General features: G+C 40.0%; 2 protein-coding genes across 9 annotated transcripts in view; both read right to left on the bottom strand.

Moving 5' to 3' along the window:
• MRPS28 (mitochondrial ribosomal protein S28) overlaps positions 1–87,740 on the bottom strand; it is a 100,218-nt gene extending 12,478 nt beyond the window's left edge. Inside the window, exons 1-2 of one of the 2 annotated variants that reach the window (XM_025393411.1) lie at positions 87,518–87,740; positions 66,382–66,563 (exon numbers count right to left, since the gene is read on the bottom strand). In XM_025393411.1, the coding sequence (XP_025249196.1) occupies positions 66,382–66,563; positions 87,518–87,712 (377 nt within the window). In that variant the 5' untranslated portion in view covers positions 87,713–87,740. Of the gene's footprint in view, positions 1–66,381; positions 66,564–87,502 lie in introns of both variants that reach the window. The other variant, XM_025393410.1, reaches the window with a different exon arrangement.
• Positions 87,741–93,010: 5,270 nt separating this feature from the next.
• TPD52 (tumor protein D52) lies at positions 93,011–228,856 on the bottom strand. 7 transcript variants are annotated; one of them, XM_025393406.1, is made up of 8 exons: positions 228,612–228,856; positions 122,444–122,559; positions 111,238–111,386; positions 109,465–109,566; positions 108,372–108,398; positions 102,152–102,193; positions 100,594–100,642; positions 93,011–95,724 (listed from the first exon to the last, which is right to left on the bottom strand). In XM_025393406.1, exons 1-8 carry the CDS (start codon positions 228,628–228,630, stop codon positions 95,605–95,607), a joined length of 624 nt encoding a protein of 207 aa, XP_025249191.1. In that variant the 5' UTR covers positions 228,631–228,856; the 3' UTR covers positions 93,011–95,604. The 7 variants fall into 7 exon arrangements, with proteins under 7 accessions (XP_025249191.1, XP_025249187.1, XP_025249188.1 ...); XM_025393402.1 differs by lacking the exon at positions 228,612–228,856 and adding an exon at positions 138,010–138,524; XM_025393403.1 differs by lacking the exons at positions 108,372–108,398; positions 228,612–228,856 and adding an exon at positions 138,010–138,524.
• Between the last annotated feature and the right edge of the window lie 59,502 nt (positions 228,857–288,358).

Consider the following 288,358-nt stretch of genomic DNA (forward strand, 5'->3'; position numbering starts at 1 on the left):
TGGGTAAACTGAATTGGCAGGATTGTATTCTTATGAAGGCAGAAAGCAGTTGACAATGTTTTCAAAGATGCGCAGTGGGATCTGGGGAAGCAAACCTTTTTTATTTTCTACAACAATGCGTACTCCTCCATTTGCTTGTTTATATATGTGTATATTAGTCTGCTTGGGCTGCTATAACAAAATACCACAGATTGGGTGGCTTAAACAACAGAAATTTATTTTCTCACAGTTATGGAGGCTGAAAGTCCAAGATCCAGGCTCGGGCCAATTCAATTTCTGGTGAAGGCTGTCTTCCTGGTTTGCAGAGGCTGTGGCCTCATGTGGCCCTCTCTCACTGCATGCACATGCGGAGTGTTCTTTCATGTTTCGTCCTCCTTTTATGAGGCCACCAATCTCACTGGATTAGGGCCCCAACCCTTACACCTCACTTAACCTTTTATTACTTCCTTACAGGTTCAATCTCCAAATACAGTCACATTGGAAACTTGGGCTTCAACATATAAATTTTGGGGGGATAAAATTCTGTACATAACAAGGTGTTATTACCATATGAATGCCTATTTGCACGCAAATGTTCAATTTATTTGAAACATGTACTAGTCACACATTATTTGCCAAGGAGATACTCAGGAGATGAAAAAGAAATCAGTGACCTTAAGGAGGTTAGAGTCTAGCAGGAAAGACAACCATAATGAAATGAAATACACTAGTGGTATAGGTAAATGTAAATAAATTCTAATAGGAAAGAAGTATCAAGGAACTTTCGGGAAAAGAGCTGAAATTTATGTTAAGTTTTGTAGAATAAGCTGGAAGTCACCAGTGAGGCAGACAAGAATATTCAGACCCACCCCAAAATACAAACTGTGAAAAAGGTGTTCCTCTGACTATCCTAGTCTAAAGATATTTATTCTTTTACTGAGTTTCAAGAATGATCATTGTTTGCACAGTTCATTTGGCCACTAAAGAAGTAATGCTCTGAGACTGGACTCTCGTTGTTGCCTGAAACTATAATTGAAATCTTTTGTTATCAACACCTTTTAATGATTAAATTTCTTGTTTACTAACTAGAAACTAAGTTTTTCCATGGTGAATATCTGATGAATCCTTTGACAGAGTATATCAGTAAATGAACGTTGGTTTAATTTGGTAAGATTGAAGGAAATAAAAGAGAATGTTTAGCTGTGAGAATTAGCAGCAGTGTAATCTGGTTTCAATTCCTCGTAACCAGGTTATTACTGGTTAATTTTTCTGCATCTCACTTTGTCAAAAGAGATGGTTGACTAGATATCTATGGTTCTTACAAAGTCTAAAGCTTCATGAACATATTAGTTCAATCTCTAATTCAGCAACCCCATCTAATTAGGGTTGATCTTAAGGTTTCCACCCTTTACTAATTTTTATAGTCTCCTTTCCCTTCCTGTTTGAATTTTATGTAAGCAATTAAAAGGCCATAAAAATTCATTCAATATTATATAACATAAAAGGGAGAAGGGAGGGATAAACTAAAAAACATTCAATTTCAATCCTTAAAGTTTACATTTTGACCTTAAAATACAGTTAACATCTAGGTTAACATCCAGTACAACATAGCTAATTGTTCTACTTCAAGTAAACTCTATGGAAGACAAGGACAGATAATACTGGCAAGCCAATTAAAGAATACTCACCTTTGCTTTCTGGTGATTAGATTTATATATACGTTAAACATCTCACAACATAGTATTTATATTTAAACAAAAATGCACTCCAAATATACACAGACTGCTAAAATATGAAGCATGTAAATCAGCACTTTCTAGTTTATAACAAAACTTTATCTTAAATGAACAAGAGGGTTAAGAAACAACCTGATTAAAATATTTCTATAACAATTCCAAAAAACACTAGTTTAGCAATTATTAAAAAAAAAAATGATTCCATTTGAAAAGTGGTTACAGTTTTAACTTTACAGTCACAAACTCTTTTGTTGAATTACATTAAATAAATTGGTTGTTAAAAACTAGTGCTTGCAAAAGTAATTCTAATGCCCAAGTATGGGACAGGCTTCATGACCACAAAACTATGCCAGCTCTACCTTTTAAATAGACTTTGCCAAAATGAGTGTGTTATTAGCCAGGCTTGGCTGAAACAATCCATTGCCCACAAAGCTACTTTAATGTACTGTCTCTATTGAAAATCACAGTAATCCAACAATACATTACGATACTTTCCCATCACTGCAGCAATTCCCACCACAGGCAACACTTTGTCTCCAACAAAGAAGCCTCACATTCTACGTCTGCAGAAACCCCAATCCTGACTAGTACTGTATGGCTGCCAAGAGGAACATCTGTGTGCTCAACAGTACACAAAACTGGCTCTTTTCTTTTTTTCTTTCTTTTCCTTTCTTTCTTCTTCTTTTTTATTTCCTAGACAATAAACTGTGTGATTGCTTGGTAAGGAAATGGTCTTTCATTCTCTTCCTCTTCCCTTTTATTTGTTTGTTTGTTTAACACAACAGTCAAACAACTACATCTGCCATCCACCATTACTTTAAGGCCAAACCCTGAAAACAAAGTAAAGTTTATTTTCAGATTTCATATAAGCTTAGATTTCTGATTAGCTGAAGAGGGTTGACTTTAAAGATGAAGACTCCTAAAGGCATATTAATAAAAAGGAGCTATCCAATTCTGAGAATATTCTAGAATGTCATTTATATTTGTAGAGTGATAAATCCAAACAAAACACTAAATGGCAATATAATTCTTGAGAGTAAAGAAGTTATAAACTAAATGTTCCCTGTAGAATATTTACAATGTAAGCCAGTATTTCTATACAAATATTACATTTTTGTATTTTATACCAAGAAAGAATTTTCTGTTATGTTTACTCAAAGTAATAATTTTGCTTAAAGAAGTAAAATAAATTGAGGCATAAGAGACAAATGGACAAAGAGATTACTAGGAATTCACCAGAGAAGAATGACTTATAAACATTCAACCTTAATCGGCTCCCTAGACAAAAGAAAAAAAAAAATCCTCTAGTTCACTGACAATCACAAAAATGCAAATTGTCTAGATACTTTTGCTATTAATATGATTAATATAAAAAAACAGAGGGGCCAGGTGTGATGGCTCATGCCTATAATTCAAGCACTTTAGGAGGTCAAGGTGGGAGGACTGCTTGAGGCCAGGAGTTTGAGATCAGCCTGGGCAACATAAAAAATTTAAAAATTAGCCAATCCTGCAGTTCCAGCTACTTGGGAGCTGAGGTGGGAGGATACTTTGAGCCCAGGAGTTCGAGTTCATACAGTGAGCTATGATTGTGCCACTGCATTCCAGCCTGGGTGACAGAGTAAGATCTTGTCTCAAAAAAAAAAATTAAAAATTAATAAACTAAAAACCTACCCATGTTTGCAAAGAAATGGGCTAGTTGAGATTTTAAATTAGCACTACCTTTCTAAAAGTGAATGATTTAGTAATATGAATGTTTTATACCAATTTGTCCAGAAATTCAGAAATTCTACTCATTGGATTTTATCTAATACAAGTAAAAAGAGATGGGCATAAGAATGTTTACTATACTTTATTTAGAACAGAAACAATTTAGAACAACCTAAATATCCAACTATAGGGGATTGGTTAAATAAATTATGATATCTCTACAAGGAATACTATACAACCAAAAGATGTTTAATATGTAACAAAATGTTCACTATATAGTTAATAAACAAAAATATTAGGTTACAAAATACAACATATGATGGCAACCCACCTTTTAAAAAATCTGTGCTTGCTTAGAGAAAAGAAAAACATTAATAGTACTATCTCATGATGGTGTGATAACATATTTCTCTATTTTTTAATCAACAACCTCTTACTTCTGTTTTTTGTTGTTGTTGTCGTTGTTTTTCTTTTTGAGACAGGAGTCTCACCCTGTTGCCCAGGCTGGAGTTCAGTGGTGCTATCCCAGTTAACTGCAACCTCTGCCTCCCGGGTTCAAGCGATTCTCCCACCTCAGCCTCCTAAGTAGCTGGGATTACAGGCACCTGCCACCGTGCCCTGCTAATTTTTGTATTTTCAGTAGAGACGGGGTTTCACCATGTTAGCCACCCTGGTCTCAAACTCCTGACCTCAAGTGATCCTCTCACCTTGGCCTCCCAAAGTGCTGAGATTACAGGTGTGAGCCACCTCACCCGGCCACAAGCTCTTAGTTTTATAATGAGAAAAAACCCTGCATTATTGCCTCTTAGAACAGACAGGAATTTATTATCATTGAGGAAGGAAAGCATAACTCATTTCTTCTCAAAAGTTACATTAACGTTTTCCTAGGTTTTCAAAACTTGTTCCCTCGAAAATCATGTAAAATTTTACCAAAAAAACTGTAATAAGAAACAAATAGGAAGATGTAGTCAATGCAATAATTTGAAGGACTGGGGGGAGAAAAATCTTAGATGTATCACTTTAAGTTGTAGTAGGCAACCACAAAATTACAGCTCAAAAAGTTTCATGAAGATATAGCTATAGCTTAGTGATACTGATTTTCAATGCCTGAAAAAACACATCATACGAAATACACCTCTAATTTTCAGTAGGTCGCAATATAAACAACAAATAACTAAAATGTGTGTAATTGTGTGTGCTTTTTATGTGTGCAGTTACCAGTAGAAGTGGAATAGAAAATAATGAAGTTTTTATTTTTTAAATCAAAAACAATGCAGACTTTCTTTTTATCTTTCATAGTGTGATACTACCTCACATTATATCAAACTGGATTGGTAAGGAAATCACTTTTCTGGTTTTCTTTTTAAAGAATGAAAAGGTATTCCCTGATACTTTATTTTGTATATGTTTGTAAAGCAGCTGTTAAATAAATGAGAGACATAGGGCTGTACTCTATTAAGTGACACCAGCTAGTTACATGGTATTTAAGAAGGTTCACTGAAAAAGCAATAAAAAGTATACTGGTTTCTGATCTGGATTTCTCCTCCCTGTACACAATCAGAGTTCATGTTATATTTTTAAAGAAGTATTTTCCTAGAAGCTGAGTAATTCATCTTTTTTGGGTGGAAGTGTGTGTGCTTGCTGGTGTACAACTATTGTTCATAAATAAAACTTAAGGTAGAAGAGTAAACTCAGTATGTGAAGACCTGTCAACAAATAAGGAAACTTCTGAAGGATGCACAGATTCCTTCTGATTCAATTGCTGAATAAACATACTTTGGGGAAGTGATCACCTATCAAGTGAAATCTGAGTGCTATATTAAAAAGACATAGGTGGGGGCACGCTCCTATTTGCTACACATCGTGTTTTGCACTTTACATGTTATTTCATTTCTTCTCACACAAACAACTTTAGAAGAAGCATTACTATCAGCATATTCCAAGTGAAAAGCTTTCCCAAAGCCATAAAGCTAGTAAATAGTAGAGGCAGGATTCATACCCTGTTCTCTCTGATTGTGGGCTGTGCTTTTTTTTTTTTTCCCCAAACCATGCTATTAAATCAAGAAAAGTAGAAAAACTGAATGTTAAAATTAAGGTTTTAAAGCTCATTCTTTTTGGTAAAAAAAAATAAAATTGAGATACCTTATGGTTGAAGTTTTAGTAGGGAATGCTACCAGATTAAAAACAAAACAAAACAAAACAAAAAAAACCCTTACTGTTGCCAGTGTTTTCCCTTCCCTCAAAGACACTGGCAAAGGGCATCTGTTTAGAGAGGTTAGAGCCAAACCAAGTGTTCCACAGAAGAGTATCTGTACATAATGGAAACTTCTGTTGCAGGTCTGTCAAAAAGGTACCTTAGACTGTCAAATATACAGACCAAATTGCTTTCTAGAGAAGTTGGACTATAGGTTCAGTGATATAAATGAGTTCTCTGGTGAGGGAGCCCTGATTTGATCGAACAAATAAATGAAAAAGAAACATAAAATCTTTACATAAATTTACAAATATTTATTAAGCAAAATCAAATATTTAACATAAAACCTGCAGATGGGGGATTCCTTGGATGTGCTGAGCTGGCTATGGAAGTCTGGTGACAGCTTCGCTTCTAGTTTCTATCAACATGCACTAGCAATCATGTTTTCAGAGATACCTACTGAAAGATCAGGGCGTCTCTCCAAACTCCTTAAGACTGGGTTTCGTTACCTTACCCAACTTTCACTAATGATTTTCATCCTTCCCTTTAGAATGATTTTGCTCACATTGAAAAAACATCTCTAGTGGTCACATCACATTCTTACTCATTTGAAAGCAGGACCAACACTCCTCTGATAAAGTCATTGCTTGCCAAGGAGCACACTGATTCTTTAAGTCTCATCATGGTGCAGTAATGCAATCAAACATTTTCTAAGCCATCAATCAGCCCATTATTTAATCCTTTTCTGGCATAGTGGTTCTAAAGCAGAAAATACACCCAGTTAGTGTTGCCTATAACATACATACTTCCTTGCCTTTTTAAGGTCATTATGAACATAACTGCATTTTAAAATTTACTGCACAAGCCACGTTGTGATTGAAAAAAAAAAAAAAACTAATCAGCCTGGTCTCAATCATCCATTAAGAAAAATCTACTATTAAATATTCCAAAATAGAACTTTCTTTTAAAGAGTGTAATTTTTAGTTTTCTGGCCTCTTTCCACAATGTACTTGCCTCCCAGGTACTTGCCTCAATTTCCGATATGGTTTTTAGAAGAAAACCACTTCTAATCTCCTCTTAGCTGAGAAGCCAAATAAGCTTATTAAGAAATATATGTCAGCCGGGCGTGGTGGCTCACACCTGTAATCCCAGCACTTTGGGAGGCCGAGGCAGGCGGATCACAAGGTCAGGAGATCGAGACCAGCCTGGCTAACACGGTGAAACCCTGTCTCTACTAAAAATACAAAAAATTAGCTGGGCGTGGCGGCGGGCACCTGTAGTCCCAGCTACTCGGGAGGCTGAGGCAGGAGAATGTCATGAACCTGGGAGGCGGAGCACGCAGTGAGCTGGGATCACGCCATTGCACTCCAGCCTAGGTGACAGAGTGAGACTCTGTCTCAAAATAAATAAATAAATAAATAAATGTATGTATGTATGTATGTATGTATGTATGTATGTCAGGAGAGGCTGATGAACCTCTTTATGAGGGCTAGAAGCAATGTTTCTTCATTTTTCACATTTGAAGTACCCGGGGGATGTGTTGAAAGCTGATTTCTGGGCCTCATCCCCAGATATTCTGATTACTTATACTAGGGGTAAGATTAATGAATTGCATATTGAGCAAAAATCTCTGGTAAGAAGATATCAGGTTTTAAAACAGGTTTCATGGCCACTGCTTTTAGAACTCCATCTTACTTTCAGGTTCTCTGCTCTGTTCTGGAGAGCTGTTATTATAGGATTCTTATCCTAGATAAATGAGGCATTATTGTACATATCATCTGGTCCTTTCGTTTAAAATTCATTAAACATTTTTCATAATGCATTTGTGAGTGAAGTGAACTCCTTTACTGTTCCAGGAAACGAAGTGTGGTGAGGGCTGGTAGGAAATGATTTTTAAAAGTTTCTCTTACCAAATTTGTTTCTGACATTAGTCTTACAGGCTGGGGTATAAATTCCAAATCTAGAAAGAAGAAATGATTAAGAAGTTCTGCCTTTATTGCATAGCAAGAGAAACTATACAGCAGAATCTTTCTTTTTTCACCATCTCCAAAGGTGGCTTGTAGTTTTCCCACAGTATCCGGTTGCTGTCTAGATACACACACAACCTAGGTGATAATTCACTTAGATTTAAACTACTTTTTTCAAAGCCAACTTTTCCAAACAATGCATCATCTACATTTTAAATGCTGGGTGAAATTCTACCACCACTCCTGAAAAAAGGGACAAAGAGGTGTATTGTACTAGACAAAAGAAATGAAGAAAAGTATTGATAGAACAAGCAATCTATAGTACCCCTGGGGTAGAAAGCACTGTTAAAACAGTTTTCTCACAGATGAAAAAGCAATGAAGCATGCAACACTGATTTTTATTTCATTAGTTTTTGGACCTAGGTATTGAAATACCTAAAAGGAAGCCATCATTTAAAAATAATTATAATCCCTTTTTCCCACCAATAGACAAACTAGTGATATAAGCCTATGCTTAAAAATAAAAGCACTTGGGAGCCCCGGGCAGGAGGATCACTTGAGGCCAGGAGTTTGAAACCAGCCTGGGCAACCTAGCAAGACCCTATTTCTACATAAAATTAAACATAAATACATAAATAAAGTTAAAATTTTAAATCAGATTAGTGAGATTCCAGTCTCAATTCTATGAAAGATCTGTCTTTAAGAAAAGGTGAGACATAATCTTAATCACTTGAAAGGATATATGAAAATCCTCAAATCTTCTAGACCTTCCTTGATTCCAAATGTGGTATTACAACATCTTGATCCATTCATTGTTCAGTCTCCTGCTATTCTTCCAGATCACCAACTGAAGAAAGTGTTCCAAATGGCAAAAAGATGTAACTATATTATTCTCAATATTCTCTGTATATAACATTTTGTGTTGTACAATCTTAAAGCCAGACAGAGATCTTCAGCTCATTTCCCCTGCTTAAATAATTATTGATAAGAAAGATGTCTGCAGAACAAAACATAGTATAAAAATTATATTCTCAGAGGTCTCTGAGAAGTCACTTAGTCAAATTTCCTGCCCCTAGTCCTCCTTAATCAACATGCTGCTTATAATGAAATAGAGTTCTTCCAAGATTTTATGCTCAATTATTTTGTCAAATTAGCTAGCATGAACTAATGAGCTGGAAATGAATTTGAGAAGTTCAGTTTTAAATGCTGAAAAGTTTAATTCACTCTCAAAGACAAAGCAGTTGTAATGAAAGAGAAAACTGTTTCAATAATTTATTTAGATCTAAAGAGAAGGTAGGTATGTATATTTTCCACTGCATTATCCATCGTAAGAACTTGTGACAAATATTTTAAATTAGGGAGAAAAGGATTAAGATGAAAAAAAACCTTTTTTTATGTTCATGCTTATACTACTGATTACTGTGACCAGTTGCTGTGAAAGGTAAAGCATAGTATGTGCATTTAACTTAATGTAGTAAGATGGTAAGGGAATTTGTTGATGAGGTTAAGGAAGCTAAATAAGATAAGGCACCTGGAGATCTGAGACTCAACCTAGATCCCCTAGTGGCATGCAAAGTCTCTTACTGAGGGGACAAGACAACTGAACACAATAAAGTTAAAACTGCAGGGTAAAAAAAGAACACTTCTGACTTGCTCAAGCAGGTTCACTGCAATATTTTAGTCCAAGAGGAAAGTGGAATAGTAGATGGCAACCAGGACTGCACTGACTCTCCACTGCTGATCCAGGCTGCATTCAAGGGAGTGATACATTTGGAAGCAGCACAGTACTTTGGGGTGAAAATAAAGTCACAATTTCAAGAGATTCAAAAATTGCCATGAGCATAAAACAGTGCTTTATAGCTACCTCAAGATGGCTGTTTCAAGAACTATGTTCAAAATGAAGCCATGATGACATCTCTGGGATTTTGAAGATGAGTCTCAAAATCTCAGAATGTTATCCCCAAATTTCTGACTAAATGACCCAACTTCAGGCAATATTTGTATCCATGTGATTCCATAAAACTAGCTTCTTTCATGACATTTCTATAAATAAAGCTGAGAAGACCAATTCTAGAAGTCTGGAGTCAGAGTTGTTATGGGTCAGTGTGAATTTACCCAACAGTTCTTATGAATACCAATGTTTTCATTGACTTGATCACAGTTGATCTCTAGGAAATGGGAGACTACTATTGGTGCACTTTTATCATTTAAAGTTAACTAAACTGGTCTTGAGATTGCTTTTTAAATACTAAATAAAAATTAAATATTTTAAAATTCTCTAACAGCTTATTACAACTTAGCTAAGAAAAAAATTCATGTTGTCTACAGATAAAAGAAATTTTGAATATGTGGCCGGCCCCAAGAACGGGAAATTCTAAAAAATAAAAAATAAATTTTAAAAAAGGTTGAAACAAACTCAGTCAAAACTACTTCAATATCCTTCCATTAATTATCTATATGTTTAGGAGGAATCAATCATTGTATTTCACTCCAAGTGGTCAGGATCTAAGATTAAAAGACCACCCTCCTCCCCACTACCTTTTCATACTTCTGTTAAGTTTTGTTGTTAATACCAAGAGCTCTTCCCCCAGCTGTGAAGTCAGTCCAGCAGCTGCATTAGCAAACCATGCCAATCCTACACCAATATATAAAGACAGCTGCCTTGCCTGTCCTTACAGATGAAAGAAGAGTGCTAAAAGCCTAGAAAAATCTTTAGTACTGGCAATGGCTATGAAGGCAGCTGCTTGCCTGTCATACTTCAGAGTATGCTATGTGACAATAGCTACAAGAGCCAAAGAATGAATACAACTAATTTCTAACAGTAATACATTATATTTCCAAATTGTTTTCATCACAAAATATTGCATTTTTTGATACTTTCAGCTTTAGATTCCCCAGCATTCTACACAGAGAAGCAAAACCTTACTCCTATGTAAACAATCATGATTTCTAGTTTCAGTAAATTAAGCAATAAAGAACCTTGGAGATTTGGGCTCCAAAATTCAAGTCACAAACAGCAACTGATTTTCTAACATGAACACTGTTATAATGTTTTTATATTAAACACGGTTATAATGTTTTAATGTGTTTTTACTTCAGATAATCTGAGACTCATATCAGGATACAACTGAATTTGAAGAGGATAGTAATTTGATGGAACTAACAATTGCAAGCAAGAGTGTTTCTGTTTCAATAAAATGCCCCTCCCCCTCTGCATACATTCAATATGAATTCAAAGCCTAAATAGAGTTTATAAGCAGAATTGATATTAATATTTCTCTTTTAGGAAATGTTTTTACATCAACCAAAAAAACTGACTATGCTCAATGATCAAGATGCCTGCAATTTACTCTGAAATACTTAAAATATACCAGTGTGACAGTATGATGTGAGCAAAAAAAACAAAGACACAATATAGGGAAAACTCCATTTTAGCCATAATAAAAATCCACATTCCAGATTTGGCCACTATAAGTGCCATTACTATTTGTATTTCAGCAGATAACTGACCCCTTGATAATCATCATATTGAATATCAGAAAAAATTTCATTGGTGAAAATAGTGGGCTATAACTACAATAATGAATATTAAAAATGGGGTTCCATTTGTGAAATAAAAAGCATTTAAGAAATATGATCTGGTTAAAAAGTATTTTAAAGATTTGACTCATCCTTTCAGAATCCAGTGGAGCATGGATGTTTTTTCCGTATGGATGATGCCTTCCTTTAAGCTGAATATTCCAATATCCCACTGTGATATGTGGAAGACTCTGTCTGCCTATTGCTGGCTACGAAGGAAGCAGAATTCTCCTTTATATGACCCCTTTCCTGCAAGGTGGTGGTCAGATCCTCTCTTAGAACTAAAGGATGGGCTTTCCTCAGGTTATAAGAACTATCTGTGCTTGCTTATTAAGATTTAGTTAATACATTTCTATATGGTATGTCTATATGTGCAGCAAAATTTGGTCTGAGATTTGCTTTCATGAGACCCTAATAATGAGGTTGTAAGAAATAGCTAGTCCTTATCTTTTTCAAATTTCTTTGGAGGCTATCACTATCTACCAAAACGAACCTAAGAGTAGGGCACAGCCACACTGGCTTAAGTCAATGTGGTAGTAGTAAGATATGCATGCATTGAACACTTAAGAATAATTCTATTTTAAGCTATAAGTTTTTTGTTTTTTTTTTTTTTTTTTTTGAGACAAGGTCTCACTCTGTCACACAGGCTGGAGTGCAGTGGCACAATCTCATCTCACTGCAACCTCTACCCCCTCCACCCCCAGCTCAAGCAATCTTCCCATCTCAGCTTCCTGAGTAGCTGGGACCACAGGTATGCACCACCATGCCCAGCTATTTTTTTGTATTTTTAGTAGAGACAGGATCTCGCCATGTTGTCCAGGCTGGTCTCAAATTCCTGAACTCAAGCGATCTGCCCACCTCCCAAAGTGCTGGGATTACAGGCATGAGCCACCACACCCAGCCTAAAGCTATAATTTTTCTAAACACAAAACTTCAAATTCAACATATGACTATTACTATCAAGAGGCATTTTAAAATATCAAGTTAGAATGATCTACATAGGAACATATAACTTTACATGCAATACATAAAACCTAAGTTTCAATGAAGCCAGTATGTAATTTTGGAAAGTCCTGGCAACCTAGTCATGAAAAGCCTTTGGATATCTGTTATAATTTATTAGGGAAAATATGCATATATAATAACTCTACAGAGAGAACAACCAAAGGGACGCACCACAAGGCAGTGTATTTATAAATATACATTTACTTCCTAAAATCCCTGGGCAATAGAACTGACAAGAATAAACAGCCCTGCAACAAACCTCAGTACACAAAGGCACCAGATGATAGAGACAGCATTTTACATTTGTGGAAAAAAAGAAGATATATTCAATAAATCACATTAGGAAAACTGGCTTTACATCCAGAAAAAAGAGATCAGACCCCCATAGCAAACCATATGCAACATAAGCTGTATCATGGGTACAGAGTTTCCTTTTGGAGTAATGAAAATGTTCTACAACTGGACAGTGGTGATGGTTGCAAAACATTTTGAAAATACTAAATTTAAATACTGAATTTAAAATGGCAGAAATGGTTTTATGTTATATGTATTTTACCACAATAAAAACAATATGTGGCAGATATGTTACAGAAATTAAGTAATATTTATTTGCATAAATGTAAAACCTCCTTAACTGTTAACATAATGAATTACTTCAAAATTTTCAAAACTGCATAAGAAGAAAATGTATAATCTAAAAAGTTATGAGAAAATAAAAGGGTAAGCAAGTTCATTCAAGTAATCCTGTGCAAATTAGGATAAAAACAACTAATATTTACTGAGCATTTAATATGTGCCAAATACTATTTTAAGTTGTTATTCTAGATATTAACCCATTAAGTCCTCTCAACAAGCCTATAAGGTACATACTGTAAAGAGACTATTAAGAAATCCTAAAAACCACTAAAATCAAATTTGTGTTAGGGACCAATCCAAAAAAGCTAACACAGTTTCAAGACCAATTTTTGCTTATGCAAGGTCCTTAAGATGTAAACCTAAAAATACTCCGTGATCTCAATGCCCATATAAAATACCAATTCCATGGCTATTTTCTAAATATTTCACAAATCCATTCCTTCCTTTACATCCCCAATACCACTGCCCAAAGCTAAATAATCAAAATGTCACATCTTGACTATGGCAATAATCTGTTATCTCTCTTCTGGGCTCATCTCATCCTTCTAAAAATCATCCATCTGAAAATCAGCACTCTTAAATCACTATTAATAAGTATATACTTGAAATAAAGAAGAAATAGATGCTGTAACACATGCTTTTTTCTTGTATGTACTAATGAAAGTACAAACAACCCTCCTAGCCAAAATAGTATGATTTATTTAATTGGAATCCAATTTAATGTTCACTCTGAGGTTTAAAATCTTATAGAAAAAGAACCAATTTACCAAAATTAGAGCTAGCTATTAAAAACATCACCCACTACATATTAAAACACATATTCTCTGTTCAAGATAGCTTACTTGGGGAAAAAAAAAATCTCTGGAATGCAACAAATAAACCATTATATGTACAATGATTATCTGAGTGGTAGGATTTTGTTCTTTTCGCTCCTGTGTGATTTCTAAATTTTCTAAAGTAGATTTTCTAAAGTAATTTCTAAATTTTTCTAACCTTTTCAGTATGGAAAAAAAAACGCTTCTCAGCAAGTCATTAATTCTAGGTTTGCAAAATGATTATTTTTCTAACTAAAATAACAAGCGTTCGTATTTTATAAAGAATCATTGCAAATTAAGATATCAGAATGTTCCCTAAGTATTAAAAATCAGCTTAACAGACAAAAAAGAAAATCAGTAACTTGGTAGTCTTATAACAACAAAAAGTAACACTGTAGCCACTATATTTAGAAAACATAAGAAATAAGAAGCAAATACAAATTGGAAAGAGGTATGTTTTTCATTATTTACAGATTATTGTTTCCTTGAAAAATGCAAAATAATCAAAGTAATAACAAACCATAAATGTAATAAGGTAACTGGATACAAAACTAACCCACAAAAATCCAACAGTCTTCATATACGTGAGCAAAAATTAGTATAAAGATGCAATAAAATACAGACAACATTGGCAATAACAACAACAATGAAAAGATAAAACACCTTAAAATAAACATAAAATATGTGCAAGAGCTTCATGGAAACCAACCAAAAAGTCCTGTAAAACCCTGATCTATATTGGCATCTTTCCATATGCCAATACCATACTGTATTATTACAATTTTACAATATGTATTGAAATCAGGTAAGAAACAATATTGTTTTGGGTATTTTAGGTCTTTTACCTTTTCGTATGAAATTTAAAATCAACTTACCAATTTTTTTTTTTAAACCTACTAGGATTTTTGACTGAGATTACGTTAAATCTATAGACTAATATGGAGAAAGCTGACATCTTAACAATATTGATTCCTTCTAATCATCTCTCCACTTATTTAGCTTTTGTTTAACTTCCTGTTGTAGTAATTCTGTAGTTTTCAGCACAGAGGTCTTACCTATCTTTTGTTAAATATATTAAGTAATTTTATGCTATTATATATAGTTTTAAATTTTTCCTTTTTTTTTTTTTTTTGAGACCCAGGCTGGAGTGCAATGGCGCAATCCTGACTCACTGCAACCTCCACCTCCCGGATTCAGGGGAATCTGCTGCCTCAGCCTCCTGAGTAGCTAGCACTACAGGTATGCATCCCAACACCTGGCTAATTTTTTGTATTTTTAGTAGAGACAGGGTTTTGCCATGTTGGCCAGGCTGGTCTTGAACTTGACCTGAAGCAATCCACCCACCTTGGCCTCCCAAAGTGCTGGGATTACAAGTGTGAGCCACTGCGCCCAGCCAAATTTTTCATGTTTTAATAGTTTATGCTTGGTATGTAGATCAATATTTGTTTTTTATACTAACTGTGTATCCCTAAACTCTGTTAAATGTACTTTTAGTTCTAATAAGTTTATTTGCCATCTGCAAATAAACTGTTTCACTTCTTCCTTTCTAATCTATGTATCTTTTATTACTTTTTCTTGCCTTACAACTCTAGCTAGCTATGACATCCAGTATAATGTAAGTAAAAAGTTAAAAAGAATGGACATCCATGCCTTATTTCTGATTTTAGAAAATATCAAGCCTTTCACAGCTGAGTTTGACGTTAATTTAAGGTGTTTTTTTTTTTTAAATGACCTCAAGCAGCTTAAGGAAGTTCTCTTTTATTCCTAGTTTGCTGAATTGTTTCTCATGAACGAGCATTGAATTTTGTGGAATGCTTTTTCTGCTTTCCTGATCGTATGGATTTTCTTTTTTTTTATATTAATATGATGAATTTCATTGAGTTTTTTTTTTTCACAAGTTAAACCAAACTTACATTGCCAGGATAAACTGTACTTTGGTCATGATGTATTACACATTTTTCAAAAACTGTTTGTTGATTGTTACCATTTTGTTAAAGACTTCTGCATCTATGTTTACAATGTGTGTTGGTCTACAGCTCTCTTTTCTTGTGACACCTTTGATACTGATTCCTGATATTTACTTTCCATTATCATTATGAGTCAGTAAAGAGTGGGGAATTGAGTGGGATGGCTTGTGTTTACTCCTGTTTGACAATTATTCTTAGAGTAAAAAATTTACATTAATGATTCGGTGTAGCTCAGTCTCTTTCACAGGTCTTCTGCTTTTAAAACTAATCTGTGGCTCGGCGCTATGGCTCACACCTATAATCCCAATACTTTGGGAGGCCGATGGGGATGGATCACAAGGTCAGGAGTTCAAGACCAGCCTGACAAGATGGTGAAACCCCCTCTCTACGAAAAATACAAAAAATTAGCCAGGCGCTGTGGCAGGCGCCTGTAATCCCAGCTACTTGGGAGGCTAAAGCAGGAGAATCGCTTGAACCCACGCGGCAGAGGTTGCAGTGAGCCGTGATCACGCCACTGCACTCCAGCCTGGGTGACAAAGTGACACTCTGTCTCTAAAAAAAAAAAAAAAAAACTAATCCGCTTTCGGGCGAAGCCTAGTATTTAATAAAATATAATGGTGGGTGACAGGATCATTCCCATTAAGCAAAATTTTAGGGCCCTGTTTTTGCTTCCAGCATTCAATCAAACTACAAGAACTTGCATTCTACCTTTCCAGATATCTCCTATAATCAGATATTATGTAGTATAATTAATATGTACATTACAGTCCCTGGTATATCTACATGAGTTCATAATTATTGTTTTCCTCATATGACAGAAAAAATTAACTTTTTTTAGAGTCAGTTTGTTGATGAACAATGATTTGTCAATGAATACCAAGTCTCTGAAACAGGACAAAGGGAGGCTCAATTAATGAAATCACCAACTAAAAATAAAATATTGGATGTGATTATAAAATTTGAGTAGTGTTTCTGTATTTCATCTTCTATATCCCTTTCCTCAACTCCAAGAGGGCAAATAAAAAGGTTTTCGTTACTTTAAATAAACTTTTCTTCCCTAGAAGAAGTATATTACGAATAATATTTGTGTTGCATTGTTAGTTAGAAAAATCGCTAAGCTACATTTCAGGTCATATTCAGAAAAAGTAAAGAAAAACACATGAAAATATAAAAATAAAAACAAAAAGCTCCCAAACAAACAAAAAACCCTAGCTTTCCCCCTAGTTTCTAGAGTTAATTTGCAGGGAATTTCTAAATTGTTTAACTAGTAAAACAAAATATTCTTTAAAGGTCAAAAGTATTCTCTTGCATATCAATAAAGCAAATGCTTAACTAATTTTTTCTTTCTTTTGTTTTTTTGGCGGTGGTAATCTTTAAGAAGTTTGGCATAAACAGTAACCAAGTCTTTGGTCTTCAATGCATTCTCTAGCAGCCTTTCTCAACTGGGGTTCAGCCAAAGAATTTAACCCCACAGAAAATGATTTGAATGACTCTATTCTCAATTCTCCCAGGAATGAGTAAGTTAATTCATTAAATATTTATTAATTCATTAAATATACTTTAGGATATTAGGGTATCACTCTCTAGATGAGCCTTTGTTGAGAAAGGCTGCACGATGATTCTTTCAATGATGTAGGTAATACAGTAAGATTTTAAACTGTAACACAAACACACACACATACATACAACACAAGCACAACTATGAAATACCTTCAGATATATGACTAGAAATAAAAATAATTCCATAACTTTCTAAAAGCATCTTTATCAATATAGCTAATTTAATGAATAAATGTTTTTTGCCATCTGAAGTAAAACTTTGAGTTTGAGAGCTTTACTTTACATCACACCAGCTAAGCTTTAAGATGTTGTTCAGGACAAGTCTTAACCAATATCAAATGAATAAATTTCTGCTACTATTCACCCTGGAGTCAGATGTGAAGTCAGTCAATGTGAAGTCAGAGCATATGCCCTGTAGCTTTCACTTTAGGACTCATATTCCAAACCACTGTATTTTCTCTGGTCATGGTATCTATAGCAGATGTTGTTGATTCCCAATCTAATATCTACTACTCTCCCCACCTCAATTTCCTTCTTCCTGGCATGTCCCATTTTATTCAGATAGCCACCCTGATATTTTTCAGGAGAGGCTGGCTGCAGTCCTAATCCCAGGGAAAGAGTAAATATGTGACCAGTGCAGTCACATGGGGCCTCACGCACAAAAGGGCCCAGTGCTTTGGGTTTATTAATCTGTGGTCACTGACTCGAAACTCTTAATAATTTTATCCTTGCATCTGAGTTTGTAAGTGAAGTAGGATGGGACAATGGCGCATGCACCCAGGGCTTGTTAGTCTACGCTCACACATGGTCCTGATCCCTCAAGGACCGTTTCTTCGCCACCAGGTTAGGGGATGGGCATTACTCTGTAGAATCTCACTGCAAAGTGAGGAGATGGCCATTCTGTCTCCAAACTGATGGTGCCATGATGTGTTATAAGGGCAAACCAGCGGGAGCCTCTTGTCTATCTATCATCTAGGTGCTTCTGTGCATCCTGGCACACAGGCAGCAATCCCCTGGGTTGTCCTCCACTGTGGGTTGAGATGGTGGGTCCATGAGAAAGGAAAATTAACTTCCCCACCCCTACCTTGGGCCCTGAGTTTTCATTTTGTACTGGGTCCTGGGAATTATGCAGCCAGCCCTGGCAGATCTTGATAAGTCTGAATCAATCATGTGATCTCACCCTCATTAATGACTGCTTCACAACTCAGCATGTGATGTAATTCTGGCCAACAGTATATGAAGGAATGCAGAGAAACTTCTACAATAATTTTCTTGATCTTAAAAGAGACATACAAAAGAGATGTCCCCTTTCCTGTACCTGTAAATTAATTTTGGATATGATGCCTAGCATTGTTACTGCCATCTCACAACCATGATGGGATCAAGCCTGAGTACAAAACCTATACGGTGAAAAAGGCCAGACCGGAATAAAAAATTACAAAAAGGAGGATCCAGAGTTTTTATCACAACACAATCACAACTGTCTTACCTCTGGGTTCTTTGTTAGCTGAGTTGGTAAGTTTCTTATTGTTTAAAACAGTTAAGGTAGAGTTTTCTGTCAATTGCAACTGAAAGCATCTTCATTACATATGACGGCACACTTTTACATGACGGCGCACTATTAATAGGAGTAATATCTCACAGAACCTATTATCAACTTTCGAAAAGAATGTCCATTCCTTTAAGATGTCTCGAATCCCCCTTCCTCCAAGTAGATTTCATGTTTTACATACCCCATATTTTAAATCAAATCATTTAAAAACACTCCCTTCCAAAATTTGTTAGGATATTTTCAGTTGTTTCCTTGATACAGGTAGATAGAAACAATTTTGTTCATATCGATTGAGATGTACTATCATGACAGATTTAACAAGGAATATAAGAAAGAAAATTAAGTTTTTAATGGGCCTACTTTCTCTTTCTCCCTACCCTAACCTTCCAAAATTAAGTACATCATCATTAGCTGAAAATCATATAAGTGAAGAGTAAGAACAAACATAAAAATACACCAAGAGTAGAAATGTTGCCACACTCTATTTGGCAAGGGAATGATGTAAATAGTTCTCATGAAGAGGTAGCGATGTTCTTCTTAAGAGAGCATTCTGTTGTCAAAACCTGTGCCCCTCAAATGGGCTGGAACCTCCTCTCCACGTAGCAAAAGAGCAATCATAAAAAGCACACCAGCAGATGCATCCCTGTTTACTACCTACTCCCCTGCATCAGGATCCTTCCTTATCACAGGAAAGAGTCCCACACCATCAACAGTTCCTTATTTCCCATGGGTAGCTTCTCTACTACAGGAAGCCAGCTGTTCAATATGCTGACTGGTCCTCTCTTGAGAGCTACCTAGTTCTGCAAAGGAAACTGTCTATTCCCAGATAATAATAATGAGAAGATTGGATAGTAACACTTACAATTTCATAACTTCACGTTATGTAAAGCATCCAAAAGCAGGTAAAGTACACAAATTTCATCTGATTTTGGGAAAATCATAATCTCTTGCAAAAAACAAAACCCGTTAAAGCACAAGACTGTAACATTTTTAGAGATAACTTTCAGTAGTGAGAAAATTAATTAAACATTCTTGAGAAGCCATGGAGCTGAAGTCAGTGCATTGACTAATAGAGCAGCTGTCAGTGCAAAGTGGGTTCCTGTCCTAATCCTGCTCTGACCTCAGAGTTGAGCCTGAGAACCTGTCAGAAAGGTGCTCTCACAGTGGAAGACATCAAGCAGCAGCTGCTTGAGCTCAGCAGGCTGCAGCCGTTTTCTCTCTTTTTTAAAAAATACAATGCCACTCCAGTTGCGTATTCCATGACACAATGGTGTGTACAGTTCTCACTGTTGCTGCAGAGGACAGTGAGTTTTTAACTTCATTAGTAAATGGCTGACAAAGGCAGAGGGGTCTACCAGAAACTCTTCAGAATTTGGAGCTGAATGTGTTTGTATGGGTGTATACAGTGATAATCATAGTTATAGAATACAGTTACAATGCTACACCTGCCCTTTTTCTAGGAAGTTAAATATTAATAGTTTTTTATCTCATTTATACAACACAAAAGTAACATTTAAATTTTCTTTTAGAACATTTGAGGAAAGAAATAAACACAAAAGAATGGTTGAGGGAGAGAAAGCAAATCATACATATAAAGAGAAAAAGAATGATAGATAGAGACAGAAATAAAGATCATTGACATAGAGAAGCACAATAGAAACATGCTAATACTTCCTTTAATTTTGGGGTGGTCATTTGAGCAACAGTATTAGACTGAGTCACATCTCCCTAGTGGTAACACTGCTAATTGTTTCTCTGATCCTTTTCTTTTACACACGGGGGACAAAGATGGGAAATTCATTGTGAAAAAGAAAGGAATTTGTGTGCTTATTAATTCTTCCTGCTATAATTACACACACCCCCCACAATGCCTGACCTGGAGTGGCTGTTCCATGGAACTCTTTCCCAGGTTTTGCTGCTATCTCCCCTGCAGGGATCATTTCTGTTAACTCACAGAGGCAGCACTGCTATTAAAAACATCTCTCTGTGGCTTTGCTTCTTCTATATTATTTGATGCTACAGATGATGTGATGGTTAGGTTTATGCATCAACTTGGGCTATAGGACCTAGTTATTTAATTAGATATGAATCTAGGTGTTGCTGTGAAATTATTTTGAAGATGGTGTTAACATCTACAATTACCCTCAATAATGTGAGTGGGCCTCATCTAATCAGTTGAAGGCCTTAAGAACAAAAACTGAGGCTTTCTGGAAAAGAAATTATGCCTCACGACTGCAGTATCGACTTCTGCTTGAGTTTTCAGCCTGCCCTGAACATTTCGGACTTGACAGTCCCCACAATTAGGTAAGCCAGTGCCTTAAAATAAATCATCTATAGCTACAGCTGTAGTTCTTACTGGTTCTGTTTCTTTGGAGAACAGACTGATACAGATGGTAACACCAACTTTTCTATTTTGCAAGCGGAAATCCTAAATTCTCCAATCTATGCTGGGTATCTGTCATGGCTACAGACTGATTCCAGGCACTACAAGAGGTTCAGGAGCACACAAACTCTGTAGTCTCATGGGGACAGAATTCATTACCTGAAACTGTGATCAAGGTTTTAACCTTTCATGACTGGCAGCTTTCCTTTCCTTACTGTCACAACTCAGCCGGATTTTCCCTGGCTGGAGATTTCCACAGAAGAAGGTCCTTTCCTGTTTGCTTGGTATCCTTTGCTACATTTGATTCTAATTAAAGTACAGTGTATATAAATACAGCACCTAAAAGTATACAAAAGTATACACACACACACGCGTGTGTGCAAAAGTATACCAAAGTACACACACACACATGCGCGTGTGCTATACATAGAGTCTTCGTCATAAATTGTGCTAGGCTAACTGGATAATCATATGAAACAAAAAGAAATTTGACTTCTACCTCCTGCCATTTACTAAAATCAATTCCAGGTGGAATATATGTTATATAAGGTGTGTGTGTATTTTTCTTTCTTGAAAATACAATATGAAGATACATACAACAAAACCTTAATTATATCAAAGCCTTGAAGAACGGAGCCCTCTGATTAAACAAATGTTCTAGGTTGCTGGAAATTTGTCTCCTTTCTTTGTTGAGTCTTTCTGTATTTCCATTTAAAAATAGAAAAGATGGGGGGAAAAAAACAAGAGTAAGATGACTGATTTAAATACAAATATATCAGTAATTACATGAAATATAAAGGAACTAAGCAATTAAAAGTCAAAGATTGGCAGACTGGATAGATAAAGCCCTACTAAATGCTGTTTGCAAGAGTCACACTTTAAATAAATATAAGACACAGAAAGGTTAAAAGTAAAAGGACAGGCAAAGATATACTATATGAACACTAACTAAAATAAAGCTGGTGTAGCCATATTAATAAGAGTTAAAGCTTCAGGGTATGAACAAAAGGAACATTTCATAATGACAAATGGATCAATTCCACCAGGAAGAAAAATCATTCTAAATTCTTAGGCACATAATAATACAATCCCAAATATGTACATCAAAACCTGATAGAACTAAAATGAGAAATGGCCAAATATACAATCATAGTGGCAAATTTTATCAGTAACTAACATAACAAGCAACAAAAACTAATCATTTTTGAGGACTTAAAGATCTGAACACCGCAATTAACAATATTGAACCTACTGGCATACACAAGACACTACATACAACGTGTGAAAAATACACATTTATGGCCGGGCGCAGTGGCTCACGCCTGTAATTCCAGCACTTTGGGAGGCCGAGGCAGGCGGATCACAAGGTCAGGAGATCGAGACCAGCCTGGCTAACACAATGAAACTCCGTCTCTACTACAAATACAAAAAAATTAGCTGGGTGTGGTGGCGGGTGCCTGTAGTCCCAGCTACTCAGGAGGCTGAGGCAGGACAATGGCGTGAACCCAGGAGGCGGAGCCTGCAGTGAGCCAAGATCTTGCCACCGCACTCCAGCCTGGGTGACAGAGCGAGACTCCGCCTCCAAAAAAAGAAAAATACACATTTATTTTTCAAATGTACATGAAACATTTGTCTATGCTGTCTACATTCTAGGCAAATAAAGTTAGTTTCAACCAATAAAACAATAATATTTAAGATAATATGATATTAGTTCAAAGACATGGTACAGAATAGAGATAAGAAACAGCCATTTATAGGCGTTTAATTTCTGGAAAAGGTAGCACTGCAAAACACTAAAAGAAGGATAGTTTTTTTTAACAAATTGTGCTAGGCTAACTGGATAATCATATGAAAAAAATGAAATTTGACTTCTACCTCATCCCACATACTAAAATCAATTTCAGGTGGATTTTAGATTTGAATATAAATGGTTAAACATAAAACTTCTAAAATATATATTAAGACCATATTCTACACTTTGGGGTATGTGAAGCCTTCTTAAACTGAACACAAAAAGTATTATGTAAATGAAAAGATGGATATACTGAATTACTACTTCTGTTCATCAAGCTTCCATAAAAGAGTGAAACGGCAAGCCATAGGGTGGGAAAAAATGTAAGTAGCCAAGAAAGGGTTGCTATCCAAAAAAAATGTATCAAGAAATGCTACAAGTTAACCTTTTTTTAAAAAAACAGAAAATCCTACAGAAAAATGGGTAATTACATTTTTCTGTATGTATGCATATACACTAAAAAGGGATTTCAAAATAGACAATAAACATGAAAAGTTCTCAACCTCAAGGAAATACAAATTAAAACTGCAATAAAATAATGCCCTACCAGAATGGCTATATTTTCTTAAAGACTGACAGTAACAACTGTGTGACGTAATTGGAACTCGCATTCATTCCTGGGTAGGAATATAACTACTATATCCCCGAAGCCAGGCACACCACATGCACCTGTATTCTCAGCTACTTGGGAGGCTGAGGCAGGAGGATCCCTTGAGCCCAGGAGTTAGACTCCAATCTGGGCAATAAATAGTGAGATCTCACCTCTAAAAAAAAATTTAAAATTAAAAGATAAAAATTAAAAAATAAAAAATATAGCCTCTTTGGAAAATGGTTTGACATTATCTTCTAAGCATACGCATATCCTATGACCAGCAATTTTACATAATAGATATGGCTATATCTATATATGCACATATACACACTGATGGAAACTCTGTTCCAAAAAGGGGGAAACAGGAGGCACGTAACAGACTGTTTTCTGCAATGATTCTGAAATCTAGCCAATGTTACCAGTTGCTTGGTTAGGGCTTTCGTCTGAGAAAGATACCCTGGGGCTTTTCTCTGCCCTCTTGGTTCTTGGTTCTATCCTCTGAACTACCCTTCCTTTTCCGTCAAATGTACTCTGCATTTGCAAGTGTTAGTTTTCTCAGCTTGCTTCTCTCCATAGAAATCCAGGGTTCAAATACTTCTTCATTTTAAGAGTATCTCTGTACCCTTTAGTCCAGCTGGCAGTGTTTCCTCCACTACAATTCTTTTGAAAATTTTGTAGGCTGTTTATAAATCATAGCAGAGTTCATTTCATTAAACCAAAGCCACACCCACAAATCTTGCTGAAATAAACCCTTCTCCCTCTTCTCTATCTTGAAACATGCAGTGGAATAATGCCTTTAAGACTACTGGAAGCTTAGCTGGGTGCAGAGGTGTGCACCGTAGTCCCAGCTACCTGAGAGGCTGAGGCAGGAGAATCGCTTGAACCCAGGAGGCGGAGGTTGCAGTGAGCTGAGATTGTACCACTGCACTCCAGCCTTGGCGACAGAGCAAGACTCTGTCTTTAAAAAAGAAAAAAAAAAAAAAAAAAGAATATTGGAAGCTCCATTTAATGCCTATTTAATGAAAGAATATCTATAGAATATCCATGAGGCACACCCTTAAGATCTTTTTGTCTGTTTAAAAGAGTCTGTAAGGTACTGCTTTAAGTCATTCTGAGGTCTTGCCTTTCTATAGACCAAGTTTTCCTGACTGCATCCTTGGATTTCACCTTTGCTCACAAGCCATTGCCCAGTTTTAGAAACTATCTGCCATGTGGAGTGATGATTCCAGGTTGAGAACGAGAAAATAAATTTAATGCTGAACCTAGCAAGTCCAGACTGATTTATATTTAACTTCTAGAATTTTTGCCTGTCTCTCTTCTCATTTTATTTAGGCAGGTAGAAGAAGCCAGGTATTCACAGCACCTTTGACTTCTGTGTGGATATTTCCTTAGCTAGATCCTCTGGTTCATGAGGTACATTTTCTATTTTCCATATTATTGTAGTTGAGGATGTTGCCAAACTTTCTTCCACTATTTAACAAGCATATCCTTTCCCTCGGCTTCCAATAACATTAAAGCCTGTGCTGACAGTCTCCTCAATACCCTTTAGGCCTCTGCTAACAGTCTCAAGATTCTTTCAGCTTCCATCTACTACCTGGATGGAAGCCAGTGTCACATGTTTTAGGTTATTTTTATGGCAGTATTCCACTTCCAGGTACTTCATAAAATCTGTGCCAGTTATGTAGTGCTATGTAAGAAACTACTCCAAATTTAGAGGCTTAAAACAAAAACAAATAGTTTATAAATCTACAGTTCTAATCAAATTTCAAAACAAAGGTTTTGGTCGAAAGAAACATTTGTTCTATGTGTAAAGCTGACATTCTACGAGTAAGGATGACAATTTTTTAGTACTTCTTAGTTATCACTGGACAGTATTAAAAATGTTTCTGAAAACTAAGAATGGCTAACATTTATTGAGTGCTACTAAACTCTTTAGCCTCTGATTTTCCAAAGGCAAGCGATATAGGACCAAAACTGTTGGAATGAGACCCAAGAGTTCTAGGCTTTTGGTCAAAGTTCTCTGGACCTTAGTTTCCTCATCTAAAAACTGAAAGGCTGGACTGAATTTTTTTTATTTTTATTTTTTAAAATTTTCTTGATGCCTGATTGCCTTTGAAATCACCTTTTGTTGACTTTTGCTGTTATGAATAGTTAGCCTCTTAAATCCAGGTGCATTACATTTTATTGCTGCTCATTTTATCTTACAATTGCAGAGTTGTTCCTAAGACAAGTTAATACTATACGAAATACTCCTTTTTGAGTATGTATTTAAAATATTTTGTATCAAAATTAAATATGTCATTATAAAATGTTTCATCTGGTAGAATGCTAACTTTGAATATATTTCTTATACTTTAAAAACAAGCTATACTGTTACTATTTTGCCTTTTACTCAAGAAAGTACAAATATTTAGTAATTTGAAGATACCAAAGACTACAAAATGCCATTTAAATACTTTTTTAACTATTATTTTAGGTTCAGGGGTACACATGAAGGTTTGTTACATAGGCAAACATATGTCACCGAGGTGCGTTGTACGTATTATTTCATCATCCGGGTATTAAGCCCAGGACCCAGTGGTTATTTTTCTGCTCCTCTCCCTCCTCCCACCCTCCACCCTCAAGTAGACCCCAGTGTCTGTTGTTTCCTTCTTTGTGTTCATAAATTCTTATCATTTAGCTCCCACTTATAAGTGAGAACATGCAGTATTTGGTTTTCTGTTCCTGTGTTAGTTTGCTAAGGATAATGGCCTCCAGTTCCATTCATGTTACCACAAAAGACATTATCTCATTCTTTTTTTGGCTGCATGAATATTTCTTAATTCCTTTTCTGCACCTACACTGGGTGACTATAAATTAATGAGATTAATTAACACGTGAACAGTTCTCTCAGCACTGTCCATTAACGAATTTAGTAATGCCTATGAGGCCTTTCTTGGCGCCTTCCTAGTCCAGCTTTCTAGAGTCATCTTCTGCTGCTGCTCCTGCCACATGAATTCTGAGCTCAGGAGTCACCTGAGTCACTTGCAGTTCTTCAACAGTCTATGCTTGTTTTGTTTGTTCTCCCCTTGCCCCTTTGCCTTCATATAAGCTATTCATTCTCTTTGCCTACAAGGCCCTTGTCTCCCTGCCACATTCTCTTTTTTCTTAGACTAAAAGTCCCATTCTTAAGAATATTCCGTAACATCTTGGGGTAGAACACAGCACTTTCTTTCCCCATGCCCCAAAGTCTGGTCTGCTATTTTAAAAAAAAAGGTCAGAACTTTATGACATCGTGTAGCATACTGCCACATTTTTGGGCATACTTTTGTTTTTGTCTATCTACTCTACTAATAGCAAGACTCTGGAGGGCAGGAATTATAATCTGGTCATCTCTGTATGTTTAATATACACAAGACCAGAGCCATGCGTGGTAGCTAATACCTGTCATCCCAGCACTTTGGGAGACCAAGAGGGAGATGGTTCACTACTGGAGGCCATAAGTTCCATACCAGCTTGAGCAACACAGTGAGACCCTGTCTCTACAAAAAAAAAAAAAAAAAAATTAGCCAGGCATGGTGGTAAGTGCCTGTAGTCCCAGATATTTCGGAGGCTGAGGGCAGGGGATCACTTGAGCCAAGAAGGTCAAGGATATAGTGAGCCGTGATTGTGCCACTGCATTACAGTCTGGGAGACAAAGGAAGACCTTGTCTCAAAAACAACGGCAACAACAAACAAACAAACTAAACAACATATGAGACAGTACTCAGTATACACCAGAAAATCCACATATCTTTGCTGAGCAAGTGTATTTTAACTCTGCTGATCACATGGTGGAAGAAGACATAAATGTCTTAAACAGTCATCTTTTAGAGCTGTACAGATTCACATATTACAGTGTGGATATTACTACATCCTATTAAAATGAAGCTAGGCTAATGATTTAGTCTACATGTAACATATTTACTAAAGTGGTGTACTAAAACTTCTTTAACAGCTTTACTGAGATATAATTCACATATCATATAATCTACCCAAAGTGTATAATTCAGTGACTTTGAATATATTCTCAGAGATGTACAGCTTTTACCACAACCTAATTTTAGAACATTTTCATCACCCCAAAAAAGAAACCCTGCACTTATTAGCAGTCTCTCACCTCCCCTATTCTAGACCCTGGGGATGACTAATCTACTTTCTGTCTCTGTGGATTTGTCTATTCTGAACATTTAATATAAATGGAATCATATATGATCTTTTGTGAATGGCTTCTTTCATTTGGCATTATGTTTTCAGGGTTCATCCATGTTGTATTACAACTTCTTTATCTTTTACAATGTTTTCCAAAGTCAGAGCTGGAAGAAAAACCACGTTATCATCACTTGTGAAAATCTCCTCCAAACAGCATAATATGAAATGGGACTCCTGAGTGAAGGAGAAAATGTTCAGATTCAGAAGAACTCAAAGCTATTTTAAAAGTAATTTTTATTGCTGATTTTATTTGGCACACTAACAATTTTTTAAAAGGCATTTATTAAGAAAGAGAGTCACTAAAAGATTTTGCTGAGTTTTTCTTTAATGTAAAAAGGGGTGTCCTGAGCCTTTGCTGATAGGCATATATCAGCACAAAGTGATTTAGCAATTTAGTGAATGACCACTGCCCTGATATTCTATTCTCTTAAAACAGCTAAAATACTAACAAATGTGATGTGTGCTCAACACAACAAACACTGGATTGTGCTGGTATGAGTGCCAGGGTGAGTTTTTCTTCTCTTGTGAGAAATGTTTCACATTTAACCCCCAAGTATATAAAAATTAGTTTGGATTTACTCAATTCACTTAAATTAAGCAAATTATATAACTTGAGTTTAGTAAGAATATACTGTGAGTCTTGTACCAACACTGCCTTAAAGATAGACATGGGGTTACAATCTAGTTTTGGAGACTATATGAGTTAAAGAAATAATGCAAGATGTAAAAATGAGTACCAAAATAAATGAGTGGTATAGACAACCACAGCATACACTATATATATTCAACCAAAGCTACATAACAGATTTCAAAGTGAAATCCTTCCCTCTTTCATAGTGTGAACTTGTAAAGCACTAGACTGTACAGGAATTATGTTATTTTAACTGCAGTAAAGATTACTGAACTAATGACATTCTATTGCTAACCGACTTTAATAATGGCAGTAAATCAGCTCCAAAATACTGTTATTAATATTCTTACAGTACAGAAATAGGGCTGTATTAAGTAATGTTCAAAGAACAGGTCTCACAAGCTGAGAGCTGGAGATCTTTATTATACAAAAGCTATAAAATATGGAAAAAAAATTCAAATTGTTATTCCCAGGGAGGTAGTCTACCTATTTTTAATAGCTATAGGAAAATTGGTTTTTCTAAATAAAGACTGTAATGAAGCTTTTTCTAAGAACTACAAGATTTTGTTATATATCTGTTGTATACACATAGTTTTCAAAAGTTAGATTTCATTCTGAAAGATTGAACGGTACAACTTTAAATAAAAGGGGGACAAGGAGGTTTCTAACACAAAATGGTTTCCCTTATCTGAAATATAATTTTTCACAGAAAAACTTTTCAGCAAATAGAAATTTAAGCTCATTTACAATATGGGTTTTGGGTATGAAAGAAAGGTTACCATAGAAATTTTAGTCCTAAGAAACTGAGTTATCAACCATCCAAATAGCAAATCTATTTATTTTAGCTAATAAGACAAGTAGAAAATATTAGATTATAATCCTAGACTTTTAAGAGTTGTATACTTCGTAAAACCAGTATATATGTTTTAAAAAATAACACAACAATGCTTTATTTCAAAGACTCATAATCTTATAAGCCAATATTAATTTTATCAAGAAAGCAACAATAAAACTATGTACTTTCTCTTCTTGAAAAAGCACAGAGGCTAAACATTGATTTAAACATCTCAACACTGCCAAATATCCCACGGATTATTCCCAAACCTCAAATCCCGACAACATCCTGTTTTACAGGGGTGACTGCTTTCCACATGGTGCAGTCTCAGAGAGACCACAGGGCTTTCCTTGATGGGTTTAAGCTGGCCTTTCCTTGAACAGAGCAAAGCACTGTGGAGTGAATCACTATAGAAGTCCTGCCATGACAGGTACTCTTGCTTCCTTTTTAAAGAGACAAATAGGAAAGCTAGATGGGAAAATGCCTGGCTGCTTTGTCCCTTGTCTGGACAGCCCCTCACTTTCCCACAACAGGTAGGCACAAGCATAGAATGCTGCTGCAGGCTGTAGACCTTGCCAAGAAGCTAAAACCCACTGGTTTCTACAGTTGTCCCAGGCAGACCCATTTTCTACTGATCCTGGCTCTGTGCCAGAGCCTAATTAAGTCACTGAGAACGCTGGATGGTTAACCCTCTCTGCACCCATCTACAATTATTTGCAAAGCACTTCGATATGCTTTCACTTTTCCCAAAGATATGTGTACCAGAGTCTCTCGATGTATAGCAGCGTGAATGTGGGTGGGTGCATCCAGGTACCCGCAGGCTAGTACTTACCACCAGTGCATGTACTTACTGTAAAGAAAGAGAAGCTCAACTGTGAAGGCTAGCATTCAGGAAACCCTCCAAAATATATGTGTGGCTTGGTTTTATTAGTTAGGATTCAGAGAAAAGTGCAAAAGAATTCTACATTTTAATTATGCTTAATCTTAGGGAAATAATTTTCCATTAAAAGAAAAAGAAAACAAGTATTTAGATCACAATGTCTGTTGTGAATCCTTTTTACCATAGGAACAAAACATTATAGAGCTTTTGAAATTCCCAGAGCCGCTGCTGTTCATTAAAAAAAGAAAGCACCCTTTTAAGATTTAGGTGCTTTATCTTTTACAAAATGAAAAGATCAAACATAAAACCTTATTTGTAAGCAAGGCAATAGTGTCTCTGGGTTTCTTGCTAAGATCAACAGCAATGAGGATGAATGAGGGGAAGCAGTGACAATGGTCAAAATGGGTGAAAGGAAGCTCTCTGTTGAGGCCAGCCTTCCCTGATTTCAATCTTTAGACCCAAGGCCCATAACTCTGTTTAACTACTATATCCTGAATAAAAAGTTAATTCTACTCTAATGAGAGGCAAGTGAAGCTGAACGATGAGAGGAACACTGAGTAACCTAATTGAGCCCACATAATCTGATATCAGAGATCTCTACTTGAAGATAATTTAAGAATATCTAAATTGGAATTCAGGAGAAATGCAGGAAATTGATTAGTCAGGCTAATTATTTTCCCTTTTTAACAATAGGATATCCCAGTATACACAATACATAATTAAGTAATCTTTTCTCTTTCTCTTTTGTCTAACAAGAGACCTGCTACAGATGTTCAGCTTCCAACTTCCTGTTAATATTGATGCAGTTTTCTACGGACCAAAGTGATAGGAATCATTTTTCAGCTGTCCAAGTGCCAAATTCATTTTATCCCAATAACTTTTCTCCATTCTTCTCATGCTTCAATTACCTGCACTTACAACTCCTATTACTTTATAGGAAAAATAACACCAAAATTGAAAAATTTTCTTAAAATTATCATGGATACACAGGAATATTTTTATTTGGTGAAGACAGAATATTTCGCACCGATGCACCACCACAATATGGCCAAAACAAAAGAGTGGCTTAATTAATTGCTGGCCAAGAGCCACATTCTTTCCAAATCAGGGCTTCTGCAAGATGGCATATGGTTTGTTATTTCTTACAAATATGAAAAGCCTTTTGAAGTGATTACACTTAGTATCTGTCAAAATAATTCTGTATGTGAAACAGCAGCACTGAAAAATGAAAGAATATTATTTATGCAAAATGATTTCACTTTGAGTTTGAAAATAATTTTCATTTCTAAGGATTAAAATACTGACCAGCATGCCATTTGAGTAAATATTATTTTAATTCCACATACTGTTCCATGTAGAAGATGTCAAGTTTACTTAGGAACATTAATGTTAAATATTATATTTTAAGTGGAAGAAATATTTCTTCATTATTGGCCCACATTTTCTAAGGTAGAACATATTTAATACTTAATTTTTTATCTTATTTTGTGTATTAAACTCAATCACTGTGCCATCTTTTCAAAATTGTGCTTCTAGTGATGATGGTTAAAAAAAAAGGAGGGGGGTCACCTGAGTTCCCAGAGGATAGCAATTTTATATAATTCATCGTTGTATTTCTAGTACCGAGGATACAAGAGGTGATCCTGAATGACCATGCTTTGAATAACCACCACAAGCTATAGGAGCCCAGTGCAACCACCCAAGCTTACTCTGAGAAGCACAAGGCAAGGGGGCATGAGCTAAGACCTGCTTACGAGACTCTGGCTCAAAGGGCAGAATAATTCAGGCCAGTGGGCATCCTGAGTGCTTTCTCATCAAGGTCCCAATGGGATTAGTAATCATCCACTTAGAAAGACAATGCCTCCAAACACTCAAGAGACAGAAAGTATCAAAAAATTAGGAAAACCTTTACATTACAAGGTCTTACAACTTTTCCTCTACATACTACAACAGTTCCACTCCTGATATACTTCATAATACCACTAGTGACAGCAGGAATTAGAAAAAGTAATCCAATAGATTTTTATTTTAAAATTGTACCCTAATACCTAGCACAGAATCTACTAAGTTTTCAATAAATACTGTGAAATAATGAATTGTGGCGGTAAATGAAAATATGAAGATAGAGTGCTCAAATGGTAAAGGGATTTTCACGGTTAGTTGGAACACAATTCTAAACATGTTTTCTTTTACTAATATAAAAGTGATTCTTCTCCACAGGACATTGAGAATGTGATGTACTAGGACTAATTTATTCATAACGTTTGCTCCTTAGACCACTGACAGAAACTAGAAAGGATAGGCCTTATTAACATAATTGATAGCCATAAGCCTCAATTCACTCTGATGTACTTGCCATGCCTGGGGAACACAGACCTCTTGGAAACACTGTCCTGCACTGGAAGAGCACAGCAATGAAACACAATGGATAAAACCCATAGGCAAGCAAGCAAAATTACATGATGAGGGGCAGCCCTTTCAAAATAACTTAGTATGATGATGCGATTGTACAGGATAGAAACATAAAATTATCTTTACCTTACACTACTTAAAATCTAAAACTGAATCAAGATTATTCATGCTGGAGTCAAGGAAAGGCACTGTATCATCAAAGAAAAACACACGCAAACATCTGTGGCAGAGGCTATTTTAAAGTATCCATCTTGTTGATCTTTTAGTCTTCTTAGCCTACTATCTATTCTCAGTTAAAAATCATTAAAGCCCACCGTACACGAATCTAGACACAGGACCAAAAAAAAAAAAAAAAGCAACAAAAAAACACGTATTTTTTTCCATGGGGGCGGTAACCAGATGTCAATAGCTGCAGCTGTGACTATATAATTACCTGTTTGCATTAACATAGACCACAGTTTAGATTTAATAGGTTAGATGACAATGCAGCAAAATGCATTTAGCCTATGATTACCCCCTTTCCAAACATTCTCTCATTCGCAACTTCGACCCTGGGAACATAGCAGGCACAGACTTAGGTCAATAAGAAACACTGGCCAGTACAATAGGCCTTGCCTCAAACAGCACTGTTGACAGACACCAGCACAAAGGAAATGAATAGAGTCCCCCTCAGTTCTCACACAGAGCGAAGAATGATTCAGTGTACTGCTGCTTTGGTGCTCTGTTTGTACAGTGTATACAGCTTTTGTCCTCAGCCACTGTTCACAGCTCAATGGGGGCTAAAGAGCCTAGGAAGTGAAGGCGGAAGAATGCTCCACACTCGTCCCTGTGGCCAGCAGTTGTATCCATATGCACATGACAGGTCAAGTGAGAACTGAAAGTCACTAGATGAAACTCTCCTACCAAGCTTACAGGAGTGAAGTAATTTCTGAGTTAAAACACAAAACAGGTAAAATAGAAAAGTCACCATTAGTTTGATATTAATAGAGTTACTGACTGAATTATTGTTCTTTTGTTTTTCTCTTTTCTGTCATATTTTTCTTATGGCCACTTATACAATCTTTTTCAGAGGCTTGTGTTGGGCACAAAGAGAAATCAGGATTGGCTTAAAGTAGGGAACTTAAGTAATGTAAGCCATTACTCAACAGAGATTGCTGCGTAGGGCCAGAAAGCAGGTGAGGCAATATCCAAGTCTGGAGTCTGAAGCATCAGCAAGGGCGGGCAGTGGCTTTGCTTGTTGCGTGTATATTAATATCATATTGTCCCAAGCACATACACATCTCTCTATATGCCCACTTCCCAAAGTAGTGAGGTATAACAAGAAAGAGCCCAAGCTAGGGACAAAATAAAATTCTAACACAATTCAGTGGAGACTATAAACAGACAGATACTTCCACTGGCTTAAAATGGTTTGCTTGATACTGGCCAAAAAAACCTAGTTAGAGCAAAGTACAAGCTCAATTGCTAAATGAAATACCATTTCTCTAAGCCAGAAACATCTTGGCAGAATCACATCTGTATTTAAGCATATGTGTTTTGGAATTAGACTGTGTTCAAATTCTGGTTCCACCAATTACTAGCTGTATGATCTTACATAACCCCTCCGGTGTCTTGATTTTTCTCATCTGCAAAAATGAAACGCTCGCCCATTTCTTTATTTAAAAAAAAATTACTGAGATAGTAATAGCACTTACTTCATTGGATGCTGTGAAGGTAAAATAAGTGAATACATGGGAGGTGCCTAGAAGACCTGGCACCATGTGAGCATTCAATAAACGTTACCTATGAGTGTTCGCCCCTATTGCTACCATGACCACTGCCATGGTTCTACAACTATTAATAACATCAGAACCATCACCAGTCCTACAGTGAAGGAACTGCCATATTCATGACTCCATAAGAACATTCTTGCCAGATGATCGAGATCACTATTCTTGAGTCTATGAGGATATCCTATTTACCCAGAGGCTGTTTTTAGCGGTCTCTAGTAAGTAGATGAATTCAAGCTTTATGGATGCTACATATGTGACATAGCCATATATAAACACACAAATGTATAAACATTTTTTAAAATGTAAATAATTTGAAATTTTTCCCAAATTTAAATCAATGTACAGCCTAATTATTCTTAGGCAGAAAAGACAATAGCAAACATTAACTGCTCACTATTTTAGGGGCCAGATATTCTTCTAAGTGATTTCTCTAAAGTACTATTATTTTTACAGGAAGGAAATTGAATGCCAGTATTAAATAACTCACTTAAGATGACACTGTTAAATAAGCAAACCCAGGCCATTTGACTTCAGATCTTGTCATAAATATAACACTATACTCGTTAATATTCCAATGAAAGCATCTACCACAACTTGCTAAGGAGTACTATCCTTATTCTTATGCTTAGCAAAGGAAAGAAGTCACTGTCTTAGAAGATCTGGCATAGAATCAAACCATATATCCACAGTAGTCTCATAAATGATAATATATTAGGAATTATGATATGCTTAAGGTATGTCCTTTTATCCTTTTTGAAGAATAGGCTGTTGCTGACTACATCTAGTTCAGTAGGAGTCAAAAAGTAAAATGCTTTGTTTAATTGCTTTCGTAAATCCTCGTCACTACACAGCTATAATTAGTTTCATGCTTATGAATTTTATCTTACATGTTAATTATATCTGCAATGATTCTGAGAATGCAAACAAGTTATCTGATGAAAAAATAACTGCTTTGAGTAGATGCTTTAAGCATACAAGTGATAACAGGAAGAAAAAAATGTCCATTGTTTCAATAACTTTCAGAATGCCTCTCTATGCTTAAATCTTCCATAGTATCGGTCAATTAAATATCAATACCAAGCAAGAACAATGTTGGATGATTAAGTAAAATTTTGTACTTCTTTAAAAGTTCATTTCATATGGCTCCAATTTTATTCTTAAAAGTCTGAGCTTGTGAATATATATAAGTATTCATGAATGATCCTGATTTAAAAAAAAAAGGTAACAGACTTCCATATCTAGCAGTATGTTAGAATGACTAAACTGACCAAAGGTTCTCCTAAAAAGAAAGAAACATAATGGTTAAAACACCAAAAACATTTTCTTTAGTTCTATTATTGAGTCAGTAGTTTAGGAATGATTATAGAATGATTACAGAAAGGCAGAAAAAAGAAGAGAGCTAAAAAATAAACAGAACACTGAAGCTGGGTTTTGCAGAACTTGAGCTTGTTTTAACATTATTATACATATATAAAGGGTCAATATATAATAAAAAGCAGAATAAAGTTGCCTAGAATATGAAAATTCTAAACTTGTAAGAAAGTAGTAAAACAGCCTCAAAATATACAAAAGCAAAAGTTAAAATAATTACTAGCAGAAAAGACAAATCCACTATTGTAACGATTTTATAAATGGTACATTTACACAAACTGACCAAATACTGGTCAAAGAAAGTAAGTTTTAACAAATTTAAAAGACTGGAGTCACTTTCTCTGCTCTCAATACAATTATGCTAGAAATCAATAATAATTCTCATTTCTTTGAAAATTTAAAATATATTTCTATGTAACTCATCAGTCAAAAAATAATGGAATCTAGAAAATGGTATGAAAAAGTACATGAAAAATTAGGACAGTTGTTCACATGAACTATATAAACAGCATGATATCATCTAAAAAAGCACTTTAATTCTTGTGAATTATTTAATTGCCTGTAGTTTGTCTGGCTTTAGTGCTTTTGTCATTCATAGAATACTCAGTTAGCACAGTTCATAATCATGTATGCGACGTATAAAAAAGTGACCAGTATTTTTTTCATGATAATAAACCTGTTCTATCTCACTTTATACTTATGAGTAATCTTCTCTGGCTGGGCTATTCCAAGGTATAAATTGTTTGAATTAGTTTGACATCTTAAAATTTTCCATCCTAAAAGTATTTATGATTCTTTGACCCTAATTCACATATCATTTTTCAAACTGTTGAATAACTGCATACAGGCATTTAAAAGCAATCTTGATTCGACTGGTTCCCATCTAAAGTCAAACACTTCAAAAATTGTAGGCCTAGTATGGCTAACAACATATCCTGGTAGCATATCTATTGACAACAGGCAAGAAAGAGAATGAGAGCAGGAAGTATTAGTGTATGGATATTGACTCTTGGCTCCCAGAAACTGAGAAGTTAAAAGAAACACAATGACATTCATTCACTCACTCACTCTCCTCAGCTCTTTTCTCTCCACATGGCTGCATGCTGCTTCTTTCTTTGGATCAGCTTTCTCTGTTCTCTAGTCTGCATGGCATACAATATGGCTACTCAAAGTCCTGAAATTTACAAGTTAAAGCCCCAGACATGTTAAGAGACTAATTCTCTTTCCCTTGATCCCAATTCCCAATTCCTGGGAACTTGGATTGGTTCCAGCTTGGTTCAGGTGTCTGTTCTCATCTAATCAGCTGTGGCTAGGCGGAAAAGGCCACATAGTTTCCCATTGACCACTGCTTGAGTAGCAAGGGGTAGTAAAAGGTGTTGTGAGCAAGAAATGGCATAGGTGTCAGTATCAGCAAGCAACATGTGCTATGTGTGTGCAACGTGGTTTCTGATGGAATCGTAACACCACTCTATGCCTGTTAGGCAGGTGTCAAGTTGAATAATCAAGATGGATGGCATTGCCTGGGGCTTTGGGTAGGGGAAGTGATAGTATTTGGCACCGGACAAAGGCGTGGAGGGTAGATTTCCTCAAGTAGCAAAGACTGTACAGCAAAGAGACATGTGGCCAGCACTGCCCCAAGAAGCTGACGGGTCACATCTGAACAGAAGCTGCCAAGTATACAAGTGATACATACTATCAGTATACATATACATCCTATTAATATATGTGTATATATGATATAACTGATACATACTATTTACATTACCTTGAATGTACAGATTTAAATAATCAAAAGTGAGTATGGAAAAATAATGCATGATTATCCACCCATTTGCTCAACCTATAAATTCTAGCATAACCCTTTATCTCTTCCCTATCTCCTTCCTGCTTATTTACTTATCAATTCTTACTCTGAAATACCTTTTCAATCAGTTCCCTCCACTTCATCAACAATACCAGTCTTAATTTGTCTTATTATATCTCTTTTCTAAATTTTTGCAACAGCCTCCTAATTGACTGCCCTGCCTCCAAATCTCCAATATATTTTGTACTCGCTTCAATTTCCATAATTTCTACTTTAAAGCAAAATCCTGTCCTTGTCACATCATTGCTTATAAGTCTCTAATAAGCTCCTCACAGGCTACAGCAGACGTCCCAAACATAAGTGCACCACATAGATTCCTGGCCCTCATCCTAGATTTTCTCAATCAGAATCTCCTAGAATGGGGCTTAGAAATTTGTCTTTTTAACAAATTTCCCATTTGATTCTAGGAATCTGTCCAGCATCAATCTTTGTATCTGTGTTACGGAGCCACTGTTTTATAGTATAAAGTCCAGACTCCCTGAATAGAACACAAGTCAATTCATAATCTGATTCCAACCATTTTCTAGTCTCAGCCCCTGCAACTTTCCCTTCTCAACCTTTCTTACAACACATTCAGACTGTCAGGCTGTCAGGCTGTCAGGCATCTATATATATCTGCCTTCTTCTCCTCTCTCGCCTTAGGGAACTTCTACTCATTCTGGGACAGAGTGTGACTCCGTCTCAAAAAAAAAAAAGAATCAGTTCAATTGTCACCTACTCTGTGAAGACTTCCTTGACTGCCTCCAGCATTTATTCATTCCCTCTTGATTACAGAGTTGAAGAGACAGTATAGTGTGGCCATTAAGAACACAGGCTCTGCAACTAGACTGCAAATGTTTGAATCTAGGCTCTGATAATTTCTAATGAGTCAGTGAGTAACATGTGTACTTGGACAAGTTAATTGGTCTCTGTGGTCTTAGTTGACTTCATTGAAAATGGGAATAACAACAGTGTGTGTCCAACATACTTCTAAGGGTTAATGAGTAAATGTACAAAAAGCAGTTGCTCAGACTCTAGCAAATGATCCTTAAGTATTAGCTTCCTGTTTAAGAGTTATTCCTGTCCCTTAAACTATGAACAAGTCTATTATATTAAGCCAGTCAATTTAAGAATTTCCCTTGTTAGTTGTGGTACCATAAATGAAGAAAAAAAAAAATTGACATAACTTATTTTCATCTCCTCAAAAGATGACTGAGGATAATGTACTAAACCTATTTAAGAAATAAAAGTCATTTAAGTGAGAAGGTCTTAGGTTATCTTTTTAAGTCATTCACTTGATAGGAAGAAACAATCTGGAAATCTTAGACAACTATTTGAATTTCAATGAAGAAAGAAAACATTAAACACAGCTCTGGGCTATTAAAACTGTATAAAGAACTGAAAAATCTAGAAAGAAATCTCACAGAACAAAATTCCCATTACTTATAAAACCAAAATTTTAGCCAAAAATATATTTCAAGAAATCCTGTAGACTTTTAAAATGACTAGAAATAGAATAAAAACTTTTTAGAAATCCTGCCTTTTATTACTAAAGTCGTATCTGAAATGGAAAAGATGGGGTAACAGAAAAACCTGGTCATCTGTAACGAAACAAAACACAGGCCGAGGCAGGAGGATTGCTTGAGCCCAGGAGTCTGAGACCAGCCTGGGCAAGATGGCAAAACCCCACTATAAATTTAAATTTCTAAAATAAAAAAATAAATTAAAAATAATAAAGGAAAACACATTATGGTTAATGTAAGGTAAGAAGTAAAGAGGAAAACTAAATTGGTGCTCAGAACAAAGTGAGCATCTTCCATAATTTTCCATTTTTCTTATTTTGCTTTGTAAGTATTAGCTATTGAAACAAAATATAGTGAAATCTGGTAACAGGAGTCAGCTCTTCTGCAGAACACATTTCTCCTTGGACCCATTCATTCACTCAAATATTTATTGAGCAACTAATATTATACATGCTTGAATATAGCAGTAAACAAAAGAGTCATTCAAGTGTGATGCCATTCCTACAGTACTAACCATGTGAACAACATCGATATTCCAACAAGTTCCACAATACTTTGTATACCTTATATACTGACATAAGGAGCATACGACTCCACCTGCAAATTATCACCATTAGTGACTCCAGAAGATTAAATCTATTTTGCTTCCATATCATCAGACCTCCAGATCATGGGTTTTTTACGTATATTCATGGATACCTAAAGGTTAATGGGTATATTGGGGGAAATCTGTGAACTCCTTAATACTGCATGCCTATACTGTATTCTCCAGTGGCCCAAGACCCCAAGAAGTATTTTTTTAAAAAAATCACTGCTCTAGATACAGAAAATTCTCTAGCTATTTGAGCAATTCTGTCCTACTGAAAAGGCTGCTGCCATATACCAACACAGAGAGTACTTGGTGAATTCCTTACCTGATACTTTATAAGGACAATATTCAACAATTTTATCATCAAGAAGTTATGTTTTGCTCATCTAAATTCTGTCCTCTCCTGTTTTGAATACCAACAATCTAGTCAGTCTGTTAGACAAAGACTTCTTCCAAAAAAACTGTTTATAGAACTTGGGTTCCAGCAACTTTTGCAATATAATCCTTGTGCACTACTGAACCACAGAAAAATAACTCCTTAATTTGTGGTTGGAATAACCACTGCAGAACAACCTACAGTGGGTGGCATGAAACTATCACAATTATAAAGTAACCAAGCAAATAATATACTAGGTCTCAAAGAGATAAAATGTTATAAATCCAAAACATACACTGCTATAAATAAAGTCTGTGGTTATTTGCTGAGATGCTCTAACATTGCAGTAACAAGGGTTACTCTTAGCATGTTTTACAAAGAAATAACTAAAGCTATTTGACAGTAGACTCAGTGGCACCACATGTATTGTTTGGGCTAAGAAATTAGGTGAATTGCACTGTATAGTAACTTTGGAAAAATGCCACCTTTAATATAAACAAACAATGGACTTTCCTTTAGAAGTCATGAGAAGGGAGAGTAGGGCGGCAGGATTTGTACTGCTAAATCAGCACGCCAGCAAATTTGGGAAATCATTGAATAAGAGCAATCAGTGTGTCTAAATGCATATTTGTTGACAGTTGTAATCAGATCATTTCCCCAAAATTTAAATAATGGATTTTAGAGTTGGGAAGGCTCTTTAAGACCAACCAGATAATGGGGACTGAGGACTAAAAAGGGTGCATGACTTGCTCAAGTTCACCAAACAGAAGAACTGAGCCTCTTGACTCCCTTATCAAGCTATCTTTCTTACACAGAAAAGTTTTTTTAATTAAAATGTAATTCATGTGCTACAATTCACCAACTTAAATAAATAATTCAATGGCTTTTGGTATAGTCACTAAAAACAGCTGTACATTCATCATCACAATTTTTTAACATTTATATCATCCCCAAAAGAAACTCCCTTAGCTATCACTCCCTTAAATGTCCCCCTACCCCACCCACAGCCTCCCATCTTCCCATCCCTAGGTTACCACTAATCTATCTTCTGTCTCTACATACTTGACTATTCTGCACATTTCATATCAAGGAATCATAAAATATGTAGTCCTTTGTGACCAGCCTCTTTCACTGAGCATAACGTTTTCAAGACTCAGACATGTTGTACCATGTCTTAGTACTTACTTTTTTTTTTTTTTTTTTTTGAGATGAAGTCTTACTCTATCACCCAGGTTGGAGTGCAGTGGTGCGATCTTGGCTCACTGAAACCTCTGCCTCATGGGTTCAAGCAATCTTCCTGCCTCAGCCTCCCAAGCAACTGGACTACAGGCGGGTGCCACGCCACCATATCTGGCTAATTTTTGTATTTTTAGTAGAGACAGGGTTTCACTATGTTGGCCAGGTGGGTTTTGAACTCCTGCCTCAGGCGATCTGCCTGCCTCAGTCTCCCAAAGTGCTGGGATTACAGGCGTGAGCCACTGTGCCCAGCCCCATTACTTTTTATAGCTGAATAATATTCCACTGTATGGCAAGTTCCACCATCTGCAATTTCCGTAAAGGTAAGTTCCACATCTGCAATTTCTACATCTGCAGATTCAGTCAACCATGAATAGAAAGTATTCAGGAAAAAAAGGCAATAAAAATATAACAAAATATAAATTAAAAATTATCTGCATAGAATTTATCTTATATTAGGTATTATTAGTAATCTAGAAATGATTTCAAGTATACAGGAGAATGTGTGTAAGTTATATCCAAGCATTATGCCATTTCATTAAAGGAACTTGAGCAACCATGGATTTTGGTATCTGTGGGGGTCCTGGAACTAATCCTCGCACAGGTACTGAGGATATCTATACCACGTTTTGTTTATCCATTCAGCAGCCGATGGACACTTGGATTGTTTCCACCTTTTGGCTATCGTGACTAATGCTGCTATGAACATCTGTGCACAAGTTTTTGAGTTGACATCTGATTTCATTTCTCTTAGGTATATATGTAGGAATAGAATTGCTGGATCATATAGGAATTCTGTTTAACCACTTAGGGAACTGCAAAACTGTCTTTGAAAATGACTGCACCATTTTACATTCACACTCGTCAAAAAGTTTCTGCTTTTAAAATCAAAACAATCAGATCACAAATTCCTTAGTTTCTGTTAATAGATAACTGAAGAAAAAAATCCAAGTATTGACATACATGTTTTTTAAAAACCACATACTATCACTACATGAAACTCGGATTCAGAGTTCGAAACAGAGAAAGATAGCTTTAAATTGCTATTTTACAAAGGATTACAGTATAGTGAATATTTCCTTTATTGTTGAAATCATATCAAAATATCACACAAGGGCTATAGATAAATGTCAAACATTCAAAATATTGGGAGATCTTATATATAAATTAAAAAGGACAAATTGATCGAATGTTCTCAAAAACCAAATTAAAGTCTATTGCCAGGTGATTTTTACATACTTTCAGTCATTGTAAGGAAAACAAATATTTTTAAGATACAAAATTGACAGGTATTCAACAGGGCAAAGTAAATGCAGTATATTGGTTTGGAACAGAAAATAAAAGCTAGCCACTATAACCATACAGCAAAGACAACAAAGAGATATCGTCCAAATGGGCTTATGGTAAGCAATTTGGGCAACAACAACTTTATACACAATGCAGTCAACTGTACATTCTGGATGTCAGGGAGTTCTGCCTCCATTTACTGGGTAAGCTTCATATATATACATTCAGAGTTGGAATCAACACACTGAGTGTGTGTGTGTATACATATATATACACATATAAATATTTAGAGTTGGGATCTCACTGTGTTGCACACACTGGAATGCAGTAGCTATTTACAGGTTTGATCATATCATACCATACCCTCAGCCAGGAGCAGTGGTGTGTGCCTGAAGTCCTAGCTACTCAGGAAGCTGAGGTGGGAGAATCCCTTGAGTCCAGCCTGGGCAATTTATGAAGACACACCCCCATCTCTAAATAAATAAATAATGAAATTTAGAAGCCAGCACATTATAGCCTCAAATTCCTGGCCTCAACAGATCTTCCCACCTCAGTCTCCCGAGTAGCTACAACTACAGGCCTGCAACACCACGCCCAGCTAGGGTGTGCTTTCTATAAAGGAAGGCTGGGGCAACTAGTAAGTGTAAAGTCGAGATTAAAAGGAAATTTGGCCAAGTATCAGCAACTCCCATGGGTGTTTCTGCCAATCAGAGATTCTAGAACTTTGGAACAGCAGCAGATAGACAAGTGGGCAAGAGGAAAGTGTGAATAGAAACAGAAAGAAAAAGAGTTCTCACAGAAAATGGCCAGGAATAAATTAATAAACAAACAAAAGAAAAAAAACAAAAACAGAAAGAGAAAGTGAAGAGTCTAAGAAGATACAAGTAGGTGGTGCATAGAAATCTAAACTTATTCTATTATTTTTTAGAGATAAGGGTCTTGCTATGTTGCCCAGGTTGATCTCAAACTCCTGACCTCAAATGATCCTCCCACTTCAGCCTCCCAAAGTGTTAGGATTACAGGCATGAGCCACTGCACCTGGCCTAGAAATCTGAATTTTTATCACATTTTCGGCACTAGCCAATATGTCCTTTCTTTTCAATAGTAGTTAAAATCTTCCAGAATTGTCTTTAGCTTTACTGTTACAATCTCCAGACAATGGTGGCTGATGAACTTTTTGACAGTACACCAAAGAAAGAACAGTTTACATCAAAACTAGCACCCTCATAGAAATCTTTCTATAGATATACATATAAACAAATGAAATGTTTCCCAAAAGCATTAGTCTTGCTATTTTGGTACAGTCTAATATTTTCTATTCTATTTCATATTTTTAAAAAAGCTGAAAATGGCCCAATAGATTATGATGTGCAGTTTTTCAAGGCTAAAGCTCATAAGAAATGATGATAATATAAACAACCATGACTAACTTCAGATATGATGATAATATAAACAATCATGACTAACTTCAGATATGGGCAGGCAATGACAAACTACATCCTAAGTGTCACCTGGCCAATAGTAATTTCAAAGAGGTAGGGCAGGCTAAAATACAAAAAAAAGTTTGTCTTATAGTCAACAAAATAAGGTAATAAAAGCTCAATACATGACTATTAGTTCATAAATACTACATTTTTTATTATTATTATGGAGGGCAGTGGGAGTCCTGACTTAATTCCAAAATAAATTTCAAGTAATTTCAAATAAATAAGGCTGGGCATGGTAGCTCACACGTGTAATCCCAGCACTTTGGGAGGTCAAGACAAGAGGGCTGGCTAAGCCCAGGATTTCAACACCAGCCTGGGCAACATAGTGAGATCCCCCCCATCTCTACAGAAAAATGTACAAAAATTAGCCAGGTGTGTGGTGGCATGCACCTGTAGTCGCAGTTGCTTGGAGGGCTGAGGTGGGAGAATCACTTGAGCCTGGGAGGTTGAGGCTGCAGTGAGCCATGGTCATGCCACTGCACTCCAGCCTGAGCAACAGAGCAAGACCCTGCCTTGGAAAAGATAATTACTTAATTAACATTGAAATATACAACTATAAAATACTAGAGAGAAACACAGACCACTATTTTTACAAAGGTAATAGCCTTTGTAAGTATGTAAGTATGATACCTAAACTAGAAACTATAAAAGGAAAAAAAAGGCAAATGAATTACATAATGGAAACATTTTGTATAGCAAAGTAATCAACAACCAACTGGAGTAAACTGTTTTTGACAGTTACAACAAAGAATATAAACCAATAAGAAAGTGAAAAATACAAAAGACTAATGAGCAACCAGAACAGGCCAATGACTCTGGAATACAAAATTCATTTAAGAATTAAATAAATGGCTAAATGTTCACCATTACTAGTCATCAAAAATGCAAATTAAACCAAAGATGTAATAACTTTTGCTTATTAGACTGGCAAGATGAAAAAAATAATACCTAGTATTGGAGAGAGGCAGTTACTTTGGAAATTTGAGAATGTGTATAAATCTTTAAAGAATGTACAACCTATCCAGTTCCTCCACTCTAAATAATTTATTATAAGGAAACAATCAGTTATCCCAAAATTTGTATACAGATAAAAATAATAAAAACTGAAAACAACATCAATATATATTAACGGAGAATTAGTTAAAGAAATTGTAGTAATAAAATGCTATGCAGTCTTTAACAATTTTGTTTATGACACAATTAGCTGGCCCTGATATATGTTTATTTGGGAAGGTGGGGGAAGACCTACTTATGAGGCAGTATGCAAAAATACTGGCAAATTTTTGTTGTTGTTAAGAACCTTTTTTTTTGAGACAGAGTTTTGCTCTTGTTTTCCAGGCTGGGGTGCAGTGGCATGATCTCAGCTCACCGCAGCCTCGACCTCCTGGGTTCAAGTGATTCTCCTGTCTCAGCCTCCAGAGTAGCTGGGATTACAGGCATGCGCCACTAAGCCCAGTTAATTTTGTAGTTTTAGTAGAGATGGGGTTTCTCCATGTTGATCAGGCTAGTCTCGAACTCCTGACCTCAGGTGATCCGCCCACCTCGGCCTCCCAAAGTGCTGGGATTACAGGCGTGAGCCACCGCACCCGGCCCTATTAAGAACCTTTTTTTAAACATATATATATATAAATGCTGGCTGAGTTCCGTGGCTCATGCCTGTAATCCTAGCACGTTGGGAGGCCAAGATAGACAGATCTCTTGAGTCCAAGAGTTCAAGACCAGCCTGGGCAACATGGCGAAAAATTAGCTGGGCATGGTGGCGTGTGCCTGTAGTCCCAGGCACATGGGAGGCTGAGGTGAGAGGATTGCTTCAACCAGGGAGGTGATGGTTGCAATGAGCTGAGATTGCACCACTGCACTCCAGTCTAGGCAACAGAGTGAGACTCTGTCTCAAAAAAAAAGGAAAAGAAAAGAAAAACAAAAAGAAAATGTTTCACTTGGTGATAATTGTTTTTTTCCTTTATTTGAATTTGTATTTTGCAATCAGCTTAAAATACTTTAAAAATATTTTTCAAATAAAAAGATGAACAATCTTAATGGGTAATCTGTTTACATAAACCTGAAAAATATTAATAACCTTTAAGAATACTTATTCCACTTAATCTTTCCTCAGGAAATAATCCTAGAAGTCTTACCCACAGAGATATTCCAGACTGTGTCATTTGTAAGAGTGAAAAAGTAGTAACAACCTGCCTAATAAACAGGAATGCCTGAAGAAATTAGAATATATTCAATGATATATAATGCATCCTTCATAATGAAAAAATGCTACACAATAAACTTCAGTGAGAAGCTCAATATTCAAAATTATACAGAGTATGATTAAAACCATATTTTAAATTAAATTAAAAACTCACTTAAATGAGTAAATTTTAAAATTTAAATACTTAGAGAATTTCCTACAGCTTCTTTATGAAAATGCATTAGTTTTACAAATTGAAACCAAAAAATAATAATAACAGAAATATCGACAAAAATCCAATTGTACTAATTTGGCTTGATCATTGAAGAATATTAGCTTTGACAGCTCAGTGATCAACATATAGAACAAACAAATGATTTAAAGCTTTAATTTAAAATGAAGAGACCAATAGAATTAATTAAGTTTCATTTGGTCAATAAACTATTTTTATAATAAACAAAAGAATACAGGCCAAGCGCAGTGGCTGTCGCCTGCAATCCCAGCACTTTAGGAGGCTGAGGCAGGCAGATCACTTGAGACCAGGAGTTCAAGACCTACCTGGCCAACATGGCGAAATCCCATCTCTACAAAAAATACAAAAATCAGCCGGGTGTGGTGGCGGATGCCTATAGTTCCAGCCACCTGGGGGGCTGAGGTGGGAGGACTGCTTGAACCCAGGAGGCAGAGGCTGTGGTGAGCCAAGATTGTGGCACCATACTACAGCCTGGGTGACAGAGTGAGACTGTCTCAAATAATAATAATAATACATAAAAATATATGTATAGGAAGAAACACTTGCATAAATAGAATTTTAATGTAAAAGAACACAGTATTTGATATTTATGATGTATAAATACTTCTTTTTCCTATTTCCCTTTTTCTTACAAAAATGCAACTAGAACTATTTTCTTGGTTAATTATCCAATTTAAAAAATTAAATATGAAAACAAAAATGTAGATAATCACATCATAATGTAATTAGTTAAAAAGACATGCTTTGGAATTCAGATTAGGAAAATCAATATAAGAACAGTCCATCTATTTATTACAGACTGACAGCTTATGGTTGACAATGGTGTGGCTGAATTTAACTGAACTTAACTAAATATTACTTGATAATACTTAACAGTAAAGTAATAGGGTGAAACAGAAATTGCAAAGTGTGGGCTAAGGTAAACTAGGCTTATACTTAATGTTTTTTAATTCTTTTACAAAAGATTATTGCAACAAAAAGATGTTAAAATATTTATTTATTTTATTTTTTATTTTTTATTTTTTTGAGACGGAGTCTCACTCTGTCGCCCAGGCTGGAGTGCAGTGGCTGGATCTCGGCTCACTGCAAGCTCCGCCTCCCGGATTTACGCCATTCTCGTGCCTCAGCCTCCCGAGCAGCTGGGACTACAGGCGCCCGCCACCTCGCCTGGCTAGTTTTTTGTATTTTTTAGTAGAGACAGGGTTTCACCGTGTTAGCCAGGATGGTCTCGATCTCCTGATCTCGTGATCCGCCCATCTCGGCCTCCCGAAGTGCTGGGATTACAGGCTTGAGCCACCGTGCTCAGCCTTGTCAAAATTTTTAGAAGATGACAGCTGTATTTTTTTTCCCTGATAAACATGAAATCAAAGCAGTTTAAAAGAATTAGGAAGCTAAGAATCTGTTCTAAGTGACAGACTGGTCAGGACTTCATCTTCACCATGCATTGTGGATCGGATCAGGCTTCAATCCAAAACTCTACTGTGTACTAGCTCACTGATTTTGCATATAATTCATACCTTCCCTAGGTCTCAGTTTCCTTGTCTAAAAACTGTGGATAATGTTTCCTAACTTAGAGCATTACTATATTTATCCTTGAAAAAAGACAGGATATAAGAGTAAGCTACAGTTATGTATTTGACAACTGAATAGAGAATTTGGATTATGAACTTAATTTTACCCAGTGTTCCCCCCACCCCCATCTCTACAAAAACAAAACAAAATAAATAAATAAATATGCAGTTTCCAAGAATTGTGACATAATTTTATTTTCCAGAAAATGAAATCAGTGGATAACCACCCCTTAGGAAATGAGCATAGAACGAACTCATTTTACATGAGTTAAAACATAGTAATCAGAACGGAAAGAGGCAAGAACATACTACTTTAATTATGTATTATGCTTTTTTTCACTATTGAAACTTGAAAAATGTTATCAGAAATTCCCTGAAACAAACATATCTTAGTAGTCATTTCTAATATAAAATACATTCAGTCACTAATTTTTATGTTGCTTTATATCTTTAGTTGAAGATAGGAACACATAACCTATACTTTCAAAATACAGCCAGCCTGAAAAGGTAAATAATTTTTATTTTGAAAAGGGAAAAATTTCTAGAAAAAAACTGTGTACCTATCTGTAGATGCTGGATAATATTCATTCAAAATCTTTATAATATGGGAGCCTTTATTCTGAGAGGCAGAATTGGAGAATTAGGCCTTTGGAGGAAGAGACATCTGAGTGAGAATTCCAGCTTTGCCACTTAATAGTGGTTGGAGCTCAGCACAGCAGCAGAACCCACTGGCTAGGTGGCACAAGAGTTATTCCCAGTCCCCTTCTCCCCTGAAGCAGTCACAGTGAAAAAGTTAAATGCTAGTTTTCAGAGCCTTCCCTGCAGTTAGGGAGAGGCTAGATATGTTGTATAAGTCTGACAATTAAATGAAAACTGAAGTCTGGCAGCTTTTGTTTTCCTGGTAAAAGGGACAAAAAAATAAAAAACAAATTTTAAAAGAAAATTTTTTACTTATTTATTTCTTTTTGGGAAACAGGGTCTCACTCTGTCACCCAGGCTGGAGTGCAGTGGCACAAACACACCTCACTCCAGCCTCAACCTTCCAGACTCGAGCAATCCTCCTGCCTCAGCCTCCCAAAATGCTGGGATTACAGGTGTTAGCCACTGCACCCATTCCAGGTCTGCTTTTTAACTACCCTTATGAAAACTACTTGCCCTCCCCATTCTCTTCCTTCCCATTCTCTTCCTCCCTTAAACACAGACATGTGGTCTGTAGAATCAGCAGCCTTACTCAAGAAGCCCCAAGCCTCATGTTGACGTTAAAGCATAAAGCATTGTCAAGCTTCTAAAACAACCCCAGTAGCCACCAACATTCAGGATTCTCATGCAAAAAAAACAAAACAAAAACAAGTCTCTAACTTTTTAAGCCACAAGTAGACAAGTTTTCTGCTATTTGCAATGGACACAAGTCTAAATAATTTGGAAAGTCACAAATTGTGAGAATCACCCTCCTCATCTAGTAAATAAGGGTGATGCTAGTAAGACGTATGTAAAGCATAGTATCTGTCTGACACATAGAAAAGGTTCAGTAATGCCAGCTGTTGTGATAATGATGACATCTTTAATTCTCACACCAACCAGTACTTTCATAGTACTTTGGGGGTAAGTACTATCTTCAACCACTTTAAAGACAAGAAAATTAAGGCTCTAAAGTTAAGCAACTTGCTTAAGATCACACAATTAGTTAGGAGTAGAGTCAGGATTCAAATCCAGAAATCTTTTCAAGGCCATGATCTTAACTAGTATTATGCTTAGAAAAGTGACTGAATACAGTTAAGACTTAACAGCTAATAAATGTTGGCTATAATGATTATGATAACATAGCCAACTATGAAGACAAGAACAGGTAGAAAATGCCCTATAGTTTTCAAATCCAGAAAATAATAAATTCTCATTTAATTCAACACTGATTTTATTTTTCTTAAAACTGAAATGGCTCTCATTTCTTCACTGAAACAGGAATACTACAGCCTCGTCACTGGAGGTTAACTTCGTCCCTTTATAACACCAAAGGAACTAAGAACAGTGTATTCAACCAATAATTGAAAACACTCTACTGATAGGTAAATGCCTTGATGACTCTTGTCCATCAAAAAAGTAAGCAATGAGTATTTATTGTGAACTTATACTCTGCAAGGCACTATGCGAGACATTTAAAAATTATTTTCTCCAAATTATGCAGCACATGTTTATTTTCTTAAAGTAACAAGATTCCTTTGGAGGAAAAACTTCATAATAATTCAAAACATTAGAAAGATGCTGCTGCTGCTACCAGTCATCAACACCATCGTCATCATCACTACCATTACTACTAATAATAGACATAGAATTCATATCACAAATCAATATATGCTAAACTTTACTTTTGGAATGCTTTGCTTCAAACTTCAGATGTTCTCTTCAGTGAAATAAATGAAACAAAGAGCTTTAAAAATTCATGCTGGGTCAGGTGCAGTGGCTCATGCCTGTAAACCCAGCACTTTGGGAAGCCGAAGCTGGCAGAATGTTTGAGTTCAGTAGTTCAAGACCAGCCTGGGCAACATGGTGAAACTCCGTCTCAACAAAAAATACAAAAATTAGTTGGGCATGGTGGCAAGCACCTGTAGTCCCAGCTACTTGTAGGGCTGAGGTGGGTGAACTGCTTGAACCCAGGAGGTGGAAGTTGTGGTGAGCTGCGATCACACCACTGCACTCCAGCCTGGGCAACACAGCGAGACCCTGTCTTAAAAAACAAAAACAAAAACATGCTGAAGACATAGTATTTAAAAAACAAGCTAAATTCAAAATTAAAGTTTCTAAATAAATTACATTCAGGAAACAGGCAAACTAAAATATTTGCAATTGCAGTTAGGAAAGATACTTAGTTTCTCAAATAGATTTTGAAATTTAAAGAGTTTGTGTTCAGCTGTTAACCTTCAAACTAATTTGAGGTATTATCATTCTAGTAAATTAAAAAAATGTAAAATAAAAGTTGAAACAGAATGGCGAGTAAAATAGAAATTTTAAGGTAAGATTAACTCTAGCAAAAATGCTGAGTCTCAAAATATGTACATTTACAGCAATATATTTTGGAAGCCAAGTAACTTCAAATCATATCTTCCACACTGAAAGAGGTATAGCATAACAAAGAGTTGATACTACCATTTTTATAAGTAGATATAAAAGAAATGCTTTCAAGGAAAATACATCAAGGAAGGATTGGTTTGCTTAATAAATTCAAAAATGACAGGCAATAGCATAAAATCCACATGAACATTATAATATGCTCAATCAGTTCTAATTAAGGATTTAATTATACCTATGTGATATCTAATTTGCATTTTTCTAAAGGAACACAAAGTATTCTATTTTAGGTCCAAAGTTAAGGTTCTGGGCTGGGCGTGGTGGCTCATGCCTGTAATCCCAGCACTGTGAGAGGCCGAGGCAGGTGGATCACTTGAGGTCAGAAATTCAAGACCAGCCTGGCCAACATGGTGAAACTCCATCTCTACTAAAAGTACAAAAATTAGCCGGGCCTGGTGGCGGATGCCTGTAATCCCAGCTGCTCAGGAAGCTGAGACAGGAGAATCCCTTGAACCCGGGAGGCAGAGGCTGCGGTGAGTCAAAATCGTGCCACTACACTCCAGCCTGGGTGACTGAGACTCCATCTCAAAAAAAAAAAAGAAACCTAACTGTAATATATTTATGGAAAAATATTTTATTAAAAATTAAAACAAGGTAAGAACAAAGCATCATGTTTTCAAGTACAGGACAATTTTGAACCTAAATAATTCCTAATATATTCAATAAAAGAAAAATGGATACGGAGACATAAAAAACACAAATGTCATTTATAGACACATAAAAGTATTCTTTATTATAATGCTCTGATTTTTAAAACAGGGAGCTCCAAAATTAGCCTTTTTGAATAATTCTGTTCATCAGACACCCGGGTAAATGAATTTCTACTGTACACACTGAGGGGTAGGGTTAGAACCTAGACCTCTTGTCCTCCACTCTATGTTCTTCCTGTTACTTGTCTTACTTGACTTCTTTGCACATGCCAAAAACTACTGTCATCTCCTTCCTGCCATTTTTACCCTCTAAAATTGTATAAAGCACTTCCTAGAAGAATATCGAAAAAGAACAGAGAAGTGGAAGGAGAATCAAGAAAATAAAGGCATGTGAGAATTTCTGAGAAGGGAATAGCCAATATTATTGAATAATACAAAGCAGTTAAGCAAGAGCTATTGGGCAGATAACTAGATGTCCCTGATGAATTTAAGAGGGTGCTTTCAACAAGTATAATGGTGAGGGCACAGCCTGGTGGGCTGATCTAATGAATGAACGGTAATTTGGGAATGGGAAAAGTACAATAGCTTTAAGGGGAAACATGCTAAAATGTTTCCAATCTTATCAAACTATTTAGAAAAAATGATACAGAAAAAATTTAAGGTAAGGAATAGGAAATCCAGCGAGTATTAGCTTGAATCAATTGAAATGTCAGACACTCAACTATTCTGTTAAAAACTGCAACTTTATATGGTTTAAACTAAGGTACAAACTTGATTTCAAGAAGGGAGATAAGGTTATCTTCTAAGGACGTAGAAGCAAAGAACAGATGCCTAAGAGTGAAGTAGGAAAAGTAATAAGAAATCTACGAGAAATGAATGAAAGAATTTTAGAGTCCTGAAGTTGAATAATAAGAATAATATACCTGGCAAGGTTACACTATTTTTCTAAAAGGATCCTGTTATTTTTACATTTGCATTTCACTTTTAGAAATGTAGCTTTTTTTCTGTAATAGGATGCCTGAACATGAACACTGCAACATTTCTTCAAGGCAGGCACTCTCAGTGTGGTACAAACATAAATCCACAGTGATGCTGTTGCCTTTATATTTTGTTTTGTTTTGTTTTTGCTGATAAAGGCACTCAGAGCCTAATATGAAGTTGCTATTAATAATTCCAGGTCTACTGTTATTCCACAGCCTAATTTCTCATCTTTCCAATCCCATGTCACCAAATGCCTACAGAAAAATCACAACATGACCGGGCACAGTGGCTCACACCTGTAATCGCAGCACTTTGGGAGGCCGAAGTGGGTGGATCACCTGAGCTCAAGAATTCAAGACTAGCTTGGGCAACATGGTAAAACTCCATCTCTACCAAAAATACACACAAATAAAATTAGCCAGGCATGGTGGCAGACACCTGTAGTCCTGGCTACTCAGGAGGCTGAAGCACAAGAATCACTTGAGCCCAGGAGGTGGATGTTGCAGTGAGCTGAGATTGCACCACTGCATTCCAGCCTGGGTGACAGAGTGAGACCCTGTTTTAAAAATAAATAAATAAAGATAGAATAACCACAACATGTCCTAAACAGAACTCCTGCCCTTTGAACAGTTCTCTGCCCCCCTTCCTTACTGCTGTGACCTATATTTTTCTAGTCACCTGGGCTAGAAACCTTTAGCATGAGTTACCAAGTCCTATCAGTCTTTCTCTGAACAGGCTCTTCTAGTTTTCTGTTCCCATCTCTTTCCACTCTAGTCCAGCCTCTAATCACCTACTGCCTGGATTACAATAGTCTCAGAACTGGTCTTGTAGCATCCACTCCATCTCACACATCACTACTAATGTCAGCAGATACAAATGCCAATCCCCAAACACTACCGTCATAACTTTTCACCCTGAAATTCAGACTTATCTATAAGGATCCTAGCCTATCCAGCAAAGCAAATATTTCACCACTTCCTAAAACTTCCATGTCATGGAATCTTGACCACTGTGGTCATTTCAAATGCATACACAGAAAAAGAAAAAGAATAGAATAGAGGAGGAAAGAGAATGGAAACAAAGACAATGATTAGGAGAAAGTCACTGTGAACCAGGTGCGGTGGTTCACGCCTGTAATCCCAGCACTCTGGGAGGCTGAGGCAGGCAAATCACGAGGTCAGAAGATTGAGACCATCCTGGCCAACATGGTGAAACCTCATCTCTTCTTTAAAAAATACAAAATTAGCTGGGCATGGTGGCACGTGCCTGTAGTCCCAGCTACTTGGGAGGCTGAGGCAGTAGAATCGCTTGAAGCCGGGAGGTGGAGGTTGCAGTGAGCCAAGATCATGCCATTACACTCCAGCCTGGCGACAGAGCAAGACTCCGTCTCAAAAAAAAAAGAAAAGAAAAGAAAGAAACTGTGGCAAATTCAGGTACAAGATACAAGATATCCATGGCTGGAGAAAAGCCCTAATGGTAGAGACAGAGGAAAGGACAGATTTCAGTGATAATTAAGAGGAAAGCTGGTGACTGAGTGGATGAGGAGGAGGGTTGTAATGAAGAGAAATGAGCCTATTCTGACTCAGCTTTTTGGACTAGGTGGCTAGATAGACTGTAATTCAATTAACCAAAATAAAAAATAATTTGAAATTTGTCTGAAATTAGCAAGGCTCTCTTGCATGAGATAGAAATAACTAAGAAAACGGAGTGTCAGCAGCTTAAAAAAGAGCTTTTGCCAGATTTGCATTCATAGAGACAAAGAGAAGCAGTGTGGACTTTTAAAGCCAAAGCTGGCACTGGGCCTAGCAAAGAGAAGTCACTTGATAAATGTTTACTGAACTAGCTCAAAGTTGCTAGCAGTTGACTCAATGTATGGATAAGTAAGGAGACAAGAATTTTAGATACCTAGAATCACAGTAGGAAAGAAAAAAATAAAGGTTACCTTGAAAGTATACAGAAAATCTAGGTTTAAGTAGTGTCTAATAATATATTAGTGATGAAAATATTTTTAACATTGAAAACAGCAAGGAGAGAAAGATGTTTCCATTTTCTTAAATCTTGCTCATATATTTTATGTTTTTATAGTTACATTTTTGTATTAAAAGTTAAGCTTTGTTCACACACAGAAAATACGTAAAATGCATACACAAATTCTGTACACCTCCCTCTAAAAGGCAAAGCCCAATTCCCTTTCTCTTGAGTATAGGCTGGGCTTTGTGACTCACTTTTAACCAACAGAATATGGCAGAAGTGATAATGTGTGACTAGGTCATAAAAGTTATCACCACTTCCTCCTTGCTCTCTCTCTCTCTCTCCGATCACTTACTATGGGGGAAGCTGCTATGTTGTGAGGGCACTCATGCAGCCCATCAATGGTGACATTCACGTGCCAAGGAACCAAGGACTCCTGCCAATAGCCAGCACTAACTTGCCAGACATAGGAGTGAGCTACCTTGGAAGCAAATCTTCCAGCCCCAGTCAAGTCTTTAGATGATTACAGCCCTGGCCAATATCTTGACTGAACTTCATGTGAGACCTTGAGCCAGAATCATCTAGCTAAGGCATTCCTGGATTCCCGCCCCACAGCAATTATGTAAGATAATACATGTTTATTGTTTTAAGCCACTAAGTTATGAAGTAATTTGTTACACAGACATAGATAACAGTCACACAAAGCTTATTCTCAATTCTGTGCCACTCCTCATGCCATTTTCCCCAGAGGTGTCCTTTCATTATCCATCCCAACACTCCCCCTCTATCCTTCAGTATTCTAACTAAAGTTTCATCTCTTTGGGAGGCACTTTATTGTCTATGAAACCATCTCAACTTTCATTTCTCTGGCTTCTCCTTTGAAGAAGCCAGATGACTGACTACATCATTCATTTAGTCATTTATACATATATTCCTCTGTGTTACTGTGCTATATGTATATATCTTTCCTCCTAAAGATGAAGATGTCATACAGTTTTTAAAACCTGCATTAAGCACACTATGATTAAGGTACTCAATAAATATTTGCTGATAAAATTAACACATCTCACACACACTTATAAACACATACCCTGAAAGTGTAATTTGAGTAAGTAGCATAAAGTAGTGGTTAACAATGTAGAGAAGCTACTTTACCTCACATCTGCATACTTACTAGCTGCTGTCCCTGGCTAGGTTATTTAAAATATCTCTATAAACCTTAGTTTCTTCAGTGTTTTAAAATGAGAATTCTAACAGTACCTTAGAGTAATAACAAGGTTAAAGAAAATAATGCATGCAAACCTCTTAACAAAGTACCTAGCATAGAGTACTCAACAAATGTTAGCTATTATTGTTCTTATAATGAATTACAAATCACAAAATATGTGCTGAAATTCTAAGTCCCTATGAGTCTCTAGATGTTATCAAGTAGCAATCTAAATTAAGACAAAATTCTACAAACAAAAAGAGAACTCAGACCTTCTTTTAAAACAGCTTTTAATTCTTAAAAAATCCACTTGTAGGTCAATACAACTACAGCCTGAACCAATTGTAGGAGTGCAGACCTGATTCTTTCTCCTCTCTGTCCTATTACGATATTACCTTCGAAGCTTTTGTGAGAACACTTAATTGCTTGCATTCCTTAACAGGCAATCACCAAAGTAGTTTCCAGGTTCACTTTTGACCTTTACAGTCCTGAGAAGGCATATGAGGCAAACTTCCTAGAGATGTAAATTTAGACAATCTCTGGAATGATAGAGCTACACATATGTGAATATGCTACATAAAGCAAATCCATTTTGCACATCAACTAAAACAGAATTCAATTGAACAATCAATCCAATAGAACAAATCAATCCAAAAGAATTTTGTTATGGCATGTATCCAAACAAGAAAAAACCCCTCTAATGCTATTCAGTCTGAATTACATGAGTTTCATGAACTGAGAACATCTCTAAGATCATATTTTATAATTTGATCATATCTGAACATATTTTAAGGTTTCCTATTAAAAAGCTAAATATAACAGATGCTCTCCTATCCTAAAAAGGACTTAAGAGATCTGTTAAAGAAAAACTAGATGATTTTAAACCACCAACCTATATAAAAACATGCATACTTTTTAAATATGTTCCATGTCATCTGCAATAAAATGACCCACTTAATTCAAATTCTTATTTTCTCTTTTCCCCACCAATACACCTTAAAAACTTTAGTTTTTGAAATATCCACTCTTTATCTGACCCTACATATCACACAACCTGAAATAGAAACAAAGATGGGGAAATTAGCTTGTTTATTCCACCTTAGTGTCAAACAAAAGTACAAATAATATTCAGTGCATGTGCTAGTTACCTTAGAGCTGCCAATCATGCTTGTTTTGAAACCCTTCGATTTTCAGAGCTGTCAATCTTGTGTGTTATGATAGAGAGTCAGCACAGAGATAATGCTTTAAAAGACAGAATCCTCATTAACACATTAGTAAATGAACTTTACTTATAAAACTGGACTCGAGGATTTTACGGACATGTTTACAGCTCTTGAAAAATCAAAACTAAAATACAACTTAATGAAATGAAAAGATTTGGAGAATTTGGCTCTTTGACCAAAGCAACAGCATAGTTTAACCACAGGGATTTTATATACATATATAAGATACTATATTATAAAAAAAGAAATGTTTCTGACTAACACTAATCACAAGTATTATGACCTTGAACGGAAGTAGGAGAATAAAACTGATCTAAATCTGGGCATTTTAACTTTTGTTTTTAAAGCAGGCAATCATATCAATAGAACACATTCCCCTTCTCCACCTCCCCCATACAACCCAACTCACTATCTACCTAGTCATTCATGTCCAAAATGAAACATTATTCAAAACTTTTCTCTCTCACACACAAACCACAACTATTCAGTCACCAAGACCTGTCTCTTCTACTTCCTAAATTGCTAAACGTGTCTCCTTTCCCCACCCTAAGATTTAATTCACATTCTCATCATTTTTTTCTGGCGGCTTCCTTACTAACCTCCCTCTCACATCTTTCTTCCGAAATATGTTCCACACCTCTGCCAGAATGATCTCACTGAAACACAAACTTGACCCACGTTGCTTGTCACAATATTTTAATGATTCTTTGCTACCTTCAGAATAAAATCCCAATTTTTTAGCACAATACGTAAATTCCTTGAAAATCTGGCTCCTGGTCATCTCCCCACTCTCCCATCACTCCTCCTAAACTTAAGCCAACTAAACCACTTGAATTCCCAGAAGAGGCAGGCTCTCTCTCTCATTTAAAACTTGGGCAAGTGCTGCTCCCTCACCCAGAAACACTCTCATTTTCTGCACGTAGTATCTCCTACCCATCCTTTGCAACCCAGTTCTATTGTTAGTTCCTCTAGGAAGCCTTCTCTGACACAAGCAGATTGAACCATCAATTCCTTCTCCATTCCTGTAGAAGACAGTAAACAGAACTTACATGATGTTATATTTATTGGTTTACTTCTCTATCCCCCTGACCGGATCAACTCCCTGGAAGCAGGGATTGTCATTAGTCTGTATGTCACTAGCCTTAAATACACAGGTAGCACATAATAGATGTTAATAGCTCATTAAAGGTTTGGTGACTCAGTGAAAAATCTTATCATGCCCAGTTCATTTAAAAATAAAATTAATAAAATAAGTAGCTTATTTCTTGAGATTGATAAAATGTTTTACCAGTGCATTCTAAGGCATCCAAACTAATCAATGCTATAAAGCAATTCTTTGGGCCTAACAGGAGTTTTAAGAAATTTACTCATTTATTTGCAAATTCACTATAAGAATTGGTACCATCTCAAGCAGGATTTCAGATTGAATAATTTCACCTTATTTTTGCTACTGCCCCTACTGGAGGTGTTAAAGTCTCAACCATGATAAATGTTCATGTCCAAAACACTCGGCACCTTGATTGGTTCAACAAACACTGTTCTGATATGTGACAATCCTTATCAAGGGCATCAGTGAACAGACAGTCAACACAGGCAAAACTCCAACCCAGCTACACTTCACTTATCAGGAAGTTAGTTATCTGGTGACATCAAGTAGCTACACAGCCCAGTGAGACCTATACAGAAGGAGTTTAGGAGCTGTCAGAATACATGTTGAAGCCCATACACTAAAGTACCCATACTTTACTTACAGAAGAGGCTGCTAGGTCCTTACTCAAACCCTAGTTGTTCTTATTTTAAGCACAACAAATTTGATGACTGATCTCCCAAGTATAGGCATACTGGAAGAGGAAAATTAGGAGGTCTGAGAAAGCTATAAAAAGCAGATAAGGGCATAACAGAAGTAAAGGAGAGATAACACAAAACTGCAGATCTGGGGGGTTATATGGTTATGCAGCATAATTCTGCATATTTTTATTATGATACAACACAAAAATTAATGTTTATAATTGTGACCCTGGGTCATCAAAAGCAAAAACAAAAAAAGGCTCAACTGCTTTAGGTCTAACAAGGTTCAAAGAAAGTATATAATACATTTTATTAAAAGAACCAATAAACAATTAAAAATTAAGTATATTAGGTATAAATAGCCAATTTTCTATTATTTACACAATAAGCTTTTTTGAAACATATCATTCCTAAATAACATGAGGCATATTGATATTAATCAGGTCCTGTGACTAGAGCTCTTACCATAATTATGATCCAGATCCATCACAAAACAAAGCCTAGACCTGCTAGTTATTAGCTTATTGGGGGTTACAGTATTCAGACTCACCATACTATTTCTTAGTCTGTTCGATCTGAATAACAAAACACTATAAATGAGGGTACCTTATAAACAGCAGAAACTTCTTTCTCACAGTTCTAGAGGCTGGAAGTCCAGGATCAAGGAACAAGCAGATTTAGTGTCATGAAGACCTGGACCTGGTTCATAGATTAACTAGCCAGTTTACTAATCCCATTCATGAGGGCAGAATCCTCCTGACCTAAGTACCTCCCAATAGTCCAGCCTCCTAACTACATCACACTGGTGATTATGTTTCAACAAATGAATTCTGTGGGGACACAAACATTCGTAACATAGCCACGACAGACACCATAACCAAAGATATAATAGACTACCTATCATTTTTTAACAGACCTCCACAGAGCTTCACTGCCACACTGCCTTCAGGGTCCCTGACATGAAATTGCTTCATATGTAAGACTGTTTTAGGAAGTCTTTATGATGCTTGAGTTACTATATATTGTATGATTTAGAGTGCAGCACAGCAGGGTGAAAGGCAAATTTGGACATACACTGCCCTAGGTTTGAATCCCTGCTTTGTTAATTACTAGTTGCGTGACTGCAGCACATTATTTATGCTCAGAGACTCATTTTCTTCATTTGGGAAACGGAGATAATATATACTTTCTATATGTTTGTTGTGAAGAAGAAATGAGACAATATACATAAAATGCCAGTGTAGGTTTTTAAAAAGCTGTTATGATTATCAGAAGGAAATCAGATGGAATATAGAAAGGAAACAATCAAGTCTGTGAAATTGTGAGCTGCATTAATATGACAGAAGAAAAAATGTCTAAAAACAAGGGTATACAAATTCCCATGATGGGAAAAGTGCTCTGTATTTTTAAATCACTATACAAGCCCTCTGACTCATAGAAAGTTTCATGGAAAATTAGGTTAAAGACTCATAGAAAAAGTATACATGTACACAGCAAAAATATTAACTTAAAGCAGATTAATGCAAATATTCTAATATGGGGCCAAGGCGTTCTCTCTTAGTATGGGGTCCATTCACTGAAGCTCTGCTCTTCCTTACATAAGAATACCCACACTGCAAGGTCTGTGACTGACAGGGCCAGTCATGTGAAAGTAGAACAAGAACAGAAAGACAATTGGAAAGCAATACCTTTCACGTTTTTATAATTTTTGGTTCAATCTGCAGTTTTCTTGCACAATCTAATTCAATAGCAATTTCTTAAAAACAAAAAACTCCTTTCTGATTCAAGCAGCAGGGACAGGGGGAAAAAAAACAAAAAACCAAAGTTTTCCTTTGTGGAGTCTTTCTAAAACATTAAAGTTAGCATTCATAAGAACAAAAACCCTTTCTGTATTCAAATTTTATTAATTTGTACAATATTCAAGTAAATTTCTTAATATAAACACGTTTTGAAACGAGTACAACTAGGCTGGGCATGGTGGCTCACGCCTGTAATCCCAGCACTTTGGGAGGCCGAGGCGGGCAGATCACTTGAGGTCAGGAGTTCAAGACCAGCCTGGCCAACACGGCAAAACCCTGTCTCCACTAAAAATACAAAAATTAGCCGAGCGTGGTGGCACATGCCTGTAATTCCAGCTACTCAGGAGGCTCAGGCACAAGAATTGCTTGAACCTGGGAGGCAGAAGTTGCAGTGAGCCGAGATCATGCCACTGCACTCCAGGCTGGGTGATGGAGCAAGACTCTGTCTCAAAAAAAAAAAAAAAAAAAAGAAAAGAAAAGAAGCACAACTAAGCTTTTGCTAAACATGTACCTCAACTGGAAGAAACAAAAGTGCCTAGGTATAGTACAGGACTACTAATTTCTAATGTTCCATGTGGTGTTGGTATCTGTCAGTGGGCTTTACAAAAGAAAACAATGATGTCAACTGATTTGACAAATCAGTTAATTAAATGATAACTTCCAAAGAAGTTAATGCCATTCTTAGTCATTCTGATTTGTTATCTATGATTTCTGACTTCAAGTCATAAGCTGATTTAAAAGAAAAATAGAATAACTTTTCAGGCTGGCACTATAAGGTCCCATGCATGTCTCAAAATCTTTAAATACACTTATGCCTATTCTGCAACTTACTCTAAGTAGATCAAATTACTATTGTTCATGCTTAAGTACTATAGCTTAGATTCTGAATGTTACTATTTAGGTCATGTCTTTCTAAAATTAGTTTCTTCCTTTCCAAGTGTTTTTCAAACTTTTCTTATTTAGAGTAGAAATACTCACCACACACATTAAACAAAATTGTCCCAGAGCTGTAATACATAAAACAGATAAATGTAGGGCCACTCTGAAAGTAGGGCTCAACTGCCCCTTTATCCCCAATAAGCAATATCTTAAACTTTTCTGCAAAACTCTAGGGCTTTTTGGTACAAAGACTAAAAACTGTTCCTTTAAACTATAATCAAAAATGAACATTAAAACAAAAGTTATAGAACTTAAGAGGCTATCATTTAGCTAATTAGAATATTCATTAATCAAAATATTTTCTGATCCCTATTAGTTGTTATAAGTCTGAAATGCCAAACTTACTTATTAAAAGAAACAATAAAAAATTAAAACATTTGGCTAAACTGGATATTTCAATTAGTTATTTTTCACTGTATTTAATTAATCTTTAAACTGTCCTAAAGTAGCATTACTCAACTACACAAAAGTCTGAATGAAGAAAAGAAAATAGTTCTCTAAAAGGATCAAAATAAAGGAAGGCTGGGCTGGGTGCAGTGGCTCACACCTGTAATCCCAGCATTTTGGGAGGCCGAGGCAGGTGGATCACAAGGTCAAGAGATCGAAACCATCCTGGCCAATGTGGTGAAACCCCGTCTCTACTAAAAATACAAAAATTAGCTGGGCATGGTGGTGCACGTCTGTAGTCCCAGCTACTCAGGAGGCTGAGGTGGGAGAATCGCTTGAACTCAGGAGGCAGAGTTTGCAATGAGCCAAGATTGCACCACTGCATTCCAGCCTGGTGACAGAGCAAGACTCTGTCTCAAAAAAAAAGGAAGGCCGATGAATGATGAACAGATTATGTATTTCTCTTATTTATAACGATTTAAAATGTACCAAAGCAGGAAGCTCTGTCATTATGGAGATTCAGCCTCCTAGACTCTGCTCAGTCAGAGGCCTGACAGCATGACTGTAGAGAACATGTGTCCAGCCCAATAAGCTGTTCTACCTAGTCATATAATCTAAACACAGGTCCAAAAAGGGAAAGACCAGAAACAACTGAGCTGGATCTCATTACTTCCTTGTTCAGTGATAAAGACAACAGGCAAACATTTGAATAAAGTCGGTTCCTACCCACAAATTTTGTTTTAGATATAAGTAGGAGTAATAAGTAACCAAAACAGTAATTATGCTGACCTGACAATTCTCAACAATATTTTCAAAGCATAAGTGACAGATCCCTATAAGAAACCTAGAGAAGGGTTTTAGAAAGAACCTAGGCATTTCTACATGAAGATCTATTTATTAGATCTTCAAATGAAGATCTAATAAATATTCTGTGAAGAGTATAAACCTTCATTTCATGATAGATTAAAAACTGGAGAACATGAAATTTGATACGTTAAAAAGTTTCTCTCAAAAAACAATGTATGTAGATAAAGAGCTGGAGTTGTTATCTACATAGCCATAAAGGTATGTACATAGGATATGTAGGTAGAGAAAATAAGTAATCAAACTACTGATGTTAAACCTTGGCTGAAGATTGGACACAGTTAGAAATAACATTACCAGTCTGTAGGACCAAAGAGGAAGCTGAAGAGAGCTTCAGAGACAGCTGAAGACTGGACTCTTATCTTTTTTTTTAAAGGCACTTTGGTGGCATTTCAGACTTACAGCACTAGAACTAGAAGTCAAGCACTAGAACTAGAAGGCCTTTTTTGACTACTGTTATCTTCCACTCACCAGGCACTTTGTCACCGTACTATCCATTTTTACTTATGTAATTACCAATATTTTAAATTGATTCATGTACTTGTTTACTATCTATGCCTCCCTCCCCCATTTGCATATGCACTTCAAGAGAGCAGAGAACTAGTCTGTCTGGTTTACCAGTCTTTACAACAGTACCTGGCTAATTGAAGAGGTCTAGTAAGTATTTGTTGAATGAATGAATGAATGGATGAATGAATGAACAAATCAACTCCTGTAGCACTCTGACTCTTCCCTCTTGATGATCCTCATTCATGAATGTATTTATTTTGTGACTCCTTTGAAGTTTAAATGGGTACTTCTGGTAAGAGTAACTGGATACTAAGCAGATGGTTTCATGGAAGCAGGAATAGAGAAATTACTACAGATAGCTACAGAACAAAGAGATGTAGGCATATAACTCTCCTAAATACATTAAAAAAGACTCTAATATACTCACTGCTCCAAAGATTAGAGAATTCACTTGCAAAATTACTGAGCCACCCCCTCTCCCCTCAAAAAGCTTTTATGACTGCTTCATTGGGGGGAGAACAGAGATGGAGGTTTCAAGAAAATAATTTATATAATAGAATGTGTGCATATTGGTATATACTTAGTTTTAAATTAAAAATTAAGATTTAATAAATGTTGTAATAGATGCTAGTATTTAACCATTTAAAGCTATACTACACATAAAACAAATTTAAGTCAGACTATACTACTCATTAGAAAACTAATCGCAAATCTGATACTTAAAAATCTGTGACTTAAAAGCCAAGCGTGGTGGTACATGCCTGTAAGTCCCTGCTACTCAGGAGGCTGAGGTGGGAGGATTGCTTGAGCCCAAGAGTTCAAGTCCAGCTTGGGCAACTTAATTCTAGATCTCTACGGCATTCTGAATATATTATGTTCAAGAATATGACATAATCACAAAAGTGATGTTTTAAATTTTTAATTCAATGAGAAAAAAGAACAGTGCAGACAAAAGAATATCCACAAAGAAATAAATATCCATGAAAGACATATGATTAACAGAATTCCATCCTCACATGTAAAAAAAAGTATATGACTGGTATTTGTAATTTATAATAAACTTGACTAAGCAGTTGAATATCTGCTGAGAAATAGCTTAGCAGAGTTGTCATAACATAGATCTTTTTAGAAAGTCAATACCTGATTCTCTGGTTGCACGTTAGGTCAGCTTGTAAGAATAAGATAGGCACTGCAACTGGACAGCATCCATGGTAGCTGACCAATTGTAAGGAGGGGACTAAGGATTTCTTTGTGTAAAATAAAACAGTACTTTATTTTATAATTACTATATATTTTCTACTAATGAAAAAATGATCTGCTACAGCTTCTGGTGATAGTATAGTACCTAAGAGCTGAGGATACCTCTCTTAAAGGGTAACTTTTTATCACGTATCTTCTTACTTGCCTCCTTCATAAACCCTCCTCAAAAGGAATTGAGGGATGTCATCATTAGGTCACCAGGATTTTAGTAATAACAATGCAATGAAAATAACAATAACAATAGTAGCATTTGTTTACCATATGCCAATCACTTTTCTAAATTTTTAGACACAATAATTGAATTCCTTCTGTAGCCGTTTACATAACAGATACCGATTACAGTATTAAAATCTGGATTGACAGACACACCCTACTTAGAAATTTCTTTGGGTCTCCCTACTTTTGAACTAAGCTTGTATGATATTTGATATACCAATTCGAGTCATGCTCGAGCCATTCCTCTCATGCCAGGGAGCACAGTCTTTCAGCTGACACCTGGTTTATACCACTCATCTTGTTAAAACACTGTTCAGCCTCTGGTTATCTAAGCTAGAGGTGTGCTGCAGCCAGCTAATATCAGTCTGTGAGAAGCCCTGTGCACACATCTTCCCAACTCTGCATTCAGTGACATCATGTTGGTGACTTGACAGTGGCCATGTTGGGAGTATTTTACATTATAGAAATTGGGGCTTTTTTTTTTAATCAGCTAGTTGTTAAATATTTACTCATATATCACTAATCTGAGGAAATGTGTATTCTGTTAAGTTTGTCAGGCCCTATTCAGATTCAGGTAGAACAAGTTTATGTCTCTAAATTGGGTAAGACCAATTATCAACGCCATCTTTAGATAGCCAGCTCTCAGGAGAAAGGCAAATAATTCTCATAATTGCTCTCCTAGGTCTAGAGTAGACTCTTCGCCTTTCATTTCCACAATATGACCAATTTTTATATGCCAAAAACTTCTTAAACACTGTAATTCATCCTATCTAAAATACCATTGATTACTAGATTCACTATTGTTTTATATATGATTAAGAAAAAAAAAAACACTGCCAGTTAATTTAATATACTGTCAACTGTAATATGCATCCTGATATCAAAAATAGTGAAAACTAAAAAATGCATATCAGAAATTGATGGGGAAAAAAATCTCTTCTATTTTGTTTACTATTGGTTTCGCATCTCAGAATCTTAGTTCAACCTCTCCTTGACTCTCGATATTCCACTCCTAGATCTCCCACCTTAGTGCCTTCTCCAGTGCCTTTTTGTATTCATAAATATCTTTACCTACATAAACTACAACAGAATGAACTCTATTTATTAGGAAAAATAATCCTAAAAATAGATGCAAAATAATAAGAAAAGAAAGAAAAAAAAGAAAGGAGAAGTGGAAAGAGACCATGGAACAGAGAAGGGACAAAAAAAGGGTTCCAGGCAAAATGGCCTAAGCAACATGCATTACAAAGTTGGTTTTAAGTTTATGGTGTGGAATGGCTTATTATCAGGATGAACATTCAAGTCTTCCCAGCAACTGCTTTCACTGCTTTGAGAAGACATGAGTCTGGCCTACCATGACCAACAAGTATTTTTAAAGCACTTCAGACTTTTCTTCCGCATTATCAAGACAAATAAATATGTTTTCTGTCTTTTCAAAAATTACCTTTCATTCAACAATACTTTTGAGGTGTCTTGACTTTAATGAATACTCTTAAGGTACTTGGAAATGATTCTACTTACTCTCCATCCACTTCTGGTCTTCTACATACACAATGAAACTTTCCACCAAAATCTATGTAAAGATCATTCTCCACAATATGAAAGATCCGTCCAATGACCAGTTTATCCTTTGCAGGTCCCATCTGTATAAGAGGAGAACGTCTCAGCATAGATGCGAAGGATTCCACATTTTTTGGAGAGCCCTAAATATGAAAAGAGATATTTATATACATATAACTCAACATGAAGGTATAATAAAGTCTTAAAGAAATATTATTAAAGTCAATTGTTGTAGCAATAATTTTAAAATGTTTGTGGAATTTTGCTTTAAAATGCCGGTTATGCTCTTCAACTTCCTCTTCCATCCTTTCCTTCCTGAAGAGGAGTTAAAGAAAGTAGGCATCGAGGTTGAGTGCAGTGGCTCACGCCTGTTATCCCAGCACTTTGGGAGGCTGAGGCGGGTGGATCACCTGAGGTCTGGAGTTCGAGACCAGCCTGACCAACATGGAGAAACCCAGCTACTCAGGAGGCCGAGGCAGGAGAATCACTTGAACCCGGGAGGCAGAGGTTACATACAGTAAACCAAGATTGCACCAATGCACTCCAGCCTGGGCAACCAGAGTGAAACTGTGTCTCAAAAAAAAAAGGAAAGAAAAAAGAAAGAAATTAGACATCTACACTTGGCAGAGGATGACAGAGATGTGATAGTCCAGCGTGAGGTCTCAAGAGCCCAGGCAGGGTAAGGAGAGTAGAAGAGTGTCTGTATATCAAGTCTCTGAGAATGGGGGAGGTGGGGTGGTTAGTAGTCAGAGTATGAGCACGTGAGGAGGGCATCCAAGAAGCAATTGACTTTATTCTTAGCACTGACCATCTGTAAAAAAATGCCTGCTAAGTCAAGTTTAGTGAAACTGACTATTCTTTTAAAACAAATTTAAATATACACTATGATAAAAACAATTAAGAGCCTTTCATCACAATGATCAGTCTGAACATGATTTCCTGATATACAATTCTTTCTAAAAAAACTTGAATTTGTTAATACTTTTGTTTTTCCTAAAGTAAATTCCAAAAGAAAAATGGCTTGTTTTGTGCTATTCACTTTCTAGGAATCGTTTTACATATTAAATTCACTTGAGGTATGACTATTCTTTTTTTCTTACAAAAATTTTTTCCAAACACATTTTTCCAAATCCGTAAACACAGATTTGTGCCTTCTACTCATTTTTGTGTATAGAGTGGTGTGTGCAATTTGGTACAAACTAAAGGAAGAGCTAAGTTTCTATCTGTGAGAGCAAATCATGGAAGAATATTAACAATTTGAGCTGACGACTTACATGCTGTATTTGGAACGAGTTTTACATTTGTTATTCAGGTGAGAACTACTTACTAAAAGTTCAATAGTAAAGTGCATTTATTTTTAAAGCTACACAACTATATTTGCGACTTAAGTTTAATGCATGTACTACTTGAAAGATTACAAACTCAAACGCCAGGTGAGGACTTGATAATCAGGATATGTGCCCAAGTTTAAAAGGTACAGACACTACCTCAGCTCCAGCTGCAATTCAAGTCCCCATGTTTTAATTTTTAATGTTTTAATTTTCCAAGAAAAGCCAGAAATCCACATATTAATGTAAATTTTCCAATGTTTAAATACATATTATATGCAGGGGGAAAAAGTTGTCCATTTTACCAACCTGGCAAAACACATCCAGGTGTTGAATTTGGCCCACGAACCACAAGTTTATGATCTCTGCTTCAGGAAAAGGAAAGTCAAGACATTTGGCTTATGCCAAGTCCCTTAGGTGCTAGAGGGAGGGTATGATGATGAATTTGTTTGGTGAACTGAAACACACTGGGAAAAAATCCTTAGCACAAAAGGGTCAATCTAAACTAAAGACAAGTCAATAGGCCTAGAGACCAACTACAGCTGAAAGGGTAACCAGGAATGTATGCCATGAGCAATCACACTAGTTTTATAAATCCACAAAATACAACATTAAAGGTCCTTAAACAAGCACTTTGAAAAAATAGTTATTTCTTGCAGAGCCAAAGATAAAACAAATCCTACAGAGGTAACACAGACACAGCTGACTTGCCCTTTAGAGGTAGCATAAAAGAGTAATTCTAAGTAAGCCATTCTTGACAAGAGCAGCTACATAATCCTTTGCTGGGAGCCACTATTCCATCCATAGCAGCTGCCACCAAAGCAGCAGATAATAGCAGTGCTCAAGAGAAGAGCAAACAGTATCAACTTGGGGGTCTCTGCTTGTAACCAGGGCAGGTCCTGCCCACTTTCCCTATGATCTGCTTTCCCATTACTCCACTTTTATGGCTGATATCTACCAGAGTTCCTCTCTTCTTCTTCTTTTTTCCTTTTGGCTGACTCAATTGAAGCCATAGTTCAATTAAAACCAGATGACAGGGGCTAGGCATAGTGGCTCACACCTGTAATCCCAGCACTATGGGAGGCCAAGGTGAGTGGATCACTTGAGGTCAGGAGTTCAAACCAGCATGGCCAACATGGTGAAACTCCGTCTCTACTAAAATACAAAAATTAGTCGGGCATGGTGGCATGTGCCTGTAATCCCAGCTACTCAGGAACCTGAAGCAGGAGAATCGCTTGAACACAGGAGATGGAGGTTGCAATGAGCCAAGATGGCACCACTGCACTCTAGCCTGGGGAACAGAGTGAGACTCTGTCTCAAAAAAAAAAAAAAAACAAAAAACAACTAGATGACACGAAGATGCAGTAGTAGTAGATCCAGTAGTTAAACTTTTACTGGAGATAATTCAGCCATCACTAAGACCTGTTCCTAAAATAACACAATGTCCTTTATCAATTGTAAAGAGACATTTGAGCTAAGATTAGTATAATAGTAAGCGGTATTTTCCCCTTGGTTTTAGAAAATTATTGAGTGCTCTCAACTGTTTAAAAAGATTCTCTTGAGATTTTTAGTAAGTCTACAGTTAAATATTAATTACATTATAAACTTTATATAGTTATTTTTTAAAGGTAACTTTAAAATCAAGTGGAAGTAGAACATTTCTCTTCCATTATTTTTTGCCTTTACTTTATTATATTTTGCAAGGAAGTCAGTGTGTTTTCAGTGAGTGAAAAATAATTTTCACTCACAAGCATAAGAACCCTGGATTAACACCTGAATTTCCTTTTAAATTGTAGCTCATTATTTCATTTGATTTTTGATATTGCATCATTGATTTTGAGAAGCTACATCAAACAATCAGACAAACCCTTGCTTCAAAAATCATAGTCTAGAACCATCTCTGAATTCTAGGGCTTATACCAAAATGTACTCATTTACTTGTCAAATGACTACTAAAAACAGTAAATGTAGCAACTCCCACAATCCATGTTGACTACAGGGAGTCCTGTTTTAAAGTCTCTAAACTAACATTGATAGCTCCTCTCATGCTGACATAGACTGCAGAGACTGGAAGCATACTGTCACTGCTGGATATGTATCATGGAGCTCAGTGCCTAACCCTGGAAAATGTTACAATAAAGCCCACTAACTGAGCTGTCATAGGTACTAACTTGGAGTTGACTATTTCCTTTAAGAGTTGGTCACAGAGCTCAGATCTCCTGCTATTCTGCTGTACGATTTTCTCCTTGGAAGCCTGAAAGCTGAACAGGACCGTCAAGGTAGAAAGGAGGAAGGTAAAGGAATTACAGACATATGGAACAGTATCACTTTCATGTATTCAATCATTCATTCATTTATTCATCAAACATGTGCTGTGTTTTTAATATACATTAAGCATATATATAACTATCATGCATATGAGGACCATTTAATATACAGCTTAGAATCGGGAAACTAGTGGTAAAAGAAATATGAGACATCAACTAATCCAACTATCTCATGTTATACATGAGTACCATACATGCTATTCAAAGCTACATGGGATGCTGAACAGTAGTTCTTAAATAAAATTTGCTGGCGAAGACAGAAAATAGATACAAACATCATAGCAAACTTAAAAGAAGACAGTACAGAAGAATAACAAATACTTACGAAACCTGACTTCTATGACCAACTCAGACAATAAACAGCTAAAAAAATCCTGAATAAGTCATTTAACTTCTCTAGATCCGTTTTCTCATTTATAAATTAAAGGACTGGATAACTATAAACTTTCTTCCAACTCTATAAAGTAGTAGGAATTCTTAAATATTCTAAAATATAAAAAGGATTTTATAAAGTAACACACATTAGAAATGGGAGACATTTCTCCCATTTGACCCAGTCACCTCCTTTAATGTAAACAATAACAACAGCTGGGCACAGTGGCTCACCCTGTAATCCCAGCACTTTGGAAGGCTGAGGTAGGTGGATCACCTGAGGTATGGAATTCGAGACCAGCCTGATCAACACGGGGAAACCCGGTCTCTACTAAAAATACAAAATTAGCCTGGCAAGGTGGCGCTATGCCTGTAATCCTAGCTACTCGGGAGGCCGAGGCAGGAGAATCGTTTGAACCCAGGAGATGGAGGTTGCGGTGAGCTGAGATTGCGCCATTGCACTCCAGCCTGGGCAACAAAAGCGAGACTCTGTCTCAAAAGAAAAAAAGAAAAAAGAAAAAGAAAAAAAACAGTAACAACAAAGGTAATGAAATGGTATATATACTTTAACTACTTCATACTGGTTAGCAAGAAAAAAATTTCAACATGCATCTCCAAAAATGACTCACTTCTATTAACTGTGCTATGATAACTTTTGTTTCTTTAACACTAACCAATAAATGTTATGCTCACAACAAACTTCTTTTATTGAAATAAATGTATTGGTGACTCAAAGTGATATGGTACTTACATTTATCTCTCTCCCTCCTGAAATCCCATTAAATGATGGTAAAATAACAAATTTTAAAATTGTAAAAATTATAAACCCTCAATATTAAAGGGAACAGATGGAGAACAAAAGTATACAAGCATACTTTCTAGTGGATAGGAAGCATGTGGAAGAGTGGTAATTAATGAAGCAGAGTGAAATGCAAGAGGAAGCTGTGAAAAAAAAAAAAAAAGCTATTCTATCCTGAAGAATTCCATAAAGGTATGGAGCTCAGTCATGCCAGGCTGCAGTGAGAAGACAAGCTGAAAAGAAGAAGAATAACTAAAAACAACAGAGGTAGGGCAGTCAATCTTCTGTCAAGCACAAAATTCCTCAAATGCATAATATCTGGTAATAGGTATGTATTATCCTGGCAAAAATAAATATATTTTTTTTCTTCTCTTAAAAAAAAATCGAATAAATTCTATAGAGGAGAGCCAAGTTTGGGATGGTTTGTTATGCAGCAGTAACTTACACTGTTTCTATAACCTATAGAAGCAGCAAAGAAAAGAATCCAAATGACAGCTGTGCAGCAAGCATATGAATAATTTGTGATGACTCAAATATGAGGGCTCCCAAAGGAAGTCTGTGAAGTCTGGCCACATGGCTCGAGCCTTGGCTCTACCACTTACCAGCTCTGGGGAAAGGCCTATGCACTCAGAATCTCTGTGCTGCTGTTTACTCATCTTATAAAACGGGGTTTGTAATTATATCTATTTTACAAGATTGTTGTAAGGAATAAATATGTAGCCATATGTAAAGCACTAAAACACTGCCTGAAGGTAAACAGCCCCCTGTCAAAAACTAGCTTTTTTAAAAATTAATTTCTTATAGACTCAGTCACCACCATCAAGTTTTATTGACTAATCTAGTATTTCTCAACCAGGATGATTTTGCCCCCCTGCATCCCCACCCCAGGGGCTATTTGGCAATGTCTGGAGATGTGTTTGACTGTCATGACTGAAATATCAACAGCTCTTCTTAGATCCATCGGAGAGGTGGGGGTCACAGGGAAAACTGCTGTTCCCAAACATGGAGAGACAAGTGAATACAGAGAACTACTGAAAAGAAGCAGCCTCCAAGAACAAACCTCTGTGGGAACCGGTGCCAAGGTAGGGAAACCTGAGTTGTAACTGGTGAATTGGTGGAGGCTCAGTGTGGACAAGTCTGAAAGTTAAAAACTCCAGAGAGACCCAGTTACTGGGGACTCCCACACTTTTGTGAGTTTTATCTGCAGGAGCTCAACCTGGTTCTCACAGTGAATACAGGAGAAAAATCCCTTTGTACTTCAGACAGCAGTGGAGAACAGAACTATTTTGAAATACATCAGAGCATTCTCTCCTATTCAACAATTTATTCATCAAACATGTGTTGTCTTTTTAATATACATTAAGCATATATATAACTATCATGCATATGAGGTGTGTCCTCAAGAGAAACTCTTCAACCAGAGCCTAAACTGCTGGGGTTTTGTCAGAGCCTAAGTGTCCTGGGGGAAGGGAGATAACCAACTCTAGCTGGCTGTAGTCATCTTGTCCCACCAAAAGAGAGGGAAACACTGAGAAGCAAATGTGAAGTTCACAGTCCGGAGGCAGAGGCTCACAAGAAGACTGAGACCCACTCATAAGACTGTAGAACACTCCCTCCCCACATACCCTATCACCACATTACTAAAGGCCAACTGACAGCCATTCCTTTTACCCAATACATCATGTCCTGATGTCAAGAAGAAATTACAAGATATACAAAAAGGCAAAAAACAGACAGAGCAAGCATCAGAACCAGACTCAGATACAGAAGGGATACTGAAATTATCAGTCCAGGCATCTAATACAACTATGATTAAGACACTAAGGGCTCTAATGGATAAAACAGACAGGATGTAAGAACAGATAGGCAATGTATGCAGAAAGATGGAAATTCTAAATAAGAATCAAAAAGAAATGCTAGAGATCGAAAGCCCTGTAACAAAAATGAAGAATGCCTTTGATGCGCTTACAGGTAGATGACACAGCTGAGGAAAAAAATCTGTGACCCTGAAGATACCTCAATAAAAACTGCCAAAACTGAAAAGCAAAGAGAAAACAGATTGAGGGAAAAGTACAACAGAGTATTCAAGAACTTTGGGACAACTACAAAAGGTGTAAACTAACGGGAATTCCAGAAGGAGAGGAAAGCCAAATACAGCATAAATATTTAAAACAATAATGACTAAGACTTTCCTCCAAATTAATAACGGACACCAAACCACAGACCCAGGAAGCTCAGAGGACATCAACCAGAATAAACACCAAAAACACTACATCTAGGTATATAGTATCATTTTCAAACTACAGAAAAATCAAAGATGAAGAAAAAATTCTAAAAGAAGCCTGGGGGGAAAACAGCTTACTTACAGAGGAGAAAAGATAAAAATTATATCCAGCTTCTCCTCATAAATCTTGCAAGCAAGAAAACAGTGCAGTGAGATATCTAAAGTGTTAAGAGGAAACAAAAAAGATACCAAGCTAGAATTCTGTACCCTGAGAAGTTATCCTTCAAAAATGAAGGAGAATTAAAGACTTTCTCAGACCAATAAAAATTGAGGGAATTTGTTGCGAGTAGACCTGCCTTGCGAGAAATGTTTAAAGAAATTCTTTAGAAGGAAGAAAATTATAAAAGTCAAAAACTCAGACCTACATTACATAAAGAAAGGCAGAACACAGAGAAGGAATATGTGAAGGTAAAATTAAAACTTTAAGTTTTTAATTATTAATTGATCTAACAAGTAACAGTTTGTTCATGTTAAACAATTTCCTAATAATAAAGGGGTTAATTATCTGAAGAAGTTGTAACAATCCTTAATGTGTACATGCCGAAGAATAGTCAAAAACCATGAGGCAAAAACTGACAAAACTGCCAGGAAAAATAGATGAATCATTACAGTTGGAGACTTTAATGCCCCTCTATCAGAAAAGGACAAATCCAGCAGGGAGAAAATCAGTCAGGATACAGCTGAACTCAACAACATCGTAAATCAACTGGATATGACGGACATCTGTAGCAATTTCATCCAGCAACAGCAGAATATATATTCTTCTCATGCCACATGAAACAGTCACCAAAACAGACCACATTCTGGACCATAAAACACACCTCAACAAATTTAAAGGAATAGAAATCATGCAATGTCTGCTTTCAGACCACAATGGAATTTAATTAGAAATCAGGAATAGAAAGATAGCTCGAAAATCCCAAAATACTTAGAGAGTAAACAAATACAATTCTAAATAACACGAGTCAAAGAAATCTCGAGAGAAATTGTAAAATACTTTGAACTAAATGAAAATGAAAACACAATTTACCTAAAATAAAAATTAGCACAGAAAGCAATGAAACTGAAAGCAGGAAATCAACAGAATCAATGAAAGCAAAAGCTGGTTCTTTGAGGTAAGCTTCTAGCCAGGCTAAGAAAAACAAAAAGAGAGGGCACAAATTACTAATAATGGAAATGAAAGACAGGACATCACTACATATCCCATGGACGTTAAAGAAATACTACAAACAACTCTATACCCACAGATTTGATAACCTAGATTAAATGGATTAATTCCTTGAAAGACAAAGTCTGCCAAAAATCAAGTAAGGAGAGACAGATAATCTGAATAGGCCTATGTCTATTAAAGACATTAAATCAGTAGTTAATATACTTCCAAAACAGAAAGTCCCAGGTCCACATAGGTTCATTGGTGAATTCTACCAAACATTTAAAGAAGAAATCAAACCAATTATCTACAATCTCTTTCAGAAGATAGGAGTGGAACTTATCCTATGAGGACAGCAATATCTTAGTATCAAAACCACACAAAGACATTACAAGAAAAGAAAACTACAGACCAATATTTCTCATGCATGTAGATGTAAAAATCCTCAACAGAATATTAGCAAATCATATCCAACAACATATAAAAATTATATACCACAACTGACTGAGATTTATGCCAGGTTTAACATTCAAAAATCAAAATGTAGACAAAGGATTAATAACCAGGATATATATGGAGCTCAAACAACTCTATAGGAAAAAAATTCCAATAATCCAACTTTAAAATAGGCAAATAATCTGACACCTATAATCCCACCACTTTGGGAGGCCAAGGCGGGCGGATCATGAGGTCAGGAGATCAAGACCATCCTGGCTAACATGGTGAAATCCCATCTCTACTAAAAATACAAAAACAAAATTAGCCGGGAATGGTGGCGGGCGCCTGTAGTCCCAGCTACTGGGGAGGCTGAGGCGGGAGAATGGTGAGAACCCGGGAGGCGGAGCCTGCAGTGAGCCGAGATCGCGCTACTGCACTCCAGCCTGGGAGACAGAGCAAGACTCCGTCTCAAAAAAAAAAAAAAAAAGGCAAATAATCTGAATGGACATTTCTCAAAAGAAGACATACAAATGGCAAACAGGCATATGAAAAAGTGCTCAACATCATTTATCATCAGAGAAATGTAAATCAAACCTACAATGAGATATCATCTCACCCCAGTTAAAAATGGCTTTTATCCAAAAGACCAGCAGTAATAATGCTGACGAGGATGTGGAGAAAAGGGAACCATCATATATTGTCAGTGGGAATGTAAATTAGTACAACCACTCTGAAGAACAGTTTGGAGGTTCCACAAAAAACAAAAAACAAAACTAAAAATAGAGCCACCATGTGATCCAGCAATCCCACTGCTGGTTTTATACCCTAAAGAAAGGAAATCAGTATACTGAAGAGACACTTCCCATGTTTGCAGTAGCACTGTTCACAACAGCCAAAATTTGAAAACAACCTAAGTGCCCAACCACAGATGAATGGATAAAGAAAATGTGGTACATATACACAATGCAGTACTACCATTCAGTCCCAAACAAGAAAAAAAAGTCCCTTGTAACAACATGGATAGAACCAGAGGTCATTATGTTACGTGAAATAAGCCAGGCACAGACAGACAAACTTCACATCTTCTTATTTGTGTGAGTTAAAAATTAAAACAGTTGAACTCATGGAGACAGAGAGTAGAAGGACGGTTACCCAGAGGCTGGGAAGAGTACTGGGGATTTGTACCTATTAACCATCCCCACTCCCTTATATGTGCTATAGTATACTTACAGTATACAAGGGGGTGGGGATGGTTAATGGGTACAAAAAGTAGTTAGAAAGAATAAGACCTAGTGTTTGCGAGCACAACAGGGTGATAAGCAATAATTATTTAATTGTATATTTAAAAATAACTAAAAGAGTATAATTTGATTGTAACACAAGGAATAAATGCTTGAGGGAATGGATACTCTATTTACTATGATGTGATTATTACATGTTATAATGCCTGTATCAAAGTATCTCGTGTGCCCCCTAAGTATGTACACCTACTATGTACCCACAAAAATTAAAAATAGGAAAAAAATGTAATCCATCACATCAATTGGCTAAAGAAGAAAAATCACATGGTCATATTTCATTTTGTCAAATGGAAAAGCATTTGACAAAATCCAATACCCATTCATAATAGTAACTCTCAGAAAACTAGAGGAAAGCTTCAACTTCATAAAGAGTATCTACAAAAAACCTACATATGTAATGGTAAGAAACTTGAAACTTTTCCTACTAAGCACAGGAAGAAGGCAAGGATGTCCCCTCTCATCACTGCTTTTCAACATTGTACTAGAAGTCCTAGCTAATGCAATAAGAAAAGAAAAAATAAAAGTATACAAATTGGGAAGGAAGAAATAAAACTGTGCTTTATTATGGATAGCATGATGATCCATGTAGAAAATCAAAAAGAATCAACAAGAAAAATACCTCCTGGAATAAGTAATTACAGCAAGGTTACACAATATAAAGTTAATATACAAAAAACTACGTGGCCAAAGTATTCGAAGTCATTAATGTGTAAACCAAGAGTATGAAACAGGTCTAAATCAATTTGGAAAGTTTATTTTGCCAAGGTTAAGGACACGCCCATGACACAACCTCAGGAGGTCCTGAGACACATGCCCAAGGAAGCAAGGCATAGCTTGGTTTTATACATTTTAGGGAGACATGAGACATCAATCAATACATGTAAGATGTACATTGGTTATACTAGCTCAGTCCAGAGAGGCAGGAGAACTAGAAGCAGGTTGCGAGGGTGGCTTCCAGGTTATAGGTAGATTTAAAGATTTTCTGATTGGTAATTGGTTGAAAGAGTTATTATCAATAGAAAGGAATGTCTGGGTGACCATAAGCCATTGTGGAGACCATGGTTTTATCATGCAGATGAAGCCTCCAGGTAGCAGGCTTCAGAAAAAACAGATTGTAAATTTTCTTACTAAAGAGTCATTTCTATCACTAATTCTGAAAAGAGGGAGGTATAATGAGGCATGTCTGGCTCCCCCTTCCCATCATGGCCTGAACTAGTTTTTCAGGTTAACTTTGGAATGCCCTTGGCTGACAGGAGGGTCCATTCAAATGGCTGAGGGGCTTTAGAATTTTATTTTTGGTTTACAAATGTAAATGCTGGTCAATGAAGATGGTAAGTGTGAAGAAAAGAGAAAAGCTGTGAGCCAGATGCTGTTGAAAAATTGAAAGAATCGAAAAGATTTCTATCAAGGAGCCTTTTAAAAGTATTTCTGATAGAACAGTAGTCTGAAATGGTACTGAGAAACGAGAACCAAGATGAGTCATTTTCTTCTCCTAGTCTTGAGATCCATTGCAATCTATACTAGGGAAGACCAGAAGGGAAGCAGTGTTACCAAGGGAAACCAAGAAAGCACGCAAGAAGTACTTGTAGAGAAGGTTAAAGGGGAGATTGTTCATAAAAAGACACAGGAAATTTTTTTTTCCTGTGTCCAAATATGTTCCAACGATACATATTTACAGACCAGGCCTGAAGGAAAAAGGTCAGGTTGTAAGAAAGAATAGTAATCTCATAACCCATAGGACAAAAGAAGAAAACACTGGAATTTCTATTTGTTTTTTTTTTTTACTTCACCTTCAAAATATATTTATGTGTGAATGCTTTAAAATGTACATAATAAAGAAAACTACAGTACATATATATATTTTATATATATATAAGTACACACATGCACACATACTTCTTTATTTTTTTGAGATGGGGTCTCACTCTGTCGCCAGACTGGAGTTCAGTGGCGCAATCTTGGCTCACTGCAACCTCCACCTCCTGGCTTCAAGCGATTCTCCTACCTCAGCCTCCCAAGTAGCTGGGATTACAGGCGTAAGCCACCATGCCTGGCTAATTTTTGTATTTTTAGTAGAGACGGGGTTTCACCATGTTAGTCAGGATGGTCTTGATCTCTTGACCTCGTGATTCACCCACCTCGGCCTCCCAAAGTGCTGGGATTACAGGGGTGAGCCACTACACCCAGTCACAAATGTATTTTTTAAGTAAATACTGGAACATGTGCTCAAAAATTTATTAATGAAGGGACATGATCAAAAAAGTTTAGAAATCTCTGTAATAGTGGTATATCGTGGGAGCAGGAGAATCATTATGCTAGATAGGGACAAATAGTTACAAAAGGAGACTGGATAGTCAGTCTCTCATTTTCTGAGTAGAGCTGTGAGCCAGATGCTGACAGATGCATAGACTGGGACCAAGGGATGCTTTTAAGATTTCCAGTGAGACAGAAGTTGTCTAACTAAAGGCTAAGGTATGCACATATGCATGTGGAACTTTACTTCTAACTATTCTTGGATTTTTCTGGTATTCTACACTGCATTACTTCTAACAACAAAAAATTACCTTACAGGAAATAATGTGGGATAATCGTCTCATGTTTATGGAATTCAGTGGTCTCACCAGTGCTGGGCCCAACAGACCAGTGAAATGCTCCCTTTAAAAAAAATTAGCTTTCTATTTAAAAATCATTGTAGATTCACATGCAGTTGTAACCAAGAATACAGAGAGCCCCTGTACCCTTACCCAGTGCTCCCAATGGTAACATTTTAGAAGACTACAGTATGATATCACAACTAGGAAATTGACATTGACACAATCCACCAATATTCAGATTTCACCAGGTGTATATGTAATCATCAATGCAATTTTATTATATGTAAAGGTTCTGTACTGGCCATCACAGTCAAAATGCAGAACAAGTCCATCACCACAAGGATTCCTTATGTTGTTCTTTTGTAACTCCACATACCCCTTCTACCTCCCTCCTTTCTACCTCTTAGTAAGCACTGATCTGTTCTCCATCTCTATAATTCTGTCATTTCAAAAATTTCATATAAATGAAATCATACTATATGTAACTTTTTGAGACTGGCTTTTTTTTTTCACTCAGCATAATTCCCTTGAGTCATTCAAATTATTTTGTGTATCAATCACTCATTACTTTTTACTGCTAAGTAGTATTCCACGGTAAGGATATACCACAGTTTGTTTAACCACTCAACGGTTGAAGGACATCCAGGCTGCTTTCAGTTTTGGGCTATTACAAATAAAGCTGCTATGAACATTTCATTTCTTTGGGATAAATACTCTGTGTCCCAGTGACACCCAGTTCTCAGTGTGCATTTATCTCCCTTGAGAGAACCCAATCATCTCAATTTGGGTAGCTGGCCAGAGGTCAGGCAGCTTGTTCAGTTGCCAACTCCTAGACTGAGTCCACCATTCATTTCCTGGCAGTTGTCAACAATGGAATCCCCAAAGCTTTAAAAAGGTAGGCAAAACCCAAACAGAATCAAGACTATTTAGTTTTATTCCCAAATCCCAACAAACCAGGCTCCACTTGAATGTGCTTAATTGCTCTTATTTCCTGTTATTTAATGCCAACAGATAAAAACTTAACGGCCATAATCAGGTTATAAAAATTAATGTGATCAAAAGAGAACAATTTAAGAGCAGCCTTAGAAGCAAACTTAGACACATTAAAAGATGGAAGTGAAATTTCTGAGTAAAAATGAGAGTTACAATCTCCAAACAGTGAAAAAACTAAGGTTGGCTTGGGAAGTCATGAGTCCAATTGGGTATGATCAGATCATATGACCACACAAAAACAAAATACATACAGAACATATACATCTTTTCTTTTAGGGAATGTATAGTACTGCTTATAAGCATGTTACAGGTGTTAACAAAAACCTACTTTCCCCAGATAATTCTACCTACTTCTTCACTATTTCATTGTTTTTATATTAACTGGTCATTTCCTCTAAACATGCTTCAAAAATGTGAGACATACAACATTTCAAAAGATTTTTATTACTCAGAGGCAATTCTCCTAGAATTCTATAATGTAAAAACAGGTTGGCACCACGGTTAAAACCAGAAACATTTTCTATCATTCCTTTATATATCAAATAATTTTTAAAACACTGGTATAATTTTTAAAGTTGTCAGTAAAACTGGTAAGAAAACAAAGGGTTAAGTAAAACTATATAATTTTACTATGACAGTATACGAATTTAGTGGACTTAAAAATTATACGAAAAATAAATTAATTTCCCCATTATACTGAAATAAGCCCTTTAAATCTATATATTTTCATTTTTCCAGTATTCTGAAAGGATTGGACATCTGATTTTAAATATTCTGTCTTCTGGAATATTCCAGTATTCTGAAATAAAAAATACTAATAAAAATATTCACAAAAAAGTAAAAAATTACATTTAAAAATATTTGCATGAAATCTAGTATATTGCTAAAATAAGGTAAAACTATAAACTGTCATGTAACATCAGTATTTTAAATAAATACAAAATTTGAGTAAAATTTTTACTGTGCGGCCCCAAAACTCTCTGAGAAACATTTTTTCCAACGTTCTGAAAAGTGGCATGCCACCCTCTACTGCTAAGAAGGAGTAAGAGTCACAAAGCAGAAAAACCAATTCTTTGCTCAACTATTGCCACCTTGTGGCTATGAGATGAGTTATATGCCATAGCACAGCTCCCAATGGCCTTAACAGATTCCACAAATTTATATTGTCTAAGTGACATAAGAAGGATTAAGGTTTTAAAAATGGAGGGAAAATGGTACCTGACTTAAATGGTTATAAAAATGAATGGGACGGCCGGGTGTGGTAGCTCACGCCTGTAATACCAGCATTTTGGGAGGCAAGGGCAGACAAATTGCTTGCGCCCAGAAGTGTGACAGCAGCCTGGACAATATGGCAAAACCCCATCTCTACAACAAAAAACAAAAATCAGCCAGGCATGGTGATGCACACCTATGGTTCCAGCTTCTCAGGAGGCTGAGGTGGGAGAATCACCTGAGCCGGGGGACAGAGGTTGCAGTGGGCCAACTTTGCACCACTGTACCCTAGCCTCAGCAACAGAGCAAGACCCTGTCTGGAAAAAAAAAAGATCTGGTTGCTACTCTAAAAACAAAACAAAATTAGTTGAAGGGAAAGATGCATAAACCAATATTAAAGCTAATGAAGCAAAGTAAAAGAAAAGTAGGTAAGTGAGCATGGGATGAGTATGGAACCTACAACCTCCATACAGACAGTGGCATTACACTTAATGCCATTTAACTTTGGTTCCCTTTAACTAGTAACCTCAGTGTGTAATAGGATAAGAACTTCATGATGCATTGCCCTTTATTACATTCCTGGCTGCAGGGGAAAGTTCTCTGTAAGGATAATGCGCATGGGCTCTTACTGAACGTCACTTATTTCTGAGGTCCACATATAAGTCAGTCCACACTTTTAACGACTATAAGAACTAAATCAATAGGTACAACTTGGACTTTCATCTACATATTTTTAAGTCTAATAATAGGCCATCTGAGATGTTATTTTTCATTTGTAATTACTCAGCCATCAAACTGTTTAAATTTCATTCCAACTTAAATCAGCAAATATACATTCGATCCCTACTTAAGTATAAAGCATTATGCAAAGGATCAAGAGGGTGGACTGAAAATGGCCCCTGTTCTTCAGGAATTACAGCTAGAAAACAGGACAAAACAGGTTTGGAAATCACTTTACTATAATGAGAGCTGTGGGTATACCATAAAGGTAGTAAAACACAAAACTCCAGAACATTCAAAAACAGTTTCATCTGTTTGGTGAGATCACAAAGGTCTAAGAGAGGAGATTTTTACAACAGAATTTGCAGGCAGGGAAGCTAATTCCAGGATAAAGGGTAAAGAAATAATGATTTGTTTAGAGAACTGCAAAATTCAACTTCAAAAAGAATATTTTAAGCAGAAACCATTTTACAAATGAAATCTTACATACAATCCCAATATATACAGTGCAAATGTAGTATTTTGTTATTTTAAGTGCATTTTATGAGTTCAAATTGACAGCACTTATTATAAAGTCAAAAATTGTCAACATGAAGTTATAATGATAAAAATCAAAAACTAAAATCAGGAATGAAGGATGATAATCCCAGTTCCCAATTTCTGTATTTTAATTGTCGAATATCAAGAAAATCCACCTATTACACCCCATGTGTAGATAAGGGGCTGAGGAAACAGACATTGTCATGTACTGTAAGTGGGAGTTCAGTACAAACAGGCTGTAACTCAAATTGTGTGTACACTTTTACCCAACATATAGCCTACAAATACACTCTCATAAGTATGCAAAAAATGCAAATGTTCACTGTAACACTGTGTCAGAAAACAAAAACAAACAGAAACAACCTAAAAGTTCAATAATGAAGGCTTTCCTGCTTAAATAAATTATGCTACATCCACACCATGGAGTACCAAGCAAATATTATGTAATGATAAGGAAAAATAGTCTTACTTAGGTAAAAATTGCAATTTTCAGCAGCAGCAACTAAAACATACTAAGTGCTTATTAAGTATCAGGCACTTGTGTTAAGTGTTTTAAATAATGAATTCATTTAATCTCATAAAAATCTCATGACATAGGGGGAAAAGGAGATACACAGATACTAAGTAATTTTCCAAGGCAACACAGCTAGTAAATGGTAAAGGAACCAGGATTTAAACCAAGATTGCATCACTGCAGAATTTACACTCTTTAACTGTAATATAGTTTAAAACGGTATTCATACTATGAACCAATTAATGTTTTTAAATATACAGTAATACTTAGCTTATACTTATATGTGTGTAATATAAAACTCTGTAGCTAGGCGTAAAAAATACACTCTCCAGCCTTGAGAAAGTAAGAAAAAGGGACTTTTACATTTCACATAATAACCTTCAGGGCTATTTAAAATTTCTTTCTAAATAATTCTAAAATAACTTTCAGGGCTATTTAAAATTTCTTTCTAAAGTAACCAAATATTACTTTTACAAAATTTGTAAACAATATTTTTCAAAAATCCTGAATACACAATTGGCATTTATTCATCTTGTAATCTCAGGAAACTCTTCAATTAAATAGGTCCAGTAACTTCAAAAGAGGTAAAGTTAGTTTTTTCACAAGTTGAATTCCTATCAACACCCAACAACTCCTCAAATTCCTTACCATAAATATGTTAGAAAAACATTGAAAACTTCCAATAAACACTAAAACTAAAACTAATGAGGTATTTTCAATTTCTTACTACTCTTAAAATTATTTTTACTCAATTATTCTGGATAGGCACATTCAACTGACATGCTCAAGGCTATACTATTCTTGTACAATTGTTTGTGAACAGTCACACATATTACAATTCAAAGACAGGCCAGGTGTAACTGAAGTTCAAATGTGCACTACATGTACTATTCATTCATTCACACATTTGGCAAATATTTACCAAACGCCCACTATGGGTCAAGGACTGTGCTAGGCACTGGGAATACAACAGAATAAGAAAGACAAAGTATCTGACCTCCTGAAACATATTCTACTGGGAAAACTTAGGAAAAATTTTATTCTGATGTGTCGCGTGTTACTTTGGCATCACAAGTTAACATATTAGTGATGACGAATGTCCTTACCTTTGGGATTAAATAGAATGGCATGTGCATGGTTGTTTTCTGGTGTTTATATTTTTGTTTGGCTTTGGGCTTTTTGCCACGAAAAAAACTTGATTTTTATTGTCTCCTTGAATGACACAGCTCAACCTCTAGTTAGAGCATATACCGCCTTATGTTTTTAAATAGCATTTTATATTCATTCACTAACAAAAAAAATTACTTTTTAGAGCACTTTAGGTTTACAGGAAAATTGAGAGTACAGTATAGACACATCCCCATACCCCTCCTGTGCTGACACACGCATAGCTTCCCCCACTATCAACATCCCCCACCAGAGCAGTACATCTGTTACAAGAGATGAATCTACACGGTTTGATAAATCAAAGTTTATTATTGCTTAAGAAAACAATGGGACTTCAAAGAACTGTGCAACTGTGGAAACACCTCTGTGAAACTATTCTCAGGAAGGCAGAAGGCTGGAGAAGAAATGGCTGGGGCCACATAAAAGCTAAAATGCACTGAATAAAGCTTACTCTGTACCAGTCAACGTACTGAAAGCACGTTAAATGTATTATTTCACATAAACTTCCCAGTAACTCCAGTTGGAGCATTATCTCCACTTTGAGATAAGACAGCAAACGTAGATAGGCTAAGTAAGTTGCCCAAAGTCACTCAGTTGAAAGATGGCAGAACCTGGCAGCCTGAACTGAGCCTAAGCAGGGTCTTGAATGGCGGTAGGCCTCTAAAGCCATAGTAGAGAGATGTACCATTGTATATTTAATCTTGCAGGCAGTGTGAATGGAGATTTAGAAGATTCTCAAGGAGAGCAATAGAGCCCAACTTTAGGAAGATAACTTTGGTCCACAGTGTGTGTAATGACCTGAACAAGAGGGCAACTGAAGTCAGTGGTATCAATCAAGAAGCAGTAGGCCAGGCGCGGCAGCTCACGCCTGTAATCCCAGCACTTTGGGAGGCCAAGGCAGGTGGATCACAAGGTCAGGAGATCGAGACCATCCTGGCGAACAAGGTGAAACCCCGTCTCTACTAAAAACACGAAAAAAAAAAAATTAGCCAGGTGTAGTGGCAGGCGCCGGTAGTCCCAGCTACTCGGGAGGCTGAGGCAGGTAAATGGCATGAACCTGGGAGCAGAGCGTGCAGTGAGCCAAGATTGCACCACTGCACTCCAGCCTGGGAGACAGAGCGAGACTCCGTCTCAGAAAACAACAACAACAACAACAACAAAGAAGCAGTAAAGGGGTCCACGTAACTTGAAATGCTTCAAAGCTAGGAACTTGCTGAATGGAGACTACAACACGGCCTCCTGATATCCTCCTCCCTGGGGAATTTTATTTCCATTAAATCAAGATGTCAAAGACTTGTGAATAAGAAACTGGTGAACTGTACATCAAAACCAAACACCTTTACCCATTATCTAGCAGAATTATGTTTTCTAAACTGTGTTAAACGGAGAACAACCACGCAGGGATCTTGCTGAGCCTGAGCTGGACTGAGAAAAATCTAACGGATGTGCTGGGACTGCCAGGAAACACCCCAGCCTCCTCCTGGAAAAACTGAACTGCCTTGGAAAGGAAAGGAAAGGAAAAGGAATAGGAATTCTGGGGACTCTAAAACACCTTGGTTGTTTCCTTCATTAAACAAACATTACATTTTGAGTATCAAACACTTAACTGACTACACATGTGATGCTACAATTTTCACTCTTACCACAATTAACTCAGCAATTAAGAATTATTTTATGGGGGTTTCCGAAGGGGCTTAGAATGTGGTGTGAATGGGAGTGAAGTGTGAGTGAGAAATGTTAGGTAAGAAATAGAAAAATTCCTTTCCTATACAAATATTTGGAAGGGAGCACTGAACTTTGTTTTCAACCTTACTGCACTTAACTCTTATGGCCTTACCTTAAGGATAGATCTAAAATCCATCCCTTAGGTGGCTTCAGGTCAGTCATCGCTATTCTGCTAGTATTTTATGACTTTTCCATATATGGTAGAAAGAATAATGCCCCCTCCTCCTACAAAGACATCCACATCCTAATCTCTAGAATTTGTGAATATGTTACCTTCCGTGGCAAAGGAGAATTAACTTTGCAGGTGAATTAAGATTGCTAATCAGCTGATCTTAAAATAGATTACTTTGGATTATCTGGGGAGGCCAACCTAATCACAGTGATTTCAAAAGTAGAAGATGGCGGGTGGAGAAGACGGGGGGGGGGGGGGGGGGGGGGGGGCGGGGAGAGGAGCGCGCCAGGCCCAGCTGTAGTCCCAGCTATGAAGCAGGAGGTCACTTGAGCCCAGGGGGTTTAGTCTTCGGTGAGCTGAGATCATGACACCACACTCCAGCGTAGGTGACAGAGCGAGACCCTGTCTCAAAAACCAACTAAACAACCCAAAAAACAAAAAAGTAGAAGACAGAGGTAGAAGAGACGTTAACAGGCAAGGAAGAGATTCGCCCAGAAGCTACAGAAAAGGACACAACATCACCAACACCTTGATTTTAGATCAGTGCGACCCCATCTGACTTCTCACAGCCCTAAGAACACCACATTTCTGGTGTTTTATGCCACTCAATTTGTAGTAATTCGTTGCAACAGAAAAAAATAAACTAATACACCAGGCTTCTTCTAGTCCTTGGATTTCAGAAAAATTTTGACATCAGTAATTGCTACTAAAATGACCCTATAACCCAGGACACTGCCAGTCTTGTGAACTGTTTGGTACTACTTCCCAGGAAGAAAAATACAGAAATTGGGTTTATTTGTACATAATCCAATTTCATGTCTGCTGAGTTTAATTATTAAAAACTTAGGCTTGTAATTTTATTTCTTCCATTTCATTTATCTATAACTTTATGGTATTTTACAAAAGTACTGGCTGAGACAAATAGAGATTTTACTTTTTTAAAAAAGAAGACATTTACAAAAGAGAGGTGAAGCGCTGACAAGTTCAATCACTTCCCCAAGTTCAGAAAGTGATTCATCACCCAGTCATTAAATTAACAGATGTTTATCCAGACAGCAAGCTCCATACTAGAGCTGTTTAGAACAAGACCCAGCAGAGCACAGCCTCTCCGTGTGAGTCCCATTCTCCTCAGCGTCCCAGAAATCGCCCTAGATCGCCTACCTAGCAGGGCTCTCCGCTGGTTACCCTCCCACCAGCATTCAACCCCAGCAAAACACGCGCAGTGTGGACAGAACCCGGTCTAGTACGCAAATGCCACACAAAAGGACAACGAAAGGAAGTAAAACACCAAGCACGGATTCTAGGGGCCGAGGGCTGAGCCACAATCCACCGCAACTCCGGAAAACCGGACCTCGGCCCTCGGCTCCCCTTCCTACGCCAGGCTCCTCCCCTACTCCAGGCCTCGCCCACCGCGTCATTGGCGTAGTTCCCGCGACTCCCTCTCACCCGCCTGGGCTCCACCTTCTGCAGAAGCTCCGACTGCCGCTCCAACGCGCTCGCGAAACCGCCTAGGCGCGTCTTAGGCTCCGTGGCAGTGGAACTCCCACTATCGGATCCACCCTCAGTGCCTACGCCCCGAAAGGGCCTGGAGAAGAGAAACACTCGCAGAAAATGGCTCTCGGCTGCCACAGCACGGGTCCGACACAGCGCCGCCATGACTTCTTTACCTCTGACCTTTGACCTGCCCGCCGCAATCGCGCGGGTCATGGGGCGGAGCGCTAAGAGGTCCGCCCACCGGCCATAGAGCGCTGAAGGCCAACGGGGTGGGGCCTGCCTTTCTTTTGGGAGTGGCGTGGAGCGGGAAAGACTTGAGCTAAAATTGGTGGGCTAAATAGTTGGAAAGGGGCCCGGTAAGTTTTGCTTTAGAAGTACGTTTAAGTTTCAGGAATTTCGCGTTCCTGGGCATCCGTTGGTCCACATTGTACTGTAAATTCGGCTAACGTGACCTTCGTTCTCCCGCCCGGCGGTCCCCCCTACATGGCCGCCAGCACTCGAGTTTGGGGTCTTCACTCAAATATGAGGGTCTCCTTGATTACCCTATTTAGAAGTGGAAGCCCAAATGCAGACTCTCTGGCACCTGTGTTTTTCTTAGTACCATGTAGCACTTTCTAATATGCACATATTAATATTAAATATTTAATATTTAGTGTCTACTCCCAACTTTTTAAACTTTGAAAGGAGGAACTTTGCTGTAGGGTCCCTAGCACCGGGCACAGATTAGGGCTCACTCAACATTTGCGAAACCCTGCATCCAAGTTTGTCCTTTACCACTTCTGCGGCCGGTCCACTCACGCTACGAAAACAGTAGTTTTTCTGAAACGTTTTGACACCTCCAGATACCTGTTATCTAACTTAGGGGTTCAGAAGTTTTGGAATATCCCTAAGTATTGCACCACCATAGGCCCCCCCATCCTCACTCTGGATTTTTTCCCTTTTCTCCCGCAGTGTTAATTCCCAAAATTTACGCACCCTGTTCAAAACTGAGCCTAACATCATTCTTGAGGAAGTGTTCATTAATTAGCTGTCCGTCTATCTTTGACCCAGCAGTTTAATCCACAGTTAGTTTTATTTTGGTGGCACACACCTTTCCAGTTCATTTGCAAGTACTTATTTTTATGATCACAGACCCTATTTTAAGAATGCCCTGACTATGGATTTTAAGCTTTTCTGATGCTAATGGTATAGATAGTGTAAGAACACGAAATACACTGATCTCAGAATGGTGCACAATTGTATGAATCACATAAAATTATTACTAGCTATCTATATGGTAGTCCTTACAAATTCATTAAGGGGCCTACAATAAATTCTCCAGGTGAGTTCTCCCTCTTGGCACTTAAAACTGTTTATCTCCCAAGACTATTAATGGACTCTTGCCTAAAACAGTTTAGAATTATTTTCTACGGATGGCGCTACTTCCACTTTTTTTCAGAGAGAGTGTGGTAAATTGTAAAGAGCATGGCCAGTAGCCTTCAAGAACCCTCAGTCTGACTGGGCAGGGTGGCTCACACTTGTAATCCCAGCACTTTGTGAAGCTAAGGAGGGAGGATTGCTTGAGGTTAGGAGTCCGAGACCAGCCTAGGCCATAGCAAGAACCGGTCTCTACCAAAAAATAGAAAAATTAGCCTGGGGTAGTGGTGCATGCCTGTAGTCCCAGCTACTAGGGAGGCTGATGGAGGAGGATCACTTGAGCCCAGGAGTTTGAGGCTGCAGTGAGCTATGTTCCTGCCACCAGACTCCAGCATGGGCAAAAAGTGCAAAACTCAAGTCTCTAACACGCTGGGCATGGTGGCTCACACCTGTAATCCCTGCATTTTGGGAGGCAAAGGAGGGCAGATGACTGGAGGTCAGGAGTTCGAGATCAGCCTGGTCAGCATGGTGAAACCCCGTCTCTACTGAAAATACAAAAATTAGCTGGGCGTGGTGACGCATGGCTGTAATCCCATCTACTCGGGAGGCTGAGGCAGGAGAATCACTTGAACCCAGGAGGTGGAGGTTGCAGTGAGCCAAGATCACACCACTGCTCTCCAGCCTGGGTGACAGAAAAAAAAAAAAAAAACTTAAGTTTGCATCAAATGACTTCAAATTTGGCTTTAGTTCTGTCTTTGGTAGAGGATCAGAAGCATCAAATGAGAGGGACTGTAAAGAACTGAGCAAGTCAACAGGGGGATGTCTGCACACTTTCTCCTTGCCTATACAAGTGCCAAGAGTAGCATCCTCTGTAATAGTGATGTTTTGACATATGGCATCTTAAGGATTCTGATCCTGCTCTAACCACTCCTTGCTTTATTAAATATACAGGCCTAGCTAGGCAGCACTGCACACCTTTAGTCTCAGCTGCTCAGGAAGCTGAGGCAGGAACATCACTTGAGCCCAGAAGTATAGGGCCAGCCTGGGCCACACAGTGAGACTCCATCTCAAAACAGCCAAGGAAAGTGAACAGAAAATAGGTGCAGTCTACTGCTAAGTTCAAGCCTAATACTTTACAGCTACTGGCTATGGTCTTATCTATAAAATGGTGACATTGCCACATGCCTGAGTAAAGAGTTAAAGGTGATGAGTGTAAAATGCCTGGGCACTTAATAAATAGTAGCTATTGATGGCTAGATGGAGGTGACCATGAGTTTATTAGAAATTCATGCCTCAACCATGTGTGCAAACCTAGAAGGACAGTGTCACAGGGTTCTTAGGATGTCGCTTCGCCAGCTGGAAACTTCCATGGCCTGCAGCACCTCTGCTGGAGTTTTGCTGGTGTCTGCTGGGCTTATTCTGCCCACTCTGCCTGGCAGGCTGCGTTCATCTTGTGCTGCTGGCCCGGATCCCATACCTACCAAGGGCAAGCCAGGCATGGGCTGGTGAGGGGTGTGTGAGCAAGTGAGTGCAGGTTCCAGCCACTGCACCTAGCCAGGCACACTGGCTGCTACAGCAGGGTGAGCAGCTACAGGCACCGGCTCTGTGCAAGGCTGCAGCTGGACCAGATGGACCACAACCAGCTTCTGCTGCAGGCACCAGTGTCTGGGCAAGGGAAACGTGGTAAAACCCAAAAGCTCGGAGTTGCCAGGAACCTCAGAGTCCCAAAGAGGGTGTTAGAGCATGTCACAGTCCTGGCTTGAGGAGCCGCGAGGTGTGGGCTCCCGCTCTTCTTGTTGCCTGCAGTGTGGTGACTGATGGTGGGGGAAGGGGGGGTTATTTCAGTTTGTTTATGTTACAGCTCTTTCAGTCCCACCACCCCACTCCAGCCCATGGCTCCTCAGTTGGCCTGGCTCTGCTGCTGCCTCCTGTCATGTGGGGCAGCTGTCTGGTGCCAGTGAAAGGCAAGAAGGCTATAATGTTATAGCATTCTCTAGCTCGGGGAATCCCAAGGTCTGGGTCCCCAGAAGGGTCACCACTCTTCTCTTCTGCAGTCTGGGAGCGTGTCACCACCTACAGCTTGGCAAGCCAGCCAGGAACATGTTACAGCTCCTTTCGCTCCCACTGTTCAGCAGGTCCTGAGTTCTTGTCCTGTGTCCAGGAAGAATAAGGTTACATGGACAACTGTAGGGTGAGCAAGGCAGAGAGGAGCTTTATTGAGTGACAGAACAGCACTCAGGAGACCCCAAGTGGTCCCTTCTGCAGGCAGGTTGTCCTGATGAGTATCGAGTTTGGCTGAGTCTGGGGTTTTTATGTGCTCAGAATGGAGGAAGAGTGGGCCTGGAAAAAGCACCATCCAATTGGCCAAAATGCATTAATAGAGTTCTCAGTCTGGGTTGTGGGCTCTACGTAAAACTGGCAGCCTGGCCCCCAGGCTTCAGGCTGTCCTTGGCTTGAAGGTGGGGTTTCAACAGGGACCCACCCCTTCCCACCTAGGAACCTGCCTCCTGCCATCATCAATACGCCATCCACAGCACCCAGGCTGTCCACACCAAGTCACCCTCAGCCCCCTGGCCACCCTCCCATGCTCATTGGCGCCCAAAGTCAGGAGGGCGCCAAGGTAGCAGGGACCTGGCATGTCAGTGCCACCCTGAGGATGCACACACCTAGCCAGGTTGTGACAGCACCCAAGCTCAGCCACAACTTTGCTCCAAACCAGAGCAGGTACTTCCAGGCCTGCAGGGGCAGGGGACTTCCCAGGCCCCCAAAAGCACAGGGATGCCTGGATCTGGAGCTGTGGCTGGGCAGCTGCAGCTGTACCCAGGAGCACAAGCTCCTGCCCTGCCAACATGGTAAGGCAGGGCTCCTGCTGGGATCACCTACTGCCGGCCCCTGCCAGCTCTGCGGAGCATGCAGCCCCCAGCCATGCTTCCCTTGCTGCAGCTGGTATCCTCACAGCAGCTCCTCAAGGAGGGCCACCACCATCAACATGTCTGAAGATACAGGTTGGGAAGCTATTAGTATCACTCTAAAAATAGTCATTTCACCCATAGAAATGGATAAGATCATTAAGGGGATTGTGTACAAGATGACAACAGATAGACAATAGCATTTAGGAGCTGGAAGAATTCTAATACTGAAAAATAGTCAAAATGGAAAATCAGAACAGAGAATTCTAGAACCCAAGGAGAAACATTAAAGCATGCTGGAGAGTGGTAAAGTGAAAGATCACATCCATTTACAAATATTCAAACAAAACTGTATTTGGTCTTTTCTATATGATAGAAAAACCACCAAATTAATAAAATAATCAAACTACCAACCAACCTCAGTAAATAACATCAAAATTACATGAGAGCTGGCAAGAATTTCAGTTGCCAGATAGCATTTAAGTACAAAATCCCACCAGGTGATAGCACATGCAGACCCTACCCTCTGAGAACTTACAAACGAAAAGTGAAAAGCCCCTTGGTTTATTTTGAGTCAGAACAATAAGGAAATTATGAAATCTGAGGTGTGCGGGTTTACTTAAAAGTGATAATGGTTTATATTAACTGTGGCCCACACAGGGTCTCTCTAATCCAATGAAAACAGGGCAGTTCCTGAAAATAAGGACCAACCAATGGCCAAGTGTTTCTTCACTATGGGCAAAAATGTGATTTTTTTTTCATCTGGGCTTTAAGAGCTATCAAGAAAACACATGGCTGGGTGCATGCCTATAGTCCTAGCTATTTAGGAAGCTAAGGCAGGAGGATTCCTTGACCCCAGGAGTTGGAGGTCAGCCAACTCTAAACAAACAAAAACATCATTCTGACAAATGACCTTATGTAGGATCTCACTCTTGCTATTTTCTTAGTGTCAAACACAAGAGGAACCAGGAACTCTTTCTGGCATTTCTACTAATTACTATGTTTACTAAAGATATCTCTTTGGGCACATATGCAGCAAGCAGTCATTTAATAAATGCCTTCTGATAACCAGAATGTAGCTGCTCATGGCTCTTTAAGTATCATATCCAGAACATGAAGGGTTTGGAGAGAAGTTGCATAATGGACTTGCCCCTTTCCTCAATGGGCAGGTAATGTATACAAAAGAACCCATACCCAAATTATAGAATTTTTATTTTCCAATACTATACAAAAAATAGACTGTATATCTTAACAGATCCAGAAACAGTCCAAATTAAATGTGTTTTTTTCTATTTCAAGTTATTCTAAGTTGCTAAGGTGATAATCCAGTTTTGGGCTCTACTCTCTTCCACTGATTACTTGGCTCTCATAAGCATAAGAATTCTTGCTCTATTTCCCACAAACTCCATAAATTGACATTTCTTTTTTTAAGAGGGGGATATTTTCTTCTACACTTGAGTCCTTACATCTGTGAGATTTCATAAGTATCTGAGATTTCACACTCTTGCTATTTTTTTAGTGTCAAACACAAGAGGAACCAGGAACTCTTTCTGGCATTTCTACTAATTGCTGTTTCTCATTCCTTAAATATCTGTGAATTCATAATATTGAATCTGCCACAAAAACGATTTTGAATATTTCTAAATTCATGTTTTTTTCTAAATCCATCCTCTTAATACCTCCTTTAAGGGGCAGAGTACTTTACAGTAGATTAATTTTTTGTTTTTTAGATTAAGTATAGGTAGATGCCCAGAAAAGTGATTCTCCAACATTTTCTTTCACAGCCATCCCCAATACCCACCTTCATCCACTCACCCCACTTCCCACCCCGATTTCTATCACTTTTCCCTTTTTGGGCAGAAAAGAGACTTGAGGGTATTTCACTCAACTAAAGAAATTGCCACTTTACTCCATTTTGCCTTGTTGAAAAGTTAGTAGCAGGGCTGGATGCTCAAGAAACAATGTGATCAAAAGAATATGTTTGAATTTTAAAAAGCAGACTAGCTGGTAGAAAAAATAATTTAACAGTTATGTTGAGTAAGCACAATATTTCTATAGAAAGACAAACTTCTGCAGATCCACTCCTCTGAGGCAATGCTTCAACAGCCTGTTCCTTAAAGCCCTTATTTAGTATATGTTAATATGATACCATTAAGCAATAATTTAAGGATGGTTAAAAAAAAAAAAAAAGTTTTTTTTTTTTTTAGTATAGACTCCAGTTGATTCTGTAATACAACAAGCTGTTTCCAGACCACTGGTCTCATAATAAATATTGAGACCTATACTACTGATAGACAGAATTTATTAAGCTTTTCACATGTGATAGCACATAGTTTTAATTGCATCCAAAGTACTAACAAAAGCTCTAGCAATCAAGAATGGCAGCATGTTATTTTATAACAACACTTGTGGCTTTTAAAATTTGGTTTTCATAAGATAATTTATACTGAAGTAAATCTAGCCATGCTTTTAAAAAATGCTTTAGATCACTCCAAGCTTGGCAATTAACATTTGGCATAAACAATAAAACAATCACAACTTAATAAATAACAAATACAACATTGTAGGCCATAAACATATACAGTATAAGGAAAAGGTGGTAGTGTTCAGTAACTAGTTATTAGAATACCTTGGCCTTTATGCAAATATGTCTAGAGACTTTGGTTCACTCAGCCCTGACACTCAGTTTTCAAATTAGGGGACAGGTTCTACAGTATCATTTTACAATTTCCAACACATTGAAAACAAGTAGAAAATGATAAGTTGATTTTTATTAATGCATTACATCCTCAAGAGTTATCACCAACCCCTCAGTATAAAAAATTTTCAAGTTATATTAGTCATATAACTTGGTGTGCTTATTTTAAATAGTGCTAAATGGATTAAATGAAGACAACGATGGTTCCCCTAATGTGATTGATATTATCATTTTCACAAGCTTCTAGATCTAAACTTTCAGGCTTTTGAACTGAACATTGATGACAGTGTTCATAGTTCAGCCTACTGATCATACAGTATGCTTGATTCAGAATGTTATTTTGTAGAAATTAAAATTTTAACCTGGTGAAAAATAAGTTGATATAAGTGGTATAATAAACAATACACTGAAATGTTTACTGTCATAAACAGTGATAAATAAGGATGTAGGAGGTTCCACTCAAGTCACCTGGAAGTTTGATTACATATTGTTACTTACAAAACTATAATAAATTGGATGCACAGCTGTTTACTTCAGTCTGGTGTCTTCAACCAAAATATGTACCTTATACCAAAACAGTGCTTATTCCAAAATATTTTTTGTAGCTGGTAGTTCTTCCCTTGGAGGTAAAGAAAATACCCAAACTTTTAATTACCAGGATTCAGATTATTTAAGAGAACAATTTTAGTTAAGAATCAAATATACAGAGATTCAAAGAGGGGGAAAAAAAGGAAATAAAGACAAAGGTCAAACTGGCATTCCAGATCTGGAGCAATTTTGTAAAGTAGGAAAACAACTATGACAATCTGTAGCTTCTTAGATCATTCTAGTGAATGTCCCCAGGTACTATAGGTGTTTTTATAATGGTGTTTCCTAAATAAAGGAACATAAATGTACACTAAAGGGTGTTTCCCAGGAATAGAGTTGAAGATATTTTCATTTGTTTAACCCACAAACTATTTGGTCAAAGGAATATGTAAAGCTAAATAAAAGCACATCTGGTAGAAATTCATGGCAATGCATGTTGACAAGATGTGCTTGGACCTCGCTTGCAGCATCTGGCAGTGGGTAGCAGAACAAAGGTAGGAATCTCACAGGCTCTCCTGTGTCTGTTCTGGAAGAGGCTCCGTGGTGGTGGCACTAGCATTTGCAGCCGAATTCAAGACTTCTCCAAAATCACCACCAGCAGGCTTGGTTCCCCCTACTTTAGACTTTAAAAAAAGTTCAAAAAAGGGAAAGACATTATGAAACATAAAACTAGCTGATTCTGCATAAAGTAACTCTAATTGACTTTCAAGAACAAATACATCAGAAACCTTATAGCTCAGTGATTATTATATATGTATGGAATTTAGTATTGTTGCAATGTTCAGTGTGGTTTTATAGTAAAACTCATGCATTCTCCCTTGCTGAAATATTCAGATTCGTAAACTCTACCCCTCCTCTTTTCCCCCTGCTCCTTGTTCTTCACGGGGAAGTGTATCTAGAGAACTTTGTAAGGCCTACTATTCTTTTTTTTTTTGTTTGTTTGTTTTTTTTTTTTTTGAGACAGAGTCTCGCTCTGCCGCCCAGGCTGGAGTGCAGTGGCCGGATCTCAGCTCACTGCAAGCTCCGCCTCCTGGGTTTACGCCATTCTCCTGCCTCAGCCTCCCGAGTAGCTGGGACTACAGGCGCCCGCCACCTCGCCCAGCTAGTTTTTTGTATTTTTTAGTAGAGACGGGGTTTCACCGTGTTAGCCAGGATGGTCTCGATCTCCTGACCTCGTGATCCGCCCGTCTCGGCCTCCCAAAGTGCTGGGATTACAGGCTTGAGCCACCGCGCCCGGCAAGGCCTACTATTCTAAAGTACCTAGTGACCTGTCTTTACACTTGCGTAACATTTTGTATTGCACCGAATTGCTCACTTAGCTACACTCAGTCAAGAAATATTGAATACAACATGGGAAAGAAATATTTATTTTCTTTTTCTCAGTTACAGTATAAGCTTTCTAACTCTTTACTACTTAAAGTGTGGTTCAAGGACCACAGAGTCAACATTACCTCAGAGCTTATTAGAAATGCAGGGTCTCAGATACCCTTTCTACCCCACCCAACTCTAGCTACAGAATTGAAATCAACACTTGAACAAGATCCCTGAGTCGTTCATGTGCACACTATAGTTTGTGAAGCACTACTACAATCTATCTGGCCTGAAATTTTGCCAGTAAGCATTTATTTCAATATATCTGCCTTGCATTTGTATAATACTTTTTCAAAACCCTTACACGTCACTTCATCCTTTTCAATGCTAATCTGTATATGCTCTCTCACTGTTACACTGTCCAATAGGACAGCTAACATTAAGACAACAGTCCGTAACCATGGATGCAAGAAGCTCATAGTGGGTTTGAACTTGACCTTGCTCTTAGCTCAATCTTAATTGAGTGGTCAGAGACCCCTTATTTTCACTCTCATTCTTTTTGGTCTGCCATCCAAAATTGTTTGGGAAATGTGAATAATGTGTGTTCCTCAAATCTCCTTGCAGTTTAACATGTCTAAAACTGAACTCCTTCCCCCCACAACTAGCCCCTTCTCTATTCTTTTTTAAGACTTTATATTGCAGTAGCACCTACCTAGCTGCCCCAGCCTGACACCTGGAGTTGTCCTTTATTCTTATCCAACTTGGTCTACATCCAATCAATCTTTTTTTTTTTCCTGTCATTTCTCACTTCTAAATAGCTCTAGACTTGGTCCCACTGCACTAACTTAGTTCACTCTCCACTCTCCATCATCTTTGGCTTGAAGTACAACTCCATCCTTCCAACTAATCTGCCTGTCTCCAATTGTTCTCCCCTTTGATGTGCAGGGCAGCCAGCAATCTTTCTAACATTCACAGAAGAATGCACCACTTGGGTTGTTTAAAACCCTTCAATGGCTTCCCATTGCCCCAAGTTCAAACTCTGCAATGTGGCCTATCCATCTCTCTAGCTTCACCTCCTGCTCGATATCCTACAGCACAGTGAAGTTCTTGGTGGTCCTCAAAAGGGCTCCCAAACTTCAAACATTCCCTTCAACCTAAAATCCTCTATTTACATTACTGAACCCTCTAAGAGGTCTTCTCTGACCTTCCCTTCCACCAAGCCAGGTGAACTTTCTGCTATTTGTCCTCATCGCACCCTCAACTTTTCATGTCAGAACCCTTACCTCACTTTAGTTTCATTGGCTATTTAATTGTCTGGACATCTTGCAGAAGGAGTCCATGTCTCTCTTGCTCACTGTGGTAACTCTGGTGCCTAATACTCATTGCCTGGCACATGGCAAATGCTCAGTAATCACAGATGAATGAATCAGCCCAAAATCTAAATGGACCTCATGTTTAATTAAATATAAATGTAATTTAACAAAAGTATATCCCCAGCATATAATTTTATAGCTTCCTTGGGATACTTAGGATATCTGTTTAATACACTATGCCTTTTTTTTTTTTTTTTTTTTTTTTTTTGAGACAGGGTCTGGCTCTGTCACCCAGGCTGGAGTGCAGTGGCATAATGACAGCTCACTGAAACCTCTGCCTCCCAGGCTCAAGTGATCTTCCTACCTCAGCCTCCCAAGTAGGTGGGACTACAGGTGTATGCCACCACATCAGCTAATTTTTCTATCGTTTTTGGCAGAGACAGGGTTTTGCCATGTTTCCCAGGCTGGTCTCAAATTCCTGGACTCAAGTGATCTGCCTGCCTTGGCCTCACAAAGTGCTGGAATTACAGGTGTGAGCCACTGCGTCCAGCCAACACACTGTATGTTTTTAAATTACATTTTTTAATCTGAATGGTGCCTAGTCATATTTTAAAGCAGATTTCATTACAATTTATAGAATCTAAATATATTCAGGAGAGTATATAGTGAATGACCTGGAAGTTTCTCCTCATGTCCAATGTCAAAAACACATAAGATTCCTGGTTTTCAAATTTGCCATTTCAAAAATTAACACTTGGGGCAGATTTCAAGGAGAGGCTATAACAGTCCTAACAATATTGAGAACTGATTTTTAGTAATCCTTGGCTTCCTGCAACTACAGTTTGCTTTCAAATATATGATTTGGCACTAAGAAAAATAAAGCAGATCTCTTGAAATGACATAGAAGAATGACTCTTACATATATTTTTACTCATCAGATGCATATTGAGTGACATGCCAAGAACTGTTCTAAGCCTTTGAGAAGTATCAGTGACCAAAAAGAACAGGTCCCTGCATTTATGGCTCACAAAGCATCCTGCTAGTGAGGGCTGAATGAATAAGTTGTAGGACTGTGGGTGTACAGTGTAACTCCTCTTCTGAAAAAACATTCATATGACTGCATACAAACAGAAAAGGTATGTACTAATGTTTGTATGTACAAGAAAAAAACAATCTGAGGGGGTGGGGTGGTAGGGGGGTGATAACATTAGGAGAAATACCTAATGTAGATGATGGGTTGATGGGTGCAGCAAACCACCATGGCATGTGTATACCTATGTATCAAACCTGCACGTTCTGCACATGTATCCCAGAACTTAAAGTACAATAAAAAAATTAAATAAAAAAAAGATCCAGATGACTGTAGAGTGTTTTATTTCAATAAATGTACCCTGCTTTTAAAGATGCATTTCGTGACTCAAAGTTCTCAAAGACTAAATGAATATTAGTTTTTTTCTACTAAAAAATACAAAAAAACTAGCCGGGCGAGGTGGTGGGCGCCTGTAGTCCCAGCTACTCGGGAGGCTAAGGCAGGAGAATGGCGTGAACCCGGGAGGCGGAGCTTGCTGTGAGCCGAGATCCGGCCACTGCACTCCAGCCTGGGTGACAGAGCGAGACTCCGTCTCAAAAAAAAGAATTAAAAAAAAAAAATAAATAAATAAACTGACTGATATAAAAACATCTAAGATACTAGTTTTAATCCTTAAAATATATCCCGTATAATTATCAGAGTTAGGAAGTAATGAAAATATGGGTTTTATACAAACTCTGTAGAGAGGGTCGAGGAGTAGATGGGAACTAGACAACTTTTGAGGTTGCTTGTGATCCTAAGAGTTGATGATTTCATAGCTTTGAATATAATCTCAAAGATAATATAATTTACAAATCAATAAAGCTCATTATTATAGGCAAATGTTCATCTCCACTGAAATCAAAGAAATCAAAAAATAAAAACAGTAAATCATAAATGATCATCATGGCATCATTATAATAATAAAAATGTCCAACAACTGAGGACTGAACAAATAATATCCATTATAAGGTAATATAGGCCAGGCACGGTGGCTCACGCCTGTAATTCCAGCACTTTGGGAGGCCGAGGTGGGTGGATCACAATGTCAGGAGATCAAGACCATCCTGGCTAACACAGTGAAACCCCGTCTCTACTAAAAATACAAAAAATTAGCCTGGTGTGGTGGCCGGCGCCTGTGGTCCCAGCTACTCAGGAGGCTGAGGCAGGAAAATCGCTTGAACCCAGGAGGTGGAGGTTGCAGTGAGCTGAGATCACATCACTGCACTCCAGCCTGGGTAACAGAGCGAGACTCCCTCTCAAAAAAAAAAAAAAAAAAAAGTAATATACAAGCAGCCATTGCACATAACATTGAAAGAGAATACTAACTGATACAGGAAAATGATTATGATGTATGGCTACTTCTTTTTTTAAAGCATAACAGCGTAACAGTACATACATATATCACTGTCTGAGTGGTAGGACCAATTTTTTGTTTTCTTTCTTGTGCTTCCTATATTCTTGTTAATTGTTGACAAGAAAGTTATATTAAATTTTGTCCACCTACAAAGGTACTTGAAATGAATAAAGCAAAAAGCAGCACAAATTTCTAACGTGCCATTGCGTTGTAAATTGTCCATTTCCTTTCAGTAGTGGCATGCTGCCAGGCTACAGCATACACTAAAAAGATACTGAGTACATAACACCTTAAATGTCCACTAGTAACATAAGGAGTAAAGTTCTTTACATTCTTTAGATATTTTTAGAAAGAAATATTAATGTCAATGATTTTCCCACACCAAAGTTAATTAAGACACCAGGCAATGTATCAAAAAGACCCTGTTCATCTCTCTACTTGCCTTTAAGTTTTCGACCTTTTCTTCAAATGATTTAAAAGTTGGGGAGTTTCTATGGAGAGAAAAGAAAAACAAATAGTAAATACAAACACTGAAAAAAAAATCCAACTAGTTTGAAAATACCATTGATTATATTCCTCTTCAACATTATTCCTTATCGGCAAAAGAACAGATACAATTATCTGCATCATATATGTGCAGGTACATACAAGTATTTATAATGTAAGATTCTCAATTTCTGATCTCATCTTTTTGAGAGTATGGATTTAATTCCATGAATAGGGCCAGTCTCAGACATAAGTAATATAGATATGGTCAAGTACATGTGTGAGGAGAGGGAACGAAGCCAAGTAAAATAGTAATTCTGTCACTTCCCCAACCAACTTGTCATGGTACAAGAAAATGCCACCATTAGATCCGTTTAATTTTGGTTAAGGTACTATGCTCTAAAATCCCCATTTTGATTCACATCTTCCCTGGCAGAATTTCTACATGAACACACATCACCCAAGTGGGACAAGCTTATGAGGTTCAGTATCAGGGAGCAGCATAATAGACAGGGAAAGCAGGGACCAAAAAGGGGGAGAAGCATAGAAACGGCTTTGCCTACTTCACAACGCTGTCCCAAAGGATGAGGAGAGCACACTGAGCCCACAGGACATTCATTCATCCATGTTACATTCACATCTATCCATATTAATTAAGCAGGATCACAGCGCCTTTGTCTCTCACAAAGGCGCTTTGGACAGAGGGTTTCCAATGCTGTTATCCTATCCAACTGACCTTGAATATCCTTCCTACTACCAAGATGAAAAATGCAAAGAAGGGAAAAGGGGTTTCTTCCTTCCCACGGTGGTGATGGCAGGACAGTTAAGCCAACAGCTCTCAAAGTGTGGGCCCCAGACCAGCTGCTGCTGCAGCTATCGGGAAGTCATGCACAATGCCAATTTTCAGGTCCCACCCCAACTCTACAGGATCAGAGGCTCTAGAGGTGGGGCCCAGCAAGCAGGGGTTTCACAAGCATTCCAAGTGATTTTGATGGACACTGAAGTTTAAGCCAAGCACAGATTGTTAAAAACCCTCTACCTCTCTAGAGAGGTTAGGTGAGGTAATATCACTTGCAAGTGCTAATGAAAGCAGATACTAGAATTAAATCATAGTTGGCTTCAAATGTCACAGTGGGACAAGGGAAGTGAAAATGGGAAGGATGTAGAAAAGGAGAGTGTAAGTAAAGCAAATGCAGACGGAGGTGGCGGGACAAGAGAAGGTTTGTTAACAAGCAGTGCTCACTTTGTGAAGTAAACAGATTTCAGACAGGAAACAAAGGTTTTACAAAATAAAATAGAAATAACTTTTAAAAAACAAAATCAAAACATTTAACGGATCTCTTGCACCCATCCCAACATTAGAGGACGTGTAGCTGAAAACTGATAGAGTGTTAAACACACAGCTTGTTTCAAGGGGAATTCTAGTTCCCTAATTCAGAACAGTTCAAGTAAAACACCTAATTAAAGAAAAATAAAGCATAAGACCAACTACATTTCATAAAAATATACTTTACCTCATAGCAGGCATGCTAATTGAATGCTGAATGGAACGTATACTAAGAGGCAGCATTAAAAAGAGATAGAAATAAGGTTAGTATAGTGGTGCTTCAACATTATTAAAAGCTGACAAAACTTAGCTTCCCAGGAGCTTTATTCTTTTGGCGCCATGAAGAATTACCTACTTTTTGAGGTGGAGGGGATCAAAATTATTCCAACAAAATTTACTTTTATTCAGGAGCCAATTAATTCCCAGGAGTTACTAGAGCTAACAATACCACCTTGCATTTTATAGCACTTTGAAAACTAAAGTGCTTTCACTTAGAGCTATAAGGCATATAGGAGTTAAATGAGTTACCCTAGGTCACAGCAGAATCAAGAATAGAACTTGGGTCTTCTAATTCAATGTTTATCGCCTCCCCTCAAAAATGAAGCATGCACACACACACACATACACACATATATACATACAAGCAAGGACAGGGAAGGACCCCTAGTAAGTCAAGGGGTAACTGCCCACTCAAGGACAATGCAGTTCACTGACCACTCAGGTTCAAGGTTATCAACTCTTAGCCATCTCCCATAGAGACCACCTCACGAGATGAGAGTGCCTTCATTCCTAGGCTCGTAAAATGACTGTATTCTGCTAATATTGTTACTATGCTTATAGTAGTTTGACCACTGGCATGACTTTGGTAAATAAACTTTCCTTTGGGTAAAGTGTGTAGGTTCAAGGTATTAATTCTCAGTTATATTTAAATATTTTGTGTGCTTATGATTTCCTTTTCTTAAAGACTCATTTGTTACAAATGATAATACGTCTTCAATGTAGCTCCTCAAATCTAACTTTGCATTAATATCTGATAACATGGAGAATGATTGTGATATATGGATATATGTCAAATATGCTGGGAATCAGTGTAATCAAGATTATCAATGAAATATTTAAGCATCTCTGTACTCAATGTCTTACATAACAGGAAAAGATACATGTAACTCAGCATTCTCTCTATCCTACAATGGTGGTCAATACCTACGGTATAAGACTATAATAATCTATTCTGGGAGGAATTTGATAAATTTCCTACCTGAATCTATCAAAGACTGTTGGTCCCAGTCTCTAAATTTACAACACCAGAACTCTAAGTACCACCTGTTCTTCCTCAGACCCTTCTGCTGAAGCTGCCTGGAATAGTCACATTGCCACAAACCACCTTCTACCATAACTGATATGATAAGTGGATCAGTGAAGCACCACCCACCACCGCTAACCTCCCAGTGGCCTATAAACTGTTTGGAATGTATGAAAAATGAAGGAGTGAAGACAATTAAGACTCTTATCCTAGCATATTGTAATTAGGACACTAAGCTTCTGGACACTTAGATGTTGAAGATCTGGCGGGACCAGGTGAAAGCTGACAGAACGCAGAGGAAACCAGTTCCCAAAGAAAGAATCGAATACAAGCACAGAGAGAGGTAGAGCAAATGAGGTCAGGAGAGGTGATCATGCAGGGAATCCGGCAGGACAGGAGAGGAACAGGTTTCTTGGTTTCTATAATAGAAGCTATTTCAATTTCCCAGTTGATGGAGCTGGTTTGGGTGGAGCCTGGCCTTGCTTCCTTTTCTCTTCTTGAATTACAAAGAAAAACTTTGTATTTGTGTAACACGTTCTTCTTTTTAGGTAAGCTAAAAGTTACACAGCTTTCTGTTCCTAATCAATACTCTTCATTAGGACATTCATCTTGGCAGAAATCGCTGAAAAAGAAGGTGAGTAATGGCCAAATATGTGATAAATTCCTTGTCCAGGGGACTCACACATTGAATTTAATAGTATCAACAAAATGAGGAAACAGGTGGATAAGTGCACATTTCAGAATTTCACAGCTAATTCTAGTCACTGTCCCTAAGAACCCATGTAAAATATCACTTCCTCCAGCAGTGGATCGGTGGGGCTCTATACCACTTTACCCAGCACATACCTACTAAATATGTTTCAGTGGTAATATATAAGGAAAGGCAAGGAAGTGGTTAGACTAAGTGTTTATTTTGTGAAAAAAATCACTAAAGTGAATTTGGTATTGAGCACTTTTCTGTATGTATTATATCACCTTGAAGATAAATATACAGAATAAAATCAGTTAATAGAGTCAAAGACAAGGTCTCTCTGCTTTTACAGTAGCTATTTTAGTAGGAAGAAAAGGAGCACACATCAACTTCAATTCCATCTGGTTGCTGGATCCTCCCCATAACCCACAGTTAGATGAAATTCAATTTTGTTAATAACTAGTCGTAATGTAACTATAGGGTGGCTGTTCTTTCATTTCTGGCTTCTCTGTGGCAAGTTACACAAAGCTTCAACTTGCTCATCATTTTCAGTTTCATTCAAGCTTAAATGTAATATGGAAACCTTCAAAAGCAAAATGTCCTGTTGCTGCAGGACCAGAATCATCTCTAATAGATAGGTTGTAAGAATCAGTTACCATCTATAAGGCACATTTTATTAAAAATGTTCTGTCTTATTTGTAACCCTCAAATACATTAATCTGTAATCAAACTAGGAATGCAAACCTGGGCTCCTCAAAACACTGAAAAAAAAAATCAGGATAATCTGATTCTCAGTAAGTACTTTTCAATCTCATACTGCATTTACTCTATTTGAAAAGTCATTGTTTAAAAAACAGCTGAATTGATTTTTTTTTTAATTCCTTGTTTCTAACAGTTATCAGATCCTTTCATCCTTAATACTAATAACAGGGGAGGGGGCAGAGGGAGGAGAAGGAAGGAAGTCGCAGCACAGGAAGGAGGAGAAGGAAGAATTAATGGCTAACACGTTGGAATGCTTACTATGTACCACGTATGCTTTTCACAGCTATCGATGTAATATTATTCCACTTTGCCCTCACACAATCTCTTGATGTTGTAGTCACAGCGGCTATTGTTCAAAGTGCTGGACAGTGCCCAGAGGGGCATTGTCTTAAACCACCATTACTCTGGGAAGGCCCAGGAGGACAGTGCAGGCTCCGGGACTAGCCGTGCTTGGTTCCAGTCCTGGTGATCAGCCACTTACACCTGCTGGGCAACCTTGGGGAAGTCCTTAATCTCTCTATGGCTCAGTTTCTTCATCTAAAATATCAAAACAACAATAGCACCTACTTCTGAGGTACTATTGTCTTACTGGGCTTATAAATGTTAATTGTTATTATAACACATGACTTTAATTGAAACACGAATTAACATCTACTGTATATTGTACTTTCACATATGCATAGAAAATATGCAAACAGGAGGGGAAATATAAGCATATCACCTTCAAGCTTTCAAATTTCAGCATTATTTTGGTTTTCAGCTCCACCCCTATAGTCTACAGCAATGCCTGGCACATAGTTAGCACTCAATAAACACTTCTGAGTGAAAGAATGAATGAATAAATGAATAAAAAATTTTGATAACTAAAATTGGGAATGTGAGCATGAAACACAGAAAAGTTCATTAAAGTGTTTCAAATTCTAATCAAAAGACATTCTTTTTCTGACACAAGGAAAGAAATCATTTCTCTTCCCATTAAGTGGTGGAAATTTTCAGCAAAAGGGAATTGTCTAGCAAGACTTTAATGAGCCCAAAACAAATAAATATCTACAGGGGTACATGAAGAAACACACATTTAAAAAGGAGAAATTTTCTTTGGAAATAAAGGCAAAATTAATTAGCACTTCCTCTTAAATATACCAAAAATATTAGACAAATGTGTCTACTGAATATTACAGTATAGTTTTAATAACACCAAAATTTTATGTTTAACCCTGGCACTGACTGAAATGAGAAGGTTCTTTTAAAGCTTCCCTCAAAATGTAATGGCATGAGTCAATACTTTCATATAGGCATAGAAAATATGCAAATGGGAGGGGAAATATAATCATACCACCTGAGGGAAAAGCAGGCTCCCCAAGAGGGCCTCCCAGGACAGCACTCATGACCACATCCTCCTTGGCCTCGCTACCACTACCGCCCCTCATTCTCAGGACATCAAAAGCAGCTCGCTCTCTCTGTTTCCTTATATATCTCCCTCCCCCCAACCAAGGCATAAGGCAAATATCTAAATCCCAAGTGCTGATTTATCAACTATGTAAAATAAAAACTGTTGCTGAGTCTAATACATTCAGGTTGGCAAAACTGGTGCATTTTCTCCTTCTATATCCATAATTACATTAGGGAGTAAAATCACTGGCATAAGTTTGCCAGGTAAAATGGACCTAAAACAAACAGTGAGTGGGATTAAGGATTAATCAACTATTTCATAGCACTTAGCAAAAGGAGCCTACTGCATCCATCTCCGTGGGAGAAAAGGACTTACTGCTGGGATTGTAACACTCAAAATCTACAGCCTAAGCTCTCTTTCCTTGGATAGTTCTTGAGGGAATGTGGCCAATATTTGCCTCTGTGACTCACATAACCTAAAAGATGTAGGGTTTTTTTATGTATGTGAACACATTAAATCAGAACACAATCACTTCTTGGCCTTGGAATTATTTTTTTAAATGCCTTTACCTAGCCTTTGATTTGTAAGAATTACAAAGTTTAACTTTCAAAAGATAATCTCATTTCTCTCATTTTAATCAAAAGCCTTACTTTAACCCCAACATGCTGATGGGCAATTAAATATTCATAAAAACTTAAAATTTATTAAAAACAAGACTGAAATGGTACAGCATAATCTCAATATTTTTAAAATAAAATGGACAAAGTGACTGTAAAATGAGCTAGAAAAGAGTTGCAAAACATAATTTGTTGCTGATGAATTAATAAGACAGCACACACTGAGCCATATCTAGGTATGGCTTTAAGGTATAGAAAGGTATTCTTTAAAGGTATAGAAAAGTCTAGTGGTATGTACTGAAGAAACATCGTCCTCAATAGCCCTTACTTTTATATCTTATATTGATGTTTGCATCACACCTAACATTTTATAACCAGTACTGATGAGGCTCTTCCATTCTTAACTTATCCCAAGTCCCCACTTTTCCCCTACTCCACTCTAAGATTTTAAGCTTGATTCTAATAAAAGCCATGTCTTCTTTACCGTTATGCCCATGGGACCTGTCCACAGTAGACACTCTAATGTCAGCAGAATGGGTGATGTATTCAGTTACTTAGAGCACTTTTTAACTGAATGCCAACGATACACAATCACCTATCATTGGTTACTTGATTTTTTTAGCATAATTTTAGCTTTAAATAGTTCAACATTTAGAGTTTATATATCCCTATAATCTACTCTGACTTCCAGGGCTAAGTGTCACCGAGACAGAAGCTATAAGTACCTGTTTGCTTACTTAAAAAGGCAAGTAGCTAGACTACCATGAGTGACTGCTTAAGAAAATAATCTGCATTAATAGGAACAGAGATGAAGACTACTATATTATCCTTCCTGCTTACACTCTAAAGACTTTCCTCCACCTTAGATTCCTCCAACAACTGATTAGATAATCATAGAGTCTGCCTGGGAAAGACAGAGGTTTGCTCAACATCACAAAGTCTCTTTCTATAAGGCATGGTTTGAGCTAACATCTTTTTAATGTGCTTTTTTTAGCTTAATATACCTTTTCCTTTTTCAAACCATGAAGTTGCCTTGTGTACATAGAGAATATAACAAGTGTAAAGAAATAATAAAATCGTAAAAACTATAAGCTAGTAAAACAAGTATTAAAAAGTACAGAGTAATGGTAGATTTTACCTTATGTATATTTTACCACAATAAAAAAAAAAAAAAAGTAGAGTAACCAATAGAAGATGGAAGACTAACATCAGGAGGCAGTACATATGCAGTCTATTACAATTGCATAATGAAACCCAGGTGAAGAATTCCAACATCCTTACAAAAGTACCAAAGAAACAAAAGCATCAAAAACAAACAAAGTCAGACATTAAAAGGGAGGGATTTTGCATGCCACGGTAAAGCTGCTTCTTTTTACCAAAGAAAAAAGTAAAAAAGAAATGTCAAAATCATTTCCATATCCGTTGAACCACAGTGTCAAATACTTCTTTTAATTTATCAATTACCCATGGTATACAAGAAACCCTCCCTTGAAATTAGGAATGCACTAGAGAAAAAGATACTCCAAATGCAAGAAAATTATGTACTGGACAAACACGATCATCCAACACAGCATAGTAATCTAATCTCAGCACACTTTTCTTATACAACTGCTAGACTGCAGTGACGGTTCAAACTCTCCTTACCTAAAGGAATGTGAAAAGGCTTGCAATCTGTAAGAAGCCAGAGTAAGCATTAAAAAAGAAAGAAGTTCTGATAAATCTAAAACAATTAAATAACCTAAGTTTTAAAATGTATAATGTTTTCCCTGGGCTCTAAACTGCTACACAATTCAGTCAGCATAGAGAAAATGAACACCTAATAGATATATACATAATTGTCAAGAGAATTCAAGAAAGCTATATTTATTACATTATGCTTAGACGACGACAGTCCAAATATAATGAGCGAGGAATTTAGTTATTTTATATAAAGTATAACACATAAATTGACCAAACCTATTCAACCAAGAAATTCTGGTTGTAAGATCCACTTTCCCCACAAATGCAAAACACAAAGCCATGCAATCTGAGCATTTTTTTAAAAACACAAATCTTGCATGCCAACAGAAGCACAGCTGACTTAAACCACATTTGTCATTTTCATCACTATCCTAATCCACATGAGTGAAGGGGGGGACACAAAAGCACTGTGAAGTGGTTTTATCAAAATGGCAAGGAAAACTCTGCAGACTAATCTAAAGTACAAATGCAAAAAAAAAAAAAAAAGCAACAACTCAAAATCAAGATTTTGGCCTAAGCATGAACGTAGTTACAGCTTACTGGTTAGAATAAATCAGTGCACAAATGAGCATGTTGTAATCACACCATGGTATAAAATGTCACATACAGAACGTGAAGCCAAGTTTGAATCGAAGCGTGCACTTCAATACTCCTGTTGTCATCCCTAGTAACACACCAGGCTCTGCCCACAATCACAAATTTGCAACCAAAGACATACTTACCCTGCATGATCATGAAGAACTAAAAAGACACAGAAGTTCACAACCAGAACTTTTCAACAACCTTAAATGATCATCAGATGATCATTTGATGTCAGAATGCTAGGCCTAGAAGACCTTAGGTGAGCCTTCCAGGTACGGGTTTGAAGGAGTACCCTCCCTCACTCTAACAGGTGTAGCTAGCATCAACTACAGCCAAGGTCAGGAAACAGATGCAACAACAATAACATTTTAATTTGCGTCAGCTACTTAATGAGCAAGGAAAAACAAGGACATACTTTACGTCTTCCAGCTTTTTGGTGATGACTGAGCCAACAGACGAAAAAGCAGCTGAGGCCTTCTGTCCAGCCTGGGACAAGGTTTCAGATGTCTTCTTGTAACTATATTAAATTATAAACACACAGAGCAAAGAAGGGTCAGCTGACCTTTTCTAGCATCAATTGTTTCAAGTGCAGTGGTCACCACCTGCTGGAGAACTCTCAAAAAGAGAAAACATTTTTCAGAACTTCTAAAATCCTTCATAACCAGCAGGGCAGCATCACCGCATCTTCGTATGTTCAACCCTAAGCTCAGGCACAATCTTCTGCAGTGCCCTAGTCCAGCCAGAAAGACAGAGGCCTATAAAGGCAGGGCCAAAGAAGTCAAGGTAAGGGCTAAAAATAATCATAAAACAAAGATGAAAATAAGCAAGGGCCTGAAAGAACTCACACCTCTTGTTCTTTTCCAAAATCTAAACAAATTTTGGATTATTCCACATAATCTAAACAAAACAAAAATGAAATCAAATTCCTCAGATGCCTTTGTCAACTTGATTTCCTAAAAAAGGGCCGGAAGCAATTAGTAGTTGGCATAAGTAGGACCCATTTGTATTTTATTATCCAAATACATTTTATGGGCATACTTTTTAAAAAATTTTGCATGTCTTTAGAGCTGCCAAATAAGGACTTAGTGGACTTTCAACAAAGTATGTAAAATATGCAATGCTTCAAATTATTCTAGTTTGGTATCTGCTATCACACAAAGGCATAATTTGCCACCTCCTTCCCAGCTACCTGGAGATTAGAGAAGGGAAAAGTGAAAACAAAAAAATGACGACAACAACAACAAAAAACAAATAAAATAATATCATATCTACCAAAACAATTCCCACATTATGGGAAAAAATGCTCAGGCATTTTTACTTACCCTGTCAAGATCAAATACCAATAAAACACATGGTTTATGGTAATAACTGTCAAAAAAAAAGTTTCCTGTATGTTTTCCCACTGCCAACTTAGATGGGTAGAAAATGGACCAAAAGATTGGGGATTCAAGTACTGTCATGTTAAATACAGTTGGCCTCACTTCTGAGAGTTAAACAACTTCTACGCTCACCAGCTCTGCAGATGGCTCTCAATACAGAAGACAGAGCAGTTCGGATTCTGCTGCTAGAAGCTTGCTCCTCCTTGTGCCAGGAAACAAAACTGCATTATGATAATGCTATATCATCGTATGTGTGGTCAAAAAGACAAAAAGCTTAAGGGATTGACCTCTGCCAAGAGCATATATCTGAGACTATGACCTGAGAATCTTACGATACATACAGAGCAAGGTAAAAAAAATAAATTAATAATAATAATAAAGACTGGCTCCTGACCTGAGTTTGAATCCTCACTCCACACTTTGAGAGGTTTGTGACCTAAAAACTTAATTTGTCTGAGCCTGTTTCCTTATCCAGGGTTATCTCGCCACCCATTCTTACTGGGTTATTCTGAGGACTAAAGGACACAAAGTACATATTTGTGACAAGTCAATACATAACACTTATGGGACTTGAATTTTATTTCTCCAACTGGCTAGCTTTCTTTCTGTTCCTTAGAATAAATGGTCTGGAAAAATCTAAGTTACAAAAAAGGCAGGTACACTTGAAAATCAGAAAAAAAAAGTGTGCCGTGTCGTCCAAAGAAAAGCTGCTGAAGCATCCTCATCCTCTTTTTCTTCCCCTCCCCAGACAAAAGGCACAACAGTGTCCTTTACATTCCCAAGGACAGTGTATGATCAAGGGAACATACGCAGATGTTGCTGTCACGTCTTGCCACCCTTTGGCAATGTTCTGTTTTAGTTCCTGTAGAGAATTGATTCCAAGTTTCCGCTTGATCTCTGCTAGATGCTTCTCTTTTGCTGCTAACACTTGAGACAGAGTCTGGATTTCTTCTTCTACCTATGAGGAAGGGGTTAGGGTAGGAATATAGCAAAAGTCGTTCAGTAAGTTAAGATTATTAGCACAGAACTATATCGAAAATTCCAGTCATTAAACATTTTTTGAACCATTTATCTTTCTCTCTAAAAACAATGTATAATGTTGTTGAGTAAACTGGTTACTTGCTGATCTCTCCTGTAGAGCTTCTCTCTCCCCCTCCATGGGAGCTCTTTATAATCCCATCTTAAGTTGTTTTGGGCCTTCTCCTCTCTCCCTATACTTCCTTACTCAGCTATCTCATGTAGGTTTAGGACTCAAATTTCTACACACGTAATACTTTATAAAGTACTCTAACATCCACTCTCCCGACCTGTGGGTCTGCCTTTCCAGCCTAGACATTTCTATTTGAATGCCTACAAAACTTGTATTTGTATACTAAATCAAAATAATCTCCATCCCCTACCAAAACACACACAACCAAGCCAAACCCAAATCCAACCTCCTTGCATATTTGATGAGTATATATACTGGATACATATACTCAGTCTCCGTGTCTGGCAAAGTCATGGCCATAATAAACCAAACTGCCTCCTCTTGAGAGCCCTGCGGTGGTTTCATGTGAACCCCTTAATGCTGACTGCCCAGACTTGGCTAGGTGGTTAGAGGTGGGCCCTGAGCCACTGAGAGCCACCCATCAAGAGCCAGTGGATGAGCCCGATGTGAAAAGAGGTGCTCAACTATTCAATCGCTCTCACTCAGGAATCTAGTTTAAGAAGTAAGATGACATTATGAGTAGAAGCTGAAAAGACTTGAAGAAGCCTTGAGGTAATAGGTAGGCCACAGTGAGATTATGAAAGGTATGGAAAGCTTAAACATGACTGAGGAAGCTAAAACTGTAAGCAGGAGCTATGAAGAAAAGGAAAAAGTGGACAGAATAGAACAAAAGGCTAATCCAGGAAAACAGAGAAAAGGGTGGACCCTATTTCAGAAACAGGGAAAAGGGCAGACAGTCTATTTCAGAGAAAAAGAGACACCATGTGGAAGAGACTTTAGGTCCCAGGAAATTGAAAAACCAGGCCCCTAAAGTATATCCATTAACATTCAAGACCCTCAGAGAAATGCGTCTCCTGGCTTGTTGCAAAGCCATACTCTCAGCCCTGACCTGCATGGTATTTCTGTGATTTCAAAGACAACATGCCCCTTTAAAAATAACATAGAGTCAGTCAAATCTTTTCACAGATGATTAAATCTTTAGCGAACACAAAACAAAGAAAATTAGTGCAACGGAGAAAAGGATAAATCAAATGTGATGCAGCTGCCAAGAAAGAAAAAAAAAAAAGAAGAAGAAGAAGAAGAATAACCTACAACATCACTCTCAGACAAGATTAACTGGAACGGAGGTCCCTCAGAACAAATAAATAATCCCCTGTGCTTGTCAGAGTCACAAGTACTGGACCCAGTTTTGTAAGTCACATTTTAAGATATACATTGACAAAGTGGAATATGAGAAGAAAGGGACAAAAAAAGAGGAAAGAATAAGGTTCAAAATTAAGTAAATTAAATGATTTGCCCAAAGTCATCAAACAAATAATGTAGGAACCAGAATTTCTATCTAGGTTTTCTGAATGCACGTCTCAGTTTACTGGCTGAATTATCATGTACACTCTCTTAAGCTTCCCAATTCCTCTGTCTCTACTTCAAACTCCAAATCTTCAGACACTTCTAAGAATAGACTTAAATGGTAAGTTTCCTACCCCTTAGCCTTCTCTGAGGTACTCACTTCCTCTAATGAAAGCTGCAAAGACAAACCACTGTAAATCTTTCTGAACAATGCATAACACAGTATATTCCCCACCTTTGTTGGGTAGCTTGTGCTGCTAACACACCTAGCCCAGCACATCACAGCTGCGATTTCTTAATTCAACATATACATGTAAAATAGAGTGACCTTAAAAGCATAAAGAGCATGATTAAGAATCTCTGATGTGTCTATCACTATATGCAAAGATCAACTCAAAATGGACTAAGGACCCAAAACCATAGAACTACTAGAAGAAAACATAGAAGAAACATTTCAGGGCATTGGTCTAAACAAAGATTTTACAGCTAAGACCTCAGAAACACAGGCAACAAAAACAAAAATAGACAAATGGGACTAAGTTAAAGGAAATCATCAACAGAGTGAAGAGATAACCTGTAGAATGGGAGAAAATTTTTGCAAACTATTCATCTGACAAGGGACTAATATCCAAAATATATAAGGAACTCAATTCAACAGCAAAACAAACAAGCAATTCCATTTAAAAAGTGGGCAAAGGATCTAAATAGACATTTCTCAGAAGAGACATATAAATGGCCAACGAATATATTAAAAATATCACTAATCATCAGGGAAATGCCAATCAAAATCAAAATGAGACATCAACTCACACCTATTATTATGCCTGTTATCAAAAAAACAAAAAATAACAGATGCTGGCAAGGATCCAGAGAAAAGGAAACTCTTATACACTGTTGGTGGGAATATAAATTAGTACAGCCACTATGAAAAACAGTATGGAGGTTTCTCAGAAAAACTAAAAATAGAAATACCATATAATCCAGCAATCCCACTACTGGGTATTTTATCCAAAGGAAAGGAAATCAGTATATCAAGGGGATACCGTCACCCCCATGTTTATTGCAGCACTATTTACAATACCCAAGTGTCCATCAACAGGTGAATGGATAAAGAAAATGTGGTATACACAATGGAATACACTTCTGCCATAAAAAAGAATGAAATCCTGTCATTTGAAGCAACATGGATGAGCCTAGAGAATAATACGTTAAGCAGAATAAAGTAGGCACAGAAAGATAAATACTGCATGTTCTTACTCACATGTGGAAGCCAAGAAAAAAATTTGAACCCATCTAAGTAGAGAGTAAAATTGTGGGTGTTAGAGGTTGGGAAAGGGAGAATGCCGAGAGGTTGTGCTTCAAACGACGCTATTGTGAAAGTAAAAGACAACCAACAGAATGGGGAAAATATTGGCAAATTACACATCTAATAACAGTCTAGTATCCACAACATATAAAGAAACTTACAACTCAATAAAAAGACAACCCAATTAGAAAACGGGCAAAGGACTTCAATAGACATTTCTCCCAAGACATACAAATGACCAATAAGCACATGAAAAGATGCTTAACACCATTCATTAGTAATTTGAGAAATGCAACTCAAAACCACAAGAAGATACCACTTCATACCCATTAGGATGGCTATATTTAAAAAAAAAAAAAAAAAAAACAGACATCAATAAATGTTGGCAAGGATGTGGAGAAACTGGAACCCTCAGACACAGCTGGTGAGAATGTAAAATGAAGTTTGGCAGCAACGCAGTTTAAGAGTTCCTCAAAAAGTTAAACATAGAGCTACCATATGACCCAGCAACTCCACTCCTAGGTATACATAACCAAGAGAATTGAAAACACATCCAGCCTGGGTGCAATGGCTCACAGCTGTAATCCCAGCACTTTGGGAGGCCAAGGTGGACAGATCACTTGAGGTCAGGGGTTTTAGACCAGCCTGGCTAACATGGTGAAACCTCATACTACTAAAACACAAAAATTAGCCAGGCATGGTGGTGGTGCACCTACAATCCCAGCTACTCAGGAGGCTGATGCAGGAGAATCGCTTGAACCCGTGAGGCAGAGGTTGCAGTGAGCTGAGATCACGCTACTACACTCCAGCCTGGGCAACAGAGCAAGACTCTGTCTCAAAAAACAAACAAACAACAATAAAAAAAAAATACATCCATACAAAAAGCTGTATATAATTGCTTACAGCGGCATTATTCATAACAGTCCTAAAGTTCAGCCACTGTGGAACGCAATTTGGATACTTCTCAAATAACTTAATACAGAGCTACCATTCCCATTGGGAATGGGATCCCTGGCAGCAATCCCATTACTGGGTATAGAAATTGTTCTACCAAAAAGACACCTGCACTCATATGTTTATTGCATCACTATTCACAATAGCAAAGACATGAAATCAACCCAGGTGCCCATTATCCAATGTGGTACATATACATCATGGAATACTATGCAGCCCTTTCTAAAAAGTACAAAATCATGTCCTTTGCTGCAACATGGATACAGCTAGAGGCCATCTTCCTAATCAGATTAACACAAAAACGGAAAACCAAATACCACATGTTCTGACTTATAAGTGGGAGCTAAATATTGGGTACACACGGACACAAAGATGTGAACACTAAACACTGGGGATTCCAGAGGTGGAGAGGGAGAGTTGGGGAAAAGAGTTGAAAAACTATGTTCACTACTTGGGCAACAGGATCATTAGAAGCCCAAACCTCAACATCATGAGGCATTAACATGTAACAAACCCGCCCATGTACCCCTTGAATCTAAAATTTTTTAATAAAAAATTTAAGTTTAAAAATGTTTTAAAGGGGACTATAAAGAAAATGAAAAGGAAAATCCACAGAATGGGAGAAAATATTTACAAATCATACAGCTGGTAACTTCGTTTGTTAAATAAAGACTATGTTTCCTCTTCCATCAATCATGATAATAACACCTGCCCCATAAGAATGTTGTAATAATTAATGAAATAATGCATGTAAAGAGCTCAGCTTAACACCTCCCACACAGCCCATGTGGGATAGCATTAGGTGCTATCACTATTATTTTTATTTTGTTGATAATAAAACAATATTGAGAACTGCCAAGGATTTGAAAAAAAAAAATGCTCTTTCAAAACATTGTAAGAAATATTCTGCATAGCATTTTGGCCATGTTGCTATATACTCTTAAAAACCATTAGACCCAGGCATAATACTACTTCCAGGACTTTATCCTAAAGCACTAATTAAAGAAGTGCATAAAGGCTTACATGAAGGTATTTACATCAAACTATTATTCATAATAGCAAAAAATGGAAACAATCCAAATGTTTATAAATAATATAAATTAAAAATGAGCTTGCGGAAATTCAAAATGGACTATGAAGCAATTTAAAATGAGGTTGCAGAAGAGTATATTGGCATAAAAATGTTTTTGAAAAATCAGTTAAATGGGAAAAGGTTATTTGTATTCTGATGCCCTCTACAAATATAAAAATATATCACCAGGCATGGCAGCCCATGCCTGTAATCCCAGCACTTTGGGAGGCCAAGGCAGATGGATCGCCCAAGGTCAGAAGTTCGAGACCAGCCTGGCCTACATGACAAAACCCCATCTCTACTAAAAATATAAAAATTAGCTGGGCACGGTGGCACGTGCCTATAGTCCCAGCTACTCAGGAGGCTGAGGCAGGAGAATCACTTGAGCCTGGGAGGCAGAGGTTGCAGTGAGCCAAGATCACGCCACCACACTCCAGCCTGGGCAACAACAAAAAAAAAAACTGAAAAAAAAAAAAAAAAAAAAAAAAAAAAAAAAACAGTTTATCACCCATCTGCCTTATCCATTCTATCCCACTCTTTATAAAACTTTGGGTAAAAAAAATGAGTAGTACAAACAGACAGAAGATCAAAGAGATAGACTTGAACAATACCATACATCAACTAGACCTAACACATACATGTACAGAACAACTCACCCCAAAATAGAAAGTACACTCTTCTCAAATGCACATGGAACATTCTCCAGGGCAGAGTATATGTTAGGCAACAAAACAAGTCTCTATAAACTTAAAGTCATACAAAGCACCTTCTCCAACCACCACCATGAAACTGGAAATCAAAAACAAAAGGAAAACCAGAAAATTCACAACTATGTAAAAATCAAACCACAAACTTTTAAACCACCAATGGGCCAAAAAAGAAGTCACAAAGGAAATTCGAAAACACCTTGAAATGAAGGAAAACAAAAACAACATATTAAAACTTATGGGATGCAGTTGAAGCACTGTCAGTAAGAAATGTATAGCTGTAAATGCCTCCATTTTAAAAAAAACTCAATAACCTAACTCTACACCTTAAGGAATTAGAGAAAAATTTTTAAAATAGTAAGCTACACCCAAAACTAAGAGAAGGAAGGGAATAATAAGGAAGAGATTAGATATTAGAGTGAAGATAAACAAAACAGACAAAAGGAAACAATAGAGAGAATGAATAAAAGCAAAAGTTCATTCTTTAAAAAGATCAACAATGCATTAAGGGTTAAAAAAAAGAAAAAAAAAGAAAAGAAAAAGACGGCCAGGGGCAGTGGCTCATGCTGGTAATCCCAGCACTTTGGGAGGCCAAGGAGGTCGGATCACCTGAGGGGAGGAGTTGGAGACCGGTCTGACCAACACACTGAAACCCGTCTCTATTAAAAATACAAAAATTAGCTGGGAGTGGTGGCGCGTGCCTATAATCCCAGCTCTTCGGGAGGCTGAGGCAGGAGAATCGCTTGAACCTGGGAGTCAGAGGTTGCAGTGAGCCGAGATCGCACCGTTGCACTCCAGCCTGGGCAACAGAGTGAGGCTCCATCTCGAAACAAAAAAAAAGAAGTTCGAGACCAGCCTGGCCAACATGGTGAAACCTCGTCTCTACTAAAAATACAAAAATTAGTCAGGCGTGATGGTGCACGCCTGTAGTCCCAGATACCGGGGAGGCTGAGACACGAGAATTGCTTGAACCCTGGAGTCAGAGGCTGCAGTGTGCCAAGATTGCTGCTACTGCACTCCAGCCACCTCAGCGACAGAGCAAGGCTCCATCTCAAAAAAGGAACGGAAGGGAACAGAAGAAAAAGATGAGCAAACTTGACAAACCTATAGCTAGACTGACAGAAAAAAGGAGAGAAGACATAAATAACTAGAACCAAATGAAAGTGGAGACATTAATACTAACTTTACAGGAACAGAAAGGATTACAAAAGAATACTATAAGCAATTGTACACCAACATACTAGATAGTCTAGAGTAAATGGACAAATTCATAGAAATATATAAATGATCAAACTGACCCAACAAAATAGAGAAAATCTGAACAGGTAAAGAGATTGAACCAGTATCAAAAATCTCCCAAAGAAAAGTCTAAAAGTAGATAGCTTCAATGGTTAATTCTACCAAACACTTAAAGAATGGACAAACCTTTTCAAACTCTTCTAAAAAACAGAAGATGGTAGAACACTTTCCAACTCATCATAAGAGGCCAGCATTACCCTATTTACCAAAGCCAGGGAAAGACATCACAAGAAAATGGCAGCCCGTATCTCTTATGAATATCCAGAAGCATATCAAAAGGATTATAAAACATGACCAAGTGGAATATATCCTAGGAATGCAACAATTATTCAACACATGAAAATCAATCAGTGTCATACACCACATTAACATAATAATAAAAGGGAAAAAATACAATCATTTCAATATGTGAAGAAAAAGCATTTCATAAAAATCCAATACTCTTTCCTGGGGAAAAAAAAAACACACACACACACACTAAAACTAAGAATAAAAGAGAACTTCCTCAACGCAAGTCCATTTGTGAAAAAATGACAGCTAATATCATACTTATGGTCAAAGACTGAAAGCTTTCCCCCTAAGATAAGAGAAAAAGACAGGGATACCCATTTTTACCATTTTTACACAATATTGTACTGAAGAGGTTTAGCCAAAGCAGTTAGACAGGAAAAATAAATCAAAGGCATGCAAACTGGAAAGGAAAAGTAAAACTGTGTTTAATCACAGATGACATGATTTCATATATAGAAAGTCCTAAAGAATCACAAAAAAGGCCAGGCACGGTGGCTCATGCCTGTAATCCCAGCACTTTGGGAGGCTGAGGTGGGCGGATCACCTGAGGTCCGGAGTTCGCAACCAGGCTGACCAACATGCAGAAACCTCATCTCTACTAAAAATACAAAATTAGCCGGGCATGGTGGCACATTCCTGTAATCCCAGCTACTTGGGAGGCTGAGGCAGAAGAATCGCTTGAACCCAGGAGGCGGAGGTTGCGGTGAGCCGAGATCATGCCATTGCACTCCAGCCTGGGCAACAAGAGTGAAACTGTCTCAAAAAAAAAAAAAAAGAATCCACAAAAAAATCTATTCAAGAGTGGGTGTGGTGCCTCATGCCTGTAATCCCAGCACTTTGACAGGCCATGGCAGGAGGATCAATTGAGTCCAGAAATGTAGCAAGACCCCATCTCTACTGAAAAATAAAAAAATTAACCAGGCAGATGGTGGCAAATGCCTGTAGTCCTAGCTACTCAGGAGACTAAGGCAGGAGGATCACTTGAGCTGGAAAGTCAAGGTCGCACTGAGTCATGATCATATCACTGCACTCTAGCCTGGGTGACAGAGTGATACCCTGTCTCAAAAAAAATTTTTTTAATATATTTGAGCTCATAAATTCAATAAAGCTGCAAAATATAAGATCAAGATATAATATTCAGTTATATTTCTATATAATAGCAAGAAACAACCTGAAAAGAAAATTTTTTTAAAAATCCATTTACAATCACATCAAAAATAATAAAACACTTAGGAATGAATATAACTAAGGAAGTATAAGACTCGTACAAAGAAAAATGTTTTGTAATTGCTAAAATAAATTAAGAACTAAATAAATGGAAAGACATTTCATGTTCACGGACTGGCAGACTTAATATTGTTAAAATGGCAATACTTACCAAGTCAATCTATAAATTGAATGCAAGTCCTATCAAAATGCCAATAGCATTTTTGTGTGGGTGGAAAAGCAGATTCTGAAATTCATATGGAATTGCAAGGAATAACGATTTTCAAAAAGAAGAAAAAGGTAAAGAACTCATACTTCTCGATTTCAAAACTTACTACAAAGCTATAGTAATCAAAATGGTGTGATACTGTCAAAAGAAAAGACACATACATGAATGTAACTAAATTCAGAGTCCAGAAATAAACCCATACATCTATGGTAAACTGAATTTCTTTTTTTTAAACAAGGATGCCACAAGCATTCACTGGGGAAAACTAGCCACATGCAAAAGAATAAAGTTGGATCCCTACCAAAAGCACATACACTAATTAACTCAAAATGGATCAAGGGCTTAAATCTTAAGAGCCAACACTATAAAAGTCTTAGAGGAAAACACAGGGGTAAATCTTCATGATCTGGGATTCAGAAATGAATTCTTAGATATAACAGCAAAAGCACAAATCAAAACCACAATGAGATATCACTTCACACCCACTAGGATGACTATAATCAAAAACACAGAAAATAACAAATTGCCAGGGATGTGGAGAAATTGCTAATGGGAATATTAAATGGTGTCATTATTGTGAAAACAGTTTGGTGGTTCCCCGAAAAACTTGAAACATGGGCCAGGAACGATGGCTCACACCTGTAATCCCAACACTTTGGGAGGCCCAGGTAGGAGGATCACTTGAGGCCAGGAGTTTGAAACCAGCTTGGGCAACATAGAAAAATCTCATCTCTATGAAAAATAAAAACTAAAAAATCTGCCAGGCATAATGGCGTGTACCTGGAGTCCCAGCTACTCAGGAGGCTGAGGCAGGAGGATTGCTTGGCCCAGGAGTTCAACATTATAGTGAGTTATAATCATGCCACTGCACAATCCACCAACCCACACAACACAGTGAGACCTTGTCTCTTAAAAAAAAAGTTAAAATTTTTTTAAAACATTAAACATGCAACTACCACATGATGAAACAATTCCATATCTAGGCATATATGCAAAAGAACTGAAACTAGGTACTTAAGCAAGTATTTGTCCATAAAAGGTTCCTAATTCACTACCCACCATAGTCAAAGGTGAAAATCACCCAAATGCCTATGAACGGATGAATGGATAAACAAAATACAGTAGATATATACAATGGAATATTATTTAGCCATTAAACAGAATGAAGCAGACATGTGCTACACCATGAATAAAGCTCAAAAACATGAAGGGAAAGAACCCAGATACATAAGGTTACATATTGTATGATTCCATTTATATGAAATAACCAAAAGATAGTTAAATCCATAGAGTCACAAAGCAAATTAGGTATTGCCAGGGGCTGAAGGAGGGGAGCCAGGAACGAACGCTTAATGACTACAGGGATCTCCTTGGAGGTGATGAAAATGTGTGGAACTTGAAAGGGTTGACAGCTGCACAACATTGTGAATGTTACATGTTACTGAATTCTACTCTTTAAAATGGTTAATTTCTTCCCTGTAATCCCAGCACTTTGGGAGATCAAGGCCGGTGGATCACTTAAGGTCAGGAGTTCGAAACCAGCCTGGCCAACATGGCGAAACCCATCTCTACTAAAAATATAAAACTTAGCTGGGCACAGTGGCACACGCCTGTAATTCCAGCTACTCAGGATGCTGAGGCAGGAGAATCGCTTGAACCCAGGAGGCAGAGGTTGCAAGGAGCCAAGATTGTGCCACTGCACTCCAGCCTGAGCAATAGAGCAAGACTCCGTCTCAAAAAATAAAATAGAATAAAATGGTTAATTTTTATGTTAAATGAATTTCATGGAAGAAGTTAGGAAAGAAAAAAGAAAGAAGGGAGGGAAGAGGGAGAGGGAATAAGGGAGGGTGGGAGGGAGGGAGGGAAGGAGGGACGGAGGGGAGAGAAGGGGAAGGGAAAGAAGGACTAAAGGGAGGGAGGAGAAGGAAGGGAGGGAGGGGAGGGAAGGCAGGCAAGGTGGGGAGGGAAGGGAGGGAAGGGAGGGGAGGGAAGGAGGGAACTGGAAGGAAGGAAAGGTGGAAGGAAGTTCGAAAGTGCCCATCTCTGCAACACAGCCAAGGGTAGAACAAAGTCATTGATGCACTGAAGAGCAAGTGTATCAGACCTTGGTGAAGTCCCTTAGAAGAACACGAGTACTCCTCTCATTCATTTCCTGTTTCACACCCTACTTTTTCACATCTATTTTACCCATATATACATTTTTCTCATATAAAAACGAACCGACGTCACCCTCTTCTATCTCCTCTCCCCTACTAAAGACCTGCTGGAGAAGTAAACACATGTACTTTCTCTCCCCTGGAACAGACTATAAACATATCGCCATGTACTCTAGAATCACAAATGACAGTACATTTTAAGTGCAAAAATAAAGTTACAAAAGGAATGGTTCTTTACCTTTGCAAGTTCTCTTCTTAGCTCCTCCCGCTCCTCTTCTGAGAGGGTCTCTGTGGCACTGATGGTGGCAGCAACATCTTCTCCTTCCTCAGGGACTGGCTCTGTTCTCAGCAGACCTGGTTGGGGATTTAAACAATTGTTAAAAGTATAAAATCTAAGTAAAATCCTTCTTTAAGCTCCTCCACTGTCCCAGCCAGAATAAAGCCAATTAGAGTAGATCCACATATCTCACCTCTGGACGTTCAAATGACCTGGCTCTCTCAGCAAAGGACAAAAAATCTGAGCTAACCACCAGAAACCACCAAGTAGATTCTGCCAAAATACGAATTTAGAAAATATAGCATTCTCTTAGCTTCTGTTCATAGTCTCAGTCACTATATAGTTATGGCAGAAGAGTGAAGGGCCCAAAATGAGATCTTGCCGAGGCTTTAAACTGCTGTACAACTAAATCAGTATAAATTAGATGAAAGATTTTAGCTCCTTCCCACTAACCCAGGGCAGGAGTTTGCACATCTCTTCAGCTTGCTGTGGTAATCAAAGTCAACATTTTACAAACTCAGTGAAGGAGTAACCACTGAAAGAACTAAGTGTCCTAAGTAAATTTTATTCTGTTTCTTTCCATTAGTGGAGGCAGAAAACATCTTCTTGTAGGTTTTTTTTTTTTTTTTTTTTTTTTTTGAGACGGAGTCTCGCTGTGTGGCCCAGGCTGGAGTGCAGTGGCCGGATCTCAGCTCACTGCAAGCTCCGCCTCCCAGGTTTACGCCATTCTCCTGCCTCAGCCTCCCGAGTAGCTGGGACTACAGGCGCCCGCCACCTCGCCCGGCTAGTTTTTTGTATTTTTTTAGTAGAGACGGGGTTTCACCGTGTTAGCCAGGATGGTCTCGATCTCCTGACCTCGTGATCCGCCCGTCTCGGCCTCCCAAAGTGCTGGGATTACAGGCTTGAGCCACCGCGCCCGGCCTAGGTTTTCTTTTTGTTGTTGTTTGTTTGTTTTAGGAGGTAGAGACAGGGTGTCGCTATGTTGCCTAGGCTGGCCTTGAACGCCGGGCTTCAAGCCATGCTCCTGCCTCAGCCTCCCAAAGTTCTTGGATTACAGGCGTGAGCCACTGCCACTTCTTATAGCTTAAAAACAATAATAATATATATCTCATATATGTATCATATATATCATATACCATATATATATCATACATATCTCAAATATATATATAAAAAATCCAGATGCCCTTATAAAAGAATACTAAGCTGTATGTTCAGAGACATGATCAACAGCCACATAGAGACATTCCACACTACTGAAGAACAATCACGCCGCACCCAGTCCCCTTGGAACAGAGCCTGTCAGGAAGAATGACTGGAGAGTGACCAGCAGGCAGCCGCCCCTCAGATCTCCCCTCTTTTCCTGCCCAACCCTTACCCACAGGCTAAGATGAGGCCAGAAAGGCACCCCAACCTCGGGTGCAAAATTGAAGAGGCCACGAAAGCACTCAATATAAATACCTTAATGGAATATTTTTTTTAAATCAAAATCAAAGAACCCATGAAGAACAAAATGCCAAAATTTTAAACTGCAGGAGCAGTATTGCTGATACTTTCTTGTGTCTCAAACTCCAAAATGGCTCTGCATGAACAGCACTACTGCTAATCTCGTCTTTATTTAAAATTGCGATATTTTATTCATGATTTTCTTTTACATTAATTTTTTAAAATATTATATTCGCACACCATTTGACGACTAAGCTTTTTGTCACCCCCTTCCTGGCCGTAGCTGCCTTACCCTAGGCTTCAGGTTTCAGTTCAGTTTACAGGTTTGGGATTGCAAAGTCTCCTCTGGCAACAGATTTTTATTTATTATTATTATTTTTTTTTTGCAAAGAAACCAGGGGAAGGTTTACTCCTCTGCCCGCTCTTCCTGCCAGTGAGCATCACAGCCACTGCAGTTGTTCCCTGCTACCCCCCAGGACCATTTCTGAGAAGTGCCAGTTCAGTCACAGCAGCAATGTGGCATCCTGCCCAACACAAGGCGCCAGGGAGCAGATGCAGAAGAAAAAGGAAGGAGAATAGCCACACTGTGGAACAAGCAGCCAGCGTCACAGCAAACATTAGAGAATTACGTGAATCAATGAGACGATGCTTATGTACATGGTGTACAAGTTACAAAGGCACTTGGTACAGGGTCTGCTGTACTTCACCGATTAACAGTAGTTAATAATTATAATAATCATCAGCATGGCAGCACCAAAATAGTGCCTACCTGGAAAGTATGTACAGAACTGTGAAAGCCATAAAAGTAACACAAATAATTCAAAAACCACGAATCAGACTGGCAAAAAATATGAGTAAGCTCTTGACTGCATATAAAATACTTAATCGGTACAATCAGCAGGTAGAAAAGCTCAATGCATAATTGCTTCCACAGGTCTTCCTCTAAAATATCTGTGAACAGACTGCCCAAATAATATTTCTATAATAGAAATCTAATTGTGTCACTCTTCAGCTTAAAATCCTTTGGTGGTTCCTTACTGTTTTCAAAGCAAAGTGTGAGGCTGGCACACAGCCCTTACTGGACCCGTCTCCTGCTAGCTGGCATTGGCACCTCTTACTCCAACTCCAGCCAAATCACACCGTGAACAAGGTGCTGTCCTATGTACTGTCAGAAACCATTTCCCAGCATCTGTGTGTGCTTGTAAATCTATCCTCTATGTTAGATTATGTGAAGAAAGTTGTATGAGATTGAAACTGGGAGTCAGACATTCAAGTAACAATCATATAAGGCAACACAGTAAGAACCATAACAGAGCTACGTGTTACACATTATTTTATTTTTAATGTTTTGTACAGAACTCCGAAGTTCTCCAACTAGAACAGATCTCCAAAACAAAACAAGCAAAACTCAGGTACCAAACTATTACTTAAATAGCAAAGACTCTTTCATGCTTTTTTGATACACACTCTTTTGCAAATCTACTCAAAGAAGGGGAAAAATACAGTATCTGATTGCTAACAATGCTTTATGTATACTGCCCATTTCAAAAAGAATCCAAGGGGAGTCTGGTTCTATTCAAATATGTGGCTAGGGTATCAAGGAAAATAAATCTCTCAGAAAAGAGGATGATGGGTTGTCCAGTTGGCTTCAAGTCTGCCAGGATGACCTTGAGATTTTATATTCAGCATCTAAGAAAGTTGGTAATGACATGTTCTGCTCTTTCCACATTAGCCTGTAGGTGGCAGCAAATCATCATCATTCAAATTAAAAGGTGCAGTCTGGAAAAAAAAATTAGCAATTAAAGAACACCAAGGAAGAACAGAATGGTAGGTACCAAAATCAGCAGCAAAACATCACAGTCATGCCTTGCGAAAATTATTAACCACAGCCACCATGACAGAGTGCATTCCATTTACAGACAAGTCCAAATTAAGTGTTTTAAATGCCTATGTGCAACACTTCAGTGAGGTGGGGGTCCCTGTCACCATTTACAAATCAGGGACCTGGAGCTTACAGACATTCAGCGACTTTCCCAGGTGAACACACCTAAATGTTTGGTAGAGGTCAGATTTTAAACCTAGACAGTCTGATGTAAAAACAAATGCTTCAAATCACTGATCTGAAAACAAAGACAAAAGTAGGAGGCTTACAGTAAGACCTGAAAGGGATCTAGAAGCAATAATAAGACCCTAAAAAGAGAAAGAATCTGGCAGACTAGATCAAAAGCAGTCTTCATTAATTCCAACTAAAGTTTCCCCAAACCTGGGAATCCAAATTTTGCCTTATATATTCATCTAGATATGATCCTGTTTCTTGTATGTTCAGTAATAGTACAGTATTTAATACGAAAATAGAGTCTGGCTTTTGGAAGAAAAGATCAATTTCTCATTCACAGCATGAAAGGTGGAAAATAACAACATTTAAAAGTATAGATTATTGAAAACCATAATCTGAAACTTATTCGTTCATTAATTTTAATGTTTTTTTTTCCTCAGAATCTGATGGAAAGCTGTTTTTAAAAGACAAATATGGTGGGGAAAATACGATTAATATCTACTGACATTTACTACACCAGCCACTGTGAGGGGAAGTCTACGTTATCTTATAAAAATAAAAACACCCCATAACCACCATCTGAGAGGAGTATTTTTTTCTACTAGGAAACTGCTGTCCTCTAAGGCTATATAATTTGCCCAGAGGCAGGATTAATATACAGAGGCAGGATTAATACTTGGTTCTTTCTGTGTCTCGACTCAGCTCCTTCATGAATATCTTTTCTTAGAGAAATATCAATGATCATGGCAGGACAACGAAACAGGGCCTAGTCTTTCTCCATAGAAACTTTTTTCTTTCCCGAGGAAAGAAAAAAGGAACTTGTGGGGATCCCTGGTTTGAAAGTCACAGATAACATTATCAAACCCAAATGACTGAAAATGAGTGATAATTTCTTCCATCAGGTTATTAATATTTTAGCCATTGCCTTAATTCTCTTCATCTAGCTATGCAAACAGATTGTCAGCCTGTCTTCAGTTCCACCCATGGGCTCCCTAAAGAGCTTTAGGTAGGGGAGTGACAAGTCTAGACTTGTCTTTGGAAACGTCCTTCCAGCAAGCTAGGTAGAGGGTGGCCTGCCCTGGGAAGGTTCTGGAGCCCACTGGCAGGGTGACGCATCTCACTGATTCCCAGGTGAGATTTCTAGTGTCTCCGGAATGAGGATGGAGAAGACAAGCAGAGACACATCCCATCAATCTGAAGATACTTTCTACATTTTACATCTTTGAGATGCACTGTACAATTAATCAGCCAGTCATTGTGACACAGTTATCACCAGCAAACACGCCTCAAAATTTGCAAAGTGGCTTCAAAAATGCCAGGTCCAGTTACAGACGTCTCTTACGAAAGGCTGCACCACAGACATTTTATGTGAGGAAAATAAATCAATAGAATAGACATAGATTACTCCAAGTTGAAAAGCAGTTCAAATAAGTTAAATTATAGGTGTGAAGACATTTTAGGAAATGTTCGTTTTTATTTTAGAAAATATGCACAGGAGTGTTATGATCAGTGTAAATGTCTGAATAAATCTAAAAAAGAACTTCAATAAACATAAAATTTTTGGCCAGGCGCAGTGGCTCATACCCGTAATGCCAGCACTTTGGGAGGCCAAGGTGGGAGGATCACTTGAGCCCAGGAGTTCGAGACCAGCCTAGGCAACAAAGTGAGATCCTGTATCTACAAAAACTCAAAAGTCATTAGCCGGGTATAATGGCCTGCACCTGTAGTCCCAGCTACTCAGGAGGCTGCGGCAGGAGGATCACTTGGGCCTAGGTTACAGCTGAATGCGCTGTGATCATGCCACTGCACTCCAGCCTGGGCAACAGAGCAAGAAGAGCAAGACCCTGTCTCAAAACAACCACGACAAAAATTTAAATAAAAAATTTTAGGGGGCTGGGCAGGGTGGCTCACACACTCCTGTAATCCCAGCACTTTGGGAGGCAGAGATGGGTAGATCACTTGAGTCCAGGAATTCGAGACCAGCCAGCACAACGTGGTGAAACCCCATCTCTACTAAAAACAATTTTTTAAAAAAGATTTTAAAACAATTTAAGTGATGATAAAGCAGGATTTTTTTAGTTTAACTATCAGCATATTTTATACTTAATGAAACAAAATAATAGTAACATCTTACAATCTGTGGTGTCTTAGATTTAATGAAATACAACACTTCAAGACTTCAGAGTCTTTGTGAATAACATGCAGAAGACAAAGTGGAAATGTGTGTGTGTGAGTGTGGTCAGAGCAGGGAAACGCAGGGCAGAGTGACCAAGAACAGCAAAGAGCTTAGTCCTGAACACGTCTCTAGTTCTAGACTATAAAGTCCTGATGTCACTTTCTTATCTTTCCATCTCAGAACGCACAGTGCCTAGAACAGAGCCAATGCTAATATTGCATCTGAACTGAATTATTCATTAAAGATTTAATTAGAGTAACTCTCTCTTTACTTTCCCATGCATAACCACCTCTTTGCCACAACTTCCACAAATTTCAACTGGGGAAAGCAGCAAAAGCGTTTTCACTAAAAATGTAGAACCTACACATAAGCCATAAATAAGAGTTTGAGGAGCACCTCTCTCTGCTTGGGTGCAGCCCCAACTCCCCTTTTGGAGCACCCACTTAAATGGTTCTCTTCCCTCTAGTTCTTCATCTTTGACTTTTATTCCAATTATGACCAAGTGCTTCAAGACTTTCTATGATTATTGATTAGAAGTTTTTTGGCCACGTCATACAATTTTAGATCTGAAAGAATTCTGAATCGTTTAAGTCAGCAGTCCCCAATGTTTTTTGCACCAGGGGCTGGCTTCATGGAAGACAATTTTTCCACGGGGGTTGCAGGTGGATGGTTTTGGGAGGAAACCGTTCCACCTCAGATCATCAGGCATTAGATTCTCATAAGGAGTGTGCAACCTAGATCCCTTGCATGTGCGGTTCACAATAGGGTTCACGTTCCTATGAGAATCTAATGCCACCACTGATCTGACAGGAGGCAGAGCCCAGGCGGTAATGCTCACTCGCCTGTCACTCACCGGTTCCTAATAGGCCACAGATAGGTACCAGTCCACCAACTGGGGGTTGGGGACCCCTGGTTTAAGTCAAATGCTTCATTATATAAAGATGAGAAGACTGAGAACAGATTTTTAAAAGAATACAAAAAGACAAGATGAGCTTTGAAATTAGATGGTGTTGTGAGTTGAACTCTGCTGCCTTTAAAGATGTCTTCAACTTCCTAACCCGTGACAACAATGAATGTGTCTTCATTTGGAAACAGGATCTCTGGAGATGTAATCAAGTTAAGATGAGGTCACACTGGATTAGTGAACTCTAATCCAATGGTTCATGTCCTTATAAGAAGGAAATTTGAACACAGAGACTCAGGGAAAAGATTATGTGAAGATACACAGCACAAAGCACAGAGAACACAGAGATTGTGGTGACATCACAACAGAACCAGGAACACCAAGGTGTGCAAGCAACCACCAGAAGTGAGGAGGCAGCAAGAAGGATTCATTGCCCTGCACGTTTCAGAGGTAGCAAGACCCTGCCAACACCTTCATTTCAGACTTCTAACCTCCAGAACTGGGTGATAAGCCTCCCAGAATGGCTACCGCAGCCCCCAGGAGAATAATTCCGATGGAAAGGGGCATACACACTGATTCAGCCATTTACTAGTTGGTTGATCTTCTTTAATCACATTTATCTTCAAACAGCCCCAAGCCCCTTACCTGCAAACAATGGGTGCACATAAGGATTTGCTGTTTCTCCCAGATTCCAAGCCCTACAACTTGACCTGGGAACTACTTCTCTCTCCTCTCGTCTTCCCTGAGTCTTGGCTCTCAGGTCTTACTTCCTCACTGCCCATTACTCCTCAACCCCCTGCAGCCCTGTTGCTGCCCCTTCCACCTACCTTCCACTAAGGACAGTTCTGGGTCACTACCCTCATCTGGCCACACCAAAGCCATCTGACACTGAAGTTCAGTCTGAAATCTCCATTCCTCTCCTCCCTCCTGCTTTTTCTCTTCCTACCTCTCTGAGATGTTGTGGCTCCATCTCACTCTCTGGACATCCACTTCGCTCCCTGCCTCCAATCCTGCCATCCTGCCCTCCTGCCTAGTTTGGGCTGTCACTATATGTTGCTTAGATTCCTGCCCCTAAGCTCCTTGCCAGTCTCTGACATCTGCAAATATTCCTCAACCCACCCCAACAAAGAGCTTTCTAGAGTGCATATGTAGGCCAGGCGCAGTGGCTCATGCCTGTCATCCCAGCACTTTGGGAGACCCAGGCAGGTGGATCATAAGGTCAAGAGATCAAGACCATCCTGGCCAACAAGGTGAAACCCTGTCTCTGTCTCTACTAAAAATACAAAGATTAGCTGGGCATGGTGGCGCGCACCTGTAGTCCCATTACTCGTGAGGCTGAGGCACAAGAATCTCTTTAACTTGGGAGGTAGAAGTTGCAGTGAGCTGAGATCGCACCACTGCACTCCAGCCTGGTGATATACACACATACACACACACACACACACACACATATATATACACACACATATATCTATAATTTGGCAAGGCGTGGTGGCTCACGCCTATAATCCCTGCACTTTGGGAGGCCAAGGCAGGTGGATCACTTGAGGCCAGGAGTTCGAGACCAGCCTGGCCAACATGGTGAAACCCTGACTCTACTAAAAAATACAAAAACTGGCCAGGTGTGGTGGCACATGTTTGTAATCCCATCTACTAGGGAGGCTGAGGCACAAGAATCACTTGAACCCGGGAGGTAGAGGCTGCAGTGAGCCAAGATCACACCATTGCACTCCAGCCTGGGCAATAGAGCGAGAGTGAGAAAGACAGAAAGACAGAAATACAGAAAGAAAGACTGAAAGAAAGAAAGCTATTAACTCAAAAACAAAAATGTTTAAATGTACCTCCCATACTTTTTAGCCCATTCAATTTTTTATTATGTTAGAATATACAACAAAAATGTATCATCTTTAACCGTTTTTAAGCGTGTGATTCAGTGACGTCAATTATACTCACAATGTTGTACAACCATCTCTGCTATCTCTAAAACACACTCTTTTTTGTGTGTCTTTGCACATATTATTTTCTCTGCCTGAAATCCCATCCCTATTTCCAGTTCCCATTCGCTTCAATAAGTCAAAAGTGTCTCCTACTCTTGGGGGATCTCCCCTGGACCCTGTGACCATGGCTGAAAAACAGTCCTTGGCTCTGGGAATAAGAACCTACGGTCCAGTCTATTGTATAGAACACAGACTGCAGCTGGGCAATACTTGGCCTTCATGCTCCAATCCTGTGTCTTTAGTCCTAGCAGGGTCTCCGATGCACAGTGTCTAGCGCACAGCAGATGCTTGTCAACACTGTGAATAAATGCATTATAGGAAGATATACAGTCAAGTTAGAGGGAAAGATAAGAACTCAGTCTCCCTTCATTCTCTCTCCTTTTATCTCGAGCTTTTTATTGTATAGATTGCATTCTCACTTCACTGTTTTTACCTAGAAAGGTTTTTCTATTTAAAGCAGATGTGAAATGTCACTTTCCTAAAGAAATTACTTCCATACATAATCTGTCCAAAGATTGTCACTTTGGGGAGCAGGTCACCTACCTTCACATTACAGGAAAAGAGTGTGCAGGCAAATGCACCATGGTTATATAGGTGGGACACAAATGATATCACAGAAAGAATATGTCAGCTGCCCCCGAAAAAATTCAACTAGGAGGGAAAAAGACGCCAAAATGGAGTCTAAGGTATCTGCTATTTAGCCTGAATGTTAACACTGCCTACCCAAGAAAGAATCTGTTAACATATACTTGAGCCCTGGAAGCGTCTCTGGAAAATAAAGCTGCACGCCTTTCCTACCAAGTCTTCAAAGCAGCACCAATAACTTAAGACCAGAGTCGCGATAAGAAACTTCAGTCTCTATGACTGTTTCATTTAAGCACAAACAAGAGGAAATACGCATCCCCCCTTTTTAAACCTAGAGGCATAAAAAGAGATTTAAACATATAGTTCAAAGTATCTTTAGCGGTAACACCCAAAAACATCACAAGATGTTTCTTCCCCATGAAAGTCTGTGCCTGGGGTTCCCATTCTCTGTGCCTTGTTGTTTCTGGATGTAATAAAATCCCAGAAGTGGGAGGAATATTTGCAAGTCCCCACACCACAGAGCTTGTCTTCAGGAGACCCAAAAGACTAAGCATCCAGTTAAGGCAGCGCTTCTCAGCCACGGCACCACGGGCGTCATGGGCATCTTCCTGTGTAGCATCTCAGGCCCACTCACTAGATGTCAGTAGCAGCCCCACACGCACACCCAGTTGTAACAACCAAAAGAGTATCTACAAACATGGTCAAATGCCCACAGTGGGGCAAAACTGTGGTTGAGAACCACTGACTTAAGGCAAGGGAGCATCTAAGAGGACACAACAGCCAGTACCTGCTGTCTGCCACTGAGTGCCTTCAGAAGAGAGGGATGCAGCGGCTTAGGCCGTGACAACTTAAGATTCTCAAGGCTGGAATTTTCCCATGAGTGCCCACGATGAGAACAGTAAAACCTTAGGGGAAAAATGAGTTGGGTAATTGTAGTCAAGGCAGCCGGGAAGAAAAAGGCTGAGAAAACTTGATCCACTCCATTTAAGGGAAGACCCAAGCTCCTCACAAGCATAAGGGGACAATATCTGGGTTATTTTTTATTTTTTATTTTTTGTTTTATAAGATGGAGTCTCACTCTGTCGCCCAGGCTGGAGGGCAGTGGCGCAATCTTGGCTCACTGCAATCTCCGCCTCCCGGGTTCAAGCAATTCCGCTGCCTCACCCTCCCGAGTAGCTGGGACTACAGGTGCCCGCCACCATGCCCGACTAATTTTTTGTATTTTAGTAGAGACAGGGTTCACCATGTTGGCCAGGATGGTCTCGATCTCCTGACCTCGTGATCCACCCGCCTCAGCCTCCCAAAGTGCTGGGATTACAGGCGTGAGCCACTGCGCCCGGCCAATGTCTGGGTTAAGAGGAAAGGAAACAGAGCAGGAGGGGAGGGGCTGCCCTAAGACAAAAAGGGAAAGGAGCGCTTAGGAGCCACATCAGATGCAAAGTGCTCCTGGGACTCAGCTCTCAAAGCAGGACCCTGAACAGTGGTCAATGTCCCCACAGAAGACAGAAGGTCACCTCCCAAAAGCGTTACTTCACAGAAAGAGTGGACAAAGAAGAAACAATCATCAAGGTAAAACACATTAGTATTTTCAAACGCTTTACTTGTTCCTTCCAGGTATTTCTAAATGGACCCTTAAATCTCTTTCTTTTTTAAAAAAAAAATAAAAAGGAAAAAATCTTCAGTCAATTACTTCAGAGCTATCGCCTCTTCCCACTGCTCTGCTCCCCTGCCCCAAAATTAAGTATAAAACTAGTAACTGGGACATTCCAGAAAAGAGTGACAAAGGTCAGTCATGGAGAAATTACAGAATCCCCAGAGAGGAAGTCTCTTCCATCCTTAAATTTCCTCTCTAGGAATAAGGAAATTCTACATCTCTTCAATTTGGCTCCAGTTTTTATTTTGTAAACCATAGCCATGTTTGCTATTTAAGACCTATGCAACCATAAAAAACTTTTAAGAAGTGGTAACCACTTTTCTAAATAGAAGTGAGAATAACACAGAGTGAAAATCAAAAAGGGTAAAACAGAATAAAAAGAAGAACTATGAGCTAAGGAATTTCAGTTTGATTTTTCAGTCTTTCTAGAGTTTCAAATATGATCGCATTAAACTAAAATGTCAGATTTTTCCATTCCTCATATTTCCTTAAGTCGCTAGAAATAACCAAAGGTGCCATAAGCCAAGGCTGCATCTTCCTGTACATTAGAAAATTCTCCCCAGTAATACCATTACTGGGTGTATACCCAAAGGAATATAAACCATTCTATCACAAAGACACATGTATGCGTTAGTTCACAGCAGCACTATTCACAATAGCAAAGCACAGAATCAACCTAAATGCCCATCAATTATAGACTGGATAAAGAAAATGTGGTACATATATGCCATGGAATACTATGCAGCCATAAAAAAGAACAAGATCCTATCCTTTGCAAGAACATGGATGGAGCTGGAGGCTGTTATCCTTAGCAAACTAACACAGGAATTAGAAAACCAAACAGGGCACCTTCTCACTTATAAGTGGGGGCAAAATGATGAGAACATATGGACACAAAGAGGGGAACAAATGACACTGGGGCCTACCAGAGGGTGGAGGGTGGGAGGAGGAAGAGGAGCAAAAAAAAAGAAAAATCACTACTGTGTATCAGGCTTAGTATCTGGATGATGAAACAATCTGTCCATCAAACCCCTATGACACATGTTTACCTATATAAGAAGCCTGTACATGCACTCCTGAATCTAAAATAAAAGAGTTTTTTGTTTGTTTGTTTGTGTTTTGAGATGGAGTCTCATTCTGTTGCCCAGGCTGGAGTACAGTGGTGTGATCTTAGCTCTCTGCAAGTAGCTGGGACCACAGATGTGTGCCACCATGACTGGCTAATTCTTTTATTTTTGGTACAGATGAAGTTTCACCATGATGCCCAGGCTGGTCACAAACTCCTGAGCTCAAGTGATCTGCCCGCCTCGGCCTCCCAAAATGCTGGGATTACAGGCATGAGCCACTGCACCCAGCCAAAAGTTTTTTTTTTAAAAAGAAAATTCTGGCCCAGCCTGGTGGCTCACGCCTGTAATCCCAGCACTTTGGGAGGCCGAGGCGGGCAGATCACGAGGTCAGGAGTTCAAGACCAGCCTCGCCAATATGGTGAAACCCCATCTCTACTAAAAATACAAAGATTAGCAGGCGTGGTGACGTGCGCCTATAGTCCCAGCTATTTGGGAGTCTGAGGCAGAAGAATCGCTTGAACCCAGGAAGCAGAGGTTGCAGTGAGCCAAGGCTGCGCCACTGCACTTCAGCCTGGGCGACAGAGCAAGATTCCGTCTCAAAAAAAAAAAAATTCTTAAGAGGAAGCTAGATGCTATGTAAATAACCTTTGGGATATTATCCTTATGGGTGTTGACAGAATAGAAGAGATAATGCAACAAAAGATCCCAGCTGTGAGACCCTGGTCCTGATAATGTTCAGCCCAAAGATGGAATAGAATGTTGAGATCCCAGTGGCGTATAAAGTGTTAACAAATTACTCCCACAGTAAAACACTTGACCAAAGGAGAATTTAAGCCTTAAATGGTTAATCTGTTCTATAATATCCGTTACTAGAGAGGCTGAGACATTGCGGTCTAAAAAAACAAAACAAAAAAACCAAACCACTAGCTTAAGAATTAAGAGATGAGTGCTAGTCGTATCTTAGCCTAACTAAACTTTGTGATTTGAGAACATCACATACGCCTCTCAGCCTCAATCTTCACATCCAGTAAAATGAACTGGAGTGTGAACTACTCCTCACCAGTATCATTCATTCATTCATTCATTCATGCATTCCACAAACAGTTTTTGAGCCATAATGTCAAGTACTATCCTTGGTGCTTGGGGAAACAGCAGTGAACAAAAAAGATGAACAGAGCTTCTGTTCCAGATTCTGAAACTATTATAAATTGGTGTTTTCACACTATGGGTTGTAAAATCCAGTAGCAGAACCAGATGAGCACTTTAAAAAGAAGAAATGGCATACAATAATATAAAATGTCAGAGTACATCACACATAGTAAAGAGAAGTTCTGGTTCATAACATTTTGCTTCAGTTATTGATAGATTCTTATATTTATGAGGATTGCGGGTAAGGAGGTATAAGGCATTTCTGAATATGGGTTGGTTGCGTCAAAGGAGTTTAAAACTCCCTAATAAAAGGCCTCATTTTGTTCCAGCCACTGTCCTCATCCTAATCTCCACTTTAATGACTTCTTAGGAACATCCTGCCGATAGATAAAATCTCATTACTTTCCCATTTGCCCCATGATGGCATTCTGGATAAATACCAGAGAACACAGTCTTTTCAGATCAGTATTCCCAACCTCTCTGAGTAGCATCCTTCTTTATATCAGTCCTTCTTGTCTGTATTACTTGTCTGCCGATTAAGAAAATACACAGTGGCCAAAAACCACAAGAACTTTTAATGGGTTCACAATGTATTGATCCTAAGAGCTTCTACATAGAAATACAAAGACTGCAAACACACGGAGGACACATTATTCATTCCATCGACCAACCATGTTTGATGTTCAGACAGGTGTGCAGGCTTCTTATGCCTTGAGGGGTCATGGGCACACAGAAGAGTCATCCCTCTTCCAGGCCCCCACTTTTATTTGGACATTTTAGAATCACTGTGTTCTTACAGATGACTGCTGAGGGTGGTTTCTGCTTGTTTTAATGCTTGTTCACCCTCTTTTCTTTCAATTAATGCAAACTACTAAACCTAGCTACATGAGTTTGTTTTTCATTATTGTTATTCATTTGCTTAATAACTTTTTAAATCTCACAACCCCATGCTCCTTCGAACAGCTAACAGGAACTGCAAAGAATTTGCAGTTAATCCTTCAGAATTTGCCTAGAGGCACACCCAACCCTACAACTGCCCTGGTTTTGACAGAAAACCTCCCAACGCAGTCATGACTGTAACTTGGAAAATGGCAGGAGGTGAAACAAAGAGACAAGAAGGGTAGAAGGGAACTAAAAGAAGCAAGCAGTGTCAACCTTCCCGGGAATCTGGCTGCTTGCACACTGATCAAGGTCCACCTGAAGTCATAAAACCACAGCCCCAGCTTCTCAAAGGTTTCCTCCCTTCCCCGCAAGTCACTTGGGTTTTGGTCCATTATTGAGCTCTCACTTCCCCATTCTGTGTGGCCCCCTATTAACTTATACATAAGATTTATAAATTAGAAGGGGGCTGGGCAAAGGGGGAGCCCAGGCCCCTTTATTACAGAGGTCTGAGGGGGGCCACTTGGGCAAGCCAAGTTCAGCACTGGAGAAAGCTTCCTGGCAATCAGAATCCCCCAGCAGACATCAAGCTGCTGCCTCCTGCCCCCAACTTCTCCAGACCAGCTCTACCCCTTCTTTGTCATAGTCCACATTTTCCCGTTCCTGGAAATCCCAGCCACTTTTGGGGAAAGATGGCTACCAGTTGCAACCAAGAGAGGAATGTTGCTTCACACAGTCCCTACCGTCAGCAAATACACAAACCTAAAATACTTAAAACTAAGTTTCATGCTGTCACCTTTACCATGTTTTTTTCTAAGTTACCCATTTTTTCAGCTTAAAACGAACAAAATGTGACCTGTTCTTCATTAATAAGGAAAAAATTAACTTCTTCTGGAAAAACCTGATTATTTGGCAAATTACAGAGAAGGTCATTTAACCAGTTCCCAGCATTGGCTATGATACGAGGGACCCGGCCGGGAGGATGGCTAAGCTGCCTCCGGCTTTTTGCTGCCTTGTGCCGACAAAGGCAGAGCCTCCCTGATGGTGCTGCTGGCCTTCAAGGCAATCTCATACCGGCAGGTAGGAACGAATAACTGCTTCTAAAGGTACGGCAATTTCAAGTTTTTCTTTGAAAAAAAAAAAAAATCTTGCCTAGCAATTTCTATAAGTTGCTCTCAATATTCCATAACAAAACCCAGGACAGTCATCAGCAAGACCTTGAACCGAGTCAGTGCTTAACCATCATTTAACTGAAGAGAAAAATTAAGAAAGTTGTCGTAAATTACCTAAGCAACTAGAAACCAAGGACCCCAGATTCCTCCTTTTTTGTTATTTACCAGCTCAACAAACTCAAAGTGAGCTTGGAATATCTATAAATGGAGAGGTCTACTGATCGTACAAATAGTACTAACTTTAAAATCTAACTTCTAAGTATAAACATATTCTAAATACTTAATGAGATTTAATATTTGAATCTAGAATAGCTTATTAGCTAGTTACAATCCAGCACCACCCTGGTACATCTTTACGCTAATAATTTTAAAGCCAGGCAAACCCCAAGTTATGTCTAGGTTTTATTCCAAGCAAACTTAGCTTTTCAAAATTAGTAGTTACCAAATTTCTGAAGAGTAGGTGATCCGGGTGGAGATGAATTTCCACTAGGAGACAAGTAGAGATAGCTTTTGTTGACTCCTGCTTCAAAATCAAACGGGGACTGGTAGTCCTCACCTAAGTCCATCTCTCTACAATCCATTCCAGACAAACGCAGAACGCATTGCTTTCTAATCGCCTGATATCATCCTTCAGTTGAGTGCTGCTTTGGCCATATTCCCTTTGTAGGGTGCAACTTCACTGAAGAAATCAACCCCAGGAGTTAGAGGCCCTGGCTTCCGGGCCCCGGCGCCAGCATTTCCTTCTGGGAGCCTTCACACCCCTCCTGACAAGCAGACCTATTTAATAAATGATTTATCCTGAGCAACCTTAGGAGGGGCTCTGTTCACCACCTGGTGTTAATTTTGATCAACAATGAAAAACCTGGGCAGGGAGCGAGCTTTCCTCAGTCAACAAAGAAGGGCAGGGTTCTGCAATATGGCCCAGATGTACAAACAGTTCAGGCAAACATTGGACACGGGCTGACTTACAACAAGAAACTACAATTTATTTAAAAAAAAAAAAAATCAGCTGACCATGACTACACCAGGGCAGACTTAATCTTCTAGGACAAGGAGGGATTACCAGTCAGTAATCTCCCACAAATGCCATCTGGGTGATACTTTTTTTCCACCCTGGATTACAGTAAAATTCTGAAAGCCAAGCTTCCTGGTTTAGCAATCAGCTTTCTAAGCACAACTTGGTACAAAAATAAAGCTGTATTTCCATGATTACTTTATCTAACATGGAGTCTGGCTGAGTGTCACGAAAACTTCAGACTGACTTTTCTTTTCTCTCTTTTCTTTTTTTTTTTTTTTTTAAAGAAAGCTGGTGCTTCAGTTACATGCACTGAAAGGAGAAGAATCCATTTTGAATGGAAAGCTCCCGGGTATTCCCACACCTTCTTTGTTTGTCTAAGGCCATGGCTCTGCAGAGCTGCAATAAACCTGCGTGCCCACCCTGTAGAAGGCCTGGGCCACAGCTAGCTTGTAAAACAAAACTAAGTCACCAAACTTATTTCCTTTAACACAGTCTCTTAGCAGAACCTTTCTATGCTGACTATGGCCTTGGCTCAAGCAACAGCAACTGCAGCTCCTGCTGGTTCTACTAAGGAGGTAAAAATAAAGGTGACTTGCCTGCAGGTGGGCAATGGTCTGTTACTGCATAACAAAAAAAAAAAAAAGCGGTGTTCTAATCTAATCTAAAAGGCGGTTTTCAAATCTAAAAAAAGAGCTCAGATACACTCTCCTCAGATTGGAAGCAAGTATGAAACCTAATATATTTTAAGCATTAAAAATATCAATATGTGTTTAGTGTATAAAATGCACCAAGATGGTCTGTATTCATCTTGTGATTTTTTTTTTTTTTTTTTACATACAGAATATATGCTGGATGATTTCTTTATTTGTTATTTTTGTTAGTCGCATGTTGTACTCCATTTATGGTAGATCTTTTTTTGTTTTGTTTTCGATACAGAGTTTCACTCGTGCCCAGCCTGGAGTGCAATGGCACAATCTTGGCTCACTGCAACCTCCACCTTCTGGGTTCAAGCGAGTCTCCTGCCTCAGCCTCCCAAGTAGCTGGGATTACAGGTACCCACCACCCACCACGACTGGCTAATTTTTGTATTTTTAGTAGAGATGGGGTTTCGCCACATTGGCCAGGCTGGTCTCAAACTCCTGACCTCAGGTTATTTGCCCGCCTCGGCCTCCCAAAGTTCTGGGATTACAGGTGTGAGCCACCGCGTCTGGCCTATGGTAAGTCTTTATTTTTTTTAAGTTTATTTTTAACAACAAAAGAATCTGTATTTTTCTCCTAAAAGGTACCAAAATTTGGGCAACTATAAATGTTTCATTCTATACTTAAAAATAAAATAAATAGTTTCTTTTTCATCATTATTTGAAAGAATGGATTGTCTGGCTTCTTGAAATCCATGGCCTCTTACTGGGACAGGAAAGGCATTGGAGCTATGTCCCCATACTAGAAAGAGCATGGTTCATGAGGTCCCTGGCCCTCTCCATAATTCTGCATTTGGTCACCAAATACTGGTAGAAAAAGCATTTCTCCATTACTTTACTTGTTCTACCACCTAGAGCCAAAGGCATTCAAAGGTGATTAATAGTCACACGGATAGAATGCAAGTCACAGTCACCTCCATTCTTCTCACCATCTCTCAAGCCCATGTCCTTGACCTTTGGTATTTACATCCATGCGACACGCTCTACCTGAAATGTCACCTTTTTCCAGCCTGTCGAAGTTATTCATCCTTCAACACTGAGGCAGAAATGCTACCTCTTCTTAGAAGCCCCCCAGTCTCTGGCCCCCTCTTCTCCCAGCAGCAGCACATGGCATGTGAAGAGCCCCCTCCCACGCATCTGTGCCTCTCCAGGGCCTCTCCAGGGTGCTCTACCGGATACCTGCCCTGAAGGTTTGGCTCCTAATCAATGTAGAATTAAAAAAACAAATGATGGCTCATGTAGACATTACATGCCTTATTAATAAATGTGAATATTTCAAATTTAAGTAATTGTCTAAAATTTTTATTTTACCTGCTTAGATACAATCTTAGGACTTTTATGCAACACCCTGGCTCTTTGAACCAGCTTTTGTTCTCATTATCTCCCGTCAGATCCCAGTCAAGACATTCTAGCCTATAAGAAAAGTGAAATCTAGAGGTGGGAAAAGCATGGGATGGGTTAATGGAATGGCAAAAACTCAGTTGACTCAACAGTCAAATACAAAGTAGAAGGGAACTGAAGGAAATACAACATGGAAATGTAGCTTGGGGGCAGACCATTAAAGACTTTGACAAATTTTATACTTAATATACTGTTCAAAAAAAACAACTGAGGATTTATGAGTTATACGGAGACTATTAAGTTTTATAAACATGACTCTGGAAATGGTGTAAGGATGCACTGCAGGCAGAAAGAGGCTAGAAGAGAGCAGACTCAGAAAGAGGCTACGGGTACAATCCCAGCAAGGGGGAGAAAGCCTTGTGATACGGTTTTGGCTCTGTGTCCCCACCCAAATCTCACCTTAAATTGTAATAACCCCCACAGGTCAAGGGCGGGATCAGGTGGAGTTAATTGAATCATGGGGGCGGTTCCTCCACACTATTCTCCTGACAGTGAAAGAGATAGTTCTCTGATGGTTTTATTAGGAGATCTTTATAAGGAGAACATATGGTTTTATAAGGAGCTTCTCCCCCTTTGCTGGGCACTCATTCTCCCGCTGCCCTGTGAAGAGGTGCCTTCTGCCATGACTGTAAATCTCCTGAAGCCTCCCCAGCCATTTAGAACTGTGAGTCAATTAAATCCTTTTCCTGTACAAATTACTCAGTCTCAGGTATTTCCCCATAGCAGTGTGAGAATGGACTAATACACCTTGGTATCAGGGCAACTCTTTTTATTTCCTGCTCTGGACTAGTTGGCCTGGGGAAGAACCAGGTAAGATTTGGTCCTGTCCTTATGCACAAGACTGAACTCACTGGCTTTCCTCCCGATGTTCTTACCTCTAGATTAGGCATCCTGAGTCTCCTAGGCCTGACTTTGAAGGAATCACATCAAGCACTCTCACTCCATATGGAGAAAGCACCGAGAGCTCTCTACCAACCGGTACCAAAGGCCTTCCAACCTTTCCCTCATCCACCCCCTACTCGAGACCCACATGCAGGGTGAGACCCACTGTATTGTTACTATGTTTTTCCTTCTGGGGGGGACCAGGCCCCATAGCAGTGTGGTAGACATCTGCTGTCTTGTCATTTTGCCCCTCTTTCCCTAGAGGAATTTCACCTCACCTGCTCCCTGGGGTTCTCGGTGGGGAGAGAGTCCATAGTTCCCACCTGTTCCCTGGCCCTAGGCAAGGGCCTGTGCTTCAGATCTGGTCCACACAGACACCCCATCCCCTTGTTCACAGGGACTGGCCTAAGGATAGATATCTGACCCAGACAGCGTCAATCAGTGGCCTTCCCTGACGTTTACTCTGTGAGTAATGGAAGAAAGTGACTCTCTGTAACCTGAGCTGTTGGGTGCCAGTTTGGAGGGGCTGGCAGCTCCTTCCCTCCCCAGGCCAACAGGCAAGAGACTCAGGGCTCAGACTGGGAAAGGACAGGAGGAGAAACAGACAGGGAAGGGATGGGGCAGCAGCATCTAAGCCCCTGCCTCCAGCTACCCTGGGCTTCCCAGTTATTAAATAAACACAATTTATTCTGCTCCACTTGCGGTTGCAGTTGGATTTCATCATTTCAATAGAAAGAGTCCTAACATACCTACTTTCTGACCATATTTCCCACTATTACTCAACCATGTTTTAGCCAAACCTGACTTTCCTGTTTGTTGAACACATCCTAAACTTAGCCTAGACAATTTTCTCAAACTAGAGTTTCCCCTTTTCCTGTAAGTTCCTACCCATTTAGCAAGCTCTACTTATTAAGTCACATATGAATGATATACATGCAAGGGACGTTCATTTTAGATGCTACCGGAAATGGAAACAAGCAATACAAATGCCTACTAAAAATGGGTGATTTAAATGGTAAAAAGAACATTCATGTAACAGAAAAATATGGAAACACTGACATAATTATATAAAAATATATGTTTTATATGGAAAGATATTCTCGATACAGTTAGCAAACAAATCAGGTTTGAAAGCAGGTTGTATGGTATGCTCCATGTTTGTGTAATAATTTATGAGAGAGAAACCAACAAACCAAAAGAAAGAAAATGGGCAGAAGGAGAAATCCATTCCATGATCCCAGAAAAGTGCTCACGCGCTGCAGCGCCAGCAGAGGGAGCCCAAGGGCAGTTCAGAAGTCAACTCGGTGCAGCCAGTAAAGAGCGTACTGCAGGGTAATAACCGGAGGCGACTCACGTCATTGCAAATGGAAACGGTAGGTACAAATCACTATAAAGAAAATTAAGTTTTTGTCTGCCTGTTAACTCAGCACTCAAATATGTCAGTGTAAATTCTCCACAAACTTGAAAGACATATAAAGGGCAGTCTGATTTAAAAGCTATGAAACACAATATTCACTTGGAGGGCACGTCAAAGGGAGACAATGTAGCTGTCCACCAGGAGAGGCAGGCTGCGGATACTCGGAGAATGCAGACCTGTCATGGTGACACAGCAGCTGGCTCGAAGGGGCTCCAACTAGTCAAATATGGGACAATTGAGCCACCAAAAAAATTAGGGACAGTCACGGATTATAAACCACTGAAAAAAACAGGACTCCAAGAGTCCATGAAAGTAATAAATAGAAGGAACAACTACATAAGAATGCCACCCTGACCATCCCTGTAAAGATTCAAACAAAAATCATCGCTGGATGCTAAAGCTAGGGAGAAATTTTGAGGAAGATAATGACATTTAAATGATGTTTAAAGTGCCTCTCCACAGATTAACTAGCTGCCAGAAGGAAAAACATAGTAACAATATAGTGGAGATGACTCCTTGGCCTTTTGGCTAAGATCAAGTGTAGAAACAGTACAATGGAGAAAAGCCCCACCCTGACTGAAGCATAGAGATGGTCATCCCCCAGTGAGAGGCAAATGGACCACTCTGAATACCTACATAGTGTTCAGGCTTGGAATGCAGAACCTGAATCTAATCATGAGGAGACATCAGACAAATCCAAAACAAGGAAGGTTCTAGTTTTTGTTGGAGTTTGTTGTTGTTGGAGTTTGTTGTTGTTGTTGTTGTTCGTTTTGTTTTTTGAGACAGACTCTCGCTCTGTTGCCAGGCTGGAGTGCAGTGGCACGATCTCGGCTCACTACAACCTCCATCTCCCCATTTCAAGCGATTCTCCTACCTCAGCCTCCTGAGTAGCTGGGACTACAGGCACACACCACCACACCTAGCTAATTTTTGTATTTTTAGTAGAGATGGAGTTTCACCAGATTGGCCAGTATGGTCTGGATCTTCTGACCTTCGTGATCCGCCCGCTTCAGCCTCCCAAAGTGCTGGGATTACACGTGTGAGCCACTGAGCACTGCCAGAAGGTTCTAGTTTTTAAAAGAGGAGGGGCTGCATTCTTCAAAAATATCAATGTCAGAAAGAATAAAGGCTATGAAAATCCACATTAAAGGAGACTGACATTACTAGGTCCATTGAAAAAACTGGAATATGACCTCAGATTAGATAAAAGTCTTGTATCAATTTCAAATTTACTGGCCGGGCTTGGTGGCTCATACCTGTAATCCCGGCACTTTGGGAGGCCAAGGCAGGCGGATCACCTGAGGTCAAGAGTTGGAGACCAGCCTGGCCAATATGGTGAAACCCCATCTCTACTAAAAATACAAAAATTAACTGGTTGTGGTGGCATGTACCTGCAGTCCCAGCTACTCAGGAGACCGAGGCACAAGAATTGCTTGAACCCGGGAGGCAGAGATAGCAGTGAGCTGAGATCATGCCACTGCACCCCAGCCTGGGCAACAAGAGTGAGACTCTGTCTCAAAAAAAAAAAAAAAAAAATCAAATTTACTGACATTGACAACTGTGCTGAGAATACTGCCTTTCTTAGGCAATACATACTGAAGTATTTAGGGGCAGAGGCCACGATGTATGCAACTGCCTCTCAAATTGCTCAGAAAATAAGACTATGCATGTGTACAGACATCCACACACAGACAGACTAGTCAACCAGATGGAGCTAAACGTTAATAGTAACTCTGAGTAGAGAATGCAGGTGTTCTTTTACTTTTTTCCCCCCATCAACTTTTAAGTTCTAGGGTACATGTGCAGGATGTGCAGGTCTGTAACATAAGTAAATGTGTGCCATGGTGGTTTGCTGCACAGATCAACCCATCACCTAGGTCTTTAAGCCCAGCATTTATTAGCTCTTCTTTCTTATGCTCTCCCTCCCTGGCACCCATGTTGTTGGCACATATACACCATGGAATACTATGCAGCCATAAAAAGGAACAAAATCATGTCCTTTGCAGGGACATGGATGGAACTGGAAGCCATTATCTTCAGCAAACTAACACTGGAACAGGTATTCTTTACACTATTCTTATTCTTGCAATCCTTCTGTAAATTTGAAAAGGGCTTAAAAACAAAAACAAAAACAAAACAAGAACTCCTCTGCCTTAGATTCAGCAGCCCTGAGGACGCTGTGGAGAAAGGGTGCAGCAACCAACTCTCACAGCAATCACGGGGGCAGGGCCTAATGGGGCTAGGCTCCAGCCACAGACACACAGGCACATCCCGGCTCCCAGCCCCTTCTGAGAGCTGGAAGGGCTTTCTCCACCTTCCATTGAAGCAGCAGTTGGTTTACCCTCTACAAAAAAGAAGTCTCCCCATCACATCCCTTGCTGGGCACATCTTCCCAGAGGGTGACCAGGCGGGATCCTGTCCCACAGGGTGAGAGGACAAAGAGGCTGAGAGGTTAATGAACGCCCCACATCCCTTCACTCCCCGACACTGTGCCACAATAAACAAATCTTGACTCCAAATAAAAAGTACTTGATTTTAAGTATGAAATTCAATTTAAAATCACAAGGGTAGATGCTCTTTTATTTACAAAATTTCTCAACTAATCCTCGAAACCTCTGTGAGGTAAACCTCTGCCTCTCCCTATTTTTCAGAGGGGAAACAAGACAAGGACAATTTCTATAAACCTGTCTTTGGGCATAGAGCTCGCAAGTAAAGGAGCTGCAGTTTGAAGCCAGGTACAGGCCTCCAAGGCCCTGTCCTCTCCATCCTGTGGGTGTAGCTTAGAGCCAGGAAGTAAGGATAAGCCAATCCCTCCCATCTAAGGGCCCTGGGGATCTCGCTGTGATGCAGAGTCTGCATTCCGGTGATGGTAGGCGGCTGGCCCCAAAACCCCATGGGATCACACTTAGAGTAACAAGATGATGGAGGACCTCGAATAGAGGCTGGAGAGTAGGTACTTGGTTTTCATCAGATTAAAACAACAATTCTTCATTAGAATTTATTTAAACCTTCAATAACACGAGGTTAGTCATGTTATCCCCAGTTTCCAGAGGAGTGAGCATAAGGAACTTAGAAATGAAGGAAGCCACCCTACAGTGGTCATTTTCCTCTCGCTGCATCTAGGCCGTGGGGAGCCAAGTCGAGTGATTACGAATGGGAAGGAGAGGCCAAAGCTGTGGGTCGGCAAGATCATTCTCACCCCTGTCTGAAGCTGGACTGCCGAGGGGAGAGGGGAAGTCAGGACGGTTACCCAGCAACAGCATCAAGGGTGTTCTGGACTGAATTGTGTCTCCCCAGCTTCACGTGTTGAAGCCCTAACTCCCAATATGGCTGTATTTGGAGATGGGGTCATTAAGGAGGTAATTAAGGTTAAACAGGGTCCTAGGGTAAGGCCCTAATCCAACAGGGCTGCTGTCCTAGTAAGAAGAGACACGAGGGATACTCGCACATGCACAGAAAGAAGTCCAGGGAGGACACAGCCAGAAGGCAGCTGTCTCCCAACCAGGAAGTAAACCCACACCAGAAACCTATCTACCCTGCCGGCACCTCGATCTTGGACTGTCAGCCTCCAGAATTGTGGGAATAGAAATTTCCATTGTTCAAACCACCTATTCTATGGTATTGTTATGACGGCCCAAACCAACTAATACAAAAGGCATGTGCCCTGCATGGAACAGAAGCAGGAACAGCAAAGCAAAGACACACTGCATGACACCACGAACAGACAATCAACAGATGCTGGAGATCAGCTGGAGGACTTGGGTGACCGGCAATGAGAAGCCAATGCTGTGATGCCCCAGCAGGAGTTGTAAAGGAGAGGCAGGACTGAGGAAGACAGAGAAGAGACTTTAGGTGATAAGAGAATGAGCTGCATTTTGGCAGCTTTGGTTTATAGAGCTCAAGAGACTTCCGGGGTAAATGGCCACCCTGAGGTTAGAAAGTAAACTCCTACCCTCAGGGGAAAAGTTAGGGGCTAAGACATAAAATGTGGGAAACCCAGAGATCGTCAAAGAAAAATCTGAAGAGAAGAGAGGCCCTAGGAAAAGGAGGGGAAAATTTAGTGATCACCTACAATCAGCATGCAGGCCAAAGAGCCTAAAAAGGGCAAGAAATGACCTTTAATGATGACAATAATGATGACTCATCCCTAAGAAACCCTTACTATGCACCACACATTCTTCCATGCACTTTGCATCAACTTTATGGGGGAAGTTTTTCCCTACCCTCATCTTACAACAAAACTGAGGCACATCAAAGTTAAGTGTCTCGCCCTAGGCACAGAGCTAGTAAGTGGTAAAACTTAGGATTCCAACTCCATTGCTCTCAAGAAGCAAAACATCTGAAAGAAAACCTTGAGTGACCAATGTTATGGGAATCAAGGGAGGAGAGAAAGTGGGTAAGATCGAATGCTAAAGAGACATAAGAAGAAGTGACAGGAAGTCTGGCAATCTTGCAGTGAAGTTTTGGTGAGAGTGATGGTAGAAGTCAGATGAGCAGAAGTGGTGGGCAGTGGAGGAAAGGAAAGGGAAGAAGCGAATGGAAAGAAGTTTTAACAAGTATTTTAGGCCAGGCAGGGTGGTTCACACCTATAATCCTGGAACTCTGGGAGGCCGAGGCAGGAGGATAGCTTGAGGCCAGGAGTTCAAGACCAGCCTGGGCAACAAAGCGAGGCCCTGTGTCTACAAAAATAAAAATAAAAATAAAAATTAGCCAGGCGCAGTGGCGCACACCTGTAGCCCCAGTTACTCAGGAGACTGGGTCCGAAGGGATCACTTCAGCCTAGGAGTTCAAGGCTAGAGTGAGCTACGATGGTGTCGTCTCTTAAAAAAAAATAAAGTTTTCGAATGTGTGTGTTTAAGAACAAAGAAGACAAGCAGAAGAGGAAGCACAGTGGGGATGGGGAGGGGTGGGGCACACCAAGGGCAAAGGCAGGCTCAGGGATGCTGCCCCTTACCCAGGGGCACTTCAGCTCCTAAACTGAATGAAACTAGATTCAATCATGTTGGCATTCGTTTAAAAATACGTAGCAGTTTTCAGATTAGAAACTTTGCATTAGAAATTTAGGAAATATTCCCTATGGGAATGCCACTTCTTTTCTCCCTTATATTTCCATCCCAATGAGGGAAAAAAGACTATTATAGCATAGCATTATAAGAAAAAAAAAACTATCCTCTTTGGAGCCTCTTCTCTAGAATAAAAAGGCATAACCTAGCACACATATACAAATTATTTGGAACTAAATGCAAATACTCTAAGTGATAAATGGATTTGTATTTTTAAAGAAATCATTTATTTGGCCCGTTGACTTGCAAAGAAATTCTCACTTGTTAGGAACCCCTAACATTCTACTTAGAAGGTTCTTCTGCCCTCTCAAAGTAACTAAAATTGAGTTAATGTCAGAAGTCAGGACAGACGGTTTTTGTTCTTTACACAGTGTTTCTTTCAAATATTGAAGAGCAAGAGTGACATATAATAAGGATAAGATGTCATTCCCTCTCTGAACCTATCTCCAAACATGTCGTCTGGATAAGCCTGTACCTGGGAAAGTCAGAATCTGTTGAGAAGTCTCAAGAATGCCTGAATTCTCTATCACAAGGAGTCAGAGACTGGATTCTAAAATATACAAAAGAGCCTCACTATTTTCAATTTGGTCATCTCAGGACATGTTCCTGCCACTGTCATTGTCAGATCATGAGAACACCAGAAAATAGTGGAAAGAGAGCTTGATATTTGTCATGTTACCTAATTAGCTGCAATAGACAGATTTTTCATTTTAGAAATAGAGTTTGAGTTGAAGTGTTATGGTCACTCCACATACTGATTGGTGACTCCATGATTACAGACTCAGGTAAAAGATCTCCAGCCAGTGCTTCTGAAACTTTAATATGTACCAGAGCCACCAGGGGTGCCTGTGGAACTACAGATTCTGAGTTAGAAAGTCTGGGGTGGAGCCTAAGACTCTTGCCTTCTGGACAAGCTCCAGGTGATTTCCGATGCTGCAAGTCTGGTTTTAGATAACAGCTGCTAGGTTTGCCTGAGGATGAAAGCTTGAGTAAACTCTGAATACTTATGCTACAGGACCCAGGCACTTTCTAACTATATATATTTGAAACTAAGAGACAGCTTTTGTAGCTAAAAAGGTTTGGCTTTTTGTATATATTTCTTATTGATACAAATATTTGTACATGTATACAGGGGTACAAATATGATACTCTATCACATGCTTATACTGTGTAATGATCAAATTAGGGGTTTGGGGCATCTATCACCTCAAGTATTCATCATTTCTGTATTGGGATTATTCCAAGTCCTCTCTTCTAGCTATTTTGAAATATATATTGTATATATTATATATTGTATATAACAACAGTGTATATACAATACACTGTTGTTAACTATGGTCATCCTACACTGCTATCAAACATTAGAACTCATTCCTTCCAAGGTGTGTTTGTAACCATTAACTAACCTCTTTTTATCCTCCCCCCACCCACTGACACATCTGCCCAGCACACCCGCTATGAAAAACAGTATGGAGATTTCTCAAAACAATTAAAAACAGAATTGACATATTAATAGATCCAGCAATCCTACTACTGGGTATTTACCCAAATGTGAAGAAATCAGATGTCAAGGATATTTGCATGTGCATGTTTATTGAAGCACTATTCACAATAACAATGATATGAAATCAACCTAAGTATTCATTAATAGATGAATAAAGAAAATTTTGCTATATATACACAAGGGATTACCACTTGGCCATAAAAAAATGAATCTTGTCATTTGCAGCAACATGGATGGCACTGGGAGGTCATTATGTTAAATGAAAGAAGCTAGGAACAGAAAGACAACTGTCACATGTTCTCACTCATGTGGAGCTAAAACATGTAGATCTCATGAAGACAGAGTAAAATCACAAACTCCATGTTACACACATTCTACCACAATTTTAAAAAATGATCACATAATTATAAGAGGTGAGACTGTCACTCACACTTTAAACTAAATTACTGCCAGAGGCTGGGAAGTGGAGGAGTTGAGCAGGGGTAGGGGTGGGGGTGGGAAAAACGATGGAATAAAGATGGAAGGGGGAATAAAGAATATATTTATTACCAAGGAAGTACACATTTCAAATGGTAAAGATGGTAAATTTTATGTATATATATATAGTCTCAATTTAAAAATATAAAAACTATAAAAAATTAAATGATAAAAATAAAAGATTTTGCTTTTTATTTTTATTTTTCTGAGACCTTAACAGTTCACAAAGCAGGCAAGTTCAGACAGGACAAAACTGGCTGTGTCACAACAGGGTGTACATATGTTTGGTCTTTTCAATGGGATAATTACTGCGAATCTGGAATAATAATAATAAACAGAATCCAGAATAATGGCTCAGTAATCAGAGAATGAAAGCAGGCCATTCTTACTAAAAGTATTAACAATGTATTTGAGAGTACAGTGGTCTCTATGGTGAGATTACTGGAAGATAAAGAGGTTTCGTCCAAGCTAAATGTTTCCAGTTTGCTGAGTGAGTTTAAAGACAGCTCTACAGGGGTGCATAAACACAAGCGACTGTCAGAACCCTGAAAGGAATAAATGAACTGGTGGACTACATTTTAATGTGGAAAAACTTCCACAATGCTTACACAGCTATTCCTGGCAATGAGAGGATCACATGAAACACTTTTCCTTAAGGGAATGGGAGTTTCTAGAGAACAGTAGGCACTTATTTAAAATTAATATTGGACCACGAACTTCTATCATCAGCAAGCTGAGGTCTAACAAACAAGCTCAAAACACCAAGTCATACATTTAGGCAGCTAAACTTGCTTTTAAACTGTAATGAGCTAATTAGATGCATTCAGTGGGTCAACCATTAAAAACAAAATACACTGCACAAATCTTGTCAAATTTTCATTAAATTTTATTAAGAAACAGAGTCCTATGCCAAAATTTATAGCATCACCATCTGAACCTTCTACTCTGGTTAAGAAATGCCATTTCCAATTCCAAATTTCACATACTTTCCTTTATAAAGACAACAGCAGAAGACCAATGCTACATGTAAACCCAATAGTAGTAGCCCATTATCTTGAAACCAAATCAGAGTCTGGAAAGCTTCAAGACTGCTTCTTTGCCTTTTGGCATAAGACTGAAAACATGAGATTTTTTTGAACATCTGACCATAATAACTGCTGTATTAATTACTGTGAAGGCTCCTTGTTGACTTTTCTCAGAGTTTTATAAAACATCACTATCGAACAGGTATTTGTCAAAATAGGCATATAATTTCATTTATTCCAGGAAGCTCTCTCATGTTAAAAAGATAAGATAATTAAATTTTAGATGGAAAGAGAGCATGGGATGGAAAAATGCTCCCCTGAAACACAGGCGGATCTATGAAACCATACAATTACTGTCATGTCATCTCTGAAAGATCAAGTTAACAATGTGTATGATTTAATAATCTTACTTAATATGGCCAGGAATGCTAACAAATCACCAAGCCAATTTGTTCTTATTCCTATGCATGTAGCTAGACTACACTTTCCAGGCTCCTTTGCAGTGAGATGTGGCCATGTGACTAAGTTCTAGACAAAAGAAAATGATATATATATATTATATATATATATATATATATATCATGAGGGAGACATAAAGATTGTTGCCAATAGCCACTGAGATTTTGGGAATTACTGATGGAAACATTTTGCCAAATATAGCTTCAGATGTATTTCTTCAAATTCCTCTTTTAAAATGATCATATCCCCAGGTAAGAGTTTTGGAAACATATAGTGGCGATGGTTGCACAATGATGTGAATATAATGAATACAACTGAATTGTATACTTAAAAATGGTTAAAATCACAAATCGTATCTTATATACACATATTCTACCACAATTTTTAAAAAAACAATGATCACATAATTATAAGAGTTGAAATAAGTTGGAACCATGATTAAGAAGTATTTTAAACACTCTTCCCTGAAAACACAAGCAGGACCTTTGTGTCCAGATTTGTTCAGAAAATGCTCTAAGTGAAGAAGAGGAAGCCCTGGGAGAGGCAGGCCTGGTTAGGTTGTCACAATAAGGAGGGTAATTGTCAGCAGGAGGAAAGACACTGGGACCAAGAATATATCACCTGGTCAAAAGTCTATTGCAGATCCTTCAATTGCACTCCTAGGTATTTACCCAAATGAGGTGAAAACTTATGATCACACAAAACCCTGCAGCGAATGGTTATAGTGGCTTTATTCATGATCCCCCAAAACAAGAAACAACCAAGACGTCCTTCAGTAGGTGAAAGGATAATAAACTGTGGTACATCCAGACAGTGGAATATTATTCAGCACTAAAAAGAAATGAACTAGCAAGCCATGAAAAAACACAAAGGAACTTTAAATGCACATTACTGACAAAAGCCAATCTGAAAAGCCTAAATACTGTAAGATCTCAACTATGTGACATTCTGGAAAAGACAAAATTATGGAGACAGTAAAAAGATCAATGGTTGCCAGGGGCTGAGGGGAAGGAAAGCAGGAATGACTAGGTTGGGGAGTGGTGATTTTTAGGGCACTGAAAGTATTCTATATGATACTGCAATGGTGGCTACATATTATGCATTTGCCAAAATCCATTGAACTGGACAACACTAATAAAAACTATAGACTTTAGTTAATAATAATCAGTATTAACCAAATGTAACAAATGTACCATACGAATTTCAGGTGTTAATAAGGGAAACTAGGGGCATGAAGGAACTCTGCACTATTTGTTCAATTTTCTATAAACCTAAAACTGCTCTAAAATATAAAGACTAGGCTGGGTGTGGTGGCTCATGCCTATAATCCAAGCACTTTGGGAGGTCAAGGTGGGAGGAGCATGAGGTCAAAAGATCAAGACCATCCGGGCCAACATGGTGAAACTCCATCTGTCTCTACTAAAAATACAAAAATTAGCTGGGTGTAGTGGCTCACGCCTGTAATCCCAGCTACTCAGGAGGCTGAGGCAGGAGAATCGCTTGAACCCAGGAGGTGGAGGTTTCAGTGAGCTGAGATCGCACCACTGCACTCCAGCCTGGTGACAGAGCGAGACTCTGTCTCTAAATAAATACATACATACATATATACACACATACTTACTATCAGCCAGGCACAGTGGCTCACGCCTCTAAGCCCAACACTTTGGGAGGCCAAAGCAGGCATATTGCTTGAGCTCAGGAATTTGAGGCCAGCCTGGGTAACATGACAAAAACCCGTCTCTGCGAAAAATACAAAAATTAGTTGGGCATGGTGGTGTGCACCTGCAGTCCCAGCTACTGAAGAGGCTGAAGTGGGAAGATTGCTTGAGCCCAGGTGGTCAAGGCTGCAGTGAGCCATGATTGTGCCAATGTACACCAGCCTGAGTGACAAGAGCAAGAACTTGTCTCAAAATAAATAAAGACTATCAGTTAAACACACACACACACACACACACACACACACACACACACATTTTCCTAGTCTGCCTGGGGTAAAATACCCAAGCACTAAAACTCATCTGCTCAGACTAGGTCAAGGCTTCCTAAGTATCTGAAGTACCATCAAAGAAAGCATGTTTACATGTATAGGCATACTCCTGTTTTACTGCACTCCACTTCATTGGACTTCACAGTATGTTTTTTACAAACTGAAAGTTTATGGCAATACTGTGTCCAGAAAGTCTATCTGTTAGTGCCCTTATTCCAGTAGCACATTCTCACTTCGTGTCTCTGCGTCACATTTTGCTAATTCTCTCATTATTTCAAACTTTTTCATTATTATTATATCTGTTATGATCCTCTGTGATCAGTGACCTCTGATGTTACTATTGTAACTGTTTTGGGATGCCACAAACCACACCCACACAAGATGGCAAACTCAATCGATCAATGTTTGCGTTCTGACTGTTCCACAAACTGGTCATTCTCCCATCTCTCTCCCTCTCCTCTGGCCTCCCTATTTGATGAGACACAACCATATGGAAATTTGGCCAATTAATATCCCTACGATGGCCTCTAGGTGTTCAAATGACAGGAAGAGTAGCACATCTTTCACTTAAATCAAAAGCTAGAAATGATTAAGCTTAGCAAGAAGGGCATGTCAATAGCCTCCATAGGCCAAAAACCAGACCGCTTGCACCAAACAGCCAGGTTTTGAATGCAAAGAAGAAGTTCTTGAAGGAAATTACAAGTGCTACTCCAGTGAACACACGAATGATAAGAGGGCAAAAACAGCCTTATTGCTGATATGGACAAAGTCTGAATGCTCTGGATAGAAGTTCAAACTAGCAACAACACTCTCTTAAGCAAAAGCCTAATCCAGGGCAAGGTCCTACCTCAAGAAAGGTGAGGAAGCTGCAGAAGAAGTCTGAAGCTAGCAGAGGTTGGTTCATGAGGATTAAGGAAAGAAGCCATCTCCATAACATAAATGTATAAGGTGAAGCAGCAAGTACTGATGGGGAAGCTGCAGCAAGCTATCCAGAAGATCTAGCTAAGATAATTTATGAAGGTAGCTGACATGGTTTAGATCTGTGTCCCCACCCAAATCTTACATCAAATTGTAATTCCCTTGTTGGAGGAGGGGCCTGCTGGGAGGTGATAAGATCATGGGGGCAGATTTCTCCCTTGCTATTCTCATAATAGTGAGTTCTCAAGAGATCTGATTGTTTAAAAGTGTGTAACACCTCCCTGCTTTGCTCTCTTCCTCCTGTTCCACTCATCTAAGACATCCCTGCTTCCCCTTTGCCTTCCACCATGATTGTAAGTTTCCTGAGGCCTCCCCAGCCATACTTCCTGTACGGCCTGTGAAACTGTGAGCCAATTAAACCTTTTCTTTATAAATTACCCAGTCTCAGGTAGCTCTTTATTGTAATACAAGAACAAACTGATACAGTAGCTATACTAAACAATAGATTGTCTATGTAAATGAAACAGCCTTTTATTGGAAGAAAATGCCCTCTAGAACTTGCATAGTTAGAGAGGAGAAGTCAATGCCTGACTTCAATGCTTCAATGGACAGGCTGACTCTCTTCTTAGGAGCTAATGTAGCCAGTGACCTTAAGTTGAAGCCAATGTTCATTACCATTTCAAAAGGCCTAAAGCCCTTAAGAATGATGCTAAATAAATCTGCTCTGCCTGTGCTCTAGAAATGGAGTAACAATGCCTGGATGATGGCCCACCTGTTTATAATACGGTTTCCTGAATATTTTCAGCCCATTGTTGAGAGCTACTGCTCAGAAAAAAAGATTCCTTTTCCAAATATTACTGCTCATTTACAATGTACCTGGTCATTCAAGAGCTCCAATGGAGAATGAACTAGGAGATGAAAGTTGTTTTCATGCCTGCTAATACATTCATTCTGCATACTATGGATCCATGAATAATTCCTGTTTTCAAGTCTTATTATTTAAGAAATCCATTTTGTAAGGCTACTGTGGCCAATCTGCCAGAGATTGCTCTGGTGGGTCTGGGCAAAGTAAATTAAAAACCATCTGGAAAGGATTCACTGCTCTACATGCCATTAAGAAAGTTCATGTTTCATGGGAGGAGGTTAAAATATAGTATAAAAGGAGTTTGGAAGAGGTTGATTCCAGCCCTCATGGATTACTCTGAGAGGCTTAAGACTTCAGTGGAGGAAATAACTACAGATGTGGCAGAAATAGCAAGGGAACTATTACAGAATTACAAGTGGAGCCTGGAAATGTGATTGAATCGCTGCAATCTCATAACACTTGAAGGGATGAGGAGTCGCTTCTTAAAGACGAGGAAAGATGAAATCTACTCCTGGTGAAGATGCCATAAACACTGTTGAAGTAACAACAACGAATTTAGAATATTCCATAAACTTAGTTGATAAAGCAGCAGCAGGGTTTGAGAGTTTTGACTCCAGTTTTGAAAGAAGTTCTACCGTGGATAAAATGCTATCAAACAGCATTGCATGCTACAGAGAACTTTTTTTTGTGAAAGGAAGAGTCCATCAATTGCCACAGCCACCTCAACCTTCAACAGCTACCTCCCTGATCCATCAGCAGCCATTCTCATTGAGGCAAGACCCTCCAGCAGCAAAAAACATTAGGACTCACTGAAGACTCACTGGCCACTAGCATTTTCTGGCAATAAAGTATTTTTAAACTGAGGTATGTACACATTTTTTTTTTTTTGGTTTTGGTTTGGGGGAATATGTACACAAGTTTTTAAACATAATGCCTATTCTGCATTTAAAAGACTACAGTGTAGTGTAAACATAACTCTTACATGCACTGGGAAACCAAAAAATGTGTGTGAGTCGCTTTATTGCTGTATTTGCTTTAATTATGGTGGTCTGGAAGCAAATCCACAATATCTCCCAAGGTATTCCCGCAGTTCCAATGGAAAGGCTAAGCTCATAATAAAGGAAGTAATGGCCTTATTATAATATCAAATGCCATTATTAATGCAAAGTAGACAATCGCCTGACCAACTGTAGCTAAATTCTTGGCATCTACGGGGAAAAAAAAAAAAAACCCATAATGGTTTGAATGTTTGGCCAAGCTAGAGATGCTGCAAATGATGGAAGGGTATTACCATTGCAAAGAAACTTCCACCACAGGTGAGGGAGGTTCACAAAACTGGATGGTGGTCTAATATCTTTTTTTTTTTTTTTGAGATGGAGTCTTGCTCTGTTGCCCAGGTTGAAGTGCAGTAGTGCGATCTCAGCTCACTGCAACCTCTGTCTCCCAGGTTCAAGCAATTCTCCTGCCTTAGCCTCCTAAGTAGCTGGGACTACAGGAGCGTGACACCACCCCAGCTAATTTTTTTGTATTTTTAGTAGAGACGGGGTTTTACCAGGTTAGCCAGGCTGGTCTTGAACTCCTGACATTGAGTGGTCTACCTGCCTTGGCCTCCCAAAGTGCTGGGATTACAGGCATGAGCCATCGCGCCCAGCTGGTCTAACATCTTTTTTAAACTAAACAGAAACAGATATCTATTGAATGCAAAAGTAGGACAAGTTTAAGGCCTACACTTAATTCTTAAAGTCTCTTTTCTTAGCAAAAATTTGGTGAAAACAGCCTACCAAGATGACAAACCTCTTATAGCCCAATGATACAATAAATACTGGCAGCCCTAGTTCCTTTCTGTGGATTTCTAAGAAGGCAGGCGTGGGCCCCAGCATCTTCCCTAAGTCGTGTTCTAAACATTTAACCTGCATGTTTATCAAAACGTGTAATTTTAAATTTAGATTCTTGATAAAGAGGATCTGATTTAGAAAGATAATCCTCTGGGGAAATCTGGCCTCCAAATTTTAAGAACTGAAAATCAAAGGGCACAAATTGCAGAAGGGGGCAAAGTGACACACAGAAACAGGCTCTGAAATAAGCCAAAGTAATATCTTAGTGTGAAGATGATTGCTTTAAATAAGCTGATCCAAACCCTAATTATTTTCTCTGGCAATTTCTTAAACAAAAACAGAAACACTATTCATACTTCCCTTTACAGATTGTACTCTGTTGCTTATGAACAAGCAGATGAAAAGAAGCAAAAAGGCAACAGCACCTTCAGCATTTCTCTCTAAAAACCAATTGATTTCGGAACAGAAACTAGAATCTGCCTCACTGAAAAACCCTACCTGAAACCAGGTTCATACCGGCTGCTGGATAAAGGATTTTTTCAGCAGCTGGCATCTCAGAAATTACAAAGTCAACTCTTTCCAGTCACCTAGCTAGCCAATGCTTATTAGGTCATTTGTACAGTCAGGGTTCTCATCTCACAATTATGGAGGCTAAGAGGTCCCAAGACCTGCAGTTAGTAAGCTGGAGACCCAGAAGAAACTGTGGCATTAGGTTCTAGTTCGAGTCTGGGTCCAAAGGCAGGAGAAGACCAATGTCCCAGCGGGAAGACAGGCAGAGAGAGGTTCCCTCTTTCCCAGCCATTTTGTTCTAGTCAGGCCTTCAACGATAGGATGAGGCCATCCACATTCGGAGAAGTCAATCGGCTTTACTCGGGCTACCAATCAATTCAAATGTTGATTTCATCCAAAAACAGCCCAGACACACCCAAAATATTTGACCAAATGTCTGGGCACCCCATAGCACAGTCAAGCCCACACATACATTTAACCATTACATCATTCCTGAGCTCAGAGTGTTGCCATACCAAGTGTTACAGTGAGATATTTACTATTGAACATCTTAGCAGCAGGGACCCAGACAACAACATATTTAAAAGAGAAGAAAAGATGCATGGGAAGAGAAATAATGTAGGTAACAGATAAACATAATAACAAATTAAAGCCGGGCGCGGTAGCTTACACCTGTAATCCCAGCACTTTGGGAGGCTGAGGCGGGCGGATAGCCTGAGGTTAGGAGTTCGAGACCAGCCTGGCCAACATGGTGAAACCCTGTCTCTACTAAAAATAGAGAAATTAGCTAGGCATGGTGGCATGCGCCTATAATCCCAGCTACCCAGGAGACTGAGGCAGGAGAATCACTGGAATCCAGGAGGTGTAAGTTGCAATGAGCTGAGACAGCACCACTACACTCCAGCCTGGGCGACAGAGCGAGACTCCCATCTCACAAAAAAAGAAAAGAAAAAAAGAAGTAAGCAACTGTGTTAGTCTGTTTGCACTACTAAAAAGCAATAAATGAGACTGGGTAATTTATAAAGAAAATAGGTTTATTTGGCTCATGGTTCTGCAGGCTGTATAGAAGCACAGCACCAGCATCTGTTTCATGGGGGTCACAGGGAGCTTCCACTCATAGCGGAAGGCAAAGCGAAGGCAGGCGCATCACATGGTGAGAGAAGAAACAAGAGAGGGACCAGGTTCTTTGAAGCAAACAGCTCTCATGTGAACCAACCCGGTGAGAACTCGATCATTACCAAGGGGAGGGCGCAAAGTCATTCATGAAGGATCCCCGTGCAATGACCCAAACACCTCCTGTGAGGCCATACTTCCAACACCAAGGATCACATTCCAACATGAGATTTGGAGGGGACGTACATCCAAACCATGTCAGCAACCAAGTGAAATTATGTGTGTGAGAGAGAGAGAGGCAAAGAGAAAGAGAAACAGAGAAGAAGGAAGGAAGACAGAGAAAGAAAGCGCATACAAGTAAGCCTGTGGGCACGCACTGAGACTGAGGGGCTCCAGGGCATGGGAATGAAGTGGTACAACTCGACTCACAATAGGAATTGCAGCATGTCCTAGTTATCTAAAACAAATTACTATAAAACTCAGCAGCTTAAAACATCTAACATTTACCATCTCACAGCTTCTGAAGGTCAGGCACAAGGGAGCAGTTTAGCTGAGTGGTTCTGGCTCCAGATTTCCCCTGGGGTTGCAGGAAGCCCTCAGGCAGGGTTGCAATCTTCAAAGGTTTGCTTCCAGGCTCACGCACTTTCAAGCTCACTCACATAGCTACTAAGGAGGCTTTTTCTATTCCCAATGTTGGCCTCTTTATCGACCTGCTCATTACATGTCAGCTGGTTTTCCAGGAAAGCAGTTGAGACAGAAAGAGACCCCTAGATGGAAGCCACAGTCCTTTATCTTAGAAGTGACATATTGTTTCTGCTATATTCTACTGGTCACACAGACTAAACCTGGTAACACGTGGGAAGGAACTACACGAGTGTGAAGACCAGATCATTGCAAACCATGCTGGAGGCTGGCTACAGAGAGTAGCAGAAAAATACCTCGCAAATAGAAAAGGCCTTTTAGAATATCGTGTTGTGACATCGAAAAATATATATTTGGTCTTTGTCCCCATTTCCTGACATAGAGCTCCTAAAATCTTTGGAATCTCCAGAGTAATCAGACTGTCTTTGCATATTAATGAGATGACTAGTAGCTGGGGGTTCCTAGATAGCCTCAAGATAGGGGCTGGTGGCCAGGGGAACCAACCATGTGATTAGAGGGCTGGAAATTTCAGTCCCACTCCCACCTTGTTGGGAGGGGAGAGGAGCTTATAGTTGAGTCGATAAACCAACAGCCAATGATTTATCAACCATGCCTACGTAATACAGTTTCCACAAACAAACAACAACAACAACAACAACAAAACAGTTCTGGGAGCTTCCAGATGGCAGAATCCATGGAAGTTCCTGGAGAACGGCATGCTCAAAGGGGACGTGGAAGCTCCAGGCTCAAAGGGGACGTGGAAGCTCCATGCCCCTTCTCCCACACCTCGCCCTCCGCACCTCTTCCATCAAACCGTGCATATTTATCCTCTGGCATATCCTTTTTAATAAATGGGTAAACATCAATAAAGTGTTTCCCTGAGTTCTGTGAACCACTCTCCAGCAAATTGATCAAACCCAAGGAGGGGATTCGTGGAAACCCCAATTTACAGGCAATGTTAAAAAAAAAATTATAATTGAGTCTGACTAGCTCTATCACTTTAAATTCCTGTGTGAACAAACCAAGGCCCAGTGTAAACAGTAAACTGAAACTAGAAACTGCACCAATCAGAAATCACCAAATAACCTCTAACTAGAAACTTCCCACTCTAACCAATCAAAATTGGTTTCACTGTGTTGCTTCTGCAAATACTTTATAAAAGTTTCCCCTCTTTCCCGTCTGGGCAGAGTGCTAGCCCCTTGTGGTCTGATGCTACTCCACTCACGAACTGCTGAATGCTCAACTAATCTGTTGAAAATGTAAATGTGCTTAGGTTTTTCTTTTATGAGATCTGATATCAGAAGTGGGATCCAATGGACACCACATGATAATGATCTCTGGGAGCAACAAGCAAACAGATATAGTTCCCCACAGAGCCCCTTGTGCTAACTACTACTCCCCGCACATTTGGAGGTCATCATCAGTAAGTAGTATCAGATACATGAGTTCTAACACTGACGTCAAGTTCTCCAAGTTCATTTTAACATTTCTGCTCCAGACTAGGTTTGGAAGTCACAGCAGAAACAAGACTGGGTCTTGCAGGGAGGTTTCAGGTGTCCAGCTAGGTCAGACAAAAACCGAACTGGGTTAAGTAAAAGACCTCCACTAGGAAAGGTTCCAGGAAGACTGGAAATAATGAGTTTATTTAAATCCAGAGTCTGAGACTCCAGCTATATAGTGTGACTGGTCCCCCACCAGGTTACTTAAGAGTATATGTGTATTGCTTGAACCCTGAAAGCTAGGCAGTGAGCCAAGGCCACTGTGCCCAGCCAAGGACCAGGTGTCCCTGAGAACCTAAACATGCTGGGGCATAGCTGGGGACATATCAAGGAAAACCACACAAAATAAACAAAGGGCCAGAAAATTAGCTTAAAAGCAGCTTAGAGATGGGAGGTGCTGTGGCTCTTCAGAGTTGTCCAGCCACCATCCAGGAGTGTCCTGTAGGTTAAGTCTTAACAAACTCATCTAGTCATCAAGCTAGATTTGTCCAAGTTATTCTTTGGTCTCTGAGCTCCTTCCCAGTTTGGGGGTGTGGGGAGAAGGATGTTATAGTCTCAAGTGCTTCTCATAACAGCATCTCAGAACCTAAGCTCTTCTAGAAGAATGGGCAAATCTCACCAAAAGCAATTTAGAATTTTAGTGGCTACAAAGGGGAAGTTTTTACCTAAACAAAATTGTTCACCTACATACACAAGCGCGCACACACACACACACACACACACACACACACACACACACGATCTCGAACATCTCAGAAACAGTGGGAGGGCCAAGCTCACACCTGTAATTTCAGCACTCTGGGAGGCTGAGGTGGAATGACTGCATGAGGTCAGGAGTTTGAGATCAGCCTGGGGAACACAGCAAGACCCCATCTCTATTAAAAATAATAATAATAAAACAGCAATGAGAAGTATTTTTTACTGGCATGTGGAGGTTTCTAAGCTCTCTTGTCTACTCTGAGTCTGCTGATTTTTTTTTTCTTTTGCTTGTTCACCTGCATGCCCCAAAGGAAAGAAGAAGGAAAGAGAACTAAATGAGTATTTATAGATAGGTTCTCAGATTAACCAGGTCTGCTTCTTTTTAATAGAAAATTTTTAGGCTGGGCGTGGTGACTCACACCTGTAATCCCAGCATTTTGAAAGGCTAAGGGAGGCATATCACTTCAGTTCAGGAGTTCACCACCAGCCTGGGCAACATGATGAAACCCTATCTCTACTAAAAATCCAAAAATTAGCCAGGTGTGATGGCACACACCTGCAATCCCAGCTACTTGGGTAGCTGACATAGGAGAATCACTTGAACCTGGGAGGCAGAGGCTGCAGTGAGCTGAGATTGTGCCATTGCACTCCAGCCTGGGCAACAGAGTAAGACACTGTCTCAAAAAAATAAAAAATAAGAAAAATTTTTAAAAAGAAAATTTTTTACTTAATTCATTTCTTTTTGTGATAGGGTCTCCCTCTGTCACCTAGACTGGAGTGCAGAGGCACGAACACAGCTCATCGTAGCCTCAACCTAAGGGAGGAGACCACCCCTCATTTTGTCTTATGCCCAATTTCTGCCTTCAAAGAAACAAGAAGTAAAAACTAAAAGGCAGAAATGAAAGCCACAGGCAGACAGTCTGCCACCATACGCTGGGCCTGCTAGTTAAAGATCGACCCCTGACCCCTGACCTAATTGCTTATGTTATCTATAGATTACAGACATTGTATGGAAAAGTACTGTGAAAATCCCCGTCCTATTCTGTTCCATTCTAATTACTGGTCATGCAGCCCCCAGTCATGTACCCCCTGCTTGCTCAATTGATCACCACCCCTCACAGGGACCCTGCTAGAGTTGTAAGCCCTTAAGAGGGACAGAAATTGCTCACTCGGGGAGCTCGCTTTTTGAGACGTGAGTCTCGCCGATGCTCCCGGCATTCCGGCCAAATAAAAGCCCTTCCTTCTTTAACTCAGTGTCTGAGGGGTTTTTGTCTGCAGCTCGTCCTGCTACAAACCTTCTGGACTCAAGCAATCCTCCCCCCTCAGCCTCCCAAAATGCTGCGGTCACAACTGTGAGCCACCGCACCCATTCCAGGTCTGCTTTTTAACTACCCTTATGTCTTTTTTTTTTTTTTTTTTTTGAGATGGTGTCTCGCTCCATCACCCGGACTGGAGTGCAGTGGTGCAATCTTGGCTCACTACAACCTCTGCCTCCTGGATTCAAGCGATTCCCCTGCTTCAGCCTCCCAAGTAGCTGGGATGACAGGTGCTCACCACCATGGTCAGCTAACTTTTGTATTTTTAGTAGAGACAGGGTTTCACCACGTACCCTTATATCTTGATCAAAATCTTAACTCGGAGCAATAATAAAAGGTATCGCTGCCTGGCAGAGAAAATGCTTTGTCTGCCCTATTCATGAATGAGTTTTGCTCTGAACTTGGCAACCTAGGTAAACATGGGGTTTTTTTCCTTTTTTTTTGTGGGTTTTTGGATTTTTCTAATTTTTGTGGGTACAAAGTAGGTATATATATTTATGGGGTACATGAGATGTTTTGATACAGGCATGCAACATGTGATAATCACATCATGGAGAATGGGTGTCCATCCCCTCAAGCATTTATCCTTTGTGTTATAAACAATCCAATTATATTCTTAGTTATTTTTAAATGTACAATTAAGTTATTATTGACTATAGTCACCCTGTTGTGCTATCAAATAGTAGGTTTTTGTTGTTGTTGTTATTTTGAGACAGAGTCTTGCTCTGTTGCCCAGGCTGGAGTGCAGTGGCGTGATCTCGGCTTACTGCGGCCTCTGCTTCCCATGTTCAAGCAATTCTCCTGCCTCAGCCTCCCGAGTAGCTGGGACTACAGGCGCCCGCCACCATGCCCGGCTAATTTTTTGTATTTTTAGAAGAGATGGGGTTTCACCATGTTAGCCAGGATGGTCTCGGTCTCCTGACCTCGTGACCACCAGCCTCGGCCTCCCAAAGTGCTGGGATGACAGGCGTGAGCCACGGCGCCCAGCTGTAAATAACCTTTTGAAAGCCATTCCTAAAGTGTTTCCCACCTGCACTAACTGATCAACCAATCGACCAGACCTGCAGACAGAAGAAAAATGAATCTGTTACTAATTTCAAAGCCCACTTGGACCTTTTGTTTTTCCTACAGCATTCCAGGCATTCCATCAATTCAGCTCACCCTAGCTGTCCTTTTGTAAATGGAGTCTCCCCACATCACCCAACAAGAGAGAAAGGGGGAAAGGACAAGGAAGCTACAGCGTTAAGTCAGTTAGCTGAGGACCTCAGAGCAAGATGACAAACAAAAGGCTTCCAAATTAATGGCCTTGTAATTATAGCAACTGTGGAACAACCAACAACCAAGAAGGACCTTTGGACTACTTTTAATAAGGGACTCAAACCAGAAGTTTATCTCCTTCTGTCTGTCTGTCTTCGTATGAATATATGTGTCCATATATATACATGTGTGTGATATTTTCAGATGGTATTACTAAACCAATTTATAAAATCTTTTAATGGAGATCTTTTCAAATTGGCTTGGGGAATAAATGAACATGCATGTAAATTATTTCTAAAACTCTCAGAAATATAGAAACTGAACCAAATGTGTGTGTTTTTTTTTAATAAGTTCACATGATTTACATAAGTCTGTGGTAAATAAAGCTAGTTTTAAAATTGTCGGTAAAATAAAATGGGAGTTTCTCAGAATTGTCAAGTTTTTCCTGGGTTGCTGGTTAGACAGATTGATTGGTGTTGGCTCTGCTAGATGTTTAAGATCATAAAACCATAAATCCAACCTAAGAGGAAAATGCGCAGTAAAAATGAATTACTTGATCTTGATGCACACCAGTCATGGGAGTCAAGAACTGTGATACCTGCCTGATTTGTCAAGAAAAATAACGTTAAGATGACAGCGTGGGAGAAGGGATGGATGATAGCTGAATTTCTTTGGAGGATCTGTCTTTAGGCAGACAAGGGAGTCCCAAAAAGCTTCTCCCAGCATTTGTTATTTTTCAAATGCTTTCAGCTCAAAGCAATCAATATTCCAAAGCAGCATATTTTGGGGTAGCATTTCCTGAACTCTTTCAATGGCTAACTCTGTTCAATATCTCATGACATTTTTCATGAGCAATTCCAGCATATTTGTTTAAGAAGGAGTGAATTAAATATAAATGGAATAAAAGTTTAAAACTTTTTGAAATTGTGTTTTATAAAATGTCTACAGTCATAATTTTGATTATTATGTTAAAATGTTGTATGCCACAGAAAATAACCAGATTTTTTTGTCAATTGCATCATTATTATAATGAAACCTCATTAGAATTTAACGATGGCCATCTTAAGTCTTGTCATCCATAGACAGTTATTGTTTTGATTTCTCTCTAAAAGCATTTGCAATCAGCTACAGTCCAAAATTGCTTCTTCTTCAAAGACATTCACGGAAAGGACTCTGACAAGTACTCTGGGTATACAGGTTTCGGATAACTTTAAATTAAGATCATGCCATGAAACTGGGTAAGAATTCTCAGAACTCTAATGAAGAAACTGGTGAGTTGGTGAAACTGCTATCCCAAGATCATGCAGAATGAGAATTAATTACATAGGACTGAATAACTGATGAAAATAATGTTTTTATGACTTTATATGTGAAAGTTTTGCTGGCTCTTTATTTTAAAGTTTTAAGAAACATTTTACCTTTTAAGCTATCTACAGCCTGCAGCAATTTGGAAAAGTATACTTTTGTGAATAAAGATTGAAGTATTTACTTTTTCTCTCTACCTGATCTTCAGGAACTTGGAAAGCTACTCGTGAAGACTTTTTTACAACAATATAACTATTTGCATAAGTTCAAAAATAATCTGTTCTCTTTGTAACAGGATACATTTGGAAACACTGGTTATATTACCAAGGGTCATATTTGAGAGTGTGCATAGAATGCCTGGCTTCAAGGGTTCCCAGTCTCACAGTGAGTAAAAGCTATCAATTCCCAGCAGACCCAGGAACCTCAAGATATTTGGGGGACCTTACGAGAAGAGAAGAATTCACCCAAATATATAGGTACTGCAGGCGAAGTCTAAAATTTGCCTTGGTTTGGCTTCCTAGGTTGAAGAGGTTTTTTTAAAAGTCCAATCTGATTCTCTATCAAAAGTTCCAGCAAAGCAAACTTTAAAAAGAGCCTATGTGGTCAATCACTATTCTTACTGCGCTTACATAATCAGGCCAAGTCTGATGAGATAAAATTTATTATGCAATCAAATTTGTCTTACACTGATTATTATGATTATTTCTTTTTTTTCTTTTTTTTTTTTTTGGAAATGAAGTCTCGCTCTTGTCCCCCAAGCTGGAGTGCAATGGCGCGATCTCGGCTGACTGCAACCTCTGCCTCCCAGGTTCAAGCGATTCTCCTGCCTCAGCCTACCAAGTAGCTGGGATTACAGGCACCTGTCACCACGCCTGGCTAATTTTTGTATTTTTAGTAGAGACGGGGTTTCACCATGTTGGTGAGGCTGGTCTCGAACTCCTGACCTCAGGCGATCCACCCGACTCGGCCTCCCAAAGTGCTGGGATTACAGGCATGAGCCACCGCGCCTGGCCTATTTATCTCTGCTAGCAACAAGGATGACTATAGAGAGAAAATTATGTTTTGGAAAGAAACAGTAGTACACCTGTTATTAGACTGCAGCCCTATTAATTGTTTTCAAGTTTTATTATCTCCCTGTAGTTTGCACTGAATCCCCAATTCTTCCAGGTTCCTCCATCCAATTTTCTCCCACTTTTCTGACTTGGAACCACCCTGAACAAGAACTGCTCTGTTCCTGAAACCCTGCAAGCTGGAGATGTACACTTGATAAAATTTCAGAGGACAACCCTCATGCCTGATGTGTGGACCACTCAGGGAGTTCACCAAAATGCCCACTGCCATAACTAGAGGCATTCAAACTTCAAACCAGGAAAATATGCTTAGAGCTCAAATCTAGAAATCTTCCTGACTAATCACCCTCTGGACTCAGAGACCGAATTTATGGTTTGTTCTTATCATTAACCTTTGTTTTTCTTTTGTTTCCATAGAAATATTAGTTGGTTTGGTTCATGGGGACCTTAACTAAGAAGCTAAGTCTCTCAGTATTATCCTCCTGGAAGTCATCATTATAATCTTCCTGGTGCACTATATTCTCTCAAGGGTCTTAAATGTGTATTCAAAAACATCAAGAGCATACCAGATTGTCTCATTGTGATTAGAGAAAAAAAAAGAGATTAGCAACAAAAGGAATCATTTTTCATTGAGCCTGTTGTCATGATTTATGAGTTCCACACTGAGACAAAGACAACCTAGCCATGATGGTGACAGAGAGTGACACTTACATCCAAGTTTATAAATCAGAGGCTGACCAAAAGGAAGAAACTTTAAAAAAAATCCAATTGAGAGGCCATTAGACTGGGGTAGGGTAGCTCTTGTCACTTTAAATCCCCAAGTGAACAAATCAAAGCCCAATGTAAATAGTAAATTAAAACCAGAAACTGCACCAATCGGAAACCACCAACTAATCTCTAACTGGGAACTTTCCATTCCAACCAATCAAAATTGGTTTCTTTGTCTTGCTTCTGCAAATACTTGATCAAAGCTTCCCCTCTTGCCCCTCCTGGAGGAGTGACACTCCTTTGTGGTCTGGTGCTACCCTATCCATCAACTGCTAAATGTTCAAGCTGTTTAGGCTGGGTGAGGGGGGCTCTGGCCTGTAATTCCAACCCTTTGGGAGGGTGAGGTGGGAGGATCACTTGAGGCCAAGAGTTCAAGATTAGCCTGGGCAACATAGTGAGACCCTGTCTCTATGAAAAATAAAAATAAAAAAAATTAGCAGGGCATTGTGCTGTGCACATGTAACCTCAACAACTTGGGAGGCTAAGGTGGGAGTATCACTTGAGCCCAAAAGTTCCAGGCTGCAGTGAGCTATGATATCATCACTGCACTCCAGCCTGGGCTACAGAGCAAGACCCTGTCTCTAAAAAATGTAATAAAAAATAAAAATAAACGGTTTAAAATGTAAAAGTGCTTAAGTTTTTCTTTAATCACTGGTCAGTCAGAAATTCCATACTCTGGAGGCCCTGACTTGTGAATGGCATCTGTAGTGGGGGGCAGTCTTATGGGACTGAGTTCTCAAGCAGTGGGATCTGACACTACCTCTAGATAGATAGAGTCAGAATTAAATTGAATTAGAGGAGACACCAGAGCTGGTATCTGCTGCGGAATTGTTTGGTTGGTGTGCAGGGGAAAACCCCCATGCACTGGTATCAGAAGCATTTTGTGCTGTACTGAGTGACTATGTGAGAATGGGAAAAGAACTTTGGTTTTTCCTGTATCTCTACACTTATAAAGACAAAGATTTTTTAAGATCTCGATCATATAGAATGAAGAGACTAGCTTACCATTAATAAATCATGCCCAGTGAGGTTTTTATCCAGTAGTGGTAAAGAATTTGTACAAATGCATCTGATTGTAAAATATATATGTTTGCAAGACAAAGAGGTTGAATAACTAGAAGAAGTTAAAGAAGGAGCAAGTACTCTGGGGTCAGGCGGAGCCAAGGATCAACGACAACTGCACAGCTCTCAGGCTGTCACTTAAGGAAAGTTTTCATCAGTGTAAGCATCAGTTTTCTCATCTGTAAAATCTGACTAATATTTACTTACATCATAGGGTTGTTGTGAATGGCAATAGAATATGCTTAACATGCAATATGTACAGTAAACAGTGGTATTTGTTGCTAAAGAAACCACTGTATGTATGAAATTAAAACATTAATTGGCCCATATTCTAAGTCACCATACCTCATGTGTGGTCCACTCATGGAATTCACCATAGCTCCAGAAGTAATAACAGTTTTTCCCACAGCACAAGGACAAACAAACCACCCAGGGTGACTGCTGAATTTGAAGATTACTTGCCTCACCTTCAGAGATTATGATTGAATACAAACAATTGTATCTAACACTAAGTGTTTACCAGGTGACAAGCAGCGCTCTGGCACTTCACATAAATTAATCTACTTGATTCTCACAATAATTCTATGAAATAGATATTATCACTATTCCCATTTTACCGATGAGGAAACTGAGGTACAGAAAAGGTAAGTAAGCATCTTGCTCAAGACCACCCAGTCAAGTAAGGGCAGCTCCAGGATTTGAATCCAGGCTGATTACCTTGAGCCTGTGTTCTTGGCCACTATCCTGCTCTTCCTCCAAAATTTGGGGCAGGGCCCAGGCATCTATATGTTTAACTAGTACCCCCAAGTGATTCTGATATAGGTAGTCCATAAATAAAGAAACACTAGACTCTTGGGAGTAAAGAATACCAATAGTTTAGAAATCATATCTCGCAAGTCTAAAAAAACAATGTAGAGCTTATTGGGCTAGTTAACTGCTGGACTTCTTCGCTAAGGCAGAAAATATAAACCAAATGGAAAAAAATTTCACTTCCAACACTGAAGCGACTTATCAGTTCATACAAATCTTCAGTGGTTTTCTTGCCTCCAGACTTCATCAGCATCCCCCCACCACCATTCAACAACATTTGACCTGGCTTTCTGTAACATTCTCCCTAATGAACTACAGGTTGAGTATCCCTTATCTGAAATGCTTGGGCCAGAAGTGTTTCAGATTTTCGATTTTTTCAGATTTGAAATATCTGCATATACCTAATGAGATATATTGGGGATGGGACCCAAGTCTAAACACAAAATTCATTTATATTTCATATACACCTTATACATATAGCCTGAAGGTAAACCTATACACTATATTTAATAATTTTGGGCATGAAACCAAGTTTTGACTGTAACCTGTCACATGAGGTCAGGTGTGGAAGTCTCCACTTGCGGTGTCAGCTCTCAAAACTTTTTAAATTTTGGAGCATTTCAGATGTCAAATTTTCAGATTAGGGATGCTCAACCTGCAGCAGGTTCTATCTTCTGGCACCTTCTCACTAAAGCCTACCTTGACCACCTATTTAAAATCACATCTATGAAATGAAATATCATCTCACCCCAGTTAGAATGGCTGTTATCAAAAAGAAAAAAAAAGTGCTGGCAATGATGCAGAGAAAAGGGAATTCATGTACACTGTTTGTAGGAATGTAAATTAGTACAGTAACGATGGAAAACAGTGTGGAGGTTTCTCAAAAAACTAAAAATAGAATGACCATATGATCCAGCAACCCTACTACTATTTATCCAAAGGAATGGAAATCAGTATTTCAAAATGATACCTGAATCCTCATGTTTACTGTGGCACTATTCACAATAACTAAGATATGAAATAAACCTAAACATCCATCAAAAGATGAAGAGATGAATAAAATGTGGCATATACACACAATGAAATACTATGCTGCCATAAAAAAGAACGAAATCCTGTCATTCACAGCAACATGGATGAGCCTGGAAGACATTATGATAAGCAAAACAAGTCAGACACAGAAAGTACCTGCTTTCATTCATAGGTGGAAGCTAAAAAAAAAAAAATAGGTCCTCATGGAAGTAGAGAGTAAAAACTATAACTTATTCTATATCCTCAAAAAGCTAAAAGAAAGGACGCTAAATGTTCACAACACAAAGAAATGATAAATGTCTGAGGTGATGAATATGTTAATTACCCTGATTTGATCATTACACATTGTATCCCCATATCAACGTGTCATTCTGTATCTAATAAATATATACAATTATGTGTTAACTAAAAATAAAAGGTATATATAAAATCACAGGCCAGGCATGGTGGCTCACACCTGTGATCCCAGCACTTTGGGAAGTTGAAGCTGGCAGATCACTCGAGGTCAGGAGTTCAAGACCAGCCTGGCCAACATGGTAAAACCCCGTTTCTATCAAAAATACAAAAATTAGCCGGGCGTGGTGGTATATACCTGTAGCTACTCAGCAGGCTGAGGTGGGAGAATTGCTTGAACCCAGGAGGTGGAGGCTGCAGTGAATCAAGATCATGCCACTGCACTCCAGCCTGGGCAACAGAGTGAGACTCCATCTCAAAACATAAAATAAAATAAAATCACAACTCTGCCTTTTCCCCTAAACCTCCACCTATACACCCATTCCCTATTATCCTACTTTTTTAAATTTTTGAACAGAATATATTACCTAGCATACTATATGATATACTTACTACACATAGTAATATTGACTGCCTCCTCAACTAAAACGTAAGTTCTAAAAGCAGGAATTTTTTTCTGGTTTGTTTCGCTCATTGATACACCCCCAAATGCCTATAACAGTGTCTGACACACATAAATATTTGTAGAATTAATTAGTTAATTAATGTCATTGTCCAGCTCAAAACTTTCAATAGCTCCCCACTACTAATCAAATAAAATCCAAGCATCCTCTCAGGGAATCTGGACACTCCAAAATTAGGCCCTAACTGACCTTTCCATCCTTAATTTTTCCTAAGTCAGACTCAGAAGTCCAAGAGTCGACATTTCCTCACTTCCCGCTTTCCTGCCCCTGTGCCTGTGTTCAGGTAGCCCTTTCTGGCTGCCTTGCCTATATCACAATATCTTTATCTATCAGCGTGATGCCTATTGTGAATGAGAAACTAGCCTCCAAGACCTCTGAAACGGTGTCTGTTTCAAACACATCCCTGAATTCAGAGGCCTGACAGGCTCCACTCCTAAGGCTTAGTTTCTGCCAAGTGCCATCTTCCTTGCTTCCATGCGTTGTGGTTAATCGTGTCTGAGTCGTACCACTCCACTGACCCTAGCTAACTGAGGCCGCTGATGGTCTGGGATTTGAGATACATCTGTACACCAAGAATGGCTGCTTATTGTGTTGCACATTTTACAAGTTAGACAAAGGAAGGTGCCTGTTGCTTATAGTGCTCCTTTTGTTTTTTTGAAAATTTCTGCCACATGCACCTTTTTAAGCTTTTTGACTTTTTTAAGCACAGAGGCCTGCCCTACATTCTACCACTTGGCCCCACTTTTGAAGCCCAGGTTGACTGGTTAGTGCAAAGAGCAGCCAATCTGCAGTGAAGAGAGGCTTAGCAGAAAGTCTCCACCTGTCCGCAGTGGTCTACAATGAACAAAAAACAGTGACCTGACAGACCGATCTGATCTCTCCTCTGAACAGGAGTCATAAAATGGAGACACCACAAGTCAGTACTTACCAATGGACACAGAAGCCACAATGACCTACAGAGAGATGACAAAAAGCAGAGCAAGAGAGCAGAAACCACAAAGCTTCGATAAACAAGAAAGATCAAGAGTCATACAAGTGGCGGAAAAGGCAGCAGGATAATAACAGTAGAATGTCACCTACAGAGAAGGAAGGGAGGCAAGAGAGGAATGGAATGTCGTCTCTAAACAGTCAACTACTAGATTTTCAGTCAAGCTCCCTGCAGAAAGCAGACCCTACAGACTAACTCCTGAAAGACTGCTGTGTCCCCAAAAGATAAACTTGACTGTGTGGCTAGTCCTACTTTTCTTATTCTCTATGAATTCAATAAAATTCACTTGTTTCTTAAAGCCTAAAAGAGTCTATTTATATGGCAGTAATACTGTGTGATACATGGCAGTGACACCGGTCCAGAAGCCAGAACGGAAATGGAGGATAAATCTGACCACACAAAACTTTAAAAATTCTGTATGGCAAAAAGTGTTCAACAAGGTCAAAAGAAACTAAAAACAAAAAAATACTTGGAAGACACATGACAAAGGCTAATTTCTTCTTACTATAACAAAAACTGGTTAAAATAAATAACCCAATAAAAGACAAAGAAGTAAAGGATATCATAGCATAGAAAAATAAATGTAAATAGCCCTAACTCTACAAAGGATAATTTGTCAATATCTACTGATGTTGAAAATTATATATCCCTTTGACCTAACAAATCAACTGCTAAGAATTTACCCTCAGAAGCACACTATCACCAAAAGTACCCTACAATATATCAAAAGATATTAACTGTGGCATTATTCATAATATTAATGACCATATATAGGTTAATTATGGAATACTATGTGGTCACTAAAAAATGAATTCAATTTTTACATAAAGATCTCTAAAATATAAAGCATTAAAAAGCAAGGTAGAACTAAAATCCTGAATTAAAAGAGCAATCATTAAAGCCACCCATACAGAATAAAAAGGGTTATAAAGTAATACTATGACCAACTGTATGCCAACAGATTAGTTAGCTTAGATGAAATGACAAATTCCTAGAAAGACACAAAATCCTGAAACTGACCGAAGAATAAACAGAAAATCTGAAAAGACCTCTAACAAGCAAAGATATTTAAAAACCACCCACATGCAAAAGCCTAGTCCCGGATGGCTTCACTGGTGAATTCTACCAAATATTCAAAGAAGAATGAATACCAATTATTCACAAATACTTTCAGAATAAAATAGAAGAGGAGGAAATGCTATGCAGCTCAGTCTGAGGCCAGTATTGCCCTGCTACCAAAACCAGACAAAGATATCACAAGAAAACGAAACAATAATAAATACAGACACAAAAGTCCTCAACATAATACTAGCAAACCATTATCTAGGAATGTAATTTAAAAAAAAAAAAAAAAAGGTTTATTTAGTATGAAAAAGCAGAATTTATCCCAGGAATGTAACTTTGTTTTAACATTCAAAAATCAATCAATGTAATCATACCAATAGATAAAGGACTAAAAACATACGATCATCAAAATAGATGCAAGAGACAGCGAAAAAGCATTTGACAAGATTCATCACCCTTTATGATCAAAACACTCAACAAACTAGGAATGTAAAGGAACACTTAGGCAAGTAAAAGGACTAAAAGGCATCCGTTTTGGAAATGAAAAAGTAAAACAATCTCTATTTGCAGTAACATAATCTCATGTATAGAACAATAAGGAATCCACTAAAAAACTATTAGAACTCATAAATGAGTTCAGCAAGTTTGCAGGCTTGTAAGATCAACTCACAAAACTTATCACACATCTATACAATTTCAATGAATAACCTAAAAATGAAATTAAGACAAAATTGTATCTACAACAGCATTGAAAATAATACATTTAGTAAGAGAATTTATACTTTGAAAACCACAAAATATGGATGAAAGAAATTAAATACATTTAAATAAATGGTAAGTCTAAAAAAATGGGAAGACATCCCATATTCATGGGTCTGAAGACTTAATATTGTGGAGCTGGCAATACCTCTCAATCAATTTACAGATTCAATGTGATGCCTATCAAAATCCCAGCTGACTTCTTGACAAAAATTGACAAGCTGATCCTAAAATTCACATGGAAATTCAAGGGACCCAGAATAGCCAAAACAATCTTGAAAGAGAGAACAACTTAGAGGACTCACGCTTTTTCTTTTTTTTTTTTTTTTTTTTTTAGACAGAGTCTTGCTCTGTTGCCCAGGCTGGAGTACAGTGGTGCAATCTTGGCTCACTGCAACCTCCACCTGCCGGGTTCAAGCGATTCTCCTGCCTCAGTCTCCCGAGTAGCTGGGACTACGGGTGCATTCCACCACTCCCAGCGAATATTTTGTATTTTTAGTAGAGACAGGGTTTCATCATGCTAGCCAGGATGGTCTCGATCTCCTGACCTCGTGATCCGCCCACCTTGACCTCCCAAAGGTGGCTCAGGTGTGAGCCACCCTGCCTGGCCTGGACTCAAGCCTTCTAATTTCAAACTTCACTGCAGCACTACAGTAATCAAGATAATGTGTTATAGATATAAGAACAGACATATAGGTCAATGGAATAGAATTGTGAGTTCGGAAATAGACATTCACAGTTAAGGTTAATTGATTTTTGACAAGGTGCCAAGACAGTCTAACATGGAAAAATAGTCTTTTCATTAAATGGTGCTGGGGAAAATGGAGAATCACATGCAAAAGAATAAAACTAGACCCCTACCTCAAACCATACACTTAGAATCAAAGACCTAAATGTAAGGGTTTAAACTATAAAACTCTTAGAGGAAAACATAGATATAAATCTACATTGGATCATGCAATGGTTTCTTAGGACACCAAAAGTACAAAAAGAGATAGATAAATTGGATATCATCAACATTAAAATTTTTTATGCTTCAAGCACACCATCAACAAAGTGAAAAGACAACCCACAGAATGTGAGGAAATACTGTAAAATCATCTATCTGATGATGGAGTTGTATCTAGAAAATAAAAAGAACTCTTGCCATTCAATAACAAAAAGACAACCAAATTTTAAAGTGTGCAAAGGATCTGAATAAATCATTTCTCCAAAGAAGATATACACATGGTCAATTAGCACACAGAGTGATGGCCAACATCATTAGACATCAGGGAGATGCAAATCAAAACCACTTCACGCTTCACACCCACTAGAATGGTTATAATCAAAAGGACAATAAGTGTTGGTGACAATCCAGAGAAACGACAATCTTCTTACACTCCTGACAGGTATGTAAAACAGTGCAGTCACTTTAGAAAACAGTCCAGCATTTCCTCAAAAGGTTAAATATAGAATTACCATATTACTCCATAATTACACTCCTAGGTAAATATCTAAGACAAAAGAAAACAATTTGTCTGTACAAAAAACCACGCAAATATACACAAGTATTCAAAGTAGCTAAAAAGTAAAAACAACCCAAATGTCCATCAACTGATGACTGAATAAATAAAATATGATATATGTACATAAGGGAATATTATTCAGCAGTAAGGAAATTAAGTACTGACAGATGCTACTCCATGGGTGAACCCTGAAAACATCATGTCAAGTGAAAGAAGCCAGACACAAAAGACCACATACGTATAAACCCAGTTATATGAAATATCCAAAATAGGCAAATTTATAGACAGAAAGTAGATTAGTAATTGCTTAGGGCTGGGAGGAGGTGGGGAGAGGACTGAGGAGTGACTGCTAATGGGTAAGGAGTATCCTTTTGGGTTAATATTCTAAAATTGTGATAAAGGTTGTACAAGTATCTGGATATACTAAAAACCAATGAATTATAGACTGAATGAGTTGTATGGTTATCAGAATTATATCTTAAAGCTGTTATTTTTAAAAAAGCAAAGCAAAGAATAATGTGTATATTATCCCATTATAAACTTCTACCCATGGTTTTGTGTACGTGCTAGTACATGGACAGTTTTCTGGGAAAAAAAAGTCAAGAAATTTAACAGCAGTTTACTTTGGGAAGGGAAAAATATGGTGAATCAGTTCAAGAAAAAGGCATTTTAATTTTTTACTTTATACCTTGCTGTTCATGTAAAATTTGTTTCACACCATGTGAAAGAAAATATATGGGCTTTAAAACCACACAGTACTGGCATAAGAATAAACAAAATATTTGAAACACATCCAGAAATAGATCCACAAATATAAAGGAATTTAATATATGAAAATAGTTACATTTTATTTTAGTGGAGAAAAGATAAATCTTTCCCTAACTCAAGCCAGAAATTCTAGATGAAATAAAAAGCTATAGCAAAAACATTAGAAAAATACACAATTAAAATGTTAGAAAAACTACAGGACATTAATAATTTGGGTACTGACGGGATCTGTCTGGGATAAAAAACTCAAAAGCTACTAAAAGACTGACAAATTTGACTACATACTATTTAAACTCTGTTATGATAGAATAGCACAAGTTAAAAGACAAGTGAAGGCCTGAGAAAAAATATTTACAACAGACAGAGGTTTACATACCTTGCACCACGTATATAACAAAGACTCAATAGATGGTATCTCAGCACAACAAAATTGGAATTAAATTAATATTTTTAAAAAAATAATAGGCTGGGCGCAGCGGCTCATGCCTGTAATCCCAACACTGTGGGAGGTCAAGGCGGGTGGATCACCTGAGGTCAGGAGTTCAAGACCAGCCTAGCCAACAGGGTGAAACCCTGTCTCTATTAAAAATGCACAAATTAGCTGGGCATGGTGGTCCACGTCTGTAATCCCAGCTACTCAGGAGGGTGAGGCAGGAGAATCACTTGAATCCAGGAGACAGAGGTTGCAGTGAGCTGCTACTGCACTCTAGCCTGGGTGACAGAGCAAGACTGTGTCTCGAAAAAAAAAAGAAAAGAAAAGAATGGATGGATTGAATGACAGGTTGATCCTATAAAAGCTATTGATGGGACTGAAACACAATATATGCATAGAAGTGAAGTGCTGCTTTAATCTTTGAAATGGCTTGCATTTTTATCAACACTGTCCTTTGACCTTCTTCAGTTAGCAATATAAACAGAATGTTACTAAAATCATTTCAGCTAAAAAAAATCTAAGATAAATATTTCACACTAAGCAGGCTTTCTTCAGTAGCCTTATGTCTTATAGCATAGAGATAATATGCATTTGGCATTTGAAACAAAAAATCAGGCTGGACGGGGTGGTTCAGGCCTATAATCCCAACACTTTGGGAGGCTGAAGCGGGCGGATCACCTGAGGCCAGGAGTTTGAGACCAGCCTGGCCAACATGGCAAAACCCCATCTCTACTAAAAATCCAAAATATTAGCTGAGCATGGTGGCATGCGCCTGTAGTCCCAGCTGCTCGGGAGGCTAAGGCAGGAAGATAGCCTCCAGGGAGACAGAGGTTGCAGTGAGTTGAGATCACACTAGTGCACTCCAGCCTGGGCGACAGAGTGAGACTCTGTCTCAAAAAAAAAAAAAAAAAAAAAAAGGAAAAAGAAAAAATCAGCTCTGAAATACAAACTAATTTATGTTGGTTTTCCCTTCCTCTACCACAGAAATTTGTGAACATATCCAAGATCATTATCAAGACGTCAAAGGTCAACACTTTACCATTTTCCACCAAGAACAAATAATCATGTTAACACTAAGGGTTATTTAAGGTGAACACAGCAAAACTGCCTCCCTTTCACAGCCCCAGCAAAGGCAAGATGTGACAGGAGCCCCCAGTGAACATGAAAGTGACAAGACCCTCCTCCATGCAGGATAAGAGGCCACATTATTCAATTCAATTAAAAGATTATTGCCACGGAGATAGGATTTTGACTGAATGTTTTTATAACGAGCTCTCAGAGAGTTTTAGGGTTACTCTTATTTAATGCAGCCATTAATCCTCATGAATACCGTACTGCAAACTAACAAATATATTGTGTAAAAGTAGTCAAACCCAAACAGACCATCCAAACTAATCCCCTGAAACCTCAGGAGCCACGTGGAAAATCTAATATAATTATCTCCCACTAAACTCTGTACATCTGTTACAAGGAATTCCTAGTGTGATTACATTCTTAGGGCAAATGCCTAGAATTAATTCCAAAACAATCCAAGCCCAGGCCTAACCAAGTGGCCTTCACGACGCAAAACCTGCATCGGATGGTCCCCTTTTATCTCCTTTCATCCACAGGCAGCCTGGTTTACAAACCAGGGCTCCAGTCTGGCTTTATCCCTTTCTTTATTCATTTAGAAGGTTTTTTCCATTGATTTCAAGCTGAGTTCCTATGGCTAGCAGTAATAAGACACAGTAAAAGGGTTTTTCAAAAATTATAATTATGTAATTAACAAAGAAATTATGTTTATCATTATTATTTCTACTTTACATTTTTATTTCTACTTCCCCTTTGCTTTGCTTACTTAAGCCTTCAAAAAGAAAAAAAAAAAATCCTGTGCAATGACGTTTTATCATTATTGTAATTTTATAGATGAGAAAGGTGAAAATCAAATTATTTAATTTAGCTAAAATCTCACAAAAGTTCTCTCAAGAGAACAAGGAAATCAGGTCTTACCACATAAGGGCTTTCTCTACGGTGACACATCGCATCTCAAAACAAAACAGAAAATAAGATAAACCAAGCTGTGATGCAGGAAAATAGCAGAGGGAACTGGAAGTTGGATAAAGGGCAGAATGAGTAAAAGCAGAGAGCAGAAGCAAGTTGCATGGGTAGGTGAGTAAGAAACAAGATAAGAGACAGAAGCTGAGCAGCCAAAACAAAAATAAGATTAAAAAGTGAGTAGAGACCCCATGGCTGACTCCTCAGAGATGGGCATGCACATGAGAGAGAAAAAGTATCCTTAACATGACCCCGTATGATAATCAGCTCATTAAAGCTCATGCATATGAACTACATATTATGGGATGGAGGCAACACACAAGCACACAAGGGCCAAAGTAAGCAGTCCACCTATCAATTAAACGGCAGAGTCTGGCTAAAGATTAGACAGCCTTGGGAAGATAAGAGAAAAAAAACACATACAAATACCCAAAGCATACCAAACTGAGGCTGATCTCATTTCACAGAGATCAGTCCACTCTCCTCTCTCTGAGTGTAATACGGTGCTTAATAAACTTTTGCTGCTTGCTTTGCTACTTGTGTGTGTCACGTCCAATTCTTGGTTAAGGACACCAAGAGCCTGGAACTGCACGGCACCATCCGGTGACAGTTGGAGTGCACAGAGGGAAGAAGGTGTTCAATCAGAAGCAGCATTCAGGCTGAATGCATGCTAATTAACAAGGACATGGCAGTTCCACAGACAATAGTTTGGGGAACCTTCACTGCCAGGGTGAGAATTCTGACGTCTGCCTCTAGGCCAGCAAGGGCATGCCATGGCAGAACCAGGTCAGCAGTGGGGCATGGGAGTAGGAAGAAAGCCGGAACAGTGAGCATGCTCAGGAGCACCACTGAGGTCCTCTGTGCAGAAGGGCATCCGCTGACTCAAGACAAGGACAGTGGGAGTGGGAGGAAAGGAGGTAAGTGCTGGTGATGTTAAGGTAGAAAGGTGACAATTCAGGTCTGCATCTTAGATCAGTCTCTCTGGTGACTGTGGAGGACCAATCCGAAAGGACCAAAAGCAGAGGCAGGAGGGCTCTGCAGAATCTACATGAGGATGAGGTCCTGAGCTAGGACACTGGTGGCTTAGAGGGAAATGTAAATATGCTGAGAAATATTCAAATAAAATGTGTAGGTCTTATTAAATGAGTATATGTAGAGGCTGAGAAAAAGGGAAAAATGACTCTCAAGATAAGGTGGGCGATGGTGCCTCTGACCAAGAAAGAGAACGTAGGTTTAAAGAAAAATAAATTCCAGCTGGGCACAATGGCTTGTACCAGTAATCCCAACAGTTGGGAGGCCAAGGCAGAAGGACTGCTTGAGCCCAGGAGTCAGAGACAAGCCTGGACATAGTCAGATGTCATCTCTATGAAAAGAAATACTAATAATAATTCCATTTTGGTCAAGTTTATGGGATATCCAAGTAGATGTGCTGCATGGGCAGTTGGAAATAAGATTCTGATGCTGGCAGGAATAACCAAAGAATAGGTTTATAAATCATGAGCATAGAATTGTAGTTGAAAACTTCAAAATGTATAAGCTGTCTGAAGGAGGGTACACAGGGAGGCAGGGAAACTATCATAAAGGATGGACCAAGAATGTAGTCTTGGTTCTACATTCTTGGTACTGGTGAAAGATGTATGAGAAACACTGGGAGAGCTCAACTTCTGGAAAGATTTGGAAATAGAGTTTCAAGAAAAGGAATAGACAACAGCATCCAGTACAACAGAATGTCTAGTAAGGAAAGAAAAGTCAATGGCAAGCAGGTGGTTACTGGTGATTATCAGCAACAGCATGTCAGGAAACTCACAAAGGTAAAGCCTAATTACCTGAGCTGAACATGACTAAAAGGTAAGAAAGGGAAGACTGAGAACAGATCCCTCTTTGGAGAACTGTGCAGGAAAAAGGGAGGCAACATGTCAGGCAATACTAGAGAGGGACCTGTAGCCAAAGAAGGGGTAGAAGGGGTATCAGCATGTTTCTCTCTCTCTTTTTTTTTTTTTTTTTTTTTTTCAGTCAGGGTCTCACTCTGCACCCAGGCTGGAGTGTAATGGCATAATCTTTGCTCACTGCAGTCTCAACCTCCCAGGCTCAAGTGATCCTCCCACCTCAGCTTCCCGAATAGCTGAGACTACTAGTGCGTACCACCATGCCTGGCTAATATTTGTATTTTTTTGTAGCGATTAGAGATGGGGTTTTGCCATGTTGCCCAAACTAGTCTCGAACTCCTGGGCTCAAGCAGTGCACCCTCCTCAGCCTCCCAAAGTGCTGGATTACAGATGTGAGCCACCCTGCCCAGCCTGGCATGTTTCATAGACTAAAGGCAATGGTCTTAATCTGGGCCCAGGCATCAGTAGTGTGTATACATACGTTTACACATACACATACACCCACAGTATGGCATAGTTTAATTAGCAATTTTCTATCTTAGTGGTGTGGTTTACAATTGATAGTGTCTTAAATTAGATGATATATGCTAGCTGTATGTTTACATAAATTTCACTAGCATAAAAATAACATCACTCTAGGAGAGAGAATTTTTTTTTTTTAAGAATAGTGCCATATAAATGATGTTGATCATCTTTTTTGCCATGCTTAGCACGTATTCTGATCCCAGGACCATTTGACTATTAAAACAAACAAACAAACAAAAAACCACTTTCTTTTTTAAAGTATTTTAGGTTCTTAGCAAAACTGAGCAGAAAGTACAGAGTTCCCATATAGCCCCTGTCCCCATATATGTACAACCTCCCTCACTCATATTGACATCCCACGCCACAGTAATGTTTGTTACAATCGATAAACCTACACTGACACATCATTATCACCCAAAGTCAGCATTGGTTTCATTTTTTAAAGCTTCCCTGATGATTCTAACGTGCAAGTGAGTTAAGAAACCACTGGACTCAGAGGTAATGGTCTATCAAGATGAGAAGAGTGGAGATTCAAGAGAGAGGGAGCCAAGGAGCAAGAGCATGAAGGACTACAGAGTCCAACAGATATGAAGATGCAAGCCTCAGCCCTGCACAGTGGCTCACACCGTAATCCCAGCACTTTGGGAGGTCGAGGTGGAAGGACTGCTTGAGGTCAGGGGTTGGAGAGACTAGCCTAACCAACATATTAATAACAAGACCCCCTCTCTACAAAAACTAAAGTTAGCCAGGTGTGGTGCACGTTTGAGGTTACAGGGAGCTATGATCCTGCCACTGCACTCCAGCCTGAGTGACAGAGAGACATTGTCCCATTAAAAAACAAACGAACAAACATGCAAGCCTTGCATAGCTGGAGATGATACCGATACTTCTTTTTCCAGTGGCAATTAAGAAGCAAGCCAAAGTTCTGAGAAATTTTAAGTTAACATTTTTCACAATTAATTTGGCCTTTTGATTTAAAAAAACAGCAAAAACAAGACTACTGCAGTTCATTCAACCTAAGATGCCACTGACTACAGGATGTGTCTTGATTATAGAATCAATAAAATACAGTATTTTTATAATTCATTAATATCCATTATGTCATCCCAATAGTGTCAACATCACACCCACTTTTAGTTTAAGGTCCTAAAGACTCCTAAGTGATTAAAATTTAAATACATGATACGACAATTCAGCTACCTAAGAATACAATTTTTAGAGATAAACTATTAAACCTTGTCAGTCTCTAAGGTAACGCAACACAATTGTACACAAAACCACTGACAGCTGTAGGCTCTAACACTTTGGTTATGAAATCCCACCCCAGTATCATCACACATGGTCTAAGTGAGTATGTGAGGAGTATGTGAGGAGGACGTGAGCACTCTCAACAGGCTCTCCTGAATGCTCACAGCAAGGGGTGTATGTTCACTCAGGGAAATAAGAAGCCAGCCTCAATACGGTGACACAACCACAGATAAACTGCAGTCTGTATAAATGTCCACATTCAGATTTATGGAGTCTGTAAAATTCACCTGCATATTTGATCTTTGCTTTATTTAATACCTGTATTTTGTTTCATTTATTTTGATTTTTGCTCCACTTAATTTCTGAAAAACTAAGCATAAATTTGTATCCAAGCATAAGATTATGAATTATATACTATTTTGAGAAAGCAAGGGGAAAATATACGATCTCAAATTCTATAACTTATTCTGGTTTTATTCTTTTCTTTTGCAGGGAAAAATATTTTTGCTTTTTTATTTTTCTTTTCATTTTGAAATACTCATTGAGGTTTTTGGGGTTTTTTTGCAAACATTATCTGTTCATCCCAAATGGATTTTAATTATTCATTTCTCTCTGACTGAAACAGTAAACATCGCTTTTCCTTTTGAAGATAAAAGTTTACATTATTTATTTATTTATTTATTTATTTATTTATTTATTTATTTATTTGAGACAGGGTCTCACTCTGTCACCCAGGCTGGAAGGCAGTGGCGCAATCTCGGCTCACTGCAACCTTCACTTCCTGGGTTCAAGTAATTCTCCCACCTCAGGCTCCCAAGTAGCTGAGACTACAGGCATATACCACCATGCCTAGCTAATTTTTTTATTTTTTAGTAAAGGTGGGGTTTCACCATGTTGATCTGGCTGGTCTCGAACTCCTGACATCAAGTGATCCCCCCGCCTCGGCCTCCCCATGTGCTGGGATTACAGGCATGAGCCACCGCATATTAGGCCAGGCACCATGGCTCACACCTTTAACCTAATACTTGGAGGCTGAGGTGAGAGGATGGCTTGAGCCCAGCCTGAGCAACTACAGAAACAAATTTTTCTCTACAAACAAATTTTTAAACAGCCAGGCATGGTGGCACACACCTGTGGTCCCAGTTACTCAGACGGCTGAGGTGGAAGGATCGCTTGAGTTTAGGAGGCCAAGGCTGCAGGGAGCTGAGATCAAGCCACTGTATTCTAGAGCCTGGGCAACAGAGCAAGATGCTGTCTCAACAGAAAAAGAAGAGAAAGATACCACGTTAAAAGAAATTTTATACAAAAGAAATTCAGGTTTAGAAACCACTGTCAAACAACCAATTGAGTCATCAATTAACTATAAATGTAAAGAATCTTTTGATACAACTTGAAACATTTCAACACTCTCCAGCTCTCACATCCAAACTGATGGTCTGAATATTTTTGATGGGTTATCATCCTCCTGTGTATTATAACTTCACTTCATTCACATTCATGTATATTTTGATAATTTGACAATCATTTTATAAATGCATGAATGTTAACTGTAGAGTGAAACTGACAGAATGACAAAAAACTGACAGGATGTTCATATCTTCACAAATCTAATTACTTACAAACTCAAAAGGTAAAGATGGCAGCCTGGCTACAGCGCTCTTGGTTCTTTTTCCCTAATTCTATAATTCGAATTATGTTTTTCACATCCCAACAGGTGGGAGTAAAGCCACCATGTGGACGGATCCTGGGTTCCGGAGTTTCCATTTAATGGAGCACCGCCGAGAAGAAAAACCCAAATAAAGACACTGCAAATCAGACCAGTAAGGCAGTGAGAGTTCAAATTTTATTATGCAAAGAAACAGAAATTTTGAGATTTTTACAGGAATTATCCTGTAATCTAGAACCTGACAAATACAGGTCCCATTTGTGATTTCTAAATAAACACACACACACACACACACACACACACACACACACACATATGGAGATAAATAAAAAATATAAAGGTAAATACTAAAACATTATAGTGGTTATCTCTCAAAAACAGGACTCAAAAATCAGGGAGGTATATAGGAATGGTTTTGTTTTTCACTTTGTACTCTTCTGTGATGCTTGGTTTTGGTTTGTATTTCTTTCTTTCTTTTTTTTTTTTTTACATTTACTAAAAAGGGGCTAATGAAAATTAGGCCGGGCGCGGTGGCTCAAGCCTGTAATCCCAGCACTTTGGGAGGCCAAGACGGGCGGATCACGAGGTCAGGAGATCGAGACCATCCTGGCTAACACAGTGAAACCCCGTCTCTACTAAAAAATACAAAAAAAAACTTAGCCGGGCGAGGTGGCAGGTGCCTGTAGTCCCAGCTACTCGGGAGGCTGAGGCAGGAGAATGGCGTGAACCCGGGAGGCGGAGCTTGCAGTGAGCTGAGATCCGGCCACTGCACTCCAGCCTGGGTGACAGAGCGAGACTCCGTCTCAAAAAAAAAAAAGAAAATTAGATAGCTGCTGAAAATGTCAAAGGTTATCTTAAATTGCCAGCTGTCCACATACTATAGACTGTCTTACCACATTACTAAGTAAACAAAAGAAACAATTACCTCATAATGTCCATTTCAATCTTTATTGTCTCACTTGAAATTTGTTCATTTTGTATATGTTTAAAATTTATTTTTGTATATTTTTATTCTGATTTTTACTTTTATTCATAGAAGGAAAACAACATATCACCTCATAATGGTAAACACTTTCTTTAATAAGTAAGATATTTTACTAAAAATTTCAAGTACATTCTATTTTTCTATCTATCTTGAATGAACAGATAATTATTTATCATTGGCCGGGAGCAGTGGCTCATGCCTACAATCCCAGCACTTTGGGAGGCCGGGGTGGGAAGACTGCTTGAGCTCAGGAGGTCAAGACCCCTAGCCTGAGCAACACAGGGAGACCCTGTCTCTACATTAAAAAAAAAAAAATGCTGGGTATGGTGGTGTACACCCACACTTCCCAGCTACTCAGGAGGCTAAGGTGGGAAGACTGCTTGAGCCCAGGAGGTCAAGACCCCTAGCCTGAGCAACATAGGGAGACCCTGTCTCTACGTTTAAAAAAAAAAAAATGCTGGGCATGGTGGTGTACACCCATACTTCCCAGCTACTCAGGAGGCTGAGGTGGGAAGACTGCTTGAGCCCAGGAGGTCAAGGCTGCTGTGAGCTATTATCACGCCACTGCACTCCAGCCTGGGCAACTGAGCAAGACCCTGTCTCAAATAAAATAAAATAAAATAAATTTAAATGTTAAAAAATAAAAAAGTATCAGATACTAATACTGGTAATATTGGATATTAAGATGGTAATACTGTATCAGACAGTATTACCATTTCCATCAAAATTTACAGTAATTTTTAAATAATTCACTTCTTCATTTCTTTCATGTTTTCTAAATTTCAAATCTCGATCATCTTTGCATCTGGATTTTTTTTTTTTTCAGGAAGAAATACTAGATTAGTACCAGAATGATTTCATTCTCTGTAATGTTACATTTCAACTATTTGCAAAAATATAAATTATAGGATTTTTTAAAAACCTTAAGCCTTTCAAGTTTGCTTGAATGTTTTCTAACTTGAAGGTAAATTTTGGTTGACACAGTTGTTCACTTATACTGAAGAATCTGGTGGATAAGCAAGATTCAAGCTTGATACTTCCTAGTATCTCATCTTCTATATATTAGATATACATGAATTTATTAATAGTAAAAAAATTATTGGTTGTTCCTCACTATTCTTATCTGCTTGCCTCAGAACATAAACTGTTTAAAATTTTTAAAAAATAATTGCTATTATTTTAAAAATCACAACCAGTCACAAAGTATTGAACAAATGTTTAATTATAAAATAGTATATTTACACAGGCATATAATTTATATAAAAATTCATATTAACAGCATGATTATATTAAAAGTTGTATGCTCATGAAATTTACATTTAAAATTCCCATACAAGCATTACAAATCTGCTAAGACATTGAAACGAACAACAGATCCTTCTACATGGGACGTAGAATGCTGGCCAGATAGCAATGTCAGCAGTGGAATTTGTCAGCTGAGCCATAGCTAAGTGCTCATCACTTTTCTTTGCTCTGGTATTCTTCCTGAATGTTTTTGTTTTATATTTCCCTAAAGAATCACAATGTATGTTCCACAGTTTGTTTAGCTGATTTCACTGACTTTAGCAATTAGAAAGGAGAACAGTGGCATCCTTGCCACACTTCTCTCAAATCCTCTCATTTCTTTTGTTTTTTTTGTTTGTTTGTTTGTTTGTTTGTTTTTGAGATGGAGTCTCCCTCTGTCACCCAGGCTGGAGTGTAGTGGCACGATCTCAGCTCACTGCAACCTCCACCTCCCACATTCAAGCAGGATTCTCCTGCCTCAGCCTCCTGATTAGCTGGGACTATAGGCACACGCCACCACACCCAGCTAATTTTTGTATTTTTAGTAGAGACAGGGTTTCACCATGTTGGCCAGGATGGTCTCGATCTCTTGACCTCGTGATCCATCAGCCTCGGCGTCCCCAAGTGCTGGGATTACAGGCGTAAGCCACCGCTCCTGGCCACTCTCCTTTATTTCTAAATGATCATCCTGGATAAGAGGTCAGTCAGGTCACGAGTTTTATATTCTGAAGAAGGAAAGTGACAAGAAGCCCCAGAGGTCACACCAAATTGGCTCAGATTGCCCACAGAGAGGAGACAAAAGCATCTACTGAGATAAAGAGGAGGGGGAGGGAAAGTTTTGCAAGTCTGGAATACACATGGGGTGGAAAGGATGAAAAAGGGAACGACGCAGACAAAATCACAGAAGTCAGTATTTCAGGCTTGATGAAACCACCATTAAAAACTTCTAACTTACTTTGCAATGTCTGGTTGCAAACAAAACCCAAATCATGTCATTACACGGCTTAAAATCCTTCAGTGGTTTTAAGGACACATTGCTCTTAGGACCAAGTTTACTCCTGAATGTAGCAGATTTTTCAGCCCTCTGGTTTCTGCATACCGGTCCCATCATATTCTACATGCTAACCATCTGGTTTATGAGCAGTTTTCCAAAGAGCTACTTAACCCTCAGGACATTTCATATGCTGTGCCCTCCACCCAGAGCACTCTTCTCGCCCACAGTAGGAATTTTTAGTTAAATTGGATCTTAAATTGAGATGGACACGACAGAGTCAATAAATCACAAGCAAGATACTAAAAAAAGTATTTCATAAGTGTAGAGCTTAAAGTAACATTTTGCGGTGTGACTTAGATATTAAGATCTGATATCTAATATCCAGCAGAGCTACCAGCTGGACTGTTTGGTGGCCAACCTTGCCTGCTTTCAAGATTAGAGTTCACCCTTAATCCAACTCACCAGGAATATAAATTCTGGCATTTTCTGTTCAGTAAGAGTCTTCGATGCACTACAATATCAACTAAAGGCTGGGAAATGAAATACCTTATTTCAGGGCTCTGTTAACAAAAAGGGGAATCATTTAACGTATTTAAACTATGTTCACCATTCAAACGAAATTGTCATTTAACCCAAATGCTTAAAAAAAATATTGAAGAAAGCAATCTAGGAAGAATGTGATTTACCCAGACCTTTCTCAAATTCATAGGGTTATTCTTCCTTGCCACCCACACACAGTGTCTTCTGGAAACTATTAAAGTGTGGGTGGGATGAGGGGTAGAGGTTCAGTTTTAGGAGTCAGTGACTGAATGGTATTTAAAGCTTTGGTCCTGAGGAAGGTGACCTAAAGAGCCAGTGTGGTCAGAATAGAGAGGAGAGCCAAGAAGAAAGGCTGGTGTTGAGATCAGGAGAAAAAAATCAGCAAAGACAACTCTTTGAAATATCCAGAATGGCTCAGCTACTTGAAGGGAAACAAGCTGACCAGTCAGCCCAATGATTCCATCTGCCTGTTATACTTCTACTAGGAATTAATAAACTATTATTCTAATAAATCTGCCTTATTAATCACAGTACACATATTTCAAAGGAAAATACCTGACATATTATATACCCTCAAATATTAATTGGTACTCTGAGGAACACTGACTCCCTTTTAAGTGCTAATCCGGTAGCAACTGTATCCAGGTATCTTCAAAAGATCAGTATGTCTTCCAGTCCCGTCTTGGCAAGACTCCAGCTGAATTTCCCAGTTAGAGGTGGAACTAGTTATGCCTGGCAGCTTTTATAGCAAGCGTCCTGGGCCACTACTAAACAGTTCACTTTCTCTACCCCTCACTCCATTCCAACATTGTTGAAATTTGACCACATTTAGTCTTCCAAGGTACCCTACAAGAATACCTATGAGCTCACACACTTTAAGATACTCAGTGGCTGGTCACAGCCACACATCCCTTTACAGCTGCTCCACGTGGCAGCCATCTATACTGACTGGCGTAAAACTATTAATAGATGTGGGTGGAAAAGGTTTTGGTTTGGAGATGGATTTTCTATGAAGACATCTAGTTACTGCAATCCTATAACACATCTAGGATGCAATTCAGCATCCTAGTTAAGAATGCAGCTGTCGAGTCAGAAGAACTAGGGATGCAAACCCAACTCTCCTACTGATTAGATGTATGAAATGGTGAAATCTCAACTCACTAAACCTGAAGTTCCTCATCAATGAGAATGGGATAATAAAAATCTATTTTTCTTTCTCTTTTTCTTTTTTTGAGACAGGATCTCACTCTATTGCCTAGGATGGAGTGCCATGGTGTGGTCTTGGTTCACTGCAGTCTCAATCTCCTGGGCTCATGCAGTCCTCCCACCTCAGCCTCTCAAATAGCTGGGACTACAGGTAACACTTGTTAAAGTTGTGTTGTTAAAATTGTGATTGCTATTGTTTGTGTGAGGATTCAGGATCCTATGGGCAAATTTATCTGTATACCAATCCTCCCTCCTCCATGCCTACACAATACAATAGGCTGGTGACCCCAGAGAACAGCACTTCTTGGGTTTACAATATACCAGGACCTGTAGTCCCAGCTAATTTTTTTATTTTTTGGTAGAGATGTGGTTTTCCCATGTTGTCCAGGCTGGTCCTGAACTCTTGGGTTCAAGTGATCCATCCGCCTCAGCCTTCCAAAGAACTAGGATTACAGGTGTGAGCCACCATGCCCAGCCAAAATTCTATTTCATTCAGTTGCTGTGAAAATTAACTTTTCTATGTTTGCAAATCATTCAGTATACAGTAAATGTTCCAGAATTGGTAGTTAAACTTGTGACTGCTATTGTTTGCGTGAAGATTCAGGATCCTATGGGCAAGTGGACCCAGAGAATAGTACTTCTTGGGTTTACAATATACCAGGGTGAGGACAGGAGAGGTGCCAAGAGGGAAGGGGAGCTGATGGACCCTGAAGGTTTGGAAGCCCAGGATCTAAAACCAGACTTCCTTTTGTTGTTCTGTGCCACCCACTACTGATGCAGAGAAACAAACACGGGTCTCCTGCCTGACACTGTACCACATGAGGACATTCTTCCAATGGCAGGAAGAAAGGAATAAGCAAAAGGTTACCTGGAGATTAATTACCCTTAGCAATTAGTTACTAAGGGGTCCCCATACCACTTTTCAGTCCATACTTGCTATTTCTCTATTAATTCAGCCAGCCATAATGCTTTCTGATGCTGATGTAAAAGGAAAATTTGTTCATTGATGAAAACTGAGTGTAGAGTTCAAATCCTGGCTCCAACACCTCTTAGCTACCTAACCTTGGATAGCTCACCTGGTCACTCTGGTCCTTTTTTCCTGCATTTGTAAAACTAGGTACCGACATATAACTCATATAGCTGTTACTAAGAATAAATATGACATTCAAAAGCACCAGTCCAATAATGTTTGTTCCCTTTATCTTTACTCAATAATTATAGGCCCCTCTTCCTTGAGCCTCCAGACATTTTCTTAGGATACCACTTAAGCTAACAGTGACACCCTGAGACTGGCCCTCTGAGAGGTTCCAGGAATAGCAGCAAGGAATGCTACCGCCACCCATGGGTCATATTCCATGTTTAGCTGTCTGGTGGATGCCAACTCCCCTCAAATTCAGAATCAAAACGGAATTTTCCTTCTTCCCTCCAAAACCAGATATTCTTTCCTCTTTGTGTTCCTCCTGGTCTCTTATTAACACCAGCACCACTTTCTCCAGTTGCCCAGGCTTAAAACCAATTACATACATTTTATTTCTTTGACCCATCCACTCATTTAGCAAGAGAACCATCAATCCTTCCTCAGTTTCCTTTGGCTCCGTTTCTTCTTTCCATTCCTCCCACCACTGGACCTTAGGTCTAGACCACACCTGCTCCTCAATTCCAAATGGAGTCCCTGCAGAAACTATCTCGATTTCATCAAGTTCAAGAGTCCAGGAACTTGATGGGAAAGAAAGAAAGAAAGAAAAAAAAGAAAAGAGAAGAAAAGAAAAGAAAAGAAAAGAAAAGAGAAAAGAAAAGAAAAGAAAAGAAAAGAAAAGAAAAGAAAAGAAAAGAAAAGGGAAGGGAAGGGAAGGGAAGGGAAGGGAGAAAGGAAGAAAGGAAGAAAGGAAGGAGGGAAGGAGGGAAGGAAGGGAAGGAAGGGAAGGAAGGGAAGGAAGAAAGGAAGGAAGAAAGGAAGAAAGAAAGGAAGAAAGAAAGAAAGAGAAAGAAAGAGAGAAAAGAAAAGAAAGAAAGAAAGAAAGAAAGAAAGAAAGAAAGAAAGAAAGAAAGAGAGAGAAAAAGGAAGGAAGGAAGGACAAAGGAAAAAAATTGTTGGCACATTTGAGGGAAGCTGGGCAAGGAGGGGGACGATAGTCAAAACATCCCAAGGAAGAATAAGAGGGTCACTTTTTTTTAAAGGATGAAGTTTATGTTGTAGCAAGTCAGATTAAGAAGATACAGAGGACTAGAAGTCATGGTTGAAATTCAGATTAGAAATATCATCCAAATATAGAAAATAACAAATAATAAAAACCATTTTTCCATATACAGTATTCTGCAGAGTCAGTGACATCGTAGACACAGTGATTCTAGTCCATGGCCACAGCTTAGCGGCAGCAGTTATTTCATTTACCAATTAATTTTCTTTAGTGCCTGGCATATCTATTTCAAAACCAGTCATTGTAGCCGTTAACTGAATGCTTACTATGTGCCAGGCACTGTGCTGCATTAACTACATATTCTCTGCCTTGGTCCTTATCCAACCCTATGAGGGGCACTGCAATCATTCAAAGATCAGAAATGACAGTATAGAGATGGGGGAGAGACAAGTCCCTGGGCTCACCTTTACAAGAGGAAAATGGTTTGCCCAATAAGAAAACATTCATATAGTACTTAAAGTTTCCAGTGTCCTTAACGCTGATCATCTCATTTGAGTCACACAATAATCCTCTGAGCTAGGCATGACATCAATTATTATCTCTGACTTACAATTCAGAAAGGCTGCAAGTCATGCAGGCCACTGTCTTCTTGCCTTCAAACATCTCTGCATGTTTCTTTCTAGAGCTGGTGGCAAAAGGACCATATCTGTGCCCATTTGTGAAGGGAGCAAAGGAGTATCTTTGGCATTACCAACGTCTCCTTTCTGATCCGAGAGAGAGTGTGTCATGAAGAGACTCAGGCAGCTCCAAGTGGAGGTCCACACAGTAGGAACTGAGGCCTCTTGCCAACAAGTGTGTGCAGGAGCCATGTTGAAAGTGGATCCTTCAGTCCATTCAGCCTCCAAATGACGACAGCCCCAACTGTCAACTTGACCACAGTCTCACGAGAGGCCCTGAGCCATGTCATCCAGATGAGCTGCTCCAAAACTCCTGACTTGTTCCTGAGACAATAAATATTTGTTGCCTTAAGCCCCTAAATGATGAGGTAATTTGTTACACAGCAATAGATAACTAATACCAATCCAAACCCTGAGACGTATCAAGCCTGAGGGTTTCAACATGAAGAAGCTGACGAAGAACTGGGATCCCTAGAGAGTTCATGAATTCTCTTCCAGGAGACGTATGCAAGTGCAGATGCTGAACTGTCGGGCAGAGGTATTGCAGAAGGGATGCACCCACAGGATGGAAACTTGCATAGATATCCCTTCAGGTTACTTCCAACCACAAGACCCAGTGAATTAAATTGTAAACTTCTCCCTAGTCTAGATGTACACATGGTTGTTGCCAGAACTGAAGAGCTAACAAGCTACCTAAATTCTATCCAAAGCCTCCTTGTTTAGAACATTTGAAATAATTTATTATTTTTGATAGAGAAAAGTGGTTACACAGGGAGTTTCATTTTCACCTCCTACTTCCCAAGACAACTGGCTCACTTCCCAAGCCAACCTCAACAACAAAGTTCTATCTCAGTGAACTACCTGAGTCTTCTCACCCTACCTGCCCCAGCCTACCTGCCCCCGGGAGAGTTAAGAGCTCTGACAAAGAGGAAGCCTGAATATACTCTTACTCTTAAGGCACTGGTTTTCCAACGTTTCTGATAATTACTACATAACGAACACATTCACACACACATTTAAGCAAAAGTTGACATTTAAGAAAACAATGCTCACCATGAGAACATGAAGGGCATTTTGTCTCATACTGTTCTACTACTTTGTTCTTCTTAAAAAAACAGCTGGTCAAAATCCACAACCCAGTAACAGGTCCCAAGAAACAGTTTGGAGAATATATCCTAAGACATATTTCTGAACATGCAGTAGCTCCTAAAAATCCTCCTAGGTAGAGACAAAAGCAAAAAATTGAAATAATAAATCCCCTTTCATCCCAATCATGTGTAAATACTTAGTTCCACTTCATCCACATCCATAAAATACACACTAAATGCTGGGGCTTCCATCTAATCAACAAACACCTCAGGCAGTTTCTATTCCAATGTAAATAATTATCCAGGCCCCAAAATTCTTCTAGTTCCACAGGTAATGACTGGAAAATCCACAAACAACTTCAGCTAATATAACTCCCTTATCACTCTTAACAAGTATGGCTCAAAGGGAAAATTTCAATCTTTTCCAATTTTTTTAAAAGTAGGCAGGCAGCAAAATAAAAATCAGCAAAAGCTAAATGTGCTTGGATAAAGCCCAATTAAATACATTTTTGTACTTTTCCAAAACAGACCACAGGTTGCTATTAAAAAGAGTAATAAAATCAATCTATAGAAACAAAATAGATTAGTGTTTGCCTGGGGGCACGGATGTGGAGTGGCTGTAAATAGGCACAGGATGATGAAAATACTCTAAAATTAGACTGTGGTGATCACTGCACAATTCTGTAAGTTTACTGTAAATCACTGAATTTAAAACAAGTGAATTTTAAGGTAAACTATATGGTGATTATTTATGGCAAATTATATAACAATAAAGCTTTTTTAAAAAAAAAATGGAAACTATGTTAGATTTTTTTTTAATATCCAAGATACATATCAGTTAAAACAAGCAAAGTACAGAAAAATGTGTATGACATGTTCCCATCTGAAATTTTAAAGTGATTGTATACATTACCTGCCTAGACATTTCTGGAAGGACACCCAGAGGCTGATCATAACAGCTGCTCTGGGAGAAATGGGTCTAGGGTAAGGGAGTTTAATTGTATACTGTTTGGATTCATTTGCTTTGAACATGCATTATTTTTCATAAGTATGAAAATAAGGTAAGTGGAAGCCCTCAGGAGTAGGACTCTTATAGCAGTATCAAGTTTATAATGGTGCTAGTTCATATTGTTCTTTGAGAAGGAGATAGTTTGGTCCTTCAGAATTTAAGTATTTCAGCAAGGTAGGGTGGCTCACACCTGTAATTCCAGCACTTTGGGAGGCCGAGGGGGGAGGACCACTTGAGCCCAAGAGTTCAACACTGCAGTGAGTCATGATTGTGCTACTGTACTCTAGCCTGAGTGACAGAATGAGACCATGGGACCCTGTCTCTATCTTTTTTTTTTTTTTTTTTTTTTTGAGACAGAGTTTCACTCTTGTTGCCCAGGCTGGACTGCAATGGCACGATCTTGGTTCACTGCAACCTCGCCTCCCAGGTTCAAGCGATTCTCCTGCCTCAGCCTCCCACGTAGCTGGGATTACAGGCATGCGACACCACGCCCTGCTAATTTTGTATTTTTAGTAGAGACGGGGTTTCTCCATGTTGGTCAGGCTGGTTGCGAACTCCTGACCTTAGGTGATCCGCCTGCCTCGGCCTCCCAAAGTGCTGGGATTACGGGCGTGAGCCACCGCGCCCGGCCATGAGACCCTGTCTAATTATTTCTCAGTAGAAGTCTATGTTAAAAGGTGCCTGTGTTTGACAATAAGATGCCAAGTGGCAGAATCTTCCATCTGAAATCTGATTTCATAAAATCCAAGAGGAAGAGAATTTGAACGCCCTCTTAGGAGGAAAACGGGGTTCGTATGATTTAGTCATCTGCTTCGGCAGGTGCTGGAACACAACTCAAAGTGGCTTATGGTTTGCAATTACAAATCTGGAAAGACATTAGATACATTCTATCTGAGTACAGAACTATATGCATCTAGGGAGTTGAAAATGTAGTCCTCATAAAGATTTATCAAAAAGAAAAAAAAATATGCAAATAAAAAACTAAAATGGAATCCAAAAAGGTAGCTGACCACCACACTCTCAAATGTTATAACCAGACTTTTGACAACTGCTCAGATCCAGGCCTGGGTTCTACCATCTTGCCTCAGCTCATTTTTGGCTTTGGTTCCTAACTGAGCTCTTCACCTTGCCACTTAAGGACACAGGCTCTCTGAACACTGAGAACTTGTGGCTCACAGCATCCTCCCCTCCTCACCTTAGGCTCACCCTGTCATCAGACGGCTTCCTGATTTACAAGGCCAAGGTAACCAGAATTTGGACCATAAAATATTAGTATTCTCAACTTTCAAACATGAACCAACCAGGTGACCTGTTTCCAGGATCATGGCAGCTCCTCCCACCCAGAGCCTCTCCTGCTAGTGGGGTCTTCTTCCTCCAGTGCCTCCACTGACAAAGGAGCCACCGTCTTGGCCACCCCACGAGCCTCCGTCCTGCTAGATTGCTACAACTGACATTGCAGCCCCCACTTCCACTCTCATCTATTTGTGCCATTTGGATTATTTCAACTATATTATTCAACACTCAGTCACCCGTATTTACTGAATGGCTGCTCTGCCTAAGACACTGGCAGGGAGGGGAGAAAATAAGAGTATTTTTATAGTAACAATAAGGACAGTGTTTTGTTTCTAATAGCAGCTTGAGAAATAATTCACATACTATAAAATTCACTATTTTTTAATAAAGAGTCTGATTCACCAATTTTTAGTATATTCCCAGAGTTGTGCAAACGTCACCACAATCTCATTTTCGTTACTCCAAAAAGAAACCCACACCCATCAGCAGTCTAGGCTCGTATTTTTCTGAAAAAAAAATTTTTTTCAGAGTTTCAGACTTGCAAACTTAAAACATTTAAAATTATAAAGTGCCCAAGTTATCCAAAGACTGTACAGCATAGGGTCCAGATTAATAGAGTTAATAATTACCCACTCTGGGGCATATGCAACATCAAGGGCAGAGGTAAAGATTTGCCTTGGGGAAAAATTCAGCACAACCATGAAAATAACAAGTAGCAATAAATGGGGGGGAGGGGTGGAGGAAGGGGTGGGGGGAGGGCGGAGCAGGGGTTGCATTTGGATAGCGCCTCCCAATGCACTGGAACACCACAGGTAACAATACTGCATTATACACTTAAAAATTTGTTATGAGGACAGATCTCGTGTTAAGTGTTATTATCAAAATCAAATAAAATACAATGGCATTTTTCAATCCTCCTAACCGTCTTGACAGGAATACAAGACATTTAGAAATGGGGACCCTGATGTTCGGTGGGGGATGCCTGACTCCCAGTCACCCAGCCAGGGGACCCCACCCGGCTCTTCTGATTATCTGGCAGAAGTCAGCAAAACAGCTCAGTCCAGCAGGCTCCATGTTAGCAGTAAGGAACTCTAATTTCATATCTGACTGAAAAAAGAAAAGAAGCCTATTTATGCTCTCAACACAATAAAGCAGCCTTTGTTTTAGGCTAAGGCCCTGGTGATTTTTTCAGCACCAGTCCAGCTGTGACACACAGACGCTGGTTCGATGCCTGTATAAATGCTTTCTCTTTGTTTACTGGTGAGAACGTGAGGCCTCACTAAGGCCCAAGTCCTGGGTTCTCCTGAGGTCACCCCCTGAAGTGAGTAGTGGAGCCTCACTGACAAGGAGACCTACCTGCGCCTTCCCCAAATGCCTGGGAAGGTAGGTTAGAGTTAGAATCTTTTAATTAAAATGAGGTAAAATTCTAATTACTCCACAGTTGTCTCCAGAATAACATCATTTCTGACTCATCAAGTCTTATTAGAACCGGAACCACTGGGAACACCAGCTCCACCTTGTTAACTAAAGAAAGCAGCTCTCTTTCTGCAGGAGCATGAACTCTTTTTTCAGACATAAAAGTAGTATTTAATGGTGGTGCTTATTAGTCTCCTTCAAGTCATTAATGACCTGAAAGAGATTAAACAACTTTTGAAAAGTAATCCATTGTAGGTAACAATGGTTAAGGCTTCCTTGTAGCTACGAAAAACACCCAGAGTGCAGGACACTCACTTAAAATTAACACTGACTTGGATGCACACCACACACAAATACAACTCCCACATGTAATCTATTTTTATATGAATTGGTTGCACGTGGTAACAAATTCTAAACAACATGATGTAAATAAAAGGGTTAGCTGCACTGCACTCTAGCAAACTATTCCACCAGCTTCCACTCCTGCACCGCTCAGCAACAGGAAAACGATGGGGAGGTCTACACTACCAAACAAGTAGGTCACCTCAGATTTGATTTAACCCTAAACTCAACAGTCTCAGGAAGTTCTGTCATACTGGCAGGAAGAACAGACCAGGAGGAGCATTTTCAGGCGCAATACAGCTCGTGCGTGTGTGTGTGTGCGCACGTGTGAGAGTATCAATCATGGCAATCTAGACATTATGAGGCATGGATGAACCACACCACCCAGTGTTAGCAACACGTGGATCATCTGTGCCTCTGTGCATGTGTCACTTTCCACAGTTATATACAAAATGTAACTCCACTACTACACTAAGCTGTTTGAAGGTTAATTCCACATCACATTTATACTCCATACAACTCACAACATATCAGCATCACCTCCCAGACATCACTCCTAATCCCCTAAATTTCAGCTACAGACGCCCTGTACCTTTCCTTGCTCATTACACAATGGGTCATCTGTATGACCCCCAAAATCACTGGTATTCACATATCTGTGTAGGCCTCTTCCACATGGCACCAGGGTTGGTCTGTGTGACCAATAGAATAATACAGCTCTTGGGTTCTCTTTCTCTTGCATCATTTGCTCTGAGGGAAGCCATGTTGTGAGCAGCCTTATGGAGAGGTCCCTGGGGTGAGGAACTGGCACCTGCTGTCAATGACCACCCAAGTGAGCTTGGAAGCAGATCCTCTAGCCCTGAGATGACTCATGCCCCAGCCAACAGCTCTACTGCGACCTCATGGAAGACCCAGAGCCAGAATCACTTTGCTGGCCAGCCCCAGATTCCTGACCTGCAGAAACTGTGAGATAATAAATGTGGCTGGGCGCAGTGGCTCACGCCTGTAATCCCAGAACTTTGGGAGGCTGAGGCGGGTGGAACACAAGGTCAGGAGATCCTGGTCAACATGGTAAAATCCCATCTCTACTAAAAATACAAAATTTAGCTGGGCGTGGTAGTACGCGCCTGTTGTCCCAGCTAGTCAGGAAGCTGAGGCAGGAGAATCACTTGAACCCAGGAGGCAGAGGTTGTAGTGAGCTGAGATCACACCACTGCACTCCAGCCTGGGTGACAGAGTGAGACTTCATCTCAAAAAAATAAATAAATAAAAATAAATAAATAATTTTTTTATTAAGCTGCTAAGTTTCGGAATATGTAGCAATAGATAATAAGACAATAGTCATACCATCTTTATCTGGAATGTTCTTCCCTAGGCCTATCTATCAAAATTCTAAAAAGTTGAGCTCCGAGGAAAGTGGCTTGTCTTTTATGAAAATGCTTTGGAATCTCTCACCAGCATCACTTCTTTCTCTTAAATGGCATGGGTCAGTCTCTAACAGTGATGTTATTCTGTCATGTGTTGCAATTAACGCTCACATGCCTGCATGCCGTACTAACTGTGAGCTCCCTAAGGCACAAATCAGGTCTATATCTTCTCACGGAGAGCAGTTAGCCTAGTCATACGAGGGATTCTCATCCACCCCACACCTGTGTAGACGAAAAACTGGGAAGTGAGCCTGTCGGACATTAAGTTAAGTTTGGGCTGGTCCACAATAATAAAGGCTTAACTGTGAAGAGCCTGTCTCTAGTCAAGGACCACATCTGGAAATAAAGCGGGTCAGTAAAAAGGGGAAGACAAAAAGTACAATCAGGCCAGCTACAGTGGCTCAAGCCTATAATCCCAGCACTTTGGGAGGCCAGGAGTTCGAGACCAGCCTGAAGTACAAAAATGAGCCAGGTGTGGTGCCGCATGACTATAGTCCCAGCTACTCAGGAGGCTGAGGCACAAGAATTGCTTGAATCCAGGAGCTGGAGGTTGCAGTGAGTGGAGATCATGTCACTGCACTCCATCCTGGGCAACGGAGCGAGACACCGTCACAAAGCAAAGCACAATTAGACTGATCCTGGGCAGAACTCAACCTTCCCTTCCTAACCCTACACTCTCCCTTACAGTCCCATTAAAAGAGAATAGGGAAGGAGGAATAATCTATAGAAACTTTAACTTGATGACACTGGTGATTGTTGTGCCCAGAATCTAGCAAGAGCTAGGACCGTGCACAGACATTCATGTATATCCTTATGTGCACGCAAGGGTGCACACACTCAGGGGAAGTGAGGTAAAGGTAGGTAGTTCACCAATCCACAGAGCAACACCCTCCAAGTCAGCTGCCATGTCTTCAAGCACCTGGTGACCATGGTCACAAAGCATGAACTTGGCAATCAAACAGATGGGGTCTGGATCTTGACTCCACTATGAACTAGGAGGAAAGTACCTACTTCATGGACTCTCACATCTCCCATCTGAAAATTACTATAAATTATCAAGGCAGCTGCTGAAATGATGAAATATGATCAATCTAGGAGTTTGTATATACCACCAAGAACAATGCTTGTCAAATCACTCACTTCTTTTCCCCTCTCTGGAGCCAGGCTTCGAGAAGTTGTATCCAGAATGAGAAGGCCTAAACCCTAACATAAGGACCCAAAGTCAAGTCATCTCTATTTGCCTTTACTGCTACAAATCCCAAATGAAGGTCCAGGGTTGAAAACACAACCCTCCACTTCACGGATAGACGTACGTATAACCCCAATTAAAAGTTTTGCTCCTTTGGGACATACATTTCTCTTTGACCAAAACTCATTAAAACTTGGCAGGAAGCCACCCACAGTGAGCTAATTATATACAGCACCACCCTCTATACGAATAGCTTACTGTAGCTAACTCACATGCTAGCATCCACCACCTGTCTACACCTTCCTTACGTGCAGGAGCCATGGATTCATTTCTTTCTTTTCTAAGCTTCATTATTTAACAAAATGTTCATCATTTTAAAAGCGACCAACTGATCAACCAAAAATTATCATTTCTAGAACTTAGTATCACATAACCCTAACTCAGGGAACTAAGAAAGTAGAAACAATGAAAAACTTAATAACGATTTGACAGTTCCATTGCAACAGGAAGCTAAACATTTATTAAGATTTTAGTACATTCCACCATATTAAACATCAAAGCAGACAAATATGCAAAATGCTTTTCAGAAAAATGCTATTTATGTTCTTATAACGTTCATGAAACATAAAAATTAACATTTTAAACAATCACAAAAATCATATTAGTTCGTTTGTTGATGAATATGTAAGGTGAAATCCATGTAAAATACTCTAAAATTTAAATCTCTTTCCCCAAAGGATACCTCTTATACAATCAAACTTTTAATTTTATATGACAAATTTTGTAATCAGCTTCTAAAAATGTTGAAGGTATAATCAGAATCAACCAGAGCTTCTTCAAATGAAAGTAATCTCTGTCAGGAAAAATTTGTATAATATTTTGTAATATTACATATATCATAATATTTTATTCTTTTTCCTACTACGAAGAATATCATAATATTCCAATTAGTACATAAATTACATCTTATATTACCAACATACAAGGCTAAGATTTTGCAATTAGAAGCTAAATTCTGATAAAATAAAACAGTGCCTGAAAAAACACTGAACAATTAAAAATGTTATACACATTGGAATATAGGGGAGCCCATAAAGAAACTAATCAATACTCATCAGAACCAACTAGGGACTTCCAGCTGAGGTTAAATGACCTTTCGCTCCTGCTCCTGTTCCTGAACAGCCTGTCTTTGTCACACAGCTGAGCCAGCACCCGCCTCTCCATAGCAACTGCAGCACACCCTTCAGCGCTATGAAAGATACCAGATAGATGCCTCCTCTTACATTAAATATTTATTAGGATTCTGAACAGTGGTCTTCCAGGGCAAGTTCCTGGGAGGCACACACAACTCACAGCCACCCGTCCCCCCTTCAAAAATACCTTTTCTATCAGAGTCACCCAGAAAGGGAGACCACAATCAGTTCTCTGCGGCAGGCAGGTGGTGGACTGTCTCCTTCACATGGCCTCTTGTGTGCATTTTTTACATGGCATTCGGTGTGCATTTTGACCAAACTTAAGGATTCTCTAAACTTGTAGGTCATCTCATTCCCTGTAGCGCCTTGTCCAGTAAGTTATAACAAGCAAAAAAAAAAAAAAAAAATCTAATAAGCATAGTATCTATTTAAAGTCTAATAAGCCCTTATATCCTGGTTGTGTGGAAAGGATTAAGACTATAATGAGTTACTCTGTGGGTTATTTTTTAATTCATTTCTACACACCACATGAGGTTCAAAATGAGCAACTAACTCAGGCTCAGCTGAAGAACTCCTGGAGGGTCACTCTTTATCCGGGAAGCACTGGTGTTAAAAATTGGTGCAAATTTTGTTGCCATTTAGTAGAGTATTTTCACATCCCAAAGCAAAAGCACAGAAGTAGGTAACAGATATCAAAGTTTCCTTGCAAGACAAAGGATTTCTTTGCTTTACTCAGCCCTGCATGAACAGTTAAGTGAAAAGCAGATTCTCCCAAGAGGCTCAAAGATAAAACAGTAATCTTGTTTAATCCCAGCATGTGTCCAGAAGTGATGAATCTATGTAAAGATTTTGATGGCAAGTGATCTTTGAGCTGGCACGGCAGCTGCACCACAAAAGGTCGAACACATTTTCATGGGAAAGTTGCCTATGTGCTACTGAAGAAGCTGGACTATGAAGCAGCAGCCGAAATGCAAGAACACCTTCCCCCACTTCTCTGTATCCAGGACTCAGCTCAGTGCTGGGCACATAGCAGGTGCTATGGGAATGGGAATGGGTGACTGTAAGAATCATAAGAATTTTTCTTCTTTCAGGAGTGCTGCACATTCCAGGCCCACTTCATGCTCCAGAAGTTACTATTAGATAGGAACATCATCAGAGTATGACAAACTAACAGGGAACTAATTAGGAAAATGTAATATAGACATCAAATCTTCTCTTCAAGAAATGACTCAGTTTCTCTACAACCTAGGGCAACTCTAGACAACAGCAGCATTTTCACTTGTCCGAGACAAAAGGAGGAGGGAAAAAAACCCACAATGTTCCTGAAACTAAATTTAAAAGTAATGCCCTTTATTCTGAGATAATGTTTTTCCTGATTTTTTGGAGGGGGAGGAGGAGTATTAAAAATCTTGTCTCTATAAAAAACATGGTGGCTTTTTGTTAGTTGATTTTAATAACTTGGCAAAAAAAGGAGTAGACAACTCATTATAAACTCTCCCCCACCCAATTTTAATTTACGAATTCCAAAAAATTTAAAAGGGTAATTCTAGGAAGTAACACTCACTTGCCCTGCCTATAGGCCAACTCACCTAACACACATCACTGCCCAGAACAGAAACAGGACAAACAGGTTTAGAAGGCAGAGGGCACAAAGAATGCTGTATTTGGCTATACATACATGGAATCTAACATGAGGTAAGAACATCCAGATTGGAAAAGTCTAGCACTGAAGTCGTGCAAAAAAATATACTTGGACGCATAGCCCCTGCAAGTTCATCTAAGTGAGCCATTGTTGCTAAGGGCAATTCTTATTTACCAGGTGTGCTGGTAGGGGAAAAAAAAACAGTTGACTATCCCTGCTTTTAGGTAGTCTACAAAAGACTTAGAAAAACTGGCTAGCAGCCCAAAGCCCATTTCAGGTTCAATTTATAAAGGGTCTAGTAAGCACATTTATGATTTTCCTAGCAACTGTGGGTTAGCCTGAGCTTAGGCAGAGAATAAAACAAACTACCTAAGGCTGGGCATTAATGTGGTGAGCATCACAGAATGATGGTCCCATTATCTACTCAAACAAAAATAGAACAAAAAGTGCACATGTTCAGCAATTTCACTTCTCTATATTACCCTAGACAAACATAGCTGCATAAAGGAGGAATAAACAAAGATGTTCAATGCAGGATTTATTTATAATAGTTAACAAAAAATACTGGAAAGAACCAAGTATCCATTAATAGAATTAAGGCACATTTATACACGGGTACACTATGCAGAAGTTAAAAATAATGAAGTGATCAATATGTACTAGCACAGAGAGTGCTCCATGACATGGGGCTGATGAAAAATACAGAAACACAAGCGTGATAGCATTTGATTTTTCAAAAGGCACACAAAAAAATCCCATGCTATACAGCGTTCCCAAATGTGGTCCCTGAAACAGCAGTATCAGCATCACCTATGAACTTGCCAAAAATGCAAATTCTCAGGCCTCACCGCAGACCTACTGAACCAGAACTCTGTGGGCGGGGTCAGCAGTCTGTTTTAACAAGCCCTCTGACGGGGTAAGGTCTTGTTTTAACAAGCTTGAGAACCACTGGCCTACATGGGCAGGCATAAAAATCACTAAGAAAAGGCTGGCCAAACTTGCACCAGATGAGGTCCCTGCACAATTCTCCTTATCTATACCCTTGCCTATCTTTATCCATACTCTTGTGTTCATGTATGGCTCCTGGAAGTTAAAAGTCCATTTTTAAGATACTGCAGGTGCTAGGGAGGAGCCTGGGAAAATGGTTAACCACGCATCTCAGCAAAGATAAGGGAGACCTCGCTGATGGAATGGGAGAATGAGGTTCCTAAGAGCTGCTGAAACACTGCCGATCACAAAAAGCACAAAAAAACACGTCCAGTCAGAATTTTACTCCAAAACTCTCAACAGAGTTCGGCTGGTCTTATGGGTGACTCCGGTGGGGAGAGTACATGACAGTCAACACTAGTAGGAAGGACAGCTAGCCACCAAAGGATGAAAAAGAAAGAACAATGAAGACCTTGTTTGGGAAAGCTAAACTATTTACATAGTCTCTGTTGTCCTGTTTTGTTGATTCTTTAGCACTACATGTGGCAGCGGCTACCCCAGCTCCCAGCCGCCACCATCATCCTTACACTTGTAGGGGTTGTTGAGCTAGGCAGCAGGGCAAAGGCGACAAAAAAGGTAGCTCTGCCACCTATGGAACAAACCTTAGTGAGGCCCTCTAGCCACTACCATTCTAATCCCTAATCAAGCCTCTTCAAGACAGTGGGGCCTGGAAAATGCACGCACACACGCGCGCGCACACACACACGCGCACACACACACACACCCCCACCCCCACACCCCTGGTACTTTTATTTCCTATTAACTTCATAATCAGAAGTGAAATCAACCATTACTGCCAATGCTTGTAAAGATAAAATAAATGCCACAAGAGTAGTCAGGAACTCACTTTAAAATAAGGTTTACAGAAATCTGTAAATCTAAAAATAAGATAACTACACTTAATTTTCAGTTGAGAGACTGCCATAAGAGGTAACCGTATTAATCTCCCTACTATTGCTATCTATTAAGTCATGTTCCAAACCAGCGCTAAAAAGTAAGTAGCATTTTATTAAAACTTACAAATTTTCACTTCTAAGTTTTTTTTTTGAGACAGGGTCTCATTTTGTCACCCAGGCTGGAAAACAGTGGCACAATCACAGCTCACTGAAGCCTCAACCTCCCAGGCTCAAGCGATCCTCCTGCCTCAGCCTCCCAAATAACTGGGATTACAAGTGCACCACCATTCCTGGCTAATTTTGTGTGTGTGTGTGCATGCGCACGTGTGTGTATACAAACAGAATCTCCCTGTGTAGCCCAGGCTGGTCTTAAACACCTGGGATCAAGCGATCCTCCTGCCTTGGCCTCCCAAAATGCTGGGATAACATGCAAGAGCCACTGCACCTGGCCCTAAATTTTTTTTTTTTTTTTTTTTTTTGAGACAGAGTCTCGGTCTGTCACCAGGCTGGAGTGCAGTGGTGCAATCTCTGCTCACTGCAACCTCTGCCTCCCAGATTCAAGCGATTCTCCTGCCTCAGCCTCCCAAGTAGCTGGGACTATAGGCAAGCACCACCACGCTCAGCTAATTTCTGTATTTTTAGTAGAGACGGGGTTTCACCATGTTGGCCAGGATGGTCTCGATCTCTTGACCTCATGATCTGCCCACCTCGGCCTCCCAAAGTACTGGGAATACAGGTGTGAGCTACCGCGCCCTGCTCTAAATTGTTTTTAAGTGAGATTTTAGTGGATTTGATGTCAACACTGTGTGGCATCACCCTCGACATATATCATACAACAGTTTTAAAGCCAGTATCTAAAACAGCCTAGATATTCTTTAACATTCTGATAAAAGATCAAGTAAAAGTTTTGCTCTCTGTAATAAGCACTCTTCAGATTTTGCTGAAGAGAAAATGCAAAATAAAAGCACATTCTCACTCTGGGGTTTGGGGAACATCAGTTACTCCAATTTCAAGCTGTATTCTCTTCGATTCTGGGAGGTCATCATAACCCACTTATATTTTGATACAAGCAATGCCTATGCTCGAAGACTGAAGAACTACAAAGAAACAGCTGTATGCCATTCCACTTTCTGGGCCATGTTTCTCCATTGTATAGAGAAAAATCATTTCTTTTTTTAACCTAAAAGCAAACACAGTGCTGCTCACCTCCCACTGTTCAGCCTATTTTTTTCCTCCTTTAACAAGGCCAAATTTTTAGCTGTATCCATTAAGAAGCTTAAGTTATTTACACAGAGAAGATGAAGCAAAAAGTGTTGTTACAGTCTCATATAAAAGAAATATCCAATTATTAAAACAAAACCAAACAAAAAAAAGGTTTGCCACTACATAGGTGATAGAGTTTGGCTGTGTCCCCATCCAAATTTCATCTTGAATTGCAGCTCCCGTAATTCCCATGTGTTGTGGGAGGGACCCAGAGGGAGGTAATTAAATCATGGGGGTGGGTCTTTCCAATGCTGTTCTTGTGATAGTCTCATGAGATTTGATGGTTTTACAAAGGTTTTGGCCGGGCGCGGTGGCTCAAGCCTGTAATCCCAGCACTTTGGGAGGCCGAGGCAGGTGGATCACGAGGTCAGGAGATCGAGACTATCCTGGCTAACATGGTGAAACCCCGTCTCTACTAAAAATACAAAAAACTAGCCGGGCGTGGTGGTGGGCGCCTGTAGTCTCAGCTACTTGGGAGGCTGAGGTGGGAGAATGGCGTGAACCCGGGAGGCGGAGCTTGCAGTGAGCCGAGACCACGCCACTGCACTCCAGCCTGGGAGACACAGCGAGACTCCGTCTCAAAAAAAAAAAAAAAAAAAACAAAGGTTTTATAAAGGGCCGTTCCCCTGCACATGCTCTCCTTGCCTGTTGCCATGTAAGACATGACTTTGCTTCTCATTTGCCTTCCACCATGATTGTGAGGCCTCCCCAGCCATGTGGAACTATGAGTCAATTAAGCCTCTTTCTTTTATAAACTACCCACTTTCCAGTATGTCTCCTCATTAGCAGTGTGAGAACAGACTGATAAATAATAAATTGGCACTGGTATAGTGGGGTGCTGCTTGTAAAGATACCCAAAAATGTGGAAGTAACTTTGGAATTGGGTAGCAGGCAGAGGTTGGAACAGTTCGGAGGGCTCAGAAGAAGATAGGAAAATGTGGGAAAGTTTGTTGAATGCCTTTAATCAAAATGCTGATAGTGATATGGACAATAAAGTCCAGGCTGACGTGGTTTCAGATGGAGGTGAGGAACTTGTTGAGAACTGGAGCAAAGTTGACTCTTGCTGTGCTTTAGCAAAAAGACTGGTGACTTTTTGCCCCTGACGTAGATAATGGTAGAACTCTGAACTTGAGAGAGATGATTTGGAGTATCTGGCAGAAGAACTTTCTAAGTGGCAAAGCATTCAAGAAGAAGCAGAGTATAAAAGTTTGAGAAATTCGCAACAGAAAAGAAAAATCCATTTTCTGGAAAGAAAGTCAAGCTGGCTGCAGCAATTTATGTAAGTAATGAGGAGACAAACATTAGACAAATGTAAAGACAATGGGGAAAATGTCTCCTGGGAATGTCAAGAGACCTTCAGAGCAGCTCCTCCCATCACAGGCCTGGAGGCCTAGGAGGGAGAAATGGTTTCCCGGGGCAGGTTCAGGGCACTCCCGCTGTGTGCAGCCTAGGGACTTGATGCCCTGTGTCCCAGCTTCTCCAGTCATGGCTAAAAGGGGCCAAAGTACAGCTCCGACCGTGGCTTCAGAGGGTGCAAGCCCCAAGCCTTGGCAGCTTCCACCTGGTGTTGAGCCTATAGGTACGCAGAAGTTGAGAATTGCAATTTGGGAACCTCCGCCTAGATTTCAGAAGATGTATGGAAACGCCTGGATGTCCAGGCAGAAGTTAGCTGCAGAGGCAGGGCTGTCATGGAGAACCTCTGCTAGGGCAGTGTAGAAGGGAAATGTGGGGTTGGAGCCCCTACCAGAGTCCCCACTGTGACACTGCCTAGTGGAGCTGTGAGAAGAGGGCCATCATCCTCCAGATCCCAAAATGGTAGATCCACTAACGGTTTGCACTGCGTACCTGCAAAAGCCACAGACACTCAACACCAGCCCGTGAAAGCAACTGGGAGGAAAGCTGTACCTGCAAAGCCACAGAGGTGGAGCTGCCCAAGACCATGGGAACCCACCTCTTGCATCACCATGACCTGGATGTGAGACATGGAGATCATTTTGTAGCTTTAAGATCTGACTGCCCCACTGGATTTCGGACTTGCATGGAGCCTGCAGCCCCTCCATATTGGCCAATTTATCCCATTTAGAATGGCTGTATTTTCCCAGTGCCTGTACCCCCATTGTATCTAGGATTTTACGGGCTTTTGATTTTACAGGCGCATAGGTGGAAAGAACTTGCCTTGTCTCAGATGAGACTTTAGACTGTGAACTTTTGAGTTAATGATGAAATGAATTAAGACTTTGGGGGACTGTTGGGAAGGCATTATTGGCTTTGCAATGTGAGGACATGAGATTTGGGAGGGGCCAGGGGAAAAAAGGTATGGCTTGGCTATGTCCCCACCCAAATCTCATCTTGAATTGTAGCTCCCATAATTCCCAGGTGTCGTGGGAGGGACCTGGTGGGAGGTAACTGAATCATGGGGGCAAGTCTTTCCCGTGCTGTTCTCGTGATAGTGAATAAGTCTCATGAGATCTGATGGTTTTATAAAGGGGAGTTCCCCTGCATATGCTCTCTCTTGCCTGTCACCATGTAAGACATGACTTAGCTGCTCATTCACCTTCTGCCATGATTGTGAGGCCTCCCCAGCCATGTGGAATTTAAGTCAATTAAACCTCTTGCCTTTATATATTACCCAGTCTCAGGTATGTCTTTATTATCAGCGTAAGAACAGACTCTTACAATGGGAAAGAGAAATAACAAAAGTATATTTTACCTCTGAAAAGAATAGGCTTAAAACTTGAAGAAACAGCCAAAGTGATTTTTAAAGTACATTTAACAAAAATTATGGGAGGCCACTGTTTTTGGACTAAGCTTCTGCACTAAGCCCCAAGAGCCAGACCACACCAAAGTGAGTTACTCATGCTAACTGCCACATAATCATACTGAAACTTTAAAGAAAGTAGTAGATCCTCAAAAAAAGATCAGTTTTTTTCTGGAAACAGGCGATTCCAAACTACTGGAATCAGCATAAAAAGAAAGTCTCCTCTGCTTTAACCCTAACAAAGAAGTAACCTGAAGTAACTTGTTGTTAACCAATCAGCTTTTTTTTTTTCTATTGTTCTGTTTCCTTGTTCCTTTATAAAAGGCAGTTCCGGCATTGCCCAGTGGACGCTCTCAGTCTCTTTTATAGAATGGAGGCTGCCCACTTCCAAAATAATGAATAAATGCCAATTACATCTATAACTAAATTTGCTGTAATTTTGTCTTTTGACAGGTGCAAGATATAATTACAAGGTCACTTTGTAATATATCCATCGCTAAATGAAACAGAAAGCAAATTAAGTTAAAAGCAAGATGATAGATGTTAATTGCACTTATGTTGATTTTTGTCAGAAGAGACCCAAGTACTTCCTGGTAAGCAGCTTTCAATATAAACAAGAGCCCTGCACCTCTCTATCAGTTCAAAAATAGAATACTGAAACGCTAGAAAGGTAACACCCAGGCTTCAGACGCACCTTCTAGAACAGACTTTTCTAAATAGCCAATAACAGCTCGAGAAAGGGAGAAGATCAGACCTGCCTTTCATGCCCCCATCCCAAGAGCAAGAGGTGAATCTTGAATACCTTTTCCTACCCAGAGGCAGAGAGCTGACCGGGGAGAGAGGCCAGCCATATCCTCAGCAGGAGGATGAAGAAGCCAGGCCAACCCTTGATAGTAACCAACAGAATCACATGGGCAGAAGCAAACTGGAACGGCAGCACCAAAGGAGGTGTGAAATGCTGTGGTGAAAACTTTCTTCCTCCTCAACACTTATTCCCAACAACAAAAAAAACACCCACTACCATTTAATATCCAAAAGAGTAACTGGTGCATCTAGCTCTAAAGATCTCTCACATGAAAGATGTCAGGCGGCCAGGAGCAGTGGCTCACGCCTGTAGTAATCCTAGCACTTTGGGAGGCCGAGGCAGGTAGATCACCTGAGGTCAGGAGTTTGAGACCCAGCCTGGTCAACACAGTGAAACCCCGTCTCTACTAAAAATACAAAAATTAGCAGGGCGTGGTGGCACAAGCCTGTAATCCCAGCTACTTGGGAGGCTGAGGCAAGAGAATCGCTTGAATCTGGGGGGGCAGATGTTGTAGTAGCCAAGATTGTGCCACTTCACTCTAGCCTGGGTGAAAGTGTGAGACTCCGTCTCAAAAAAAAAAAAAAAAAAAAAAAAGATGTCAGGCACAAGCAGGTCTCAGGTTTCCTTCAAATTGAGGAAACTGATAGGCCTGCCAAAGACAGCCTATGTGGCAAGTAAATGCTTGTGATTAAGAACCTGAATATCAACTTGATGGGGTGTGTGCAGGGGAGGGGAGAAAGGGAGCGTACACAAAAACATTTGTGAATAAAATTAGTAATTACCTTCATTAGAATGTGCTTAAGTTTCTGATAGCACATTTGACCCAGAATTTATATGTATATTAAAGAAGACTCTTAGGCACTAACAAATATGGGAGGAGAGTGCTGAGGTTACTAGGATTTTATTACAAAGAAATGTCTTACTTCTATGCTTTCACAGGTGTCTCCACTAAGGTTATGTACAACTGACGCAAAAAATGGTAAAGAATTACTTCAAGCATAGGAAAATTCGAACTACATTAAGTACAGCTGCTTTGACTGCAATGTTCCAGGAACTGAAGGAGGTTAATGGCATGACAGATGCTTCCGAGACATGGGGCCTGCACAGTGGGCTGTCCATTGGCTTCCCTTGGAATAAGCAGAGTGTCGTGCCTTGGTAGGAAAAACTATTTCCTCAAAGGAAGCAGTGATCCCTCAAGAAGGCTGGACAGGGGTGAGCAGAATGCTTCCTTTCCGGCACTTTCCACATCTCATCATTGCCTTCTGCCCTCTTAGGTCCCAGGCGCTTTTAAAAATCAACAACAGCGGGCTGGGCGCGGTGGCTCAAGCCTGTAATCCCAGCACTTTGGGAGGCCGAGACGGGCGGATCACGAGTTCAGGAGATCGAGACCATCCTGGCTAACACGGTGAAACCCCGTCTCTACTAAAATACAAAAAATAATTAGCCGGGCGAGGTGGCGGGCGCCTGTACTCCCAGCTACTCGGGAGGCTGAGGCAGGAGAATGGCATGAACCCGGGAGGTGGGGCTTGCAGTGAGCTGAGATCCGGCCACTGCACTCCAGCCTGGGCAACAGAGCCAGACTCCGTCTCACCAAAAAAAAAAAAAAAAAAATCAACAACAGCAAGACTTTTTCTCTTTTCTTTTTTGGCTACACTGGCATCATAACATTCTACTAGACATTAACTCAATAATTCAAAGCTAAAACCCCCAACATTTGAGACATGGTATTATTAAATAAATCACCTCCGTTTTGGCAAATTTACATCTGTAACCAATTCATTTAAGCTAAGATTTCTCTATATTATGGAGAGGCAGTAAAATATTGGCGATAAACTCTATGATCTTGGGGAGTTCCTTAATCTCCCTAAACTTTAAGCTCCCTCATCAGTAAAACAGGAAAAGAGAAAATACATCTGCCCAGGGCTGATGTGAGGGACAACAGGGCATTTGCTGCCCATAGGTGTTTGACGGGAGTCAGGCCCTAGGAAACACTCCTTCAATGTTAGTATCACTAGCAAATAAAATACCTTTCTTTCCACACAGAATTGGTTGAAAAGAACTAAAAATTTCAAACTCTTCAATAGCAGAAAGGCCCAAACCATCCCCATCTCTCCCTCTGCATCCTTTCACTCACCTTTTCCAACCTCTACAAAAAGGATGAGCCCCACTGTGAAGGACACAATCACATCTTCTTTTGTTCACTGCACAAAATAAGGCTATGAAATAGGAGTGTTGGTGGGAAAATGAACACACCTTTAAAATTCTAAAAAGTAACATTATCATCAAAAGCTAAAGGGTGACTGGGTGGGCAGGCAACTTGGTCAGGAAAAGCAAGAGAGACAGAGAAGCAAGGGGCCCTGTTGTCCCCCATGGGGAGTATCAGGAGGGGTCCCAGGACTCCTGTGGAAGAGGCAGGCCCAGCCCGCAGCCTCCATGAGCTCTAGACACAGGTGAGGCTCTCAGGAGTCGAACCCTCACTGGTGACCAATGTGCGCAACGCCCAAGGTGGACGTGACAATATGACAGAGCTCTATGTCCTGGCATGGCACCAGATTTGAACTGCAATTGACTCACCGCTTACTTCCCTCTCCCTTTAAGTGAGAACGAAAAATCAAATGTCCTCTTCATCTTCCAATAAGTTTTTAAATTATGACACCTTTGAATCAAGAAAAAGGAAAGTTGCTGCAGCTTCTATATGTTTCTCCTAGGCCCAAAATTCATACAGAGAAACCCAAATAGCTGAACTAATGAAGTATGATTTTTTAAATTCTCAATTAATAATTCAAAATGTTTCTTCTGTGTTTTGAATCATGACATACACACACACAAAAAAAAAAAAAACACCTAAATTAGCTTTGAAGTAGCAATGAAATTAACTAATAAACAAAGTAGGGAATCCGTTTCAGGGGTTTTTTTTTTCTATTATTCCTGCAGAACAAAATGTAATACAAGACATAAATCATACATAAATTAGTATATGATGATCTGTGATGAGAAACCTTTGAGGCTACTATTGTAATTGTTTTGGGGGGTTGTTTTGGTTGGTTGGTTGGGTTTTTTTGTTTGTTTTTTGTTTTTTTGAGACAGGGTTTCGCTCTGTCACCCAGGCTGGAGTGCAGTGGTAGAGCCTCCGCTCACTGACACCTCCACTTCCTGGCCCAAGCGATCCTCCTGCCTCAGCCTCCCAAGTAGCTGGGATTACAGGCATAAACAACTGCTCCAGGCCTGATGTTACTACTGTAATTGTTTTGGTGTACCGTAAACCATACTTGTATAAAACAGCAAATGTAATCAATAAATGTTGTGTGTGTTCTGACTGCTCCACTGACTGGCCGTTCCTCCATCTCGCTCCCTCTCCTTGGGCCTCCCTATTCCAGTGATTTGAAGTGGTGAGAGAATAAAGAGAATGGTAAGGAAAGAAATTTACAAAGAAGATTCAGCATGTGCAAGAATGCAGATGTATGAGAGGGCAAAAAGGCATTTATGAAACCTCAAACCACGCAGTGGTTATCACAGGGTGTGGGTGCTGCATATCTGCAAGGCTCAGGTTGGAATAGTCAGATGTTGAGCAGTGGAGGGGGACTCAAGGCATCTGAGGAAAAGGAAGAGTACAGAAAATCTCAGATTGAATGGAGAAGTTTGAGATAAAAAATATGGAAAGGGCCAGGCGTGGTGGCTCACGCCTGTAATCTCAGCACTTTGAGAGGCCGAGGCGAGCAGATCACTTGAGGTCGGGAGTTCGAGACCAGCCTGACCAACATGGAGAAACTCTATCTCTACTAAAAATACAAACTTAGCCAGGCATGGTGGCACATGCCTGTAATCCCAGAGACTAGAAAGGCTGAGGCAGGAGAATAGCTTGAACCCAGGAGGCAGAGGTTGTGGTAAGCCAAGATCGTGCCATTGCACTCCAGCCTGGAGTACAAGAGCAAAACTCCGTCTCAAAAAAAAAAAAAAGAAAGAAAAGAAAATATAGAAAGAAGAGCAGATAAAGGGATGGAGATGATGCATTTGTTTGGGGGGGTACGTCGTGTTTAAGGTCTGCTCCAGTTATCCAATGCTACATAACAAGCCACCCCAGAACTTAGTGGTTTTAAACAACAGCATTTATTACAGTCACTTCCATCTCACTGAATTAGTTAGAAATACAAATAGAAAAGGCCAGCCCATATTCAAGGAGAGGGGAATCAGAACACCTTTTGGAGGGAGGAGTATCAATGAATGTGTGAACATGTTTTAAAACCATCACCAAGTCCTTGTGGGATGTCGATGTGGGTAGATTCAGGAGTGACATATGGATTTCTGAGAGAAAGAGTTGGGCAGGATATCAAAGTTTAGGAGACCTGAGGACATGTGATACTTGAAGCTATTAGGCTGTTTAGATGGCCCAGGAAAAAGAATAGGAGAAACATGGAGAAATGAGCATGGAATGTGAACATCTCGGGGGGAAAGGAAGGTATGAATTAAGAAATGGAGTGTTGGACTTTCAAAGGCTGTGGGGATGCCAAGCAGGTTGAGAGAGAAGAGTAGATACAGGATTTGGTGATAAGGAGCAGTGGTGGATAATGCTGAGAGATTTGGGCTCCGTGGATTGGGGTAGAGTAGAAGAGAATTGGGGTTGGGTTGAAGAGGAATGGGGTGGAGGAGAATGGGAGGGCTGGTACAATGGATTCCAGGCCTGCGGGAAGGGGGGAATAGTAAAGGGAAGGCAACTGGAAAGGGAGATTGTCCTTTGCCAAAATGGAGCTGATAATTTAATAATACCAAGTCTAACCAGTGATTTGAGGTTCCCGCTCCACTTTGGATTGGAGGGAATTCACAAAGTGCCTTTGAAAAGCTGGTTGCTTCATCAGACTTCACTACTTTTCAAATTTAATATCTATAGTCATCATCATGAACTTAATAATCCAGTCAAGAGAATGTCATCTGCAGTGACCACAGCCCCACCAGCCAGAGCCCAACCAAGCGGAAGACTGGGCTCCTGGAACCAGAGGCCCCTCTTGAAGGCTAAAAAACAAAAGGAAATAAGTTTAGGAAAGGATGGTAATGCTGGGAAAAATAAAGCCCTAAACCAAGAGAAATGTGCCATGTCCTCTTTACCATCAGTCAGGATGTTCACTGAATCCCTGACACAATCAGCAGTGTCAATCCACTATAAAGTCACCAGGAGAGGCAGGCTTGGCCAATAGGTTTTCCCCTCAACAATGACCTGAAGAAAAGCACTGACCGACTCTCAGGTCGAGGAATGAAAATCATTTCTCAAGAGAACCTGAGCGAGAATAGTTAACAAATCCAGAAGCTGCACAAATCAGTCCCATAGTCAAGACACCCCATGATGAAAACAAGCACTCACAACTTCAGGTTGGCCCTTAGAAATCACTGGTTAAAATTCTAAAATCACAGCGTTACTACAATTTCACTCAAATGTTACCTCTAGACTAAACTGCTTTTCTGGCTATAATACCACCCAGGGAAAGTATAATACTTTCATTCTGCAAATATTTAATATGTTCTTATTCTCTGCAAGGCTCTTACACATTAAAGTGAATTATTGCTTACAGACTTGAGCTTCCTGAAGGTCAAACTCTACGATATCACTATTAAAATACATTTTGCATTAAAAGCATCTTAACTAAAACCAGTGGCAGCCACAGGCATAGCAAATCCAGTTATTCTCCCTTGCCTCTGGTTTCTGCTCTCATTTTACAAACACACACAAATGCCAAACTACTCATCCTCTCTACTGAGGAACTAAAAACAACAGTCAAATTTAATATCTATAGTCTATTTGCTTGGGAATATTTGCTTGGGAATAGCCAAGCAAATTCCCATCACTTAATCCAAATTTCCCTTTAAAACACCCATGACTTCTTCAAAGAGCAGTCTCCCTTTCCGGTTGCCTTCCCTTTACCATTCCCCTCTTCCCACAAGCCTAGAATGCATTGTACCGGCCCTCCCATTCTCCTCCACCCCACCCCACTCCTTTTCAACCCCACCCCAATTCTCCTCAACTCCACCCCCAACCCCCATCCCTGGAACCCAAATCTTTCAGCATTATCTACCATTGCTGGAGTGGTGGATAATGGGAGTGGGGGAGATGCAAACATTCAGTCAATAGCAGCTTTCAAGTCCAAGTTCAAAGGTCATCTACTTTAGGAATTATTTTCTGAAGACCCCAGCCAGGGCTGCTCACTTCCTCCTCAGCCAGGGTTATAAACCTCTCACAACATCCACTCTACTACAGCAGCCTAGTTGTATGTTTGTTTCTCCAGAATGGCCTGAGAGCAGGCTCAGAGCCTAGATCGCACCACTGCACTCCAGGCTGGGCAACAGAGTGAAACTCTGTCTCAAAAAAAAAAAAACAAAAAAAAGAAGGAAATAACTAACTTCAATAGAACAGCATCAAAAATGTGTTTATGAAGTACTTATTTAGCACTACGTCCAATATCTCACTTGTCTCTAAAGAAATAAAATGTTTCGTTTAAACTGGGAACCACTGAGTTAGCATTTTACAGAAATCTCTAATATTCAGTTTCAAAAATCAGTATCTATTGAGCACCAGTACTAGTAACAGATTGTACCTAATTTTCACGCATATGTGAGATATCAGCCTCAGAGAAGTTTAGTGACTTATCCAGTGTCTCACAACCAGAAAATGATGAAGCCCAATTTTGAACCTTGATACGACTTCAGGTTCAGTATTCCGAACTAACTTACAATTAATTCTGATGCCTAAGATCAGACACAGGCCAGACTCTGATATAGATACACTGCTTGGTGCTCCTTTCCATGGCTCCTACCACAGCTGTACTGTGCTTTTGAACAACACTTTTGCAAGGAAAAGGAAGATTGTCTGCAACTTTTATGTAGCATAGGTATAGGCTGAGTAAGGACATGTACTCTCTAGCCAGACATCACAGATCAAAATCCCAGATCTGTCTGTGCCAAGCTGTGTGCCCCTGAAAAAGTTATTACTCTGTCCCTTCATGCCCTGTTTCATTTGTAATGCAGGGATACTATTAGCACCTGCTCACAGGGTATGTTGTGAAATTTTTCAAAAATGAAACATGAAAAGCATTTAGACAGAACCTGGCATATAGAAAACAATAAATGTTGTTGCTGGTAACCACAGTAGTTGTATTACTAAACATGACCCAGTAAAACCCCAGCTGGAAAACTTAAATAATTGTAATGCAAAGCTGAAGCTCTGTCACTTCAGATTCCAATTTTGTTTCAATTATTTGGAAAGAAAACATTTCTTTAAAAAGTATGAGATCTTCCTAGCCCTACAAACTAATTAGAAAATGTGGTTTAGGCCAGGCAGTGGCTCACACCTATAATCCCGGCACTTTGGTAGGCCAAGGGAGGAGGATCACTTGAGCCCAGGGGTTCAAGACCAGTCTGGGCAACATAGTAAGATCTTGCCTTTACAAACAATAAAAAAATTAGCCAGGCATGGTGGTGTGCGCCTGTAGTCCCAGCTATTCAGGAGGCTTAGGTCGGAAAATTGCTTGAGCCCATGAGGTCAGGGCTGCAGTGAGCCATGACTGCACCACTGCAACCCCAGCCTGGGAGACAAGAGCAAGACCCGATCTCAACAACAACAACAACAAAAATGCAGTGTAAATTTTTCTTGGACTCCAGATTATTCTCTTAGAGACAACAGATTTGGGATGAAGCTTTTGTAGGGCTCTCCACATCCAGCAGAGTACATCTGGGGAAGTCGTGACCATTCAGATTATGTTTCCTCCTATATAAAATGAAAATGTACCAGTCCTACCTCCCTGCAGCATTGAAAGACTGAAGTGAGATAATATGTAGAAAATTAGTAAGAGTTCTGAAAGGCCGTGTGGTATCATCATCATCATTATCATTCTGGGTTCCAATAAAATAATATTCCATACGGAATATTCAACTTCCATACGGAACATACCAACCTCCACACAGAATACTCCAACTTCCACACGGAATATTCCAACTTCCACACAGAATATTCCAACTTCCATACTGAAATGGAAGACTGATCATCCCTTTGCTAAATGTCTCAGGCAGGCAAAATGTTTGCATTTTTCCCTCTTTATAGAATTTTTGTTCTGGTTTACTAGTAGCAAGCACTTTCCACTACTGTGAACATACTCCTTGCCCTTCTCAAATGTGTTTTTTAAAAACTACTACTAAAATGTGCTGAGACCATCATGTCTCCTAGGCTCAGAACACATTAGAAGTAAATAACTGGCTGGGCACGGGCAGTGGCTCACGCCTGTAATTCTAGCACTTTGGGAGGCCAAGGCGGGCGGATTGACTGAGCTCAGGAGTTCGAGACCAGCCTGGGCAACATGTCAAAACCCCATCTCTACTAAAAATATTTTTTACAAGCCAGGCGTGGTGGCATACGCCTATAGTGCCAGCTACTTGGGAGGCTGAGGCACAAGAACCACTTGAGCCTGGGAGGCAGATGTTGCAGTGAGCCTAGATCACACCACTGCACTCCAAGACAGTAAGACTCTGTCTCAAAAAAATAAATAAATAAATAAAAGAAGTAAATAACTAACTTCAATAGAACAGTATTGAAAACGTGTTTAAGTATTCATTGAGCACTACACCCAATATCCTTTCAAGAATAAAAATTTAACCAACACTGTCTCTTCTACCTATGTATACACACACATTCTTGCATACACACCTCAGGAGCAAAGTACCAATTTCGCTTCTATTTACAGATCAGATTTTCAGTGATTCTATGTAAGACTATAAGCGTATTTAGAACATATTCCTATCTCCCTGCCAAACCATGTTCCTTCTCTAATTCTTAGTCTTTTCTATCCAAACCCATCTGACTCTATTAATGCTAGAAGTCTTTGATTGATATACGTGCAATATGAGAACTATGGAGTACCTACTACATACTTGAACTGCATGCTGGGAATACAATGTAAGGCAGTCTCCTGTTCTAGTGACACTATTTCTAGCCAAGTACAGATTCTAGTGGGTTGGATAAACTACCATCTTTATTTCTTAAACCCTCCTGATTGGACCATAAGCTCCTTTTCCACACCACAATGCCTCCAAATAAACTAAGGATACAATTGGTGAAATTTCATCCTGTTAATAAGTTCCCAATCCAAAACTTTATCAAGAACACATTTTATATATATATACATATATATATAAATTTTTTTTTTTTTTTTTGTGAGACGGAATCTCGCTCCGTCACCCAGGCTGGAGTGCAGTGGTGTGATCTCAGCTCACCGCAACCTCCACCTCCCCGGTTCAAGCGATTCTGCTGCCTCAGCCTCTTGAGTAGCTGGGACTACGGACGTGCACCACCATGCCCAGCTAATTTTATATTTTTTGTAGAGATGGGGTTTTGCTATGCTGGCCAGGCTGGTCTCAAACTCCAGACTTCAAGTGAACCGCCCACCTCAGCCTCCCAAAGTGCTGGGATTACAAGCGTGAGCCACTGAGCCACTGAGCCCGGCCTTAAATAATTTTTAAAACTGACATTTACATGTGTATAGCTGTAACATGAAACACACTCACCATGCTTATGAGCCAAGGCATGTAAATTAATAGCCTGTCTGAAATCACTATTTTTAGTACCAATTACAAGGGTCTAAAGAGAAAAGATACAAAGAAGGAAGTACCGAAAGCCACACAAAGCCATGCAAATTACCCCCAAAATGTCACCTGGAAAACATCTGCTCCTAATACTGTATTTTGTTAATAAAAATAACATTAAAAGATCCAACATAACCAAAATGATAAGCAAAATAGAAAAAGTAAATATTTGCCATGGAGGGAAGGTGGCAGAGAACAATGAGAAGGCAAGACACACTAAGATCCCAATTGCAAAAAGTAGATAAGTAACAATCTCAAGAGGGAAATACAAATGGCTAATAACATCTATAACCTCTCTAGGAAACAGACAAATTGAAGCCTATAAGCTCTGTAATTTTATTTTAAGGAAATGACTAGAGAAACTGAAGCAGAAGGACTCCTTGAGCCCAGGAGTTCAAGGCTATAGTGAGCTAGAATTGCATCACTGCGCTCCAGTCTTGACAACAGAGAAAGACTCTGCCTCTTAAAAAGAGAAAAGAAAAAAAACACAAAAAAAGGCAATTTATGTAATAAGAGAAAAGATCTGCAAACCAAACATCCAATAAAGGGTTAATACCCAGAACATATATATAAAAAAGTCCTATAACTCAACAACTAATCTTATCAAAAACAGGCAAAACAGCCTTACACAGTGGCTTAACACCTGTAAGTCCAGCACTTTGGGAGTCTGAGGCAGGAGGATCACTTGAGCTCAGGAGTTCAAGGTTATGGTAAGCTATGATTGAGCCACTGCACTCCAGCCTGGGTGACAGAAAGAGACTGTGTCTCAAAACACAACAAAACAAAACAAAACAAAAAAAGGGAAATAACAAGTGTTGGCAAAGATGGAGAGAAACTGGAATCCTTGTGCACTGTTGGTGCACATGCAAATTGGTAAAGCCATGATGGAAAACAGTATGGAGGTTCCGAAAAAATTAAAACAGAATTACCATATGATCCAGCAATCCCATCTCTGGGTATATATCTAAAAGAAGTGAACACAGGCTCTCAAAGAGATATTTGCACACTCATGCTCATTATAGCATTATTCACAATAGCCAAGATGTGGATGCAACCTTACTTTCCATTGACAGATACATAATAAAGAAAATGTAGTACATATATACAATGGAATATTATTCAGCCTGAAGAAGGAAATTGGGTCACATGCTACATATGCATGAGCACCGATATCATGCTAAGTAAAATAAGCATGATTCCACTTATATGAGGTATCTAAAGTGGTCAAACTCACAAAATTATAGTTTCTATGACTGTTACCAGGGGTAGGGGATGGAGGAATGGGGAAGTTGGGAAGCTGTTGTTCAATAAGTACAGAGTTTCCATTTTGAAAAATGAAAAAGTTTCAGAGAGCCGTTGCACAAAGAGGTACACACAGTTAACACTATCGTACTGTACATTTAAAAGTGATTAAAATGGTAAATTTTATGTATTTTTTTACCATGAGAAAAAAAGGGCAATGATAGTTATGTTTTCCAGAATGAGATTCAGTAACAGGCATCAAAAGGCTTACATATATTCACATCCTTTGACTTGTCTATGGAAATTTATCTTAAAACAATTTCTCTTAAAGCAGTATCATAGCTAAAATGGAATGTAATCCTACTCCAGGAGAGAAAGAGTTAAATAAACATTTGAATAGTGGAAGAGTGCAATCATCAAAAATTATAGTTTGGGGAAACTTTTTTAATGATGTGGTAAAATTCTTATTATGAAATAATATCCAAAACAAAACTGTATGTGTAGTATATACAGTATAACCCTAATGAACATATATTGGGGTATTGAATAAAGAAACAGACCAAATTCTAACTAAGAGAGAGAAAGAAAGACAGACAGACAGACAGAAAGGGGAAAGCGGAGAGGAGAGAGAAGGAGAAAAAGATCTGCCAGCATGATTTTTGTTGAATTTTCACCTGGATAAGTTGATTCTAATGTTCATTTGGAAATAAAGTCTGGCAAGAATACCTAGAAAAAAAAACTGACAGAAAAAAAAATTGAGTAATCAAAGCAAACTAGCCCTTCCAGACATTTTTACATTTTATGATAACAAACTAGGTTTAGCTGCTGGCAATGAACATACAGATAAAGAGAAAAGAAAAGAATGTAAGCACTTAGTCCATGACAACAGTGGTATTTCAAATCAATAGAGGAAGAAGCCATTAGTCAATTAATGGTGTTAGGCATTCGGGTGGCCAGTTGGAGGTGGAGGTGTTAAGATTTATACCTCACATCTTATTATCAAAACAAACTCCAGATTGAGGAAAGATTTAAATGTAAAAAATAAAACCATAACAACATAAACTCAAAGAGAGGAAGGCAATTCTAAAAATGATTCAAAAGCTAGCATCCATAAATGAAAAGAGCCATTAGTTAGACTGGGCATGGTGGCCCACTCCTGCAATCCCAGCAATTTGGGAGGCCAAGGCAGGTAGATCACTTGAGGCCAGGAGTTCAAGACCAGCCTGGCCAACATGGCAAAACCCCATCTCTACTAAAAAATACAAAAATTAGCCAGGCATGCTGGCACGCACCTGTAATCCCAGCTATTTGGGAGGCTGAATGAGGAGAACTGCTCGAGCCCAGGAGGCAGAGGTTGCAGTGAGCAGAGATCATGCCACGGCACTCCAGCACTCCAGCACTCCAGTCTGGGTGGCAGAAGGAGATACTGTCTCAAAAAAAAAAAAAAAAAAAAAAGAGCTATTAGTATTTCTTCTTGGTTAAAAAAAAAAAATCACTATAAAGTCAAAAAAGGAATGGAAAGCTACCAAAAAAAATTAATTCATCTCATAAACAGGGGCTACATTCTATAAAACACAATAGAAAAACTGGCAAAAGATATGGACAGATATTTCACAGAAAATGCAATGTAGATTGTAAACAGATCAAAAGACATAAACATATACTGAGAAATCATTTGTCCCCTATAAGGCAAGCAACAATGGAAAAGTGTGGCAACATCCTGGCCACAAGGCATGGGAAAGAAAACGCTTACATTCTGGTGGAAGTATAACTGGCACCACTTCTATGGAGCAGAATTTGGCACTATCAAAATTGAACAGCCACATTCTTCTAAGAATTCTTCCTACAGACACACTGGCATTTTTGTGGAATGACTTGCATACACATACATTTGCTGCAGCTTTGTTTTAACAGCAAAATATAAGAGTGAAGGAGTTCAGAACACGACATCCCAAAACATTCCACTTTAACATGCTGATTATTTTGGGCTAAAGGCACTTGAAAAACAGCAGGTGTAAGAAGGCCACCCAAACCTCTTCTCTTTTTCCTGAAAGCAGAAGATGAAGCTCCCGTATGAAAGATGCCCTCCCTCTGTGAGGAGGAAAGAAACATTCTTATCACAGGAAATCCAAGCCCAAAGAAATCTGCATGAAGAAACCTTGCTAAACTAAACCTTACCTTCCTAGTTACTTTTCCACAACTGCCACTCTTTTTTTGACCTAGTATATAATCAATCAGGCCAAGCCACTTTCTTGAGTCTTCATTCCTCTTGTGAGGGTAAAAGGTATGTAATATGTAAAAAGCACTAAATAAAATTTGCATGCTTTTCTCCTGTTAATCTATCTCATGTTGGTTGAATTCCTAGGCCTCGCCAGAAACCCTAAAAGGGTAGGGAAAAATTTTTCCTCCCCTACAAGGCAAAATGTAAATGTCCATCAACAGGGAAAAAGTTAATTATCTATAACAGTATATAAAATGTTACATCTATAAATACATACATACAAATGGCCATTAAAAATGGAGCTGCTCTAGGCCAGGCGCAATAGCTCACATCTGTAATCCAGACACTTTGGGAGGCTGTGGCAGGTGGATTACTTGAGGCCAGGAGTTCAAGATCAGCCTGGACAACATGATGAAACCCCACCTCTACAAAAATAGAAAAATTATGGTATGGGGGTGCATGCCTGTAGTCACAGTTACTCAGGTGGCTGAGGCAGGAGAATCACTTGAACCCAGGAGGTGGAGGTTGCAGTGAGCCAAACTGGTGCCATTGCACTCCAGCCTGGACAACAGAGAGAGACTCCATTTAAAAAAAAAAAAAAAATTGGAGCTGCACTATATAACCTTATGTTGAATGATTTCTAAAACCTATACCATATTTAAGTGAAGAAAGGTGCTAAACAATTTATGTGCTAGTTTCTATCACACACTCAAATACCTATCAATGCTTTATACATATGCTTTATACATGTGTATGCATACATACATACACAGAATCTCTGAATGGATAGAGAAGAAAATGGTAGAAAATGGTTGTTACCCAAGAAAAATGTCCTGGGAGACAGAAATGGGAGGGAGATTTATTACTAATTTACAAACTTTTAGTCCTTTTGAATTTTGTATTATGTGTATTTTTTTTTTTTTTTTTTTTTTTGAGACAGAGTTTCGCTCTTGTTGCCCAGATTGGAGTGCAATGGCATGATCTTGGCTCACCGCAATCTCCGCCTCCTGGGTTCAAGCGATTCTCCTACCTCAGCCTCCCTAGTAGCCAGGATTACAGGCATGCAATACGCCACCACGTCTTGGCTAATTTTGTATTTTTAGTAGAGACAGGGTTTCTCCTTGTTGGTCAGGCTGATCTCAAACTCCCGACCTCAGGTGATCCGACCGCCTTGGCCTCCCAAAGTCCTGGGATTACAGGCATGAGCCACCATGTCTGGTTGTTAAAGTGTATTTTTTAAATACACTTAGGGTTTTTTTTAAAGGGCAAGTTATAAAATGCAATATTCGGTAAGAAAGTTGTGATTTGTTGGCCAGGCGCAGTGGCTCACACCTGTAATCCCAGCACTTTGGGAGGCCAATGAGGGCAGATCACCTGAGGTCAGGAATTTGAAACCAGCCTGACCAATATGAGGAAACTCCATCTCTACTAAAATTACCAAAAAATTAGCTGGGTGTCGTGGCGTGCGCCTGTAGTCCCAGCTACTTGGGAGGCTGAGACAGGAGAATTGCTTGAACCCAGGAAGCAGAGGTTGCAGTGAGCCAAGATCACGCCACTGCACTCCAGGCTGGGCGACAGAGCAAGCCTCCGTCAAAAAAAAAAAAAAAATTGTGATTTGTTTAAAGCATAAATACATGAGCAGGTATAAATTAATATGCTAACTACGATTTCTCGTTCTCAGCACAGGATTATGGGTAATTTTCTTTTTCTCCAATATTTCTGATTTTTCTAAAATAGACAACTATTCTTAGGTTCCAAAAGGCATTTTTACATTCTAACTTTTTTAAAACTTCCACTAAATATTAAAATTCCTTAATCTGTTGGAAACATTTTTCTAATAAAAATACATGGCTACAATTACGGTTTCAGTACAGCTGGTACCCACTAGTTTAAATAAAATTTGGGAATGTCTCAGAAGAGAGATTTCACAACAGTCAATAATTAAAGCAGAAATAATTAACCCCAAAAGGAAAATAATCTTAGCCTACAACAAAAGACTCAGTAGCACAGAAGTTCCAGGGATTGGCCGGGCGTGGAGGCTCAAGCCTGTAATCCCAGCACTTTGGGAGGCCGAGACGGGCGGATCACGAGGTCAGGAGATGGAGACCATCCTGGCTAACACAGTGAAACCCCATCTCTACTAAAAAATACAAAAAACTAGCCGGACGAGGTGGCGGGCGCCTGTAGTCCCAGCTACTCGGGAGGCTGAGGCAGGAGAATGGCGTGAACCCAGGAGGCAGAGCTTGCAGTGAGCCAAGATCCGGCCACTGCACTCCAGCCCAGGCGACAGAGTGAGACTCCGTCTCAAAAAAAAAAAAAAGGAAGTTCCAGGGATTTGGGTGTTCTGTTTGGTTTTGCACTGTGAGTGTATTTGTTTTTATTACATGCATACATTATTCTGTTTTGAAATCTTGCTAAAAGATCACAACCCCTCCTACCACTCAGCTTTTCCCCTAGGGACTAGGCAGGCTGCCACATAAAAATAAATGCAGGAAGTGAAGAAGAGCTAACAAAGACATCAGCACCATATGGAAATCGAGAAACTGTTGACCAAATAAATTAACAGCCTGGGTGGGTCACGCCCAGAGACTTGCGAGTAGACCCTCAAAATGGTTATCCATTATTCTCTACATTTGCTTTACTTTTAAATAAATGAGACCCCACTTTTCTGTTATTTATTTCTACGGCACAATTACAATGTTAAAATGATAGTGACATATTATTGTGTAATTCTTTTTTTTGAAGCCTTTCCTCTCTCCCTAGTTTTTTGGCCCCAGGAACCACTCCTCTTCCCCTTGAAATTATGAAGTTTGTTTTTTTTTTTTTAATTCAAACTAGTATAATGTGTAGTGGGCTAGATGACTGTCACTTCTATATAATAGTGCTAAACTAAAGGTTATGACTAACATGAGAGCACTCAAGTATGCATATTTATTCAGCTCCATAAAAAGTAGTCAGGAGGGTTTTCTACACAATGTATGCTCTAGTTAGCAGCACTGCTCTGTCAAAGTAGGAAACACTACACAGTAAATGTGCTGCGCTGAGCTTAATGCTTGGAAACTCTTGAGAGGCATTATGAAATTTAACGTATTTTAAATCATTTGATGTTCACTGAACTCTCACTATAAGCAGAGTATTGTATTCAAGTCCTAGGTATGAGAGAAAGTAGAAAAACAGCAGAATCTGGGCCTGATACTACAGAGCATTAGAATACTCATGGTTGAAAACATAAGGAAAACTCTGTTTATTTTAAAACTTTACAGCTCTGTTAAGTACAAGCAGTAGCAAGAACAGATTTTTTGATAGCTTCACATAAGAAGGTTGAAAGAGGCAATTTCAAGAGATAAATGCACGTAAGACAAGAGGGAGGGCATTTAATTTTGCATCTAGAGTTTCATTAGGGATTTTTTGAGGGACAAATGTAAGAAAACTCCATGTACATTACAAACTATTAAAAGTTCAACAAATCCTAAAATTTTCTGCTTTGGTTTTAAATATGTTGCCAAAAATCACAATTCAGGAGATAATCACAGAGTATGATAAACCTTATTTCAGCCAACACAGTTTGCTAGTGAACATCAGGTTTAAAATCCCAGGTTCTGCCTTTTCCAGTTTAAGGCAGGAGTCTTGCTCCAGATTCATTTAAGGCTGAGTCCACCCTACTAGTTCAAATATCTTCCATGTAAACTTACCCTCCAAGCCCGGCACCGCCTTATCAGCAACTTTCTCTGGCTAAGTTCTGCTTCTTGAGAATACAGAGGGAAAACAGAACAAGAGAAAGCAGGAAACAAGAGACGGATTTGGAGGGACACAGAGGTTACCATGGCTGGGGCCTGCTCGCTCATCTTAGGCAGTCAACACACATTTCTGAGCACCTACTGTGTGCACTGGTAACATAAAGATGAAAAGGCAGGTAGGCAGATGGAAGCAAAGTAAGGAATGGCTAGGTGGGTTTGTTTTTTGTTTTGTTTTGTTTTGTTTTTTTGAGACAGAGTCTCGCTCTGTCGCCCAGGCTGGAGTGCAGTGGTTTGATCCAGGCCCACTGCAACCTCTGCCTCCTGGGTTCAAGTGATTCTCCCGCCTCAGCCTCCTGAATAGCTGGGACTACAGGCCGGTGCCACCACGCCCAGCTAATTTTTGTATTTTTAGTAGAGACAGGGTTCCACCTTTTTGGCCAGGCTGGTGTCAAACTCCTGGCCTCAAGTGATCTGCCTGCCTCAGTTTCCCAAAGTGCTGGGATTACAGGCATAAGCCACCCCACCCAGCCTTGGCCACGTAGTTCTAACACAGCAAAGCTTCGGAGTAAATGAACTGACCCTCCCAAAGCAGTGCCTTCATTCTGAGCAGAGTCCTCCACCCCAACCAAAGAAAATATGGGGAAAATATAGACAGGAAAAGACTCATCTTACAAGCTAAAGATATTAAAAAAATTTGTCTTAGAATGAGACACTTAAACTAGTCCTATAAAAACTACACAAAATGTATTACCAAGTTGGAATACTGCAGTGCTACCAATGACTGTCATTCTTACCACCCAAGCTAGAACACAAACACCATTAAAACTAGTTACTCCACTCACGTAAGTAAAACACAGCCATTTAATTTACTTTGACAAGTACCAGTTATTCTAAAAACATCATTATGTTAAATGACAGTGTAAAACAGATTAGTAACAGATTAGTATACAAACACCAGTGGACACGTTTGTCATCATGTCTCCCCCGTCCTGTGTCGCCCCCATTGAAAGCCAGACAGACATAATGCTGACTTACATGGTGGCCTCTAAGCCGGCTAACAATATATACAAGACATGTGACAAGCTTTCTGACTCAAACATTTGCATGTCTGCTATGTGCAAGTCATCATGTTACCCAACTAAGGACAAAGATGAAATATGTTTCTAACCTCAAGAAGCTTAAAATTTAGATAATAATGTGTATGTGTATATATATATTATACATTACCTGTATAATGTATGTATACACATAGATAATACATATAAAGCTTATTATAATGTCTATAAGCACTTGTGTTAAGTATGAAATTAATCTGAAGGGGAGCGAGGAAAGCGTTGAAAGACTCCAAAGATTCTATCTTACAAGTAATTGAAAGTAAAGTACAGGCTTGGCCCAGTGGCTCACACCTGTAATCCCAGCACGTTGGGAGGGCGAGGTGGGTGGATCACCTGAGGTCAGGACTTCGAGACCAGCCTGGCCAACATGGAGAAACCTCCGTTTCTACTAAAAATATAAAATTAGCCGGGCTGTGGTGGCGCATGTCTGTAATCCCAGCTACTTGGGAGGTTGAGGCAGAAGAATCGCTTGAACCCAGGAGGCGGAGGTTGCAGTGAGCCGAGATCGCGCCACTGCACTCCAGCGTGGGCCACAGGGGGAGACTCAAAAAAAAATGGAGTCTCAAAAAAATAAAGTACAAGATAGTATATTTGGAATATGGTTTGATTTACATAAAAATGCACACATGACGGCACATACTGGAGGAAAATAAGCAATACATGAAAACTTGTGTCAGGGCTCAAAACAGGAGTGATTCCTGTCCTCACTTCCCAAGATTACCTACCTTGTTTTCTTTCTTCAGCATTTATGTATCTTTTTAAAATCGTGCCACACACATCTGCGTACAGTCAGTGGCTTATGATCAGTAGAGATCTCTAGGATGAAACAATATTTAAATCTGAAAACCATGCCCTATTACTGCTCTATTTGGGGGCAATTTCACTTGAGTTGTTTTCAGAAACAAGTGCACCCAACGCTATGGTAAATTAGACTGAAGGTTTTGTGTTGTGGGATTTCACCCTTCCTACGAAAAGCTCTCTTCCCTCAAACCCACGGACACCACTCCACAATTTGGGGGTTCCTAGTATGATAAATATCTGCCTTCCAAACCCTCCATGGGCTCAAACGCCACCAAAAATCCTAACCACCTGAACTTAGAAGAAGGCGCAAAGTCTTAATTTATGAGGGAGAGAGGGGTTTCCCACCTGGAGGGACGAGAACGACCCACTCTCCTCTGTTCCTGGTTCCAGTCACTTACAAGAGCCGGCTGTGCCGTGCTCCCTTCACGCGGTTTTCCACCCAAAGCGCATCACTGCCGCCAGCCCCTGACGCTAGCCCCTTCGCCACCTCCCAGAACCTTCCCTCCCTCTCCCCCACACACGCACACTCACACTCAGCACATGCACACTCACACTCACTCACACACGCAGCCCCATCTGCCCCCGCCAGAGCCGCTCCTTCCAGGGCCCCAGGATGCCAGATCCAGATCCGGGAGATGCAACTTGCGGCGCCGGCCCAGGAGGCTCGGCACCTGCTCGGGCGCCGGGCCGCGCGCAGCCCGGCGCCAAGCCCAAGCCCGAGCCCAAGCCTGCGGGGTCCGCGCCCTCACCTTGCTCGCCGCGGTCCATGTCTCCAGCCCGCCGCCTCGCGTCCTCTGCACCCCCGCCGCCTACAGCCCGTCCCAGCTCGGATCGCCCGCCGCGCCGCGCCGCGCCGCGCAGAGCTCCTCCTTGCCTCCGCCGGCGACTCCCGCGAAGTCCCCACCCCCAGAGGCGTCGGGCGCGGCGGCGCCGCCCGCCCTCGGCCGGGAGCGCTTTCCCGGGGCGTCACCCAACCACCTGACCCGGCCGACCTGTGCGCTCCGCCACGTCGGCGCGGGCGGCGCAGCGCGAGGAGGGCCGGGCGCGCCCCTACTCCCGCACCGGCTGGAAGTCGGCCGGGAGGAGGGAAGAGGACGGCGAGGAGATGGACTCGGCCATGGAGGCTGCGTGGAGCCTGCTTGGGAACCGGGATGGCGTTTGCCTTCCGCCATCAAGTTATTTATAAAATCAAAAGTTTCCTCCGAGGCCTTGGAGCTGCCCCTTCTCTGCATCTGCGAACACCTACTTTCCTATACTTACAGTAGAAAACACAGGAACGTTATTTAGAAATGCCAGTGGCTTTTTTTTCTCTGTATTTTATTACCTAAATAATGCCGTATGATGTCTTCTCTAACTAGGTCATAAACAAGCATAGGTAAAAATTGCAAAGAATCTCTTGAAAAATTATATAGTCCTTTCCATAGAATGCGGATTTTTTAGGTGACAAGCTAGGAAGATTTCCATATAATAAAAACCTGTTTTGAGTGCAGGACTGAGGACAACACTCAAATGAATTAAATCAAATGAAATTAATTAGATTAACCGAAGGTCAGAATTATCAGCGGAGATCTTTGGAAAATGCGTGTTGAGGCGTCGTGTCCGTTGATCAGTTTGAAGTTCCTGTAACAATCCAGTTCTTTTCATTATTAGCCTTAACAATCTGTTTTCACAGGGTTCTGCAGTTACTCCTCTTCCATGAAGTCACTTTGATTGTATGGGTCGTGGTCTTCAGATGGTGTCTAAATTTCATAAGTCATCTGAGGCTGCAAATGAACTGGGCTTCTTTTCTGTATTGCTTGACGCTGAGCCCGAAGCATTGTGTAGCACTCCACAGACAACAAAGAAGCAGTTATTCAGATGTTTTTAAATTACTTATAGTTACCTGAAGTGACTCCATGCTATTAATATCTCTATACTGTGGCGCTGTATGTAAAGTGTAGCGCTCTCTAGCCTGCATCTTCCAGTGTCTTCTGGTGACGTTTACTGTTTCACTCAACCAGATGTAATCTCTTCTCTTTGAGTCCTTCTACTCTCACTGCACTTGGCTCCTGTCCTGTGACACTCACCCCAGCGCTGGTGCCAGGATGCTACCAGTGTATGTTTCACAGTCCTATTAGGTTACAAGCTCCAGGTGGTAAAGTCCTTAAAATGGCCTAATAAAAAAAATCAAAAAACAGGCCTGGCGCGGTGGCTCACGCCTATAATCCCAGCACTCTGGGAGGCCAAGGCGGGTGGATCACTTGAGCTCAGGAGTTTGAGACCAGCTTGGCCAACATGGTGAAACCTTGTGTCTACTAAAAATACAAAAAGTAGCTGGGCATTGTGGCACACGCCTGTGATCCCAGCTACTCAGGGGGCCAAGAGGAGAACTGCTTGAACCCAGGAGGCAGAGATTGCAATGAACTGAGATCGCGCCACTGCACTCCAGCCTGGGTGACAGAGCAAGACCCTGTCTCAAAAAAAAAAAAAAAAAAAACAAGTTCCAGGTGGGCAAAGATTATTTTGAATTTTGGTCATCTCTGCATCCTTTAATTCTACCATGCAATTCATAAATATTGTAATTTTAAACCAGGCATGGTGGCGTTTGCCTGTAAACCCAGGAGGCCAAGGCAGGAGGATTGCTTGAGCCCAAAAAGGTGCAATATGATTCTTTACAAATTTTTTTAATGTAACATTAAGGTAAATTTTGGCACCAGCAGAAAATTCTGTATATGGTAAAGAATTTTTGACTAGCTGATACTGAGATCTATTGTATAGAGATAAACATCTGGAGAGACAATCTGTCAATGTACTAATTTGTGGACAAATAAATAGCACTTGAACATGAGTGTCCATTAAAATATTTATTCTGTTTGTATCTGTTTAACTTACTGTATAATGATGAACTTGTTATGCATGCTGAAAGGAAAAAAAGTCTTGTCTTTTGAAGAGTTTACAGAGTAGTTCACATGCAGCAGAGATGGCTAATAGCCTACCTGATAAACAGCTTTCCTGTTTTCCTTCCTAAGAGAACCTAAATATTGTTTGGAGTGGCAATGTGCCCAGCTGAAACACTGGGCACTTGAAACAGCCTTGCAGCTAGGGGTGGGTCTCTCTCATTAATATCCAATGAGATGTGAGCAAACTGTACTACTTGGAATCTCCAAGAAAACATTTAAAAAGAAGACAGACTTGGCAGCATTACTTGGCCCTTCACCCTTCCCATTCCTGCCTAGAGAGGCAATAGCCATTTTGCAAACACGAGGAAGAAATTCACAAGCCAAGGATGGTGGAAAGAACCCAAGAATCCATGGCATCAGAGACCTGCTTCTTACAGGAAAAAAAATAAATGCCTGGCTCTGTAAGGCCACTATAGTTGGCTTTCTGTTAGATGGAGCCAAATGCAATCCCAAATGATAGAATGTGCCGTATAAAAAATGCACTCTGGCATGCACCCACGTAGGTGGATACATGCAATCCTGAGCCTTAGAGATAGATTAACTTAATTTTCTCTTTGAAGTTAAATGAGCACTGTTCATACTATAAATATCCTAGTACATGATATTTCCACAAAAGCCTGCTTTTCTCTTGCGTCTTCCTACTACATGATATTTCTACAAAAGCCTGCTTTTCTCTTGTGTCTTTCTACTACTTCATTTGTTTTCTTCTGACAGGATCTGCGCTTACAATTTATGCTGTGTTACTTCTGAAATGAACAGGTCTTATGTTTTAGCACTCTGAGGAATCTCTGGAGAATGACTAGCACTTAAACAGAGCACCTGGGTGCATTGAGCTGAACCACATTTAAAAGGCTCAGTACAGGAAAGAAACACTAGATTTACTTTGTGGTGTTATTATTGTTGATGGGAACATGGATTTTTTTTTAAGTTTCTTTTTTCAAAATACTCATTTGTGGGTGAAATTTCTACAAGAAATTGTAAACTCCTCCAAAAAAAAACAAATGCACTGAAGCAAATGAAGGTATTGAAAAGGATAGATAGAAACCGAGTTATGTAAGTGGAAAAACTCTATACTCTGCCTTCATTGTATGTACCTTCCTTGACCGATAGCCAGCAGAAATCACACAGAATGTGTGGCAAGTGGAATACTTTCTGTAGTCCTACCCCTCACATTTGTGGGGACGGGGGCGAGGATACAAATGGAGGCCCTGGCTTTCTCTTCTGGCTTTGTCCTTTCACTTTGACTCTGTCCTGCACTGGGCCGGCCCACTCCCTTGTGCTTGGATGCCTTAGGACCTATCCCATCTCTATCCACCCTTTCCCATCAGCCGAGCCTTGGCCATACCTCCATTCTAGGGTTGCACTAAAAAGGACTGTCCTGGGAGAAAAGGCGAAGGCCTTGACAACAGATGTTGGCCAGTTTAGGCAAGAGATTTTGTAGTTATAGCTACCAGATGCACAGTCGATAAAGAGGGGGTAGATATTTGATGCTAGGGACTGCTCATCAAGGAGAACAAAAGTGGGAAGTCTCTATGGGGCCCAGGGCACCCAGTGGAGGGGCTTCAGGTAGCCTGCGTCTAGGGTTGCCAGATAAGATAAAAAGACACCCAGTTCAATTTGAATTTCAGATAAATGACAAGTAATTTTTTTAGTGTAAGTATATCCCTGGCCAGGAGTAGTGGCTCACGCTTGTAATCCCAGCGCTTTAGGAAGCCAAAGTGGGTGGATCACTTGAGGTCAGTAGTTCGAGACCAGCCTGGCCAACGTGATGAAACCCTGTCTCTACTAAAAATACAAAAAATTAGTTGGGTATGGTGGCACATGCCTATAATCGCAGCTACTCAGGAGGCTGAGGCAGGTGAATCACTTGAACTCGAGAGGTGGAGGTTGCAGTGAGCCAAGATTGCACCACTGCATTCCAGCCTGAGTGACAGAGCAAGACTTCATCTCAAAAAAAAAACCAAAAAAGTATACCTTACAATATTTGCAACATACTTAAATGTATATTTAAATAAAATATAATGTATTATTTATCTTAAATTCTTAGCAAGATGTCTTATATTTCTGTTTGCTAAATCTGACTACCCTACCTATGTCAAAGGGTAGTTCTGGCTCTCTGATTGTTCAAACAAATGAAGGCATATGATACCACAATTTTGAAAATTGTATCATCATCCAGGAGAAAGACAGACTCTTCCTGCTTGAATCATGGTAGTAAACAAAGGGATGAAGGTTAGGAGGCCCAAGGAATCAAGAACAAGTCTTGGAGAAAAATTGATTTATTGTCAGGTAATGAACATTTTTTTTGCTTAAGATAATTGAATAACCATCTTATTGTATCCCCTTAGCCATGTAAGAGACTGACTGTGAATATGAAATAAACAACTTTTTAAAATGTGTAGAAACAGGTACTGGCAGGAAAGAGTACTTAACACTAATGGAGGTTGGACACGTAAATACCTAAACATTAACAGGAAACGATCTCACGCTATTGATTTTGGCTATGTTAAGAAAAGCCATAGACTACTTAATCTTTCTTGTATGTTTTTAAGTCACTCTGGATTCTGCGTATTTATCAAATTACATATGGGAACTGGGTAGGGAAAGGAGTGCTGGGAGAGCCATTGTCCCTTTTCTCTTGGAGTCTCCACCATCACCGTTCTAATCTTTTCATCTCTCTCTAAGATTACCATAGGGTATAAAATGCATAAGAGATATGTATATTTAACAATTAAATGATTAACAATATTTCTAAATTTTTACACCAGTGTTCAACTCAGTGTCCTGCAAACCATTTCGCCCCCGCAAAGATAGCTAGTTTTCCAGAATGCCAATGGTTCTCCGGCAGAAACGGTGTAGGCCAGAATGGCAAGTGCCCAGGGTCTTTGACTGAAGAGCCAAATTCGGTGCCACTGTCACCAAAATGTAATTCGGCAAGGCCAGAAACAACTAAAAACTCTGGGGTGGATTTATCTAAACCATCACTTAAAACTATCTGGCCAGGTGCAGTGTCTCACATCTATAATCCCAGCACTTTGGAAGGCCAAGGAGGGAGGATCATTGGGGGTCAGGAGTTCAAGACCAGGCTGGCCAACATGGCGACTAAAATACAAAAATTAGCCAGGAGTGGTGGTGGCACATGCCTGTAATCCTAGCTACTTGGGAGGCTGAGGCACAAGAACAGCTTGAACTCAGGAGGCGGAGGTTGCAGTGAGCAGAAATGGCACCACTGCACTCCAGCCTGGGTGACAGAGTAAGACTCTGTCTCAAAAACAAAAACAAAACAAAAACATCACTAGCTGAGTGTGGTGGCTCAGGCCTGTAATCCCAGCATTTTGGGAGGCTGAGACGGGAGGATTGCCTGAGTCCAGGAGTTTGAGACCAGCCTGAGCAACATAATAAGACCTCCTCATTTCTACCAAAAAGTCAAAAATTAGCCAAGCATGGTGGTATGTGCCTGTAGTCCCAGCTACAGGAGGCTGAGGCAGAAGAATTGCTTGAGCTCAAGAGGTTGAAGCTACAGTGAGTCAAGATTGCACCACTGCACTCGGCATGGGCAACAGAGCAACACTCTGCCTCAAAAAAAAAAAAAGAAAGAAAAGGAAAGAAAAAAAAATCACTACCTTGAGCCTCTCACTTCAGCTTCTCTGGTTCACTGTCCTCATCTTTAAAATATGGAGTCATACTTTAGGGGATAAAGATGGCACATCAGACACATTTTTATTGATTGATTGATTGATTGATTGATTGAGACATAGTCTCACCTGTTGCTCAGGCTGAACTACAGTGGCAGGATCATAGCTCACTGCAGCCCCAACCTCCTGGGCTCATGTAATCCTCCCATTTCAACTCCTGAGTAGCTGGGACTACAGGCATGAACCACAGCACCCAGCCTTCTTTATTTTTAAAATGTTTTTTATTGAGATATAACTCATGTACCATAAAGCTCACCCTTCTGAAGTAAAAAATTAAGAGGTTCTTGTAAATTCTCAACATAGATTCATTCTTACTTCCTCCCTATGCTGCTAAAATTACAGTAAAGAGATAAACTCACAAGGACAAAGAGAAAGTAAGTGTCTATGTAATGATAATTGGTCTTGTGAATCTGAGAAGGCCAAATGCTAGACTGGCAGTGGGGAAAGCCAAGAAGAACATAATTTTCAGTGCAGCATTTCCAAAAAGCTCAGGACTTGCATCAGGTATCTGTGGATGTAGAAAGAAAGTGAGGCTCAAAACAAGAGGATTGGTTGAAAGTCTACTTAAGAAGAAGTTGGGTCCCATCCCCTCCCCTATTCTGCAAAGAAGACTAAAGTGGCTTCTCAGGAGAAGGAAATCTGACAATCTCTTCACTAGAAGACTAAGTACATTTGAGGATGAGGATTTCCTTATACAGGCAGAAAAACTCATTAGCAGTTCACATCATGAATGCTGTTTCTCCAGCCTTGCTCTGCTTGGTTCTCAGGATGCAGACAGCCAGGTGTATACTCTGAAAGCAGGAGACCAAAAGATCCATCTCTCAGGAATTTGACCAACGTAAGAGTAAAGAACTAAAAATGTTAACGTCGGATAAACCAGATCACCTTACCCTCAAACCTATGGTCACAAGTCTTGCCCATGTACCTGAAGAAACCAGTCAGCTGCTTCATGCTCATGGCAGGTAGCCATGATCCAGAGATAAACCCTGATAGGGTTTGGCTCTGGCCCCACCCAAATCTCACCTTGAATTGTAATAATCCCTATGTGTCAAAGGCAGAGCCAGATGGAGATAGTTGAATCATGGGGGCAGTTTCCCCCATATTGTTCTCGTGGTAGTGAATAAGTCTCACGAAATGTGATGGTTTTATAAATGGGAGTTACCCTGCACATGTTCTCTCTCTCTTGCCTGCTGCCATGCAAGACATGACTTTGCTCCCCTTTTGTCTTCCACCATGATGGTGAGGCCTCCCTAGCCGTGTGCAACTGTGTATCAATTAAATCTCTTTACTCTACAAATTACCCACTCTCCAGTACGTCTTTATTAGCAGCATGAGACCAAACTAATACAAGTCCCTTGATGGAAGATAAAGACCAAAATAAACACCGTAAAAAGGCAACTTACGGGAAACAAACTATACAAGGAGAAGGAAACAAACATCTTTAAAGCTATTGTTATTATATTCAGAGAGATAAGTGAAAATATCCTAAACATGAGACAAAAATAGTTTGCTCTATAAAAAGTGGAGCATTCAGAGAAAAGCCAGTTGTTAGAAATTAAATATATTATAGCAGCCGGGCGCGGTGGCACAAGCCTGTAATACCAGCACTTTGGGAGGCTGAGACGGGCGGATCACGAGGTCAGGAGATCGAGACCATCCTGGCTAACATGGTGAAACCCCGTCTCTACTAAAAAATACAAAAAACTAGCCAGGCGAGGTGGCGGGCGTCTGTAGTCCCAGCTGCTCGGGAGGCTGAGGCAGGAGAATGGCTTAAACCCGGGAGGCGGAGCTTGCAGCGAGCTGAGATCCGGCCACTGCACTCCAGCCTGGGCGACAGAGAGAGACTGCGTCTCAAAAAAAAAAAAAATATATATATATATATATATATGTATATATATAATAGCAGACATTAAAACTCCTGTAGTAGGTATCATTTGGGATAAAGATCCCCAAGGATGTCTATGTCCTAATCCCCAGAACCTTTGGCAAAAAGGGACTTTACAGACATGGTAAAGGTTAGAGATCTTGAGAGAGGGAGATTATCCTGTGTTATCAGATGGACCCACTCTAATAACATGTGCTCTTTTGTTTTTGTTTTTGTTTTTTGAGACAGGGTCTCACTCTGTCACCCAGGCAGGAATGTAGTGGCATGATCTCGGCTAACTGCAGCCTCGACTTCCAGGGCTCAAAAAAAATCCTGCCACCTCAGCCTCCCAGGTAGCTGGGACTACAGACGGGCACCACCACACCCACCTAATTTTCATATTTTTTTGTAGAGACGGGTTTTGTCACATTGCCCAGGCTGATCTTAAACTCCTGAGTTTAAGTGATCTGCCCACCTTGGCCTCCCAAAGTGCTGGGATTACAGGTGTGTGCCCCTGCACACCACCTACATGTGCTCTTAAGAGCTGAGAATCTTGTGGCTGAGCAATGCCACAACAGAAAAAGAGGCAGGAGAGATTCGAAAGCATGAAAGGACTTGACCCACTCTTGCTGGCTTTCAAGATGGAGAAAAGGGGACCATGGGCCGAGGAGTATGGGTGACCTCTATAAGCTAAATGAGCCCTTAGCTGACCATCATCAAGAAAATAGGACCTTAGCCCTACAATCACGTGACACTGAATTGCAACAACCTGAATATGCAAGAAACAAATTTTTCTCAAGAGCCTCTAGAAAGAACGTAACCCTCTAGATACCTTGACGTTAGTCCTGTGAGGCTCATGTTAGACTCCTGATCCTCAGAACCATAAGTTAATACCTCTGTGCTATTTTAAGCCACTCCATGGTTGATTTGGAGTATCAACTAAATTTTCTAGAAAGAAAACCAAAAAACAAAGGTATGAAAAATAAAGGAGAACATATAAGAAAATCAGAAGACTGATCCCAGAGGTGTAACATCCAAAAAAGAAGCCAACAGAAAGACATGGAAGAAACAGAAAAAAAGAAGTCATCAGTGAAATAATTCAGGGAATTTCCCCAAACTGAAGGATTTCCAGATTGAAAGGGCTCACTGAGATCAAAGCACAAATTTATAAAGTTCAGAACACTGGAGATAAAGACCCCACAAGTTCTAGAGATGAAAAAAAATGGTCACATTCAAAGTAAAAGGAATAACAATGGCTTTGGAGTCATGAACAACAAAACTAGAAAACAATGGAGGATTAGCCTTAATTTACTGAAGTTTCTACCTTATTTTCTTCTTAGATTGAAAAGACAGAATGGGAGCATGTAAGAAAGTTAGGGATGAGTAATAAGTGAGGGGTGAATAGAAAGGATGAATCCTCATCATTCATAGTGGAAAACTGGTGGATAATGCTGAAAACTGGAATTATCAATATATGCAAGTTTAAAAAAAAAAATTAAGCCAGATGTGGTGGCTCATGCCTGTAATCCCAGCACTTTGGGAGGCCAAGGCGGGCAGATCACTTGAGGTCAGGAATTCAAGACCAGCCTGGCCAACATAATGAAACCCAATTCCTATTAAAAATACAAAAATTAGCCAGGTGTGGTGGCGGGTGCCTGTAATCCCAGCTACTCAGGAGGCTGAGGCAGGAAAATGGCTTAAACCAGGGAGGCAGAGGTTGCAGTGAGCTGAGATCGTGCCGCCGCACTCCAACCTGGGCAACAGAGCCTAGACTCTGTCAAAACCAAACAAACAAACAAACAGACAAAAACCTAAATGAATTTTATTTGAAAGTGGTTGCCTTCAGGGAGGAAAATGCAAAGGGTAAGAGGGTGGACGGCTGGTTTTTTCTGTTTTGTTTTTGTTTTTTTGCGAAAATCCTTGTTTGTCTCTTTAAAATATGTACATGTATAACTATAAAAAACTAAAAACTGGAAGGTAAAAATAAAAAGACAAAGATAAGTTAGTGAGACAATAAGTTTAAAAAAAACAAATTAGGTTGCATGAATATACTAGGTAGCACAAACTTTTTTTTAGGGAGAAGCTACTTGCTATTTCCCTGAATCCTTGAAGTAGCCGTGAAACCTCTGTGTTTGTTCTATGAAGAGAGCTCTCAAGCCCCACACATTTCCAGTGAAATATAAGGACCCCTACTGACACTATTCCCAATTTTCCTTTCAGCTCTGAAAATCTATGGTGCGTAGGAAGATGGACAAAACATTTTTTGTGATGAGAAAGCAAAGCAGATTGTGATCACATTTTTGGAAAAAATATATTTGCATATTTGATCTCATGCACAGAAAGATATCTGGCAAGACATTGACAAATGTTAATAATAGTTACTTCTTGATGGTGGGCTCAGATTATTTTTATTATCCTCTTTAGTTTGTTCCTGATATATTTTTTAACACTGAGCTTATCATATTAACAGTAATCTACATTGTTTAATAGGTGCTGGCTGGGCACAGTGGCTCATGCCCATAATCCCAAAACTTTGGGAGGCCAAGGCGAGTGGATTGCTTGAACCCAGGAGTCTGAGACCAGTCTGGGCAACATGGTGAAACCCTCTGTATACAAAAAATACAGAAAGTAGCTGGGTGTGGTAGCGCATGCCTGCAGTCCCAGGTACTTGTGGGATTGAGGTGAGAGGTTTGCTTGAGCCCCAGCAGGTCAAGGCTGCAGTGAACCGTGATTGCACCACTGCACACCAGCCTGGGCAACAGAGTAAGACCCTGTCTCAAAAAAAAAAAAAAAAAAAAAAAAAAAGGACAGAAAGAAAAGAAAAGAAATAGGTACAGAGTTTCAGTTGGGTTGATGGAAGAGTTCTGGAGTTCTGTGAATGTACTAAATGCCACTGGGCTGTACAGTTTAAATGGTTAAAGTGGTAAATATTATCTTGTATATATGTTACCAACACAACAAAAAAGAGTTATCCAATACTTGCCCTTTATTTGCTTCCAATTAATTATTATAAATAACAGTTAACCTTTCGAGAGGGTCAGAAAAAATGTCAAACAAGTTTAAAGAAGATGTGACCAGCCTGGGTAACATAGACCCCGTCTCTATATTTTAAAAATAATTTATATAATTTTTTTAAGTTTGAAGAAGACACTGAATATTGTAAAATTGCCTAACAATTGATATTTTCTGAAGGCAGCTCTCTTGGTGGGATGTAACTCCTATGTTTCTCTAAAAAGTTTTTGTTGTTGTTGTTCCATAAGGAAAATGAATTTAAGAGAAGTTTGGGCCAGGCACAGTGGGGCACACCTGTGATGCCAGCTGCTCAGGAGGCTGAGGAGGGTGGATCGCTTGAGCCCAGGAGATTGAGGCTGCAGCGAACCCTGATTGTACCACTGCACTCCAGCCTGGGTGACAGATGGAGACCCTGTCTTAAAAAATAAAAATAAAAATGAGAGAGAAGCTTGATTCTGAGTAGGGGCATGAGAAAGGTAGAGTAATATGGTTCTCCCATGCAAAATGTTCTTTTTTTAAATGTATTTATGTATTTATTTTTTAATTTTGAGATGCAGTCAAAATTTAAAAAAAGATCACGCCAGGCTGGAGTGCAATCACCTCAAGTGATCCGTCTACTACAGCCTCCCAAAGTGCTAGGATTACAGGCATGAGCCACCACGCCTGGCCAAAATGTTTTGACCGTTGTTGCAGTCAGGGTCCCTGTCACATAGCTTGTGAGATGGAGATTTGAGTGCTGGGAGTGGATTGGTGAGCACCCTGGGATCCAACCTGTTGGGAAGAGAAACCGGAAGGATTCAATGAAGGAAGAATGGACTGTGTGCAATGCAGTCACAACAGAGGCCTCATCCCATTCCTTCAGAAGCTCTGGAGCCACAATGTCTCTTCAGAGTTGTCCCAAATTGAAGCAAACGGTCCTGCCTTTATATCCCCATGCTGATCCACCCTAGGAAGTGGGCTGCCCTCAGGAAATTATCTTGGGCAAGGTGGCTTTTCAATTTTGAGGGCAGTTCTCACCAAGGAACTTCCCTGAGGGTCATCAGCTGCCAACATTCCCAGTCCTGAAGGGAAGATGTGGATGGCACCACTCAGTGTCCTCGCCAATCATATATTCTAGAACCTTCCTGGGCTTTTCAACCTGTATCATAAATCATCCATATGAATCAGAACAGAACCGAAGAGTGTCAACCAGGAAGGTAAAGACTAAACCTACCTTCCAATGAAATTGGAGTTTAAGAATAAGGAGAAAAATGTTCCACTCCCCAGATATTAGGACGTTGACCCCAGAGCCTCCTCAGAGAGCCAAAAATGTACTCCAAATGACCCTGTAATGATATACTATGGCACTGTCACCAAAATCTTTTCAAAGCAGCTCCAAAGAAAGCTTTGCTCATGGTGTAGCTTAAGCCCAACTCTTTTTCTCCAGCCCTAAAAAAAGAAAAGAAAAATACTGAAGTCATTTCATGGGCTTATTCCTAAAGCCCAAGATGCACAGTAGTATAAGTGCTTTTTCTTTATGAAAACATCAAAACAAAAATGGGCCGGGCGCGGTGGCTCAAGCCTGTAATCCCAGCACTTTGGGAGGCCGAGACGGGCGGATCACGAGGTCAGGAGATCGAGACCATCCTGGCTAACATGGTGAAACCCCGTCTCTACTAAAAATACAAAAAACTAGCCGGGCGTGGTGGCGGGCGCCTGTAGTCCCAGCTACTCGGAGGCTGAGGCAGGAGAATGGCGTGAACCTGGGAGGCGGAGCTTGCAGTGAGCCGAGATCGCGCCACTGCACTCCAGCCTGGGTGACACAGCGCGAGACTCCGTCTCAAAAAAAAAAAAAAAAATTGGTGCGTCATTAAAGAGAATCTCTCTTTCCCTCAATTACGTTCTGTCTTGCTTCCCCTCAAGGGAAATCGCCAAAGAAGGAGGTTTATGAAGTAAATGACTAGATGCAGATGTGAAATGACCTACCAGAGAGCTACTCCTGCTGACACAGGATAGAAATATTCTCCCTCCAGTCTCTACCAATAAACCAGCTGAGCTCTCCCCAGTAGTCAGGGGACTTAGGAAATCCCACTTGCTGGCCTATGGATGAACTGCCTGAAAAATATTTCCTCAGGTTCTCTACATTTTCTTTAAGGTTTTAAATTCTGCACTGGAAAAAAGTTGAATTGTTTTCTCCAATTCACACTTCATTACATTCAATACTGGAATTTTAATGAAGCCAAAGATCAATGTGAGGATACCTACTAACATTCTGACTCTCTTCACAACCTTGGGGCGACAGAATGACATCTTGCAAATGAGGACACTGCAACACAAAGAATATAAGGAAACCTACTGAAAATCAAATACCTCTTAAATGTCAGAACTGTAACTCACCAGAGATCTCCCTTCAAGTTTACAGTTCTTCTCACTACACCACAAAATGGCTCTGAGGGTGAATTAATGCATTGTCACAGCTTAAGTCAGGAGAAAGAAACAAGCACATGTGAGCACTTCCTATTTAACCCAGCAGACTGGTGCCCATCCCAAGGGACAGACCTAGAATCAAAAAATTATGGAATAGTCATGTGACTTGGGGCTAGAAACTCCTGCAAGTGAACATCTGGTTTGGTCCTTTGCCTTCAAGGAAATAACTTTATTGTTATGTCCGTTTTCTTGGAATAGGAGTTGAGTCCAAAGAGGAACAGTAAGTGCCCAGGGCTTATAGTTACTGATGAAGAGACAACCAAACTTGAATCCTCAGAATTACTTTGTGGTATAGGAAATAGCCAGACTATTTTGAACTGACTTTGGTCATATTTCAGGCAGCCCGGGAAGGGACATTTTCTCAATAGGTGGAGTGGACTTCTGTGTAGATAATGAGGTTTTAAATTTTAATTTAATTTATTTATTTTGAGAGAGGGTTTCACTCTATCACCCAGGTTGGAGTGCAGTGGCGCAATCATAGTTCACTGTAGCCTCGAACTCCCAGATTTGAGTGATCCTCCTGCCTCTGCCCCCCAAGTAGCTAGAACTACAGGCATGTGCCACCACATCTGGCTAAATTTTAAATTTTCTGTAGAGACAAGGTCTTGCTATGTCACCTAGGCCTTGAACTCCTGACCTCCCTCCTCAGTCTCCCAAAGTGCTGGGATTACAGGCATGAGCCACAACGCCTGGCCCAGTGGAGTTTAAGGGGCGTCAGATTACTATTAATAAACTGAGGCCGGGCATGGTGGCTTATGCCGGTAATCTCAGCACTTTGGGAGGCCAAGGTGGGTGGATCACCTGAAGTCAGGAGTTTGAGACCAGCCTGGCCAACATGGTGAAACCCCATCTCTACTAAAAATACAAAAATTAGCTGGGCATGGTGGTGGATGCCTGTAATCCTAGCTACTCAGGAGGCTGAGGTGGGAGAATCACTTGAACCCAGGAGGCAGAGGTTGCAGTGAGCCGAGATGGCGCCACTGCACTCTAGCCTAGGCGACAGAGCATGATTCCATCTCAAAAAAGAAAAAGAAAAAGAAACTGAATATACAAATGGACATTGGAGGCTGGGTGCGATGGCTCACACCTATAATTCCAGCATTTGGGGAGGCTGAAGCAGGAATTCCAGACAATGGCCAGACTATATATTACCGTAGAACCCTGTCCCACAACCTGTGTCAACCAGTCCAGAAAGCCAAACCACAGCCTATGCAGCAATCAGCCCAGAATAGTTAGGACTTTGCCCATAACTGTCGGGTTTCCTATTTTTCGCCTACTTCCAACTCAGGACCAACCAGAAGAAGTCAAATATGCTCCCCAGACTAATCATAGGAGATGCCCACTGCTAATTGGCCTGCCCCCAGCTTCCCCATGCCAACAACCCGTAATCAAATCATACTGGAAGCCTTTGGTGGTTTTTTGTTTTGTTTTTTCATTATAAATCTTCCTCTTCTCCTGGCTGCCTTTGAGTCTCTGCCAAACACAAATGATGGTGGCTGACTCCCTGGATAGAGCAGGCTCTGAATAAAGAGCCTCTGATTGTTCTCATTTGGGCATCTTTGTTTATTTCTACATTTTCCCTGGAGGTTCACAAGACACGGGCTGCACTGCCTGCTGCTGCAGACCCCAGCCTTCAGTCAGGTGTGGCTTCAGGAAGACCCCTTGTGTCTTGCTGCTTGTGGCCTTTGAGTCAATGATGACATGGTAAATCAGCACCAGGCTTACATTCTGCTCTTTTACATTGAGTTCTTTGGCCATTTATTCTGTTTGGTACCCAGGTTATTAATTCATCCCCATTTGTTTGGCATCCTTTGTGGAATCAGTTCCATTTCTTTTTTTTTTTTCTTTCTTTTTTTCAAGATGGAGTCTTGCTCTGTTGCCCAGGTTGGAGTGCAGTGGCACGATCTCAGCTCACTGCAACCTCTGCCTCCCATGTTCAAGTGATTCTCCTGCCTCAGCCTCCCAAGTAGCTGCGATTATAGGTGCACACCACCACGCCTGGCTAATTTTTGTATTTTTGGTAGAGACGGGGGTTTCACCATGTTGGCCAGGCTGGTCTTGAACTCCTGACCTCGTGATCCGCCTGCCTCAGCCTCCCAAAGTGCTGGGATTACAGGTGTGAGCCACTGTGCATGGCCCCTAATCAGTTCCATTTATTTTCATTCCTTTTGCTCTTGCTTGTGCTTTCAATTTGCATTACGCTGTCTAAAAGCATTGTTTGACACCAGAGGAGAATCAAAAGGTATAGCCCAGGCATAGGCCCTATTAGCCAATTTTTTTGAATCATCCTCACAGACTGGGGAATTTGTGGTTCTCACCAAAATGGTAGCTATTCAGACAAATTTTGTTGTGGATTCCCAATAAAACTGACTAAGTCACTTCTGTCTTTGTCTTGATTTTTTCTCCCAGGAGCTTGGCTTTGCTCCAGAGAGAATGCTGTTTTTCTGTCTGCTTTTCTGCATACTAGGGGGCACAGATTATGGGGTCTGCATTCAGAGGTGGCCCATCATCAGGTTGGGGCCTGAGACACAAGTGCAAAACCATTACTTTTAGGTAATTGTTGCCCCCTCTCCAGGGGTTGTGTAAGTCTGGGTCTTCTCCTCTTCCAGGAAAAACTTCCTACTGGAACTCTCATTATAACCCTAATTCTTGTGACTCCTTTCTAAATGCACGATTTCACCAAGGTCCTTTAATGGCCACGCTGGGGAAACATTTGACTTCAGCAATATTGTTCATTTGAGAGGGACCTTAGAAAAGAAAGGAAATAAGCTTTCTCATGTCCAATGGGCACTACTTTTTTATTGGTATGTGGAGGCCTCTGAATGAAATTTGGATTCAATAATTGGTTCACTAAAAAACTATTTGGTCAAAGCTAATGAGGAATTTGACAAACTTAAGCAAGAACAAACTAGACTCATTTCCCTAGTAAAGCCTCGCCACTGCTTGTTCTCAGCTACTTCCCTATATCCAGCGCTTCCTCTTCTGCCTTATCCTTCTGATCTCTTTCCTTCTGCCCGTCCATAGGCTCCTCCCTCCGCTTCCCCGCATCCAGCCTCCCCAACCTTCACTAACAACTTTCCTAAGACCTGAAAATATGAGTTGCCTCTAAACATCAATCCTGCCCTTGAACCAGCATGCAACTGTAAAATTTAAATCTTAGACCCTCTGAACTTTGTGACCATTCTCAGTACAACCATGTGAAACATCAACCCCGATGATACATCATCAATGGAAACCATAACAACACTACATTGAACTGGACCAAAGGATCTCATCCAGAAGATCACATTAGCTGCTTCTCCCCACCTTGAACCATGGTCAAATCGTGTTAGCTTCATCTAGACCCACTTATGCCTGAATGCTAGTTCACTTCTGTTCTTCCCAGTTAGGTGAACCGGTAATTCCCTTTTTAACTTAGGCTACCTTAAGTTGAGTGTCTACCACTTGTAATCAAAAGAATACTGATGGCTAAGCCTTGTGGCTCACACCCATAATCCCAACAGTTTGGGAGACTGAGGTGGGAGGATCACTTGAGCCCAGGAATTTGAGACCAGCTTGGGAAACATAAGGAGACCCCACCTCTACAAAAAATTTAAAAATTAGTGTGGTGGTACGTGCCTGTGATCCCTACTTGGGAGGCTGACGTGGAAGGATCACTTGAGCCCAGGAGGTTGAGGCTATAGTGAGCTGTGATCGTGTGACTGAACTCCAGCCTGGGTAACAGAGCAGGACCCTGTCTCAAAAAAAAAAAAGAAAAAAGAAAAAAAATGCTGATGAATATAGTAGAAACTTACAAGATGTGCTAAGAAGTATGATTTAAACCTTGAAAGTTGTGTGTAGTCACAGGTGAAGGGTTTTAATCACATGAGTGATATGGTCAGTCTATTTGACTTTATCCGATTGGTCCTGAATTAGACATGAGGACAAAAAAAAGAGAAGCTGGCAGTCATTGACCCAGTCCTGACAGTTCCGTGCTAATTGCTGCAGAGCTTGTGATTTGGCTTCCTGAACTGGTTGTGGGCCAGAGTTCGTCATCATAGATATCTGATCATTATCTATTTCTCTTTTTTTTTTTTTTTAGACAGAGTCTCACTCTGTCACCCAGGCTGGAGTGCAGTGGTGCATTCTTAACTCACTGCAACCTCCACCTCCCTGGTTCAAGTGATTCTCATGCCTCAGCCTCATGAGTAGCTGGTTTACAGACTCGTGCCACCACGCCTGGCTAATTTTTTGTACTTTTAGTACAGACAAGATTTCACCATATTGGCCAGGCTGGTCTTGAACTCCTGGCCTCAAGTGACCTACCCACCTTGGGCTCCCAAACTGCTGGGATTACAGGTGTTAGCCACTGTGCCCGGCCAGATCATCGTGTATGTCTTTATTCAGTCTCTCAGTCCCGTTTTGGTCTTCACTTTTGAGAAGTTTCCCAGCTCACAAAATGTTGGAGATCCAGATCTTTACTTCTTGGAGACTGTCCAGTTGTCTCCATAGCTAATTAAGAGGTCTTGACTTCTTATATCATCATTGTGATCGTCCAGCAAGAAAGTGACTGATCGGATACCTTTAAGACTCTGACGACAATACAGTAGATCAGTATGATGACCACTATGACAAAAACAAGACCAATTAATGTTAGCTGTAAAATGCTTCAAAACCAGGAACCCCAATTGCTTAACTCAGAACAAGAGAACACAATTGTGGGTGGCAGGAGGAGTATAGTTTTTGAGTAAGAGGTAATGCCTTACGAGGTTCTTATACAATGCTTCCTATAAAACGTGTGTCTCAGTCACTTGATGTAAAATTTGGTTTACCTCAGGTTAAACTCAAGTGGGCTTTTTTTTTCCCTTAGCAACAACAAGGGCTGTAACTCTTTAGAATAGAACTTCTTCAACCCATCCTGAAAATAGACTCAAAATAACTAAAATATATTAAAATTCCATGGAGAGAATGAAATAGATGCAGGAAGACACTCAAAGGGCCCTTGAAGTTTTGATTCCTGGCTATGCCCTACCCTTACAATTTTTCTAAAATTATGTTGTTGACAGGTGACACATGACCTGCAAATAACCTCAGCCATCTTTAAAAATTTTCCCCATCAATGTTGATTTGAGATAGTAACCAATTTTTCTGTACCAAAAGGAGTAATTTCATGGAGAAATGTAGCTAATGTTCATTTGAAATCATCTGAGGCCACCAGCCTGGTTGGAAGGATTAGAGATTATGTGTGTGAAGGGTGTAACCAGATTTTTTTCTATTCTTCCTCTCGAAAACAAGAAACTACAAATTGGTATTTTGTAATGGCCTCTTTGAACCTCTCCAGATATTTATCTTTTGAGGGTTTACTTGGGATCATAACCTTGATTAAGGCTTCTTATTAGGAAATGCTGCTGAAGCATTTCTTTAGCTTACAAAGTCTCTTTCTGCATGGGCCTCAACCTTTACAGTAGCTCCCTTTCCAGATAGTAGGGGTGCACCTAAAGTTCCTTAATTTGTTCTTCATTTTTGATGGGGGTTCCATCTGAGATGTTTGGTTTGCAAAGCATGCTCAAACCTAGTTGGTCAATTAGGTACTTCCAGTACCTAGTTGACCAGCTCTACCAAGTGCAAAAGTTGTCTGCTGAGTTTTAGTTTATTTTTTTATTATTATTTTTAAATTCACAAGTAAAACTTAAATATATTTATGATGTACAACGTGAAGTTTTGATATATGTAAGATATTTAACATATGCATTATTTCACACACTTATTTCTTTAGTGAGAACACTTCGTTGTCTGGATGAAATTGTTATATGTTCTCAGTAGTAATGTCTGTATTGCAGGAGGAAACACGAGGTCAAATAGGGAGCCTAGAACTAGTTCGGGAGAAGTATTGACAAGTTTTACAGTGACAGCTATTGCACTAAAATAAGTGAGATAAACTTCTGTGACCAGGTCAAGGATGAGGCCGCAGTAAGCAATGGGTTTTGAAGGTTCCCATGGAGTTAAAATCCCAAGGGTATGTCTAGATTGCTCATGCCACTGTTACATTTGCACATTCTTTTGCTCTCGAATGTTACTGAAAAATATTTCTTACATTATCCCAAATATACATATTCTCTGCCTGTTTGAGTTATGGTCCAATTAATTTTTTTTTTTTTTTTTTTGGAGATGAGGTCTCCCTTTGTCACCTAGCCTGGAGTGCAGTGGCATGATCTAGGCTCACTTCAGCCTCCAACTCCTGGGCTCAAGCAAACCTTCCACCTTAGCCTCCTGAGTAGCTAGGACTACAGGCATGCACAACCATACCTGACTAGTTTTTGTATTTTTTGTAGTGACGAGGTCTCACTATATTGCCCACTTGGGCTCAAGCAATCCACCTACATCAGCCTCCCTCTCAAAGCGCTGGGATTACAGGTGTGAGCCACTGTGCCAGGCCATCCAATCAATTCTTATGGGAAGCATTTCAGGCAAGGCTATTAGGAGACTTTGCCCAACTTTCGGGGCCATTTTTTGACCTTCTGGTTTATTGTGAAAGAAGAATCCTCAGTACCTTGCTGGATAAGTTCAATTGGCTTTCTGTTTCCAGGATTTAGCATCTGAGTTTCTGATCAACATTTGTATAATTTGATACAGCTCAGGTAACCCTGAGGTCGTATGTGCCCAGGTCAACATCAACTCAAAGACTAACAAGGTGAGAAGAGCCCAATGAGCTTAGTTGCTCAAATGGAAAGAGTTCAATCAAGAATGGCTCATTCAGGCTGGGCATGGTGGCTCACGCCTGTAATCCCAGTACTTTTGGGAGGCCAAAGCAGGCAGATTCCTTGAGGCCAGGAGTTCAAGAACAACCTGGCCAACATGGTGAAACCCCGTCTCTAATAAAAATACAAAAATTAGCCGTGCATGGTGGTGCACGCCTGTAAGCTACTTAAGAGGCTGAGGTGGGAAGATCACTTTAGTCCAGGTGGTAGAGGTTGCAGTGAGCCAAGATCGTGCCACTGCACTCCAGCCTGGGTGACAGAGCAAGACTCTGTCTCAGAAAAAAAAAGAAAAAAGAATGGTTCATTTGCTAATTCAGCCGGGGCCAGGTACACTGGCACCTGCCTATAATCTGAGCACTTTGGGAGTCCAAGGCAGGAGGATCACTTGAGGCCAGAAGTTTGAGACCAGTCTAGGCAACATGGCAAAACCTTGTCTCAACAAATAATTTAAAAATGAGCTGGACATAGTGGTGTGTACCTGTGATCTCAGCTACTCAGGAGGCTGAGGTGGGAAGATCACTTGAGTCCATGTGGTGGAGGCTGCAGTGAGCCATGATTGCACCACTGCACTCCAGCATGGGCAACAGAGTGAGACCCCATTTCAAAAATTAAAAACAAAAAAAGATTCAGGTGCCTTGAACTTGGGTTTCCTCTCCTGTTACCGTGTTGTATGCAGTCCCTGTTTGTATCACCTGGTAGGAATTGAGGTTCAGGCTACTGAAAAAAGTCAATACTAAGGCTACCGCTTTTTCTATGAGTAATAGTCCTTTGGTTCTGGAATGTTGTGACAATATCCATAAAATAGGCAATCTAATTTGTTAGCTTGCAAGTAGAATAAAATCTCACACCCTTCACAGCTCTTAGGCATCGTATTATTACAATTCTACATTTCCTTTTCCTGCATTCAATTATGATTCTCAGGGAGAATGCCGGTAGAAAGAAAGGTACTATTTAATCCATTGAATTGGAGGAACAAGTAGGGCATCCCAGTGGAGATGACCAATAGAGAGTTGGATATTGCCATGTCTGGCATATAAGTGGCACTAAAGATAGGGATTTGTGAGAGATAACCCAGGAAAAACACATAACACGTATGATATGCTGGAGTCAGCTCATATCTGCTTAACATCAGTGAACTGCATGCATATCTTCCCAATGCTATGTTCAGCGACTTCATCTTGGTATCTTGAGATTGGCCATAGTGAGAGTATTTACACCATGGAAATTAACAAATGCTACAAATCAGGGCTTCCTCCACCCCCATGAGAGCTAGTAATTATCAGCATGCTACAAGAGGACAGTGTAGCTGATAAATGATCACAGCAACTTCCATCATCTATTTTCTTCTTCTGTGAAATGTGAAGAATAATTGTATCTATGTCATGGGATTTTTTAGAGGATTAAATGAGAGACTTTGTAGAACATGTACAATAGTAGTCTTGGTACATATTGTATCTAATCAAATCTGAGATGCTACCAAATTGAAAATTTGGCATTCTTTTAGGCCATACTGCCAAGAAAGAAGAAGCAGTTAATTAAATCATGTGTTCTTGCCACACTGATTTTAAGACATATATCAATTTCAGAGATGGTAAAATGTGAAAAAAAAAGTCTGTCTGGAATGAATATTGTAAGTAGCATACTTTTAACATGCTTCACTAATGGTGTATTATCACTGTGAGTAGCTAAAATGTGTGTATGCGTAGTAAAAAAAAAACATTTATTTCGGGTTCTACAATTTTAATCACTAATATAATCAAAGTTTCTATCCATAAAATGCTCAGAAATCAGATGGTTTGCATTAATGAAAGCTCAGCATACAAATAGGTGGGAAAGAAAAAATTGGAAATATGACTATTTTTTTCAAAATAAAACCAGACACAAAATTCAGTGAGTTATGAATTTCAAATAGTTAAAAACAACAATAACAACAACAACAATGGAGATTTAAACATACAAGAAGCATTTGGTGGGGCACAACAGTAACACCTGTAATCATACACAAGTGAATGCAAAACCAGTTCTCTAAACAGTTTATCCACATCTTAGAAAACGTGAACTTACATGAAAAGCAAGGGAAGTACTAAGTGTGTTTATTTGACTAATTATATATATGTCCTAGAAAAAAAGATAGGGGACTGGTAAATAATGACAAAGGAAGGGAATTGGCTACAGTGTAATTAGCTCAAGGCTGTGGGAATACATTTATATTGTATAAAGAAAAATTCCTGGAAACAAATGAGTCCAAGCTACCAAACTTGGAGAGAGGAGAAACTACTATGTTTGCACAAAAGAACTTCAAAGGGAAACAGGGCTTATTTTCCTTTACACCATTGCAACTAAAAAATAATAGAAGGGTCTACTATAATTAAGTGAAGACTTTACAGCTATTACAGAGACCACAGAGTTTTAAGCAGGCTATAAAACACAATGACTTTTCTGTGAAGAGGGAGGTATGGGAAAAAATGAAAAACAAAACCAAACCCATAATGACTTTCAGAAAAACTTAACTCTCAACCCCTTGGAAGCAATCTCCAGTTCCCTCTGGGGAAGAAGCCTAATGTTCAGCATGAGAAGATACAGCTTTGACCCCAGGACTCAGCCCACTGCAGCTGGGTTCCTTTGCCTAAATGTGTACTTGCCAACTGACCACAGCTGGGACGCTCTGCTGGAAATAGTTTGCAAATCAGTTTCCATACCATAAGGAGTAGACGTTCCCCAAGACCAGTGTAATGGATGTGGCATAAAATTTTGAAGCCGGGGATGTGTTTCTGGCATGTCATTTGGATATGAGCCTTGGGCAAGGCAGTCTGTGAACCTCAGAGTTTGTTTGTTTGTTTGTTTGTTTGTTTGTTTCTTGAGACAGGGTTTTCCTCCGTCACCCACACTAGAGTGCAGCGGCATGAACACAGTTCCCGGCAGTCTGGACCTCCTGGGCTTAAAAGTGATCCTACTACCTAATTCTCCGAGTAGCTGGGACTACAGGTGCATACCACCATGGCTGGCTAATTTTTTTTATTTTTTAAGGAGATGGTGTCTCATCATGTTGTCCCGGCTGGTCTCATATTCCTGGGTTTAAGTGAGCCTCCCATCTCAGCCTCCGAAAGTGCTGGGATTATAGGCGTGAGCCACAGTGCTGGCCCAAACTTCACAGTTCTTATCAGCAGTAAAGAATAGTGCGACTGGCCGGGCGCGGTGGCTCAAGCCTGTAATCCCAGCACTTTGGGAGGCCGAGACGGGTGGATCACGAGGTCAGGAGATCGAGACCATCCTGGCTAACATGGTGAAACCCCGTCTCTACTAAAAAATACAAAAAACTAGCCGGGCGTGGTGGCGGGTGCCTGTAGTCCCAGCTACTTGGGAGGCTGAGGCAGGAGAATGGCGTGAACCCGGGAGGCGGAGCTTGCAGTGAGCTGAGATCCGGCCATTGCACTCCAGCCCGGGCGGCAGAGCGAGACTCCGTCTCAAAAAAAAAAAAAAAAAAAAAAAAGAATAGTGCGACTTGCCTGTCAGGAGTCGTAAGACTCCTGAAAAGATCAAGATATGTGTTTTAAAAATTATTTTAAAACTGTAAAAATGTTTTATAGTAAGAAATGAGTTACTATTACTACTACCGCTGCTACTCTTATTCGCCCTGCAAATAGCGTATCAGTCACCATATCACTGTATGATGAACTTGGGACACAATTCTGCACAAAATGATAGTAAAGGGACATTAAGACTGCTTTGGGAGGCTGAGGCAGGAGGATCGCTTGAGCCCCAACAGTTTGAGCTCAGCCTGGGCAACATAGTGAGACCCTGTCTCTGCAAAGAAAATAGTTGTTGTTTTTTTTTAAATTAGCTGGTGCAGTGGCATGGGCCTATGGCCCCAGCTGCTTGGGAGACTGAGGTGGGAAGTTTGCTTGAGACCAGGAGTTTGACAGTGCAGTGAGCTATGATCAAGCCACCACACTCCAGACTGAGCAACAGAGCAAGACCCTGACTCTTTAAAAAACATTTTTTTAAAGATATATTAACATGTCTTAAAAAAAAAAAAAAAAAAAAAAAACAGGTGTTTCAAGATAGAAGTTATGCTTCATTTTCTATTATAAAGTCTAAAGGAATTCCAGAAAAATCATGAGCTTTTAATTCAGGCAGACAGGAATTTGAATGTGGACTTTACATTTTACTAGCTGTGCGATGGTGGGCAGGTTACTTAAGCTCTCTCAGTTTAGGGAATCCTACCTCACAGGCTTGTTGCAGGCATTCCATTGTGTAAAGTGTATAGCTCAATGAATTCCAGGTCCACCCTCTGCTCTCAGATACTTTATCTTTTTTCCTTACATTTTTGGAAGAGCTCTGTGGGGTTATGGGTGATGGTGTATGTAACCCTGTCCCTCTTTTTTTTTTTCTTTTTTTGAGAGGGAGTTTCACTCTTTGTTGCCTAGGCTGGAGTGCAGCGGCTTGATCTCGGCTCACTGCAACCTCCGCCTCCTGGGTTGAAAGGATTCTCCTGTCTCAACCTCCCAAGTAGCTGGGATTACAGGCTCCCACCACCACGCCTGGCTGAATTTTGTATTTTTAGTAGAGATAGGGTTTCACCATGTTAGCCAGGCTGGTCTCAAATTCCTGACCTCAGGTGATCCACCTGCCCAGCCTCCCATAGTGCTGGGATTACAGGCGTGAGCCATCGTGCCTGCCCTCATTTTGTTTTTGACACAGCTTTATGGTGATAAAGCAGTCAAGAGAAACAGTTGCTTTTCTGCTATTTGAGATTACCACATATAAATTAGAGATGAGACAGAAAACAGTTATGTTTTATGTCAGTAGAGCCAAAAGCTTCATTAACTGATAATGGCATTTATTCCACACTTTCTGTGTGTTAGGCACTGTGTTTTATTTTGTTGTTGTTGTTTTTCATGAGACAGGGACTATATTACCCACAGTGGTCTTGAACACCTTGGCTCCAGCAATCCTCCTGCCCCAGCCTCCTGAATAGCTGGGATTATAGGCACTCACCAGCTCAGTATGAAGTCTTTTTTTTTTTTCTTTTCCCGAGATGGAGTCTTGCTCTGTTGTCCAGGCTGGGGTACAGTGGCACAGTCTCAGCTTACTGCAACCTCCACCTCCCAGGGTCAAGCGATTCTCCTGCCTCAGCCTCTCAAGTTGCTAGGATTACAAGCATGTGCCACCACACCCAGCTATTTTTTGTATTTTTGGTAGAGACAGGGTTTCACCATGTTGGCCAGGCAGGTCTCAAACTCCTGACCTCAGGTGATCCACCGGCCTTGGCCTCCCAGAGTGCTGGGATTACAGACATGAGCCACTACGCCCAACCCAGTATGAAGTCTTAAATGGCTGTTTTCATTTAATCCATACATAACCCTGCAAGGAATTATTAATGACCTGTATTCATTTCCGATTGCTGCTGTAACAAATCACCACACAGTTAGTGACTGAAAGCACCACAAATATATTCTTTTGAAGGTCTGGAGATCAGAAGGCTAAAATGGGTCTGCAGGGTATGGTATGGCCCTCCTGGAGGCGGTAGGAGAGACTGTTTCCTTGCCTGATCCAGCTTCTAGAGAATGCTCACCTCCCTTGGCTTATAGGCCCCCCATAAGCCAGAGTATCGCTCTGACCTGAGCTTCCATCATTGCATTTCCTGTCACTCTCCTGCCTCTCTGTTTGCTGTATTATAAGAACACTTGTGATTACACTAAACCCTCTCAGATAATCCAGGATAAGCCCCCCATCTTAAAATCTTTAATTCTTAATAATGTCTAAAGTCCTTAATTAAAACTGCAAAATATCTTGCCATGCGAAGTAACTATGTACAGGCTTTGGGAATCCTGTATGTTAAATAGGCACGTGTGCCAGACAGAATGATGACCTGCCTCCACTTTCCTGTTAAGACATTCATGGCTTTGGGAAGGGGGTGCATGTCATCATTCTGTCTGGCACATGTGCCTATTTAACATATGAGGGAACTGAGGCTTGCACATGGTGCATGAACACTCAAGTTGTGCACTTCGTAAACGAGAACCCAAGTTCTGGGTCTTGAGCCCAGATGGCAGCCTCTATCCTTTACTACATGAGCCTTGGGCCCAGAAGCACACACTGCCAAGTTGTATGAACAGATGTGCTTTGTTTTGGGTATGGTTAGTACACTTTGTTTGGGTGTGGTGACCACATCTGATAAATACGGATCAGACATAGATTTATTTTGTACATTGTCTCAAGCTCCAGCAGCCATACTTATTATCTATTGTCAGACCGATCACCTTCAAGACAAATTTTGTACCTACTTGGCATTACACCAGTTGTTACAGATAATTAAACAAAGACCCAATTCTTAACCCCTGAGGCAATTTCTAAGACAAACCGGCATAAAAATGCAAAACTTTATGTGTCGGAGTAAAGACCAGACAGGACTGCTGCCCCAACCGGGAAGGACAGTTAATACATTTATTAATCTTGAACTGTTTTGTGTGTCTTTTGCAATGGGGTTAATAACTTACTTCGGTCACTATATCTTATTTACTATTATTACTTCAGTGAAAATACTGATGGAGATTGATTTCTTTTTTTTTTTTTTTTTTTTTTTTTTTTTGATTTTGGGTTTGGTTTTTTCGCCCCGGCTGGAGTGCAGTGGCCGGATCTCAGCTCACTGCAAGCTCCGCCTCCCGGGTTTACGCCATTCTCCTGCCTCAGCCTCCCGAGTAGCTGGGACCACAGGCGCCCGCCACTTCGCCCGGCTAGTTTTTTGTATTTTTTAGTAGAGACGGGGTTTCACCGTGTTAGCCAGGATGGTCTCGATCTCCTGACCTCGTGATCCACCCGTCTCGGCCTCCCAAAGTGCTGGGATTACAGGCTTGAGCCACCGCGCCCGGCCCGGAGATTGATTTCTTGCTTTAAATGTTTAAAGCGTGGAGTTTAAGCCTCCTTATAGGAATGTAAGAAACAATGACAAATTCTGCTCAAGCAAATACCTCTAATTTTTCTCACTAGAAATTGGTGAAAACATTTCACCAGCACTGGAGTAGAGAGGGACATGTGAACAAAGTTCAAGCTGTACTTGCAGTTGAAAGTGGATGAAATATATGCAGACATGGAAGAAAATATGCCCTTTGGCCTGGAACTCTAAAAGCATGTGTCACCAGGCGCGGTGGCTCACACCTGTAATCCCAGCACTTTGGGAGGTCGAGGTGGGCGGATTACTTGAGGCCAGGAGGTCGAGATCAGCCTGGCCAACATGATGAAAACCCCCGTCTCTACTAAAAATACAAAAATTAGCCAGGGTGGTGGTGGGTGCCTGTAATCCCAGCTACTTGGGAGGCTGAAGCAGGAGAATCTCTTGAACCTGGGAGGTAGAGGTTGTGGTGAGCCGAGATTGTGCCAACACACTCCAGCCTGGGTGACAGAGCGAGACTCTGTCTCTCAAAAAAAAAAAAAAAAAAGGACACATCACTCAGGGAAACAACCAACAACAGAACCTTATGTCAGGGAGAGAAAGTAAGCCCTTAGAAACCCTGCAGGTCCCTGTCAATGTCAGCTGGCTGCCCTGTTTTTGCTGGTAGTGCCAAGTTAGGAAGATTCCACCTTGGAAAAATACCATATCTCAGAGGAGGAAGGGGTCAGGGAAGGCCACGTGTGAAAAAGAAAGTCCTCCATCTGTTGTGCAGTTCAAATACTGAGGCCATTATTTGTTCATCTGGTCGATTCGAAGCTTCAGTCTCTCTCTGTGGCTTTCCTTCTCGAGCCCCTTCATGTTTATGGCTTGAAAAATAATTAATGTCCTGCTTTTAACTCCAACATGATGTTCCTGTTTATATACATCCCACACTGCAATTCTATATTCATAATTCAATTAAGGAATTTATGTCTGGTACAATTTTTGCTTAGCTCTTCATATATTTCAATAGATGTAATATATTATCTACAGAAAAATAGAGGAGTAATGTAACAAATAGCTTTACTTTGGATGATTATCTTGCGTATCTTGCCAGATCTTAAATGTCCATCTTTCAATCCTTCCTCTATATGACTAGGATAAAGTGTTGCAAGAGTATTAGCTAATGGCCCGCTGGCTTCACTTAATTTCCCTTGAGAAGATTTATCTTTATTTGTGTCTGCACCAGCAACTGGGTAGTGCACACACTGGTTTGTGAAACACTCTTCTCTTATGCACCATCGACACAATGAGTAATGAACAAAATGTTATTTTTCCTAAATGCTTCACTGCTGAAAATAAAATGTCTGTTAGACATTTCCTGAAGATTTCTTTTACTGTCAAAAATGATTAAGTGATGGAAATTTGCTAATCAATACAAATCATATAGGAGAAATTTTATAAAACATTTTTGCTATTCTGTTTGTGGACATTTGGTCAGGAATGAGAGCTTTAAAATCTAAATATTGACCTAGTCCACTGAGCTGATTAAACAATGCCTTGGACATTCAGGAGGAATCCACTGAGAGTTGATGTGGGGTGTGAGGGATTTACCTGCTCCACACACAACAGAGGAAAAACCTTCAGTGTGACACTTTTTATTTTAAATCAGGTCTCACTCTGTCACCCAGGCTGGAGTACAGTGGCATAATCCTGGCTAACTGCAACCTCTGCCTCTGAGATCAAGCAATTCTCCTACCTCAGCCTTCTGAGTAGCTGGGACTACACGCATGCACCACCACACCCAGCTAATTTTTGTATGTTGTAGAGACAGGGTTTTGCCATGTTGCCCAAGCTTGTCTGCAACTCCTGAGCTCAAGCAGTCCTCTTGCTTCAGCTGCCAAAAGTACTAGAATTACAGGCATGAGCCACTACACTTGTCCTAATGTCTTTATTTTCCTTATTAATGTCCTTCTGTGTAAATGCATATATTTTATATAGCTTCACAGGCAATATAACCTATATAGTTTTCTTATCTATAAAACAAGGAAAATAATATTACCTACTTAGAAAGTTGTTGTAGGTATGAATTTTTAAATTTCTTTTTTTTTTTTTTTGAGACAGTCTTACCCTGTCACCCAGGCTGGAGTGCAGTGGTGTGATCTCAGCTCACTGCAACCTCCGCCTCCCAGGTTCAAATAATTCTCATGCCTCAGCCTCCCAAGTAGCTGGGATTATAGGCATGTGCCACCACATCTGGCTAGTTTTTTTGTATTTTTAATTGAGACAGGGTTTTACCACGTTGGCCAGGCTTGAATTTTACATTTTCAAGCAAAGAATACAGCTTGTTGCCTGGCATACAGTAAGAACTCAATAAATGTTACACTTTTTATCACCTACTGCCATAACTTTTATATTGGCGAGGTATGTATTATATTAAGTAAAGTGTTAAACGAGAGCAGCATCAAAACACTCTTTTTTTTTTTGAGAAGGAATCTCGCTCTGTCGCCAGGCTGGAGTGCAGTGGTACAATCTCGGCTCACAGCAACCTCCGCCTCCCAGGTTCAAGCGATTCTCCTGCCTCAGCCCCCCAAGTGGCTGTCACTACAGGTGCATGCCACCACGCCCAGCTAATTTCTGTATTTTTAGTAGAGACAGGGTTTCACTATGTTAGCGAGGATGGTCTGGATCTCTTGATCTCGTGATCCGCCCGCCTTGGCTTCTCAAAGTGCTGGGATTACAGGCGTGAGCTACCACGCCTGGCCTCTTTTGTTTCTTGTAAGTCTTGCTCTGTTGCCTAAACTGGAGTGCTGTGGGATTATCCTAGCTCACTATAACCTAGAATTCCTGGGCTCAAGGGATCCTCCTACCTCAGCCTGCTGAGTAGCTAGGACTACAGGTGCATGCCACCATGCCCAGCTAATTAAAAAAAATTTTGTTTTTCATAGAGCAGGAGTTTTGCTACGTTATCTAAGCTGGTTTCAAACTCCTGGCCTTAAGCAATCCTTCTGTCTTGGCCTCCCAAAGTTCTGGGATTACAGGCAAGAGCCACCATACCCTGCATCAAAACACTCTTTGAACTCACGCCTTTTTACTATACCACTTACTTTTTTATAATGGAAAAAAAAAAAGAAAAAAAAAACAGAACTAAAATACTTAACATGCCTGATGGGAAATGTAAAAGTAAAAATTAAATTGAAAAGATCCTCAAATGAATGATACAGTCTTCCATTAATTTGTCTGGGTAGTCAGTCATGAACTGTTGATTGAATGTCCACTAAGCACAAGCTAGAACCAGTGGAATTGGAGCAGGCAAAGTGTGTAACCTGAACACAGCAAGAAGCAGGGGAGCTGCAGCATGGTCATGATATAGTCTAGTTTACTTTGGTGGGATTAAGAAATCCCGCTTAAATGATAAATCTTCTCACTAATCAGTAATATACCTTTCAACATCAGCCATAGAGTTATTTTCCACAGGTTTTAACAAGGAACAAAGATGTCTCTGATGTGCTTTTCATGACTACAGTTTCCATGCCTCAAGGCTTAACATAGTCGAGGAAAATCTTTCCTTCTTTTCATTCTCTCTCAAGGCTTCAAGACTTCAAGGCTTTGAAATAAATCAATACTGAATTCATTGACTTAGGCATTCCAACAAAACAAAGAAACTTAACAGACTAGGAAAAGCATTGAAAACATTTGGAATACTTCCTCCGTCCCCGCCCCTGCCTCCACTTTTTTCTTATTGGAATTGCAAGAGTATTTTCACTGTAGAATTGCCATTATGGCCGGGCGCGGTGGCTCAAGCCTGTAATCCCAGCACTTTGGGAGGCCGAGGCGGGCAGATCGCAAGGTCAGGAGATCGAGACCATCCTGGCTAACACGGTGAAACCCGTCTCTACTAAAACTACAAAAAACTTAGCCGGGCGTGGCAGCGTGAGCCTGTAGTAGCTACAGCTCTCCTGACTCAGGAGGCTGAGTCAGGAGAATGGCGTGAGCCTGGGAGGCGGAGCTTGAAGTGAGCTGAGATCACGCCACTGTACTCCAGCCTGGGTGACAGAGCGAGACTCCGTCCCAAAAAAAAAGAATAAAAAAAAAAAAAAAAAAGAATTGCCATTACTTTGCTTGCAAACAAATGAAAATCCATTGCTATGGTTTGATGAATGATTCATAAATCAGGCAGCCTTTTGAGCATCAGTAGGCTCAGAGACTCCAGTGCAGCCACGTGATGGAAGAACATTTATGGACAGAAAAGAAAAAAAAGAAAGAACAGGGAAGGGGAAGGAAGGGGAAGGAAGGGGAAGGAAGGGGAAGGGAGGGGAAGGAAGGGGAAGGGAGGGGAAGGGGGGAAGGAGGGAGGGGAGAAAGCGGGGAGGGGAAGGGGAAGGGAGACCATTGCTACAGTTTGAATGGGTGGCCTCCAAAATTTAGGTGTTGCCAATGTGATAATATTAAGAAGTGGGACCTCTAGGAGGTGATTAGGCCATAAGAGCTGTTCCATCTTTAATGGATTTAAGGTCGTTTAAAAAGAGGCTTCACACAGCATGTAGCTAGCTTGCCCTTCTGTCCTCTGTGTGAGGATATAGTAAGAAGGCCCCCACCAGACCAAATGCCTTGATTTTGGACTTTCCAGCCTCCAGAACTGTAAGAATAAATGTCTGTTCTTTATAAATTACCCTGTTATAGCAGCACAAAATAGACTGTGACAACTGTCAACCATCCCCTTCCCAAATTCATTTTATAAATAACAAGTTAGCATTTCACCAATAGATACTAGTTTTTTAAAAAGAAGGGATAAAATGGTCATAAAATGACCATACTGGAGCTCCACTGCTTCTTGCTGTGTTTGGATTGCACACTGCCTGCTCTAATTCCACTGGTTCTAGCTTGCACTTAGTGGACATTCAATAAATAGTTCATGACTGCCTAGATTGACAAATTGATGGGAGACTATAAAATGCATTTAAAGATATTTCAACATAATTTTATATATCCTGCTTTCACTCTAAGTTATGAATCGTTTTCATGCAACACATATACTCAAGTATATTACAAGTTAAATAATATCTGAGTAACTAAAACAATTTAATGAGTTTTCCTGAATATGCAAAACAAACACTTTTCACTTTTGCTGTAAGCTTTTAAGCTGAAAAGTTTATAGCATTTCAGAAAGAAAAATCAGGATAAAATAAGCCTATATCTATGGTACTACGTACTCAATGGCGTCTGGTTGCTTAATATTTTCTTTTGTCTTCTTGATCAATAAACAGCAGGAAGCTCTGGCTGTCTATTAGAATGCTTTCAGTAGCAAGACAGAAAGCCCAATCAAACTATTTAATTATAACTAGAACTGGAAAGTTTAAAGGTAGAGCAGCCTTCAGAATTCTTTGATTTAGTAGCTCTGTGATAGCAAAGAAACTAGTTAGGGAGACAATCAAAATGTCACACTCTTTCCTCTGGTCATACTGTTATAATATACACAACCATATAATGGTACATCCTGTCTAGAACTAAGCCTACCAATAGATGGTATTATTTCCAACAAACCCTTAGACCCTCTTAGCCTCAAAAATCTCTATTCTATCAACTGTTCTCCAGAATAATATTACCTTCACAATACCTTGTTCAAAGAAATTATTCATGGTAATGGGAACAAATAATTTAGTATCTGAGTATTGCTGCTACTTCCACTGCATGGTTCTAAGACATAGGGCAAACCATTGACCTCAATAATTTTCAGTTTCCCAAACTGTAAAATGAAGCTTACAAATTATATGCTCCTTGATTGTATAAACAATATCTAACAAAATCCTACAACAAACATTTTAGTGAATTAGAACAACTTAGGAGTGGTCCTTGTATGTCAAGAGCAAGCCCATTTATTTACCTGTTTTCTGTAATTGCTTTTGCACTACAATGGCAGAGTAGAGAAGCTGCAACAGAGACTATACAGCTCTCAAAGCCCAAACCATTTACTGTCTGGCAACCTTACAGAAAAAGTTTGCCAACCCTTGCCCTGAAAAAGGAAGGCTTTCATACCAGAGTTGCAGCTTCACAAGAAGTCTTGTCTTTTTTTAATCATTGGCCACCACATATCTTGGGAAACAGGGAAAGCAACTTTGGAGCATTCATGTTTTTACCCAGAGGGTGTCTGCATCCCTATAGAAACAGATGGCCATTTTAACTCAGATCATTTGAGGAGGGTTTATTTACAAAGGTTTGAATTCAGGAGAATCATGGAGACTATTACCTGAAGTAGGGTTTGGGGAGCAGTTACCAGGAACAGGGAGAAGAGAACATTGCAGAGTTAGAGGTCCTGAGAAAAATGAGGGCTTCCAGTCGAGGGACACAGCCAATTCAAAGATATCTGGTGGGGAAGGAGGCAAGGTGATAAATACCCCGACTTTCCTCTCTTCTTTCTTCTTTTTTTGTTACTGAGACTCTGAACTGGCTGAATCCAATCAGAATGACAGTGGACTTGGCAACTGATCATTATGGTCCATACTATTCAGGCTCCTGGGCAGAGAGCAACACAGAGAAGGCTGGAAACTGGATATGATGGGGCAAATAGAAGCTATCTGGCATAGAGAGCAATCTTGGAGGTGTCACTGAGCAAAATGAAGAAATGTAACAGTAAAACCGATAGTCACTCAGGCTCCTCTTAAAGGGTTCCTAGATGGAATGACACACTGGTAGTAGTGAACACACCTACCATCCAGATCTTGGTTTCTAAATACCATTGTCACATAAAAAGAACCAGTGTTCCTTGGAAAAATGGCTGTCTCTATGGCTGTGACAGGGAAAACACAAGATGAGCTGGGCATATCTTGTTTTGCCAGAAAGTAAGGAAGAGCTCAAAGACTGAAGGGTGCCAGGTGTGGTGGTGTGTGCCTGTAGTTCCAACTACTCAGGAGACTAAGGCAGGAGGATGACTGAGTCCAGGAGTTCTGAGTTGTAGTGCACTATGCCAATCAGGTGACTGTGCTAAGTTTGACATCAATATGGTGATCTCTTGGGAGCCAGGTTACATAAGAATGTATGTAACCAGGTTACATAAGAAGGGGTGGACTGGCTCAGACTAGAAATAGACCAGATCAAAATTTCCTTGCTGATTAGTAGTGGCATGGTATCTGTGAATAACCACTGCATTCCAGCCTGGGCAACATAGCAAGACCCTGTGTCTAAAAGGAAAACAAAAAGATTTGAGGGTACATGTCAAAAGGACATAGGAGTCAATTTGCAGAAACTTCCACTGGCCAAATCTGTGACAATTTGGACAATATTTAACTATTTGTAATAATAGTTACAGATTGAGGCCAGGCACAGTGGCTTACGCCTGTAATCCCAACACTGTGAGAGGCTGAGGTGGGCAGATCACAAGGTCAGGAGTTCGAGACCAGCCTGGCCAACATAGTGAAACCCCGTCTCTACTAAAAATACAAAAAATTAGCTGGGCGTGGTGGTATGCACCTGTAATCCCAGATACTGAGGAGGCTGAGGCAGGAGAATTGCTTGAACCCAGGAGGCGGAGGTTGCAGTGAGCCGAGATTGTGTCACTGCACTCCAGCCTAGGTGACAGTGCAAGACACCATCTCAAAAAAAAAAAAGTGTTACAGATTGAACCTCAGAGTAAAATAAGTGTATGTGAACATACAGTGATATAAATTTTAAAATGAATGAATAAATAGGGAGAATGCTCTACCTTATAGTAAAAGTATTAAGGCATGTTACTACAAAGTACTAATTAACTATTAATCAGTGAACACAATGTACTCATTAATTAATTTTATAGTGGAGAAACTTGGTGAACACATTAACCAAGTGATGAATGTTATCATCGGGGCTAGATATGGTGGCTCATGCCTGTAATCCTAGCACTTTTGGAGGCCAAGGCAGGCAGATTGCTTGAGACCAGGAGTTTGAGGCCAGTCTGGGCAACATGGAGAAACCTCATCTCTGCAAAAAATACAAAAATTATCCAGGTGTGGTGGTGTGTGCCTGTAGTCCCAGCTACTTGGGAGGCTGACATGGGAGGGTCAGGTGAGCCCAGGGAGGTTGAGGGTGCAGTGAGACATGATTGTACCACTGTACTCCAGCCTGGGCAACAGAGTAAGACCCTGTCTCAAAAAAAAAAAAAAAAGTTGTCATCAATAATGAAGCACAAGTCCTGTGCCCCTGATGTAACGTAATGAGAAAACCACATCATTACTTCTATGGTATTCCTTGAAATAAAAAAGCATACATCTTGAAGAAACATCAGACTTACCCAAAATAAGGGACAATTAAATGGTTAGTAGCCTGTACTCTTTAAAAATGACAAGTGTTTGTGTTTGTTTGTTTCTGTCTTTTGTTTTTTGAGACGGAGTCTTGCTCTGTCACCCAGGCTAGAGTGCATTGGCACGATCTCAGCTCACTGCAACCTCCGCCTCCCGGTTCAAGCGATTCTCCTGTCTCAGCCTCCCAAGTAGCACCACCATACCTGGCTAATTTTCGTGTTTTTAGTAGAGATGGGGTTTTACCATGTTGGCCAGGCTGCTCTCGAACTCGTGACCTCAGGTGATACATCTGCCTCGGCCTCCCAAAGTGCTGGGATTACAGGCATGAGCCACCGTGCCTGGCATAAAAATGGCAGGTTAATAAGAAACAAAGAAAGTCTAAGAAACAGAAACTGATTGAAGGAAACTAAATGGATATCATAACAGTCCCTGGGACTGTTCAGGGACTGTAATGGCCTAGATTTGACACTGGTCAGGAAGCAGGTGGCGTTGAACCTTCTCAGAGGCTCTGAAGGGAGGGGAAACAGTAGAAGTTTAGCACCCGAGTTCTTCTTGGCACCACTTCTAAACCAGAACAGCCTGGGCAACATAGTAAGACTTCCATCTCTACAAAAACAAACAAACAAACAGACAACCTCTGTATTTTTTCTGTAGAGATGGGGGTTTTGTCGTGTTGCCTAGGCTGGTCTCAAAACTCCTGGACTCAAGTGATCCTCCTGCCTCAGCCACCATGCCTGGCTGTACATTCATCTTATTAATAATATACCTCTGTGTCTCTTACATGGGTATATATTAATAAATTCTAAGAAGTATACTTCTTGGTCAAAATGTATAAGTGTTCTAAATTTTATTAGACATTGGAAACTTGCCTTCCAACATATCTCATTTTGTAATTCTTAAAGTTGGATTGGGAAATATTGACTCTAGCCATCCTAATCTGTAATCTTTTTAGGCTCCTATGGGTCCCATTTTAGATATTTTTGGTTGTATTGATTTTATCTCTCTTTGCTCCATTATATTGCTTCATTTCCCCTTTGTTTTTCCTTTATCCCTCTTTGATGACTCATCTTTTTGCTATTCAGCCAGAATCTGGGTCTGGAGGAGTGTGAACCATGGAGGGTTTACATTATAAACAAGAAATCGCCTCTCAGCTGTTCATGCACCTGCTCCCTTGGCCTCCTGTGAAAACAGATGTCCAGGGCAGTTACAAGGCTCTTTCAGAATTTCCTCTAGGGAGATTTTGCAACTCAAGGGTAAAGCCTCTTCAGGACCATAAGTTCCATGGTGAGGACAGCATACTTCATCTGCTTGAAAACTATTGGTTATTGACATGTTATACTATCTAGTATTTATATTAAAATTTTGCTTGTCAGAAAGTCCAAGGACTCCGGTTGGATTTTAGGCAAAAATGTCAATATCAGGCCACAAGACAGAGGGTGGCGATAGCAGGGAGGAGGGTCTGTTCAGGGACTGTAATGGCCCGGATTTGACACTGGTCAGGAAGCAGGTGGCATTGAACCTTCTCAGAGGCTCTGAAAGGACGGGGAGCAGTAGAAGTTTAGCACCCAAGTTCTTCTTGGCACCACTTCTAAATCAGTTATTTCTAGCCTTTTGTGAATGATTCTCCTCCTTGACTTGCAGAATCACAGGATTCTCTTAGATGCTAATACTTCCAGCTCTCTTTCCTTACCTTGGAGGCTTGGGAGAAGCTGGCTACAGTGAAGGTCATCCTTTAAAGGATATTTGATGGGCCCATTGTTCTCATGCTGGGTGGTTCTTTCCATCTGACAGACTCTCCATCTAACTACTGAGAATGGTCTAGAAGGGCAGGTTTCAGGGAGAAGAGGCCCCCTCTCACTTTCTAACCTTTAGCCATGGCTCCACTCTGGAAAGTTCTTGGGATACAGGGACATGGCTAAGACTGATCTGTAAAAATTGTTTACTCATCTCTTTTTTTAAAAAATTACCTCCAAGGTAAATAGAGTTTCCGAAAAAAAATGTAAAACAAATTTTAGAATCTATGCTTTGCTGAAAATGTTCTTGATTCTTTTATATTTGTCTCCCCACAAAGAATTTGCTGGGTTCATTAAGCACAGCTTTCTAACTGATGTGCCCACATGGGTTGCCCTGCTCTCAATATTGAACCCTCAGCCCTCAGGTAATCAAATGGAGCTTGGACCAGCCTGAGCTCCCAAGATGGCTATCTCTGGCTATGAGCAGAATCTTCAGTTTATCTAAATGTGCTATTTAATATGTGCCAAGATGTTGAAAAGTGTGTGAAGTTCCGCCTTTGAGAATCATCCTTAAGCACGTTTTTTTCTCCCTGACACATATGGAAATAAGTTGTAAAGTCCTTCTAATGTGTCCCAACAATGTTGTGGAAGTAGCTTGCCTTCTCGGTGGAGCTGGAACTCAGGCAAGTACCCCTGAACAGGGCTATATCACAACAGCTGCCCCAGCAGCTCATTGCTCTGGAATCACTGTGCTATTGTTGGTACTATTAATATTTAAGCAGGAGGCTTGGTGTAGCCACATGTCCTACTGTCAATGTGGCTAATGCTATTTATACCAACTCCTCTGCAGGCCACAGTAGTCCTTCTCCATGTCACAGTCTGTTAAAGATTCTCTTCATTGAAAGGCCAGGCACGGTGGCTCACACCTGTAATCCCAGCTCTTTAGGAGGCTGAGGCGGGTAGATGATTTGAGGTCAGGAGTTCGAGACCAGCCTGGCCAAAATGATGAAACCCCATCTCTACTAAACATATAAAATATTAGCTGAGTGTGGTGGCGTGTGCCTGTAATCCCAGCTACTCGGGAGGCTGAGGCAGGAGAATCACTTGAACCTGGGAGGCAGAGGCTGCAGTGAACCAAGATCGCGCCATTGCACTCCAGCCTGGGCAACAGAGTGAAACTCTGTCTCAAAACCCAAAAAAAGATTCTCATCGAACTGGCTTTCAGATGCACTTGAAAAATCTTTACCCTGCACTCAAGCTTGCCAGTCAAATGTATTTGTTCCAAGAGGCCCCTCTCTAAGACCTTGAACCAACAATCTGTTTTCCCCTCTATGTGGAAGTTCAGAAGCCAGTCCACCAGCCCTGTGTCCTATCCTCATGGTGAGTCACTCCCCCAGGATCTTGCTGTACTCTCCAGCTCTTTGCCCAGCCCAGTCCAGACTTGTCTTCAAAACATTGCCCCTTAGAAAGAAAGTGAGTGAGTGTGTGTGTGTGTGTGTGTGCGCGCGCGTGTGTGTTTACAAGGAAGCAAGGAAGCAGCAGGACTTTCTCAAACGTGTTTCTTCCATCACAGGCATTGTTATACCCTTCGCTATCACAGGGAGAACACAGTTTATTGGAATTTTTGAGGTTTGCATTTTCTTGGCCTGGGCTTTTGACTTTGGGTTTGGGAATCTGTTTAGGTTACACTGCATGGGCTCAAGTGGGAGCACCATCCCTCAAGTGGGAGCACCAAACCTGTACATTCAGGTTTGTACAGAACCTGAACAGCACTATTATTATGAGATTTGGGATCAAAGGGGTGAACTCTTTGAGGAGATCCTAAGGGTTTCCAGCAAGTTATAGAAGATATGTGTTTTCTTCCTCCTTTCCTTTCTCCTCATTTATTTTTTAAACCAGCTATGTGTTGGTTGATATGAGTTTGAGTGATGTATGCTTATCTTCTAAAGAGATCAGAAGGGTAGGTGTTCTTTCATAACCAATACTTTCTCCAAATGGCAGTGGCCTGGAGAGATAACTGGCCCGCTGGGTAATTATTACCAGAAAGAAGCATTAGAGCTCAATTGTTCTTCCTTTCAATTTTCTCCATGTTTATTGCTTTTGATAAGCAATTGGCTGACTTTTTACTGGTGTATAAATAACCATTTCAAGGCCGGGCTCAGTGAATCACGCCTGTAATTCTAGCACTTTAGGAGGCTGAGGCAGGTGGATCACTTGAGTCCAGGAGTTTGAGATTAGCCTGGGCAATATGGCGAAGCCCCATCTCTACAAAAAAATTAACAGGACATAAATAAATAAATAAATAACCATTTTACGTAACAGTTTTCCTCATTTATCTACCTTGGAGTTTACTTTGCAGAAATTTTGTGTTGAAAGAAAATGTCAGGAAGTAGAGCTATTCGATGTGGGTTATTTTATGAATGATTTACTAAAAACCATTTGTTGTTCACAAGGAAGTTTGGATATAGCTGCTTTAAAAATTGTCCAGGGTTGGCCGGGCGCGGTGGCTCAAGCCTGTAATCCCAGCACTTTGGGAGGCCGAGATGGGCGGATCACGAGGTCAGGAGATCGAGACCATCCTGGCTAACACGGTGAAACCCCGTCTCTACTAAGAAATACAAAAAATAGCCGGGCGAGGCGGCGGGCGCCTGTAGTCCCAGCTACTCGGGAGGCTGAGGCCGGAGAATGGCGTGAACCCGGGAGGCAGAGCTTGCAGTGAGCTGAGATCCGGCCACTACACTCCAGCCTGGGCTACAGAGTGAGACTCCGTCTCAAAAAAAAAAAAAAAAAAAAAATTGTCCAGGGGCCAGGAGTAGTGGCTCACGTATGCAATCCCAGCACTTTGGAAGGCCGAGGTGGGGAGATCACCTGAGGCCAGGAGCTGGAGACCAACCTGGTCAACACGGTGAAACCCCGTCTCTACTACAAATACAAAAATTAGCCGGGCATGGTGGCAGGCACCTGTAATCCCATCTACTGGGGAGGCTGAGTAAGGAGAATTGCTTGAACCTGGGAGGTGGAGGTTGCAGTCAGCCGAGATCGCACCATTGCACTACAGCTTGAGTGACAAGAGCAAAACTCCGTCTTAAAAAAAAAAAAAAAAGGCCAGGCACGGTGGCTCATACCTGTAATCCCAAGGCTGAGGCAGGTGGATCACTTGAGGTCAGGAGTTTGAGACCAGCCTGACCAACATGGAGAAACCCTGTCTCTACTAAAAATACAAAATTAGCTGGGTGTGTTGGTGCATGCCTGTAATCCCAGCTATTCGGGAGGCTGAGGCAGGAGAATCGCTTGAACCTGGGAGGCAGAGGTTGCAGTGAGCCAAGATCACGCCATTGCACTCCAGCCTGGGCAACAAGAGCAAAACTCTGTCTCCAAAAAAAAAAAAAAAAAAAAAAATTGTCTGGGCTAGGCCAGGTGTGGTAGCTCACACCTGTAATCCCAGCACTTTGGGAGGCTGAGGCAGGTGGATCACTTGAGGTCAGGACTTTGAGACCAGCCTGGCCAACATGGTGAAACCCCATCTTTATTAAAAAAAAAAAAATTAGCCTGCTGTGGTGGTGTGTGCCTGTAATCTCACTGTAATCCCAGCTACTCAGGAGACTGAGGCACGAGAATTGCTTGAGCCCTGGAGGTGGAGGTTGCGGTGAGTCAAGATCACACCACTGCACTCCAGCCTGGGCAACAGAGTGTGTGATTCTGTCTCAAAAAAAAAAAAAAAAAAAAAGAAGAAGAAGAAAGAAGAAGAAAAAGAAGAGGAAGAGGAAGAAGAAGAGGAAGAAGGAGGAGGAGGAGGAGAAGAAGATTGTCCAGGTTTGCCTTCTATGTCACAGGCTATGGAAAAAAAAAAAAAAAAATCCCAGGCTGAAAATATGGAGTAGAACTTCATATAGGAGCTCTGGAGATTGCTTGTCCATTGCTCCCTCCAGTGGACATGGGTCGGCCTTCTCGTAAGATCTGATTCCCTGTTCATTTCCTCAGCCGTCACCAAAGTACGTAACTCTGTCTTCAGACTACTCATCTCTTGGCAAACTAGAATCACATAACTGGCCAGTTGCTAGATAGCAGCTTTGTATTACCCAACACATAAGAGAATCCATAGCCCTCCAGGGCTATTTGAAGAACATGTAACTGAAAAGCAGGTTAGTTACTTGCCACATATAGAGTTCAATTAATACGAGTGAAGTCTGTTCCAAAAAGTGATTTTATTCCCAAGCTAGCTTGGGGAAAGGGGCATAAAGTGTCCTGCCTTCAAATGTGCCACTTCACCTTTAGAGTAGAGAGTGGACGTTTTTATAAGGGAGGGGAGGAAATGAGCAAGAGCGGGATGCCCCTGCTTCCAGGCAGTTATCTACTAGGCAGTTGAGTTGGCGCCTTCCTGGCAGAAGCAAGTTGTAAAAGTGGCCAAGTGGGCTGGGTGTGACTTCCAAGGTGACCCCCTGGAGATGAGAGTTCCCTAGGGGCATGCTTTACTTTGCAAACTGATTGTCAGCTCTCCAGGAGAGATCCCTCTTAGAGCGCACAGTTAGATGACTCTGCCCTGTAGGGAATGTCTGGTGAGAGGAGGTGAAAGGTTATATTTGCATTTCTAACGGGCTACGTAGGATACAGGGAACAGGGGGAAAAGGAAGAGAAGAGAAAATAATAAAATTATTAAATTATCTCGTAGAAAAATGGGGATACTCGGTTACAGAAATACAGTCCATTCACTCTTTCTGAAAGTCTAAAATCTACCCCTAGACTAAACCAGACCACAAGAAAGCTGGACCCCATCAAATTGATTGACACAAGGCATACACGGATGCTACACAAAAGGAGGTCCCTAACCCAGATCAGAAAGGTCAGGGAAGCTTTCCAGAGGAAGTGATGTCTAAGGCAGCACCTGAAACACAAGTAGGCATAATAGTAGGCAAAGAAAGATGAAGTAAAAGAGAACTAAGAGGTGAGAGAGCGAGTGCGGATTGTTAGAGGAACTGAGGACAGTTTAGTGTGGCTGGAGCACCATGTAAGGTAGAGAGTAGCAAGAGATCAAGCAGGCAGGCAGATGCCAGATTATGCAGAAACAACTATGTTGAGGGTCTAAACTTTGTCCTGATGGCAATAGGAAGCAATTGGAGAGTTTTATGTAAAGGGGATGACAGTCTGAGATGTGCCTTTTTGAAAAACTATTGTGGTTGCACTGCAGTGATGGAGGGGGCGATTGGAAAAGACAAGACTGAAAGTTGGAAGACTGCTTGGGAAGCTGTCCTAGTAGTCTAGGTGGGAGACGACAGTAGGTGGAGAGAAACTGTTCTATTGTCAGGAACACCATCTGTGTTGCCTTGGAGTGCCCACAGTCACAACCTCTCACTTGGTTTTCATGTTCCCTGTTTGCACCAGCATTTGTGTATTTATAAGGATCACTCAAAGTGTTTTTTTGTTTGTTTGTTTGTTTTTACCAAAAAAAAAGCACAATAGCTAAAGACCGCACAAGTTACAGGCATAATTTTGTTTCCTGGGAGATTTTTGGAAAATAGAAAAGATTCCATTTTCCCATTTTAATTTTGTTAATCTGGGGCTTACATTTATTCAAAAGCTACAACATGCTCAAAGTTTCATATTATGACAAATTAGGAGCCAGCTTCCATTCCTCTCTCCCTTCCCTCTCACCTCTGGGGAATAATCAAGTCCTGTAAACACTCCCTAGGAAGTGTCTCACAGTCTTTCCACTCCTCTCTATGCTCCTGCCACCACCACAGTTCAAGTTGCATCATCTTTTCCTTCAAAAGACCCCTAATTGTGTCCCTTCCTTCAGGATTCCGCCTTTCTAGCCATTTTCCACTCTACAGCCAGAGCGAGCCTTCTAAATGTAAAATGATTATGTCTCCCCATCATTCTTTAAATGTTGAAAATGACTCTTCATCATCCTTGTGATAAAAAGCAGGTCTCTTGACTGGGTGCGGTGGATCATGCCTGTCATCCCAGCACTTTGGGAGGCTGAGGCAGGTGGGTCACGAGGTCAGGAGCTCGAGATCAGCCTGACCAACATGGTGAAACCCCGCATCTACTAAAAATACAAATATTAGCCGGGCATGGTGGCACACACCTCTAATCCCAGCTACTCAGAGGCTGAGGCAGGAAAATTGCTTGACTCCTGGAGGCGGAGTTTGCAGTGAGCCGAGATGGCACCACTGCGCTCCAGCCTGGGCGACAGAGCAAGACTCTGTCTCAAAAAAAAAAAAAGCAGGTCTCTGCTTTTCCTTCTTCAGACTGAACTTTTACCACTCTCATCTTGCATTCTCTGCTAAAGCTTTTCTGAACCCTGTTCTCCCTTGTTACAGCCATACCTCACCTCCACGATTCAAGAAAGCTATTCCCCCTACTTGGAATGTGGTGTGTGGTATAGTCTCCTCTTATTTTGGTTATATTATTATATTGGTTATATTATTCCTTCTCCCAGCTCTCAGCCTTTTGTTGTTGTTGTTGTTTGTTTGTTTGTTTGTTTTTGAGATGGAGTGGCACGATCTCAGCTCACTGCAACCTCTGCCTCCTGAATTCAAACGATTCTCCTGCTTCCACTTCCCAAGTATCCGGAATTACAGGCACCACCACGCCTAGCTAATTTTTGTATTGTTAGTAGAGACAGGGTTTCACCATATTGGCCAGGATGGTCTCAAATTCTTGACCTCAAGTGATCTGCCCACCTCAGCCTCCCTGAGTGCTGGGATTACAGTCATGAGTCACTGCGCCCAGCAGCTATCAGTCTTGTCTCTTCAGTCATAGTTTTACAATTCCCAGATTTGGCTAAATCCCCTTGTGATGTTGTTATAAACATCGACAGTTCCCCTATCAGAATCTCCACCACATTGTTAATTTTTTTAAGTGCATCTCCTTCCTGACTGACCATTCGTGTCTTGTTCCCTTCATATATTTCCTGGTATAAAGAAGGTTAAAAAAAATGCTTTGAATTAAAAATAATGAAACAATCTTGAAAAAGAAGAACCAAGTTGGAAGGCCCACACTTCAATTTTAAAACCAACTACAAAGCAACAATAATCAAGACAGTGTGGTACTGACATATGGATGATATTGTGGTGAACCCCTATTAACCTCAGTTGGGAAGGCACCAGGTTCAAAAGGCCAAAGAGAGTCCCAGAGCCAGCAAATGAGACATGGTGTTTTATTAGAGGGATTACATATGGGGGAGAGAATCCAGTGGCAGTGGGTTGGGCAGGAAAACCACAACCACTTGCAAAAAGCACTTTGTAATTTATACACATTTGCACTCAATACCCTACCCTTAACAATCACCACTTGGCAACCTTCATTTAACCCATAACTCAGGGCCTCAAGCCCCTGTATGGCCCGTGTTCCACGGGACTGGCTGGAGATGCAGATGTTACTCACAGAGAAGGAACAAACCTCCAGGTTGGCTATTCCTGAATTCCCTAGCTCAGAACACACATTCAGGTGCATCTGCTATACAGGCTCATTGAAAGGTTGTGCTTGTTATTACTATCAGGTGCATTTATCCTACGGCTGGGCGTATAGTTCAATGGAATACAGTTGACATTCTGGAAATAAACCCATGAATCTGTGCTCAACTGACTTTTTAACAACAGTGCAAAGACTATACAATGGGGGAAAGAATTTTTTTTAATAAATGGTTTGGAACAACTAGATATACAGATGCAAAAGAATGAAGTTGTACTCCCATGTCACATGGTATATAAAAATTAACTTAAAATGGACCAAAGACCTAAATGTAAAAGCTAAAATTGGCTGGGCACAGTGGCTCACACCTGTAATCAATCCCAGCAGTATGGAAGGCTGAGGCAGGAGGATCCCTTGAGGCCAAGGGTTTGAGACCAGCCTGGTCAACAAAGTGAGACCTTATCTCTAATAAAAATTTTAAAAATAGGCTGGGCACAGTGGCTCACGCCTGTAATCCCAGCACTTTGGGAGGCCAAGGCGGGCAGATCACAAGGTCAGGAGATCAAGACCATCCTGGCTAACACGGTAAAACCCCATCTCTACTAAAAATACAAAAAATTAGCCGGGCGTGGTGGTGGATGCCTGTAGTCCCAGCTACTCTGGAGGCTGAGGCAGGAGAATGGCATGAACCCGGGAGGTGCAGCTTGCAGTGAGCCAAGACTGCACCACTGCACTCCAGTCTGGGCAACAGAGCAAGATTCCATCCCAAAAATAAATAAATAAATAAAAATTTTAAAAATACGCAGCCATAAAATAGAACGAGATGGGCCGGGAGAGGTGGCTTACACCTGTAATCACAACACTTTGGGAGGCCGAGGCGGGCAGATCACTTGAGGTCAGGAGTTCGAGATCAGCCTGGCTAGCATGGTGAAGCCCCATATCTACTAAAAATACAAAAAAAAAAAAAAAAAAAAAAATTAGCTGGGCATGGTGGCGCACCTGTAGTCCCAGTCACCTGGGAGACTGAGGCAGGATAATGGCTTGAACCCAGGAGGCAGAGGTTGCAGTGAGCCAAGATCATGCCATTGCCCTCCAGCCTGGGCGACAGAGCAAGATTCTGTTTCAAAAAAAAAAAAAAAAAAAAGTTAGCCTGGCGTGATGGCACACGCCTGTAGCCCCAGCTACTCGGGATGCTGAGGCAGGAGAATCACTTGAACTGGGGAGATGGAGGTTGCAGTAGCCAAGATTGCACCACTGCACTCCAACTTGGTCGACAGAGCAAGACTCCATCTCAAAAAAAAAAAAAAAGAACAGATCATGTCTTTTACAAGAACATGGATGGAGCTGGAGGCTGTTATCCTTAGCAAACTAACACAGGAACTAAAAAGCAATTAACTCATGTTCTCACTTATAAGTGGGAGCTAAATGATGAGAACCCATAAACACAAAGAAGGAAACAATAGACACTGGGGTCTACTTGAGGGTGGAGGGTGGGAGGAGAGAGAGGAGCAGAAAAGATAACTATTGGGTCCTGGGCTTAATACCTGGGTGGTGAAATAATCCGTACAACAAACCCCCATGACACGAATTCACCTATGTAACAAACCTTCACATGTACTCCCGAACCTAAAATAAAAGTTTAATAAATAAATAAATAAAAATAAAAAGTAAAAAAGCCAAAACTATAAAACTCTTACAAGAAAACATATGGCTAAATCTTCACAACCTTGGATTTGGCAATGTTTTCTCAGATATAACACCAAAAACATAAGCAACAAAAGAAAAAAATAGATAAATAGGACTTCATCAAAATGAAAATCTTTTGTGCTCGGAAAACACTATCAAGAAAGTGAAGACTCAGAGAATGGGAGAATATTTTTGCAAATCATATATCTAATAAGGGACTTGTAGAACTTTTTTTTTTTTTTTTTTTTTTTTTGAGACAGAGTCTTGCTCTGTCACCCAGGCTGGAGTGCAGTGGTGCGATCTTGGCTCACTGCAAGCTCTGCCTCCAAGGTTCAAGTGATTCTCATGCCTCAGCCTCCCAAGTAGCTAGGATTACTGGCATGTGCCACCACACCAGGTTAATTTTTGTGTGTTTTCAGTAGAGACAGTGTTTCACCATGTTGGCCAGGCTGTTCTCAAACTCCTGACTTCAAGTGATCTTCCCACCTTGGCCTCCCAAAGTGTTGGGTTTTACAGGTGTGAGCCACCACAACCAGCAGAACTTTTTTTTTTTTAAATTCATATAGCAATAATAAAAAGACAACACAGTTTACAAACGGGTTGGATAATTTACAAATGCAAAAGATCTTAATAGACATTTTTCCAAAGAAGATGTCAAAATGGCCAATAAACACATGAAAAATGTTTGATGTCATTAGACATTAGGGAATGCAAATCAAAACCACAATGAAATACAATTACACACACCAGGAAGGCTATAATCAAAAAGATTAATAATAACAAGTGTTGGTGAAGATATGGAGGAATCAGAACCCTCATATATTCCTGGTGAGAATGTAAAGTGGTGACACCACTTTGGAAAATAATCTAGTAGTTCCTCAAAAAGTTTAACATAGGCCAGGTGTAGTGGCTCACGCCTGTAATCCCAGCACTTTGGGAGGCTGAGGTGGGTGGATCACCTGAGGTCAGAAGTTCAAGACTAGCCTGGTCAACATGGTGAAACCCTGTCTCTACTAAAAATACAAAAATCAGCCAGGCATGGCGGCATATGCCTATAATCCCAGCTACTCGGGAGGCTGAGGCAGGAGAATCGCTTGAACTCAGGAGGTGGAGTGTGCAGTGAGCCGAAATCGTGCCATTGCACTCCAGGCTGGGCAACAGAGCGAGACTCAGTCTCAAAAAAAAAAAAAAAAAACCTTTAACATAGAGTTACCATATGATCCACAAATTCCATTCCTAGAGAAATGAAAACATGTGTCCACACAAAAACTTGGACATGAATGTTTATAGCAGCAATATTCATAATAGCCAAAGGGTGGAACAACCCAAATTGTTCATCAACTAATACATGGATAAACCACTTTGGATATGTTCATACAATGGAATATTGTTTGGACATTGTCTTAGTTTGCTTTGTGTTGCTAAACAGAATACCACAGATTGAGCAATTTACAAAGAAAATAAATTCATTTCTCACAGTTCTGAAGACTGGGACATCCAGTATCAAGGGGCTCACATCTGGCAAGGGCCTTTGTGCTGTGTCATCCCCTGGCAAAAGGCAGAAGGGCAAGAGAGCATGAGAGGGCAAGAGATAGCACTTGCAGGCATAAGTCCTTTTGTAATTATCATTAATCAATTCATGAGGATGGAGCCCTTTGCTACATTCAAACAATAACAGCCATAAAAAGAAATGAAGCACTTATACATGCTACAGTATGAATGATCCTTGAAAACATTCTGCTAAATGCTGAGAGGCTAGTCACAAAAGACCGCATATATGATTTCATTTATGTGAAATGTCCACAACAGGAAAATCTGTAGAGGAGGAAAGTAATAATTTACCTCTGATCACTGCATTAGCTTTATGTCACAAATTTTGATACGTTGTATTTTCATTTTCATTCAGCTTAAAATATTTCCTAATTTCCCTTATGATTTCTTCTTTGGTGGTTTTTTTTTTTTTTTTTTTTTTTTTTTTTTTTGAGACAGTCTCGCTAGTCACCCAGGCTGGAGTGCAGTAGTGCAATCTTGGCTCACTGCAACCTCCACCTTGTAGGTTCAAGTGATTCTCATGCTGCAGCCTCCTGAGCAGCTGGGATTACAGGTGGCCGCCATGACATCTGGCTAATTTTTGTATTAGTAGAGACAGGGTTTCACCATATTGGTCAGGCTGGTCTTGAACTCCTGACCTCAAGTGATCCAACTACCTCGGCCTCCCAAAATGCTGGGATTACAGGCGTGAGGCACCGTGCCTGGCCTCTTTTTGGGATATTTAAAAAGGTGTTGGCCGGGCGCGGTGGCTCAAGCCTGTAATCCCAGCACTTTGGGAGGCCGAGACGGGCGGATCACGAGGTCAGGAGATCGAGACCATCCTGGCTAACACGGTGAAACCCTGTCTCTACTAAACACATACAAAAAACTAGCCGGGCGAGGTGGCGGGCGCCTGTAGTCCCAGCTACTCGGGAGGCTGAGGCAGGAGAATGGCGGGAACCCGGGAGGCGGAGCTTGCAGTGAGCTGAGACCCGGCCACAGCACTCCAGCCTGGGTGACAGAGCAAGACTCCGTCTCAAAAAAAAAAAAAAAAAAAAAAAAAAAAAGGTGTTGCTTAACTTCTAAGTATTTGGGGGTTTTCTGGATTTTTTTTTTTAGTTTCTTTAAATACAATTACCTTTTGATCTGAAATCACTATAATTTCAATTCTTTTAATTTATTGATACTTGTTTTATGGCTGAAAATATATTGTATCCTGGTGAATATCTTACATAAACATGAAAAGAATACATATTATGCTATTGTTGGGTGAAATATTCTATAAATGCAAACTGAGTGATTGACGGAGGTTTTGTTTTTGTTTGTTTGTTTCTTTGTTTTTGAGAGGAGTCTCGCCCTGTCACCCAGGCTGGAGTGCAATGGAGTGATCTTGGCTCACTGCAACCTCCGCCTCCCAGGTTCAAGCGATTCTCCTGCCTCAGCCTCCCAAGTAGCTGGGGTTACAGGCACCCGCCACCACACCTGGCTAATTTTTTGTATCTTTAGTAGAGATGGAGTTTCACCATGTTGGCCAGGTGGGTCTCGAACTCCTGACCTCATGATCCACCTGCCTCAGCCTCCCAAAGTGCTGAGATTACAGGCATGAGCCACTGCGCCCAGCCTTGACAGAGTTTTTGACATCTTCTACATGCTTTCTGATTTTTCATCCACTTTCTTTTTTGTTCGTTTATTTTTGTTTTTGTTTTTGTTCTTTTTTTTTTTTTTTTTTTAAACGGAGTTTCACTCTTCTCCCCCAGACTGGAGTGCAGTGGCGCGATCTCGGCTCACTGCAACCTCCACCTCCTGGTTTCAAGCAATTATCCTACCTCAGCCTCCCGAGTAGCTGGGATTAAAGGCGTGCACCACCACACCCAGCTAATTTTTGTATTTTTAGTAGAGACGGGGTTTCACCATATTGGCCAGGCTGGTCTCGAATTCCTGACTTCATGATCTACCCGCCTCAGCCTCCCAAAATGCTGGGATTACAGGTGTGAGTCACCGCACCCAGCCTGTTTTTGTTCTTTTCAAGACAGAGTTTCACCCTGTTGCCCAGGCTCGAGTGTAGTGGCACAATCAGGACTCACTGCAGCCTCAACCTTCCAGGCTCAGGCAGTCCTCCCACCTCAGCCTCCTGGGTAGCTGGGAGTATGGGCATGTGCCACCACGCCTGGCGAAATTTTATGTATTTTTAGTAGAGACAGGTTTGTTCATGTTGCCCAGGCTGGTCTCAAAATCTTGGGCTCAAGCGATCCACCTGCCTCAGCCTCCCAAAGTGTTGAGATTACAGGCATGAGACCCCACTCCTGGCCCACTTTCTATTGATTACTGAAAATTGAGTGTTGAAATTTCTAACTCTAAATGTGGTTTTCTCCATTTCTCCTTTAAGTTCTAACAGTTTTTGCTCTGTGTTTTTCAAAGTTTTGTTATTGGGTACATACACATTTAAGATTTTAAAATCTTCTTGGGGAATTGAATTTTATAGTTATGAAATCTTCCTTTTATTTCTGTAATATTTCTTGTTTGAAAGCTTATTTCAGGCCTGGCGTGGTGGCGCATGCTTGTAGTCCCTGCACTTTGGGAGGCCAAGGTGGGCAGATCACCTGAGGTCAGGAGTTTGAGATCAGCCTGGCCAACATGGTGAAACCTTATCTCTACTGAAAATACAAAAATTAGCTGGGTGTGGTGATGTGCGCCTGTAATCCCAGCTACTGGGGTGGCTGAGGCACAAGAATCACTTGAATCCTGAAGGTAGGGGTTGCAGTGAGCTGAGATCGCACCACTGCACTCCAGCCTGGGTGACAGAACGAGACTCTGTCTCAAAAATTAAATAAATAAATTAGCCATTTAAAAAATTAAGAAAATTTTTAGGCTGGGCGCAGTGGCTCACGCCTGTAATCCCAGCACTTTGGGAGGCAGAGGCGGGCGGATCATGCGGTCAGGAGATTGAGACCCATCCTGGTTAACAAGGTGAAACCCCGTCTCTACTAAAAATACACAAAAAATTAGCCGGGCATGGTGGTGGGCGCCTGTAGTCCCAGCTACTCTGAGGCAGGAGAATGGCATGAACCCGGGAGGCGGAGCTTGCAGTAAGCCGAGATCTTGCCACTGCACTCCAGCCTGGGGGACAGAGCAAGACTCTGTCTCAAAAAAAAAAAATTAAGAAAATTTTTAAAAAGAAAGCTCATTTCCGCTAGAGCAGTGACTCACGCCTGTAATCTCAGCACTTTGGGAGGCCAAGGTGGACAGATTGCTTGAGCCCAGGAATTTAAGACCAGCCTGGACAATATGACAAAACCCCATCTCTACAAAAAAATACATAATATTAGCTGGGCATGGTAGTGCATGCCTGTAGTCCCAGCTACTCAGGAGGCTGAGGTGGGAGGATCACTTGAGCCCAGGAGGTAGAGTTTGCAGTGAGCCAATTTTGCACCATTGCACTCTAGCCTGGGCGACAAGAGTGAAATTCCACCTAAAAAAAAAAACAAAAACAACAACAACAACAAAAAGAATTGTAATGCCAGGAGTAGTGGCTCATGACTGTAATCCCAGCACTTTAGGAGGCCCAGGAAGGCAGATCACCTGAGGTCAGGAGTTCAAGACCAGCCTGGCCAACATGGTGAAGCCCCACCTCTACTAAAAATAAAAAAAATTAGGTAGATTGTGGTGGCTCACGCCTGTAATCCCAGTACTTTGGGAGGCCAAGGCAGGTGGATCACCTGAGGTCGGGAGTTCAAGACCAGCCTGACCAACATGAATAAACTCCATCTTTACTAAAAATACAAAATTAGCTGGGCATCGTGGCGTGTGCCTGTAATCCCAGCTACTCGGGAGGCTGAAGCAAGAGAATTGCTTGAACCCAGGAGGCGGAGGTTGCATTGAGCCAAGATTGTGCCATTGCACTTCAGCCTGGGCAACAAGAGCGAAACTCCATCTCAAAAAAAAAAAAAAATTGCCAGGCATGGTGGTGCACACCTGTAATCTCAGCTACTTGGGAGGCTGAGGGAGGAGAATAGGTTGAACCCTGGAGGTGGAGGTTGCAGTGAGCCAAGATCGCACCATTGCACTCCAGGCTGAGTGACAGAGTGAAACTCCAACTTAAAAAAAAAAAAAATTGTATATGAGTATCCTCCCACGTCCTTGTTCCTATCATTTTTTATGGTGATTGTTATACATTTTATTTCTCCACATATTATGAGCTTCACAATACCTTGTCACTAATTTATATTTTAAAATTATCTTTTAAAGAATACTAAACATGAGAAAAAACATTTATAATCAGCAAAATATTGTATTTTTCCAATATTTACTTTATTCCTGTGTGTCAATTCTCATGTCACCTTGGTATCATTTTCCTTTTCACCTGAAAACTTCTTTATAATATTTTTATAGAGTTAGTCTAATATTAGTATCAATAAAGCATCTCAGATTATTTCGACTCTAAACATATTTTTATCCCACCTTCATTTTTTTTTTTTTTTTTTTTTTGAGACGGAGTCTTGCTTTGTCGCCCAGGCTGGAGTGCAGTGGCGCAATCTCGGCTCACTGCAAGCTCCACCTCCCGGGTTCACGCCATTCTCCTGCCTCAGCCTCCGAGTAGCTGGGACTACAGGCGCCCGCCACCACGCCCGGCTAGTTTTTTGTATTTTTAGTAGAGACAGGGTTTCACCATGTTAGCCAGGATGGTCTCGATCTCCTGACCTCGTGATCCACCCGCCTCGGCCTCCCAAAGTGCTGGGATTACAGGCTTGAGCCACCGCGCCCGGCCATTTTTTTTTTTTTTAAAGAGATGAGGTCTCATTATGTTGCCCAGGCTGGCCTCAAGTGATCTTCCTGCCTTGGCTTCCAAAGTGCTGTGATTACAGATGTAAGCCACTGAACCCAGCTGCAGCTTCATCAAGAAGTCTTCTGTCAGGCTGGGCATGGTGGCTCATGCCTGTAATCCCAGCGCTTTGGGAGGTTGAGGCAGTGGATCATCTGAGGTCAGGAGTTCAAGACCAGCCTGGTTATCAAGATGAAACCCCATCCCTACTAAAAATACAAAAATTAGCTGGACATGGTGGCTCATGCCTGTAATCCCAGTTAATTCAGAAGGCTAAGGCAGGAGAATTGCTTGAATCCAGAAGGTGGAGGTTGCAGTGAGCCAACATAGCACCACTGCACTCCAGCCTGGGTGAAAAGCGAGACTGTCTCAAAAAACAAGAGAAGTTTTCTGTCGTTCATTCTTTTTTTTTTTTTTTTTTTTTGAGACGGAGTCTCACTGTGTCTCCTAGGCTGGAGTGCAGTGGCGCGATCTCGGCTCACTGCAAGCTCCGCCCCCCGGGTTCACGCCATTCTCCCGCCTCAGCCTCCCAAGTAGCTGGGACTACAGGCGCCCGCTACCGCGCCCGGCTAGTTTTTTGTATTTTTAGTAGAGACGGGGTTTCACCATGTTAGCCAGGATAGTCTCGATCTCCTGACCTTGTGATCCACCCGCCTCGGCCTCCCAAAGTGCTGGGATTACAGGCTTGAGTCACCGCGCCCGGCCCTGTCATTCATTCTTATCTCAGTTCTTCTATACATAATCTTGCTCCACCCTTCCCTCAATTCTGGTTGCTTTAGGACTTTGTCCTTATCACTGGTTTTCAGAAATCTGATTAACATGTGCATCAGTGCCATTTTCTTTATATTTCTTCTGCTTGGAGTTTGTTGGGATTTTTTAATCTGTTGGTTTATGGTTTCATTAAATTTAGGAAATGTCAGGCATTGTTTTTCAAATAATATTTTGTTCCCTTTTCTCCTTATTTTTCTGGAACTCCAATTACATGTATGTTAGGCAGTTTGCTATTATCTCATAGATCCCTGAAGCTGGTTTTGGTTTTTTTGCTTGTTCGTTTGTTTTTGTTTTTTGGGTTTTTTTGGTCAGTCTCTTTTTTTGCCATGTTTCTTTCTTTTTTTTTTTTTTCTTTTTTTGAGAAGCAGTGTTGCTCTGTTACCCAGGCTGGAGTGCAGTGGTACGATCTCAGCTCACTGTAACTTCCACTTCCTGGGTTCAAGCGATTCTCCTGCCTCACCTTCCTTAGTAGCTAGGATTACAGGTGCCCACCACCACGCCCGGCTAATTTTTGTATTTTTAGTAGAGATGGGGTTTCACCATATTGGCCACTCTAGTCTTGAACTTCTGGCCTCAAGTGATCCGCCGCCTCGGCCTCCCAAAGTGCTGGGATTACAGGCATGGGCCGCTGTGCCCGGCTGCCATGTTTCATTTTGGATGGTTTCTGTTGTTGTGCATTCAGTTCATGCAAAAAATTTTTTCTCTGCTGTGTCTATTCATTTCAACCAGTATACTGTTATTATTACATAGTGTATTTTCATGTCTACAAATTCTATTTTAAAATATCTTCTATTTCTGTCATCATTTTGTTAATGTTTTCTTTACATTCTTGAACATGTAATAATAGCTGTTTTAAAGGTAATTCCATCTTCATTATCATTTCTGGGTCTCTTTCCATTGATTTATCTACTGGTTATGTGTTATATATTCTGCTTTCCATGAATAATAATTTTTTATTGGTTCCTAGATATTCTCAGTTTGCATTGTTATATGCTGGGTTTGTTATACTCCTTTAAAAAAATGAACTTTTTTTTAGCATTCAATTAAATTGCTTGTGAATTAATTGGCATAAGTGGGACTTCTGGGATATATTGGTTTCTCCTTTTTTAAATCTGGGTGCTGGTTATGTGGGTATGCTTATTTTGTAAAATTTATCAAACTTATTTATGATTTGTGTATTTTTCTGCTTATATGGTACATTAACATATATTTAATTTTAATACCTTTACTTTTAGAAATGTAAAGGAGGCTGGGCACAGTGGCTTACACCTCTAATCTCAGCACTTTGGGAGGCCAAGTTGGGAGGATTGCTTGAGGCCAGGAGTTCAAAACTAGCCTGGGGCCGGGCACAGTGGCTTACGCCTGTAATCCCAGCTCTTTGGGAGGGAAGTGAATTACTTGAGGTCAGGAGTTCAAGACCAACCTAGCCAATGTGGTGAAACTCTGTCTCTACTAAAAATACAAAACTTAGCCAGATGTTGTGGTAGTGGCCTGTAGTCCCAGCTACTTGGGAGGCTGAGGCAGGAGAATCACTTGAACCTGGGAAGCAGAGGTTGCGGTGAGTAAGATTGTGCCACTGCACTCCAGCCTGGAAGACAGAGCAAGACTCTGTCCCAAAAACAAACAAACAGCAACAACAACAACAAAAACAGCCTGGGCAATATAGCGAGACTCCATCTCTACCAAAAAAAAAAAAAATTCGGAGAGAGCATTCCCCTTTTTTTCCCTCCACTTTGATTCTCCTCAGAAGATGATGGGGGGCTCAAAGCATATCAATGCACTCGAAGGGGTGATTCTGGGTAAGTGAGTATGCAGATTCTCCCGTAGGTAAGTCATCCCACGATCTACACTTGGAGTAGACCAGATTATGGCCCAATATTCAAGCTATTATCTTCAATTCAGTTTTGCAAATCACAGGATGGATGATTTGTCTCTGACAGACTTTGATGTCTTCTTTATTAATTCGAAACTTAAAAGGCAGAAAGAAAAGTATTTTCTTTTCTTTTCTCTTTTTTTTTTTTTTTTTTTTTGAGACAGAGTTTTGCTCTTGTTGCCCAGACTGGAGTGCAATGGTATGATCTCGGCTCACTGCAAACTCTGCCTCCCAGGTTCAAGTGATTCTCCCGCCTCAGCCTCCCAAGTAGCTGGGATTACAGGCATGCGCCACCACGCCCGGCTAATTTTGTATTTTTAGTAGAGACGGGGTTTCTCCATGTTGGTCAGGCTGGTTTTGAACTCCCAACCTCAGGTGATCTACCCACCTTGGCCTCCCAAAGTGCTGGGATTACAGGCGTGAGCCACCGCCCCTGGTGAAAGAAGAGTATTTTCAACAAGACCTCAAATGAAAATCAGACATTCTAGTAATAAATGGGACTTGGACATCTTTGACCCCTCCATGTGTCTAAAATTTAAGTTTCATTTTAAAACATGAAAATAATGATATGTCTGTTTCTGAACCCCTGGATTGAAAATTTACACATGGATGAGTTTCATAATTTCACATGCTTAATTGCTCATTAAGGTTACCTTAGCAACTGCTACATCAAATGATAGCTTTTGACTGGGCATGGTGGCTCACGCCTCCCAAAGTAGTCCCAGCACTTTGGAACGCCGAGGCAGGTGGATCACCTGAGGTCAGGAGTTTGAGACCAGCCTGGCCAACATGGGGAAACCCTGTCTCTACTAAAAATACAAAAATTAGCCAGGCATGGTGGTGCATACCTGTAATCTCAGCTACTCGGGAGGATGAGGCAGGAGAATCGCTTGAACCCGGGAAATGGAGCTTGCAACGAGCTGAGATCATGCCACTGCACTCCAGCCCAGGCAAAGAGCAAGACTCCGTCGCCAAAAAAAAAAAAAAAAAAAAAAAGGAAAGAAAAAAAGGTAGCTTTTACAACTCTGACTTATAGAGAGCTTTCTTAAAGCAACTCGAAGGCCAGGTGCAGTGGCTTACGCCTGTAATTCCAACATTTTGGGAGGCCTAGGCTGGTGGATCACCTGAGATCAGGAGTTTCAGACCAGCCTGACTAATATGGTGAAACCTCATCTCTACTACAAATACAAAAATTAGCTGGGTGTGGTGGCACATGCCTGTAGTCCCAGGTACCCAGGAGGCTGAGACAGGAGAATTGTTTGAACCCAGGAGGCAGAGGTTGCAGTGACCAGAGATCGCACCACTGTACTCCAGCAGCCTGGGTGACAGAGCAAGACTCTGTCTCAAAAAAAAAAAAAAAAAAAAAGCAACTCAATAGCGTTAAGTAAAAAGTGATACCTTTATGAGCTACTAAAATGTGTATGTGGCCGGGGCATGGTGGCGCAGGCCCATAATCCCAGCACTTTGGGAGGCTGAGACAGGCAGATCACTTGAGCCCAGGAGTTTAAGACTAGCCTGGGCAACATGGAAAGACCCTATCTCTACAAAAAATTTAAAAAATAGTAAAATACAATCTGTATATATCAAATAAAAATTCCCAATCAAGTATGAAATTCTCTAAAGCTTTATACGTGAAATGTATAACATGTAATTATCCTTTATTATAGCTAGAGTGGGCTTCTCTTATGAACTGTGGTACAGTGTACAAATTTTTGATCTGATCATTTCTGAACAACAGAAGGAAGACACCAGTGACATCAACAACATATACAATTTAAACTTTCATATGTATGGTCTGAATAAGAAAATTCCATTTCAATAAACAAAAAAGGTGTTTTTTTCAATTACATTGCTAAGTTTTTGAGATATCAAATTGAGTAAAACATGGCCTAACATCTTAAGAAGTTTACAGTCAGGTAAGAACAATTCATTTTTTCATTCAGCAAATATCATAGCACATCCGTATTGTGCCAGGGAATTTTCTAAGAGCTGGAGGTGGAGAAGGGTGCACAGTGAGCAAAATCAACAAAAATCCCCATCCTTATGGGAATTTACATTCTCATAGAAAAAATAAACAATAACCAAATAAATATATATATTGGATGGTAAAAAATGCAATTGAGAAAAAGTGGAAGGAGGATAAAGTGTATGTGTGTATGTTGTGTTGGGGAGGACACAGTTGTCATTTCTTTTCTTGGATGGTGGAAAACCTCAATATATTTAGACTTAGTGAGCTGGAATCCACTTATATGATCCCAGTTTTGCTGGCACCACTTAAAGCATCATGGTAGGTCTAGTCTAAAGTATGCCTTCTTCTCTCCCAAGCAAGTTGACCTTGGCCATGTCAGGGTCCCAGAGCTTCTTCACATCTTGCCAGATCTGTCCTGACAACCGCAGTAAGCACCAAGTGCTGGTGCCTTCCACCTTCTTTATAACCCACTGGGAAATCAGGGGCAAACTTATAGTGGCACAATGGTTGTTCTTCTTTCTGGAGAACACTTCTGAAGGTACATGGCCTGCCTTCGAAGTCAGTGTTCTGGGTCACTCAAAGGTGGGAAATGTGTGGATCTTTTCTTCTTTTAACCATGGACTTCTTTCTGCATGGCCTCTTGGCTTTTAAAACCTTCTTTGTGGCCAGATGTGGTGGCTCACACCTGTAACCCCAGCACTTTGGGAGGCTGAGGCAGGTGGATTACTTGAGTCCAGGAGTTCGAGACCAGCCTGGGCAACATGGCAAAACTCCATCTCTACAAAAAAACACAAAAATTAGCCAGGCATGTGGTGCATGCCTGTAGTCCCAGCTACTTGGGGAGCTGAGATGGGAGAATCGATTAAGCCCAGGAGGTCAAGGCTGCAGTGAGCCATGATTGCACCTCTGCACTCCAGCCTGGGCAACAGAATGAGACCCTGTCTCAAACGAAAACAAAAACAGAAACCACCGTTTTTGCTTCAGTTTTGGGAAGCACTTATCTCCTTTCTGAATCTTCTTAGAAACAGTTCCATTTTCAAGTAGGTAGTCAAGGAAGGCTTCCAGATAATGTATTATTTAAACAAAGACTTGAAGGAAGTGAGAGAGCTGGGCATACAGCTATGTGGGGCAAATGCAGAGGCCCAGGGGTAGGAGTCTGCCTGGTGTGTTTAAGGTAGACATGAAAACATAATTGTGATAAATGGTACTTGTGGTAAGGAAAGTACTCCCAAGGAAAAATTGCTTAGATTTTACTTTGTATTACTTACGCATAAACAGTACTTTCACTTTAAGGATTTCAGCTGCATTTAAATACAAACAGGAAGTTGGCTGCAGCGGCCCAAACCGGTAATCCCAACACTCTGGGAGGCCAAGGCAGGAGGATTGCCTGAGGCCAGGAGTTCCAGACCAGGCTGGGCAACACAGAGAGACTCTGTCTTTAAAAAAACTTAAAAAATAGCTGGAGTGGGCCAGGCGCGGTGGCTTATTCCTGTAATTCCACCACTTTGGGAGGCCGAGGCAGGCAGATCACGAGGTCAGGAGATCGAGATCATCCTGGCTAACACAGTGAAACCTCGTCTCTACTAAAAATATGAAAAAAAAAAAAAAATTAGCCGGGCATGGTGGCGGGCGCCTGTAGTTCTAGCTATTGGGGAGGCTGAGGCAGGAGAACGGCGTGAACCCGGGAGGTGGAGCTTGCAGTGAGCCAAGATCACGCCACTGCACTCCAGCCTGGGCGACAGAGTGAGACTCCATCTCAAAAAAAAAAAAAAAAAAAAAGCTGGGGTGATGGTGCATGCCTGTGGTCCCAGCTACTCAGAAGGCCAAGGTGGGAGAATCCCCTGAGACCAGGAGGTTGAGGCTGCAATGAGCCATGTTCACACCACTGCACTCCAGCCTGGGCAACAAAGTGAGACCCTGTCAAAAAATTAAAATAAAAAATAAGCTGGGTATGGTGGCTCACGCCTGTAATCTCAACACTTTGGGAGGCTGAGGTGGGTGGATTACTTGAGGTCAGGAGTTCAAGACCAGCCTGGCCAACATGGTGAAAATCTATCTCTACTAAAAATACAAAAATTAGCCAGGGGCATGGTGGCATGTGCCTGTAATCCCAGCTACTCAGGAGGCTGAGGCAGGAGAATCACTTGAATCCGGGAGGCAGCGGTTGCTGTGACCCAAGATAGAACCACTGCACTCCAGCCTGGGCAACAGAGGGAGAATCCATCTCAAAAAATGATCATAATAAATAAATAAATAATAAACAGTGACTAACCAATATGATAGTAAGATAGACACATTTATTATTTCAATTCTATGCATCTGAAAGCAGAGAGAAAATATAAATAAAAGGAAAAGTGAGGGAACGGTCACGGTAGTTCACGTCTGTAATCCCAGCACTTTGGGAGACTGAGGCAGGCGGATCACGAGGTCAAAAGATCGAGACCATCCTGGCCAACATGGTGAAACCCCATCTCTACTAAAAATACAAAAATTAGCTGGGCGAAGTGGCACGCGCCTATAGTCCCAGCTACTCGGGAGCCCAAGGCAGGAGAATCCCTTGAGCCCGGGTGGTGGAGGTTGCAGTGAGCCGAGATCGCACCCCTGCACTATAGCCTGGCGACAGAGTGAGACTCCATCTCAAAAAAAAAAAAAAAAAAAAAAGAAGTGAAAGGAATAATACTGGGTTGGTGCAAAAGTGATTACGGTTTTTGCCTTAAAAGCAGTGACATCAGGTCGGGTGCAGTGGCTCACGCCTGTAATCTCAGCACTTTGGGAGGCCAAGACGGGCGGATCACCTGAGGTAGGGAGTTTGAGACCAGCTTGACCAACATGGAGAAACCCCGTC

The sequence above is a fragment of the Theropithecus gelada genome, chromosome 8, assembly GCF_003255815.1.
Source record: "Theropithecus gelada isolate Dixy chromosome 8, Tgel_1.0, whole genome shotgun sequence".
Lineage (NCBI taxonomy): Eukaryota > Metazoa > Chordata > Mammalia > Primates > Cercopithecidae > Theropithecus > Theropithecus gelada.

Coding starts and splice junctions, on each gene's coding strand:
- TPD52 (XM_025393402.1), bottom strand. CDS start 138,148: ATGGATTGTAGAGAGATGGACTTAGGTGAGGACTACCAGTCCCCGTTT. Junction 111,387..122,443: donor TAAGAAGAGAACTTGCAAAG/GTAAAGAACCAT, acceptor CCTTCCTCATAG/GTAGAAGAAGAAATCCAGAC. Junction 109,567..111,237: donor GACGTGACAGCAACATCTGC/GTATGTTCCCTT, acceptor AATTTAATATAG/TTACAAGAAGACATCTGAAA.